This window comes from Caloenas nicobarica, chromosome 27 (assembly GCF_036013445.1).
Source record: "Caloenas nicobarica isolate bCalNic1 chromosome 27, bCalNic1.hap1, whole genome shotgun sequence".
Classification (NCBI taxonomy): domain Eukaryota; kingdom Metazoa; phylum Chordata; class Aves; order Columbiformes; family Columbidae; genus Caloenas; species Caloenas nicobarica.
In genome coordinates, this window is record NC_088271.1 from 1,475,843 (window position 1) to 1,730,728 (window position 254,886).

General features: G+C 61.0%; 26 protein-coding genes across 44 annotated transcripts; 12 read left to right on the plus strand and 14 right to left on the minus strand.

Moving 5' to 3' along the window:
* Positions 1-2,603: 2,603 nt before the first annotated feature.
* On the minus strand, positions 2,604-4,154 carry LOC135999197 (activated RNA polymerase II transcriptional coactivator p15-like). The gene is made up of 4 exons (XM_065652749.1): positions 4,086-4,154; positions 3,765-3,881; positions 3,464-3,572; positions 2,604-2,683 (listed from the first exon to the last, which is right to left on the minus strand). The coding sequence occupies exons 1-4, from the start codon at positions 4,152-4,154 to the stop codon at positions 2,604-2,606; spliced, it is 375 nt and encodes a 124-aa protein (XP_065508821.1).
* Positions 4,155-4,958: 804 nt separating this feature from the next.
* NCLN (nicalin) lies at positions 4,959-16,747 on the minus strand. Of its 4 annotated transcripts, none has more exons than XM_065652700.1 (16): positions 16,523-16,747; positions 14,442-14,632; positions 14,080-14,224; positions 13,350-13,444; positions 13,032-13,112; positions 12,736-12,839; positions 12,246-12,334; positions 11,940-12,079; positions 11,315-11,493; positions 11,012-11,099; positions 10,878-10,916; positions 10,598-10,761; positions 9,954-10,007; positions 9,785-9,863; positions 9,033-9,128; positions 4,959-5,641 (listed from the first exon to the last, which is right to left on the minus strand). In XM_065652700.1, exons 1-15 carry the CDS (start codon positions 16,701-16,703, stop codon positions 9,069-9,071), a joined length of 1,689 nt encoding a protein of 562 aa, XP_065508772.1. In that variant the 5' UTR covers positions 16,704-16,747; the 3' UTR covers positions 4,959-5,641; positions 9,033-9,068. The 4 variants fall into 4 exon arrangements, with proteins under 4 accessions (XP_065508772.1, XP_065508773.1, XP_065508774.1 ...); XM_065652701.1 differs by lacking the exon at positions 4,959-5,641 and adding an exon at positions 5,648-6,101; XM_065652702.1 differs by lacking the exon at positions 4,959-5,641 and adding an exon at positions 6,108-8,832.
* A 1,072-nt stretch (positions 16,748-17,819) lies between these two features.
* On the minus strand, positions 17,820-19,037 carry S1PR4 (sphingosine-1-phosphate receptor 4). Its single transcript, XM_065652774.1, has one exon. The coding sequence runs from the start codon at positions 19,035-19,037 to the stop codon at positions 17,820-17,822; it is 1,218 nt and encodes a 405-aa protein (XP_065508846.1).
* Positions 19,038-24,277: 5,240 nt separating this feature from the next.
* LOC135999183 (mast cell protease 1A-like) lies at positions 24,278-26,121 on the plus strand. Its single transcript, XM_065652731.1, has 5 exons — positions 24,278-24,362; positions 24,460-24,604; positions 24,797-24,932; positions 25,222-25,473; positions 25,776-26,121. The coding sequence occupies exons 1-5, from the start codon at positions 24,299-24,301 to the stop codon at positions 25,908-25,910; spliced, it is 732 nt and encodes a 243-aa protein (XP_065508803.1). The 5' UTR covers positions 24,278-24,298; the 3' UTR covers positions 25,911-26,121.
* Positions 26,122-28,083: 1,962 nt separating this feature from the next.
* LOC135999210 (granzyme E-like) lies at positions 28,084-30,120 on the plus strand. The gene is made up of 5 exons (XM_065652764.1): positions 28,084-28,163; positions 28,253-28,400; positions 28,656-28,797; positions 28,920-29,153; positions 29,570-30,120. The coding sequence occupies exons 1-5, from the start codon at positions 28,100-28,102 to the stop codon at positions 29,702-29,704; spliced, it is 723 nt and encodes a 240-aa protein (XP_065508836.1). The 5' UTR covers positions 28,084-28,099; the 3' UTR covers positions 29,705-30,120.
* A 1,697-nt stretch (positions 30,121-31,817) lies between these two features.
* GNA11 (G protein subunit alpha 11) lies at positions 31,818-45,142 on the minus strand. The gene is made up of 7 exons (XM_065652305.1): positions 44,999-45,142; positions 40,480-40,664; positions 39,642-39,796; positions 38,563-38,691; positions 37,352-37,481; positions 36,449-36,602; positions 31,818-35,752 (listed from the first exon to the last, which is right to left on the minus strand). Exons 1-7 carry the CDS (start codon positions 45,132-45,134, stop codon positions 35,562-35,564), a joined length of 1,080 nt encoding a protein of 359 aa, XP_065508377.1. The 5' UTR covers positions 45,135-45,142; the 3' UTR covers positions 31,818-35,561.
* Positions 45,143-46,668: 1,526 nt separating this feature from the next.
* Positions 46,669-59,474, minus strand: LOC135998937 (transducin-like enhancer protein 2). Of its 5 annotated transcripts, XR_010607664.1 has the most exons (21): positions 59,222-59,474; positions 59,046-59,143; positions 58,333-58,396; positions 57,020-57,064; positions 55,253-55,315; positions 55,014-55,088; positions 54,431-54,614; positions 54,141-54,157; positions 53,248-53,340; positions 52,893-52,937; positions 51,739-51,954; positions 50,701-50,842; positions 50,300-50,460; positions 49,844-49,920; positions 49,298-49,547; positions 48,870-49,117; positions 48,534-48,681; positions 48,310-48,460; positions 48,122-48,198; positions 47,853-48,039; positions 46,669-46,815 (listed from the first exon to the last, which is right to left on the minus strand). XR_010607664.1 is itself a non-coding variant. In XM_065652260.1 (20 exons), exons 1-20 carry the CDS (start codon positions 59,243-59,245, stop codon positions 47,932-47,934), a joined length of 2,283 nt encoding a protein of 760 aa, XP_065508332.1. In that variant the 5' UTR covers positions 59,246-59,474; the 3' UTR covers positions 47,737-47,931. The 5 variants fall into 5 exon arrangements, 4 of the variants coding, with proteins under 4 accessions (XP_065508332.1, XP_065508331.1, XP_065508334.1 ...); XM_065652260.1 differs by lacking the exon at positions 46,669-46,815 and having other exon boundaries at positions 47,737-48,039; positions 54,431-54,611; XM_065652259.1 differs by lacking the exon at positions 46,669-46,815 and having other exon boundaries at positions 47,738-48,039.
* A 5,702-nt stretch (positions 59,475-65,176) lies between these two features.
* Positions 65,177-73,193, minus strand: TLE5 (TLE family member 5, transcriptional modulator). Of its 2 annotated transcripts, none has more exons than XM_065652300.1 (7): positions 72,851-73,193; positions 72,359-72,456; positions 70,982-71,045; positions 69,176-69,220; positions 67,994-68,056; positions 67,042-67,116; positions 65,177-66,381 (listed from the first exon to the last, which is right to left on the minus strand). In XM_065652300.1, the coding sequence occupies exons 1-7, from the start codon at positions 72,875-72,877 to the stop codon at positions 66,163-66,165; spliced, it is 591 nt and encodes a 196-aa protein (XP_065508372.1). In that variant the 5' UTR covers positions 72,878-73,193; the 3' UTR covers positions 65,177-66,162. The 2 variants fall into 2 exon arrangements, with proteins under 2 accessions (XP_065508372.1, XP_065508371.1); XM_065652299.1 differs by having other exon boundaries at positions 65,177-66,384; positions 72,851-73,189.
* A 2,240-nt stretch (positions 73,194-75,433) lies between these two features.
* Positions 75,434-86,724, minus strand: LOC135998934 (transducin-like enhancer protein 1). Its single transcript, XM_065652255.1, is given in 21 exon segments — positions 75,434-76,032; positions 76,267-76,343; positions 76,438-76,588; positions 76,662-76,809; positions 76,998-77,245; positions 78,051-78,300; positions 78,511-78,587; positions 78,660-79,055; positions 79,184-79,339; positions 79,451-79,495; positions 79,612-79,716; positions 80,069-80,085; positions 80,514-80,709; positions 81,037-81,111; positions 81,263-81,325; positions 83,863-83,907; positions 84,369-84,432; positions 85,124-85,272; positions 85,880-86,002; positions 86,409-86,546; positions 86,548-86,724. Coding segments are annotated over 21 exon segments (2,808 nt in total). The 3' UTR covers positions 75,434-75,924.
* A 5,582-nt stretch (positions 86,725-92,306) lies between these two features.
* On the minus strand, positions 92,307-96,146 carry PLPP2 (phospholipid phosphatase 2). Its single transcript, XM_065652288.1, has 6 exons — positions 95,992-96,146; positions 94,237-94,388; positions 93,645-93,922; positions 93,387-93,444; positions 93,080-93,256; positions 92,307-92,976 (listed from the first exon to the last, which is right to left on the minus strand). Exons 1-6 carry the CDS (start codon positions 96,041-96,043, stop codon positions 92,839-92,841), a joined length of 855 nt encoding a protein of 284 aa, XP_065508360.1. The 5' UTR covers positions 96,044-96,146; the 3' UTR covers positions 92,307-92,838.
* A 2,279-nt stretch (positions 96,147-98,425) lies between these two features.
* MIER2 (MIER family member 2) lies at positions 98,426-111,571 on the minus strand. 2 transcript variants are annotated; one of them, XM_065652275.1, is made up of 13 exons: positions 111,556-111,571; positions 109,046-109,133; positions 108,403-108,554; positions 107,559-107,684; positions 106,794-106,917; positions 105,840-105,949; positions 105,103-105,172; positions 104,152-104,303; positions 103,529-103,610; positions 103,334-103,428; positions 102,442-102,545; positions 101,567-101,703; positions 98,426-100,804 (listed from the first exon to the last, which is right to left on the minus strand). In XM_065652275.1, the coding sequence occupies exons 1-13, from the start codon at positions 111,562-111,564 to the stop codon at positions 100,329-100,331; spliced, it is 1,725 nt and encodes a 574-aa protein (XP_065508347.1). In that variant the 5' UTR covers positions 111,565-111,571; the 3' UTR covers positions 98,426-100,328. The 2 variants fall into 2 exon arrangements, with proteins under 2 accessions (XP_065508347.1, XP_065508346.1); XM_065652274.1 differs by having other exon boundaries at positions 102,418-102,545.
* Positions 111,572-127,724: 16,153 nt separating this feature from the next.
* C2CD4C (C2 calcium dependent domain containing 4C) lies at positions 127,725-129,125 on the minus strand. Its single transcript, XM_065652284.1, has 2 exons — positions 129,109-129,125; positions 127,725-128,997 (listed from the first exon to the last, which is right to left on the minus strand). The coding sequence occupies exon 2, from the start codon at positions 128,976-128,978 to the stop codon at positions 127,725-127,727; it is 1,254 nt and encodes a 417-aa protein (XP_065508356.1). The 5' UTR covers positions 128,979-128,997; positions 129,109-129,125.
* A 2,496-nt stretch (positions 129,126-131,621) lies between these two features.
* SHC2 (SHC adaptor protein 2) lies at positions 131,622-136,461 on the minus strand. Of its 4 annotated transcripts, none has more exons than XM_065652271.1 (13): positions 135,874-136,461; positions 135,137-135,207; positions 134,698-134,758; positions 134,394-134,513; positions 134,225-134,278; positions 133,941-133,992; positions 133,641-133,767; positions 133,308-133,488; positions 133,158-133,224; positions 132,901-133,065; positions 132,345-132,646; positions 132,091-132,227; positions 131,622-131,942 (listed from the first exon to the last, which is right to left on the minus strand). In XM_065652271.1, the coding sequence occupies exons 1-12, from the start codon at positions 136,459-136,461 to the stop codon at positions 132,099-132,101; spliced, it is 1,917 nt and encodes a 638-aa protein (XP_065508343.1). In that variant the 3' UTR covers positions 131,622-131,942; positions 132,091-132,098. The 4 variants fall into 4 exon arrangements, with proteins under 4 accessions (XP_065508343.1, XP_065508341.1, XP_065508342.1 ...); XM_065652269.1 differs by having other exon boundaries at positions 131,622-131,948; XM_065652270.1 differs by having other exon boundaries at positions 131,622-131,963.
* A 1,794-nt stretch (positions 136,462-138,255) lies between these two features.
* On the plus strand, positions 138,256-148,441 carry LOC135998945 (hippocampus abundant transcript 1 protein-like). 3 transcript variants are annotated; one of them, XM_065652281.1, is made up of 12 exons: positions 138,256-138,520; positions 140,392-140,487; positions 140,957-141,019; positions 141,520-141,647; positions 142,047-142,161; positions 142,548-142,766; positions 143,440-143,553; positions 143,941-144,012; positions 144,371-144,483; positions 144,591-144,688; positions 145,167-145,238; positions 145,315-148,441. In XM_065652281.1, the coding sequence occupies exons 1-12, from the start codon at positions 138,437-138,439 to the stop codon at positions 145,680-145,682; spliced, it is 1,542 nt and encodes a 513-aa protein (XP_065508353.1). In that variant the 5' UTR covers positions 138,256-138,436; the 3' UTR covers positions 145,683-148,441. The 3 variants fall into 3 exon arrangements, with proteins under 3 accessions (XP_065508353.1, XP_065508354.1, XP_065508355.1); XM_065652282.1 differs by having other exon boundaries at positions 145,072-145,238; positions 145,315-145,623; XM_065652283.1 differs by lacking the exons at positions 145,167-145,238; positions 145,315-148,441 and adding an exon at positions 144,829-144,957.
* A 2,450-nt stretch (positions 148,442-150,891) lies between these two features.
* Positions 150,892-153,108, plus strand: MADCAM1 (mucosal vascular addressin cell adhesion molecule 1). The gene is made up of 5 exons (XM_065652842.1): positions 150,892-150,946; positions 151,216-151,482; positions 151,557-151,850; positions 152,272-152,877; positions 152,984-153,108. Exons 1-5 carry the CDS (start codon positions 150,892-150,894, stop codon positions 153,106-153,108), a joined length of 1,347 nt encoding a protein of 448 aa, XP_065508914.1.
* Positions 153,109-153,874: 766 nt separating this feature from the next.
* Positions 153,875-155,757, plus strand: TPGS1 (tubulin polyglutamylase complex subunit 1). The gene is made up of 2 exons (XM_065652301.1): positions 153,875-154,224; positions 154,390-155,757. The coding sequence occupies exons 1-2, from the start codon at positions 153,893-153,895 to the stop codon at positions 154,919-154,921; spliced, it is 864 nt and encodes a 287-aa protein (XP_065508373.1). The 5' UTR covers positions 153,875-153,892; the 3' UTR covers positions 154,922-155,757.
* Positions 155,758-156,257: 500 nt separating this feature from the next.
* Positions 156,258-160,492, plus strand: CDC34 (cell division cycle 34, ubiqiutin conjugating enzyme). The gene is made up of 5 exons (XM_065652295.1): positions 156,258-156,569; positions 158,584-158,670; positions 158,963-159,060; positions 159,353-159,487; positions 159,602-160,492. Exons 1-5 carry the CDS (start codon positions 156,393-156,395, stop codon positions 159,810-159,812), a joined length of 708 nt encoding a protein of 235 aa, XP_065508367.1. The 5' UTR covers positions 156,258-156,392; the 3' UTR covers positions 159,813-160,492.
* Positions 160,493-161,676: 1,184 nt separating this feature from the next.
* On the plus strand, positions 161,677-172,971 carry BSG (basigin (Ok blood group)). 3 transcript variants are annotated; one of them, XM_065652298.1, is made up of 9 exons: positions 161,677-161,823; positions 165,144-165,491; positions 166,957-167,113; positions 168,579-168,667; positions 168,820-168,947; positions 169,152-169,425; positions 171,555-171,579; positions 171,887-171,956; positions 172,343-172,971. In XM_065652298.1, the coding sequence occupies exons 1-8, from the start codon at positions 161,742-161,744 to the stop codon at positions 171,942-171,944; spliced, it is 1,161 nt and encodes a 386-aa protein (XP_065508370.1). In that variant the 5' UTR covers positions 161,677-161,741; the 3' UTR covers positions 171,945-171,956; positions 172,343-172,971. The 3 variants fall into 3 exon arrangements, with proteins under 3 accessions (XP_065508370.1, XP_065508369.1, XP_065508368.1); XM_065652297.1 differs by lacking the exon at positions 165,144-165,491 and having other exon boundaries at positions 161,713-161,823; XM_065652296.1 differs by lacking the exons at positions 161,677-161,823; positions 165,144-165,491 and adding an exon at positions 163,681-163,761.
* A 1,076-nt stretch (positions 172,972-174,047) lies between these two features.
* HCN2 (hyperpolarization activated cyclic nucleotide gated potassium and sodium channel 2) lies at positions 174,048-184,670 on the plus strand. The gene is made up of 8 exons (XM_065652256.1): positions 174,048-174,563; positions 179,453-179,876; positions 180,652-180,813; positions 181,649-181,867; positions 182,034-182,180; positions 182,437-182,677; positions 182,808-182,972; positions 183,063-184,670. Exons 1-8 carry the CDS (start codon positions 174,121-174,123, stop codon positions 183,989-183,991), a joined length of 2,730 nt encoding a protein of 909 aa, XP_065508328.1. The 5' UTR covers positions 174,048-174,120; the 3' UTR covers positions 183,992-184,670.
* A 558-nt stretch (positions 184,671-185,228) lies between these two features.
* On the minus strand, positions 185,229-197,540 carry POLRMT (RNA polymerase mitochondrial). Its single transcript, XM_065652253.1, has 21 exons — positions 197,466-197,540; positions 196,820-196,915; positions 195,836-196,593; positions 195,369-195,499; positions 194,446-194,632; positions 193,940-194,089; positions 193,676-193,843; positions 193,195-193,365; positions 192,647-192,886; positions 191,650-192,426; positions 191,141-191,263; positions 189,848-189,970; positions 189,249-189,428; positions 188,986-189,072; positions 188,588-188,701; positions 188,179-188,228; positions 187,850-187,948; positions 187,482-187,554; positions 186,944-187,026; positions 186,679-186,749; positions 185,229-185,890 (listed from the first exon to the last, which is right to left on the minus strand). Exons 1-21 carry the CDS (start codon positions 197,518-197,520, stop codon positions 185,841-185,843), a joined length of 3,786 nt encoding a protein of 1,261 aa, XP_065508325.1. The 5' UTR covers positions 197,521-197,540; the 3' UTR covers positions 185,229-185,840.
* Positions 197,541-198,551: 1,011 nt separating this feature from the next.
* On the plus strand, positions 198,552-201,094 carry FGF22 (fibroblast growth factor 22). 2 transcript variants are annotated; one of them, XM_065652292.1, is made up of 3 exons: positions 198,552-198,777; positions 200,500-200,603; positions 200,829-201,094. In XM_065652292.1, the coding sequence occupies exons 1-3, from the start codon at positions 198,552-198,554 to the stop codon at positions 201,021-201,023; spliced, it is 525 nt and encodes a 174-aa protein (XP_065508364.1). In that variant the 3' UTR covers positions 201,024-201,094. The 2 variants fall into 2 exon arrangements, with proteins under 2 accessions (XP_065508364.1, XP_065508363.1); XM_065652291.1 differs by having other exon boundaries at positions 200,500-201,094.
* A 1,300-nt stretch (positions 201,095-202,394) lies between these two features.
* RNF126 (ring finger protein 126) lies at positions 202,395-210,396 on the minus strand. Its single transcript, XM_065652287.1, has 9 exons — positions 210,268-210,396; positions 207,413-207,471; positions 206,048-206,111; positions 205,291-205,532; positions 204,607-204,675; positions 204,459-204,528; positions 204,101-204,194; positions 203,829-203,944; positions 202,395-203,621 (listed from the first exon to the last, which is right to left on the minus strand). Exons 1-9 carry the CDS (start codon positions 210,340-210,342, stop codon positions 203,472-203,474), a joined length of 939 nt encoding a protein of 312 aa, XP_065508359.1. The 5' UTR covers positions 210,343-210,396; the 3' UTR covers positions 202,395-203,471.
* Positions 210,397-219,706: 9,310 nt separating this feature from the next.
* On the plus strand, positions 219,707-227,382 carry FSTL3 (follistatin like 3). The gene is made up of 5 exons (XM_065652293.1): positions 219,707-219,815; positions 222,187-222,372; positions 224,689-224,904; positions 225,920-226,147; positions 226,259-227,382. The coding sequence occupies exons 1-5, from the start codon at positions 219,758-219,760 to the stop codon at positions 226,309-226,311; spliced, it is 741 nt and encodes a 246-aa protein (XP_065508365.1). The 5' UTR covers positions 219,707-219,757; the 3' UTR covers positions 226,312-227,382.
* A 2,514-nt stretch (positions 227,383-229,896) lies between these two features.
* PRSS57 (serine protease 57) lies at positions 229,897-231,616 on the minus strand. The gene is made up of 5 exons (XM_065652294.1): positions 231,559-231,616; positions 231,215-231,368; positions 230,865-231,009; positions 230,161-230,421; positions 229,897-230,076 (listed from the first exon to the last, which is right to left on the minus strand). The coding sequence occupies exons 1-5, from the start codon at positions 231,614-231,616 to the stop codon at positions 229,897-229,899; spliced, it is 798 nt and encodes a 265-aa protein (XP_065508366.1).
* A 1,202-nt stretch (positions 231,617-232,818) lies between these two features.
* PALM (paralemmin) lies at positions 232,819-246,585 on the plus strand. 2 transcript variants are annotated; one of them, XM_065652285.1, is made up of 9 exons: positions 232,819-232,882; positions 238,917-238,965; positions 239,692-239,772; positions 239,854-239,984; positions 241,093-241,216; positions 241,540-241,561; positions 241,764-241,823; positions 242,605-242,736; positions 243,880-246,585. In XM_065652285.1, exons 1-9 carry the CDS (start codon positions 232,878-232,880, stop codon positions 244,461-244,463), a joined length of 1,188 nt encoding a protein of 395 aa, XP_065508357.1. In that variant the 5' UTR covers positions 232,819-232,877; the 3' UTR covers positions 244,464-246,585. The 2 variants fall into 2 exon arrangements, with proteins under 2 accessions (XP_065508357.1, XP_065508358.1); XM_065652286.1 differs by lacking the exon at positions 242,605-242,736.
* A 1,799-nt stretch (positions 246,586-248,384) lies between these two features.
* MISP (mitotic spindle positioning) lies at positions 248,385-254,447 on the plus strand. The gene is made up of 5 exons (XM_065652257.1): positions 248,385-248,457; positions 250,081-252,218; positions 252,970-253,181; positions 253,482-253,520; positions 253,789-254,447. The coding sequence occupies exons 2-5, from the start codon at positions 250,181-250,183 to the stop codon at positions 253,873-253,875; spliced, it is 2,376 nt and encodes a 791-aa protein (XP_065508329.1). The 5' UTR covers positions 248,385-248,457; positions 250,081-250,180; the 3' UTR covers positions 253,876-254,447.
* The last annotated feature ends 439 nt before the right edge of the window (positions 254,448-254,886 follow it).

A 254,886-nucleotide genomic window follows, 5' to 3' on the forward strand; every position in this document is an offset into this window, starting at 1 on the left:
CAGGGCGATGGGCACGGCCACGAGCACCAGGCCTGGATGGGGGCAGAATGTGGCCCCGGGTCCGCACCCCACGTCCCCTGGGCAAAGCTCTTTCTCCTGAGCAGCTCAGCTCCAGCTCCATCCCAGCCCTGCCGTGGCGGCGACGTTTCCAGCCACGTCCCGTTTCTGGCTGGTCGGAAGCTGGTGGTGCGGCCGTGCTGGAGCAGCCGTTGCGGCTGCAGACCTGACTCTGCGGGAGGACATGGATTGTTCTACCGGCGGTGACGGACGACACGGGCGGCCGCGGATCAGCGCTGTCACAGCACAGCCCGGGCCGCCCCGGCAGTCTCGGCCTTGTTAGGCCGGGCTGCTGAGGCCCAGCGCACCAAAGACCACGTCAGGCCATACATTCCAGCCTGTCGCCCTCCCCAGCATCCCCGAAGATGGATGGATTCGTGCGCCCTTGTGCTGGGAGGAGGGAGGGTTGTGTCGGCTGGTTGCAGAGAGCGCCAGGAGCAAGATACGCTCTGCATTGGGAGCGCCTGCCCTTTCCTTCCACATCCTAAAGGCATCGAGGGATGGAGAAAACACAAGCTGGAGCTCTGAATTTCTGCATCACCTAGGAGACAGCGCTTGAGGCAGGAAACGCTCACAGCAGTCCAGAAAAAAATTAGAAAAAAAAGGATCTTTCAAGGATCCTTCAAAACAATCTGCCTTCTCTTGCCTATTTGCTCCCCAGGCAGAAGAGCCAAAGGACCAGTTAAAACAGTCCAGGCAGAAAATAGCCATGCAACAATATAGAGTCTTGAGGAGATAAAAGTTCATTCCTGCAATGTGATTGTTTCTGGTCTGAAGCAAAAGGTTCTGCAGAGAAAACTGCTCCAAGCCAGCCATATTAACACCAAGAGAAAAACACCCTCTGTGTAAACGAGCACAACTTGGTATAAGCTTCCATCCTCTTTTGTTTACCAAGACCTTGCTGTTTACCTTTCATCAGATATCTGTTATCCCAACCAATTCAAGGTTTTTCTACATATATATTTTAACTTTTTAACAAACCAAAAATTAACTTAGTTTTAAGGCTTGTGGGTTTTATGACCGGAAGCTGTCTGTAAGAGTGGGCAGATTGAGAGGAACAAAGTGTCCAGATATCTTTCTGATCAAGAGCAGCTGTTCTCTGAGGATTAAAAAAAAAAAAAAAAGCACCTTGTTGCCTGTTACACAAGAAGTTCAAGTTGTTTGCAAACTCTTTCACTACCTTTAGTCTCTGAGCACTGTAGTATAATATAAATTATAATATAAGTATTCCATGGGAATAAGCTTACAGCATAAGCAACCCGGCTTTGGGACACAGTCTCGTATCATTATGCTCTTTCTCACTTTATTTTTTTTTTCCCTCCTGCTATCGCCAGTGAAAGGTGAATCCATCCGTGTCAAATTCAGCGTTTAGGAAAGGCTGGTTTCAACTCACGCCTTCCGCACAACCCGGAGCTGTTCCAGCGCCCCTGAAGAGCAGAGGCCTCGGTACCTCCCACTTCACCAAGGTGTTGCAAGTCTCAGAAATACTTAAGAGCGTGAAGCATTCGGATACTATGGAAACCAGGGCAAGAGAAAAACCAAAAATAGATGGAAGACGCAAGCTGTTGAAAAGTCTGGAAGAGTCTTGCTGAGGAAGGCAGCGCTCGCTGCAGCTGATCCCAAACTGGGATCCATTTAGAGCTCAAGCATAAAGTTCCTCTCAACTCTTTCTATAGTTTGTCATTATTTTTTTGGCCACAGGGAAAGGAATATTCTTTCTCCTCCTTAGGCCTTTGATTTGCCCTCTGTTTAACAGGCCTCCTAATTACCAGTTATTTGGAGTGACTCGCATTCTAGCTTGCTCTTCCCATGACCTGGAGCAGGCTGCTGTCTGACTGCTTCTCCATAGCGGAATTATTTGGAACACATAATGAGAATAGACAGTGTGCAGCACTCTTCTTCTGAAAGGGAAATCCAACAGCAGCCTACAAAGGAGAGCGCACGGAACAAAGAGTTGAGGTGCCAGCCCATGAAACACGATGCCTCTCCTTTTTATAATGCAAACACATTTATTGTGCATATTCACCCCCTACAGACAAACCAGTTGCTAAAATATAATAATCCCTTTCTTCACTCAGAAACAAAAACACCAAACAACCCCCACCAACACAGAAAGTACTTGAAATAGCCAGAATGACATGTGGAGGAAACACGGAGGATGCCAACGTGAGACTTACAAACCATCTTAACGGTCGGGCCGTGGAACAGTGACAGGTGTGGAGCAGTTCCACCCCACCAGGACACTGAGGCACGTCCCCCTGCAGAGCCAGGCTGGGGTCGTGGCCCTCGCCAGCACAGACCTGGAGTCCGCTGGAGACCAGAGGCGCTGACGTCTCGCTTCACAGCACGGCCTCTAGTTCCAGATGCTCATTACAAGCTACTTCTTGAAAACAGAAGAGTGTCTGGTCTTTTCAGCACAGCCACCACCTCAGTGAGGAAACCCCATCGAGGGGAGGGGAAGGCGCCACATGAGAATCTTTGGCCTTACGGCTGTCAGTGCACTTAAGAGAAAGGAAACAGGCTGAAGGTGCCCACGATTCTTCATCTTACAATTTCTTGATTGCAGCATCAACCTCAGGAATGATCTCCTTCAGCTGGTTCCACTGTTCTGCAGACAGGGCGATCCCTAGAAACAGCAGCAGAGGTTTCAGAGAGCGTAAGGGGGAAGCATCACATTGTGCACCAGAGCGGCTCCTTCAGACCAGCTACAGACAGGAAGGTTGGAACCTGAGGCAGAGGCACAGGCCAGAAACAGCCTTCTAAACATGGCAGCTGTGCCAGCACTTCACTGTTCATCTCGAGCAGTGCTCAGTGCTGTCACAGTGAGTCATTTTGTCCCAGGCATCACTCCTGTGTTCCAGTTTGCACCCATTGCCCCTTGTCCTATCACTGGTTGTCACCCAGAGGAGCCTGGCTCCATCCTCCTGACACCCCCTTTCCATATTGATCCCCATGAATGAGTCAGCCCTCAGTCTCCTCTTCTCCAGCTCAGAGCCCCAGCTCCTCAGCCTTTCCTCACACGGGAGATGCTCCACTCCCTGCAGCATCTTCGTGGCTGCGCTGGACTCTCTCCAGCAGTTCCCTGTCCTTGACCTGAGGGGCCCAGCACTGGACACAATATTCCAGATGCGGCCTCCGCGGGGCAGAGCAGAGGGGCAGGAGAACCTCTCTGACCCACTGACCGCCCCCCTTCTAACCCACTCCAGGTACCATTGATGTTCTTGGCAACTCACTCATTCTTTGTGCTTTTCTTCAGCTGTTGCCACGCAGGCTGAGAAAGTGCTAAACCCTTTCGTGCAGTTTGCCCAGCTCCCCTTTCCTCAGCGTGGCACACACAGACCTCCCCGCCACCGAGGGACACAGGCTAAACCCGAGCCGGAGCGCCAGCCCGGCCCAGCAGCCGTACCTTTCCTCCCCGGTTTCATGCCGCCCTCTTTGTCAATGTAGAACTCCCTGATGTCCACGAGAACCTTCCCCTTGAAGGAGGACACATGGACATAACGCATCTTCCCGATCTGCAGGGACACGGAACCGAAGTTAAACCCAGCCCTGCAACAAGCGGCTCCTCAGCCCATAGGGCCCGTTGGGTCACTGGACGTGCCCGAGAACAGCGGGCAGAGCTACGGAAACGCTCTGCTACAGGCGCCGAGCCAGAGAGGAAACCTGCACCCAGAGCAGGATGTGACCCTAGAGCCTGCCCTCCGTACCTGGAACATGCCCTCCTCTTCACTGCCTTGTCCTGGAGGCTTTTCTGTCACCTTTGAAGGTTTGGCCTCTGTTTTCATTCTTTTCTCTGACTTAGGAGACGTTTCTTGCTTTCTTTTCTAGAAAGAGAGATCAGCGGTTTGAACAGCCTGGCCCGAGGAAACGCAGGCCTTGTGCTGGGCCGCATCTGGGTCTGCACAGCGCCGGCTACAAGGTCCCTCGACGAGGCCCACACGGTACCGGTGTGGGGGGCCCGGCCCCGGCCACCCAGAGCCGAGCAGGCAGATGTGCCGGCGGCTCCGCCTGCTCCCGGGGAGCAGTACCTGCCCCTCCTCCTCCTGCGGGCCGCTCTCCGAGTTGCTCGTCCCCACCGACTCCTTGGCCCTGGGCATCCTGCGGGAACAGCCGCGCGTCACCGCCGGGAGCGGACGGACCAGGCCCGGGGGCGGCGCCGCTCGCACCGAACCGAGCGCTGCGCGGCCAGCCGGCCCGCGGCCTTTCGAACAGCCAAGCTCCGCCCCCGCGATCTCCAACCAATCGCGCGTCTCCTCCCGCGCCGGCACCCTCGCTCTCCCCCAATCGCTGCGGCGCTGTCCGCCGGCCCCGCCCCCCTCAGGCCCCGCCCCCGGCTCCACCCAATCGCTGCGGCGCTGCCCGCATGCCCCGCCCCCCTCAGGCCCCGCCCCCGGCTCCACCCAATCGCTGCGGCGCTGCCCGCTGGCCCCGCCCCCACCGGCCCCGCCCCCGCCGGGGAGCGGATTTCTCGCAATTTTTGTGATTTGAATCAAGAGCTGCCGAGTGTTCAGAGTCAATCGGTACCGGCGCAGGCACAACCACCTGCTCGCGGGTTCCACAGCACTGACGCTGCCGTTGCCTCAGCACAACCACCGCCAATCCGCTCACCTCGAGGTGCCGGATCTTGCTCATGGTCCACAACTGTTTTTCTATCACACTATTTTACTTTTTGCTACATAAAAGGGACAAGGTACACTCTTAAATGCATGCGTTTTCTCCCTTTTTGCAGGGGTCTATTCCCCCAAATAACACAAGGAGATTCCATTTTTTTTAGCTTCCAGCAGCAAATAGTCCTCCAACAAATCTGTTCATCAAACCTACTCGGTTTATTTTTCCAAGGGGAAAAGGGACAAACAAATAAGAAAATGAAAAATGGTAAAATACTTAAATATTGTTACATTTATAGTCAGAAAAAAACGTAAATCAACTGCATCGAATTTTCTATTAGCTTTTAAATATTCACCTCAATATACATTTGTTCTTTAGGACACACAAGAGATAAATAATTGAGTTAACATTGCCAGATAAATCACCTCTGTTTCCTGAGCTGCAAATATTCCATATGATAACCTTGAAGCTGATATCCAATAACTACAAATGGAGACTAAACAGATTCAAGTGAGCAAGCAGGAGCCCACACACCCAGAGGCCAAATTTATTGAGATGTATCGTAGCACCCCCGTCATTCCCATCAGCAAGTCAAGACTGAATGGCTCTTAAATGTAAAACCCGGCTCAGCCAAACGGTGCAGGAGAAGCTCTGGATTTTGGCTGGTGTTACAGACAACGTGACAGTGCATGATTTCAAAGGAACAAACAACAAACCCCACAACAATCTGGGGGTATCCGTGGTTTTAAATGTCTAAAAATGTGGTGGTGCCTCCTCCAGCTGGGGTACCCACTTCAGGGTCTTTCCTCTTAGCACAGGGTGGAGTTCGTATTGCACAGTAGTCATTATTTCATAACAAAGAACCGACTTCTCTTATCTGGGAGATCAACCACAAGAGTCCAAACTACTCGCACATAGTCCCCATGAGTGCTGGTGGGAGTGGACAGAGGAAATGAACAGCTTCAGTGCTTAAGTCCTGTTGGAAAACAAGATTTTTGTGAGCTGCAGACTTTGACAGCAACAGGTAGAGTCAGACAGACAGCAAAGAAAATTGGTTTATGGCTAGAAGCATCAGCTGCTAGCCACTCGTGTGTATGTGGACATACATTTCCATGCTGCTTCCTTCCAGGACAGGCAAACTCCTGATAAAAAGGATAGATAAAAATAGGGGCAATAAGAATCAGCTACACAGAGCTTGTGGAGAACTTTTATTTTACCAGAACAGCTGTTAGATTCCTGCCTTTGCATGTTGTCTTGGTGACAGAATTGCTGCAGTAGGGATCACCCCTTTTTTCTTGGGTTTTGTGTGTGCAGGGGCGAGTGTTTCTTTGTTTTCCAAACCCAGCAGAATAGCAGAGTACATTCACAAACTTCTGTGTCAGCTTCCCAAAGGAAACAGCAACGTGGGCACTCAGTTCACTCCCAGGACGGGCACTCTGTTCCAGTTACGAGAAGACTGGAATTAGACTATCTCAGATTTGAGCATATAACATTCCAGTGCACATGCACTTTGATCAAAAGCATAAACACTTACCTGTAGTAAAAACTACTTTATATGGCAGCCAGCTAGAGATAAGCAAAAGGCATCCAATCGGATTATAGGACAAATTACCCTCGTGTGGGAGAGCGTGATGAACTATCCCAACTGCCCTTCAGGTTCATGAACTCTCCTGATTGACCTCTACCCACCTTTCTCTGACACAGCTGCCACCGGCTCCTGGCACGGCATAAGGAGTGTTAGCAGAGCTAAAGTATTTGCTTTAACACTACGACTTTGACAGGGACTGAGCTGCAACCACACCAGGTTACCTTCTGGAAGTTTTTGAGTCTGAAGTTTGAGCTTCTTTGCCAGAAGGCCAAACGCTGACAGGCTCCACTGCAAGGAGCATGTTCTGGGCCTGTTCTCATCTCTCTTGCCCAATACCTGCACATTTTATATGCGTGAAGTCAGGCTGCAGCAGGATTGCTAATAATTTTGGGGGGTTTTCTATTTTTCTTAATAAAGCAATGGAGTTTCATTAAACCTGGCTAGGTAATCTGCTGGACTGGAGGGAACGTTCCCTCTCCAAGTGTAACATGCCAGAAACATGGGATGCAGCTGGAGGCTTCCAGATATTCAGAACCTACAGAGAAGTTCTTCGACAGCCACTGTGCCGTGCACATTCTGAGCCTACACAGTCCAGAGCGGCACCTTCCCACAGCACAACAGACACAGTCTCTAAAGGCAGAGCATCAAAGTCCGTGGAAAACAATCAAGGCTCATCTTCCAGGCACTCCAGCCATTTCTGAAGTCACCATAAATTCATTCGGCAGCGGAGTGTCACGAACACTTCACGCATGCAGAGAGATGTATTTTAAATAAGCACTCAAAAGATCAGAAAAAGGCATTTTTCCCTGTAGTGCTGATATTTGAGGAGTGCTTGGTACCATGGCACCTGGTATTACAGTGAGCTGCTGCCATCAGCACACTTGTCTGGAATAGAAAAGACCCTTTAAAGAACCAGGCGCTACACATTTAAAGTAGCAGAAAGCACACAGCATGGGGTGAGGGTACTCCAAGAAGGAGGCTACAGAGAAACAATGAAAGATGGATGGAAATCAGCGCTTTGGTCCCCATCCAAAGGACAAGGAGCGTGACTGGCCACAACCACCCCTTTTCTAACAGGCGCACACACAGCAGCTGTGGTGTAGACAAGGATGCTCGGCTTGAATTTTCCTCACACGCAAAAAAAAGGTTACACCTTCATTCAAACCCATGAGAGCTTTTCAGCCTCTGTAGAAGATGCTATTTTAAATGCAAGAGGTAGTCACTGTGGCCTGTGAAGAGACCTCATGTGCATAGAACAAATTACAGAAAGGACTCATTCTGTTGAGCTGCAAGCCAGCAGTATTCAATCAGGAATCTTCTAGAATACCCTAGGACTTGTAGTCAGTATCTTGATATATTTTCCAGAAGAACTTGGGGGTAAACAAAGTGCAACACTGCCCAGAAAAGGCATTCAGCTCTCACCAGAAAGTGGTGACAAGTATCCTGCTTATCTTGGATGGTGGAATTCAAGAAAGACTTAAATGTAAGACAATGACAATGCCCGAGCAACTGGTTACCTGGCCCTCCTGATCTTCATGCAGCACTGGCAGCAGAAGCATCAGCAAGCTAAAAATGAGGCTTGCGCAAAGATAAAAGTAACAGAGAGCGTGTGTTCCAAGATACGCTCCCTTAGGTACAGTTCTAGAAACAGCCACGTTTAAAATGACATTCATAAAACTTCACGTTTTGTTTTGCTTTTTAATGGCTAAGTCACCTGCCTCCCTTCATACACACTGGGGGCAGCACACGAGCAGACAGCAACAAGCACTTCGGGAACTTGTTCATACATGCAGGTCAGGAACAGCGTTTCCAGAAATAATAGAGCAGAGAAACGCGAAATGAGACCCTGAGATGCAGGTGAACATGGGAAAACACCTCAAATTCCAGAAGCCATCTGGAAGTGAAAACTGAGGAATGAAGACTGAAGGGATTACAGACCAGAGCTCAGGAGAAGCTGGGCTGCTTTTGCTGTTCATATAACCACCTCATTTAAATACACGGAACAGCACAGAACGCGATCCTGCAGCAGCTGAGACTGTACAACACCCCTTGAAAACCAAGCAAGAGTTCGGCACAGAGCGGTGGCAGCTGTAAACTGTTCAAGGACCAAAAACTTGAAGAGAAATCAAGTACACAGCAAAACGCACCCTCCAATAGAGACAGGAGAGAACCTGCCCTGGTAAGAACCCTCATGCGAGGAACCCGTTTTAACAATCTCTCCTCATTCTGTCAATAACAGTCAAAACCATTCACAGTGCACCTCCTAAGAAGGAAGATCTTCCTGCAGACACTGCTTGCTCAGCACACTTTCCTAAAGCCAGGCACTGGCTGTAAGAAAACACGCTCATAGTATTCTCTTTAATTTGCATGTGTGCTTTTTTTTTTTCTTTTAAACAACTGCTCTGAGTCCTTGTTTGCTGGGCAGAGATAGCACAACGCTCTGTAGTTTCAGCTTCCCAGCTGGCTGGATGGCACATGAGTCCATGAAGGTGCTAGACTTGGTTTTACACTCAGAGAAGCTGCTCGGAATTGGCCATTCAGTGTTTAAACAACCGGCAGGAACTACTGAAGTCTCTGAACTTCTCCCCAAAAAAAGCAAAGGAAAACAGACATGGTGCAAGTCAGGGGAAGAAGGTGAAGAAAAGCACTTAAAAGGCGCACAGGAGTTAAGATTTCATTTTCTTTCTGCCTTCCTCCCCTCTATAAACTAGCGAAGAGGAGACAGAGGAAGAGAAACAGCAGGATTCAGTGGGAGGCAGGAGGTTCCTGATGGGCTCACCGATGGCTCAGTGCTGCTGTACCGCGACGCTTCGCGTCACTGCTGCTTGGTTTTCACGGATAATCTCTGTATCATCTTGTAAAGAAGACCAAAGTGCTGGAAACAAAAGGAAAATAAGTAACCATGAGATGTTATAAATTCTAATAAAATGACTGTCCTTTAACTGGATCTTCGCTTTCACCATCTCACCAGTGACTTAGAAATTCACTTAATTCCTCTTTTGATTAATTGCATTTTGATTTGTTAACAGCTGCTTCAGATATTTGACAGATACAAGAAGATCCAGGCTTCAAATAATTTGTAATAACAAACAATCACAAAAAACCCCCTGAAGATGCATTTCTAAGCTGCATCCCAAGTTCAGATACCAGAAGGATCTCCTAACACTCCAAACTTCCTGCAAGCTGCAAGCCTTTAACATTACAGATTTTAGTTACCTTGAGAAGTTTCGGTCTGAAGCTGTTACAAAGCCAAAAGAGCTTAACAAGTGAGTTGTGCACATCCTTCACCAAAAGAAGGGGCTCTGTCAAACAGTTTTGCACTGGAATGGCAAGAGATTGCCCTCAGCACAGCCAACTGAGATACTCAAAAACATACACGTCAAACCAGCCAGCCGGTTTGGATTGCTGCTTTTAGAGTGGGGCGGCATTATTGTTCCGCCTTTGGTATTGGGACTGTGTGAGCGCCGGTTACTGGAGCTAACGTTATTAATGAGGAAATAATACAACCATCTCCCGCTTCTCTTCTTTTACCTGCACTGCAATGTAGGCAACACCAAGGTAGGCTGCGATACAGACGGCCAGCAGGAGGTCAAAGATCGCCGGCTTGACCCTGCAATAAAGAACACACACATTAAGCTGCTGCAGAGAGTGTTGCCACAGAGAGAGACAACAGCCCAACGTGCCAAAGGGAATTCCTCACCTGTATGCATTCATCACCTGTTTCAGCTGGTCATAGAAAACAAACTCAGGGTCCCTGTGAGAAGAAGAAATTCTTCAGTGTGTTACACTTCTCAACACCACAGTAAGGACAGCCCAGACAGGTCAGCATGACCCCCTTGCATACCAGTTTTGAACTGATTTTAGTTGCCAAGTCTCTCTTTTCCTACAATCGGAAGCCCAAGGACATAATTCGAAACACATGCCGCTCAGCTGTCTCAGAAGAGGCACATGGAAGAACCTCGCTGGGTTCACTAAACTGCTTTAACCCAAGCAGGTTAGCCAGGATGTGAGCTGCATTTTTTGTAATTAAAGAAAGCCTTCTCAGGGACCTTAACATTTTCAGAGAGAACCAACACTCAGAGTGGGAAGAGTGGAACAGTAACAGTGAAAAAACAAGCCTTGCAGACAGAGGGAGCTGCCGAGACTCAGCACTGTGCTGTGAGGAATGAAGAAGAGCTTTCTCTGGGAGAACAGCATGAACCAAAACTGACAGGAGAGCAGAAAAGAGCGATCACTTCCGACTACATGCCAAGCAGCCAGAAAAGCTGCAGCTCAGAGACAAAATTAACTAGAGGAGGATGCCAGCTTGCATGCCCTGGCTGGTTCTTTCATCTTTTTTCTTACCGTTTGTCTGCCTTTACATGATGCTGTTTGACATCCTTCAGGTAGCGACCCATACAATATTCTAAGGTGTTGAGGAAGGTGCTGTCTTTATCAATCAGCTGGGCAGCCCTGGGCTGACTGCTCAGCCAGTCCATCACTGACTCTAGTTGTTCCTCCTGGATCTGCTGCAGAAAAATACCACCCAAGAAAGGGAGTCAACCACACACAGGCTGAGACCAGACCTCTCGCCCAGACTCTTGATTCCTTCTTCCCACAGGTTACAAAAATGCACTGTCCTCACCATCTGATCTGTGAAGATCTGCAGATCTGCAGGTGCCCCCTGCAAGGGAAAAAAACAAACAATAGGCTATTGGCAAGGGCAAGCTCGGCTGGGCAGGACGAGTTTGGCCAGCACTGCACAACAGCAGCTCTTACCTTGTCTGTCAGGTTGTAGATGACCCTTGTCAAAGCCTCAGCAATGATCCTCGTGTTCCTGGTTAGTGCCTTAGTGTCTATTTGCGACCTAAAGCAAAAGAGAGGATTATGGACTTGTCAGCGGGCTCAGCTTCCTCTAGAAACCACCCGTTTTCACCGCCTCAAGCACAGCCCTGAATCCAGAGCCCAACTCCCAGTGTTTTATCAGCCACGCTCTGACCGTCAGAACAGCACAAGCAGTCACGAAGCCAATTGGTGTTTACAAGCTGGATTTTGACTGCAGCTTTCCCCAAGGCCTCTGACCTCCTGTCCATGATGCTGTTGCGCAGGCTGTTCCGGTGGCTCTCCAGATGGGAGATGGTGAATGCCGGCAGGCGGCGGATTGCAAACCGTTCATGCTCCCACGCCAGCATGTCCTCAGCCAAGTTTATCTTCTTGTGCACCATGGAAAACTTCACCTCTGGGAACTGGCTGGCAACAACCTGAGGGAAACGACAAGCCACCCAGGGTGTCACGCTGCCTGCTGCGTAGTCACATCTTGCGCTGCCCAGTCCACCTAGACCCAATTTTTTTGTGTTCCAGAAGGTAAATACCCTTCTGCCTCTAAGGTGCAGTTACTGCCACTAAAAAGCTGGTTTATGTCAAAAAACCTGTTTTAATGCCACTACAGAAATCAACTGGGTAGTTTTTGCAAGCAACAAGCCATAAGGAAGCACAGTGGAAAATGCAGCAGATCTAGTCTGCTTTATTTGAGACTGTGACATGAGGAATTGTCTGCACTTCAAATCAAGTGACTGTAAAGAAAACATGAAATATTTCAATGGTGCACCCTTTCTCCACCTCTTAAGCCCTCTCCTCCACTCTTGGAGAGCTGCGGCTCCCCACACTAAGTCCCAACTTCCCATCTACCCAATATGCTTTTCATTACCATCTCCAGTTCTCTCAGAAACGCATGTTGCAAGGTCCCCTCCTTGGGAGGCTTTGAGACATGGAGATGAAGGCTATTGCCTCGGCCCAGAGTATCAAGGCAGAGAACAAACGCTACGTTGTCCTGAAGCAGGCTGGAATCTGGAACAGAAAAATCCACATCTTTATTGCTATGCTTTGTGCTGGGACTTCCATCCCAAAAAATCAAGGCCCTCACAAGGAGATTCTTATACACTAGACACTTAGCACAATCGTATTAATGGAGACCCTGCCACACACCATGCTGGAATGCCAGCGCCTTACTCACCAGTGTGGTCCAAATTGTCTTCCAGCCAGCGCTTGGTTCCTTGATAATTGAACTTGCCACCTCCAGATGCAAAGAACAGCAAGTTATACCTGCCCATCAAAGAAGACACAAAAGTGTCAGCATGCTGCACTCCATGGCTACAGAACTCCTGTACTCAGCCTCGGAGGTGGGGTGAAATCACAAGAGCTGGCACCTGGCATTCAAGACAAACTTCCTACGTGCCACATACTAACGTAAAAGGGACGGGGTGAAGAGGGGGAGTTCCCCATGCTTGAGGATGGAATCTACTTCCCACACCATCCCTTCCACTTGTTCCCCAGCTTGAGCAGAGCTACAGCAAAGAAACCAAAGGAAGGTGCTTGGCGATTAACTGCAGCCGTACTTGGAGGGGAGCAAAGGGTGCTTGCAACACCCTACAGGTCCAGAGCAAAAGCCGTTCTTCCCTGATCCCAGCTACACACATTCCACTGAGAACAGGGCAGTTTCTTACCCAGCATGGGTACGTCTGTAGGTGTAGAGCCGGGAAAACAGCCTGGCCAGCTCCAGCAGCACCGAGATACCGCTGCCGTTGGAGTCAGCACCGTGCGACAGCCACTGCAGGACAAAGGGGGACAGAGACAAGGTGACAAACCTATTCTCATGTACCAGAACAACCCTGAAGATAGCACACCACCATGCTTCACTTTTAACTGCCCCAGGTCTTTAAGGCCAAGGAAAACCACAGAGGCAGAGGCCACAAGAGAGAAAAGACAGGAACAGAGCGCTGCAGGAAGGAAGAATACTCACTGGAGCCACTCCAAAAGAATCGTAGTGGGCAACTATCACAACGGTGGGCAGGTCCTCTCCACCCAACCCTGTGAGCCTTCCCTGCAGAGGAAAGACAGAAAGACATCGGTGTCACTCAGCATCGCCTCAGTTCACCCGTACAAAGACAGCCCGACTTCTACACACCTGCTGAGTCTGCAGCGGCCTCAGCTCTAAGGACATCAAATACTAACCCGGCTGAGACTCCCCTGACTTCCCCATCAGTCCAAACGTCCGCTGAAGTCCCGATAAAAGAAGGCATCCCACAATGCGTCCAGTTTGAACCCTAACACAACTCACCTCCACGCTGGGGATGAGCCAGTCATTGATGGCTTTGCTCTGAGCCCCGCTGGTCACCATCTGGAAGCCATTGGCAGTTGCTGTGTGCAGCAGAACTAGAAAAAAAAAAAAAACCCACAATGTACGCCTGGGAAAGTTTCGTCCCTTTATTTCCCTTGCTAACCTAGCTCTGGAGAGACCAGCTTTAAACCATTTAAGCCTTTTCAACTGTTGCTTGCATTTATGCATTGACACGGAATCCTGGTGACCGCGAATTTTCATTCTGTCCTGAAATCCCAATATTTTGAGCTGGCTAAAACAAAAAACTTTCTTCCAGCAGTCCTAAAATTAATAATGAGCAGCAGGCTGGTAAGATAGTAAAACTATTTACAGGGGAATACATGGAAGCACTGAACTGACTTGTGGTCAGACAAAAAGCTTCAGCATCTACCAACACACCGTAGTCGTTTAACATCTTCAGTGTTGTTTTTAACCTGAGTTGGGTATCATATCCTACTCACAACAGTGTGAAGCTAAGAACTCAACTCCATGCCACCGTATTTCCAAATATAGTCAAGTAATACTCTCTTATACTGTGTTTTTCTTCCATTAAATCTCAAAGCACTTTAACAAAGAATAAACATGCAAGCAACAGAACACTGGTCCATGGTGTGAGACGCAGCAGACTGCTCCCAGAGCTGGGACCAGGCCTGTCCTCCTCTCAGTCTTTCCCCCACGTGTTAGAACTCACCTTCTGCAGCCGAGGCAGAACCCTGTGATGCAGAAGCAGCCCGTGTTTGTTCATAGATAGACAGCAGCTCTTCATCTTCCACCGCAAAGTAGACCGGTACAATGGTTTCCATCGCGAGCATTTCCGGCTCTATCTCCATGAATTGCTGATGATTTAAGTGAGACACAAACTTAGCATCTGCTAAACATGCAAGAGGGCAGTAAAAAATTAACAACCAAAGCAGAGAGAGAAAGGTAAGCTTTAAAATTAGAATATGATTTGTTGTGCATTAGAACAGGAGCTTTCAGTCCTGCGGCAGCCCAAGCCTCTCTCCCTCTCAACTGTATCTCCCATCAGAAGAGAAAGGGAACTTTTTTTTTTACCCTTACAACATCCTGTGGGACAGAAGAGATAGACTGCGGCAGGATGATCACCACAGCACCAGCTGACTGGCGGAGAGCCTTCTGGTACTGCTCGTAGGAGAAATCCACCAGCCGCATCATCACACAGCGGCGGCTCAGCACATCCGCTTCTACGGTGCGGGCTTCTGTGTTAAGCACCGCGCTTCTGGTGCCTGCGAGGAGAGAACAGCAAGAGGGTTTGTAAGTGATTTCATCACATCCCCTTTGCTTGGGCCTAGCTCCTCCTCACAACAGTCCTGGTGACAGTTTGACGAACTCCAGAGCAGCCACAACCTGCAGAGAGCTACATTCTTCTTTCCCCTTGTCCAAGAAGGAAGAGAGATCTGTGATTTCTTCCTTGCATCAATCAGAGCAACATCAGTCCAGCCACCCCCCGGCTGCAGCACCGTGTCTGCAAGCAGAGGACGCGCGCTGTGCAGAACCGCTTTGTGGAAGGACACAAGACTACCCCATGCACATCCAAAGGGCTGTTCCCGCTCACCCACTGGGATGTTTCCGTGGCTGAGAAAAATCACAAACGAGCAGGCTGCTTCTAACTGCTCACTCTCTCCTACTCTTGGCTTCAGCATGTCAAATCCCCCACATAAAAATGCAACCCTTTGGGAGAAAAGCAGGCTGGAGGCTTGCCAGCAGTTCCAGCATTCTCCAAGGGAGGACCACAAGGACATCTTGTATAAACAGAGACTTTCAAATCCATCTTACGATTTGTAATGCTCCAAATCCAATTTCTATAACTCCATAACAAAGGAAATATAAAATCCACTGAGCTAAGAGGCTCCGGAAAAAGAAACAGCATAAAAAGTAAATTGCAAGCATCTTAAAAAGCAACGTGTGGCTTTTCTAGAGTTCACAAAATATTCCGAAGTACGTTGTGAGCACTTGGCTAGAGAGAATGCTGAGGCAATCAAAGTCAAAGCCAGCTGAACACATGCCTGCTGCCCCATTAAGCCTGTCAACAAAGATTTACCACCACATGAGAAAGAGACATCTTCGTACCCCCACGAGAGAGCGACCTCAGACCCAGTGAGGTTCTCAACAACAGAAGTCTCAAGATGTGGACGCATTTTGAAAAATTGTGATGGGAGAACCTAGAAATAATTTCAGATATTCAAAGCCACCAGTGGTGTCTACAGCATTTACAAAGCCTGCAGGCATAGCTGGCACTTCATAACTTCTGCTGATGTTTGGTCTCATGAAGATCTGAAAGACCTGGAGACCAAGTCTCATGGACAGTACAGAATAAACGTGGGGCTGTAATGCCAGACTGTTAACACAAGTCTGAAACTTAGGCCACAAACCAGACAGCAGGAAGAGTCACAGATAGAGCGTGTGCCCTGGTCCAGAATAAAATACCTACGGACGACTCAGAAACAACACTTGATTGTGCGTTAGTGAGTACAGGGCCGTGGAGGCCGAGGGTTACAACATTTCAGTGATTCGCAGAACAGGTTGTGTTTCTGACTCAGTGAAAGGTGTTGCACAATCAGCAGCCTGGAAGCAACAGAACAAAGGAACCGGAGCTCAACTGTAGCATAAAGGAAGAACTGTAAAAGAAAAGGCTCTCAAATGAGGAGACACTGGAACAACAGACACTGCTGAGACAGTGAAGAATCAACCTGTCAACAGAGGAGTCAACGGCAAGAGAACAAAACTGAGCTCATGACCAAGTTCCTCGGTACGTGAGAGGGCTGCAGCTGGACCACCTGCAACACAGGGACTTCAGCCCACATGCAAGGACACAGCAGGGTCCTTGGACACCTCCAGGTCACCACGTGGGAGCTCTTGGCAGCCTCCTGCTCACGCTGAGACGTGAGGCCCACCTGCGGCCTGCTTGGGGCTGGGCCTGAGCCGTCCTGCCGCCTCCCCGGGCCCTCCTGCCGCCTCCCCTGGCCCGGGTCGCCCTCCCGGGGCCGCCTGCGGCTTCGCGGCCTACCCTGGGCTCCTCCCCGGGCCCACGGGCTGTGAAGCGGGCCGCTGGCGGGATCCGCCCTCCCGGAGGCCCGGGGCCTGGCCGATCCCGGCCGGGCCGTGCAGTGTCTCACCATAGGCCTGCCCGCCCAGCTCGTACTGCTGCATGCGGTACACCGTGAACTCGTGGGCGGCCTCGGCTGCGGGCGGCGGGCCCAGGAGCAGCAGCACGGCGGGCACGAAGAGCAGGAAGCTGAGCGGCAGGCACGAGGCCTTGAGCACCGACTCCAGCACCTCACCCGCCTCCTCCAGCATCGCCGCAGCCCCGGCCCGTCCCCGCGGCCCGCTCCACCGGCACGCACGGCACGCACAGACGCACGCACGACGGAGCGACGCACGACGCACCGTCCGCGTCTCCCGCGGGCTGCCGGGAGCTGTAGTTCGCGCCCCGCCGCAAGGGCCGCTGGGAGCTGTAGTGCGGCGGCGCGGGGCGCCCTGCGTGGCCTGCAGGGGGCGCGCGCAGCGGTGGCGCAGGCCCCGCCCACCCCGGCCCCGCCCACCCCGGCCCGGCAGATAAACCATATCAAACCAGCCCGGGCGTTTGGGGTCAGCCAGATTTATTGCGAAACAAAGGGGCTGGGTGCTCGGCCCCCGCTGAACAGGGCCCGGGCCAGCGGGTTTTAAGTGGTCAGGAGCTTGTCCCCGCAGCGCTCGCGTGGCTCCGGCCTCGGGCGGCGTTTGGCGCTGCTCCGGTTGGGCACGGGAGGGCAGAGACCTGAGGCACAAGCTGGCGGCGCCTTCTGGGCTGCACCGGGTCTCTGTCCGGGCCTGATGCTGTGGGACAGGGGGTGATGGTTTTAAACTAAAGGAGGGAGATTCAGGCTGGACACGAGGAAGGAATTGTTGGCCCTGGGGGTGGTGAGAGCCTGGGCCAGGTTCCCAGAGAGGTGGTGGCTGAACCATCCCTGGAGACATCCCAGGCCAGGCTGGACGGGGCTCTGAGCAACCTGAGCTGGTGCAGATGTCCCTGCCCATGGCAGGGGGGCACTGGGGGCGCTGGGGAGGGCCCTTCAACCCAAACCATCTGTGATTCTAAGAGGTTGGGGGCAGGCTGGTTGGGGCAAAACACCCTCATCTGGGCACGTACAGCATCTACACACATGCACACACAGAGCAGGGTCCACCAGGCACAACAGTTATCCCAAGATGTGCACCTCTCCTTCCCTCACACCCCAGGAGCAACGTGTGCCCCAGTGCTGCCCCCACGTGAAGAACATCCCTGTGTGAAGGGCTGGAAACCACTGTTAACAACTGAGCTGGGACTGCGCCTGGTCAGCCTGAGGTGCACGTAGGCTCCGGTTCTGCCAGGCCAGGCCCAGCAGTGTGAGGTCTGCCGGGCTGTCCGGCTCCTCTTGCCCTCCCCGCAGCCCCTCAGAGGCTGGGGAGGTTGCTCATCATGCTGGAGTTGCTGGAGAGAGGAGCCCTGGGCCGGACGTTCAGTGCTACCGAGCTGCGGAAGCTCTCCCTGTAGCGCAGGGAGCTCTCTGTGGACGAGCCGGAGTTGATGTCTGTGATGACCAAGCAGCTCCCGGGCTTGCAAAGCCCGACCCTGACACAGCAGCAGCACAGCAGGCTCCCCACGGCCCGGCGCACCTCCACACTCCGCAGAGAGTAAATGACGGGGTTAACAGCGGAGTTGAGCATGGCCAGAGCCAAGGTCCAGTCCAGGCTGTGCAGGTGTGTGCAGGTCTGGGTCTCACAGAAGACGTCAAAGAGCAACAGGACGAAGAGGGGGCTCCAGCAGATAATGAAGGCGCCCAGGATCATCAGCACAGTCTTGAGCAAGCGCAGGGACCGTTTGCGGCTGTGCCGAGAACTGGTTTGCTTAGAACTGGCCTGGACCAGCTGGAATATGGAGATATAGAGGCCGATGATCCCCAGGAGGATGATGCTGAACATGACTACGGAGAAAAGGATGTAGTTCTTGGCATAGAGAGGCAGGAGGACGGAGCAGGCGTTGAAGTCGCAGAGGCAGTTCCAGCCCAGCAGCGGCAGCAGCCCGATGACCAAGGCCAGCAGCCAGCAGGACACGATCAGGCCGCGTAAGCGCAGGGTCTTGCTGGCTTCGTTCTCAGCGATCGGCCTCACCATGGCACTGTAGCGCTCGATGGCCGTCACCAGCAAGCTGAAGGTGGAGGCAGCCAGCGCGATGAAGAGGATGCCTTCCCGCAGGAACCAGAGCTGAGGTGAAAGCTGGAAGGTCTTCTTGCCTGAGAGGCAGAGATTAGAAAGGTAGGCGACCCCTGCAAGCAGGTCGCTCACGGTGATGCTGGCAATGCAGGAGTAGACCCAGCGGCGGGCTCGCAGGCAGCGCAGGATGGCCAGCAGCACAAGCAGGTTCTCCAGGATGATGAAGCAGCTGATGACGACAAAGGTGGTGCGGATGAGACCCATGCCCTCGTCCCCAGACTGCCGGTTGGTCAGCTTGCCTGTGAAGTTGTAGTGCTGCAGGATGATGTTCACGTTCCTCATGGCAGTCAGCTGCAGGCAGGAACCTTTCCTGTCAAGTCTGAGCTCAGAGTACTGAGCAGAGCCCAGTGGAAAGGGAAGCGAGTGATTCGCCAGCCAGCTCGGCTCTGGACCATCCATCTTCTGAGCCGAGGTCAGCATCCGAGGGATGCAGGATGGAGGAAGGGCTGAGGTGGGTTTGCAGCAGAGCAGTGCCCGGTGTGGGGATGTCAGAGCCCCGTCCGCCAGCCCCGCAGCACTGCAGGAGAGAGGGGAGAGCAGGGTGAGGTGTTTTGTAAGGCCACGCATGGGCTTCCTGTTGTTTAACAACATTTCCTGTTGTGAGCTAGAGTATTGACATCGTTTCTAACAGCTGCCATCATTTCTCAGGAAGGGTCTGGCTGTGGTTGTGAAGGTGGGACGTAAATGAAATAACGTGTCCAGCCCCTCTTTGAACCAGGGCAGGCTGGGTTGAATAGGGTAACACCTCCCACCTTGGTGGGTAGGGTGTTGGGCTCAACAAAGTGCTAGTGAAAGCACCCGGCCAGCCCAAGACACGCAGTGCTTTGCCTTTTGCGGTGTTAAATTTACCTCTGAGCTCAGCAGAGAGCAACTGCTTCTGCATCACCTGCCCCGTGCGCCACCCATGCCCAGATCCATCCTCATCCAGGAGGAAGCTCCATAGGCTCCGTGTTCTCACCCCTGCGAGCTCCTCCGTGGGCCCAGCTCCCACCGGCCCCACGGGACACGTCCGTCCACGTCGTGCCCTGTCACCTGCGTGTCTCAAGCTGGGGCTCAGCTACACCCAGCTCAAAGAAAACCAGCCGGTCCAAGCCCTGCGTGGGCCCTGACGCTGCACCCTCCACCTCCAGCTCTCCAGGCACCTGCTGGAGATGGGCCAGGGTTGTCCCACTGTCCAGGTCACACGCAGGGAAACAGAGACAAAACGCTGCTGCCTCTTGCCTGGCACTGCAGAAGGTGCAAGGGGCTGCACAGAGACCAGAAGCCAGGAGTCCTGGCATTACTGTGGTGCTAATGCCTGCTGTTGACCTCCTCCCTGCATCTGCAAAGCTTGACTGGAGAGAAAGTCTCGCAACGTGCTATTCCCAACCGCAGCTGTCGAATTTGCCTTATGACTCACCTGTCATGACCGGCCTGAGGCTCCCGCTGCCGGAGGGAGGTTCAGCAGCCCCAGCGCTCTCCAACTGCACAGAGCAGGTAGTGGGGAGGGTTCCTCGTGCTAAATAAGTGAGGCTTCTACCTACCAAAGTGGAAAAAGGGAAGTTACAACACCAACCACAGTTCTGTGCAGGATGGACCCCACCCAAAACAGCTGCAAAGCAGCGTAGAGAAAAGAAAGACGGAGCACCTTTCAACTCAGGATCACAGCAGAAACTGTGCCCTGCTTTCTGCTTTCAGCTGTGTCTTCCCTCCAGGCTGGCACAAAGCCAGGGAGAGGTCCGCAGCCTGAGAGTGAAAATCAGTGATTTCTTCCATCCTGGGGGTCCATCCACTGCTTGATGAGTGGAGAGATCCCAGCCTGGACCGCGGTGGGGACGAGTGGAAAATGCGAAAGAGGCTCCTGCTGCAGGAAGTCATGTGCAAGCAAGAGTTGTTCTCATCAAAACTGAGGGCTCCATCCTCCACATTCACCCTTTCAACTGGTGTTTTGGGGCTTTTCTATCAGCAGCGTGGAAAGAAACTCACGCTGATAAAGTCAGCAGATGACCCCGGGGGGACTTGTATCTCCTCCCCTCTGTGCACAGAGTGGGACCTCGCCAGTGGGCACAAACCCGGCCCCACATCCCCCGCAGAGCTGCTGCTGCCGGACCCGAGGTGGGGGGTCCCCATCTCCATGGCGGGGGGTCCCCATCTCCATGGCTGGGGGCAAACGAGGCCCCGCTTCCCCGAGCACCCGCCTGGGGGAGAGTTCCTGTTGAGCTGCAGCGGCTCCCCGGTGCTATCAGCACAGAGCCAGCCTGAGCTTTATCTTGGTACTTCTCCTTTGCTGCCGTTTCAGTTCAGATGTTCTTTCTTTGCGATGAAGCGGGGCTGGGGAGGGACACCCTGTCCTGCAAAGTTTCTCATCTCCTTCCTTCAGATCAAGACCACAATGTACTTGAAACTGCCCGATAGCTGCTGAGTGCTGGGCTTGTGAGGACCAAGGGAGGTCTGGAGGCAGCTGCAGCCCCTGAACCCTCTGCCGGAGCCGTGGCCGGAGTGGGTGCTCTCGGATGCTGCGATGAGGTGCCCCAGCAGCAGGAGCCCGGGAGCCTCCCAGCCCGCTCTGCCCAGGCCAAGGGGAAGGCAAAAGCACCTCGGCCCCCGAGGGAAGAGTTTGTCTGCAGACAAACAGGGGTGCCCGGAGAGGTGCAGGGCAGGAGCAGCCTGGAGCCCATCACCATCATGGCCGGTTGGTCCTGCCCAGCCTGCGTGCCCCGGGGAGGACGTCCAGCTCCACATCACAGGGGCCACGAGCAGCCGCGGGGGAAAGGCAGCAAGCTACAAACACAAGATAAAACATCGGTGACTTCTGTTGAGGTTTTCCTGCTGTGCTGCTGCACACTCCTGATTAAAACTTGTGTTATATTCAGATGTTCTAATGAAGAAGCTCTGTGGAGAACTCTGCTTGGGGGGCCCAGCCAGGTGACCCCCAGGCTGGCTCATGGGCAGCTGGTGTCCCCATTGCTGGCCCATAAGGCTCCCTCCCCATTGTGTCCCCCCTGTGTGGCCCCAGCACAGCCCAACAGCAGCATCCATTCGCCCACAGGTGTTTTTCTGCTCCAGGAAGGGTGGAGTTGTGCTCGTTCGAAAATGACTGATCGCTCCTGGCAGCTGGTTGCGTTTCCTGGCTTTGGTCTCTTCTCCTGTGCCGCAGCAGAGGGTTGTCTGTCCAGGGCCACGTCCCAGTCCCCGACGTGGCAAGATGCTTCTGGTCCCAGAGGAGCTGGGGGGAGCCAGCAAGGCCCCTCTGAGTTGGGCTGACACCGAAACCTGGAGACTTGGCCTTTCACGGTGCTCAAACAATCGTCCCGGGCACATTGTTGTGCCTCAGCATCACTTTGTTGCAATTGGGTGGTGGTGATGGGGGAAAAGTCTCTGTGGTGCGTCTCTGGATTTGAAGGAAAACAAGAACACAAAATAGAAAGTTGCAGGATCATCTCCTTTAGACCACATTCATGACCTTAAATGGCAAAGTTTTGTTGATTTTTTTTTTCTTTAAGTGGCTTTTCTTGAAAAACTTGCGTTTCCTCAAGGCAAAAACATTAAACAGAAAGCAAACAGCTGCATAAAATGCCCTCCCACCTCCCCCAAAAAAAGAAGATAATTACTTGGAAGTCATCCCAATAAAACACATCATCAGTGGGCCAGCTCAGACCCCGTCTTCTGTGGTGTCACAGCTTCCCCTCCTTTGCAACAAGTTTGAGACTTTGCCCTTTTGGCTGATCTGCAGTGATTGGCACCAAGTGTTTCCAGCACTCCGTGCCTGCAGGACGGGAGCGTTGGGGGCGCGCAGCCCTCAGCATCCCCCCGGAGCGAGCATCAAACGCAAACTCACGAGTCTTGCTGCCTCTTTACAGAGCAGCGTTTCATGCAGCTCCTGACAGCCACCGGCAACTGCCAGAGAAGCGATCCCTCCCCTCCCTGTGGCTGGAATTTGGGCTGGAGAAGCTGGACTAGCTTGGCGCTGGGTCTCCAAACACCAGCACCGGAGCTCCTGCTGTGCCTGGGACGAGCTCAGCCTTCCCCTGGCATCTTCTGCCCTGGAACCGCGTCTCCGGTGAGCGGACACGTCCCCAGGAGGGAGGGGGCTGGATGGTGCCCCCGCCACCCGCACCCAGTGTGGCACAACCAGCCGTGGCCACTGCGGTGTGACCAAGACCACGAGGCTGCTCCAGAGCCCTGGCCCAAGGCACCCTGTGCAGGACCCATAAAATCCCTCATGAGCTCATTTGCTGCTTTGCACGATGCTCAGGGCTGGGAGCTGCTTCTCGCCACGTTCACATGGCGACAGCAGGAGGAACCGTCCTCGCTCCGGAGATGGGCCGGGGGGGCTCGGCGTGCACAGCCGGGGGTGCTGGGCACGGGGAGCGGGCAGGGTGTGGTGCCAAGCACCAGGCAGAGGAAACGGGGCTGGTTAAACCAAACCTGGGCGCTGCGGAGGAAGGATGAGCAGCGCACCTCCCTGCGGTCAGAGCCGCCGCGCCGGGGCAGCGCCTGTACCAGCAGCACGGCGTTTGGAGAGCACAAATGGATTCCAAACTCTGCTGCAGTTACAAGCCCAAATTAGCTTAGTTAAACCGGAGAATCTGTAGTGACCTCAGCCAGAGCTTCTGGGAGGATTTCTACTGAGGCGGACCAGATCAAAAGTACTCCAGGGATTAAAAGGAGGCATTACCCCCCGCCTCCTCAGCATGCTGTCGCACCTTGCAAATGCTCACACAGGCCAGTGGCACTTCCACGCTCTCGGGCTCTGTCCCTCTTGCCATCATCACTCAGACCCCCCGGCTGTGCTGCCCTTGGTGCCCGTGGGGAGGTCACCGCTGGTCCTGGGCACCCCCACGACCAACTGCCACGAACCACTGAAGGTTTAGTATGGGACAGCTGGCTTGGCAGAGCTCGGAGACGCCGTGCTTTGAAGCAGGTGGACACGATTTGTCCTGCAGCCAAACTGCAGGAGAAATCATAGAATCATTTCGGTTGGAAGAGACCCTCAGGATCATCGAGTCCAACCATGACCTAACTCCAGCACTAACCCATGTCCCTGAGAACCTCGTCTAAACGCCTTTTAAACCCCTCCAGGGATGGTGACTCCACCACTGCCCTGGGCAGCCTGTTCCAATGCCTGACAACACTTTCCGGGAAGAATTTTTTCCGAATATCCAATCGAAACCTCCCCTGGTGCAACTTGTGGCCATTTCCTCTTGTCCTATCACTTGCTACTTGGGAGAAGAGACCAACACACTCCATGCTCCAAGCTCCTTTCAGGCAGTTCAGAGATCAGAAGGTCTCCCCTCAGCTCCTGTTCTCCAGCTGAACCCCCAGCTCCCTCAGCCGCTCCCATCAGACTTGTGCTAAATCACGCCTCAAAAATAGCCCAGGACAGCTCTCCTCATCACCAACGAGGCTCTGGGGCTGTGGCATCCCCTCCTGTCTCTGCCCTGACCTCTGTCCTGCGCTGTCGCTCATCAGTCACAGCCGTGGGGCACACGGGGCGTGTGAACGGGCCAGAGATGCAGATAGATCCGCCAGGATGCTGCGCGGCTCTGATTAGCGCCATCGGGCCATCGCACATGGTTTCCTGGCTGCTGGGTACAGCTGGTCCAGGGTATAAAACCGGCCCTCGCACCCCGGGAGACTCAGACTCACACCTTGGAGGGAACGTCCAGCTGCGGGAAGAGATGTCCCAGCCCTGGCCGCTGCCCGCCCTGCTGCTCCTGCTTTCCTGCCCGTGGGCCAGCGCCGGTAAGCTGGGGCAGCGCAGGCTGCTGCAGGTCAGGCTGCTGGTCCGGGCTCTGATCTCGGCAGCCACCGGCTCATCCTGCACTGGGGTGTCTTGCAGGTGCTCTACGAGGTCACATTGTGGGGGGGCACGAGGCTCGGCCCCACTCCCACCCTTACATGGCGTACCTGGAGGTTGGGAGGTTCACCTGTGGGGGTTTCCTGGTGGCCCCTGACTGGGTGATGACAGCCGCACACTGCATGGGGTGAGTACTTCACATAGGGGCTTTAGCGCCTTCTTCCTCCCCTAACTTGTGAGGTCCTTCACTGGAGTAATTCTGGAGCAGGTTCCTCTCCCTCCTGTGCTGAGCAGCTCTCTCCATCTGCCTGCGAAAGGGGAGGAACGCGGGTGAGACCCAACCTGTTCTCCCCCTTCTCCTCTCTGCTGCCACGGCCAGGAATGTCACGGTCATCCTGGGGGCTCACGATATCCACAAACCAGAGAAGACCCAGCAGGTCCGGGGAGTCCTCAGATACCACCAGCATCCCGCGTACGACCCCGACACTGTGGCCAACGACATCATGCTGCTCAAGGCAAGAAGTGCTGCAGCGAGTCGGAGGGTGGAGTGGGGCTGCGGGGCTGCGGGGCTGCGGGGCTGTGGGGCTGCGGGGCTGCGGGGCTGGGCAGAGCGCAGTCTTGCTGGGAGCTCCTTCTGCAAAACACCAGCTCTTGTGGCCACGAGCGCTGGAGGGACCAGGGAGGGCAGCGTGGGCAGAGCGTGGAGCCGCCTGCCCTGTTCGCAGCAGCTCCCCAGGGCTCTGTGCATGGTGTCCCTCAGCTGTCCTGCTCGTAGCCTTCTCCAAAATCCTTGCTTTCCCCCAGCTGACAGCAAAGGCCACTCTCAACGACTACGTCAAGACCATCCCACTGCCCAAGACCAGCAGTGACCTCCCCACGGGCACCAAGTGCAGCATAGCTGGCTGGGGCCTGATCGATGATGACCAGGCAACCAACAAGCTCTTTGAAGCCCAAGTCTCCATCTACAGCCGCAGGAAATGCATCCTCTTCTATCCACATCTCGACAGCGGCATGGTTTGTGCCGGCAGCTTCCACAAGCTCCAGGACTCCAGCCAGGTACGAGGGGCGGGAGGGTCCTCGGGCAGCGGGGGCTGCTGCTGGCGCGGACTTAGCGGGTTCCCAGGAGAGGTGACGAGCGTTTGATGCGTAGCTCCCACGTGGACCAGCTCGCTGGGTGCCCTGACACCGCGGTCCGTGCGCAGTCCCGGGGCAGAGCCCCAGCTCCCCTGCTTGGGGCAGCTCCTCCAGCATGGGGGGCAGGAGCAGCGACACGGCCCTGCTGCCAGCGCAGGGAGGGAACAAGGTGAAACCTGGTCCCGCAGGGAACAGGCCTCTAAAACCAGCCTCTGTGTCCCCAGGGAGATTCCGGTGGGCCCCTGGTGTGCAATAAGGTGGCACAAGGCATCGTTTCCTTCGGGTACGACAAACCACCTGGCGTCTACACCCGCATCTCCAACTACCTGCCCTGGATCAGAAGAACCCTGAGGAAGTAGCAGCCCTGGAGCCTTCACTGGTTTCCTTCGTGTCCCTGCTGAAGGCTCAAACCCCCCATCTCTCCTTGGGACCCCAGTGGCCCCATCAGTGCACACCAGGGTCCCCTTCTCTCTGTCCGGCGGCTGCTGTCCCACTCCTTGCCCATCTCAGGCAGCCCATTTAGGGCCTTGTTAAATCACCCTGTCCCTGCTTGACCTTTACTGCACTTAAAACACCCTCATTAAACTCAGAGCTGCATTTCCCAGCATGTGTCTTCTTTCTGGTCCCTCGTCCCAGGGGAAGGGAGGGAGGGTGGTGGGACAGGGTCCGGCTCTGCATCCCCTGAGCTGCTGGCAGACTTGCAGGATAAGAGACACTCATCCTCTTGGTTCCAGCTAGTTTCTGATTGCATCACTCGTACGCAGAGAGGAGAGTGTTAGACACTTTCCAGGAAGAGGTGGCAAGGGGCAGAGACAGTGCACTGATAAATAACCAAGGGTCAGAACTCCCTAGTGCAGGATGGCAAACTTCTGTGCAAGTTCAAGAGAAGACCAGACTGGTTTGCAGTGGGGAAACCCAGCGGGGAATTTTAAACATTGAGAAACTGTGTGCAATTCAAGGGAACAGGATGTTCTCATAGCCCTTTGGAGGCTCCCACCAGCCACCTCCATCAGAGGGAGGAGATGACCAGCCCTGGATGTCTGCTCGGACGTTCTCCCTGTTCTGGCCTGGGATGAAGGGAAACCGTCACCGTTGCCTTCAGCACCCAAGCCAGCCTGGGGAAACCAAGAAGGATCCACTTCTGGGCTTCTGCTGACAGCTGCTATCAGCTAGGAAATCTGCAACTGTTGATCTGCGTAGCACAAACCTTTGTCACGCCAGGGTTTTCCTTGAAGCTCCAGCTGCTGCAGCCTTTGCACGAGAATGGCAGCTTTTAGCTTAAAACCAGCTTTTGCCGGGTGGCACTGGGGGCAGATAGGAAAGCAAATTTCCCAGCAGTCGGTCAGTGAGGGCGGCCGTGTTTCGTCACAGCCCGAGGAAGCAATCGCTGCTGGGGCGAGTGCACGGATGTGCATCTTCCAGCTTTCCCTGGAGCCCGTGCACGGGTGCCAGCGGGAGGAACGGGGGATGCGCGCAGGGATTTGCCACCAGCCCTTTCTCCAGCACGGCCCCTCTCACCACGGGCTGGAGAAAGAGGGGCAGCTGGTCCAGGGAAGACAAAGTCCCGCGATGCGCCGCAGAGAAGCACCTGGCACTGGTTTGGCATTGAAAAAATCAGCGCTGGCTGTGACGTGCTTGGACGTGACGCTTCCCGGAGGAACGAGGCCAGGGAGACGTGTCACCGGGTTGTCCCTGGCGGCGAAGGGACAGAATCCCAAACCTGCATCCCTGTCTCCACGCACCCTCAGCACATCAGAGGGAAAGCGAGACCCTGACCCAGGGCCAAAAAGCGTCCTGCTGTCCTCCTGTCTTCTCTCACACCGGCTGGCAAGAGACGGCGAACTCCCCATTTTAACGGCGAACAATTACATCTGGAAAGAAATGCTTAAAGTGGCATCTTTTGCTGTACAAAGCAGAGCCCTAAGTCAGCGGCTGGTGTAGAACAGAGACCTCGTGGCTGCAGCAGTAGTTGCGATGCTGTGGGCCATGGTCTTGATGCTGCCACAACTTCTTCCTCTCACGTAGCCACGACCAGTGCGGTGTTATAAATGCACTCACACCAATTTTGCTCTATTAGCCAGGGCCGCACCTGCTGAGAAAGAGCTGGAGGGTCCTCAGCTGCCACTGCACAGCACAATGGGTGAAAGAAATCCTGGTTTTGCAAAGCTCACAATAAAAATCAAGAGAGTCCGCAGGTGCACAACAGCAAACAGGAGCTGCGAGGGAAGAGCCCATGGGCAGTGATGAGGGTGGATACGCTCCCTACAGCTCCCAGCCCAAAGGCAAGGGGTTAAAGTCGGCTCTGGGTTTAGAAGGACGTCAGATACCCCAGATCAGGCCCAAGACAAAAGTGGGTTGATGCCCAGGGCTGAGGCTGACTGAATTCCCCTCTCAGATCGCTGAGGCACGCGATTTGCAGAGAGATTCATGAGATGAGTCTGAGCTCTGTGGTTTCCTGGAGTCTCATCTCAGGCTATAAAACCTTGCTGGGAGCAGGAAGAGACCCCAGCTGCAGCCTCACCTCCGAGGGACCCGCCAGAGCGGCGCGATGCAGCACCTGCGCAAACTCCTGCTGGCCCTCCTGCTGGTGACGCGTCCCTTGGCCGGAGCCAGTAAGTACATGAGGAGAGGGCTGGGGAGGAAGAGTCCCAGACGGCCCCGTGTCCTCCAGCTCCCCCGTCCTCGGTCCCGTCCATTGCAGGTCGCTCCTGGAGTGGGGTGGTGGCAGGAGGTGAAGCCAAGCCCCACTCCACACCCTACGTGGCCTATCTGCAGGGAAGGGACAACCATTTCTGCGGGGGCTTCCTGGTGGCCCCAAACTGGGTGATGACAGCGGCTCAGTGCTTCGTGTAAGTTTTCGCTGCGTCCGTGCGGCACCGCCACGGTCCAGGTAACATGTCCCGGATGGACGGTTCAACAGGCTGAGGCGCTTCCCTGGTGGGAGCTCTGCCCCTTGGCTGGGCAGGTTCCCTGCCAGAGCTCCTCGCTCCCATCAGTTTTGTTTTTAAAGACGGTCTCTCCTGGCCACGTCCTGGGAGATGTGCCCGTGTCACCAGGGAAGACGGGAGAAAGCTCATAACATGCACTGTGCTTGATTTGACCAGGCACAAACCTCTGACTGTCATCCTCGGAGCCCACACAATCCAGAGGAGGGAGGAAAGCTGGCAAACATTCGAAGTCCAAGAGTATCACTGCCACCCGGAATTCCAGAGCCCTAAGAATGGAAATGACATCCTCCTGCTGAAGGTGACGACCGTCCTGGAGCACCCGCAGGGTCCCGTCTGCCCAGGGCTGAGCTGTGGCCCTGCACAGGAGGGGACAGACTTCACCACGAGCGTTCACTCTGTGTTTTCTGTCTCCTTGCCCAGCTGAAAGGCAACGCCACCAGCAACAGCTACGTTAGGACCATTTCCTTCGAAAAATCCAAAGTCCCTGGTGGGACTGTGTGCAGCACAGCTGGTTGGGGCTACAAAACACCGGCTGCCGCGTTATGCGAAGCCACCGTCACCATCATGAAACAACGGGACTGCCTCAGCAACTACCCGGGACTCATTGACAACCTGATCTGCGGCCACAGCAGATCTGCCGGGGTCCCTGAAAAGGTCAGTGTGGCTTAGGGGGTACCGGGATGCGGGGGAGGCACAAACCCCATCTGGGCTAAAAAACATCACTGAAGGAGCCTGAGACAGCGCAACAACAGCTTGGCCGGAGAGGGTTTGCCCTTGAGGTCAGGGCTGGTCTGAGCGAGCTTTGCCGTGCTCCGCGGCCAGCGCCGGGGCAGAAACGAAGCGATCCTTCGAGCTCCAGCGTCTGCCCAGCCGTAGTTGCACTGAGTCCCAGACAAAACTGCTGCTAGTGCCTTTTGGAGCCAGAGCCATCCGCATCCATTGCGAGTCCAGGCTTCTCCGCAGAAAGCTCTCTTCTGATATTTGCAGCCTCCCTGTTCTTTGCAAACCCACTCTCTTCCTGGGAGCCCCATATAAACCAACACTGATTTCTCTCTTCCCCCATTTTACAGGCCGACGCTGGGGATCCACTGGTCTGCAACAACAAAGCCTATGGCATCTACTCCTACAGATATAACCGGCTCGGTTTGTACACACACATCGCTCATTACCTCCCCTGGATCAACAGCATCATGAAGTCTGCATGAGCCTCCTCTCCCCCCAGCTCCTGCCCTGGAAAACTCAGGCTCCAGGGCTCCGTCTTCACCTGCTTTTTCTTCCTTTCTCGCCGGGAAACACCTTCCGCTGATCCTCACGGACATGGCAAGGACCCCTCTTTGCCAAAGCCAAGCGGAGATCGCACCTCGGAGCGCCCGTTTCCACCGCGCGCTCCCGCGCGTCGCTGCTCCGATTCACCCCTCTGCAAAGCTGCTTGTGGCCGCGGCTCTAGGAAGGAAGGAGCAGGACAGCCCTGAGGGAGGTGCTGGAGCTGTTGGGGTGTCTGCCGCCCGCTGGGGAGGGCAGGACAGGGAGATGGGGGGGTCCAGAGAGCAGCCCCCTCCCTGCCCCAGCCCCACGGAGGAAATTCCAGCTCCTGCTTCGCCGCTGTCCTCAACCTCCGACACCTGCTGCCTCCCTTCTCCCCTCTTCCTGTAGCTCCTGTGTTGTAAGAATTACATAAAGACAATAAATTGCATCTGCATTTGAGAGCCTTTTTCCTTCTATGATTCGGATTTCTCTCAGCCGCTGAAGAAAGTCGCTGCTCAGAGTCCCAGGCTGAATTTTCTACCCCAACCTCAGTTTTCTATCCCACCTAAACCCCCAGAACAGGTGTTTGCAGAGCAGGGGAAGCCTCTCGGCCTCCTCTCCCCGGCGTGGAGCGCTCAGGGAAAACAGAAATAAATGTCGAGCTGCCACGTGGGCAGCCGAACACCCACCCGCACCGTGAGCACGATGACAACAGCACCTTGCGCACCAAGGTCTCGTCCCGGGCTGTAAGGCATGACTGCACGGCAGCATTTTATCTCAGAGCTCTGCCGGTCCATAAAAGGGTAAAGTCAATCTGTAGCAACAAAGGAAGCGGAACGGGGAGCGCTCTCCTGTCCCCAGGTTTAAGCATATCACAGCCCTTCTCTCCCCGCAGCCCCCGTAGCTCGTGATAACATCCAACCGCTGCGTTACTGCTGCACAAACGCCACAGAGTCAACCCCAGCTTTGGTGCGTCAGGGGAGAAATCACACCCAAAGGTTCGAGCGATTTTTGCACCTGGTTCTGCTGGAAATCAAGAGTGAAGGACGTAGGCATTAGCTCACCGGCCTCTCATAAAATTTAATTAAGCTTAATTTGCGAGGGCATCTGCGCATCAGCAGAACAGCTGATGTGAAAGGGCCCTGAAAGGCTCAAGGGTGACTTGCTAGAGCCCACAGAATGGATACGAAACACTAGACCAGCGATTTTGAGATCCCAAGTTATTTCCAAACCCAGTAATTCAAAACGTTTTCAAGCCCCCCCTCCCGGGTCATTCACATGACTAAGAAAAGCTGCAACTGAGCGAAGTTGTCAGTGATTTTTGCTACAGATGGCGTTGTGTAACGAAACCACACCGCGCCGCGTGTTTCACATGCACACAGTGCCCTCTTTGGGTTCGCAACAGCGCGTTCCCCCAGGTTCTGTCCCTGAACAACTGCTGAACTGATGCAGAAAACTCAACTCCAAAAAGCGTTTCACGGAGCAGGTCTGGTCCCACCAACATTTCTGCTCTTGGCAACATATATCCTGCAAGAAACGAGCTGACACCACAGCAAAGGGCAGGGGCAAATACTGACGATGTCACTTAGCGATTCTACTCCAAAATCCTGTAAAATTTTAAGTCAAGGAGCCACCATTGCATCCCTATGTGTTAAACCCCCAGTCAGCCACCGTTCACCTTCAGTTCAGAATTATTAGTCCAGTACGTTATAGATAGTTCTTGCGTATTCTACCTTGTATTTTCCCAAAATGCCCTTTGTTTCTGTGCCTCGGAGTCCTGGTTGTCTGAGCAGGGACGGGAGCGAAGAAACGCAGACGGGACCACCGCGGGTTTTAGGAACAAAATTTATTCCAATTTCAAACAGAGAATTTATTTCAGGAGAAAGATATGAAAATCAATTTCCATCAGATATTTCTGTAATAAGGGTTGTTGCCCAGCAGTCAGAGTGGGATCATTCCAAGAAACAATCACACTCCTGGACTGGAATGAGACAGTTTGGAGCCTGAATAGATCCTGACACTGGGCATCTTATTCAGAAACTCCTTGACCCTCCCCTCTTCCCTCCCCCCACCCCAACACGCACAACAATACATGCATTGCAAATGACAAGGTTTAAAAACAGCATTTTATATAGTATCTTTTTAAATAGGATAATGTTTAAATTGTCTTAAATCAGGATCCTATAATATACAAGTATAACCAAATAATTTCCACCACATTGGCACTTGTAAAGAGTCTCTGGCACTACTAAAGAAGGGGCATTGGCACAAACCATACTCTTAGAAAACTGGGTGCTGCATAACACACTTTATCTCTGCTGGACTCTAACAACCTGGGCTCTGTACAGTACAATACAATGGTCAGCACACTCCGGAAGTACTTTAAAAATAAAAAAGCAAACAATAAAACACATGAAGAAAAACCAGAGTTGAACGCAAGGCCAACATCGCTAGGAAGCAACAAGAAGAGACCCAAGAATCGCACTCAGGGAGAGGGGGGGACGGGAAGGGTGGGTGCTCCAACACGCTGCTCACCGGGCGGCCGATCCACACGCAACGGTGCAAAGAAACGGGCCGGTCCTCTCCTCACCGACTTCGAGTTTCAAACTGGTTCAAAGTACGTTGGTTTCTTCAGCAGAACAAAGATAAAAAGTGCACAAGGAGCAGAGGTTAAGCCAAGAAACCACTTCCTCAGACTCAAGATTCTAGATTGTCTACAAGAACCCGATTCCACCTCTTTTTGGAAGGTCAAGCTGTTGTCTCGACCTGCGGAAGGTTCTGACTGGCCTCGCTTCCAGAAAAGATGATACAGGCAAATTTGGTTTAAGGTTTGGCACTTTTGCCAGGGCGGGCATTTGCCAAAGGACCAGCCAACAGAGACACCAACCAGCCTTGCTGGCCAAGCTGCAGGCACGGGGCTTGCTAAGAAAAGCGTGTGCTAACACGGGATCTGCTCACGGCCAAAGCCCACAGACCAGGTTACGTGCACGAGTCTGGCCTGCTCCTCCCCTCGCTCAGGACGAGGTGTCAGGAACTCATGAGACAGCCATCGCGTAACGTTCTCCCTTTCCATAATCATCACGCCAGGTTGGTTTTCAGGCCAACAGCTACACCAAGCTCCTCACACCCAGAGCCGCCCCCAGTTCCCCACGACGACGCAGATTCACTCTGCAAGAGCCAGATGCCAAGATCCCTCCTCCTGTGCCAGGGCAGCAGCTCTTAAAGAAGGGAGGGATACAAAACGAAGGAAATGTTTCTGATTCAAGTGGAATCACCACCATCATTCACCTTGGAAAATAAACTTCTGTGAAGTTATCTCCAAGAACCGGTATATCGCAGCGCCAGGCTCGCCGCTGGCAACAGTTGCGGTGTGAACCATTTACAAGAGGATCACAGAAGCAGAAGAGGCTGGTGCTGCCATCTGCTCCAGATGAACAGCCCAGAGAATACACAAAGATGGTTATAAATTCCTCTTTACAGGTCAGTTTCTACAAAATGGATCATTTTAGCATAAAGACCAAAAAAAAAAAAAAAAAGCAGTAAAATTGATGCAAAGCTGTCTGACACATGGGAATCCCTCTCGCTCCTCCCAAGTGCTCAACGCATGCAGAGCACGGCTGGGCTGACGAGGTGCTGTTTTCCTCAGCAGCAGCTCCCAGCCAGGCTGGCTCCTCAGCTCTTGGTCCCATGGCTACTGTTCCACCTCGAGCTCTCTCAGCACTCTTGGCAGAGTTTGCTTTCTTCTGTAGCACTCTGAGACACAGAGGCTTCCCTCAGCTAGTCTGGAAAACAAGAGGGACCTAGAGACAGAATTCCTCAAAATCACGTCCCTCCGTGTTCTAGTGTTCTAGATCAAAGCATCTTAAGCATCTCAGACAGTTAAGATTTACTCTTACATGTTGTGCAAAACACTGATGTAGTGCTCTGTCTACAAAAGAGACAAAATATCAGCAGCCCCTTCAACAGCGCAGGGCATTTTGTCTTTATCTACTGGCAGCCTGCTCGCCTTCACGGGGGCAATCTGGACGATCCAGAGAATTTGGACCCAATGCTACTCGTTGGAATTGAAACCGAAGCATTAGTGACGGCAAAACGCCTTGTCCAGAGGCTGGGCAGGTGTCCCTGCGTCCTGTCACTCCTGTTTTGCTGCTGCCGGCGTCTTCCAGGCCGGCAACAGCTCTTCAGCACATTTGTTCACTCGCCTCGGCTCCTGGAACAAGCTCTCTAAGGTGCAAAGGCCTCACGTCCTCCTGCTTAGTGGAGTTTCATTTGGCACCTAGAACCCAGAACTGCTTCGGCTCTGCCTTCTGCCTGCACCAGCAAACCTCGCTCTTCTGCCTCCGCTCCCCTGCCACACCAGTGCAAGCGCGGCCGGGCTTTCTGGGTCCTGCAGCAGCCGCGGCTCCTGGAACTCGATTATCGCGTGCACCCTGGAGCAAGGATGCGTGCAAGTCTTCCAGAGGGGATCCACGCTCCTCTCGAGAGAAACACAGCAGCACGTGCCTCGGGGGAATGCGTAAAAGTGGAGAGAGAGCCGCGACTCCCTCCAAGAGCCTCAAACTTTTCACGTAAGCATCCTACCTACGGCCCAAAGTTTGTCGCCCACCAGCTCTGGTCCTTTCTAGAAGTCTGCATGCTGGATGCGACCGGGGAATTCTTACAAAGTCATTCAACACACTGGCACAAAAATGCAATATACAAGGCTTGTTTGCTACAAGCAGCAAGAAAAGAGCAAGAGGGTGGCACAACACTTCAGATTCTCAATCCAGCCAAAGTCTGATGTTTAAACGCCACAACTACCCAGTGTGCTTTTGAGATCTGCTGCATAGAGCTGCTCGCTTGGTGTCACACGCTCTAATCGACAAAACGTAGTTTCTCTCTGCAAACTGAGCCTTGTGCATGCGCTTGTAGTGTGGGGGGGATGCGTGTGTGTGTGAAAAATACAAACAGAGTAAAATAAAAGAGAACAATTACAGTCAGGCACTTCCCCAGGCTCAGCAGCTATTGCTCTAAGAGCTTCCATCATTTGTAGTCCATGAACAAAATACAGCAACACGTAGCAAACTATGTATAGAACATCAATAATTTAAAAAAAAAAAAAAAAAAATCACAGTCTTCATACCTTTTATAATTGATAAGAAAAAATAACTCAGAACTAGAACTAGAATGGAAAAGTGATGGCTTTTTTTTTTGTTTTGCCTTTTTTCTTTTTTTTTCCTTTTTTTTTTTTTGCACAAGGGTTGGAGAGCGATCGCTCCAGCCCAGTATCTCATCACAGTGAACCATGGAGCGTGACCTGGGGAAGGGCAGGACGGGGCCGGGGACGCAAGCAGGGTCAGCACATTACACCAGAGGCACCCTACGGCACGAGGCAAAGGGACCAGTAGCATTCCGCACTCCCACAGTCCAGTGAATTCACCATCTCGGCTGGAAAGTTTGGGGTTTTTTTTTTCTATAGATACCATGGGAATGAAAAAGGGGGAAAAAATGTGGCTAAGCAACAAAGGAAAGCTCAAGATGAGGCTGCCTTAGCTGTTTGGCAAAAATTAAGAAGTAAGCAAGGTGCTGACGAAATGAGGCGTATCCCCGTTAACTGTGAAATAAAAGCAATTTGTTAAAAATATGAAATCAACTACTCTGTGGACAGAGACATGAGACTGCAGGATAACACTGAGCACTTGCCACTCCACAGATCAGACAATTTGCAATCATTACATCATCAAAAAAATTAAAACTTTTTTCCTGTCATATTTAAAATTTCTTTTTTTTGTCTTTTCTTCATGATGAAGCCTCTCAAGGGGCCAAGAGCGGAGCAGGTCAAACCAGGTTGTACTCCTTCAGGTTGAGCTGTAGGATGGTGTCCTTGACAGCCGCAAAGACGAAACGGATGTTTTCTGTGTCTGTGGCACATGTGAAGTGAGAATAGATGATTTTATCGCTGTCTGGATTTAAATCCACAAACATCTTGAGAATGAACTCGCGGGCTGCCTGCGCATCCCTCTGTGGGCCTGCAGTGAACAAAGAAACCCGTTAACGGATTGACGCTGAGCACATTCCCCGGTTTGATCCATCGGGATAATTGCTAGAACGCTTTTTCTTAGGGGTTATAGAGCTATAAAGAAAAAATTAAAATCGCCTATTGCATAAAAGTCTCAGGAGCTGAAGTGACTTATGCTTTTCAGTTCCCTAATGTGCTGCATTCACTAATTACGAGTGACAGAATATGACGCTTCCTGATGTCGCAATCTCGTGCCCAGCTGCTAAGTTGTATCAGAAGTACGCGCTATTTGACTGATAAGCTGGCCAGCCTGCCGTAAAAACACCGTGTTTTCCACCACTAAGGATTTCAGAGTGCTCGTGCTTTCCAACAGCAGGGGGCACGAAACGCCACAGTGGAGCACAACTAACAAGGTGCAATTTCATCAGTTGTTTAAAAGATGAAAGCTGTTTGCAAAATGGCAATTCTTCCTTTGCCTTGTGTTTTTAAAGCACAGAATGACAGAGTTAATAGAATCAGATTCCATTATCTACATACAATTAAGACATTTTTGTGACATTTTCTCATTGCTGTAGGTATTCCTTCTCTAATTAAGGTGTTTTTCCCACCTCTAGATCTGAGTTTTCTTAAACAAAAAAAAAATCTAACCAAACCACCTCCAACCCTTCTTCTAGATATAGATTGTTCCTCCTTAAAAAACACTCACCATCAAACTCTGGGAAATAGTCAACAAGGTGGGAATATAGGATCTTGTCTTCCAACAGATCCTTCTTGTTGAGAAAGAGAATAACAGAAGAGTTCTGGAACCATGGATAAGTGATAATGGTTCGAAAGAGAGCTTTACTCTCTTCCATACGGTTCTGAAATAAGAAAAAGAAAACTTTGTTTTCACAAATGAGCACTAAGATGCCTTTCTGCTACCTGCACGTGTACTCAGATCCGCACTGATGCAGCACCTCAGGTACTGTACACAAAATACTTTGGCTTCAGGTAGGGTCCAGCTCACGTTGCGCCGGTAAATGGAGAGGAAACGCAAAATCTGATGGACTCAAGCTTCATTTAATTAGCAAGCCATTTATATCGAAAGGCTTAAAAGTCATTTTGTGCTTCAAGAGGACTGGCCACAACACTCTGTGAATGCTTTTTGTCTAGTAGAACAGGAATAACTGCTGTTACCTAACGGTATTTTTTAATAAATCAGCAAGTGCAAAAATTCAGTATTGCACCTTCTGACCAGTCTCTATCTAACAAGACTGCAGTCACTGCACAAAATAATTCAGCGCGGAAAAGAGGAATGGGTGATTTTTAGGAGCGTGCTGTCACTCTGCACAGTACCTTCCAAGGCACACAGAACCCAGCAATTTCAGAGTATTTCAGTTATTACTTGAGAAGTACAGACGACTTAAATGCACCGTGAATTTTCCATTCTCAGGGACACCATGACCCATTAAGGCTCATGTTTCCTTTGCAACAGGAAGAACTGAAGGCCAAAACCAACACCACTTGCTAATCCAACTTGGCACCAAGCGCTTTGGTACCAACCTCCAAGAAGCTCAAGAGATTCCTCCTCTCCTCCCACCCTCCCGCGGAGTTCCGTTCTTCGGCTTACCTCATTATCAGATTCCACCAGAACTTGGTCATATTCACTAAGTGCTACTAAAAACATGATGGAAGTCACATTTTCAAAGCAATGGATCCACTTCCTTCGTTCTGATCTTTGACCTCCAACATCAACCATTCTAAAGAAGAGAAATATGCACAGTGGCACAGAAGGAGCTGCAGTTCTCGATCCAAACACAAAGGACCAGCACACAACGAGAACAAGTGCAGCTACCATTCAAGTTAACCTGGCATGAGGATGTAATTATATGTGCTTGCTAACAAAACCAGCAAGTTTACAAGATGTCCTGTTCCAGAAATATATCAAACTGAAGAGAAGGCCATAGGCGAGTGGTACCAAATTCAAATCTCAAATATCATCATTCCCAGTTTTAGTTGTATTCTGCTCTGGTTTGCTAAGTAGCGCTCCTAAGTCTGCAAAGACAAGTCCTTGAAAACTCTGCTCTGTCAAATGAGCAAGCTATTCTTATTTTTTATTAACGCATCTGCTTGCCTCAGAACTTCTCTCACAGAGAGCTTTCTTTAGTTATTAAAATTTTCTTAGAATGTGCTGTTTAACAGCTACACATTTCAGATCCTCAGTTTCAAGTCCCACCTGTTTAGTACACTAAAATTATTTTGCACGTGAAGTGCAACACACCTAGTCCACCTTTGCTAAAACCCTACACCTATTTCATAGGTCAGCAAACCAGGACAGAGAGAGAACCTTCTATAGATCTGTAAGTGAATGGTTTGAGAGAGGATGCTTCTCTATTCCTCTCTTCGTGTCACCACTGCAGTAGAGAAGGGCAGGGAGCATGAAGGTGCCAGAGCACTAAGGAGAAAATTGCCTTGCAATAGCCAGATGTGTCATTGTGTCCTTTATACCACACTTGATTGCTGGCTTAAGCTTCCAAATACCATCTATCGCCGCAGCAGCACAGGCAGCGAGTTTTTGTGTCATCCTGAGAGCAAAATTCCAAAGCATGTTCTGTTTTGTGACAGTCAGTGCTTCAGCTTGGAGTTTTCAGAACAAAACGTGGCACCATCCCCACGACAGGAGCACCTCTCAGCAGACACCTCATCACATCCCAGCACACACATCCACTCCAGTCTCTCGACCAAGCACCCGGACACACTAACGCAATCCAGAACTCATCCTTCCCCAAACCACATCACCCCTCTCTCAGTTCAGCTGTAACATGAATACACCTCCAGTACCTGAAGATAATATTCTCTAGGTCAAAGGGGTACTCTATGATACCAGTTGTAGGAACTCTAACCCGTAGCACATCTTGCTGAGTTGGTAGATATCCTGGGGTAGCGATACGATCCACGTCGCTAAGATAGCTACAGGAAGCACAATGGAAAAAAAAAAAAAGTACCTTAGGTTGCAGCACATAAATATACGGATTTACAACACTGCTACATCTAGTCTTTCCCCAGCGTAACAAGAAAGTCAGAAGTCACCTGAACCATTTAAAACATGATGTGGAAAACAACATAATACATCTTTGAGGAATGGTAATTCACCAGCCATCCCCTTTGGAGGACAACTTTATCAACTCTGCATAGGAGTGTGGAAGACAACCTTTACTCCAGAGAAAGTTTAAGTACAGTGCATGCTTATTTTTCAGAATCAAGTCTCTTCTGAGGTCTTCTGTTAAGAAACAAACCTCTGTCACCAGACTTAGCTTTTGTTAATAATAAATCCATTAGGTGGCACATCCGTATACACCTGTAGGCCAAAGGACAAACCTGAACCAAGAGCCAGGACCAACAGAGATGGCAGAAGGTGGAGATTCCAGCCTCAGGTTCACAAGCAGATGTGTGAACAACTGTCTTTATCACCACCAGAACACCTCAGACCCTCAGGAAAAGTAGCAAATGGTAAGGAATTTCCAGATCTAAATCCACCCCCAACTAAACACAGCTCCCCTCATCTCCAGCAAAGCTCTTTGCCTTTCTGGAGCCAGATTTAACAAGTTAGTCACCTGCTCCCCCTGCTCTTTCATCTTAACTTTTCCTAAGGGTACTTCAAAGTGCCCCTCTGTATCCTGTGACTTTTATCCCTATAGACATGGCCAGCAGAGACCGTGCAGCTTGTCTAAAACACCAGCAAGACTCATCCGCCTCAATGAAAAAGATAAAAGGTACTTTAAACAAACTACGTAGTGAAATCTACAGCAATGTTCCTGCCCTTTGAAACAAACTCTAGACTTCAATAAAAAAATAAATTGGACAGTATTTCTTAGACCATCACTTCCACCTACAGTGCATGCCAGTGATGATATACTCACTATTTAGCTGAGTCGGAAAGCTGATATTCTCTTCTCCTGTCATAACACTCTTGTATCCCAGGGTCGTTCCATAATGTTTTAATTGCACTTACATATGGCTGCTCAAATGTCATGACCTTTTCTACGTCCACTTCCCGGATCAGCACTGCATTGGCCTGGAGATTGGAAGAAAAAAAATCATAAGTAAAAAACCAAACCAAAACAAAACTGATTTCCTGGCACATCCTCACCCTCCCCATTCTCTTCCCCCAAAAAAGCTAAAGTAATTTAGAGCAGATCTGGCTGAAAAAATTATTCCTGGACCCAAAAATCAGTAAAGCCAGACTTCAGCTCAAATCATGTTTCTATTGTTGAGACCAAAACCTTTCAAGAAAGGTTTGCACCTTTGGTCAGCACCTATCAGAAAAAACAACAGGCTGCAGCAACAGTGATAACTACCAGGAGCAGCATCTTTTGGGTCCAGCACGTATTTTGCCAGCTTCAGTTCCGATGTGAACAGTAACTCAAGCAAAGGAAAGCCTGACACATGTAGCAACAGTGAATCCTTGAAATGAGTACAGAGAACACGTCTCCTGTACCCGATATCATGTCCCAGTCCCTCGCTCTGCAGATCAGAGCACAGACCTCACTGAGAAAGCTGCTCTATCCCTTAACACAGTCAAGTAAATGGAGACAGATATCAATGAAATGTCGGAAAAAGCAAAGCACAAAAGCATTTACGGGAAAGAGTTCAGGGAAGTTGAGATTGCAATGCAAAAGGACACAAACAGGAACTCAGGAGTCAAACCCTAGAATCCCCATCAACTAAAAACACGTGCACAAATTGTGATAAACTTACCTTGTTCTGTTCATATTTGTACAGAATCTTCAGGGTTTCCATGGCCCTGATCATAGACTGCATGGCAGTGAAGATGTTTTGGTACACCAGCTTGGTGAAGCCTTTTTTGTCCTCTTCAGAGTAGCCTGAGCCATGAATGATACGCATTTGCTTAATGAACGTGCTTTTTCCGCTCTCCCCAGTGCCTGCAGAACGCAAGAGAGAGTGTTAGGAGCCATCACAGTTCCTATTACTACACCTAAGTACACACCACTTTTTTAGTCGCTTTCCAGAATATTAAAAGACGGTCTGGATGGCCCCGCTCATCCGCGCTATGAACCCAGCAGCGAAGAAGGAAGACATCTTGTCCTTTGCAGCAGCCTCTGAACGCGGCTCTGGTTCTTATTCCAAATCTCACATTACAGCCCCTCCCACACGCCCTGCGTCAAAGGGCCCTTGTCCGTCACACCTGACCTATTCCCAGATACTCCAGCAAGATGCTCCGACCGGCGTGGCAGCGGGAGGGCCCAGATGTGCTCTCGAGTTGGTGAGTACTGCAAACCCAGACGATGCAGAGCGGGTCGCAGGAAGCCTGTTTGCACAGTCGAGTGAATTTTCTTTCGCCGCGATTTGGCGCAAAATGCTCTGTACCTTATAGAGCATGTGTCTCTCCACAGAAAATAACCGAGCGCAGAGAAAAATCAACTCTAAAGCTAGAGAACGGAACTCAAGAAACTACTTGCTTATCCATCTGACACGAGCGAGCCAGTCAGTGCGTCTGCCCAGTAACCCAAAATACTGTGCAAACACGTTTGCTCTTAAGGACTGAAATTATAATCGTCGTTATTTAGACGAGGTTCTCAGGGACATGGGTTACTGCTAGAGTTGGGTTATGGTTGGACTCAATGATCCTGAGGGTCTCTTCCAACCGAAACGATTCTATGGTTCTATGATTGTGGCAAGATATCTCTAACACTGCTCACGTCCTTCTGATATTATAGAGTTAAAAGCAGCGACTGGCAGGGAGAACAGAGCAGGATGTTACTCACAGCTGTCCGCACGCACCGTTTGATGCTGAGCAGAGCGTGGGCCAGTCCCCTCTTGCACGGGGGGTCCCAGAGCAGCCGTGAGGGTGAGACCCCCGCAGCGACCCAGCGCGTCCAACGGCCCCGTCAGCGCCCACGTCCCGCGGGCCAGGTCCCGCTCCTACCTCTATGGCCTCAGAAAAGCATCACTTAAGTTAAGAAGTGTGAAGGCCGACAGATGATATTAGTATAAAAGGATGGTGGGAACTTCCTAACACAGTGAATATGAGGGGAAAACATCACCAGGTAAAGTATCCGTGCTGTTACACAGCCTTGGTAAATTGACAGTTCAACTGGTATTATGGGAAGCACCCAGTGACTTCCCTTCTATACACACAAGACCTTTTGTGGAGGGGTCATACGGGTCAGGTCTTGCAAACCTCCACACTTCACCCTACAAGCAGCAGCGCAAGCGTGCACCATTGACACCTGTTGCTTTGTTCAGTCTTCTAAAGTTTACTACCAACATGCAGAATATATACAATAAAGACAGCTCTTCTTAACACGGTGTCCCAGCTCACTTGGCTACTGAGAGCCAAAACTAAAACATGTCACCTGAGTGACAAATCCTTTGGCTCTGCAGGTACAGACAAGCTCCAGGTGCTCCCTCACACCGGCGACAGAGACAGGATCCCATTCACCACCAAACACAATCCCTGCTCACATGTAGACGCTCAGTTACTCATGTTTACAGTGCCATGCTAAAAGGCAAACAAATAAATATGCTCGACTAAAAGCAGCAAGCACATCACTAGAAGCAGCATGCTTAAAATAAACAAACTCTTCCCATCTCCAAGAGCTGACAGAAATTATGTCAGCATCGTTAGAAATTCACATCACAAACAGCGTTAACATGCATGCAGCAAACTATCTCCATCTCAAACAGAAAGCTACACCAGAAACCGGGGGGAAAACTGGAAACTGAAATGTTTTGTGGTTTCTCTCGCTGTGGTGAGAAATACTTCCTTGTCTTTTACCACAGCGACCAAAACTGAGAAAAAAAAAAAAAAAAGTGGTACTTCAAAGCATTCCAATAATGAAAACATAAGAGAAACCTCAGCACCAGCCATTCACTTACTCTAGGGTTCAAACACAGATTCTTCCTGTCACTCTATCAGCACCGTCCTTTTGGTGTGGGGTGTGATTTTTGTTTTGTTTTGGTGGTGGTGGTTTGGTTTTGGTTTTTTTTTTTTTTAAAGGTGCCTCTTGGTTTTACCTCGGCCAGCAACAACACAGAACAGCCCCACGCCAGAACATCACACATTCTGCTGGGTATGGTCTCCTGCATTTATAACAGCACGAGAACCCTTTTTAACACGACAACGTTGAGACAAGGAGATAATCCAAATTCACCATTTCTTCTGTCAACACGTGAAAGCAGAAGAGTTTACAATAAGTTACTAATGGCCCCCAAGTACCTGACAGGCACTTTTTATATACATCACTCAGTCAACAGTATCCCAGGCTTAATCACAATAATTTTGGTATAAAATATTCTCCCCACGCCCAGTAAAAAGACAAATTACATCCTTATACCAGAGAGCAACATCCAATACCTTGAAAGCAAATTTCTTATTACCAGGTTCAACATTGATCAGCACTGTTATTCTTCACCCCGGTTTTCTTTTTTAGGCTTCTAACTGTCACTAGGTGCAGCGACAAGAGAAATCGCCGGAGTTTCTACAAGGCAGAAACTCCCTCCACACACGCAACCTTCAAAATGTCGAAGATTTGGCAAAGCCCTCTCACTAAAACGATCACTAATATTTGTGAACGTAAGAACTGCGCATAACAGGAGCAAGACACAAGAAATCCCTGCAGTTACGCCAAGGAGAGTGAGCACACGTTACCTGCCACAGCTTCAGGTGGGCAAAGTGCTGTATCCAGTGAAAAGCTCCCAGCAAACACGTCCTGAAACTGCGAGTCTTGCTTAACCAATATTAACCTCTTCATATATATATATATATATTTTTTTTAATCTGATGCTGAATCTTACTTAACTGAATCTTTTAGAAAAGCAGAATGGATTCTTGAGCAATTTGAATTACTTCTAAAGCGAAATCTTTAGATCCAGTGTGATCTTCTTAACCCAGATCTCTCCTATGGCACCAACTTATTTTGAAACGGCTGCTTCTGTGGGGCTGCTTTAGGGAAGCAGGAGGGAGAGAGACACGTTCTCTAGACTGCAAGAAGCCTCCCAGAAACAGACACAGCACCTTCAAAGAGCACAAACATCGAGCCCCCGATTTTACCTTTCACCTGAGGAACAGCAACGTTAATTACCGAGGATTCACAGCGAGAAGGAAAGCCCTGGCCTTCCCATAACAATTATCACTATGCAACAATGTCAGCATCAGAGACCTCCACGGGACTGGGCAGACACAGCCCCACCTCTCTGTGCAAAGTTTTACATCTGTTTTTGTAACAATCATCCTCATTCTTCACCTGTACCTTAATGGCTCCTCAACTCAGGACAGACCCCAAGGGAATGAGCTCAATCCATCAGATCTGCTTCAGGGTTCAGCTTGAGATGACACAGTATTTAAGACACAAAGCAGGATACATACACAACCAACGATAAACTGCAATACCCATGAAAACTGTAACTTTAGTTTGGGGGCTACCTGGACACGAACACCAACCTCACTGCTGAAGAAGGATACGAATGCCTGAAATCTTCGCTGGCCGCTCCTGTAACTGATTACCCGTCACTATAAACCTTATCTAAACACAGTTACCCATCTGCACAACCACAGAACACCACTGCCTTTCAGTCTGAACACCGACATGCTTATCACCGCACAGGTGATCTCTACCTCCAAAGGGCCGGCCAAACGCCAGAGCCATTTCCTCATCAGGCGCGGAACTCGCGCGTTCTCAGCACTTCATCTTCCTCCAGGTTCCCTACACCGAGTCCTAACCCCAGGCCCACCCCGCATGGCGCAACGGGAACTCTCTGCTTTAGGAGCTTAATGCCAGTTTTTCCACTCAAGGCCCAGAAGTTCACTGACAACACCAAAAAGCACCAACCCCACCAGTGAATTTTCACCCGCTCGCTAATAAAGGCCAGGCTGCTCCGGGAAGCGCTTCCTCGAGACCATTTCCTCGCGTGTGTGTGCGCCCGCGTTCAGAACCAGCAATTTCAGACTCACAGTTCCTGCTTATGTCAAAATCCATTTTGACACAGAACGCATCATAAAAAAAAAAAAAACCCAACAACAAACAAAAAAAACCCCCACCACACAACAGAAAAAAAACCCAACAAACAAAGGGCCGGCAACGGGGCGGCCCCGGGAGGAAGGCGGCCCGGGCTCGGGCGGCATCGCCCGTGGCTCCCGCCGCTCCCGCCACACCCGCTCCCGCCGCAGCCCCGGGCCCGCCAGGCCCCGCCAGCCCGGCCAGGCCCCGCGGCGGGAGCGGCGGCCCCGCGGGCCGGGCCGGGCCCCGCTCCTCACCCAGCAGCAGCAGCTTCAGCTCCCGGCGGGCGTCGCGCTTGTCCCTCCGCAGCTGCTTCTCGATCTCGGCGTTGATGCGCTTCGACTCCTTCACCTCGTCGCTCAGGCAACAGGCCATCATGGACTCCAGAGTCATGGTCGCGCCGCGGCCGGGACGCCCCCGCCCGCCCCCCGCCCCCCGGCACCGACCACCGGCCTCCGCACGGCCGGGAGCCCGGCCCGGCCCCGCGCCCGGCGCCCCCTTCCCTCCCCACCCTCCCTCTCTCCGCGGCGCGGGCCCGGCCCGGCCCCAGCCCCGGCCTCGGCCCCGACTCCCGCGGCCGGGCCTAGCGCCGCCGCACCCCTCAGCGCTGCCCCCGCCCGGCTGCGCCGCCCGCCGCTCCCTCCTCACGGCCCCGCCGAGCCAGCGACGAGCCGGCGCAACCCAACCCGCTGCCGCCGAAAACAAGCGCTGACTGACAGGCGGCGGCGCCAGTGGGAGAGCGCGGCGGGGCGGGGCGGGGCGCGGCGGCCAACCCGAGCGCGCGTTTGGTTGGCCGGGCGCGGGGGGCGGGCGCTCGGACGCGCGTTCCCAGAGCGGGGCGTGGCCGCCGGGCATTGTGGGACGGTGGCGGACGCGGGGCGCCCATCGCGGGGCGCGGCCTGCTGGCGGAGCCGGCGCCGCCCTCCCGCGGCCTGGCCCGGCCCGGCCTGGCCCGCTCCCGCCGGCCGGTAGCGCCGGGGCGGCCGCTAAGACGGCGGCGCAGGGCGGGCCCGCGGCGTTGCGGCACTTCCCGCAGCTCTCGGGCCCCGCCGCGCCGGGCCGGGCCGGGCCCCGCCGCAGCTGTAAGCCCCGCGGCCCCGCCGGCCCGGCCTCCCTCGCTCCGCCGCCCACGGCTGCGGCAGCCCGCGGTGCAGGGGAGGAAATCGATGAGGCAGAGCGGCCCCAGCGCTGCCGGGCTCCGGCTGCTGCCGCGTCCTCACGGCCCAGCAGGGCCGGGGGCACGGAGCCCAGCGGCTGCGCTGCCAGACCCGGCTCCCCCCGTTCGTTTGTAGAGGGGAAGGGCCCAGCCCTTGTGAAGGGTGTTCGGTCACTGGGCCCCTCAGGATGCGAACACCCGGCTGGACAACGCTGCAGACGTTTCCAAGTCCCGTTCGCTTTCTCCATTCTGGCCCCATTTCTGAGGTGCTTCTGAGTTCCAGATGCTTGAGGGGACCAGGGGCAGCCCAGCTGCGTTTTGCTGCAGCTGCTTGATCAACAGCTTAACTGAGGAAAATGTTCATTGCTTACAAAAAGCAGCTTGCAAACAGAGGATGAGAACTGCGCTCGTCTTAAGGCAGAAACCAGGTGCTCCGAGCACAGGATCCCCCGTTCAGCTGCACACGTACATGGAGGGATATTCTGAGAGCCGAGCACACGTCCCTTTCTGCATGTTCTTTACTGAATTAGAACCCCGATTACAACTTCTGCTATGTGTTTATTTTGTAAGTTGAACAACCACATTTCCTCCAACTCTTGGAAAGAACCAGTTGCTACACTTCATGTCCCAGATGAGCTTTCAGCAGCAGAGGTGGTGCAGGGTTCTCGTTCCCCCCGCAACTTTGAGGTGTCATTTTCTGTCAGCCGCAAGTACCCTGTGCCAGTTGACATTTTATGCCTTTAGCTGTTGGAAAAATGCGGAGTGGGGTTTCGGTCCTCAGGGTCTCCACGGGAACTGACAATCCTGTGGAGCTGGATCTCATTTCCCAAGCTGGGAGGTGTCTGGTGTGCGGTGGCTGCCCCTTCCCAAGCAGCAGCGTGGGAGGGTGGGGGGAACCAGGAGCTGCCTCCTGGTCGTCTGAAGGAAAGGAGAATGACCAAAAGTGGGGAACATCACCAGGCAGAAAAGGGGAGGAGGAGAAAGCGGAGAGGCGGTCTGTGAGAGATGAGCAAGAGAAAGCGAAGCTGGTGCGTCCCTATCACAGAGACTCTGCCAGGAGCAGCCCCGGGCAGAACCGCAGCCGCGGAGCGAGCACCCGGTGTCGGTGTCAGACCCCGCAGCGAAGCCGCTTCTCCCTGGGCAGCCCCAGGAGCGGCCCCGGCGGCCGCCGCCTCCCACCGCAGTCCCCGGGGCGGTGCCGGGGGCCCCCCCGGCCGTGCGGGGCCGCTCCCGCGGGCTCTGAGCTCCGGTACCGGCAGAGGGCAGCAGCGCAGCGGAGCGGGGCCCCGCAGCCGCCAGTGCATCCCTCCCTCCATCCATCCCTCCCTGGGCTCTGCCATCGCTCCCCGAGAGGAGACGCGGGTTCCTGGGGAGGGAGCTGCGGGGGGAGCAGCCACAGCAGCAATTCCGGGGTTTTGCACCGTGTCCAGGCAGCGGTGGCACATTCCGGGTTCGTGCCAGCAGAGCCAGGCTTGTACCCAGCCAGCCCCACCGCTTCAACGCCTCCTTCCTTCCTGACACAGGTGTTTCGGGTCAGGATCGGGCCCCTGCTGCTCTTTAACCCCATCCTGGCCCCTGCATGGTCAGCACTTTCCATTTCCTCTTACCGTAACGAAAAGGAAAGCAATGTATCGTTTGATAAATGAAAGACCTTCATACCAGTAAAATAACAAGAGTAGTGCCAGCCTTACATAAACCAGGATTCCCCCAGCACCATCTCCTTCCCTGTGCTGCAGGTCCCACTGTGTAAATGCTGCCCAGGAGGCCACAAGCTGTACTTAATAAGTACCTGCAAGGTGCAAAAGGTCTTCCTAAAGCCTGACATTTCAGGGGCTCTGCGGGGAGGGGTTTCCATCAGTCCCTGGCCTGTCACCAGACTTGCTGCTCTTTTGTTCCATTTTTATTAGTAAGGGATTGAAAACACAGTTAAATACATTTTGTTGCTGATAACTTACAGCTGTTTCTGCAGGTCAAGGCTGCCCCAGCAGCGGTGGGCAAAGCCGAGCCCCTTCTGCAATGGATTGTGGCGGGGCCTCAATACACCACCTCATACACTGTGGCCTTCTTGTCGCCAGAGCCCGTAACGATGAATTTGTCATTGACGGAGATGTCACAGCTCAGCACTGACGAGGACTCTTTAGACTGGAGATGAGAGAGTTGGGCAGTGAGGGTGACACTCGGGGCTGACACCACCTGGCACCCTCCATCCAAACGCCCCCCACACCTGGAAGATGCTGGCTCCGTAGGGCGTCCGCCAGGCGTTCAGCAGGTTGTCCTTCCCCGTGCTCACAAACCACTTCCCTGGGGCGGGAGAAAATGGGTCAGCATTTGGGACTCCGTTCAGGGAGGCTGAGCACGGAGCGGGGAAACCAAAAGGACGCGGCCCAAGCAGAAAACACGGAGCTCGCCTACCGCAGGAGGCGAATTTGAGGGAGAGGACGCAGCTCTCGTGGAGGTGCAGCTGGTACTTGTCGGGTTTGGTGACGTGCAGGATCTCCACGTTGCTGCTCTCCATGCCCACGGCCAGCCACTCTCCCGTGGGGCAGTACCCCAGGGAGAAGATCTGGGGGGACAGAGGAGCTCGGGCAGCGCCAGCCCGTCCCAGCCCCGCGGAGCTCCCGTCAGCCCAGCCCTACCTGGGAGCTGAAGTCGTGCTGCTGCAGCTGCCGCCCCTCGCGCAGGTCCCAGCACCGCACTGTGTTGTCCAGCCCCCCCGTCCACAGCTTGGTGCCGTAGTTGGAGATGTCGATGCAGCTGGCACCATCCGTGTGGCCTTGGAACTGCCTGGGGAAGTGGGGACGGAGAGGGGAGGGCACAGCCGTCAGGACTGCAGCACCCGCAGCGAGGAGTGTGAAACCCGGCTGCGAGGACAGGGACGGTGCTATGGCCCGGGCTAGACTGTGGGGACCGAGTGGTCCCTGGCCCCAGGAGCTCGGAGCAGCCCTGCCCGCGCTGCCCTCGCCCGGGCTCACCTGACCAGGGTCTGGTTCTGCAGGTCCCACACCACGATGTTGCCGTCGCTGCAGCAGGAGAAGCAGACTTTGGCGTCGGGGCTGATGGCCAGGGCGTAGCAGGCGGGGGCGGAGGAGGTGAGCTCGGCCTTGATGCGGGGCGTGGGGGCCGCCAGGTCCCAGATGGACAGGGTGCTGGCCTCCCCCCCCACGATCAGGCTCCGGCCGTCGGGCAGCAGCTTGCAGGAGCGGATGTAATTGTCGCGGTTCTGAATTTGGATTACAAGGAAGGGGGTGAGTGAAGGAGCTGATCAGTGTATGAGGGGTGCAGGAGATGCTTCTCCTTTTCTCATCACAGACACAAAAGGACCCTCTGTCTCCTTCCACTGTAACAGGACACATTCCCCTTCCCTGCCTCCACGGAACACCTTCCTGTTCCCCCTCCTCACCAGGCAGTCCAGCTGAGCCACGGCGGTCTTGGTGCCCGGCTGCGCCACGTCCCACACCTTCACGCAGCCCTTGCCGCCGGTGTAGACGTGCTGCGTGGAGTTGCTGATGGTGACGGCGCAGACCACCTCGCCGTGGGTCAGGGTGTGCAGCTGCCGAGCGTGCCGGGGGATGCCGGAGCCGATGAGGGCGTCGGGTGGGAAAGGCACCGGCTGCATCTGCCCGTCGGCGCTGACGTGGAAGGAGTAGGCGCTGGAAGGGAGCAGAAGAGAGGACTGAACAACCTGTGTGATGCCCGAGCACAGGAGCCGAACTCTCCCATCAGCCACGCTTGAGCCAGGTGGAAGGTGTCCCATGCACTCTGGCTAATGAGGGATATAATTAACAAGCTCCTTGTTACCACTAGCTGCCTGAAACAAAATGACAGCTCTGGACTCAGAAGTGAAGATACACTCCAGCCAGGCCCTGCCCTACGCCTGCTGGCTGTGGAGATGAGCTGTGGGGAAGGAAACCGCCCGTATTGCAGCCCCTGTGCCCACCACACTTACGGTTTCCCTCCAGGGACGGTGGAGAGTGAAGATGAGACGGTGGAGGCCCTCAGGTGAGGGTGCGACTCAAAAGCCACCTGCACAAAGCAAAGGGCAGATGATGAGCAAAGGGCCAGACCCCGGGAGGGGACACAAAGGCTGTGACCCCTTGCTCAGCTCTGCGCAAGGTCCCTACTTGCTGCTTCCTCCACATGGAAGTGACAGAGGCCAAAACGTGCTCCCAAAGACACAGCTACACCCCAGTGGGACCAGTGGGGGCTTCTCCGAGAGCTCTGCTGCCTCCACTGGCCCCACAACCCAGACGCCCCCGGACTGAGCCCGTCCTGTGCTGCACCCCCAGCCTGAGCTGCACCAGCAGACGCTGCGTGCCGGGGACAGTGTGCACCGGGGACAGCCCGGGACAGGCGGCACAGCCAACACGTGCTGGCAGACGGGGCCTCTCTCTCGGTGACTTACCATTGGGGACCGGCTGTACATCACGGTGCTGCTGACCTGCGGCGAGAGGTGGATGCCCATGTAGACGCTGGGGGCCGGGAGCTCCCCGTTGAGGGTGGCGTGAGGCACCAGCCCAAAGGAGGACGTGTAGGGGCTGGACACGCTCAGCGGGCTGCGGAGAGCTGCACGAGGAGAGCCCCGGTCAGCAGGAGTGAGCATCGCCCCAGGGACAAGGGCGACTGGCAGCAAGAGGCGGCATCACCTCTACACCGGGCCCTGATGCGCTTAGTGTGAACCAGCGGGTCAGGAGGAGGGTGGGCAGGTCATGAACTGCGAGCCGAAGGAGAGGGGCAGCCCCCGAGTCCCATACGTCAGGGACCTGGGGTGCAGAGCATGACGCTCCGCTGTCCCCGAGCACTCACCGATGGTGTCGGTGGCGGGCACCTTGGCCGGCGGCTGCCGGAGCAGGGCGGCCGTGCTGGGCCCGGGGCCGGGCGTGAGGGAGTCGCGGGGCGGTGAGGAAGAGGAGGGTTTGGAGGTGGGAGCGCTGGCTGGAGGGTCGGTCTGCACGGCAGAGGGAAGAGCGGCCTCGGCAACGCTGCCCGGCAGAGCAGCGCCTGGCACCGAGTCCCAAAACAGCCCCGACCCCCTGGGACGGGAAAGGGCACCGTCCTGCACCCAAGCCCAGCTGCGTCCCTTCCCGCAGTGTGGAACAAACCCCCTCCCTTCCCCAGGTGCAAATGCCGAATACCAGCCCTGTTATTGCCCTGAGCTGCCGCAATCCTGCACCCCATGGCCCTGGGGGGTGTGACAGAGATTCGCTGCTCCCTCCTGCAAAATCCCTCTCATGTGGGGGGCACCCCCTCCCCAGCCAGAAGGACACCTGGGACAAAACAGCCTCTTCAATCCCCACAGCTATTTCATCCCTTTTCTTTTTTCTTGCCTCTTCTATTTCTTTCTCTTTTTCCGCCTGGGGATTTTGTCAACACCGGCAAAGGAAAAAAAATTAATAACAGAGAAAAGCTACGTGCTGCACTGGCAGATTGCTCAGGGCGCTTTGTCTGCTCTAATCCGATTGTGCCGGGAGCCACCGCTCACTGCTCCCCGCAGCCCCAGCCGGCTCCTGACCCCGGGACAGTGGGGACACAGCGCTGCGGTCCCTGCGGCGGCTGGGAGGGCAGAGCGGGGGCAGAAACCTCCCTCCCACTCCCTGCACACTGATGTTTCAATCTGAGCATTGGGCTGGTGCTTGGCACAGAGGAAGGGGGAAAAAAAGAAATAAATAAGAGAGAGAAAAATCAATGGCTGTGAGCAGCTCTGGGGAATCCTGCAGGCAGCTGGATGGAAAACCCGTGCAGAGCCAGGCCCGTGCAGAGCAGCCGATCGGCCTCGCTCCGAGGGCACCGACCTCTGCCCGGCGGCGGGTGCTGAACATCGGGCACCGGCACGTCCTCACCCACCTTCTGCAGCAGACGCGCCACAGAGAAATGTGGGGCCACGTCCCCGCTGCCCCCCGGCCCGGCTGCCCACACCCCTACCAGGCTCTGGTCCCTTGGCTTGAGCGGCGTCGCGCTGCGGCTGGAGGTGACGGAGCCCGGGCTGCCGGGCGGCTCTCGGCGCGGTGCAGCGAGCCGGCCGGGCGTGCGGCCGGGGCTGCCGGGCTCCGAGGGGGGGTCCTGCGGGAAGGAGAGCGAGTGGGAACCGCGGTGCCGCTGCACGGGGCAGGCAGGACAGGGGCTCTGGAGAGCAGGACCATCGAGCCCCCATCTGCTCCCTGATGCCCGCCGGGCGAGCTGCTCATCCGGCCGCCAGATATCCCACCTCTGCCCGAGCAGTGTCAACCAGGAGCACCTGCAGAGCCTCAGCTCTGCTCCACAGTCCCCTGGATGAAAAAGCTCCTTGAGTTTTCTCTTTGAACAACATTAGAGGTGGCAGCAGGTTCACAGGTGGCCACGGATGCCCTCACAAGGAGGGATGGCGACCGGCACACCGAAGGCACTGAGAAAGGGCCACTTGGCAGCCTCTCAACAGCATCTGAGAGGCAAGGCCACCCATCAGCTCTTGCACCCCTATAACAATTCAATTAGAGCTGTGACTTTTATCACCACAATTACACTGACGAGCAGTTTTTATGTGCCGTTTTCTGCAGAAATCCCTGCTGATGTTCCTTCCAGGGTTTATATTTTCTGGGAAAGTAGCAGGAGGAACAAACCCTCCTCCCAGACTTCCAGGGGAAAAAAAAGAGATGTCCCTGAAAACATAATCTCTGCCAAGAACAGCTGGGATAAAATACTGTTGTATCTGCCTCGGGGTCAGGGAAGGTCGTGCCAGAAGCACCTGGTGGTTTGGTTGCAAGAGGCTGAAATTCAGAGCAAAGCTGAGCCCTGGCTGGCACAACCTTCGACCCAGAACTCTGCAAATGGGAATCAGCCTTGGCTGGCATCGCCACACCAGAGCAGGGCTGCCACGGGGCCCACGGTCGCTCCTGCTCAGCAGCAATGACCCGGAGCCTAACGAACCCCAGAGCTCAGGAACGAGAGTCCTAAACCTGACGACTACGCGCTGAGCTGGACACCCTGCGGGGCTGCAGCACGTCCCCAGGGTGCGGGCTCACCTCATCCACCACGAGGTTGTAGTCGCTCTTGTCCTCATCGCTATCCTGCAAGGGGGAAGAAAGGCCCAAAGGCTCGGTCAGGAGCACGAGAGGCTGGACCGAGCTCCGGGCTCTGCCCCACAGGCCCCCAGCCAGCACAGAGACCCCGTTTTCTCCTGCACTCCACTTCTCGGGGACCAACACCACGTCCTGCAGGCAGCGACTCAACCCTCTGGCTGCGGGGCCTCCCCAGGGCTCTTCATTTGGTTGTGGGTTGGGTTTTTTGTTGTTATTTTCACAGGATCACAGCCCTCTGCACCTGCAGAGCTCCCCGGCCACCTCCAGGCCCATCTCCCCAGCCCCTCGCTGCACTCACGTAATGCCCGGGCAGCTCCTTCTCCTCCCGCTTCCGCTTCAGCCCCGGCCGCCCCTCGTCCTGCGGGCTCTCGGGAGGGGAGGCAGAAACGCTCTGGCCAGAGAGGAGGAGAGGAAGGTGTGTGAGACGCTGCCCGCGGCTGCGGCGTGTCCCAAATCCCCCCACGCTCGCTGCTCCGAGGGTGACGATGCAACCAAGCGGCGCCTTTCGCCCCGCAGCCCCTGCAAACCGGAGGGACACGGGCTGACACCGGAGAGGCCGCTGCTCCTCCCCGAGCGGCTGCAGCGCTTGGGCTGGGGCAGTTTCTGGGGCACGGCCTCCCCAGGGCTGCTCTGCAGAGCCGATGGTGCCCAGGGACAGGGAAAAAAACGCCCCCATCCCAGGACTCCCATACAGTTGATGGTTTTCAGCACAGCAGGATGAAGAACCTCTCAGACGCAAGCACGGAGCAGAAAGGATGCTCCCCATGCCCTGGGAGATCTCTGGAGGACGATCCGGGTATACACGGGATCACAGGGGCGATCCATCCTGCACAACACAGGGACCTTCTCTCCCTCCTCCTCTCCCCCGAGGAGCTGCGCAAACGAAGCCCCAGTCCCTGCCGCTGCCTCCCCTTGTGCCCGAACGCGGCCGCCACCAGGCAGAGGACGGCTGAGCCGCCTCTGGGCTGTTTGCCTTGAAAAGGTCGGGGAACAAAACATTCCTGGAAATGCCACCGCGAGCGCTCGCCAAGGGAGCGGCTGAGCCCCTGCGCCCGCCGCGCTGCCCAGGGCTCCCCCGAGCTCTGCCTGGCCATGGGGGAGCCAGAGCACTCAGGGAGCGAAAGCCCGTTCACTCGCCCACACGTCGAGGCCACCAGCCCGGCCAGCGCCGGCTGTGCCCGCAGGACTCACCCGGCTCGGGGTGCGCTCTGGAGCGGCAGCCGGGAGAGCGGGCGGGCAGGTCCGGGGCAGCGAGGCAGAGGGAGGAGAGGAAGAGGCTGTTAATGCGGAGGCTGCGCCCCAGGTACCCGGGCAGGGAGGAGAGGGCGCAGGGGAGGAGACAGCGGGACATGGGCTGAAAAATCACACCGTGCTTCTGACTTCACCCATCTGCAGGTATTTAATGAGCTGGATCTGCCGTGTGCAGTGCTTGCTGCTCCCCCCGGCCCCAGGGTTAATCCAGCTGTGCTTCTTGCCCTTACCTCTGTTCTCCCCATCCTGGGCCACTCTCTCCTCCTTGGCCAGCTGGGCCTGAGCCATCAGAGCCCCCGAGAGCGCCAGGAGCCCCGCGGTGCTGCTCGCCGCGCTCAGGCAGGGCTGCATGCTGGGGTGGGGGGCCAGCGGGAGGGGGGATGCGTGGTGGGAGAGGTGCTGAAGCTGCTGCTGCTGAAAGAGAAAGAGCAAACGGTTCTTGGTGGGGAGGAGAGGGGGCAGCAGTCATGCCCGGCACCCCCAGCCTCCCGCAGGAGCCGCGATGCGAAGCACGATGGGATGAGGAGCGAGGATGAGGAGGGGAGCGGAGCTGTGGGGGCTGCACAGGCCAGAGCACATCGCCTGCCCCAAGCACCCCCCTGCTGCAGACGTGATCCCGACACACGCAGACGAGCCCGGGACGCAGCTTTACCCCGCTCAGCATCCCAGACCCATCCACGCCATCGGGACACAGCGGCAAAGCCTCTCACCGCGGGGGACCAGCCCTGGGGTTACCGACCCGGCTTCCCCCACCGCTGGTCTGAACCCTGAGCAGGACGGAGCCTTCGCCTGCGGCCAGGCAGCGGGACTCACCCCGACGATGCTGTTCAGCTCCCCCACAGTGACCTGCTTGGCCCGTTCCACCGCCTGCAGGACCTGCTGCTGGTGCTGGGCAGGATGAGAACGGGGACATCACACCCCGCTCCCGGCCAGAGGGAGCCCAGCACTGCCCAGGGACAGAGGTTTTTCCCCCCCAGCCTCCCGTTGTTCAGGCTGGACTCGGGTTCGCCCTTCCCGAGCAGCCCAGCGTGCATCTCCTGCCTCTGCCTTACCTCCTGCGTCAGAAAGGGCATCATCTGGGTGCAGATGGCACTCAGCCTCTTGACAATCTCTGCCTGGAAGAGGAAGGTGGTATCACCACAAACAGGGGTCTCCGCACCCCGTCCCATCCCCTCCAGTGGCACAGGGGCAGCCGAGCATCCCGCAGACACGCGGAGGAGGAGCTGAACTCTCCCCGCTTGCACCCACTCGGCACAAACCCCGAGCTGCTGCCCAGGGCCAGGGGACCCTCCCAGGCTGCTGCATCCCCCCAGGCACACAGGAGGGAACCCAAGTCCTAAATTCTCCCACGGACACAGGCCAAACCAAGCTCCGAGCTGTCAGTCCTTCCACAGCCTGGCTGGCTTTGCTCAGCCCAAACCCGTTGTGGTTTTGTGGCTGCCGCTCTCACCACCCGCGGCCGGGCAGGGGAGCGGAGCTGCCACTTGCTCCCCTCCCTGAACTCGGGACTCAAAGGCAGAGGGAGAGCAAGGAGGACGCAAAACTCCCACAAGCGGACTCAGCCCTCTCTGCACCGTGCCAGCAAAACACTGCAAAGCACCGACTGGTACGGGCTCTGCCCTCCCTGCCCAGTGGAGCAGGGGCTCCTGCTCCCCCCTGCAGCCACAGGGGCACCAAGCACCCCCGTACCCCGCGTCCTCTCCTCGGACAGACCCACAGCCCAGCCACGTCCCCACCGGGTAAGTGACGCTTTCCAAGGGACAGGGCTGTGGCTTCCAGCCCAGCCTCTCCAAAAGAAAATCCGCACCCCCTGGGAAAAACTTGATCCCCCCACCCGCCGCAAATCCCTCTGGCACTGGCGGAGGGATTGGCTGCTCTGAAGTGCTTTCTTGTCTCAGGTTTCCACAATCTCTGGCAGCAGGGCAGAGAGGTCAAACCACGCACAAAGCCGGCAAAGAACAAAGGGAACATTTACCTGCTGCGCCCACCAGCACCCGTCACCCGCGGGTCATCACCCGCTGTCCTGACACCCAAACGGGACCCGGGAGTCAGACACCCCCTGCGCTGGACCCCTCCTGCCCCGGCAGAGCCGGGAGCTGCCCAGGGCTCCCTGTCCCAACCACTTGGCCATGGCCTCTGTCACCCCACCCCCGGGTCCCGGTCATTCCACTGGAGCTCGGAGCAAACAGGGATGGCAGGAACGTGCTCACAGGCTCTACAAGTCTCCCTGCTAACAAAAGGAGCAAGCTCGGAGGGGCTGAGCCAGCTGGAGGAATATGGCAGTTGACTTGCCACTTTGTCAGGCATTGGTCCAAACTAATTTCCCTGGCAGAGAGCCCGTGATGACTAGATTGATAAATCTGAAGAGGGAAAGCAAATTAACGCTGGAACAAAAGGGGAACCAGGGAAGGGTGAAAACACTCATCTGGCTTCAGGAAAGGAAAAAGGGATTTAAAAAGAAAAAAAAAAGAAAAAAAAAACCAGAATCCATTTTTCTATGGGCTCCAGCTCCTGCAGTTCCCTCCACACTCCCTCCTGCACCTTGGGCCCCAGGGACCTCCTGCGGGGATGTGCGTGCGCAGGGCTTGTGGTCGGGCTCCGAGAGGTGCTTTGGGACACAGGGAGGAGACCCTGTCCCACAGCACCCACAGCACCCTGCCTGACCCCTGCTGAACCCCTTTGCAGCGCAGCCCCTCGCAGAGAGCCGTGCCGCATCTCCCGTGCCACTGCAGCTGCACGGGGACAAGGGAGATCATTTTCCAGCAAAGTCTCCAGCCTTGGCCTCTTGCCCGCCGTCCCGTGGACCCCACCTCACTCACCTGCTTGTGCATTTCAATGTTCAGCCCGTAGGACATCTCGTAGTACTGGGAGCAAAATCACAACACAGCGTGGTCAGGAGCTGCCCAGAGCAACTGGCCCGTTCCCAGCCGGGGGCTCGCAGCCCCCCCAGGCTCTCCCCCCAGCCCATGACAAACAGCCGTCCCACGGCCGAGACCTGCGGCACCAGCCAGGGACAAGGCAGGGAGCAGCCACAGCGCAGACTGTCCAACCCCTGTGATGATCGCACTGCCGTTTCTGCATTAGTTTAAGCCAGCGTGAGGCAGCCCACCTGCTCCCCACACCCCCTCCTGTCCCTTCCCCCTCCAAGCCAGACCCGCTCCTGGACGCCGCTGCCCTCGCCAGCGGGTGGCCGTGGCCACACACGAGCAAAGGTGACGTTGGCTTATACCTGTCACCAGTCACTCGTGACTCCGGCGGCGGTGACAGACCCTGTCCCCTCGCCCCCGCGGACCGGGAGAACAGGGGGCCAGAGGACTCGCTGTCCTCCAACCCAGCTCTGGGAACCCCGGAGCCTCCAGGATGCGGGAAGAGATCCCAGCTGGTGGGTGACAGAACGCGCCAATAAAGCCCAGCACACCCCCGGCCTCACGCACCGGGCTGTCATCACCCAGGGGATGGGGGCTGCCCCAGTTTAGGTCTGTTTGCCTTTGGGATGGCATAATTCGGGTTCCCCCTTTCCCTGGGGTGGCTGGTTATGTCAGATGCTGAAGGGGAGGGAACGCTGCTCCAGCTCTGCCATTCCCATCCTCTTCCCTTCCTTCCAGCAGCAGGTCCCCCTCCTGCCAGGGCTGCCAGCAGAGGGCTGGGCTGGCGCCCAGGGTGGTCGGTGTCAGGGCAATTAACCCCCCGCTGGAAACGGAGGAGGGGTCCTGCCCTGCTCCTTCTAAAGGCAGCTTCCCCTTCCACCCAAACCACCAGCCTTTGGGTATCAATCAGCTCCAAGCCTACCCCCGCTTGGGAGAGAGACAGGAAGGATGGTGGAGATCTCTTAAAAGGCCAAACAGAAAAAGGGAAAGAAGAAAATAAAAGAGGCAAAACCTATGGCACGGTTCCTGGGCTCGAGCAGCACAGAGCAGCAGCAGAAGAGCCAGCCGTTGCTAGGAATAACCATTAACTCCTTCCTGTCTCACGCACCCCCAGCCCCATCATCCTGGCCAGGCAGGGGGGCTCGGGGAGCCCACCGGCCCATTCGGGTGAGCGGCTGAGCTGACCCAGAGCCCAGGACCTCACCGGAGGACGGCAGTGAGGGATGACACGGGGGGACACGGGGGACAGGGCAGGGGTAGCTCACCATGACATAATGTCTCTGCATCTCCGTCTTCTCGCTCACCAGCTTCTCACATTCCAGCTTCAGGCTGCAAAGGGGATCCGCAGTTTTCACTCACAGACCCGCATCTTCCACCCCGTCTCCCCAGTCCCCGCTTTCCACCCTGCGACCTCAGCAAGCTCAGCACATCTCCAGCCCCGCAGGCTCGTGGGGCCACGGGGGTGTCACACGCAGACCCCCGGCTGGTGTTGCCATCCCTGGGGGCCCAAACCCCCCGCGGCTGCGCTGCCTCCGCACACCGTCACCCCCTCCAGGGCCCCGTGCCCGCTGCTGTCCCCTCCAGGTCGCCCTACACCCAGCTCAGCCGGGGGAAACGAACGGTGGATGGTCTCCCCGTTGTGACCTCCGGTGAAGATCTGACACCCCAGTTCAAGGCTTCATGCTGCCCTTCAGCCCAGACCCCTCTCCCGTTCTTCCCCAAGCGCTCCTTTCACCAGGACCCCCCTTCCTTCATCTTTTCCTGCCCCAGTTCAGCCCCTGGTCTGCACCCCGTCCTCTCCCCATGCCTGGACTCCCCCCAGGCCCTGTTACGCCCCTTCTCCGAACGCCCCCCCGTGCCGGACACCCGGCCGCCCCTGCCCCCCGGGCCGCCTCGTCTCCCCACCCGCTGCCCGACGCTCCCCCCAGACCAGGGGTTCCCCTCCCGTCCCGGTCCCGCAGCCCCGCTCCGCCCCCACCTGTGGTACTGAGCCTGCAGGAACTGAAATTCCTCCTTGATGCGGTCGCAGATTTCTAGGACCGAGAACTTGAAGGGCTGCCCGGGCTGGAGGGGAGCCTGCGGAGAAGCGGCGCGGCTGCACGCTGCGGCTCCGCCGCGCTGCCCCCGCCCGGCCCGACCCGCCCCGGTACCTACCGGGTGCCGCCCCTGCGGGAACATCCTGAGAGCCCCGGCTCCGGCCCCCCGCTCCCCAGCCCCTGCTCCCCGCCCTAACGGGGGAGCTGCCCCCGCCGCGCCCCGGGGGTCCCCGGGGGTCTCTCGCCTCGACGCCGGCAGCAGGGGGGCGGCGGGGGCGCCGAGCGGCTCGGGCGGGGCGAAGGCGGCTGCGGGCGGGGGGGGCGGCCCGGCGGCCGCGGGGTCTCCATGGGGGGCGGGCCCGGAGGAGGCGGGAGGCGCCGGCGGGCCCGGCGGGGTCCGGATCCCGGAGCTGCCGCCCAGCCCCGAGCGCCCCGTCCGTCAGCGCCCGCTTAAGGTGGCGCGTCCCCGCAGGACGCGGGCGCGCTCAGGGCGGCGGGAGGGAGCGGCTCCGCCGCCGGCCCGGCAGCGCCGGAGCTCCGACCCCGCTGGCCGCACCGGCGCCGTGCCCGCGGCGGCCCCAGCGCCCCGCTGGCCCCGGGACCCCCCTCCCGCATGTCCGCCAGCCCGGCCGCACTTGCCCCGGCGCCGGGCAGAGGCGGGAGCGGAGCCGCGCCGGCTGCCCCGGGGGCTGAGAGCGGCCCCGTCCCCTGGGCAGACACGGCACCGGCCGCCAGCGGGGCAGCGCGGGGGCACCGAACGCACAAACGAAGGCGGCCCGAGCGCGGGGCTGCAGCCCCCGGTGCGCGGGGCGGCCGGCTCACCGCCGGGACGGGCCGCCACACCGGGGCTGAGCGCGGGGCTGCAGAGAGCCTAACGTCAAGGGGGAAGCTCAGGGCCGGCCCTTCGCCTGCCCGGACGGGAGCGACCCCGGGGCGGCGCAACTCCACCGGCAGCGCCCCCCGGGCAGCTCCACCTTAACCAGCCCCGCAGCCCGCACCGGCGGTGGCCGCGCCTACCATTGGCTGCCGCCACGGGAGCGCCAGCCAATCGCCTTGCCCCGTTCCCACACGGGTTCGTGACGACACATCCCGGAAAGGCCAATAAGCAGCGAGCGGCCCGCGGGAGAGCCGGCCGGCGTGCCGCGGGGCACGCTGGGAGTTGTAGTTCGCCGTGTGCTGCGCCGTGCATGGCGGCGGCGCCCGGGACCGAACCGGCCCGCCCGCTGCCCGCCCAGCGCCCGGTGGGGCGGGGACAGAGCCCCTCGGGCGGGCCCGGCCCAGAGCCGCTGGGAGGCCGGGGCTCCCGCCGCGGGCACGCAGGACGGGCGGACTACGCGGCCCATAAGGCCTTGCGGCCGCCGCCGGCTGCCACTCAAAGTAACGTGGGGCGACGGCCCCGGGGGGCGCGGAGCCGCGGGGTTCGGGCTCCTTCGGGCCCGTTCGGGCTCCGGCAGCAGCGCGGGGGGAAGCCCCGAGCGGCCCCGGGACGGTCCCGCTGGCTCCGGGGGCACCGAGCGCTGCCCCGAGAGCCCCCCCCGCCCCGCCATCCCGCGTCCCCTCCCGCGCTTTGGGGGCGGTAACGGGAGAGCGAGGAACGATCCTTGAATGTTGCAGGAACCAGCTGCACCTGGGCGCTGCGCAGGCAGGCGCGAGGTTAAATATTTAATGCCTCACATTTCATCCTTATTTTTTATTAATGGTGTTATTTACTTGCTGCGCGCTGGCGGTGGCCAGGGTGGGGGCACCGGAGACTCCCCCATCCCGGGGCCGCAGCCCCATCCAGCCTCGCAGCTCCAGAGCCCTTGAAAAACCTTCTTTCTGTATATGCATGCGTGTATATCATAGATATACGCATGTTAATATACATAATTTAACCCAAATGCAAAGTTTCAAATAATTTCTTTTTGGTTTGTTGCCCTATTGGAGGAGCTTTTAATTTAAGGAAAGTGTTTTTTCAACAGCCGGAATAATTTCCAATTGTGTTTCAAGGGAAGGAGAGGACAAGAAGATGTTTTGCACCATTTTTCAAAACTCCTTACCAAAAATCGCCAGTTTTCCTTAGGCGGTTTCTCTGCTCTCCCGTCTTGGAGAGTGAGACAGGTAAACCTGGAATGGCAGCTCTGGAGTGACGGATGTCACACGCATCTTCATCACCCTCCATTAATGATCGGCGTGGGCCCTGGAACCCAGAGATGAATTTGCTTCAGCATGTGCTGGGAGGGGGAGAAAACCAGCGCAGTTAACCCTTTGCAGAAGCAGCAAAGGGAGTTGATCCCGCTCCTCCCTCCAGGCACAGGGACAAGGCGCAGGGCAGGGGATGGGCTGAGTCCAACAGCAAAGCCGGGCCGAACCCAACAGCAAAGCCGGGCTCAGCCCCGGTGCTGCCAGTGCTGCAGGATGACCGGCCGGGGCCCGGCTCCCCACGGCAGCCGCGCTCGGTGCCTGGTAGCAGCAGCTCTTGGAAGAGCCCCAAAGGACGAGGGCGTCTGAAATCCACGCCAGGATCAAGAAGCCAGTGCTCTGAACAGCCCGTCTGTTTATAACATGAGAAACCAAACAAGCCCGGGCTTCGGGACGCTCGGCAGCTCCGTTTGAACCCAGATCCAAGCAAAACAGGTTGCTGCTGCAGGAGTTAGCCTGACGATTTCACCTTTCAGCTCCCTGCCCTGCTCCCTGTTCTTTGCAGACAGGTTCTCCGGACCTGTCTCTTCAGTTTAAGCACATGGGCAAGCCCAGCCCTGGGTGGGCTTTTTGGCAGCCAGGTGTTGGTGGGTTTGCATGCAGGATTTTCAGGTTGGTAGGGCTGCTATGAGGTGACGGGAGTAGAACTGGGGTCACCAGATTTAGAAGATTCGGATTTTCCTTGCCGGGACCCAATCAAGCAGTACACGCCTGGCTGGTGGAAGCAGGGAGCAAAGATGACGGCGAAGTTTCCAAACGGTCCCGTTTTCAGCTTCTCGCTCAAATGAGGAGCCTTGAACTCAGCAGAGCTGAGTTCCTGGCACCTTCAGACAATGTGAATTCCCCTGGGCATTTATACCAGCAGCTGGCACAAACAGGGGCTGAGTCTGTCCTGGAACGTGAGATGAGAAGGGAAACTGAGGGAAGGGTTTGGCAGCAAGTCCACAAGAACTGAGCCAAAACTGCACTGGCAACCGGGGTTCTGCAGCGCCCTGAGCCTGGCACTAAACCACAGGTCCCCGACCCCACGGGGCTGTGGGGACACCCGCGAGAGAGACGTGGGAGCCCTTGGAGCAGCCCAGCAGCTGACAGGCTCCCGTCTCTGGTGCTGCCTTCGATCCGCGTGTTGGCTTCTGTTTGCACTTAGCGGCTTTGAGTGGTTTTTAATTATTGATGCCTCTTTTAGCTTTTATCTCGCGCGCGCTGCAGCCAGGAAGGGCTCGGCGTTCCTGCATTAGTGATGAACTGGGAAGGAGGCCCCGCTCCGACGAGCTGCGGAGCATTCCTGGCTCGCGGGCTGGGCCATTGTTTCAAGCAAAGCTGTGCTGAAAAATGAGGAGGGTGGGAGCGGGAGGGGGACGTGGCGGAGGCGATTCCGCTGCGGCCACAGAGGCAATGGGGATCGGTCCTGTGGGAAAAAGCTGAAAGGGATGGACTGGGAGTCCAGCAGGTGTGGAAACCTCCTTGACCCAGTGAAAAACTGGCACACACTCACCTCACCAAGGAGGAAAGATGCTGGTTTGTGATCCCTCCAGTGACAGGCAGGCGGGAGGGGGAAGACACATGAGCCAGCGGAGTTTTGCCAAGTCCCTGGCAGCTGCAAGAGGGAGTCGGTGTCAAACCCAGGCTGGATGCTGCTGGGCGCTCGGGATGCTGACAGATGGGGTCTTGCCACTGCCCTCTGGGCTTGGCCTCTCCATCCTAAAGCTCTTTGGATGGCAGGACAGCGGCTGTCACTGCTCTCCGTCCCCGCTCAGCGTTCCAGGACTTTGCTGAGCTTTTCCAAGGATCCCGGTGGCGGGAGAGCTGGTTCTCAGCCCATCTGCCCGCGTCCCTCTCCCACTCTCGTATCACAACCTCTGGCGCACAAAGAGAAGGGCTTTCTCTGCCAGGAGCCTCTCTTAAACCACCCCGATCGGCAGAGCTTTGGAGCCCCGTGTCACCCACTTCTCACGGGCGTTCAATCTCTTCTGCCAGGCAGCAGAGGGGCCTCACGGCTCCAGTCACCAGAGAGGTTACGAGGCAGAGCAGCCTGTTTGGAAGGAGAGAAGCTGTTTCCTCAAGTCTGCTGCTAGTGGCAGAGTCATGAGGGAGGTGCTGTTAACTCTTTTTTTGCTGATGGTATAGGTTAGATTTGCAGATTCTGGTACGCGGAGCCCAAATCTGGCAAGGTGCTTCAGCAGCGGGTTAGCAGGGGGAGCAGGAGTGGAGCACGAGGTTCGGCTCAGCATCTGCCGCTGGGGATCTGGAGGATCCGGGAATCTGGAGGGGATCTGGAGGGCCCCAAAGTTCTGTCTTCATACTTTACAGTGCGTTAGTCTCCCCCAGGGAGTGAGGCGATATCCACGGCCCAGGATGCTCAGCCAGCAGCCTCGCGGGTTGTTCGACCCCTTGCCCACCAAAGGGAGGCTGCTAATTAGCACTAACACCACGAACATCCGTTCCTCTGCAATCGTCAGCCTGGAAACACCCCAGACGAGTTCCTCCTCAATCCTCCCCCCTTGCACACCCCTGAGGAATAACCTGCCCCGGGGCTGAGGTTGAACCAGTGACCTGGAGGTGAAAGCGCTTGAGCAGCTCCAGCCCAGCTCCAGCGGGGTTTTCACCAGTGCTTACGGCGCAGAGATGGTTTTAGCAACTGTCGCGTCACAGCAGCCCCGGCCCGAAGCTGCGCTGGCCTTTCACACCACAACCTGCTCGCTCAGCGAGGCCCCGGGAGCAGCTGCGAGACCGCGGGGTCGGACCGCGGCTACCGGCGGCGTGTCCGACGGCTCCTGAGCGGGAGCCCGGCCAGTGCCGGGGGGCAGGCGCTGGACCTGGTTCCCTCCACCACACAGCAGCGGTTCTGCTCTCACCGCTTCCCCGGAGCACGGGCAGCAGCTGTGGCAGGTGCATCGAGCACCGCACGGGGCACCCGGTTTGGAGGGGACGGGGCTGAGACCCCCAGGGTTCACCTTTGCCCAGCGCCAGCAGGACAGAGCAGCCGCCGCTCCCCTTCTGGCTTCCACCAGGCTCTCCAAGCTCAGGGACTGAGGCACCGAGACTCCCCCCGACACGGATTCCTTCCCCGGGGAAGGAGATTTTCCCACTGCAACTGGCCTGGGAGATACAGAGGGGAAGATGTTATCAGGGCAGAGCAGTCTCTGAAGCCAGAGGACAGCTCTACTTATTGAGAGCCAATTCCATTACGGCGATCTCAGCCCCAGGGCAACACAGGCCAGGTTTTCCGGGGGGGCAAGTGTCACAGAAGCAGCTTATCCTCTGCACCCAGCAGAAAAATGAATTATGCACATGCAGAGCAGACCTGGGGCAGCCGCAGGGACCCGCGCCATTCCCCTGCATTACCAAACCACTCGCTCCTGCTCCGGCAAGAGCCAATAGCCCTCGGTGGCATCAGTCCAGACCTCCTGGCTTTTCATCTCGTGAGCTCCCAGGTCCCTTGCACCAACCGCCCGCTCTCACCTTGCTGCCCGGTTTGTTCTGGCTTTGCCTGGGCATCCTCCTCGCCCCAGCTCCAGCGTGGACACACGGCTTCGAAGGATGCCCGAGAGAGGAGCCACGTCCCAGAGCAGGACACAGGCAGCGAGATGATCCTTGTCCTGCCAGCAGCTGTGGAGACAAGAGCAGGAGAGAAACCAGAAGGCGAGGTGTCAATGTTGACCCCCCCGGGAAGGGCAGGTCAGGCAGGGGCTGCTCTGGGACACATCACCTGGAGCGGGGGGGCAGCTCTTCCAGACACCTCCCACATGGGGAAACCGAGGCAGAGTCCAAGGTAGGCCAGCAATACTACCTGTTCTTCCCCACCAATTCCCCTTATCTGGGGGGCAGGAGAGGGAGGGAAGGATTTTAAAGTCCCCCCAAAGGTGGCAAGAAAGGAGGCAGAAAGTCACAGTTTTAACCAACCTTCTTATTTCTTTATTTGAAAGGCACAGCTTGTACGTCCTTGATACAGCATTTTCAGTTCCTCTTATTATAGGTCAAGTGATTAAACACAAAAAGCAAAACAGGATCTTTCTAAAGGACTATATACAAACACCAGATTATTATTTAATTTTATTCTTTTTTGTTCCATTTTTGTTGTGGTTTTTTTTTTTTTTTTTTTTTTTTAGAAGACACGCTAGCGCACGGAGATAAGAACAGAGAAAGCTGCTGTATCCTCTACATGGGGGCGGAGGTGCGGGGAGGGGGGTCCAGGACAGGCTCTCGGACCCCTGCCCCTCCGCCCAGCCGCCCCAGCGCCCCGAGCCGGGTGCGATGCCGAAGGGGAGCGGGTGGCGGGGGCTCCCCCCCCAGCCCGAGGAGCTGCCCCGGCAGCCGCGGGACCGGGTGCGAACAGATACATGCAGAACAGCAAGGTGCCGGCCTGGTATTAGTGCAGGAGGGGTGCGCGGGGGGCGGACAGAACAGGGCCAGGGCGATGCGATGAGCTCGAGAGCGCTTGGGGAGGGAGGAGGTGGTTTCAGGGCAGGGATCCCAGCAGGGAGTTGTGCAGAAACCGTTCGGATCAAGGGGCATCTTTAAATAGCAAATGGGGAGCAGCGGGAGCCACGCAGCACCGAGGAGCCGGGACGGCCAGGGCCAGCGGCCCCAGAACAGCCCAGACTGGGCTGGGGCTCAGCTCTGCGACGCAGCGGGGACGGGGGAGCCAGGCTGGGCACAGGGGAGCACGATCGGCCACACGGTTACTGCCACGGCACTCGCGTTGCTGCGGAGCAGCCCGTCTGCGGGGACGGCGCCGGGGCAGGGGACAAGCCTGCCGAGCCGCCGCCAAACGCGAGCCCCCGCAATTCTGCCGCACAGCAACTAGAGAGAGATACTGCATCTTGCGTTAACCCCCCCACCACCCACAGCCCCCTCCCCCCGGCCCCCCCGTTCACTCTAATCTGATTTCTCCCCGTCATCGTCCTGGTGGGCGTCCCCGTCGTGGCCGTTCTTGTCCTCCTTGGAGAGGTGAGCCTGGGAGCCCAAGGCCGAGAGCGAGAGCAGCCCGGTGCCGGTGCTGACGGCGGGGAGGGACGGGGGCTGCAGCCCCACGGGGAGCGGAGTCAGAGGCAGAGCGAGGGCTTGGAGCTGCGACAGCTGGTGAGCTTGAAGCTGCTGCTGTAGGGAACGATGGACAGACAGAAGACAGGAGAGGGATATTGTCATTTCGAGTGGACTTGGGCGCCAAACCAAGGGCTCGGGCTGCCCAGACTGTGCCAGCAGCCAGGCTTAAACCAGGGACCTCAGAGTCCTGGAGAGCGAAGGCTCAGGGGAAAAGAAAAAAACCAAACCAACCACCACCACAACCCGAAAACCACGTTCTAGAATCCTTGGGCTGTGACAGCCTCAAGAGAAGACCCAACAGCGTGTCCCCAGCAAGACACAGCCCCTGGCCCACAGGACATCTGGCCCCATACCCGGGCACGTTCTGAGGATGCAGTTAAAGCCCTCCCGACCCTGACCAAGAACAGATGGTGTTTTCATGTCAAGGAGCTGCTGCAGCTCCTCCTCAAAACCAAAGCTGCTCTCTTTGCACCCTGCTGGGACGGCGCAGGAATCTGTGCTCCCCGGCAAACTCACGTCCACGTCGTAACAACGACTTTTGTGCAATGCCTACACAAAACCAGCAGGACCAGCCCAGCCCTCCCAGCTCATCCCGGGCGGGCTGCAGCACCGCACATCCCCAGGTCATGACTCCCCTGCCCAGCTCCGTCTCCAAGGCCAAAGGCACCGATTCCCACCCCTCCAAACCCAACCTAAACGTGCATCACGTACACGGATGATGGAGTTCAGTTCTGGCGCCGTAACCTGCTTGGCTCGTTCAATGGCTCCCAGGACTTGCTGTTGATGCTGGTGTGGGGAGAACAGAGAGATTCGGGGTCATTTCTGGTGCCAGAGGGGAGGAGAACAGGGACCCCTCCTCAGGACACATCCTGGGTACCAACTGCAGCAGCTGGAAGATGCTGCTGTGGAAGAACCCAGCACAGCTGCTCCAGACACCGGCAAGAAAAACAGCTGTATCACTTACTTTAAAAAATAAAGGACAATTGTACCAGCTCCTCTGAGAGCACAAGGGCTCTGAGCACCATGCCTGCCCAGTGCCCTCCAGAGAATGGATTTTCCTCTGTACCTTGGCAGCAGGACAGGGTTGGGGAGGGGAGAGGGGCTGCATTAAGATGCAAAAGGTTTCATCGTGGCTTAGTTATTAGGCAGCTCCGATCCGATCAGCAAGCCACTTTGTCCTCCTTGAGAGCAGGTGGATGGGAAGAACACAGCCCGTCCCTCAGCCCCATAACTAACACAGACCCAGAAACAGCCTGCACCCCACAGCTGGAAAAAAAACCCACCAAAACAGTGGCCACGGGAGCAGCCGCGGCGTTTGGGCTGTGCGGGGAGATGGGCAGATACCAGATACAGCACCGGAGGCGCTTCATGTTCCTCCTGCCTCAGGCAGCAACTTCAGTGCCCTCCCAATTAATTTCTCAGGGGAGTGGGAGGAGCCCATCAGCTGCATTAATTAATGAGGCAGAGGAACCAGATCTCGAGGAGGAGCCATATGGGGGCATTTTTTTAAACACCACCCTCCTCCAATTAGCTGCCTGAAGCTCCCAAAGTGCAGAAGTGGCCGATGACTCAGGAATCACAGGTGGGAGAGAACAGAGCCCATCTTTGTCCCCGGCCAAGGAAGGGGACGGATGCCCCCCCAGGCCACAGCCGGGGGACTCACCTCTTGTGAAAGGTAGGGCAGAACCTGCGCACAAATCCCATTTAGCCTCTTGACGATTTCAGCCTAGGAGGTGAGAAGAATGGAGAGGAAAAGCATCAGGTGGCTCCGGACTGACCTCCCTCAGCACTGGCTGCTCTTCCCCTCCCCGAGTCCCTCAACAGCCCTAAGAAAACACATTCCCCCCCAAAAGATGCCATGGGGCGGGGGTAGGGGTGTCACCTCACCCCCCCACCCCGCATAGTTAAATGAATCAATGCTGCTGACTGCAAAAAGCTTTTAATATTCTCCTCCCTCTCTGGGTCTCCAATATTCATTTAACAAACCGAGAGCAACCAGAGAGGAACCATGTTACAGACCCAGGTAGGGATGTGTGGAATTCCATTTGATGAGGTTTTCCCCAGGGAAGCCAGGCTTGTGGGCTCACCAACGAGGGCGATGGGATCAGAGGCACCAAGCGCCTTTGTGGGGAGCAGAATTTTGCTAAGAGGCTTTATAAGTGAGCCACAACACGCAGATGAGTCTGTGACTGGAAGCTGAAGCCAGATAGAGTCAGGCTCAGAGGAGGTTCGTGTTGTTAACAGCACAGGTAATTAGCCACTGGGGATAATTAACAGCTTAACCACCAGTGAGGGTAATGAACAAACCTATCCAGGCTGCAGCAGAGTTTCTATCACAAGGAGTCTTTCTTAGAAGGTCTGTCATCACATTACCTAATCACAGCCCAAGAGAAGCGCTCTCTGGTCTGCAGCAAGAGCCCGGCGGGAGCCAAAGGCGTTTCCCATGTCGGGGTGACCACAACAAACCTTCCCAGGCACAGGGAAGGCAGCGGGGCCAGGAACCCACCCGGGGCCTGGGGAGGGACCCAGGGTCATCTCCTGCCCTCCACACCGGCTACCCCGGAGCCGCAGCTCCGCTCCCGCCCGCGCTGCCGCGTCTGCTGCTGGAACCCGCGGTCGGGCCCTGGGGAGCAGCAGAACGTGCCCACAGCCCGGGGTGGGACCCTCGGTCCGGCACCGCGACCCTGGGAGGCGGCGGGTCCCTGCATTTCAAAGGCGGCTCTGACGTTTTACAGGCTCGTGGCATTTCTAGTTCCTGGAACGCCACCGAAGTGACAGGGGGCAAAGCACAGCAGACGAAACACCGTCCCCAGGAATTAGAGAACTTGGAAACACCTTCCCCTACCTGTTTGTGCATTTCAATATTCAGCCCGTAGGACATCTCGTAATACTGTACAGAGGGGGAGAAGAGAACAAAAGAAACTGTAAGTCGAGTCTCCACCGGGTAAAGAGGCTTCGTACCGCAGCGCTGGGAACTACTGCGTCCCTAGCGAGGTCTCCTACAGAGGCTGGGCAAGGATGGAAGAGGAGACGCCAGCCCTGGGAAACAAAGACAGCGGGACGCAAACACGACACGGACCCTCACGCTGTGAGACGGAGACCCGGGAACCCACCGACGGGGCCCATGCAGCACCTCATACACCTTCCAGCCGTCTGCATCGAGGTGAGAGCGAGCGATGCTGCTTCAAACCTGGAAAAAGGCTCAGCGCTTCACAGATTTCCATATCCACAGCCAAAAGAGAGAGCCTGACTACGAGCTTTGCCTGGCCGGCATCCTAAAGCCTGCGTGGCTGCTTCAGCAGCAAATGGAGGAGGTCACAACTGGGCTTCATCTAGCAAGGAACACATCCAGCTGCGCGCAGCTCCAGCTGTTTGGGAAGGAGCTGTGTGCAACAAAAAACCACACGCAAAAAACCCACCCAGAAAACCCCTGCTCAGCAGCAACAGGCAGCTGCAGAGTAATCTATTGGCAGAAGCGGCTAAATCCTGACCCCTGGAAGGAGCTGTTTTAAGGCTGATGTTTGATAGTTTAGAAATCTCCTCCCTCAGCTTGCAGGCTGCAATCGCGATTCTTCCAAAAGGAAAGAAAAATCCACATCTGCGCTCATTTAATTCAAGGAGAAGATCACTGGCGTTTTGGTACCGACGCCACAAGCCTGAGAAGCACCCAGCTTGGTATCGCCATGATCTCAGTCTGCGCCAGCACCGCTGCCGGCTCTCGAGGCTTCTTTGCATTCTGGAGACTGAGCAGGAAGCAGCAGCCCGACCCCCAAGCTGCTAATTGTGACTTATTCAAAAATCGGAGCAGCTGTAGCAGCTTTGCACATCCACAGAAACCCTCCTCTTCGCTTGCCGGGAATTGCTGTGGTGGGGAGCGACAGCAGCTCTGTGCGATGCCGGCTCAGCCATCAGACGAGGCAGGAGCTGCTGCGCCTGCAAAGCCTCGAGTGCTGCGCAACGAGCAACAGCCCTGCCCCTCTGAATCAATTCTGGTGACTGTCAGCATTAAAGGAAAAACATCTATCTCAGCCACACCTGGAGACGACTGTCCATAGAGGCGGCCAGGCCCAGGAAACAATCATTGACCGCAGAGAGCGGGGCAGACCCCCCGCTAACACACAAGGAAACCCGCGACCTCCTTGCCCCAGCACCAAGCACCCCTGTTCCCCACAGCCTTGAAATCTGGACACAGGGGCAGCACAGGAGGATGGAGGGGCCAGCTCCCTTATTTCTGGTTTTAAAGCCCTAGCTCTCCTCTGAGGAGCTGCTGTATTGATTTCTCCATCTTATCTCTTCCTTCTAGGGCAGGTGCAGCAGCTGGCAAGCAGGCACCAGCTCATCTTTATGGACAGTATCACAACCTTCTGTTAGCTCCTTGATAGAGAAGGAACAGAGCACGGCTTTGCCCGGCATCCCTCCTCCCTGCTAAAGAGCTTGTCCTCGTGCGGGAAGACAGAGGCATTACCTGGCAGGCAAACTGTCACCATGCCTGCAAGAACAACATGAAAAAGCCCTGCTTTCAGAAAAGCCGGTGTCAGCCTTGCCGAGAGACCCGCTGCTCCAAGGCACGAAGGCAAAACCCAGCACGGGCAGCTGCTCCACGCTGGGGCCCCCACCCGCACCGCCGCGCGCCGCCGGGGCCGGTCCTTACCATGACATAGTGACGCTGCATCTCCGACTTCTCGCTGGCTAGTTTGTCACATTCCAACTTCAAGCTGAAAAGCCAGAAAACAGTAAAAAAAAAAAAAACAACACAAAACAGGAGGTGAGAGAGTTGATGGCCTCCTGCACGGCCCCATCCCGGCCACACCGGCTCCTCAGGCGTCACGGTCCCCGCTCCACGTGCTGGCACAGAGGTGACCTCAGAGTCTGCTCCCCCCTTCCCAGCTGCAGCCCCACCAACACACGACCATCCAGCAGCTGGACGCTGAATCGCGGGGCAAAGCCCTGTGGTGGGGAGCAGAGAGCCGGGCAGCGGCAGAGGCGGCTGCCCAAGGAGGGGTTTGCGGTTCCCCGGCTGATGGCGGACGGGCCTGTCCGCAGCACACAAGGGATGCTGCAGTGCAACTTCAAAACCAAAGCCAGAGCCGTTTCTGGAGGGTGGGGGGAGAGGCTCAAGTGCAGCACATCCCTCCAGAAGAAAGGCTATTTTTCCTCTCCCCTAGGTTCTTCACACCCTTCAGCGAAAGCGACACTGCTCCCAGGGTTTTACAAGACTCCAACTCGCCAGCTGAGCAACTGCAGCCAGCGTGTGCTGCGGTTTTCTGTTTCAAACAGTGAACAGCTTCACCTACGCAAAACGTGCTTCTTCCCCAGCAGATTGAGTCCAAGGGGGTGGAGTGGGGTGGGGGGGACGCCCTCCCTTCCAGCGGCCCCTTTCCGGGGCTCCCCAGAGACACGGGGATGTCCAGGAACGGCCTTTGCCCAACAGTTTTCCTGCCTGCTCCTGCCAGGACGACACCACCTCAAGCGTGACCCGGCCTCGCAGCCTGCTGGGCCACGGCGGAGGCATCACCCGGGTGACTTCACCCAAGAGCTTCACGTTTATTTCTGACGCGCGCGCACACGCGCAGCAACAGACCATCACGAGCCGGCTTTCGGGTCAGCAGAAGTATTTCCACGCGCGCCCGCTGAAAAGCAGAAGCTTTTGGATCTAAGCGCTCCCTGCAGCATTAGCCGTCCAAGAATGGCAGCCAGCGAGAGGAACCGAGGAGCACTCCCAGCAGGACGCAGGAGGCCTGGCAAGGTCCTGCGCGGTCCTGGCCGAGCAGCGCTCGGAGCACAGACCTTGGCTGGGGAGGGAAGATGCACGTTCTCCTCGCTGGGCTCCGAGTGGACGTGACTAATCCCCTGCCTTAGGTCCTCCTCCAGCCAAAGGTGACCCAAGCTACGCAACCAGGTCCCCTCCTTGGCATTCCCGTTCGGTCCGCACAGCAAAGCAATGGACAGAAGGGTCAGAGCGACTCTCGTCTCCCAGCGGAGGCTGCGGGCGGACCCGGCCGGGCCCGTGGTGCGCGGGGACACGTACCTGTGGTACTGGGCCTGCAGCAGCTGGAACTCGTCCTTGATGCGGTCGCAGGAGTCGGAGGTCGTGAACTTCAGCTGCTGCGGCAGGTGAGAGGAGCCCTTGAACGAGAGGAGACAGCGCTGGGTGCCGGGCGGGAGCTGCCCCGAGCCCGCCCCGGCCCCGCCGCCCCGGCCGGGGCCGCCTCGCTGGGCACCGGGGCTGCACCCGGCACGGGCGCGCCGGGCCCGGCGGCACCCCGGGCACCGTGATCTCAGAGCCGGGACGCGGCCAAGGTCACTCGTGGGCCCTTCCCCCGGCCCCGCCGCCCCTCGGCAGCGGCTCCGCCGGCGCGGGGCCCGGCCGGGGCTGGGCGGCGGGGAGACCCCCCCGGGCCCTCGCTGCCGGCGGCGGGAGGCGCTCGGCGAGCTCGGCCCCGCCGGGGCCGCCGCAGAGAGGCCGGGCAGCCCCCGCGCCGGCCCGCGGTCCCCGGTGCTCGGCCCCGCCCCGCCGTACCGAGTGCCGGCTTTGTGGAAACATCATGTCAGGCTGCGGCTCGGCCCCCGCACGGAGCGGCCCTGCTGCTGCTGCTGCCGCTGCCGCTGCTGCTGCTGCTGCTGCTGCTGCCGCCGCCGCCGCCGCCGCCCCGCCGCGGCTCCCCGCGCCGCCGCCGCCTTTGTCCGCGCCGGGCCCGGCCGCCCCGGCCCCGCGGCCGCCCCGCCCCGGCCGCGCCGCTCGCCCCGCGCCGCTCCCGCCGCCCCGCCGCCGGAGCCTATTGTCTAATGGCGGCTGCGGCTCCGGCTCCGTCCTGCGGCTGCTCGGCACCACCTGCCGCCGCCGCCTCCCCGGGCCGGGCGGGCCCACGGCCGCCCCCGCCCCCGCCGGTCCCCGCCCCCGGCGGCCGCGGACACCGGCGCGGGCTGCGGGGGGCCCGGCCGGGCCGGGGGCACAGCGGGGGGCAGTAGGCCGGGGGCCTCGGGGTCATTTCCGCTGGCCGGGGTGGCTCCGGGGCTGGAGCCCGGCACGGGCTTGCCGGGCAGAGCGCGGTGCCCGCAGCCCTCGGTCGGTCACGGGGCAGCGCCGGGTCCCGCTGCACGAACGGGCTTCTCGCCTTTCGCAGCTCGCTTGCTTGGAAGGGCCTTGACCTACCCGGTCAAGGTAATTCGTGTGGCTCCTGCCATCGCATCCTTATTACGTGGTGTTAGATGGAAGGGGAAGCTTTGCTGTTAACGAAGCCACCGCTCCGGTTTCTCGCAGGTTCTTAAACCTGCTGTGACACCGCAGGACCTGAACCACGCTGGCAATGCAGGGAGCACCACTGGATTTTCATTTTCACGTCCTTCCCCAAGTGCAAGTTTACACAGGGAGTTGTTTTGTTTTATTTCAATGCTGCCTTCGCTGAGCAGGAGGAAAGGCAAAGGTGAGGGAATTCACCTGCAGCCGGCCCCGAGCAAATCTCCCGTCTCCAGACAATGGAAAATTCTGCTCTGGATGCAAACTTTGGCCCTAAACCTGGTGCCTGAGGAGCAGAGCCTGCAGTTTCTGTCCTGGGGGATCAATTGCACCCCTGCGGAGAGCAGAGAGGTGGGGAATTTAGCCACAGACTTTGTTGCTGGAAGGACTTTGTTGCCATGGGGCCTCTTGCATGTCACGCACGCAGATGTGCCCGGGCTGAGGCGGGCTCAGGTCCTTGGAAGCCAGCCTGAGAATAACAGGCAGGAATACGCTGCTGTGTGTCAGCGCATAGGGAGCTTTTGTAAGGTTCAGATGCTGCTCTGTGTCTATCTTTAAAAATCAGTACATTTTCTGATTAAAAATAAAACCCTACTTGTTATGACTCCAGCAATGCAGGCTGGGCTGTTGTGGTATTTATTATAAAGAGAACAATATATAATAGCAGCTGAGTTATTGTGACACCTCCTGCATATTGTGCAGTAGCTTTTTTTTTTACTTTGACATCTCCATATTAGTGAAAACTGTGGCAGCTTCATGCCAAGGATTATTAATACTGCAGGCAGGCTTTATGTCCCTGCAGAATCAGGGTTGGAAAACAGGGTAGACAGACTCCTCCAGCTGATCAGCGTCCTGGTCCCTTTGTCGCACGCTGGGAAGCTGAGCCGCCCTCGCTTGGGCTCTGCGCAAGGGCAGCGAGATGCAGTTTGTAACTGGTGTGTGCAGGAGACGAGACCAGCCCAGGTCACCGCTGTACCCTTGCCAAGCTGCAGCCCGCCCCACTGGTGAGCTCTGCCGTTACTGGGAGGCGCTGGAGCAAGGCTGGAGCACGTCGGGTGTTCCCTGCCAGGTTGTCACCTGGCTGCCACACTGGGGGAGAGGGGGACAATGGGATGCTGGAGGGTTTGGCCCTCAGCCCTGCGCTGCCTTCCCCTCTCTTTGCAACAACTCACCGTCCCTCCCTTCCCAGTGGGAAATGAAATGTTCCTTTATTGGCTTTTATGTTGGCTACAAAATGTTCCATTTTATCTTTTTTTTTTATTTTTTTTTTTTTTTACTCTCCTTACTTTCTTCCAGGAAACACACTAATTTATGGTATGATCTTGGCAAATCCCAATCCATGGGAATGCAAACTCGCTTGTGCCTAGTAAATGACTCTTTAATGTGCCTGTCTCCAGCCGGGCAACGTATCTGTGTCTGAACAAGGGGGAATTACAGCCTTTCCCGAGCAGTGGGCCTGCCCGTGTCTGCAGGGCTGAATGTGGCAGCGAAACAGCCCATGGAGGAGCGAAAGGAGGGGATTCCCACGTCTGTGTCCGGGCGCATCCTCGCTCGCCGGGTCAGCTCAGCCCCCTCCCACGGCGCCAGGTTTGGGCGCAGCCCCCGGCGTCCCCTCCAGCCCTCGCCATGGCCGCGCTCCCCAGCCCGCGGCCCCAGCGCCGCTTCCCCACGGCCGCGCTGGCGGGAGGCCAGACCGATAAACCAGCGCCGGCTGCTCCCATCTTGTTTCCTTCCAAAACCGCTTCCTCCAGCACCGGCCTCTCCCCACAGTGGCAGGGACAGTGGCTGCACTGGGGACACAGCGGCCAGGTTGTCACCGCGCACGGGACCAGGACAGGGCGCTGCTGTGCTCTTTTGTTTGGTTTTATTATTAAATACATCCTAGAAGGAGGCACAGAGGGAGATGAGGACAGAGACCACCCTCTCCAGCCTGGCCCAGAACCTTAACCAAAAAAAAAAACCAAACCACCAAACCAAACCAACAAAACACAACAAAAAGTTAAAAACAAACAAACAAAAAAACCCTAACACCACCAGACCCACCCGCCTCCCCTATCTCCCCAGCTCCCTCAGTCCAGATTTAGAAACAAACCAACAAATAAAGAACAAAACAAGGAGAAATTCCCCGGGAAATTCGCTGCGCGCAGCAGCGGCCGCCTCCCCGCGTGACGCCTGGCGCGGGCCCAGGGCCACCCCCGGCCCTCGCCGCTCGCCCCGGGCTCGGCCGCCGCGGCCACGGGCTGCACGTTCTTTGGGAAGTCAGCAGGAGGGCAGGGAGAGTCCGCCCGTCCGTCCTGCGGGGACGTCTGCCTGTCCACGCGGCGTGGGCCCCCCCGCAGTTGGCACCTCTCTTGGTCTCAGTAAATGACCTCGTAAACTGTGGCTTTCTTGTCCCCCGAGCCGGTCACAATGAACTGGTCATCCGTGGAGACGTCGCAGCTGAGGACGGAGGAGGTTTCCTTGGACTGGAGAGAGGAGAGGAGGGCACAGGGTGAACACGAGCAGCAGCCCCAGACAAGGTCCCTCTCCCACCCCGTGGCCTCGGGGCACCGAGTTGTGCCTGGGGCGGCTGCAGGGACGAGTTTGTGGACGGGGCTGATTATTGCCAAGATACATTTACAGCTGGGTTGTACTGGGCAGTCTCCGCTCTGCACAACCGCAGCCAGAGGAACGTCTCCCCGATGCTGAGGGCTGCGCACCTGGAAGATGCTGGCTCCGTAGGGCGTCCGCCAGGCGTTCAGCAGGTTGTCCTTCCCCGTGCTCACAAACCACTTCCCTGGGGCGGGAGAAAATGGGTCAGCATTTGGAACTCCAAAAGGACCCATCTGGGGCCGCACGTGGCCCAAGCAGAAAACACGGAGCTCGCCTACCGCAGGAGGCGAATTTGAGGGAGAGGACGCAGCTCTCGTGGAGGTGCAGCTGGTACTTGTCGGGTTTGGTGACGTGCAGGATCTCCACGTTGCTGCTCTCCATGCCCACGGCCAGCCACTCTCCCGTGGGGCAGTACCCCAGGGAGAAGATCTGGGGGGACAGAGGAGCTCGGGCAGCGCCAGCCCGTCCCAGCCCCGCGGAGCTCCCGTCAGCCCAGCCCTACCTGGGAGCTGAAGTCGTGCTGCTGCAGCTGCCGCCCCTCGCGCAGGTCCCAGCACCGCACTGTGTTGTCCAGCCCCCCCGTCCACAGCTTGGTGCCATCATTGGAGATGTCGATGCAGCTGGCACCATCCGTGTGGCCTTGGAACTGCCTGGGGAAGTGGGGACGGAGAGGGGAGGGCACGGCCGTCAGGGCTGCAGCACCCGCAGCGAGGAGTGTGAAACCCGGCTGCGAGGACAGGGACGGTGCCATGGCCTGGGCTAGACTGTGGGGACCGAGTGGTCCCTGGCCCCAGGAGCTCGGAGCAGCCCTGCCCGCGCTGCCCTCGCCCGGGCTCACCTGACCAGGGTCTGGTTCTGCAGGTCCCACACCACGATGTTGCCGTCGCTGCAGCAGGAGAAGCAGACTTTGGCGTCGGGGCTGATGGCCAGGGCGTAGCAGGCGGGGGCGGAGGAGGTGAGCTCGGCCTTGATGCGGGGCGTGGGGGCCGCCAGGTCCCAGATGGACAGGGTGCTGGCCTCCCCCCCCACGATCAGGCTCCGGCCGTCGGGCAGCAGCTTGCAGGAGCGGATGTAATTGTCGCGGTTCTGGGGTGCAGGAAGGAGGACCCCATTAAGCCCTTCAACAGCCCCATGGCTCCGAGCACTAAAACACCATTTTTCCCTGCTCCCGAATTTCTGATGCGGCTTGAAATTATCATGACTCAGTCATTTCCTTGCTTATGCATCTGTATCTTCAAGGTCAGCACCATCCAGGAATATTTGTCAGGCTGCCCAGGCCTCAAGGCCAGCAAGTCGAAGAGAGGACTTGGGTTTGAGCTGTTCAAAGCAGGCACAGGGACTCCGATTCCGGCAGCCCGTTTAAAATAAACCTCAAAGAACACAGGTTAAAAATACTTTCAGGTGATGGCTGTGCTTCCAGCTTGGCTCTGGTGAGTTGCTGAGGTCTGACAGACCATTTCATTTATTTTTAAAAGAAATAGGAGTTCTCCCTCTAGCCAGACTCACACGAGCAAAAGCAGAAACAAGGACAGAGCTGAATCAGTGATGCTTCAGCCCACGTGATTGCAGCCCGTACAAAGTATCTGGCCAGGGGGCTGACAATAGCAAAGGTTCGTTTTAAGGCAGATGCTGTCAGAAAAAGCAATGCCAAGAGGGGGGTGCTGTACAGGCCCCCAACAGCTTGGGACACTCAGAACAGATGGGTGGCGCAGAGTAGCACGCTGGCAATGTGGAACCACCGTCCCGCCCCAGCAGCCCCATCCCCGCCCCACTTAGAGACGCAGCGAGACTCTGCTCGGTGCACAGACACCCCCAGCACCCCTGAGGTCCCTGATGGGGACCCCAGACCCCATCACCACAACACAGTGCAGGGAAAAGAGCCCGTCCTCACCAGGCAGTCCAGCTGAGCCACGGCGGTCTTGGTGCCCGGCTGCGCCACGTCCCACACCTTCACGCAGCCCTTGCCGCCGGTGTAGACGTGCTGCGTGGAGTTGCTGATGGTGACGGCGCAGACCACCTCGCCGTGGGTCAGGGTGTGCAGCTGCCGAGCGTGCCGGGGGATGCCGGAGCCGATGAGGGCATCGGGGGGGAAAGGCACCGGCTGCATCTGCCCGTCGGCGCTGACGTGGAAGGAGTAGGCGCTGGAAGGGGACAGAGCAGCGAGAACATCTGAGGATCCTGGGGGAAGAGCAGCCCAGCGTGCCCGACCCCAGCAGCACGGTTTGGAGCCGGGAGCAGAGCGGTGCCCGGTGAAGCCTGGCTGGGCACGGCCGGGCTGCTGCTGCCTCCACCAAGGCTGTGTCCCCCCCACCGCAGGACATGTCGTCCCTGCCGCAGGCAGCCCCACTTACGGTTTCCCCGACGTCCCCACGGGCACGCTGGCCGCCAGCCCCGGGACACGCATGTGGGGGTGCGGGTCGTAGCCCACCTGTGGGGAACAGTGGGTGAGGGATGCTCGCGCCCCACGGCCCCACGGCCCTGTGGCAAGAGGTTCACGCACCAGGGGGGAGCGCCCGTAGCTGCCGGCTCCCACGGCGGCCGCAGCCCCGTTGAGCTGCGGGGACATGAGGTGGAGGCTGCCGTAGGCACCGGTCCCGGCCATGTCCCCATTAACCGCGGGGTGGGCCATGCTGAAGGCGGCTGAGTAGGGGCTCTGCATTCCCAGCGGGTTCCTCAGGCCCAGGGCTGCCAGGGGAGAGGCGGCATGAAGGGACAGGGCTGGGGCTGTCCCCACCGGGGCTGCGGGACCAGCGCTCAGGCCAAGCTCACCCAGGGAGTCCACGGAGGCCTTGGCAGCGGTGGGGCGAAACTGGGCAGCACTGGAGCCTGGGGCCACAGTGTCACCCTGGGAGGTGGGGGTGCTGGACTTCAGGCTGGGCGTCCCTGCCTTCTCCACCTGCCAGGAACAGAGCAGGGAGACCTGACAGCCACGCTCCCGCCCTGCAGGGGTGTCTCCTCGGGTCACCCCCAGCAAGCTGACCCCTGCTCCTCGCCCCCCACAGCAGCCCAGCCCAGCACACGTACCGTGGGCGCATCCTTGCTGCGAGACGGGGACGTGCTGCTGGAGGAGCCCATGGAGGTCGGGCTGAGCGGGACGGGCTCCTTCCTCCCCAGCGGCACCTTCTCCGCCGCGTTCTCCCGGGACGAGTAGGAGTGCACGCTGTGCGGGGAGGACGGGTCCTGGGGGGGAATGGGATCAGCTGCAGCAGTGCAGGCAGGAGCACAGGGACATGCTGGCCACAGCGAGCTGTGACATCCCCCCGTCCCTTCCCAGCCCCTCGGCGCACTGACCTCATCCACCACCAAGTTGTCTTCGCTTTTGTCCGCGTCGCTGCCCTGAAACGCAGAGGACAGTTGGAGCCACAGGGGCTGCGGCTGCCCCGCTCCCACCTGGGGTGCTGGAGGTGTGCGGAGGACAAGAGGGGACAGGGATGTCCCAGCTCAGGACTCACGTAGTCCGTAACAAAGTCCTTCTCCTCCACCTTCCTCTTCTTGCTGCTGCTCAGGTACTCGGAGATGCTTCGTGCCCGCTCCCCGTTGGGCAGCGCCAGGGAGCTCTGGGGACGCAGAGTCAGGGGCTCCTGGGACAGGCAGCACCAACACGGGGCTGCACCGGCTCCGTGGCACAAGGGGCCCCGTGCAGCCCCCGGTGCAGCCCCCCGCCCCACCAGCTCAGGCTTCAGCTCCCACCAAGGCGCAAGGCGGGGGACAGGACGGTTTTGCCCACGTGCTGTGAGGAAGGGGTCCCCATGGGGAGTGCACCCACCCACTGCCCCCCGCGGAGCTGCGCCAGCAGCGAGGCCTCGGCTGGGGAGCAGGACCCGTCCCCGCGGCTGCCTGCGCCCCAGGACCCGGCCGGAGCCCGCGCAGCCGCAGCGAAACGGTGCAAGAGAAGGAAAAGGCACTTACGGGGCCGGGGTCCCGCTCTGTCGCCGTGGCAACCCATTGGCGCAGCAGGAGGAGGAGGAAGAGGGAAGGAAGGACACTGTGCCACCACCCAGAGCCCCCGGGAAAGCCGCCCGCACCTCCCGCGGTGCCGGAGTGCTCGCGGCAGGGCCAGGCCAGCAGCAGGGTGACCCCCCCAGCCTGTCCCACTGCCCTCCCAGCAATGCTGCCCAGTGGGGGATGCTCCCCACCCAAACCCCTTGCAGGCACCGAGCCCCCCATTCCACCAGCCCGATCGGGAACCTCCAGGCATGGGACAAGCTGCCCCCCACCCAGCCCTGGCCCCCACCCCAGGGAGAAGCCCATGGGGAACAGAGGCAGCCCCGGGGCCCAGCACCACCCGTTCCTGGGTTTGCCAGCTGCCAGGACGGTCACAACAAACTCCCCCAACTGCCGCCCCCGCACTCACCCCTGGGCTCGGTGTCGTGGGCTCCTCGGTCATCTTTGGCAAGGAGCTGGGCCTGGACCCCCAGTGCCCCCGAGAGCGCCAGCAGCCCCGGGGCGCTGCCGATGCCGGCGAGGCTGGAGGGCTGCATCCCGGAGGGGTGGGGGGTCAGCGGGATGGGGGGAGCGTGGTGCGAGAGGTGCTGGGTCTGCAGCTGGTGCTGGAGAGCAGCAGGAGAGAGCAGAGGCGAAGGGCTGTGTCAGGAGGCTGCTGGGCAGGGGGAAGCGGCTGCTCCTGCCCACCAGCAGCCCTGGGCCAGCCAGGGACTGAGCTGGGTGAGGAGGGGCAGGACACGACCCCAGGGTGCCCCCGGCCGAGCTGCGGGGGCCACCGCGTCCCTCCACCACGTCCCTCCCGCCTCCCCCCACCCTGCGACAGGAGCTACTGGGATGGATGGGGGGCGCTCCCCATACCCACTCCACTGTACCACTGCACCCCGAGCGAACGTGGGGCTGTGGGGACAGTGGCAGGCAGAGGGCTGACGTACCCCGATCGCCGCGTTCAGGTCGGTCATAGTCACCTGCTTCGCACGCTCCACGGCCTGGACCACCTGCTGCTGGTGCTGCGGGAGAGAGGAGGGTCAGCACCGGGCAGGGACCCCCCAGCGCCCGCAGGGCTGAGGCAGGGCCGCCTCTGCAGCGGATGGGGCAAAGCCGTCCCCCCAGCCCGGCCCGGGGCAGGGATGCTCCCCGCGCCCCGAGGGGCTCACCCACCTCCTGAGACAGGAACGGGATGAGCTGGGCGCAGATCACGTTCAGCCGCTTCGCGATCTCCGTCTGGCAGCAGAGAGGCAGCACGCTCAGGGCAAGCGGCAGAGCTGCCCCCCCACCCGCCACGGGTGCTCCCCAGGCAGCCCCCTCCCCACCAGCACCCCAGCGGCCCCAGCTTGGCCCCAAGAGCTGCTGCTCAGCACCAAGGACCAGAAACGGGGGCGGAAAAAAATCAGGAAAGCTGCTTCCTAACACCACCTCCTCCAAAAACATGAGCCCAGCATCCTGCACCACGACCCAGGAGGGCTCCCACCTCCTCCCTGCCAGGGATGTGGAGTCCCACGCAGCCCCCAGCCCCGCGGGCCAGGCCCCCGCAGGCTCCCTCCGCCCTCGGCGCAGCCTCCTGCGGCACCACAACCGCTAATTGCCGCTCTCTGGCCGCAGGAAGCCCTGGAGAGGTGCTCTCCTCGCAGCTGCTGCTTTGCTGCAACACTTGAGTGCCACAGGCAATCAGGAGCAGCGCGGGAGGGAGCGCAGCGGCGTGCCGTGCTCCCATCGCACCCACCACGCTGCGTGACCCGGGCTGGGGGTGAGCACCCCCCCGGCCCCACAGGCACAGCCCTGGGGTTGAACCCGGACCCTCTTGTCAGCCCCAGGGGGACAGCAGGGGCTGAAGGGCCCCAACAGCCGGGGATGGAGCCAAGCCCCCGATCTCCCCACAGCGACCTTGGGACACGGCCCCAGGGACACCCCACGCTGCCCTCCGGAACAGCCACCAAACCATTTTTGCCAGACCCACCGAGAGCAGAAACAATCTGGCACCCGCCCTCGCTTCCCCTTCCGAGGGAGGAGGAAAAAAAAAAAAAAAGAGAAAGAAAAGAAAGAAAGCGGGGGGAGCAAGGAGATTTGGCAGTCAGCGGTTCTGGGAAGGATTTAGCTGTCTCCCGGGGCCGGCAGTGATGGATTCTCTTCCCTAATGCACTGATGGGCAGCAGCTCCTTGGGGAGAGCTGCCTCCAATTCACTCGCACTCGTTAATGTGCAATTTACTGGCACTTTAACGCTCTCAGCATGAAAAATGATCATGCTGTTTCAGCCCCCCCAGCCACCAGCACCGTCACCTCCCCTCTGGCTCGCGGTAAGCAAGTCCAAGGCCAGGCTGATTTGGGGAGGTGGTTTTATAAAAAGCCACAGGCCCCTTCCACACCAAAAAAAAAAAAAACCCAGACCAACAATAAAAAAATTAGCGTCTCCTGCTTGTTCCTGTCTTGAGCTTCCCCTGCCGAGCTGTGACTGCCTGGAAAGCTGCATCGCCACAGCCACCCCCCAGGCTTCCAAACCAACCCCAGGCAAAACCGCCCTGTGCCATGGCCCTTGCCGGTGCCACGGGCGCCCGGGGATGCTGGCACAGGGCAGCACCGCCCCGCGGCGCTGCCGAGACCCATGCCCACGAGCAAGCGCCACATTTGGGAGGAGGAGAGACGGCGACCTGATCTCCCTGCGGCGGCGATAACCCGCGGCTCCCGCGCAGGCGGTTCCCATTTTTCACACAATGGCCGCTGGCTGTCAGAGCAGACTTACGGGCCCTTGTTAAAAGTGCAGACAGCTCGCTGGCGGGCGGCCAGTGGCACCTGGAACCAGCAGAAAACACGAGCCTGCGAGGGCTGGGGAGAACCGGCAGCCAGAGGAGAGGAGCGGGCAGCCCTACGGGGAGGGGGGACCCTCGGCATCGCCCGGCTTTGCGTGGCTGGGACGGCGCGGGGCACGGCACGCCGTGGGACATGTCCAGAGCGGCAGAAACCCCCAGCCGGCAGGCGCGGAGCTGGTGACCGTGTCTGCCAGGCAGCCCAGGGCCGGGGCCAGCGCCCGCGCAACAGTTGGCGGAGGCGGCGGGCGCGGGAAGGAAGGGGCCGCGGCTGCAGCACGCCTCGGCAGGCTCCTCCGCAGCCTCTTTAAAAATAGATGAGAAGAAACCTTCTGTCTCAGAGCAGCTGGTGACCTGGAGCGCGGCGCGGCGGGAGGAAGGGAAGGATGGGGAGGCAGCGAGGGGGGATGTGCAGCCCCAAGGCCCCGGGGAGCCCACCCGATGCTCCCCTGCTCCCCACCTCGGGATGCTCCTCATCCCCCTGGCGAGCTGGCCCCAGGGCCAGCTGGCACTGGACAGTTGCAAAGGCAACGAGCCAGAGCTCGTCACCCTGCTGTGACACCGCACAACTCCTCGCTTCGCGGGACCCCATCTCCTCCATGACGGTCCCCAAGCGGCCGCACGCAACCGCAATGAACAGTCGTGCAAACACAAGCGCTCCACCGCTGCTCTCTCCCCGCTGCAACAAGCTTATCACAACCCAGCTGAGAACACGCTCCCGAAACCCAGCGAGCAAATGGCAGCTCACAGCAGAGTGCACATGTGTGTGTGCAGAGAGCTGAGACGGGCCAAGGCCGTGACACAGAGCGGGGCAAAGCTCCCAAAATACAGAGAGAGGAGCACAACCCACAAACACAGCCTTCCTTGGGCTACAGCAGGGGGATGCGTCCCATGCATTCCATGGGAAGGGACGACCCCAAAGGGGCAGGGACGGGGAGCTGGGACACACTGGCACTTACCTGTTTGTGCATCTCGATGTTCAGGCCATAAGACATCTCGTAGTACTGCAAAGGAGAGGAGGCAGCATCAGCACAGCTGGGGAGCTCAGGGGGACTCACAGCCAGAAATTCCTCTCCGGCGCTGGTGTGCGGGGTCACCCTGCTCACAAACGCCCACACTGTAGCCAGGCCAGGAGAAAAAATAATGGTCCCCAGCTCCTTGTCCCGGAGCAGAGGTGTCTCTGGCGCACGGCCGCAGAACGGACCCAGTCACCGTCCGTGGGAAAGGAGACGACCCGCGTGGGAGAGGCTCCGCCACCGCGCGTGGTGACAGCCAGGCTTGCTCAAACACCACAGCTCGTTTTGGGGGAAAACCAGACCATAACAGCCACAGGAAGCAGATCTCAGGGCCTGGCCACACAGCCCAACACACAGGGAAGCCAAAGCATCCCAGGGCTGTGCATCCTTTGATGGTTCAGAGGAGACATCGCCCACCGCCCTCCTCCTTTCAGGTGCAGCTCACTAACCATGACATAATGACGCTGGATTTCTGTTTTTTCTGTTGCCAGCTTTTCACATTCTAACTTCAAGCTGTAAAAATAAAGAGAAGAGGAGAGAGAGGGAGGGAGGGAGGGAGGGAGAGACCCCCTGCCCACCTCCCAGACAAAGTCTCCCAGGCCGGACAGAGCACAAGCGCACCCAGCACACCACATGCTCCAGCCTCCTGCTCTCAGATTCAACCCCATTTCCCAGCACAAGCCAAGAAAACCACCTGAAAGAGGGTGGGAAGGGGCTGATAAAGAGGAGACAGACAGCAAAGGGATCCAGGCATCGGGGAGCAATCTGCACAGTTTTAGCCCCCTCCCCAGCATCTGCTTCCCAAATGGAGTGAGCTGCAAAGCCGAGCTGCGTTTCAAACCTTGCTCTGCCCAGCACCGTGCGGGGAAGGGGAGGTGGTCCTGGCCAGCAGCACGGGGGATCAGAGGGACTCCAGGACCGCTAAGTGATGACTCCAGCTCAGCCCAGAAGCCGGGCCCTGGAAGTCAGCACCCTCGTCCCAGGGCTTTGGGCAAAAGGAAGCCGAGTTTCCCCCTCCGGCTGTGTCATTTCAAGCTCCCATGGTGGTGCTCGGCACAGCCGTGCTCCAGACGGACCAGTGCCCGCAGCAGCACGGGACGGCGCCTCCCACCAGCCCGCACGGACACCGGGGGAGCCCAGCTCTCACCAGCGCCCGTTGGGTGCCCAGGGCCTTGCTGGCACACCAGCTCTCGCAGCGCCTCACCTGTGGTATTGGTTCTGCAGGAACTGGAACTCCTCCTTGATGCGGTCCAGCGTCTCTGGGTAGGTCAGCTTGAGGGACTGGGGGGTGCTGGGGATGGCGCTGGCCGCGACAGCAGCTCCCGAGGCAGCCGAGGGGGCCTGGAGATGGGCCTAGGTGGAGGAGGGGACCCCGGGGTCACTGCCCATGGCCAGCAGGCTCCCGAGTGCCCCGGGGGTTTCCCGCGCCTGGGAGATCAGCACATGGAGGAGGAGGAGGCAGAGTTACTGCAGAGGAACCTGGTTACAGCCAGGCACCAAGGGCAAGCGTTCTCCAGCTTTTCAGCATCGGTTCAGCCACTGAGCCAGAACGGGAGGATGAACAACCAGCGGCACAGAGCACACAACCCTCGGGCCCTCCCGCCCAGCCCCGGCACGGGCTCCGTCCTCACCCACGTGCCACACGGCAGAGCTTCCCACCCGCTTGTCACCGCTCCCACGGTCATGCCCTGACCACAATCCAGCTTCCAGCGCGTCGGAAAACCCAAATCCCCGCAGCGCTGGGGCTCTGCAGCTGTTTGCGAAGAGCCACAACGCTCCCGCGTGTGTTACGCGCGCTCGGCACAACTTCTCAGGCCAAGGCCGACCCGTCCCGCAGGGCGAGGCAGGTGCAGAGCTTGGTTTGGGGCGCAGGCCCTGCCGTGACCGGGCCGGCGCGGCTGCCACCGCACCGCGTGCCTGCCCACGGCCCCGAGGGGACGAGGCCAAACCGCGGGCTCACCGGGGGCCGGTTCTGCGGGAACATCTTTAGCACCAAACGGGCCCAGGATGCCTCTTGCTGCTCCAGGTCCCGATGCAGGCTCAGGACGGGGCCTGGGGACGCTCCCCAGCTCCGGATCAGGTCCTGGGAGAGAGACATGGAGTCGCCGCCCGGCACTGCCCGCTCACCGGCCGAGCCCCGGGACACCGGCTCCCCCCGCACCGCGCACCCCGGCTGAGCCGCCCGCATCCCCGCGGGGACCGGGGGACCCCGGGGCTCCTTCCGGGCCCTGCGGGGCCCGCCCGCCGCAGGCGCCCCCGCCCGCTGCCCGCCCCAGCGCGGGCTCCGCCGCCCCCGGCCCGCGCCCCCCCGCGCCGCGCAGACAATGGCCCCGCCGCCGCCGCCCGCAGCAGGTACGGCCGCGGGGAGGGACCGGCCTCGCCGCCGCCCCAGCCTCGAGCGGGCCCGGCCCCCGCCCGGCGGGAGTCCCGGAGCAGACCCAGCCCGGCGCGGCGGCGACCGAACCGGCCCGGTGCGGGACGGGACTCACCGCGCTGCTGGCCCCGGCCCCGGGCGCGCACCCCTGCGGCGGGGCGTGCCGGGCCGAGCTGCGCCGGGCCGGGCCGGGCCAAACGCCCCGCAGCACCGGGCAGCACCGGGCAGCACCGGGCCGGCGCCCCCTCCCGCCCGCCCCGCCGGGCCCGGCGCCCCCGCCCGCCGCTCTGCGGAGCGCGATCAATGAACGAGCGCCAGCGCCGGCTCCACGTGGGGCCTGGCCCGGGCGGCCAATCGCCTCGGCCGCCAGCCAATGGGAACCCGCGGGAGCGGCCCCCACCCACGTGGGGCGCGCGGAGCTGCCTTCCCATTGGCCAGGCGGGCCGGCCGCCGCGGAAGGTGTCAATCTGGGGAGGCTGAGCAGCCAAATAAGGGGCGGCTCGGGGTGGGGGGGGGAGCGGCGATTAACCCGTGAGGTGCCGGGCGGGGGCACCGGGGAGCCCCGGGAGGGCGGGCACGGCGGGGGCAGCTCCCGGGCCGCCCCCCAGCGGCAGCCCCGGGCTCCAGCCCCGGCCCCGGCCCCGCCGCTCCCCGCAGAACGGAGCGGTTGGGTTGGCACCGAGCGGCCTGCGCCTCCCGCCCTGCCCGCACCCCTTCCCGCTCACCCCGCGCTCTGCTGGTCCGGGCTTTCTTTTAGTAAACACTAAACACAAAAAGTCGTTGTCCCCCGTTGCACTTTCCCCCCTTCTCCCCCACCCTTTTTTTTTTTTTTTTTTTTTTCCTTAATCAAGAAAAGAAACGAAACCCGAAATCCTCCCCTGGGGCTGCGGGTCTCGGTTCACCGAGAATTCCCTGCGTCATGTGATGGCGGGAGCATCCTCCTCCTCCTCCTCCTCCCCAGGCCCAGCCTCTCCCACGGCCCCGAGAGCCCCCGGCCCGCTCCCCGGCAGGGACCCCCACACATTCCCCCCCAGCACAGGGGTCTGGCATCCAGCTGGCCCAGATGTGGGGCTGCCAGCACCCCGGCCCCCCGGCAGCGCCCGCAGCCCCGCGGGACGCTGCTCCACGGCAGAGCTGCTTTCCCTGGGAAAACTCAGGCGTGGGCGGATGTTTGAGCTGGGGAAAGGGACCCCCACGTCGCCAGCCCCAGCGCCCCCCCCCAGTCCTGCCCACCCTCCTCCCCAGAGGCCCCCATGTTTCCAGCCAGCGCGCTGGGGTCCATACAACCCTCTGGGTTTCTCTCCAGGGTTTTCTGGTGTTTTTCTCCTTTCAGGGAGATCGTTTGTTGCTCGATGTTTTCTGCTGCCTGCGGGTCAATCCGGGCTTACACAGAGCAGGAAATAAAACATTTGAAGAGCAGCAGCTGCGAGGGGTCACCCTCTCCTCCTGTTTAACCTTAATCCATGGGCAGGCCCAGCCCCTTTCGTCCCCACCGCAGCTCGTCCTCTTGGTCCCGTCACCGTCACCGTTCGGGAGGCAGCGACGCCATCGGCCCGTGGGACCGGCCCGTCCTCACAGCCCAGCGCAGGGACAGGCCTTGCGGGGTGATCAAAGTGACTCCGCTGAGCAGAAAGCGAAGCAAAGCCCAACACTTCCCCAGCCCCTTTTCCTTTGCCCAGATGGTGTTTGTTCAGAGAGACACCAGCGCTGGCCATCCAGAAGGGAAACTCCCTCCTGCAGAGTTAAAATTTGCTGTTAAATGCACCCCTTAAATTACCTGAGCCTTCCCGCACCCGAAGGCGACTGCATTTAAGGGCTCACATCTGCAGATCGCCTAGAGTGGGGACAGCACAAGGCTCTGCGTTTAAAACAGGAAGGGAAAAATCCAACAGAAAGCAAATTATCCCGAAATGCATACACAGAGACACAGCCGCACACATAAACACACACACGCACAAGTCAGGAAACAAATGGGGTGATGGGGAGGAAAAGCAACAACTGAAATGTTCAAGTTAGATCTGATTTTCATGTTTGGTTTATTTTCCAGGCTTTTTGCATCTTTAGGACACTCTGTTGATCCCAGACCCGCTCTGGCTGAGATGGGGCTGGGAGGTGGATTGGAATTTGCCTTCGCCTCTGTTCCCTGTCACCGTCGCACCGGAGCGTGTGGCCGCTCACGCCGGCTTCTAACACAGTGCTGGTGGGGGATGAGAGCCCGTCCTGGGGGACAACCCACCTCCAGGCCCTGGTAGGAAAGAACAATAATAATAATAACCTCAACAAAACCACTAAACAGAGCATAACTGCGCTAAGGCCGCCCTGCGTGTGCCCGGAGGGCTCAGGAGTCCCGGAGCAATGGGCTACGCGGCTGGGGAGGGAGAGTGGCAGGAGAGCGGTCTCCCAGCCCTTATTATATTTTAAAATGTAATAACAGCACGATGTCTATTTTTGTAGATGGAACAGATCATTTCTGGAAGAGGGCCATAAATCTCAAAGGGAGGGGAAATAATTTGGCCAAGGTCATGTCGAGCCGGCAAGAGTGTAAAAGGGAAAAAAATACTAAAATAATGACAAAAAAAGCAGTTGAGAGCCGGACTAAGACACCATCTTCACCCCAAGCCCCCTCCCCAGCCTGGGAACCCTGTCCCCTCTGTCCTGACTCTTCCAAGCGTCACCCCACGGGGCTGAGCGGGGCGTGGGGGGCTGGTGAAGGAGCAGGGAACAGAGACCCCAACACGCAGCTCCTGGCAGGACCCTGGTGCCCTCGCTCTCAGGTGGGTCTTGCAGCCCCCGCTTGTCGCTCTCCCCGGCCGCGACAGCCCCCACGCTGTGCTCGGGGACCCCTCGCCGTTGCGGCAGCTCACCCACCACCGTGCGGGTCAGGCCTTCCTGAGCGAGGGCCAGGACGGGTGGGAAAGGCCGGACATCCCGCGGCCGGGCTGGTGCTTCCAGACCGCGCGTCCCTGGCAGAGCCGCATCTCCATGCAGCTCCTGGCAAGCGGCAGAAAACAAACTGCTGCTCGTACCCTCTGGCTGCTGCTCCAGGCTCGGCTGCCAGCTCCTCCGTGCCAGAGCAGCTCTGGTGGGGCTCGGGGTTACGTGGCTCCCAGTGGCACCCGCTGGCCGAGGGGCATCCCCAGCCCCTGTGCCAAGCACCAGCGACCCGCCTGCCCCAGCAGGACGGGCCACCAGCTTGGGACAGGCTCCGACCCGGCTGCTCTAATGAGAAAGGCATCATTTACCAGCCTCCCATGGGAGGGCTTTCCCATCCTCGTTTCTTCCTCCTTTTGCTACTTAATTTCTTCTCTATCCCCTTCCTTCTTTAGTGAGATCAAAGGAGTCTTTGTGGCACCGGGCACGTTTCATAGGAATCGTCGATTAGAGGCTGCGGGGCAGTGATGGGAGGAGAGGAGGAGAGCAGGAGGAGGAAGAGGAGGAGGAGGCTGGAGGGAGCCCCGCGGTCCCCGGCCGGGGCTGCGGAAGGGCTGGGGCTGCCGGGGCGGCCCCGCGGTCCCGCCCCGCTCCGGCGGCTCCGCCGGGCTCTTGCTGCCCTCTGCCGCCGGCCCGGCGCTGGGCACGGCCCCGGTGCTCCCCCGGTGCTCCCCCCGGCGCGGCGGCGGGACGGGGCGGCCGCTGCCCGGGGTGCGGTGGGACGGTGCCCGCTGCTCCCCAGGGGAACGCCCGGGCTGGTGGCAGCGGCGGGGGCTGCTCCGGGAGCCCGGCCCCGCATCAGCCCCTCGCCGGGGTCTCTACAGCCGCCAGGGCCGTGCTGGGCAGCACCGCCACCCCTGGGACCGCAGCGGGACACGGCTGGCTCCCCCGTGCTGCTGCCTGGCACACGGAGCTGCGAACGTCCCCCGGGAAGGTGCGACCTGCGCCAGCCGCCGGCATCGGTCCCCTCCTGGCGTGTCCCCGGGCGGGGGCACCGCACGTCCCCCGGCCGCAGGCTCATCTGGCGGCAGCCTCCCTCTGTGGCTGCCGGCCAGGGAAGGGGATGTTTAGGGGATGAGTAACATCCTTCCTGGCAAGGCCTCTGCCGGCTCCTGGAAGCGCGCTGCGGGCACTGGGAAGCTCAGCCCCTTCGCCTGCCTCTTGCCCCAGTCAGCTGAAGAAAGATGTCAAGAGCAGGAAGGATCCTGGGGATGGGGCCAGGGCGAACGAACCGAGCCCGTGGAGTCGGCAGGATAAGCCCCAGGTGCCAGGGAGAGGGGAGGGAGGACGCTGCGTGGCAAAGCAGGAGGCAGCCAGGAGGCACAGGCTGGGGGAGGCAACGCAGGGCCCCCTCCAGAGCGGGGCTGCAAGCCAGAGCCCGCCTGAGCGCTGCCAGGAGCAGCTTATTTTGGAAAGGAGGCGTCTCGGCTGAGCACTTGGTGCGTGGAGCTGCTGACGCTGGGGAACAGGACGGCTCTCCAGGTCCCAGCCGTGCCTCGCGGGCCAACGCTGCTTGGTGTGAGTCTGCCCCAGCACAACCAGGACTGGATCCCTAACACCTGAGTCACCCACTGCAGTGGCCATGACCAGGACCAGCGAAGGTGAGAGGGATTGCAGAGTTTGCAGCAGAAAATGGTCCTGCTTCGCTTTCCCCAGAGGCCTCCCGGTGTCCACAGGGCTGAGGAGCTGGCACATGGGCAGCTCCCTGCCTGAAGTTACTGATGGTTTGGCATGTCATGAGCTCAGTCAGGCCTCAGCCCCTTTCCCGCACAGCACCACGGCTTTGAACAGGCTGTGAAAGGAGCAGCCGAGCTCCCCACCGCGCACCAGGCAGCCCTGCCCTTGGGAGCTGCACACTGCAGCGTTGTAGCCCAGCTGGTTTTTCCAGAGATGCATCCAAGGGGCGAAATCAGATCTCAAGGGAAGGGAGCAGGCACGTTCCTGGCTGCGCACAGGAGCTGTCGAGGCAGTGCCAGGAACTGGGCACCACGGCTGAGCCCGAGCACAACCACAGAGACAAGGTCCCAAACCTGCGCTGAGCCGCGCTGCCCCCGACTCCAGAAGCTGCTGCTGCTTTACAGACCTTTGTTTGCAAACTGTGTGGCAGAGACACCCTGCACTGGCACTTCCCACCAGCTTTGTTTTACACCATCAGATATTAAACAACCAGCCCAGAGGGCTGGGACAGGGGGAAAGACCCTGTTGAGGGACCAGGAAAGGCCTTGTGCAAAGAAAACTCTCAAAGGAAAACAGAAAAGCAGCACATGGCGAGTTCCCTCCGCAGGGGAAGGTATTTTTGGTCAGGGCTTGTCTAGACCGGAGCAATCCACACTGCGTGAGCACATCAACACCCGGCAGCCAGCCCGGGGTGCGCGGGGCATCTGCTGCTCCGGGCCAGGACCGACCAGGCTGTGCTGACCCCGGGCGGGCAAGAGGCTCAGGATTTGCCTTTCCCCCGCCGAGGGTGCTCCTGGCCCCTCCTGGACTCAGCAGCTCCGACAGCCCCCAGGTCCCCCACACAACAAACCTCCCTGCTAGTGACGGGCTACAAGCCCATTCCCTTGGAAGAGGAAACCCTGAACACTTGAGTCCATCCACTCCAAGGCCAGGAGCATCCACGGAATAAGAGAACAGGCCTGACACAGACATTCTTTAAGGATGATCTAATTTTAAAACCACATTTTTATAAAAACACATCATAATGAAAATGCATGTAGCTTAAAAAGAGGCCCACAGCGCTCCGGTGCTGGAGGCAGCCGCGTGTCAGCGATGGGACTGCTCCGTGGCCCATTCCCCACCTTCCCAGGGAGCCCGGAGTTCTGTGTCTGGCTCCACATCCCCTTTTGTTTTCCTTTACCACAGAAAGCTTCTCCCCTTCCCCCTAACACCCCACACCCCCTAAAGCACCAGCTGAAGCTGCAGGAGAGCCAAAGGCTGGAGCATCCCCCTGGCCTCAGGCACGAAGCAAGGCAGGGTGCGAGCTCTTGCTTCCAGCACTGCAGGATCAGGCACCCCCGGAAAAAAGCCCGCACACCCTGCGCTCACACCAGCCGCTGCCTGCCACGACTGCTTTTAAAGGTAATCAGGGAACAGAGAAGAGCTCTGGATTGCTTTAATCCTTTCCAAAAAAGTATTGCTAGCCCAGCAGCCGTCCTCCTCCCCCCGTGTTTGTGAGGATTTGTACTCATAAGGCTGGATAATTTGACAGAGATAACACACGCTCAGCACAAGCAACCTCAGACTTCCCGACCTGTTTGCTCTTTGCTCTGCATGGTTTGCCAGCCCAATAAATCCACCCCACGTGCCACCCTCCCCTCCCTCCCTCATGCGAAGGGCTGGGACGGCAGCCTTGGAGCGTGACTCAGATGCACAGGGGACCGAGGACCTCCCCATCCCGTGGCCAGGGCGCCGGCACTGCCGGGCACCGGCAAGCACAGCGGCACAGCAAGCCTGGGGAAGCGGGGCTGTTCCGCAGGTACCCACAGCGCCAAGAGGCGCCGGAGCCACAGAGCCAGCGGTTAATAGAGCCAGTGTCCTCGTCCCCCCGCGCCAGGAGCGGTGTGGAGCGCGGCGAGGGCAGGTCAGCAGTCCGGCACGCGTGGCCTGTGCGTGGCTCACGGTGTGCCCCGGTAGCTGTAGTGATTGTGGTCGGGGTCGTTCATGGTGAGCGGCAGGCTGGGCTTGCGCTCCGGGTCCTTCTCGTCACACTGCCGCGGGGGACGGTGCTTGAAGAAGTCGGAGACGTAGCGCACCTGGAAAAGACCGACGGGAAAGAGGGTTTGGGGACCCCTCCCGCAGGCTGAGCTGCGACCAGCAGCAACACGGCAGAGGCAGGTCACGCAGGGGGACACTCACGATGAGGACGGCAATGAGAGCGCCTTGGAGCAGCCCCGCCAGCACATCGCTCCAGTGGTGCTTGTAGTCGGACACCCTGGTGTAGCCCACGTAGATGGCAAAGGCGATGAGGAAGAACTGGATGGTGGGGCGCAGCAGCCGGGCCCACTTCCCCACCAGCCGGGCTTGCATGTAGAGCTGGGCAGGGGAGAGGGGAGCGATCACCCAGTGCGGGGGCACCAGCGGCCTGAAGATGGGGTGCTCAGGGCACTGCCCGGGGGACGGGACCCGCTGGGGACTCGCTGCCTGCCCCCAGCACGGCACTTACCGCCAGGAACATCATGCAGTACATCCCGAAGGAGGAGTGCCCAGAATAGAAGGACAGTCTGTGGGGAAAAAGGGACAGGTCAGGCCACAAGATTTAGCCCCAGCACCCAGCTGGACCCCTGCAAGCCCCCGCCTCGCTCTGCAGGCTCTGCCCTGCGGCAGGAGAGCATCGGTACCCGGCTGGGGCTGCCACCAGCCAGCAGGAGCCTGGCACCGCCGGCAGGGTGGAGGGGACGTGTCCTGTGCCCCCGTGGCTCACCTGGATTCGGTGACATTCCTGCTCTCCCCCTGGCAGACGTTCTCCAGCTGCACGTAAATGGAACAGTTCACCTTGGACCAGTCAGGGTTGCAGACAGCCAGGAAGTTTGGCCGGAGGCGGCCAATCATGTATTTGGCCAGGTCGGTCAGGGACTGGCTGATGGCCGCCCCGAAGAGGAAGGTCCCCACGACCTTGTAGAGAGCAGCCAGGTAGTTGTTGAACTCCGACTTGGAGTAGAGGCGCTCCGTGTAGACCAGGTACGCCTCCCCTGACGAGATCTGCAGGGACCAACGGGACAAGGGGTGAGGGTCTCAGTGCTCCCCAGCACTGGGGAAGGGGATGCTCTGGCTCTCGGGTCTGCGGCAGAGGAGCCTCCGGCCCCCACGCAGCCTCTCCCCTCCCTGCAGGGAACCAGCCCCACGGGACACGGGTCTCACCACCCCAGAGGACCTCCTGACCGCGAGCAGAGCTGGGCTCAACCTGAGGGTCCTGTGGCCTTGCCAGGGGTCTGGAGATGGGCTGGGACCCAGCTCCTGAGTGCAAACTGCCAGGATGTCCCTGCCCCGGAGGGAAGGGGATGGTGCTTCCTTACAATGGCAACGGTGCAGGTGATGGTGACCCCAGCCATGAGGCCATGGGTGATGGTATCCGCCTTGTAGGGGTAGCGGATGGAGTCATCGTTGCAGTAGAAGCCCCGCTTGTATGGGGAGTTCACCAGCGTCAGGATGATGAAGGGCAGAGACGCTGCAAGGCAGAGAGAAGGTGAGGACTGGGGACACCCATCTGAATGCTCCACGCAGACACCCAGAGCCACACAGTCCCCCTGTCCCTCATCCCCAGGGTCTCTGCTCCCCACTGCCGGGGAGGGATCCCCTCTGGGGACACAGTCCCGAGCCACCTGCACCCAGGGCAGGAGGACTCGCACCCGGCACGGCGCCAGCCCCGATGCTGATAGGGCCCTATCAGAGCTCGCAGCTGCGTGCGGCGCCCCGATACCACAGGAGACGGCCACGAACGGGCACCTGCGGAGCCCCAGCGCTGCCCACCGCGGACGCTCTACCCGGGCAAGGCCCCGGAGCCGCGGTGCCTCCGCAGTCCACCTTAACCCCGGGCTCCGCTCCCGGTTCCGCCTTTCCCGGCAGTTCCACCTCCCTTCGCTCCAGAGTCTCCCGGGAACACGCACCTTTGTCCCCGCCCGCGCCCCCTCCCCGGGGAGTCCCTCCGTGCCCGGCCCCGCCGCCTCCTGCGCTCACGATAACAAAACACGGGCTCGGCGCTCCCCGGGCGGCCCCGCCGCCTCCCGCTCCCCCCGAGCGGAGGCAGCAGCGGCCAGAAGGCGCTGCCAGGAGCCGGGAGCGAGCCCCGGCTGCTCCCGCCCGCTCCGGCTGCGGGGAGCGGCCGCCCGGCGCAGGGGAGGCGGCAGGCGCCTCTGTGTACACCTCAAACGTTCATTTGGCGCTCGAATTAGACACCGCTTTTCTTTTTGGATAATTTCATCCTCCAAAAAAGCTCCCCTAAAAATAAAAAGACACCGGCACACGAGACAGAAAAGTGATCCAAACAAAAACAGGAACCTGCCTCTCCCCACCGGTGCTTAGAGCCCAAGAAAGCAACTCCCGGCCCGGGAGGTTCAGGCTGAAATTACGACCTGGGCCTTTATTTTTAGTCCGTCTTAATTAGGTGGTTGTCAGCGTCAGTTTTAGAAAGGGGCGTTTGCCTGCACCGGGGGGTGGGAAGCTGGCGGGGTACCGGGAAGGGGCTCCCCGAACCCAAGTGCCCGGGGCTGCGGAGCCCCCGGCCCCGCTCCGGCCGCCCGCGGAGCGCGGGGCCCGGCCGGCGGGCGGGCAGCCCGGGCGGCAGCAGAAGGAAACGGCCCTCCCGGCCGAGCAGCGCGGCGGGGCCCTGCCGGCAGCCTCCCGGCCCGGGACCGGCTCCAGCTCCCGGTTCCCCGCGGAGGCCGCCGGACTCGCCCCGGGGTCCCCCCGCTCCCGCTCGGCCACGCCGGGCAGCCCCCCCGAGGCTCCGGGCAACGGAACGGCCCCACGTCGGGGCACCGGCTCCATGGCGGGGCCCGGTAGCTCCGGGCCAGGCGCCGGTGCTAGCGGGTCCGGTGAGCTCCTCGCGGAGGTCCCGAGCCCCGGGAGAAGGGCCGCGGGCAGGTGCCTCCGGGGCTGCCCCCGGCCCGGCCCAGCGGCACCAGTAACGGGCTGGCGCGGGCAGCCGGGACCCCCGGTACCGGACCCAGCCCGCGGCACAGCCCCACCGGGAGCATCGCGGCGCAACACGGGGACGCTCCAGAGCCCCCCGGGGCGGGGGCGCCACGGCCGCGCCGGTACCGAGCCCTCACCGACCGCCAGGCAGAGCACGTCGAGCACCACGAAGACCTTCCTGCGCTCCATCCCGCTGCCGGTGGCGGCCCCGCGGCCCGGCCCCACGGCTCACATGGCCCGGAACGACGCGGGTCCAGCCGGGAGGTGAAGTCCGGGCGGACGGGCCGGGGCGGGGCGGGGCGGGGCGGGGCGGCTCCGGCAGCCGATGCTCCCGCCCGCGGGCCGGGGCGGGGCGGGGGGCGGGCTGTGGGGCCGGGGCCGGGGCAGGTGTGGGGCACAGCGGGGGCCCGGAGCCCCCTCGCCCCCCGCCGCTTCCCCGGGCCCCGCTCCCGCGTCCTTGGCTCCGGCCCCCCGCTCCGCCTGGCCGCTCTCCCTGTCCCGGCTCGAAGGAAGGAGTGAGGCCGCATGTGGGAGCCGCGTGTGTCCCGCCAGCCTCGGGCTTCTTTCCTGAGACAAAAAAACCCAAACCAAAACAAAAAAACCAACGAACGGAAAAAAGGAAAATCCAAGAGTGGAAGAACGTGGCCACAGAAATGCGCTGGCTGCATCGGGTGGTGCAGCAGCTGTTTATTGCAGAGCAGATAATGGGGCTGACTCATTGGCGATGCCAGATCTTGGGGAAAAGGAGGGTTCCCTGGGAGCCTTCGGACACGGCGGAGAGGCTGGTGAGGAGCAGAGCAGCTGGATTTAAACACAGGACAGGACGCATATTTGTTTTAAGCTGTGATTTAACCGCTGAGATGCAGGGCAGCATTTTCCTGAGCCTGAGACATGGTTGGAGCAGGACAGGCTCCCAGTACTGCCTGTTGGGCTGAGGACGAGCCGGTGGCACCCAGAGCAGGAACAGGAACAAAGGTTCACGTGTGGGTCCCCGCAGCGAGTCCCTGGCGGGAGCGGGGACAACCACAGCCCAGCCGTTCGCTCCAGGCCTCACTGTTGGTCAGGAACGGAAGGAAACATAAATAATATAGAAACCACCCAAATGATAGCTACTGGGCTGGTTCATGTAAGTGCAGCATGAGTGGCCTGTGGAGAATGTCAGCGCTGTTATGGGAAGCCAGCAGGGCTGGAAACGCTCTCGGGCTGCCCTGGGATTTCAGGAGAGGAGCAGACCCGCTTGCTGGCTTTCCTCTGCTCTGGTCCCTCCCGGTCTGTCCTGCTGCAGCCTCCCCGCTGCCCGGTGGTGCCAAGGGGCCTTGGCACAGCTACCGGGGGGGGGTTCGCCCCACACACGCTGCCTGCGAGCCCCAGATCTTGGTGGTGGGAGGGTAAAAGCCCCGCGGCAGGAGAGCTGGGGTCATGCTGCAGGAGGGGACATCGTTTGGTGCCGGGGGGATGCCCAGGTTGTGTCAAGGAGGGGATGCGGCATTTAAGACAGGTTTTATCCCACGGGTGATAGATCTCCCCTTCCCACTGCAGCGCCCAGCAGCTTTTGGCAGTGCTGGCCACCCTCGGGCTGGCTGGTCTCAGCCTGGCCCAGCGCTCGGGGGTGCCGCAGGGGTGAAGAGCAGCGTCTGCTCTCAGCCCCCCCACTCGGCAAAGGGCCTTGCGGGGCCGGCAACACTGCCCTGGCTGCGGGGGGGGCGCCCGGGGGTGTGCGGCGGCACATTCGGGCCCCGCTCGTTGGATTTGCTCCAGCTCCGCGGGGGATTTCCTGGAGCCCCGCAGGACGCGGGGTTGCGGCCCCCTCTGCCGTCCGAGCGCCGCGGCTGCAGCGGCCGCGCCCACGCGTGGGCACCGCGGGGCGGCAGCGCCCGCCGGGTCCTGCCCGGTCCCTGCCCGGGGGAGCGGAGCCACGGCCCCCCCCAGGGCTCTGGGACAGAGGGCAAGAGCCGGGGAACAGAATTGAAGGGGGTTCTGACAAAACAGAGGGGCTTTGTGGTGCAGAACGGACCTTCTCGCGGGAACACAGGAGGCAGCCACAGCAGAACATTTCTCTCGCCTCCAGGATGTTATTTCTGGCTGAAGCCAGTGGGACGTGGACGGACCCCCCGTCTCCCATTGCTGGGGGCTCTCTGAAGGCTGCCGGGGTTTCAGGGGACTCGGAGCACCCATAAGAGCAGCAAAACCCCCCTCCGGATCAGCAGCTCCCAGGCATCCTGCTGCTGCCCATGGGGCGATGGAACCGCCCAGGGCGGGAGAGGATCAGACAGAACAGGCCAGGATCCCTCTCTCGCTTCTGTTGTCGTGATGCACAGGACTGCGGCATCCCCGTCTCCGAAAACAAGACAGACTTCCAGCTCGCTTTCAAATTACATTTTTAATTAAATAAATAACGGCGAGGGGTCTTCAAGGCAGTATCACTTCACAGTGTAGGGCTTGGGAGGGAAGGGGGTAAAGAGTCCAGCATTGGGAGCAGCTCAAAGTGAATGTGCTTTGTAAGGAAAAAGAAAACCCCAACAAAAAACCAAAACCAAACCTCCTCCCTAAGTGACTCCCCCTCCCTGTCCCAGCCCTTTCCACCCTCTCCTTTAACATTATGTGGAAAAAGCGCCGCACTCATTTTGAAAGACCCCATGCGAATCTGTAAACAACACTGAAAAACATAAATAAGAGACATTTTTGCCTCCCCCAGCCTCAGCTCTCCTCTCATTAGGGCTTGAAATAAACCAAAGAAAAAATGGTTTCAGGAAAACTAAGAAATGTCCTTGGCTGGTGGAGAGGAGATGCCGAGGCCTGGCGCTCCCTGGGAGGGCTGCCCGTGCGCTCACCCCCTCCTCGCCTCCTCTCCCCCAGAAAAGGGGGATCTCACTGGGCAGTTCCACTGTGGATTTGCTTTCTGTTTCCAACAAGTGGGTGCAGCCAGAGGGAGCCCCGGTTCCCACGCTGGCTGGACAATAGGCGGCTCTGACGCCGAAGCAAACTCCTGCTAACGCACCCAAAACGGGCCTGGATGACCAAGGACGAGGTCTGATCCAGCCGCCCCGCGAAGCTGCCGGATGCTGCACTGGGAGCTGAGCATGACTTCACGGGGCCAGGTGAAGGGACGATCTGGACTAATGGTTTTAGTTGTCTTCCACGTCCCCCGGGAGCAGAATCAACCGTAGGATCACAGCCCAAAGGCCTCCACTAAACCAAACAAAAAAACTCAGCCCAAACCCCTGCCAAGTGCAGGAAACGGCTGGAGGAAGGAACATCAGTGTGAGAGCCTCGCCCTGCAGACACGTTCCCTGCACGGACAGGGGAACTAGACACATGGATTTTGGCCCAGACCTGGAACACACTCAGGAGATGAAGCAGCTCTGCACTCCAGCGCACCCAAACGTGCCACTATGGCTCTGCACAGTGGCTGCCACCTCGCTGCCACGCGGGGCCACCCATGTCACCTCCTCAAAACACTGCTGGTGGCAGTAAAGACATTACTTTCCTCTCAGAAAACAGAGAGCTTTTTTTTTTTGGTGATGCAGCAAGGGGCAGGGACGCCCAGGGACCGCCGTGCTGTCCTGCCTGGGACCCTGTGCGAGCGCTGGTGTCCTCAATGTGGTGCCTTGGGACTGAGCAACCTTCTCCCACAGCTGACAAATTGGTTGAGCAACCTGCAAGTTACAGCTGTTGCCATCTGCATTTTACCCTCTTGCACTGCCGTGGTCAGCAGGGATCAAGTCATTCACCGCAGTAACCGCAGCGGCAGCACCGCACAGCTCTGGGGCCAGCGCCGCTTTGTGCATCTAGAAACTCCCTGAACTCCCCGTACACGTTCTCCACAGCCCAGAGGAAGGTGAAAAGGCCTTAAGTGTCCCTTCCCAGGACCTGACACTTCTGTCAAAGGCTGGACGGGCCACGTCCCGCCCGCAGCGGGTGGCAGAGCGCGCGGGGGGACACGGCGGCTGCGGGAGGTTTGCAGCAGCAGCATGCGTGCTGGTCACAGCTCAGGAGCATGGGACAGGATGGGTGCCGGGAGGGGAACGGGAACAACTCTGCTCCCTGCGCATCTCCTGAGCTCTCAGACCTCCAGACTGCACCCTCCATCCCAGCCCCCAGCACGCCGGCGATACATCCCTGTTCTCAAAGCATCTCTGCACTCAGACTGTCCCGCTGGGGCCAAGGGACATTGCCTGTGTCCCAAGGGCAGGGACTCTCCCAACAGCCTGGAATTACCTGGGGTGACACACGGCCAGCAGGGGACAGACCTGCCCCCTCACTACCGCCAGCCACCGGCTTTCTGTGATCGTGTCAGAACACACCGGAGCAGAAAGGTGTTTGGTTTCACTGTAGCCTTGGATCAAAAGAACGGAAAGACGGATTCTGACCAACAGCTCCAAACTGTCCTCATGGAACGCTGCAAGTTCCAGGATTTCACTCAGTCGGGTCAAAGTCCTTGCTGGGTCTGTGACAAGTTTGTGACTGGACACTCTCACTGTGACAGAGGCTCTGACCGAGCCACAGGTGCTGGACAGGCCTGATGCGCAGTCAGAAAACTATTTACATCCCCGATGCCAATGAGGCCAAAATCTGTGACCGATAAGGACACTTGCGCAGGGGCCACCACTGCCTCTGGCTCTCTGTCCAAATCCATAGGGCCAGCAATTAAAGGCAAACCCTCATTAGTGTCTGCAGGGAGCGTGAAGTCCATGGTTATCGTCTCGCCAGAGCTCTGTAACGTCTCCTGTTTCTCTGCTAGTCCTGGTTCTGCTGCCGGCAAAGCACAGAGCCCTGTTTCCGCGGGGCTGGCAGCGCGTTGTGTACAGGGAGCTGAGATGGTGCCTGAGGATGTCTCCTCTGCTGGGTCGAAGGAACAATTGGTCTCGGAAGGAGTGCTGCACTCGTAGCCCTGCCCCGACTCACTGATGCTGCCCAGGCTGCAGGCCGTGCTCTCCACACTGAGGGGCTCTGCGCATCGCCACGGGGGACACGGACAGAAGGGGTGGGGACAGCAAGTGAAAGAAAGCTCGAGTGAGTCCACAACATACAAAAAACCAGAATCCAGTTCAATCCCACCTAATCATAACAGTATTTGTTTGATGGCACAAACGTTTCTTTATTATAGCAACCAAGATCCCTGCCAGTGTGTACTGAAGGCAGGCAAGATGCAGACAGCAGATGGGAGGCCATCAGTGTTTCTATGGAAATTAAAGGAAATCTCACAGAGACACTCCAAGATAAGCCAAATCCTAAGTCCTGTTCCCTCATGCCAACACCCCTGGGAGGTGCCTACAGTGTCTGCAGTAGGATGGTGAGGGAATTAACCCACTTTGGGCTCCCCGGGAACCCTCTGACAGCCGTTTGCAGGTACAGCCCGAATGCTGGTGGCTTCGATCAGCCCCCGGAGCGGTCACCTGTGTCTGGTGTGTTTGTTAGCGCACCGGAACCCCCTGGAGCCAGTGCAAATCCTTTTGCTTTGGGAATGACTTAGGCCACCCCTCCAAGCCTGAAGCAGGAACAACTCTTTGTAAGTCACTACTGGTCAATATAGAGACAGACGAGTCTCCTTTGCTCACACCAGAACCCACCCAGGGCTGGTATTTGACGCAGGACAAAGCGAGCACAGGGGCAAGGCACGGGGAGAGGAGCAACAGCTGTATAGCGGCCCCAGGAGAAAGGTGAAGAGAGAGACGAGTCATCCCCTGGGCAGACAGAAGGAAAGGGAGTTACCTGTGCTCTCTATTGCTAGCTGATCTTGACCAAAATGAGAATCCAGGCATCTCGTTGCAGAGGGAATTGGTGGGGAGCTCCGAGAACGACTGGCGTTTTCTACTTCACCCCCATCCAAGTCGTTGTCGGTGTAATCCCTGCAGGTGAAGACAGAAAGCACTGCCACCTCCTGTTCAGCACAGAGCTGCAGGCAGGGAAAATGGTGACCGAGCTTAAAATCCATCCACAAATAAAGCAATGGGGCTGCAAACCAGAGCTCTGCGCCGGCCCTGAGCCGCAGCCCCCTGCAAAGCCAACGGTCAGACCTTGTTCCCAGGGCCCAGCCAACCCATGTGTGACTGCCATGACTATGTCTAAGACTTCAGCTAATGTTTTTAATTGATTCAGCTTAAATATTTCATTTTGATCTTTCAAAACATTTCAGTTTCAGCCTCTTTTTGAGAAGTATTTTCTGTAATTAGTGTACATTTCAAAGTGAAGAATTTGCCTCCAAGTGTGGCAGCAGGGAAAAAAATTAATTCAGGTTCCAAACCACCAGAAATAGCGTCTTTTTGAACTTAAAAAGCTCCCTTCCCAAAACCCCATTGAATTGAGTTATTTCCTGAGATCAGCCCTAAATCCCTGCCCCAGCCTTAATTTTTGTGGATGCATTTGTCTGAAACAAAACGGTATTTTCTGACACCAGAAAGCAAATAATTGCTTTATCTTCCCTCCCCACACTGACAGTGTTTATGTTCCCTCCATGCTCCCACCCCAAAAAAGCACAGCCCTTTAGGCAGAGGTGCTTTGCAGCAGGGATCTTCACTGGGAAGTTAATATTACTAATTTTAGTGTGAGAATATTCCACGCACGTGGCTCCAGGGTGGAGGACGTACTTCTTCCTTCCTAGACGAGTCTGCTGAGTGAAGTAGTCATAGCGCTCTGATTTTTTCCACATGTAGTAATACTCCACACACTCTCCCACCGACCGGGTGCGGACCTGAGGAGAAACATCAGGGTCAGAACGCCGTGCATCATGGAGCAACGACTATTCTCCCATTTAATCAGCACAGAAAATCAAGTGCATTACAGTAATTGATATTGCTATGGACACACCTACGCTGCGGAGCGGAAGCACGTACTGAGATTTCCAAGGTGGTAATCAGCCAGAGAAAGATCCCCACAGTGCACAAGTGTCCTTGCAGACCCCGGTGTGGGTTCACACACAGCACATTCGTGGAGGACCCGCCTGCACTTCCAGGAGCACACTTAACATCGAGAGAGCAAACCTGCGTCCATTTGCACTGGCCAGCATCAACATGCCCACAATTAATCAGAAGAAGAACTGGACACTCTGGTTCTGCCAACTCCCAGCACAGCAGTGTATGTCTCAGGGCCCAGCTTTCCCTACAACAGCGTCTTTCGTTCTAGAGGACCCCAGGGGACTTCACAAAACATCCACATGCTCAACTCACTCATTCACGGAAGTACCGCAAGGGCTGAGAGTTTGGAAATAACTTTTGAGACTCCAGAAAGGGCTAATCAGTAATTAACTGACATCACTCATGCAGGTCAGTGGTGTTTGTGACTTCTCCCACCTGGAAAATAAGGCAGAGCAGGGCAGTGAACAGCCCATCACCTGCTAGTGTGAGTCAACACAAAGCCTGGGATCGGAACTCGGCAGTCCTGGACCTCCTGCATGAGCTGAGGCTCAAAACGTACCTCTGGTGCAAATGCACGCGCCCTTTTCCCTTGGGCTTAGCGGGATGCAGGGCTACGCGTCCTCACCTTGTTCGCTTGGATAAGATGGAAGTTTTTCCCATGGACCCTGAAGCCATGCTCAAAATTTCTACATTCTTCCTCACTCCAAGCACAAAGCTCATCTGTAGCAGAAAGAAAGAGGAATTGGAGATGTGCAGAACCTAGAGAGAGTTACACGTGCCCCGATGTATAGGGCAGAACCCAAATATGGGGGGTTCTCACCTCTGATAACCTTCACGTTGAACCGTAACCTCCGCAGTGCCTCTTCTGCATTGAAGTTGCATTTAACTAGCTCATACAAAGCCTGGGAAACAGAGGGGGGGGAAAAAAAAAAAAAAAAAAAAATCACTCAGAACATGTACTCGAGCAACACACCACAAACCCACCCGCTCGTGACTCAAGTTTGGCTCGTAAAACTTATTTTTCCCAGGAGCCCCTTTGCCCCAGCCTGGCCATCAGCACAGATTATTCCACTTTTCAAGGCACCGTATGACAAACCCCGGGACCAAAGAGCTGCGGTTCTCCCAGCAGCTCTGTGCATTACAGGCTGCCCCTGTGCTCTTGCAGACTTACTGCCACTCTAACCCAGCTAGCTCAGAGCAAACAACTGCTCTGAAGTTTCTTAGCCAAAGGTTGGATCTTCTGCTGGCTTCAAAGAAGAATTAGACATTGTTACAGAGGACAGACCCAACGATTCTCTTGGCAGCATGTCTCTCAGTCCGGATCTCCGTAGGAAACGTTGCACCAGGCAGATGCTCAGATCTCTACGGCTTTACTGACTGTTCATAAAGTGGATCTTTTCAGGTGTTTCTGCACCAGCACGGTGCAGGAAGCTCCACACATACCTGCTCGTTGTCCTTCACCACCTCTCCTTTGGGCAGGCTGCTGCTGGCCAGCTCGTCCCACCGCCGCTTCACTGCACGGTACAGGAACTCTTCCACCTCTCTCTCCGGGAGTACGTTTGGGTCCCAAAGCAGCTGATCTTCATTCTCATAGGCTAACAGAAAAAGCACTGAGATAAGCTAATTGGAGGATTCTGCCGCATTTGAGAAATGGTCTGTGTGTACGCGCATGAGAGGGAGGGGAGGGAGGAAATCTCTGCTTGGTGCTCCCGCCTGGCACTAGAGATGCCAACCGGCTCTGTGCAGGTGCTGCTTTTTCCCTCCTGATCTTGGAGGCAGACAAACTTAATACTCTTTATACGTCTTTTAGAGCCCTAAGCACAGGTTCGGCTTGCTTCCACTTCTTCAGAAGAGCTGGTTGACAAGGGGTTTGTTACCACACTCTCAAAGATTGTTGCTTTGATTCATTAATCCTGGCAACTAAAAACCCCAAGTTCTAAGGTACCTTTTTCAGCATGCAAGAAACAAACAGAGTGGGAGGCAAAGGCAGCTTGGAGCTACAACCCTGGCCTAGGCTCAGGACCCTCTCTAAGCAGCCACAAGCTGCCCCTTGTCGTGACGGTTTTAACACTCCAACCACACACAACACAGGAGCACACGGCATCACTAAGTGATTCTGGCCCTTCCAGCTCTCAGGCCACGAGAACATGGCACACAACAATGCAGAGAGATGTTTAAGTAAAATAACAGCACAGAGGAAAGGAAGACAGACTCTGCAATTAAAAAAAGATAAAATAATCGGAAATATTGACTTTTTTCTATTTAGATAAAAACATTAGCACCCTCTGTACTTATCTTGTTTCTACAGGCAAAGGAACCAACACTTCTGCCCCGCAGAACCACTAAAATCAGGGCAGACGGCACAAAAGAAGATGTGCAAAGAGGCTGCCTTACCTTTTTCACTGTGCCTGTTGAAGTGGAGGATGGGAACCGTGGCTTGGTACTGAGGTCCAACCATGATCTCCTGAAACATCACCACAGAGAAGCGGGTATGTTGAAATGGAAAACGCTCCACGTAGGCACCGAGGTGCATGTCATGATTTAGGGACTACGACACCACAAGGCCGATTTATAGGGCGGCAGCCCCCCTGTCACTATTGCTTCTAGGGAAGCCTGACTATTTTATAGTGTAACTAAAAAGATTTACTATCAACCAGGTGATACTTCAGGGACCTTAGGTATTTACATAGTTTTAATGTTAAAGATATACGGCAAGCAGCTAAGGCTGGAGGTAAAGAAATGCAGCAGCTCTCCTGCAGCCTTCACAACCAAGATGAACGTGTAAGTCCGCTCCTCTCTTTCCTGAGGTGGTTCCCCCCTCAGTAAATCCCGCTGGGAACACTGCGCAGCATTTCACCTTTATGGGGCTACAGGCTGCGGTTTTAATTTACCAAGGCACAACAGCATTTTCTGTATCTGTAGCAGAAAATAATTTCAGATACAGATTTCAGGATCATATTAAAAGACCCCTCTTGTAACTCACATTTGCCACCATCCTCACAAAACATAAGGCACTGAGCAAAAGAAAAGAAAATAAAGAAAATTTCTTGTGGAAATATCACAGCACTTTGGTGTCACACTTTCCTCAGACCCAGGCATGTTGTACTTCTCGACATGCTCATATCATTTACCTTCTTACACTCGTTGGATGGGATGGAATCCTCCTCCGAATCCTCAGCCATGGAGGAAGCACATGGAGACAAACACTGCTCTTTGTCTTCATCAGCCAGAAAGTTGTTTGCTTTGTGGGAAAGGAAAAGATCTGCAGTTATGAAATGGTTTCTATTTTCCAATAGCTCTACATTTCCCCTTCTTCCCTTCATTTTCTGTCCTAGAGTTACTTTTGCCATGCTCCTCAGTGATAACTCGCCCATATTTTAATTTTCTCTGTTTAAACAAAATAATTTGCACACTTGCCACACAGGTGGTGCCAACCAGCTTGAGGAGCTCAGACTCCAGGCCAGCAGAATGAACAAGATCACTTTACACAAAGCCTCTCTCATGCACTTTGGCTTCCTGCGTATTCCAATACTTAGGAACCGCCACAACGTATCATACCACTAGTACTACTGAATTTATTCACTTCTACAGATGTCAGACCAGGTACTGATCTTTCAGACTGCGATTACAGCAGGCAGCAAAACAATTCTCACTTTCTGTTTTTTTAGGGCAAGAGGAAATGGCCTCAAGTTGCGCCAAGGGAGGTTGAGGTTGGATCTGGGGAAAAATTTCTTCCCCAAAGGGCTGTGGGGCATTGGAACAGGCTGCCCAGGGCAGTGCTGGAGTCACCGTCCCTGGAGGGGTTGGACAGACGGAGACGAGGTTCTCAGGACATGGGGCAGTGCCAGGGGTGGGTTATGGTTGGTCTGGATGATCTCGAGTTATTCTCTCCTCATCCCACTGCTCTGTCATGTCCCAGCCAGTGCTTGGTAATGCCACTGGCACTCGGGTTTATTTGCAGCCCCCAGAAGGAAAGTGGAAAAACTGATGTCAGGAAACTTAGTGACAAAATAAAGAAAAACATTCTTGCCCTATTCTGCGCATCACATCTAAGTAAAAACTAATTAGAAATTAGTCACACATACAGCCAGGCTGGTTTGGGAATAGGTCTGATGCATCGTGGGACGTGACGGATGGAGTGAGATCATCAGCTGAAGACTGCGTCTCCTCCTCTTCTTCCCCTGAAAGCAAATCCTTCGCTATTTGTTCCTTTTAACAACAACAAGAAAGTGAAAAATATTTTTAAATTAAAAAAAATATGTGCGGGGGTGTGAGGCCTAGAGTAAAGCATTTCTGGCCAAAGGTGGCCACATCCACAGATCAAATCGCCCTCCCACGGCTTCTCCAGATTCCCTCTCGTACCCCCTGCCACCCCCAGGCTGGCACCCCCAGAAGCGTTTCTACAAGTGCCAAGAGTGGCTTCCTGTGGAAGCCAGAGAGAGGACAAGCAAGTGGCCCTTTCCGTAGAACTCCAGCCAGAGCAAATATTTCAAAGATCATGGAAGGAAAAAGACAAAACCAAATCTTTCTACAGACTTTAGCTAGAACAGGAGGAGCCACAGCTTCAGCTGGCAAGATACAACCCCCCGACTCCTCACAGATCCACATCTACTGGCAAAGACTTGTAACCCAAGCTCCATAAAGAGCTTTTACAGTGTTCTTTTCAAAACAGTTATCCTTTCTCCAGTTTCCTCTAAACCCTTTCGATTCCATTCCTGCACTGGCGTTCCTCACTGGGACAACAGAACTAGGCAGCCCCTTCCCCGGCATCGGTCAAACCCCACTGAAAATCGCTCTGGGACAGCAGAGTAACCCAGAGCGCACACAGCCAGGCAGAGAGCAGCTCTTACCTTATCCAGAGTCATATCTGGGAGGTTGGGAGTGATGTCATTGCTCTCACTGTCCTGCTCCGAGATGGGATCAGATGCCTCATAGCCATAAAGTGCGAGCAGCTCCTCAAACGGCATTTCACTACTCTGAGCGAGAGGAGGACAAAGCTGCATCAGGAATGGAACAGGCACCGAGTACAACAGCAGCTGCAGTGAGCACAGAGACACGCAGAGGCAGCAAAGGCAGCTCTGCCCTTCTGGGGCTCTGAACGGCCTCAGGTGACGCTGTACAATGCTGGAGGGGACCCACCATAACCACTTCTTCTCAAAGGTACAGAGAAGGCAGGAACTTTCACCCCAAAGCAACACAGTCCAGGGCATTTTTAAAATATACCTATTTTTTTACCCTGGATTTCATGGTGGTGAAGAGATGCCAGACAGCAGAACTGTATTTCTACTAAGGAACAGAAGGAGCGAATCCCTACATTAATCTTGTGCCTGAACTGAAGAGACAGTCCCTGTCACCAAGAACACGTTTGGTGTCCCACCGCAGTCCCCGTGGGGCCATCCACACCATCCATCTCCTCTTCGTGGCTCCTCTGCTGTGACACGGGCACACACCCTTCGGCGAGGAAAGTGAAGAGCACCTCCTGGGCGCCCAAAATGCACGGCTGCCACCTGCTGCCAAAACCAGCCCTTCCTATCCAAACGCAACCCTAAGGCTTGGTGATGGAGGGACCCAAACACAGCGCGGTGCTGGCTGAGCAAGTCAGAGTTTCACATAAACACCTTTGGTACCAGTGCTGTAAAAGCAAACAGGAAAAGCCAGCACGTAACTTCCCTTCCCCTCCCTTGCTGCCTTTACCTGAGAGGCACTGAAACTCTTCTCCAGCTCTTCTAAAGATTTCTGCTTCTCCTGAGCATCATCCTCTTCTTCCCTCTCCTCCCGCACGCCGTAGTTCTGCGAGAGGATCTCTGCCAGGTTCAGTCGGTGATCAGCTGAGCCCATGGACACAACTGCAGGGATTAGAAGAAGTTGGCACACCAGCACCACCCTGGACCAGATCTTCAGATGCAACAAAGCTTGGGACGACCCTTTCTTGTGTGTGCGCAGCCAGGAGAAGCCAGAGGAAGGGATTAGGTAGAAAGGAGTGAGAGGGGCTGGGGAACATGACTGAAGTCATTCTGTGAGTGCTGAATTGCAAAGCCTGGTTCTCTGCACATTTGAGTCCCACAACTGACTGAAAGCTGAATCTGAACATTTTCCGGGTATTTATGTGTCTCTCCTGACTGGACTCACTAGTGTCATAACATGTGAATGCACATTGCAGCTTTTCCTTTGTCTGGGGCATTTTTAGGATAAATTACCCCTTACTGCAAGAACGGGAAAATTGACACTTGCAGGGGCTTTGGCATCTTTACAACTTTCCTGTGTCAGCTGGCCTGGGGATCAGCCGAGAGGTCGGGACGGTGCTGGAAGGAGAAGGGACCCACCACACAGATGCTACCTGCTGCGCTCTGGAGGCCGGGCTCCCCGGGACACAGGCTGCGCGCTGGGTACGACACCACTCTTGGGCTCTGCCTGCCGACCGAGGCCTTCAACAACAGAGAAAAACACAGTGAGACATCGCTTCTTAAAGTGCAAAACACCCCGGCCACTTAACCCCACCAGCAAACGCAATTAATTGTCTAGTCCAACTGAGCGCACGCCGTGTGCAGAGATTCACTATCCCTGAGCATCTGGTCATCAGCAGCGAGATAACCCCACCGGAGACCCTGCAGAGCCCAGCCATTGTGTGCACTACGACAAAAGGGAGGAGTTTATGCGGTAATGAAAGAAGAAGGGGACAGAAAGGATTTGGACAGCCACCATCTTGAGGATGGTCACACTGGGAAATGGCCTTGTAACTTAGGAAAGTGTCACGGCCCCTTGGTTGGACCTTGCTGGAATGCGACCAAGCACAAAACCCTCTTGGACAAATCCTTCCACGCACACAGCCCCAATTTCATGGAAGGAATGAGGGTGAGGTCCACACTTACTCCCTCTGGTCTTGAGCAACCTCCAGAACACTCTTTCCTGAGACAATGATCTATATATCGACTGCGCCTCTTTCACACGGGGATCAATAAGGAGCTGCACGCAAAGGATTTTGAAAACAAAGACTGAAGCTGTTAGCAGGGGATGGGCTGTCTTGAAAAGATGTCAATAATACTTCGGGAACAATGAGATCTTATATTAATGATCAGGTGCTGCAATGAAGAGTAATAGTCAGTAGAACAGGATGACAATTCAGTAACTAATCATGAGTTTATTTTCCTGAAGCTGGAATCACCAAAAAATAACTAGTACTGCTGTTTGTGCTGAGAAAAGAAGAAACAAGTGATGGACAAAGCAAATGGCCCATTCCACACTCAAATTTAAATGTGTGAAACCAAATGATCCCTCAGATTATTTACAAATCCAGGAGACCATGGAAACAAGAGTCAAAGGAAGAGGGGAGAAAGGCAGGTCTGGCTTAAATATGTAAATGATGAGAAAGAGAATATTTCTGATTACGCTGATTGCCAATGCCACCTGACGTGGAGTTATTTTGTTTGAAGGTGAGGCAGCCGTCATCTGACACTTCAAATCCAAATGTCACACAGGAGGCAGAAAACGCAACAGCATTACACGGTCAGAAAGACGGCGGCAACACCGAGGCGCTACCAGGGACCTCCAGATCGCGAAAGGTTCTTGGCCAGCGTGTAGATGCTTCTATTGCGGGTGACGGTTTTGGTCACCATGAAAGGTCACAAGGGTGAACTCCATTTATTTTGACAGTGCAACATAATGCTGGAAAACCGCTCCTACATCCATAGGCCATTTAATCACGGGGCAGGGGGGAAAAGAGATTAAATCCCTTTGTGTGTGCCAGGGCAGTGATTCGGTTCATCACATCAGCCCAACAACGTGCCGAAGTAACGCTTCCGCACAGATGAATGCAGCACCCTTGGTGCTCCACCAAAGGTGACAGCGAAGACCAAACCACTCTGGATGGGACAGCAAGGCAGCCCAGCCAGCACCTTCCTCATGCATAATGCTGAAATACCCCAAAAGCGAAGCCCTGCCATCGAACAGAAGTTGTCTCAGCTAGCAGTGTTCTGAGATCCTGCCAGAGCAGCCAGCCACCTCGGTATCTTCCCAGTGTCCTTCTCCAACGTTGTGGTCACCTCAAGGACCTCGTGGCGGAAATGAAGTGCGGATGTGCCGCAACAACAGGACCCAACACAGAACGGCATGGCCAATCGCAAGTGTGATGGAGCGATGGCAGAAACGTTTCAGTGCGAAGCACCAACATGGTGCTGCCACAGCAGAGGCAGCAGGGACATCCCAACCCAGCACCGGAGCACGGTCCCCTCGCCCACTCGCTCCCCGGGCCCAGCAGCTCTGCCAACCGAACCGCTCCCGCTGCCCCACACTCCACCAGCCCCGCTTCCCAACTGCCGCCTTCTCCCCCTTTCCAGCAGCTCCGCACCCCAGACCCCGGTAACCCCAGCGCTGTGCTCCAGCCCCAGGGCTCTCAGTCACCGGCCTTTCCGCCCTGGGAGCCCCGCGGCCCCAGCGCCCGCTGCCCCCGGCCGAGCCCCGGCCGCTCTGGCGGGTCCCGCGGCCCAAAGCCCCCGCCAGCGCCTCTCCCGGCCGCCCGCCGGGGCCGCCCTCCCGCAGGACCGGCTACGGGCGCTCCGCCCCGGGCAGCCCCGCCGCCCGCCCCGGCTCTCCCGCCGCGTCCCGCCCCGCCGCCCCTTCCCCTGCCCGGCCCCCTGCCCAGGCCGCCTCCCGGGGGCCCGGCCGCGCTCCCTCGGCCCCGGCGCCCCTCGGCCCCCGCCCCGGTGGGCCTCGCTCCGGCTCGCGCCGGCCCATCCACCCCGCGGCCACAGCAGCCCGGCCCCAGGCGGCCCCGGCCCGGGGAACCCCCGGTGTCCCCGCCCGGCCGGTGCAGGCCCGAGCCCGGCGCGACCCCGGCGGCGCCTCACTCACCTCCGCCATGGCCGAGCGCGAGCGGCGGGGAGACGGGAGCCCCGGATGCGGCGGCGGCTGCTCATTGGCTGCGGCGCCGCGGGGGCGGGGCAGCGCCGGGGGCGCGGCGAGGAGGGCGGGGCGGGGCCGGGTCAGGGGGCGGGGCCGGGGCGGAGCCGCCCCCGCGGGAGGGGCGCACGCTGGTGCGGAAAAGGGTTTTTTTTTTTGTAATTTTCGGTGGAGAAAGGGGGTTTTATGACGCCTGCGCGTGCGTGCCGGTGTCCCCGTGAAATAACACAACCGCAAACGGCACGTTCGTAAACAGCGAAGTTAATGAGTCCCAAAACCCGAATCTGCAAGAAATGAAGCTCCGGTGCCCCTGGCGGAGCAGCGGGCTGGGGACGCAGCCGCACCGCGGCGGGCATCGCGCCCCGAGCGGTCCCTGCCCTGCCAGCAACGCCACGGAAACGCTATCTGCGGTTCTTGCCATGGCTGCGCCCGGGGAATACCGGCGATGTACCCGGGCTCACCGGGGATGTGCGCTTGCTCCGTTCTCCTTCAATTGCACGTGTCTCCAAGGCTTGCTGTGCCAAACCCCTTGCCCGGGGACCCTTCGGTCCCTCGGGGTCCCCCCGCCACAGCCAGCACTTCCCTCAGGCTGAGCGGTAACACGCTGCCGGGACGCGCTGCTGCGTTCGCCACCAGATCTCACCGTTCGGTTGACCCAGGAGACGACCGCTCAGCCCAAGCCGGTGCCTCCCTGGCCGTGAGCGGGTCCAGCCCCAGGGCTGCGCGGCGGAGTCTTCCTCAGCTGCCTCCGCACCCCGGCAATTTCCTCTGCTTGGGTTTCGCTCGAGCTTGGGAAGCGAAGGGCTGTCAAGTGCTTCTGCAGTGGTGGTGGCCCTTGAGCTGAGAACCAGAGTACTTCAACAGGCCTTTATTCCCTTGCACGGATCTGTCTGGCTCTTCTCAAAAGACTAACAGATTACAGGTGCTGTTTAATCTATTGAAAAAGCAACCTGGTCTCTAGCTCTCAGAGAACTTCCCGCAAAACTGCTGCTCTCTGCCTTGCTCCCAGCTCTGCGTCCAGGTGTTTTGTCACCGCGAAAAGTAGAAAAGCCTGAATTTGCGGTCAAGACTTGGGGAGAGTCAACTGCTCTGTGGCAGGAGTTTCCAGGCCCTCTGCCGGTTTGCAGTTTGCTCCGGGAGCCGTCTCGCTGGTGCCAGCGGGACCTGGGATGCGGTTCCAGCAGCCCAGGGACCGGGTACCCACAGAAGGGGGAAAGTGGCCCCAGTGGGGAAACCAGAGCTTCATGTCTGATGTGTCAGATCTGCAGACTGAGGGATGGTCTGAACGCAGAGGTGACAGAGCTTTGTGTGTCAGCTTTGCCTATAAAGAAATACTCATTTTCCCATTGGCTGTGGATGTTAACAGACAGAAGAACAGCTTTTAACACTTAACAAAGTAGCGATGAATTAAGCTTTAGAGAAGCATCAGTTTTCATGATTGCTAGATGGAGCTATGCTACTCACAAATAACACGCTCGTTTAGGTTTTCAGACACATGCCGGCTCCTCAGGATGTTTGTTGAACACACACGGTTTACAGGGTCCTTTCGCGCTCAGTTCAGGGCAGTTCCCGTCCCCTCGAGCGGGGACTGATGGGACGTGTTGTGGCTGCAGAGCTCCCTTCGTGTCCCTGCTGTCCTTCCTCCCTGTGGCTATTACTGATCTTACTCTCAGAGCTGATGGTACTGCAGCCCGGTCCAATTCTAAAATTAATCTTTCCGCAGTTACGAGGTCTCAGAAAGACGACGTCTGGAACAGAGCCCTCCCATGCCGGGCTGGCCTCACCGCTCGCAGCTTCCAGAACTGTCTCGGCTGCATTCGCACCCCAAACAGATTGTATTTCCTCTTCCCTCCCTCCTGCAACAGTCTGTAACTTTCTAAATTTGCCTTCAATACCCTCTTGACAAACTATTGATTTTGTGACATTGCCATGGGAGTGGGAAACGTGGTGCAGCCGCCGGGCTTGTACACCAGGGGTTAGCCCTGCAAGTCAGATAATATACCCAGGCTGCCACCTGTGTGCCGGGATGCAGGATGGCTTCGCAGGTACACGCAGGAAGATGTAACCTGACAGCAATTTGAACAGCCAAGTCAAGGGTTTGCAGTTACGCAGCTTCCACATCAGCACCATCTGCCAAATAAACCAGCCGTGGGATGGCAAATCCTTTCAAGATGCCGACTTTCTGAAAAGGCCAGCGCCAAGAGAACAGACAAAGCGCGATTTCTTTTTCCCAGCGCCCTCCGCTGATGTGATAACGGCCGGAGTCAGAGTCGAGGGAAATGACAAAGCCACACAAAGCCTCTCCTGCAACAACAGAGAGATACTGTCAGCTCGCCGGTGCACAGTGAGATACCCTCGTGACCCTCCCAGGCTGCAGCCGCCCTGACAGACCATTTGCATTGGTGCTGGTGGGACTGGTCCTGCACCTGCTGAAGTTCCACCTCCAACCGGTGTGTGGCCACAGCGGAGGAGTCACCCCCGATAAGGGCCTTAAAAACCTTCCGCAGGTGCCCCCGCCGCGATGCCCGCCCCACCCACCCTCCAGAGCATCCCCTGGGTCCCTGGGCTATTCCCAGAATTAATAAGCTCTAATCAGCAGAAGATGCTCACCCCTCCCTGCTCCCCCCCCAGCACTGCCCACAAGTGTTCCTTGCTGGTGTCAAGTAATTAAAATCAGGTGCTTGACGAGGGGTGTGTGGAGCCAGCCTTGCCTGGGCTGGGGTCCCTGTGCCCCCCAGAACCCTCCGGCCACCCAGCCAAGGGGCTCAACCCCCTTCCAGCCTTAGGGGTGTCTTTGCCAGCCCTCGGCCAGTGCACATGTGTGCCCACACACATGCACAGGTGTACACACGCACACATGCGTGTTCCTGGGCACCCACACCGCCAGTGACCCCTCTCCCCACTGCCAGGGGTGCAGCCTCGGGTGCTGCTGGGGGTTGCGTGTGCCAGCCCAAGCGGGCGGCTCCGGCGGGAACTAAATGAAGCAGTGCTGATGAGGAACCCATTAATTCTGGCGCCTGTCAGCCTCACAGGATGATAAAACGCTGCATCGTCTGGAGCAGCGGGATGCAGCAGCAGGGCCAGGAGGGAGCAATCATCCGTCCCGCAGCCCTCCCGTGCTGTCCGTCCGTCCTGGCACACCTCTGGCGTCCAGCCCCACCTGCCCCAGCAGATCAGGGGAGGCTGGGGGGTTGTGGGGTGCACGGGGCCCCCACTCGCTGTGTTCACCGTGGCTGTGTGCCCACAGGGGCGGCTATGGGGTGGTGGGACGCTCAGGGTGCGTGTGACCACGTTCCCCTCGGGCTCTGCGCCCCGGTGCGTGCCGTGGCGTGGCCGCCGTGCGTGGGTGCGCGGGGTGGCACGGCCACGGGGCACCGGCACGTGTTGCTGCACCAGCCCGGGCAGCGGCTGAGGCTCCCGTGGTGACTGGCACGGCTCCTAATGAATTCAGCGCCGCCCTTTGCTTCCAACCGCCACATGAGAAGGTGTTTTTCAGCCCCATCTTTATTCAATGTGCCAAACGCGCCGCTCCTGCGCCTCACCCTTGCAAACATCTTGTTCACAGCTGCAGCTTCAAAAGGACCAAGGGAGGAGGAGGGGGAGGCCGCGAGGCGCAACACAAAGCCAGGAGCGCTGGGGCTGCCGTCACCATCCCCGTCAGCGCGGCTGAAACCCCTGGACACAACCCCGGCTCTGGTCCCTGGGTGCCCACGGCCACCGTGCTGCAGGGACCCATCTGTCCCAGTGCCATGTACGCGATGCCAGAGCCTGTGCCAGGGCTTGGGGCCGCACTGGCGCTGGAGCATCCCACGGCCGAGCAGCGGGCAGGGGATGGATGGAGCTCCGGGGGCTCTGTGCCCTCCTCTTCCTCCCTCCTCCGCTCTCGGCCCAGCTCCATCCATCTTGCAGGGCTGAAACCCAATTACCAGCCCTTGGGCAGCGCAGGGAGGGGGATGGTGCAGCGGCAGAGATGCCCATTAGCTCCGGGGGATGGAGATGGAGCGATAGGATCTCTAATGGCCTCTCCCCAGCCCTGCTGTCAGCCCCACTGTCCGGGCTGCGGGGGGGCTGCTGCCAGCACGGGGGGCACCACCAGCTCCCCACGCGTCCCCGGCTGCCCCAGCTCCCTGCCTTGCTGGGTGGCACCTCTCTACCCCAATGCCGTCGGTCTGTCTGTCTGCCTTTGGGTGCTGGGTGCTGGACAGACAGCATGCTGTGCCGCAGAGAGCCTCCCGATGAGCTGGAGAAGGGTCTCGTGGGGGTGGGATGGAGACGGGACCCCCCTGCGCTGGGGTAACGCTGGCAGCAGCGAGGTCGCGGTTTGCACCCCTGGGCAGGATCTTGTCGCAGGTTTTGGGACGTGCACATGCTGGTGTGTGCCTGTGCCATTACAGCCACCCCGACACTCCCGGTGGCACAGCTCTCCCCTCCCCGCTGTCCCCAGGTCCGCTGGCAAGAAGGACATTTGGCAGTGGAGCCTGCTGGTCTCTGAAGTTTAATTAACCCTGTCTCTCTCTGCAGAGCCTCCCCTTCCCCTGCTCAAACACCACAAATGATCCTATGCAGATGCTAATCTGCAGAAGGAAAAAAAAAAGATTCCACATTTAATTGCAGAACATAAAGATATTACAGGGTCATTAAAACACCATGAATATGGAAATGAAATCTACAGGCATCCATGCAGATAATGGCAGGGAAAAGGGAGCCGCAGGTGAAGCTGAAAGGTGGAAAGGTCGGCTCCGTCTGGATGCATCATTAACCTCCCTGCTCCAGGGGCCGGGGATGGGGACCTGGGAGGTCTCGGGTGTCCTGGCCTCACCCTGGGGGTGTCTCGGGTGTCCTGGCCTCATGCTGTGGGACCCGCAGCGGGTGGAAGGGGCTGCTGCCTGGGCCAGTGCTGGCCCTTGCTGGGTCTCTGGGGACCTGGCTGACAGGGGCTCCAGCAGCCGTGGGACCCTGTGGCACGGGGGGGACACCAGGATGGTGGAGCCAGGTGGAAGCTCAGACTTGGGGTGGCTGTGGGGCTGCTCCGCAGCTCATTAACGGGCTGATGCTGGCACCTCGTCTCCCCTCCACCGCTCCCTCCCGCACCGCTGTTTTGACATGACGTGAGCTGCAGAGCAGAAAAAAATAATAGGGGCCTTGCTGATTGGAGCTGAGGCACCGGGAACAGGGGACAGGGCAGTGCGGGGTGTCCCTCTGCGGGGTGCAGGGCGGCTCCGACACCCCCGGCTGCAGCCGGGAAGGGCGGTGCGGTGGTGGGGGGCGGCAGGGGGTGGTGGTGCTGGCGGGCAGGGGTGCAGGCAGCCGCGGCCGTCTGGGCTCCGTGGCTGTTGGCTGTACCTGGGGTGCTGCTGTGCCTCCGTCCTTGCCCTCGGGGAAGTCCTGGAGGAGCTGCAGCCGCTCTGGGCAGCACAGAGCGCCGGGGCCCCCATGGAGGTGTCCTGGCTCCTTGGCTGGGGAGCTGCTGCCGATGGGAGGGCACAGCACGGGGGGCACGGTGCGGCTGCTGGGACACCTCCAGACCCCCCAGACCCGCGGACCCCCGGCATGGCACTGCGGGAGCTCTCCCGGCCGGGCTGCCCGAGCCCCCCTGCTCTTCCAGCAGCAGCTTTTGCCTCCGGGGAGAGCGCGAGGAGGAGAAAAGCAGATTAGAGCTATCGCTGCATCTCCACGCGCGAGCCGCAGAGCTAAATGTCAGATCGCATCTGACACAGCACGGGAGGGGGGACGAGGAGCCCGGCGTACCCCTCGCTGGGGTGGCAGCTCTCGAGGCGTGGGCAGAGGGGCTGCGGCTGGGCACCCGCCCGGCCCTGGGCGCAGAGAAGGGACACGGCCAGCGCTGGGGTCCCCGTCTCGCCCGGCTGGCACAATCCCAGCTGCAGCCCCAGAAACTTTCCTCCTCCGGTTCCCATGGAAACGAGGAATTTTCTTCTCCCCAAAGTTGAGCTGGCAGCGGGCAGGGACGGGCAGTGGGCAGGGATGGGCAGCCGGTGATGCCGGCGCTCACCTGCCCAACCGACGCCCTGATGCCGGAGCCCCCTGGACAACCTGCTCGGTGGGAGCGGCTGGTTTGGTGGGCACGGTGCTGGTTTGGTGGGCATGGTGCATCTGCGGCTGCACCGGCCCCAGGGCCACTGAAATCCTGGGGGCTGAGCTCCAGGAGCTTTTCCATGGAATAAATGTGGAGGAGACAGGCTTAGACAACAATGACTAAAACTAAGCTTCAGTAAAAATTAACTCCAAGCAGGGGAATGTTCCAGGCGCTGCCATTCGCTGTCGGTAAAAATAAACCTGCAGGTTAAACACAGCCTTTTCCTCCTGGGTGCTCACGTGCTGTATCGGAGAGCTTCCTCCTGGTGAAATGATTAAAAACCTAAAATCAAGCACAAACCCCGAGGTGTGCAGCATGGGGTGGGGAGCAGCCCAGAGCCCCGGAGCACCGTCCCTGCTCGTCCCCAAGCCCCGTCCCCGCTGCACCAGCCCAGGAGCTGCTCGGCAGGTGCCGGGGTTGGCAGAGACCCGGGCAGCTGCCGGGGCCGTGCCGGTGGTGCCACTCACGGCACTGGCACCGGTGCAGGGAGCCAGCTGGCGGCGCGGGCTGGCAGCATCCCCGGAGCCTTCGCCCTCCCCGTGGGAGGTGCGAGATCTCGCGCTCGGCTTCGCCCCCACACCACCGCCCGCTGCCCTCCTGCCCCTGCCGCGGGGACCAGGCGTGCCAGCGCCCGCGGTGCCGCCAGGACGGGTGACATGGTGCCCCGTGGGACGGGGATGGGAGCGGGCGCCGCTGGAGGTGGTCCCTCCCCACCACCGCTCCCGCGCCCCGGTGGGATCTGGCACCGTGGGGCAGCGGTGTGACTCCTCTTGGCACCGAGCAACGGCCCCAACCCGCCGGCCCCCACCGGGCATCGGCCCCTGGGCCGGGACAGGGTCCCCGCGGCCCCTCGGTGCCCGGGGCCACCTCGTCAGTGCTGCAGCGGGCGGCCAGCGAGCACCCACTGGGCGTCTGAAATCTGGGGGGAGATGAAGCATTGGGTGGCCCTGGGGCTCACTGTGATCCGGCGGGGCCCGTCCCCGTGCCGGCCAGCGCTGGCGTTGCCCCCCGGCCACGCAGCCCTTCGGCTCCTTCCCCCCACCTGCCGCTCGCTCTGGGTTTCTAATTAGCGCTGCTCTGTATATTCAGATAGCGGGAGCCCAGAATGGAAACGTACAGGTGTCCCCTTGATCCAGTTTCCATGGTTGCCGCATTGAGGTGGGGGCCACATCTTTTTTTTTGTTGTTTAATAATTTTATTACAGTGGCTTCAATCTGTTGGCAAAGGAGGAAAGGGGGAGAACGTGGGGGAATAAAAATGCTGGATGAGAAGGCCATGTTCCCGCGGCTGGGTTTATTTGCTGTCATTCTTTTTGCCTTGTTAGCAAGCACCGGTTTCCAAGATGCTCGAAGTCAAAGAGCTCGGTAACGAGATCCCAGCCCTCGCTGGCGGGGGAACAGCCTGGGCAGCCGCGCCGGAGCCACACGAATGCCCATGGGCCACCTCATCGGGAGAGGTGGCCCCTGCAGTGGAGGGAGAGGAGCAGGACGGCGCTGAGCTGTCCCCACCCCTGCTCCTGTCCCCACATTCCTGTCCCCATCCCCATCCCCGCTCCCCTGCCCAACAGCTTTTGTGGAACAGGCGTTAAAAAAAATGCAGAAACAGCACAGGATCAGGAAAAATCTGCTCCTTGTGCCACACCATGCGGGTCGGCTTGCCAAGCGCATGGAAGAAAGAAATCCCCTTTCCTCCTTGCGCTGACACCGTCCTGCGCTGCGCCAGGCAAACACACGCGTGGAGCCACGGACTTATTACTCTCCAGTAAATGTTCTTTTCTCTCCTGATTTGTTTCCCTTAAGCTTGATGTTTTCCTCTCCTGCTGCCCCAGCCTTTTTAGGCTGCAATTAAAACCGTGAATCAAAGCCGCATGGTGCAATTAAAACCACACACAGGATGCGGGATGCCACGGGGGAGCAGCAGCCGCCGCTCAGCTCCGCTCACGCACCCGACGTCCCTGTCCCTGGGTGTTCCTGTGGCACAGGAAAGCCACGACGGCGGCACCGGTGCGGGCTCAGCTGCACCACAAAGGTCGTTCTGCTGCTCCTGGCATCACCAGGTCCGCTGCCTGGAGGATGTGCTGAGATGCATCCACTCTGGAAGCAAAACGAATTTCCCAGCTGTGAGAAACATTAAACATATGGAGCAGCTCTGTTTGGTGCCTGTTCACTGAGATTAACTCTCCCCGCTGCGGGGCAGGGCAGTGACTGTCCCTACACGGGACCCTCCAGACCCCACGGGTGGGGGACATGCTGAAAGCCGCTCGCTCCCCCCTTCCCTGTGGTTTTGCTCTGGGACGATCCTGGGGATGCAGCTCCCACGAGCGAAATCTGGAGCCATCATGCTGGCTCGCATCCCCATCCCAGCAAAGGACTCAGGGGACGATCTGCACCGCCGGTGCCTGCTCCTGGCCCGGCGAGCGCGGCTCCGGGTGCCGTGTCCAGCCATGGCGCAGGCTGACGCCGCCGGGGCCGCGGGACGCAGGTCGGGCAGCGCTGCCGGGCAGGCGCATTGTTGGTGCGCGCGAGGTGTGATGGCAGCGGTGACCAGCGCCAGTGCCGGGCAGAGCTCGGAGGGGCCGGATCCTGCTGCGGAGGGGCCACTTTGCCGCACGCTGAGCTGCCCTGGAGCAGCTCGGCAGCCGGTGCAGCGGGTAGCGGGAGTTCCCAGGAGCGGGGCTGAGCCTGCCCAAGGGCGAGACCCACCGCCCCCACCTGCCCCAGGGATGCCCGAAACCCCGGCGTCCCCGTGGCACCTGCCCACAGCCCGTCCGGGCGCCGCCGGGGCACGGCCCCGCAGCCGCCCTGCGCAGAGGCAGCTCCAGCTTTGGAAATATATAGTAACAAGTGAGCACAGGCAGCAGAAGTAGCAAAGCATATGGTAGGTGTTGGAGTTTATTCCTGTCGGTGAGTGTCAGCAGCGACAGACGGCTGGGGGTGGCAAAGCGAGAGATTTTGGTAGGTGCCCGTGCAACACCACCCTACGGATGCTACAGCTGCGGCGAGGGTGGGGACCCCGACACCCCCCGCCATGTGCCACCGCGGGGGCACCGTGTGCGCAGGACCCGCCGCGGTGACGCTGTCCCGGCGCCGGCAAGGAGCAGCTCAGGGCTGCCCGCACCACGGGGACGTTTGGCACCGGCGGTGCCTGCGGCTGAGCCGTCCCCAGCCTCACCGCGCTGTGCTTAAACCACAGATAATTCGGCTGCTCCCGAACAAGCAGAGCCCCGTGAACTCCATCCACCCCGGCTGAAGATCGCCCACCCGATGCGAGGAGGACCCGGGGAAGGTGACGGGTGCCGCTCCGCAGGCCCGGCCGGCCCCAGCACCAGCGGTGCCCCCGTGGCCACCATGGGAGCTGCCCACCCAGCCCGGCCCCGCGGGGAATCGGCCCCAGGCCAGACCCGCACCCACCGCCTCTGCCGGGAGACGCCGCGGGCAGGCGGCCAGCGGCCGTGGGAGGGGAACAGATTGTCCGCAAAAAAGCCCGTCAGCCCTCGAGTGGCAGCTCGGAGCAGGATCTACGGTGGGTTTACACCCCGTTCGCCTGAGCCTGCTGGGAGGGTCTGGGGAACAGGGCATCCCCTGCACGGCTCTCCCGGGGTCTGGTACCGTCCCTTCCGTGTTGTCCGGACCAGGGCAGGGAGCAGGAGCTGCCAGAGGAGGGTGATGCTCTGCCGGGGTCAGGCTATGGCAGCTCCCCATGCTCTGCGGTTCTGGCACCGCGGCAGCCCCCCCGCCTGGGGGGCGGAAAGGGGCAGCCCCAGCAAGCACTGGACCAAGCACAGTCCTCCCCTGGCACAGGTGAAATAAATACTCACCGAGCTGCTCACCTGCTGCTCCTGTTCCTGCTAATTGCAGTGTTCTCACTTCACACTGATGTGCTTGATAAGATTAGTGATTACAGAAATCTCATATGGCAATTGGATTGAATTGGGAGCTGTGTGAGGGAAATTGGACTGAGCTGCAAATAGGAATTAATTATAACCTGGCAGCAGTGAGATTTGAGGTTTTGAATACATATTTTTATGTGTTTCCTGGTGCAACCTCTGCTTTTGTCGCAGGTGCAAGAGGTGCGGAAGGCTTCCCTCACAGAGGGGGTGTGCTCGCTGCCGTCCGGGCTATCACAGGGACGTCGGTGTGACAGACCCTGGGCTGGGACTCCCGTGCTGCTCCAGTGCACACGAACCCGGCCGGCAGCATCTTCCCCGGGAGCGCGGGCTGCGGAGCCTCTGCCCTCCCTGCTCTCTCCTGGCAGCAGCCGTGCTCTCCATTACCATGGCAATGCCAGACGAGCTCCCCGCAGCGCGTCCAGCGCGGTCTGCGGGCGCTGCCTGTGCCGGGCAGGCTCGCTGCGATGGCAGACACGGTCCCACACCCGGATCGCACCCGAACGGCACCGGAGCGGGCAGGGGCATCAGCACAGCCCCGAGGGGCCGCGGGGCTGCCGCTGCCCCGGGACCACCGAGGAGGGAGATGGAGCCGTGTCCCCTTGCCCGGGGACCTGGCTCTGGCTGGGGAAGCAGAGGGAGACACGGAGTTGGCCCTGGCCAGCACCTGGAGCATCTCCCAGCCCTGGCGCTGGGGGTCTGGCCGGGTGGTCCCATGGCAGCACGACCCGCTGCAACGCGGTCACCCCTGCCACAGGAGCCAGCGAGCGCATGGGCAGCCCCTGGGCGCAGAGATCAGCCCGAAATGCCACATCGATTGTCACCTGTCCACACCGATATTCGAGTGTTTGCCAGCAGACACCGGCGTTTAACAAATCCTCCTGTCTGCTTTGTTTATGCCATTTTTTTTTCCCTCCCACCTGGGCCTATTTGACGCTTTGGGCATTCTGTAAACATTTTGAAGGCAGCATTTAAAACTCTAGCAGGCAGCCAGCACAGAGCAGTCACTGGAGACAGAGCGGAGAGGCAGGGAGAGATCCCTCATCCCACAAAGCAGCCTCTGCCCCGGCGCGCTCCCCAGCACGGTCCCACACGCTCCGTACACCCCAGCCCCAGGCCTGAGCCGAGCCTGGGCTGGCTCCAGGGGCTCAAATTAATTTCTCCTCTGCCGAGGAGACGGGGAAGGAGAGTCTGAGGCAGCGCTTCCCAGCTCCTCGCTGCCTTTCCCTGGCTGCGCCGGCAGGATCTGGCCCTTGGCCCCAGGTCCTGTCCAGACCGCCAGCCTCGAAGCCGAAGAGTAAAGCTCAGATGGAAAAGCGAAATACAAAGAGCGTGCACCCCAGGGCTGGCAATGACAGGCAGCGCTACCTGCCCTGGGGACATCCCAGCAGCTGCTCCTGCAGCGCTGGCTTTAGTGAACCACCAACTGCCGCGGGGCTGACAAGGAGCCCCAGGTCATCCCTGCTCCCAGCAGAGCCCTGTGTCCCCAGCCTGGGGCTCCGTGTCCCCGGAGGCGCAGGGACCGCCAGGGACGTGGCACAGCCCGGGGTGCCGGGGTGCAGGAGCCCGAGGGGGGAATCGCTCTCCTCTGGCTTTGTCTCTCGCCTGATGTGACTACAAGGGATTGTGGGATTCAATTAAGTTCTGTTTTCCTCCCAGTAACAGTGGGAGTCTCTCCTCCCCGCTTTCCAACAGATGCGCTGCCATGGAAGACAAATGCCTGCAATAAGCCGAGGAGCGTGTGCCGGGGGAGGCTGATGCTCGCGTGCAGCCGGAGCAGCCCCGGGCTCGCTCGCCACTTCCCTGCCGCACGCCCACGCCGGCGCCCGCACGGTCCCACATGCAGCACGTCCCACCGCCCAGGGACAGCCGGCAGGTCCCCGGTGTCCCCCCGCACCCCCCAGTGCCCCTCGTGCATGGAGGATGGGAAGGGATGAGCTGGGCACTTGCTGGCCCTGGAGCAGGACCCCCTGTGCAGCCCCCGCACCCCCAGCTCCACGTCTGCCCCGGGACGGGGGGACTCACAAGGGCGGCTGCTGCCAGGCCAGGGATGTATCTGCGCTTCGCAGAGCTGTCACCCCTCGCGGGGCAGCGATGGCTGTGGGGGTCTCACCCCAGGTGGGATCCAAGGTTTTCCAGTGCTGTCTTGCATTGCCTGGTCCCCGGGGACCCGCTGTGCTGGAAGGGGCCGGTTGTGCAGCCCCGCACAGTGGGGATGCAGGCAGGAGAGCCCCCGCCACGGACCGGGCGGATGAAGGTTGCCAGGCAACAGGAGGATGCTTTTTCTGACCAAAACAGTCAATCGGCGGCCGGGTCGGGTGGGGGGGCACAGGGCCTGGCGGGGCTGGGGCTGCCTGAGGGGGCACTCAGGGCTCCCCCAGACCCGAGAGCTCCCAGAAATCTGGAGAGGAGAACCAACTGTTGCTGCTCCATTCAGCCCAAAGCTGCCCTGGCCCCAGCCCTGCCGAGAATGCCCGAGCATCGGCTGGGGACAGCGCTTGGCCCTGGGACCCCTTGCCCGGCTGGGCGACAAGGCAGGGACAGGGTGTCCCCCCATGGGGACAGCCCTGGGGCCTCCTGCCTGGGAAACCCTCCCCAGGGGAGCCCCGGCCTCACCACACACCCCGCATGAGATCGAGCCCCTAATTTGTCCTCTCCCTCCCTCGCCAGCCATCACGCACGCAGCTGAATGAGCTCCAGGCAATTTTCTCAGAAGTTGAGTCCTCGCATTGTGGGAACGCAGGACTAAAAATAGCCGAAGTCTGTGTGCGCGTCTCGCCCAGGTGAATCTTGCTCTGGAGATAAGGGCAAAGGAGGCGGCAGCTGCCACCGGCTCCTCCGCATCCAGCCCTCTCCCCTCTCTGCCTGAGTTTCCTGCACACATCGTGCTGCCCACGCGTGCTGTCCCTGTGCCCGGCTGCACCGGCGCGGGGACCCCCGGCCAGAGAACCCCCTGTGCGGGGGAGGCTCCTGGGGCTCCAGCATTGCCAGTGATGGGCAGAGCCGCTCACGGCTCCCGCCCGGCAGCTTCCACTTCAGAACCTCACCTCAGCACGACCCCAGCCCTCCCAGGTCCAGCCCAGGGTGGGGAGAAGCAGCCGCGATTCCTTCCCACAAAGACACAATTACAAATTCAGAGTTAAATCTTCCCCCACAAGACACCCCTCTCCACCCCTCTGGCTGCTTCCAGCGCTTTGAATGTTGAACACTTTCCAGGGATTTTTCATGTGTTCATGCTGACCCCATCCACTCTAGTTCAGACTAACTTAATCAGCCTCATTTTATTGCTAACTGCTGTAGCTTTACACCTCTAGAAAAAGCACTGCTTAAATTATTGGCACCTGCCAAGCCCTCACCACGCTGCTTTCCCTGCCCCCGTGGGGGCAGGAGGAGAGAGGGTGGATCTGTTTAGCTCTCCCAGCTTTTATTTCTACCAAAAATGACAAATTATTAGAATGGTGGAAATTAGAAAAATGGCATTTAGGTAACAGACAAACCTCCCTCTTTTCTTCAGCAGCATCTGGTTAAAAGCACATTTTGAAATTGAAGGTGGGGAAAAAAAAAACCCCGAAACAACAGGGTAATGTGCTGAATGCCAACAGCCAGCAGCACAAGGGGCAGGCTGGGGGGGCTGGAAGGACCCCCCGGGAAGGGGCTCTCCCTCGCCCCAGCCCCCAGGTCCCCCCGAGCAGGATCAGCCCCCTTCCCCACATCCCCTGTTCTCCCCCGGAGATTCTCTCCCACCTCACCCCGTGGTCGGCAGCACCGGGAAGAGATGCCGAAGCGCTTTGAGCCCCTGCAAGGCTGTCGGGAATGGGCAGCAGCGCCCAGAGAAGCAGCTGCTGGGCAGTGCGGGGGCCAGCGCTGCCCCCCATCCCTCCGTGACACAGCAGGGAAGACAACGGGGCTGGGGCGACGCCGCAGCCACAATGAACAGCAAAGGGAACGTCTTGGGGAAACCAGGAGCCAGGGCACAACCTGCATCTGTTTTAGAAATGACTTTATTGCACTAAAAAGGGGAAGTCATCTGTAAACAAGCATTCCATTCAGGTATTAATATATTAGGGTTTTTTTTTTTCCACTCCAAAAATGCATCATTAAATCCAGCCACAGAAATATCAAAGCAGGAACAGTAAAAAAGAGCTACAGGGCAGGACAGACCTAGCCAGGCCACGTCCCGGGTCCCACACCCCCCGCAACCCCCGCCAGGCAGCCCTGGGACAGGCGGGGGGGACGGCCCCAACCCAAGGAGCAGCCCAGGGCCCTGCTCGCATCACCTCCCTTCCCCATACCCAAAGGCACACGGCTCTGCCGGGGGGGACGCGTCACCCCCAGCCTTCTCACAGAGCACCAGAATCTTTGCCCGGCTCCTGCTCCCCCTCCCCTCGCAGCCTGGGGTCCCCCCAACACCAACAGCACCCGGGTCCCGCCAGCCCCTTGCAGGCACAGAAGGGGGACCCTGGCAGCACCCTGGGGACCGCACGGGGCTGCCGGGGGGTGCACGGGGCTGGGGCGGCAGCAGCCAGCCGGGGTCCTGCTTCTGCCCCGGGTCTGCTCAGGGGCAGGGTGTTCATCCACAGCCCATTTCCCCGTCTCTCCCTTCCCAGAGCCCCCCCTTTCCCCCAGAGCACTTGGGGACCACGAGCATCCCCGTGTTGGCTGCTGGGGGGGGACGGTGAGGAGCCCCAGGTGGGAAACCCCCTGCAAAGGAGGGACATGCCTGCTCCTTCAGTCCTGCACGGTTTGGTTTCGGCCACAAGCTCAACAAACAGCCACAATCACCCCAAATCCCCCCGACATGCAAACACCACGCAATCAGAACCATGCCTCACGTACCTGAAACATATTTACAGACAGAAGTAAAACACGCTGGGAAAGATCAGCCTTGGATATAAATAGCCAACACTGAAATCTGCCATCTGCTGCAAAGGACAAGGAAGGAACATCAACTGCCACCGACAGAGGTTAACACAGAGGGACACATGTGTGCGTGTGTCCACACGTGCTGCAACAGGCAGGGACAGGAGCGCCGCGAATTCTGCTCCTTTCCACAGAAACATGCAGAGCCCGAAGCAACGGGTAACACCACACCAAACAACAACAAGGCGCCGCTTTTATCCCCCACAGCATTTCCCCGCTGGGCACTGGGGCTTCGTGGCCCCATGGGACACGTCCCCCCACCCAGCGGGGGCAGCGGTTCACAAGCCAGAGCCCCCCCGGTGAGGGAGGGCAGAGGGTGGGGGAGCCTCAGCCACAGCCTGACCCCCGCCAGCAACCCCTGGGGACATCCCCAGAGCCACCAGCACTCAGGGAGGGCTACTCCTGTCACCCCAGCTTTTGTCAGCAAGTGTGTTGGCTGCGACAGCACCCAGGGCAAGGGGTGCCAGGCCCCCCATGGCAATGCCAGCCCCACAGAGAGGGGCTGGGCACAGGCAATTTGGGGGTTTGGGCAAACCCAAAGCCCCTGGAGCTCCAGGAGCAGTTTCCTGCAGGGTGTCAGCAGCGGGGGGTGCTGCCGGGGGCGGGGGGGACATCCTGGGAGGCTGTGGGTGTCAGACCAAGACTTGCACATCTGTGCAGTCCTGCAGGGCTGGGGAGAGTGTAGGAAAGGCTCAAAACCCACACACCTGACTCATCCCCCAGGGTCACCTCCCTTGGCCCACTCTTGGGTCACCTCTGCAGTATTTTCTCTGCAGTTTCCAAGACTAGAAACTTGTCTTTTAAATTAAAGCTGAGACTGACGCTATCACCTGCCTCCAGCAGCCGGGGCTTTGAGAGAGGTGGCAGTAAGTATGCTACAGAGATCTACCCACCTCCAACCTTTGTGCTGGCCAGCTGGGAACGTGGGCACCAGGGAGGGAAGAGCCCAGCAGGTGACATCCATCTTTCCCCGTGGAGACGGGCTGGTGCCTCCCCGCTGGGCTCCAGGAGACGCAGCCCCAGGGGGGAGCAGAGGGGAGAGGCTGCGGCTGCCAGCCCTGGCCGCCCCACCGCAGAGCCCCACAGCAGCGCAGCCCCAGGGACCACGCGCTCCGCCACAGCCCAGCCCTCCTCCGAGGGGCCCTTCAAACCCGCTCCGAGGCCGGGGGACAGGCCGGCCCCCCCGGCAGGCAGGGTCCCTCCAGGGCTGGCAGCAAGTGCCTACAGGCAGGACAGGAGGGAGGTGAGCGGCAGCTCCTTCTCCCCCAGCAGCGTGTCCCGCTTCAGGCTGCTGCCCTTGTTGACCACCTTGAGCTTCAGGGACATCTTCCTGGCGTGGCCAGGGCCCAGCCCGTCGAAGAAGAAGTCCTCGTTGAAGATGGGGTTGCGGCTGTTCTTGACGATGGTGCTGCGCTGCTTCTGCAGCTTCCCGGGGTTGAGGCACAGCGAGACGCAGCAGTTGATGCTGCGCAGGTCGACGAGGGCATCGTAGAGGTCCTCGGCGGAGACAAGCCGCACGCGCAGCCGGGCGTTGGAGGGGTCGTACTCGGCGGTCAGGCGCAGGCTCCCGCCCCGGCTGAGCCGCAGGCTGTGCTCCCGGTCACGGCCCGGCGGCAGGTCCAGGGGCAGGAGGGCGGCGGGCGGCTGCCCCCCGGCTGGGGCGCTCCTGGAACGGCGCTGGGCGCTGGGGCTGGTGTCGGCCGAGCTGTCGTCGGTGGACAGCGAGCTGTTGCGGGCGACCGAGTGCTTCAGCTTGATGACCTTGGACTGGCTCTCCTGGCTGAAGATCTTCAGCAGGGAGACGGAGCGGGAGAGCAGTGGGGAGCCGAAGGGCGAGGACTCGGCCGAGGAACACGTGTCGCTCTCGCCGCCACTGAAGTAGCGGCCGGGGTGCATGAGGGCTGCGCCCAGGTCGGCGGGCGCCCGGGGGCCGCTCTCACCGTTGAGCTTGGCCCTGCGCTGGGCACTGGGCGAGGTGGCCGGCGAGGGGCAGAGGCTGCTGTGCTCGCTGTGGAAGAGCGACTCTTTGCGCCGCGTGTGGGGGCTCTCCACCAGCGTGGCAAAGCCGTAGGAGGTCTGCGCCTTGGGCACGTAGGGCAGCGACATGGCCGTCTGCGCCTGCGGGTCCGCGTTGGTGCTGAAGTCCCCCTCAGCCGTCCAGTCCTCGGCGCTCTCAATCTGGATGATGTGCCGGCCAGCAGCCCGTGGCCGGGGACGGCTGGAGAGCCGGGGGCTGCGCGGGGGCTTGCGCCCGGCCAGGTCCTGCTCCGAGGCCGAGGGGCCCAGGGCGGGTGCTGCGGGGGGCTCCGGGCCCTCAGCCTCGGCAGGTGCTGCGCTCAGCTTGGGCGGGATGAAGAAGTCGGGGATCTTGTCAGGGGTGAGGACGTTGCTGTAGCGGGACCCCCGCTGGGACTCCTCCGCACCCCGGGACCCACCGTTCTCCGCCACGCCGCGCAGCCGCTCCAGGAGCCACATGTTGCTGCCGGGTGCGGGGCTGGAAGAAAACGCAGGAGCAACGCTGTCACCGGGGACCGGGGACCGGCAGGGGCAGACTGGAGCCGTCAGCCCGGGGAACAACCGGCGGCACCAAGAGACAGGGACTCACCAGCCCGGGGGGTCGGGGACAAGGGTGGGAGGGAACCGGCCGCACCGAGGAACACGGAAACCCAGCAGCGCGGAAGGGACGGGAGGGAACCGGCCGCACCGATGGGCACCGGGACACGCCAGCCCGGGGACAAGGGACGGGAAAGAACCGGCCGCGCCAAGGGACGCGGACCCGGCGGCGCCGCCGGCCCCGAGCGATGGGTCGCGACGAGACGGGGCGGCCGCGGCCCACGGGGAGCCGCTGACCGGCCGCGACGCGGTGCCCGGACCGACCGACGAACCGACCGAACTACCGACCGCCGCGCTGGGGAAGTTGCCGGAGCCGCCGCACCGGAGCGGAGCCGCCGCCGCCGCCGCAGCCCGGGCGGGGCGCGCGCGGACGCGCTTTTATACGGCGGCGGCGGCCCCGCTCCTTCCCGCGCGCCGCCGTAATCCTCCGAGCGCGGCGCCCCCGCATTTCCCCGCGCCGCGCCCGGCGGGACCGGCACCGGCACCGGCACCGAGCCGGCCCGAGCGGCCCCGGGGTGCTGATGCTCAGGGGCTGCGGGGGTCCGGCCCCGGGACACCCGGCCGCCCGCTCACGGGAGAGCCTAGGCTGGGATGGGACCGGGAGCGGGGCGAGGGGACCCGGAGGCAGCGGCCCCGTGGTCCCCCCAGCCCCTCCCGCCCGGAGCGCGATCGGGGACCGAGGCCGGTGGGACGGAGCCGGTCCCCCTCCGGGCGCAGCTCGTTCTCCCCTCCGAGCTCTTGAGCTCATCAAAGCGCTGAACAAAGCCAACAGCTCTCCAAGGCGCTCGGAGCTCAAGGACTCGCTGAGTGCATTAAGTGGTTTAATATCGTGGCTGGAGAAGGGGAGAGGCAGTGCCACATGTCACACATCTCAGCAGCACCTGGCAGAGCCAGCGCTGGGGGAGGACACGGCCCAAGTGGTGCTGGGGGCAACGGGGCAAAACGTCAGCAGGATTCACGGAGCGTCACTGCAGGTCCCGGAGCTACAGGGGGAGCAAAAGGGGGACAGGAGACACTCAAACCAGGGTGATCGGCCCCAGCCTAGCTACCAGGCGGATTTATAGCTGTTCCTCCCTGGCTGCTGGCCTGTGGATGTGTCAGGCTGCAGGGATGGCACCGTCACCCCACGGCAGTGCAGGGCTGGGAACAACCACCGGGAAGGAGGGCGAGCCTGGCACGGTGGGCGCATTCAGCTCCTCCGGCGGGGCCGCCGCAGCCGGGCAGCGCATGTGGGAGGCGGGAGGTCTCGGCTCCCTCTGCATCCTGACTTGGAGCTGAGCCCTGGGTCCCGTGGGGGCAGAGGGGCCAGATGGAGCCCGGAGAGGAGGATGAAAGGGAGGGTGGTGAACAAAAGGCTGGTGTTTGCCTTTCCTCCACCCTGCGCAACGGTGGGTAAACAAGGTGCAGAAATGGTTGAGTTCCCTGGTGATAACAAAGAGTGCTGGAGCTGGGCCAGCCCGGCCCACTCGGCTCAGGGCATGGAGAGGAGCCGGGTGCTCGGAGCTGCCGCGCTGAGCTCGCCTGGGCTCGGCTCGGGGTTGGGCTGCCGGGTTCCAGGCAGAAAAGGAGCTGCAGCGGTCAGGCAGAGACACCGAGGTGTGTCGTTCTGCAGTCGCTCTTCTGTGGCTTCCAAACCTTCCCCAAACACCTTGGCCGTCCCGTGGGCTGAAGGAGCAGCTCTGAGAGGTGTGTTACTCCCCTTCAGCCTGGCGTTAACTCTGGAGCCTACAGACTGCTACTCCAAATGCACCAGCAGCCGCCAGCGCTTTCAGCATGTACCGCTATCTGCTTCGTTCCACCATCGCCCAGCTCCAGCCCCCGCAGCCCCCTCCTCCCTCACCCTCCCCTCGCCCCCGACCCAGCGAGGACCAGTCCAGAGCAGAGCCGCACTGGGAGCGCAAAGCACACAGAAAGAAATCTGGTTTCCAAGGGGAGTACTCTGTGGTGCACTGACTGCATTATTCATGTCCATACTTAACTCAATCAAGGCCTCGTATTTGTTTAAATGGTTTTTTGTTTTTTGCTTCTCAGCAGCACCCAGGGGCCAGGGCAGAGCCAGCAGCAGCTGGTGAAAGGCACAGGCTGATTCTCCGGCAGCAAAATAAGAAAGTTTGGGCTCTCGCTGCCTTTTCCTGCCTGTGCTATTGAGGGAACGGCGCAATTATCTTTGCAGATGCATTACTACATGACAAAAAATAGCAGCTGAGATGGAAGCGCCACGTCCCTGTAGGTATTCAACTATCAATGGAAAATTACACATTCATTACGGGGCTTTATTTAGGGGCTTATTTAGTTCATTGACTCAGCCCGCACCCAGCAGCCCCGTCCCGGGGGAACCGTCCTCAGTGAGGGGCAGAGGATGCCGGGGTGACCCTGCTCCCCGAGGTGGGTGCTGGCAGCGCGGTGGCATCACCGGGCACGCGGGGCAGAGCTGGGCAGGCCACGGGTACCCGCTTGGGACAGGGCAAGCAGAGGGGACCCAGCAGGACCCAGGTCCCAGCACCGTGCCTGGAAGTGGCAGGAACAACCCAGGCGCTTCGCTCATTTCCAGGTTTAATTAGAAACATATTCCAAACCATGAACCCGCACCCCGAGCCAGACAGGCTGGAGAAGGGGCTGTGTATGCCATAAAAACCTGCCGAAGTCCCAAGCCGGCTGGGGGGTCCCTGGGGGCCGTGGGACGCCTCCCTCCCAGCAGCCCTGGCCGTGCCGGCCATGCCGATGGCTTGTCCCTGTCCTGCGTCTTCCCCGCAGCAGCTTCATCCTGGCCGCAGCCTGGGGAGGGTTGCAGGGGGTTCAGGCCCATCGGGAGTCCTCGCGTGACAGCTGCTCCTGGGGACAACCCAGCTGGAAATGTGGGAGTGACAGAGACATCCAGCACCACCGGGCTCCAGTGGAGGAGTGTGGAGGGGCCCCGGCTTTGCCCCCGTGCTGCAGTGGGTCTGGCACAAGGGAGCTGGTCAGGGGCTCTTACCCCCGGCATCACTGCTTCCTCCGGACAACCTGGCGGAGATGCAGCTCGCTTTCCGCAGCCATGATGGGCTGCTCGTTCTGCCGGTGGTGGCTGATGAGGTGGCTGATGCTCTCGAACAGCACGTCCTTGGTCCTCACCTGGGGCCGGGGGCACGGCGGTCCTGAACCCCGGAGAGCTGCCGCCTGCACGGGGGCTCCACGCAAACCCTGGTGCCTGCTCCCCATCCCCATCGTCCCCCATGCCCCCGCCCTTACCACGCCCTCGGGATCCACCAGCAGCAGGTGCTTGGGCTGCCCGCTGTGCATCCCGGTCAGCACGTACTGCCCTGGGTTGGTCAGGCTGTCGCGCACCAGGAAATCCCCGTCCGCCTGCAGCAGCCGCTCCGCGTCCCGCCGGCTCATCCTGCCGTGGTACCACGGCTCCCGCCGGAGCTGCTCCTCCGTGGGGGCGATGGGGGCCTTCCGCGTGGGGGGGCTCGGCCACTGGTCCTCGATGGGGGGGCTGGTGCCGCCCCCCGCGATGCACTCATGGAGCTTCAGGGCATCCTCAAACGGCCCTGCAGGAGCCGGGGGGTGCGGGGTGTCACCCTCCCAGGGCATGGCAGGGACAGCACCGGGCCAAGCAGCAGCAGCAGGACCTGCGGTTACAGCTGGACCCACCTCCGGGACGGACCCCGCTGCGCCATGGCCACACCAGACACGACGTTGTGCCTGCGCCCAGGCACGGAGGGGATGGTGCCACCTGCCATGCCCCAAGCACAGCCCTGCTGCCCCCGGCTTGTGTCCCCCCAGCCCCTGGCACAGCGCTTACTCATATCAAAAAGGTCCTTTTTGGGGCTCTCATCTGGCACCCCACGAGCTGCCACCTCCGGCTCCCAGGCGTCCAGGCTCTGCGTGTTCACGTACATGTGCTCCTCGTAGTCTTGCAGCCCCAGGGGGTGGCCGTCCGCCTGCAGGTACCCATCGCAGGGCTGACCTGCGGGGACCGGGATCAGCAGCGGCCAGGGCAGGGCAGAGCCGCAGGGACCCTGCTCACGGTCCCCAGGGTCCCCCTGCGGCGGTACCCACCCTGGCTCTCCAGGTCCCAGGGTGGCCCCGGCTGGCTGCTCTGCTCTCGCCTGGCTGCAAACCCACCCTGGGGAGAGGAGACAGGGTGGGTGCTGGTGGGACCTGCCTGGGACCCCCGCGGCAGCGCCGGCAGCAGCCCTGGGTGCCCACCTGGCTGGGCGAGCTGGAGCCCATGGGCTGAGTGCGGACATGACCCAGGATCGTGCCGTGCCAGAGCCGGGAGTCGATCAGCCCCCCCGGGGGCGGCTCCTTCCCCGGGATGCTGTTGTAGTAATCGTGCTCAGCTGCCTCCTCGTCCTCCCCCCAGGCCGACTCCTCCGCACCCAGCGCCCTGCAGTGAGGATGGGGCGGCTGGGGACACCCTGCCCGGCTTGGACCCCTCCCCACACCTGCAGGGACAGGGGCTCCCAGAGCGACCCCCAGCCAGGGGACGTGCCCGGGACAGGGGGTGCGGGGCCACGGCGGGACCCCCCACTCCCCTACCTGTCCGGGGGTGCCACCACCTTGGGGGGGCTGTGCAGATACTGCTTGAAGCGCAGCTCGAAGGCCTGTCCCACCGTGCTGATGACGCTCTGTGCCAGCCCGTCGCAGCACTCCAGGATGTGGCAGGCTGCGGACAGACAGACGGACAGCTCGAATGTTTCCCCCACACACTCACCACCCCCTCCAGGACTGCCCTGAGCCACCCCTCGTGCCCCCACGAGGGATCCCCTCCTCCAGCCTTCATCCCCCAACGCATCCCTCCTCTTCTGCACAGCTCCCAGGCGCGCAGGCCAGCGTCACCTCTCTGGTTGATGGGGTCCTTGGCGACGTAGGCGACGTAGTCCGTGGTGTCCTGGGGGCACAGGGGATGCTCAGGGCCGGTGTCCTGCTGCTGTGTGGGGAGCAGGGCCAGGGGTGCCAGGGCAAGGGGACAGGGTCAGCCCCAGCCCCACATCCTGCCCAGGGACCAGGCTTCCCCACAGTTTGGTTCAGCCACGGGACAGGCAGTCCCTGTCCCCCTGGCCCCTGTCCCCGCTGCTCCTGAGGGACCGCAGCTGGCCAGGGCTGGGGCGTGCGCATCTCACCGTGTCCCCACCGGAGGCAAAGGAGATGGATTGCATGTGGTGGTTGGCGATGATCTGCAGGGGGGACATGGCCCATGGCAGGGTTTGCATGGGGGCTGCCAGCACCCCGGTTCGCAGGAGGCAGATGGCTGGGAGGCGACAGGGCCGTGTCCCCAGGGACGGCTCTCACCTGGCGCGTGGTGGGGATCATGAGGTTCAGACCGTCAACGGAGATGTTGACAGCGATGCTCATGCCAGCGAAGCGGAGGTTGCTCTTGCCCAGGATGGAGAAGAGGGCTTTGTTGGGAGCCTGATGGGCGGAGAGGAGCATGGGGGTGATGCAGCCCCCCAGGAACAGGTTTTCTGGGGTGAAGGAGGCAGAAGGGTGCCTCAAGGGACCGCCAGGCTCTGTCCTGCAAACTGGGCAGGCACCCCCAGCACCCTGTCCTGCAGGCCCAGCTCGCTCAGGAGGGTCGGGCTGAGTGGAAACTCACCTTCTTCTTCCAGATGCCCTTCACGCCTGGCACCGCCTCATACAGTCTGTTGATGGCTTCCCTGCAAGCCCCGGCCAGTTGCCGGTTACCCGTCACCGGTCACTGCTGCAGGGCTCTGCCCCTTCCCAGCTGCCTCCCCCATGTGCAGGTCCGCGGGGTCTGGGGCCATCAGCCCCCGCAGCCCCGGGTGCTGCAGAGTCCCTGCAGCGCTGCCCCATGGTGCGTAATCCCAGCCATGGCCACCTCCCTTCTCCTTTTTCCACCCATCGATCCGTGGCAGTGCCCTTCAGCCGTGTCCCCGCGTGCAGGGCAGATCCGATGGGGCAAGGCTCCCCGTGTCCCCCCCTTTCTGCAGGGCCCCAGGGAGGGGGAGCACCCCGGGCTGCTGGGGGCTCCGGGTGGTGTTGGGGTGCGGGAACGTGGGACTGCGCGGCCGTACCTGGTGACCTGCGTCCGGGTGTTGAAGTCGAGGGACCTCATGGAGCGCAGCACCTCGATGCACCCCATGTACTGCGGGGGCGGACACGACCAGAACAGCCTCCTCTGGCCACCGTCGCCAGCCCGGGGCAGGCGATGGAGAGGAGGGGAGGAGCCGGGTGTCAGCGAGAAGGGTCCCTTCAGTGCCAGCTCCAGGGCTCTTACCCCAGCGCGTGGCATCCTTACACCCTCCACCTCAAAACGCCCTATCGCATGCTCAGATCCTGCACTGAGACCAAACAAACTCATCTGTGTGCTCTGGCTTGTGCTGCCCTCGTAGGGCCTGGGTCCCAGGGCCAATCCTCAGCCCAAAAAATCCCCGGGCCCCTTGCCCATCCCAGGCTGGGGCAGAGACTGTGTCACCTCTCCCAGGGTGCGCCAGACAATGTGGGCAGCCTAACAGGGCCGGGCTACCTGCCATGGGGCAAGGGGACCGCAGGCTGCGCATGCTGGGGGTGGCTGCCCAGGACGCCCCCCAGGCCGGACCCTCACCACATCCCCTTGGCCACGGTCACGGTGCCACGGGCTGCCGTGATGCCCGTGCCACAGCACGTCCCGCGGGACTCTGGGGACGCGGCTGCAGCCCTTGCTGGCACAGCCGGCCCTGGGCCAGCCGCGGGGAGAAGCGGGCAGAGCCGCCGAGCCGGGACACGCGTGGGACCGGGAGCTTCGCGCCCTCCCGCAGCCGGCGGAACTTACCCGGACGATGTAGGAGACGCCGGGCCCCAGCACCCGCTCGTCGGGGTGCAGCCAGCCCTGCGCCGGTTTGCGGATGAAGCTGCCGCGGCGGCTCCACTCGTCCCCGCCCGGCCGGGCCGCCTCCGCCCGCGCCGCCCGCGCCGCCCCCGCCGCCCCCCGCGTCCGCCCGCCGGTCGGCAGCGCGCAGGGCGCGGCGCACAGCGGCTCGCAAGCGCCCAGCACGGCGGCCAGCGCCGAGGGGGCCCCCGCGCTGCCGCCCCCCCGGGCCGCCGCCGAGAGCTCCCGGCCGGTGCCGGCGGGGCCGCGGCCGAGGAAGCCGGCGGAGCCGGGGAACTTCCACTGCGGCATCCGCGGCAGCAGCGCGCAGAAGGTGGTGCCGGGCTCGGGCTCCTCGCCCGCCGCGGGGCCGGGCTCGGGGGCCGGCGCCGGCATGGGGGCGGTCAGCGGCTCGTCGCGGAAACGGTCATACTTGGGCTCCGGGAGCATGCCCGGGGCCGCGCCGCTCCGCTCCGCCGCTCCGCTCGGCCGCCGCCGCGCCGGCTCCCGCCCCCCGCCCGCTCCCCCGGGGCCGCGCCGCGCTGATGTCATGGTGCGAGCTCCACCGCCCCCCCGGCCCCCCCGGCCGCCCGCGCATCCCCCGCCCCCCGGCCACGCCGGACCCGCGGCCGCCCCAGCATCCCCCGGCCCCCCGGCCCCTCCAGCATCCCCCGGCGCTTGGCCCCCCCGCCCCGTGGTCTTGTTCACCCCAGATCTGACTCCCGCTTGTTTTTATCTGGCTGGAGAACTCAGGCAATAAAAGCACAATCATTTTCTTGCTTCTTTGCCAGTGTCTGCAGCAAGCAGGAAAGGGGGAAAAAATACACAACAAAACACCGCCTTAAGGGACTTTCTGACCTCAATCAAGTAACTCGCCCTTCCTACGGCCCTGCGGCTGCTGCTGTTCTCCAGCAGTTCAAGGGCCCCGGGCCTCTTGCCCAGCATCCTGCTCACCGCAGGGCTCAGAGGGGCCAGCCCGTGTGTCCCCCCGGGTGTGAGATGTGGACAGAGCCGCGGGTCCCGTTGGGGTTTCCTGACGGTGCCCAGGGCAGCAGGAGCCACACGGGCAGAAGGTCTGAGCCCTGCGAGGCGATGGGGTGATGCCCCCACGCTTGGCTCCAGCCTCCCACGGAGCCTCCTTGGCCGGGCAGAACCGCCCGCATCCCTGCCCGGGGAGGATGCTCCTCAGCGGGGGCAGCGGGTGATGCTGCCATGCAGGCAGGCAGGAGCTCTCCCCCCACACCGGCTGCACAAACAAAACTGGAGCCTCCCCGGAGGCCAAGCGTGCCCTGGGCGACGAGCAGCCGCCTTTGTCTTGCCTCCTCCTCGCTGTCTCCTGTTCCCTGGCCGATGATGGGGTGAAAGCCAGTAATTGCTCTAAGTGCGATCGATAAATCAGGGTAATAGAATTACATTCGCTGTTGCCATATTAGGAACCGCTTCTCTGCTCTCTCTCTGCCCTCCTTGGTTTTGTTTTTAAATTGCTGCAGAGCATTGGAACGAGTCGGGCTCCCCCGTGCTCCCGAGGCAGCTCCAGCGGGAACCGGGGGGACTCGGTCCGTGCCCAGCGCGGGGGGGCGCCAGCCCGACGGGAGGCACCGGGTCCTTGGGCAGCTCACGGGTGTTCTGCCCCACTGCACGTGCAGAGCGCTCTGGGCCCCGCTGCCCCGGAGCAACGAGCGGCCCCCGCCGGCCCCGCCGCCGCAGCCCCGGGCAGCCGGAGCCGCCCCTCCCTGCACCGGCCCCCGCTGCCCGGGGCGGCATTTTTAGCTCGTTTGCAGCCGGTCCCGGGCTCTGGACTCAGCATCACGTCAGGGCCCCCCCCGGCTGCTTTTCACCGTTCGTGGCAGGAAACCCCCCGTGAACACGGGCTGGACCGCAGCCCCGGCGCCCCGTGACAGCACCTTGTCACCCCCGCTCCCGGTCACCGGACCCCTCCGGGCTGCCCCGGTCACCGCCCCCGGCAGGAGCCGCGGTCCCCCGCCAGTTTTCGTGCACCGGTACACGGCGGGAGGGCCCGGGACAGGCCCCGCCCCGCCGCCCGGTCAGCCCCAGCTCCGCCCCGCCCCGGGGGGACCGGCGCATCCCGGCATGCACCGCGGATCAGCCCCGCCCACCGCCTGGCGACGTGACGTCACGGCACCGCCCCCTCAGCCTGGCGGAACAGGCGGTGCAGCGCCGCTGACCAATCAGAGGCTACATCGGCTGAGCAGGAAGAGGCGGAGCAGCCAATGGAGGGTGAGGGAGTGGTGCGCGGCGGCGAGGAGTGGACAGCCGGAAGTGCCCGTCAGCGACGTTGTCAGGGCGACGGGGGCGTGGCGGGGCGGGGCCTGCGGGCGGCCCGCCCTCTGCCGCCGCCAGCCGCGCCGCCGCCCTTTCCCCGCGGCGCCGCCCCCGCCCGGCAGCCCCGGGCCCGGCGCTTCCCGCCCGGGGCGGGTCCGGCTCCGGGCCCGGGCTCGGCGCCGCCCGCCGCAGGGAGGATGGGGCAGCCGCGGAGGCCGGCGAACGGCAGCGGCCCGGCGGCGCCATGACCGGCGAGAAGAAGAAGAAGAAGCGGCTGAACCGCAGCGTCCTGCTGGCCAAGAAGATCGTCATCCGCGACGGGGCCGGCGTGAGCGCGGGGCCGGGCCGGGCCGGGCCCCCGGGGGCGGGAGCTGCGGGCGGGGCCGCGGGCGGTGCGGGGGCTGCCGGGGCTGCCCGGGGCTGCCCGGGGCTCCGGTGCCCGCTGGCGGCTGCGCCGCCCGGGGCTCCCCGGGGAGTGGCCCCGCGCTCGGGCGGGTGCGAGGCCGCCGCCCCCGGGACGTTCTGCAGCCGCTTCCCCGGTGCGGGAATTCGCTGGCGTTCCGCAATCGCTTGGACGGTGACAGGTGCCTCCCCGTCGCGGGGGCGCGTTCCCCGTTTCCCGGGGGCAGCCGTGACACGGGCGCCCCGGGCTGGGCCGGGTGGCCGCCGCGTCCCTCGGGTGTCCCTCGGCGGTGCTGCTCGCCAGGCGCTGGCCTCGGCCTCTCCCGCAGGCTCCTGGCGTCTTTCTGCAGGTTTTTCCCTTTTTTTCCGTAGCCTCCCTCCGTTTTCCGGAGCAGCCGGTGGGTGGGCGACCTGACGGGGATCGGCCGTCCCGAATTGTCCGGGGCTCTGACGTGATGGGGGTGACGCGTGGAAGGAGTGACGTTAAGCTGTGACACAGGTTACATCTGGAAGCGTAAAGCAAGATTGGCCGTTAATTTTGTTGCAGTCATGTGGCAGAAATGTTGAATTGCGTGAGAAGGTGCAGAGGGACGGGGCTGCTCTGCGGAGCCATTACCATCTTTATGCTGCCTTGGGCTTTCTCCCTGTGCTACAAACATCATCTCATTTGTGTGCAATAAAAGTGGCTTCTCGTGACGACTGTGTACCCTTGGGTGGGTCCCTCATGTGTTGGCGCTGTTGGTTTGTTCTCTAAGCAGACTGAGCCTGTGCACATGGTGTTTCAGCAGAATAACGTCTCTTGCTGCCTCCTCTCCTGTTTCAAATAACTTGCAGCTGTGTTTGTTGTCCAAAATGCAGTTTTATTCTGTCACACCCTGGGAGGATGTGGCCGAGTAAAAGATTCGCGTGTCACATTTCTAGAATTCCCGACCCTGCGAATCTGTAGTGGTGAGTGCTGGGGGCAGGACACTGACACAGACACAGCTTCGGCTGCTCCGCCAAAGGATTTGTGTCTCAAGAGCACGGCGTAGATATGTTAGTGGTGAGGAAATCAATCTCTTGGCCTGGAAGAAGCCTGTGGATTTGAGGTTTCCCATAGCAAATCAAGTATCCCTTTGAGTTTGAGATTTGTGCAGGAGTTTTTCTAACTTCTGGGCGCTCTTCAAGCTGTCATAAGCTGTCTAAATTGCTGGAATCGCAGACACTTCAGGTGGCTTTATTAATAACGCGTCAGTGCCAGGTGACATGTCGCGGTGAGTTCAGGTCGTGTGGTTTGCAGATACAAGAAGTGGTTCCTGCGGGACAGCGCGTTCTGCTGCCCGACGTCGGGCCCGGCGCCGTTCGTTTTCCTTGCGCGCTCGTGATTTTGCGGGAGAAAACCTGGGCCAGCAGCTGATGTTGGGCGCTCGGAAAAGAAAGATAAGCCAGGCCTTGAGGCGTGTTGTTGGTTTTTAGCGGCCGATCGAGGACTGTGCCTTCCCCTCCACGCTGGGCAGAGGGACCGAGGAGGGAAATTACCTCCCCAAACTCCCAGGGGCAAAATACGCCGAGAATTGAGGCGTTTCGTTGCCAAGTCCCTAAGGCGAGGATTGAAGGGAAGACGCGGTCCCACACATTTAGAGAAAACGTGATGGCGTCAGGGATTTTAGTTCTCGGATAAAGAAATGGAAAGCGATCATTTGGGGCGCGTTGGCGGGGAGATGCTGGGGGAGTCACCTCGGGGCGGCTGGGGTGATGTTTTGGAGCCCAACCACGTCTCCGATCGATGGCACGTGTGGGTTTTTTACTGTTTTGCAGCGCCAGGGGATCGGAGAGCCCAGCGTGTACCACGCCGTGGTGGTGATTTTCCTGGAGTTCTTTGCCTGGGGGCTGCTGACCACCCCGATGCTGACGGTGAGTGACCCCCCGAACGGTCCTGGCTCGTGTGGAATCGAGTTCACCTTGGGTGAAATGGTTTGTACCTGAAATTCTTTTTCTGTGTGAATAAGCTGGAGCTATAGTAATTCTTTTATGGAGTTGGGCAATGGCGTTTGTGATTATTGTACTTTAACATGAGCTAGATTTTTGAAAGCTTTTGGAGGATTTCAAGAAAGCGGGACTGAAGGACCTGACCTGAAATTACTAGAATTTACTGGTAGTTTGCTGTTATTTGTTGCTTATTTTTTAGGTATTAAAAAAAAAAAAGGGTGCTCTTGGGAGCTTAATAAAAGCAAGATGTCCCTGACGGAGGGACAGCAGCGGCTTTGTCCTCAGGGTGTTTCCCGCTCTCCCTGTCATGCTTTTCGAGGCATTTGGCTGTCAGGTGGTGGCAGAAATGAATGGAAATGTTGCCGAAGTTGCAATTTGTTCTGTTTTCCCCCAGGTGTTGCACCAGACGTTTCCTCAGCACACGTTCTTGATGAACGGCCTGATTCACGGAGTCAAGGTGAGGACATCCCTTCCAGGCTTCTGTTTCGATCTGTAACAGCGTGAGAAGCGGCGAGCCGTTCTAATCTGTGTCATTTGCTGATGCCAAGCAGTATTCGCCAGATAAATGTTCGTATTTCGGTCTGGGGCAGTCGCTGGTGCGCCTGATGCCACGTGGAGAACAGACAGAGCGCAGGAATCCAGCGGCTTGTGTGGCTGCAGCGTGAACAACGTGCTGCTTGTCGTTTGGGGCTATCAGAGCTGCGTGTTTCAGCTGAAAATATTCTCATCAGCATGAGATCAGCCCTGTAACCATATTCTGGAGTGTAACAAAATAAAAAATCAATGACATCTGACATACCAGTAATAGAAGTTGAAACTAGGCGGGCCTCAGTGGGCCTGCTTATAGAAAATGGGAATGGATTGTCTCCGCGTGTTTTTATCTTTAGGTGATGTTTTTTTCTATCCGCAATCAGAGTTTGACTGCGGGATTTCTCTCTGTCTGTCTGTCTGCCCCAGGGTCTGCTTTCCTTCCTAAGTGCCCCACTGATCGGTGCTCTCTCTGATGTCTGGGGCAGGAAATCCTTCCTCCTCCTCACCGTCTTCTTCACGTGCGCGCCCATTCCCCTGATGAAGATCAGTCCCTGGTGAGTTTATAACGAGGGGCTGTGAGGAGAGGAACGATGGGGGTTTGTGGGTGTGGGGTTGGAGGACGGGGTGGCAGAGTCTGTCCCATGGGGAAGGTGCTTGGCCTGGAGACCGACGTACTTGTCTGGCTCTGCCGGAGGGTTCGGCGTCAGGAAGGATCCGTCGTTCCTCATGGGTGCCTGTTCTCCCCATGGGCGTGTTATCGCTGTCAGGGCACGTTGATGTTTCCCTCCCGTGTGGGGAAATCGGTGATAAAACTCCCTGGGCACCAGGCTGGAGCTCGGGGTTCTGGGCACTCTGGGCTGGACAGGAGGAGGATGCGGGAGAGGTTCTGATGGAGCAGCCGTGGGCTCCGTGCGGCCGCGCTCTAACTCTGCCCTTGGCCGTGCCTGTTCCAGGTGGTACTTCGCCGTCATTTCCATGTCTGGAGTCTTCGCTGTCACCTTTTCTGTCATCTTTGCCTACGTTGCCGATATCACGCAGGAGCACGAACGCAGCACAGCGTATGGCTTGGTAAGGAGCTGAACGGCCGGCTTGTCTCTTGGAAGGAATGTTTGGCGCTTTGAGGTAGGAGAGGTATAAAATTAGGGTGGGAGGTTTATTGACAAGCCTGAGGACAGTGTCAGTGAGAAGACGACGCATGTTTCACTAATAATACAGTCTCCCTGCTCTTCTGCGATTTGGCACCGAGGGTGAGGGCTGGTTTCTGTGTGATCTTTCATTTCCCCTTGCTAGAACTCAGCCTAGACTGCACCCAGAGAATACGTTGTCTCTCTGTCTGCAGGAGTCCCTGTCCCCCTGATTATCTCCAGCAAAGATGGGAAACCCGCACCCTGGTTACTCTGAGGCAGAAAATGGGCTCTGGGGGGAAGAGGCTTATTCATGTTTTCTGCTCCCAGGTGTCGGCCACCTTCGCTGCCAGCCTGGTCACGAGCCCAGCCATTGGCGCCTACCTCTCCCAAGCCTACAGCGACACGTTGGTGGTTGTGCTGGCGTCGGGCGTCGCGCTGCTGGACATCGGCTTCATCCTGCTGGCCGTGCCCGAGTCCCTGCCCGAGGAGATGCGCCCGGTCTCCTGGGGAGCTCCGATCTCCTGGGAACAAGCAGATCCGTTCGCCGTAAGTCATCTCGCTGCTGTTTTCCCGCGTGCTGGTAACGCTTGTGTTTGCTCTAGTTCTGCTAATTGTGCTCTGACGGAAGGTGCGTTCCGCAAAAGGAAGCCCCTCGCAGGGACGGTGTTCAGGCTGCACATCTCCAGAGCTGTCGGGCAGCTCCTTGACCATTTTGTGTAGCTACAAACCATTTAAACGCAGCTCCAGGTGTCCTGAAGCAAGACCAGCTCTTGGTGGGAGTGCACCAGTTGTTTTAATAGAAATTCCCTTCCTTAGCAATGGGACTGTGTCAGGAGTTTGTGTTCTGGCTCTCAGGACCTTTGCTGATGATGATGAGCTTTGCACGGTTTCATCTCACCTTTGCTTGCTAGAAAGATTAATTTGGCTGTCTGAGGGGAAAAAAAAAAATCCGATCAAAAGCACTTGACTGTACATCTGAGAAACTGAACGGTAAAAATTCCTCATTCTGGGGTGTGAGTCAATGTGGTGGTACAGCTGCTCTGGTGTGCTGTGGCAACGTCTGGGCTGGTTTCATCCCACCATTCACTTCTTAGATATAAGACTGGTGACTTAAGCGCTTGGTTTTGCTGTCTCTGCACCTGGAGAATGTTTAACAATATTAACTCTTTTTTTTTTTTTTTTTTCCAAATCTTCTCATCCCCCTCCCCGTTCCCTACAGTCTCTGCGGAAAGTGGGTCAGGATTCCACAGTTCTGCTCATCTGCATCACCGTGTTCCTCTCGTACCTTCCCGAGGCCGGGCAGTACTCCAGCTTTTTCCTGTACCTGCGGCAGGTGAGTCTGCGGGGCGGGACGGCTCCCGAAGCAGCAAATCCCAGCCTACCAATATTCTCATAGCTGGGTGTCCTGAGGAAGCTGATGCCGCTCTGTCAGCTTTGCCAGGACCCGCGTGCAGCTCGTGCTGGCGGTCTGTCCGTCTGCCCAGCCTGTCTGTGCCGCTTTCAGGCGTTTAAGCTGAGCCCAGTGGTTTAAAGCTGTTTCTTCAGCCAGAAGGAAGATCTTCCGCGTTATTCCTGTGGCAGCAGGGGGGCAGTGGGAGGCTGATTAGTGTTTGAGTCCCTGATAAGCAACGTCAGTAAACGCTGGTGCCGCGGTTGGAGTGGCGTTTCTTGTGTTGTGCTCATCTCTTGCCTGAAAAGTCCTTGTCTGGTGTTTTCACAGGTCATCGGTTTTTCCTCGGAGACTGTGGCCGCCTTTATTGGCGTGGTTGGGATTCTCTCAATCCTCGCTCAGGTGAGAAGCCATTTCTGAATAAGAATGTCCGAAATTTCTGGCAATCAGGCTGGTGCGTTCTCAGAATCCCTGTGGCCGCACAGACACCGTCGCACCCATGCATGACCTGTGGTCTCTCTTTCTTCTGAATGGAGCTGCTGTTTATTAAACAACCAACCGCGGGGTGGCCCCGTGTTGCTCGGTGGCACTCTGGTTGTGCTCTGATTGCCCTGGACAGGGACGTGCTGGTGTTTGGCACAGCGTTTCGGGAGCGTGACGGCCGGTCTCACCGCGGCACGAGTCCCGCGGGCTCCCGTCCTCCTCCAGCGCTGTCGTCTTTCTTTGCACGCACATTGAACGCGCCTGTTTTTCTTTCCAGACAGTGGTGTTGGGAATTCTCATGCGTTCAATAGGAAACAAAAACACCATCCTGTTGGGATTGGGCTTCCAGATCCTACAGCTTGCCTGGTACGGCTTCGGATCGCAGCCCTGGTAAGAGTTTGCCCGCGTCTGTCTCCCGGCATCGGCAGGTTTGTCCCTTTGGTGGCAGCTCCGTGTCCCTGGCAGAGGGAGCCTGACCGCTGCCTCTTTCTCCCGAGGATGATGTGGGCAGCGGGAGCGGTGGCTGCCATGTCCAGCATCACCTTCCCGGCCATCAGCGCCATGGTGTCGAGGAACGCGGACCCCGACCAGCAGGGTGAGTCGCTCGGGGTTGGTCTGACGGTGAGTCCGTCCCGGCGGGTGTTGCCTGTCTGAGGTGTAGGGGAGGCTGCTGTTTAATCGTTCGCTTCCTGGTTTGACCCCGAGTCCTCAGACTTGGCTGCCTTCAAATTCCAGTTCAGTCGGAAATTGCTGGGTGTGCCCATGCTCATTTTATTCTCGAAAGCAGCAAGCCCGGCATTGCGGATTTTCCTAAAACCTGGGCCTGAGTGAAGACCGCTCAGCAGCAGCCACTCTTAGAGTGCATGTCAGTCCAGATCTGAGCGTGTGATCCCGTCTTTAGACATGTGAGCATCTCTGAATAAACCGAGTTTCTCCGGGGAGCTGGAGACAAACCTTGCTTTCCCCGCTCTGCCGCAGGGGTGGTGCAGGGGATGATCACCGGCATTCGGGGGCTGTGTAACGGGCTGGGGCCGGCGCTCTACGGCTTCGTCTTCTATCTCTTCCATGTGGAGCTGAACGAAATGGCCGAGGTGGAGACTTTGGGCAAGGCCTCCAGACCGAACATGGCCAACCCTACAGACGAGGTAAGCTCAGCTTCATCCTTCCGCGCGCTGGGCTTCCCGTGCCCTTGAGCGTTAATCGTTGCGTTTCTCCCTACAGAGCAGCATCATCCCGGGGCCCCCGTTCCTCTTCGGGGCGTGCTCCGTGCTGCTCTCGCTGCTGGTGGCCCTGTTCATCCCGGAGCACAGCCTGGCGCTGCGGCCGGGCGCCCACAAGAAGCACAGCGCCGGGGCGCAGAGCCCGCACAGCCCGCAGCCCGGCGCCGCCGACGGCAAAGAGCCGCTGCTCGAGGACAGCAGCGTCTGAGGCGCCACGGGACCCGGCTGCAGAGCCGGGAGAGGTGGGAGACAGGACACGAGGTGCAAACTGTGCCGCCAACGCAGCCGGGAGGGACAGGGGTTCCCTTCAACCAAACTGCGCAAAACCGCAGTTGTACGTCTGGTGCGGATGGGAACGGGAGGCTCTGAGCTGTTCTCTGAAGCAAACCTCGTATGTGATCCAAACTCCGTGGTGTGACCTGCCAAACACTCGGCCTAAGCTGGGTCTAACGTGTCTGTGTCTAACGGGAGCTGGCGGAGCTGCGGCCACAGCCAGACGCGGCGTCTGTCCGTGCCCCGTCCCCGTGTGCGTTTGGCACTCGGCGCGGGTCCCGGCGCGGCCGTGACACGAGCACCGAGCGTGGGAGGAGCAGCGTCGACACCTGTGAGCAGATCCGCGCAGCCCGAGGGTCTGGCCCAAGGGAAACTTAGACCAAAAAAAAAAAAAAAAATCGACTGACTCAATGTTCTGATGGAGATAAGAAAAATGAAGAAGTCGCAACTGAGACAATGGGAGTGGGCAGAGGCAACTACATGAATTACAAATGCTTAGATGGTCAGCAACATTTGCGTTTCTGTTCGGATTTTCTTTTGTCGTTACACTGAGGTAACGTGTGTCCGTCACTGCCTCCGGAGGTAGTAGGTAGAAGGATTTTTCAGCAATCTTTTTCTGGAACTGTCAGGGTTGTTTAGATGTGCAGTTCCCTCAGAGGCTGAAGAAACAACTAAACCGAGCACTTTGGTACGGGCAGTTTCCTGAGAGAAAGGTACAGAAACAGCTGTTTGTCTTGAGCACTTTTCTTTTTCCCCAGGCTCTTGCCATCTGATATTAAACCAGATAACGACTGTAGCTTGTTTTTTCTCAGTCCAAAGGCTCCCGCTGGTGATGATTGCGGCTGATTTGAGCTTACAGGACTGGATTCCACGCAGCGTTTCTGCGCCTGCTGCGAAGGCTTTTGTTTTGTTGGAAAACGGAATTGGCGCCTCTGCAGCGGCGTTCAGCTCCGCTGGGAAAGGGCAGCAGATACTTGAACTCGAGCGTTGTGAAAGGAGCCGAGACAAACGTGCAGGGAAGGCTCGGCTGGTTGTACATACAGAGACGTGGCAGAGGGTAGGAAACAATTCTGGTGTGAGTCGGAGCAGGAGTGATGACACCGAGCAATCGCTGGGGACGTAAGGACCCGACTGGGAACACTTAAGAAATTAGTTGTTAAGGGAACTGAGGATAGAGTGGCCAAAAATAGAATCACAGAATAATTTTAGTTGGAGGAGACCCTCAGGAGCATCGAGTCCAGACCCCGAGCCGCCGCTCCCTGCAGGTACTGAGGGCTGCGAACCGCTGCCCGGGCCGCTCGTTTCATGGCTGTTCACCGACCTGCTGGACCAGCTGGGTATCGGAGATGGACGTTTGAGTGAAATACTTCAGAGCTTGTTTTGCGTTACTCCAGCCCGGTGCCCAGAGCTGTCGGTGCAGGCGGTTGAACCGCCGAGCGGGGCCGGAGTTGGCGGGAGGTCGCGGGGACCCGCGGTGGCTCCAGTTTTCCCAGGCTCTTTGTGACGATGCTCCAGATCCCCAGATGTTACTGGAATGGTCTGTGCTGTGTGTGCCCAGCAAACTTCTCTCCCAAAGCAAATCCGCTCACTCAGACTCCCAGGCAGCAATCCCGACTCCGTGTTGTTCACAAAAATGCCTTTTTTTAGACTGGAGCTTGACCAAGTACATCTGGCGATTCATTTATTTACACTGTATTAAAATGAAGTAGGTTTGTCCCTCACACACAAATTGAAGTGAAATGAAACACTGAGGTACTCAGAGCTTCACAGGTAGAATATAGCAGAACATTACAAAAAGACAAACATAATTTATATGATACAAAGTATATAGAGATATATTTTTTAAAGTCCTTTATGGAATAGTTTATTGAAGCCGATGTGTCTGGTCCCGTTCCCTCTCCCTCCCGCCCCTTGTCCCCGTCTGTCACAGCGCGATACCCGAGTTCCCAGCGATGCCGACGTCCCGCGGTTGGCGAGCGGTGACCGGAGGTGTTTTGGTCACTTCGTTGGCCCCCGAGCTCGGGGCCGGTGCTGCCGCCGGTTCCTGGTGGCTGCAGCCCAGCTCTGCCAAACCACCGCGGCCGAGGCTTTGCTGCCAGCGCCGATGTCACCTCAAGGTAGGGATGTCACCCCCGCACCGTTCTGCCCGTGACACAGGACTTGGGCCAACCCGTGACGGAGCCGAAATTACCGGACCCGAATGAAGAACGTCTCGTTCTGAAGGGCCGGGAATTCTGCAGCGTCCCACGTGGAGACTGGAGCGTCTGTACGGAGCATTCTGCTAGTTTTGCCAATTTTTGTTACTTTATATGGAAATGCAGATTTTTTTAAAAGAGCCTTTTCTTAAGATCCCTTTGATCTGCTGTGTCGTGCCTGAGCCTGGCGGTTTAATATCGGTATTCCCAGAATTTCTCTGCAGAGACTTATAAATCAGGTGGATAACAGCAATGCCCCAAGCGTAAATTGGCTTAATTGCCTGTCAGCAGTTCTGGTGTTCATGGCAGCGGTTCAAGTGACTCGAAACTAATTGTGTTTATAATTGTCGCGTTAAAAAAAACCTGCGTTAAACCATTGCTTCCTCTTTTGCCGTCGCTTTTCCAACATCGCAACTTTTTATGTCGCCGCTTTTTGTTCTTTTCTCTGCGCTGGGACGGCTGCGGACGCTGGTTGTGGCTGCGGAGCGCGGGCTTGTGGCTCCTCCGCTCTCCGGGTTCGCCGCCGCCTGCGCTTCTGTATCTCTCTTTTTTAAGCTAATGATAAAATGTATTTATTTCAGTTCCGGTTGTGTTTAGGACTGGCTAATCTCTCCTTCCGATGGATTATTTATTAAACTGCAGCTTTGCTGTTGTGTCGAAGTTCTGTCCTCATCATTCTCCCACCGGAGCCGCTGTCCGGGGCTGCTTTTACCACCTTCCTTTCCAGCCAGGCTTAATTTAGATCTTATCTTGCTCGTTTAAACACTTCTGTGGTGGTTGAGGATGATACTCAGTGAACAATACAATCGCAAGAAGCGTAAATGCGTCCACCCCAGCCCCGGGTGGGACCTGGTGTTTGGTGGCCGATATCCTGCAGTGAGCTGGGAACACAAACCAGTTTCTGTACAACGTGCTGCCTTTTGTATTTATTTCCTCCGGACTTGAGCTTAGTTGTATTTTTTTCATCTTTATTTGAGAAAGCGCCCTCAGCTTGTGTCACTTTGCATCTCTGGAGACACAGGGAAGGTGTTTTGCTTGGGGCCAGCACTCATCTTGCTGTTTGTCTGTCCGTCCCTCGCCGTTTGTCTGTCCGCACCGAGCTGATTTGTTTCCTGAGAAGCGCCTGTGGCCGGAGCATCACCCGGCGAGAGCCCCAACGGGGGAAGCGCCGTCGGCTTCCAGGAAAAACGTTCGGGCTTCTGCTTCTTGAAAACCACCGTCCCCTCCGCTCTGACTCGAGAGGTTTCCTGTTGGGTGGAAACCTGTCCCGGTGCCTGAGCTTGTGCTTCCCACCCTGAGTCTGTGACCTGTTGGTCTCTTTGCTGTGCTCAGGGCAGGGGGGCTGCCTGCGCGCTCCGGGAGGGACGGATGGAAGGACAGAGGGGTGGGGGACAGAGGGACAGAGAGACGAGGGGACAGAGGGATGAAAACGTGACCCGGAGGAAACGCATCACGAGGTGCTGGACTTTCTGGTAGCTATTAATTTCCTGACAACCAGGAAAAAGCTGCTTTTTAACAGGTCTAGATGCTCCATAAGTGCTCGACTCTGGTTCAGACGCTGATTTATTGGGTTTTTCTTTTCCCACCTGAATCGTCACATTGAGAGCCCTTGCTGGAAGCTGCTCCAGACCCGGCCAAGGGCACCTTCCAGGGCTTGGGGAATCGATTTTTTTTTTTTTTTAATTGTGTTTTGCCGCTCCTGGCCCGAAATCCCGCAGCAGCGAGCGTGGTCTGTGAGGGCGGCGTTTCCCTTCCTCAAACTCTCACTTGGTGACGTTACGAACAATCCTTCCCGCAGTGAAGCGGCTCATCGCTTGGTGCTTTCCTGTCCGCAAACCACCGTGGGTGTGCGGCTTGTGCCGCCCTCATCATCCCCGCCGGGGTCTCTGTTCGCCCGTCACCGCGGCCTCGTGCGGTCGGGGCTGCGGGAGCGGGACGGGAAAGCGAAACCCGGCACCGCGCGGGTGTCCCGGCCACGCGTGTCCCAGCCAGGGCTGGGCCGGGGGCTCCGCGGCCGCTGGAAACTCCGGGAAGCGGCTCTGTTAACACAGGATGGAAGGAACAAAAACCCCGGAGCCATTAATCACCCGGCTTCAGCTGAATGTGCACTTTTGATGGCGGCTGTTGACAGAGCACTTCCCTCCGAGGATTGATTACCCGGCATCCCGAAAGGATGCGCGACGCCGATGCCCGGAGCTCCTCTCCGGAGAGATCCCAGATGGGAAACGGCTGCGTCCCGCGCCGACTTTCCACCGCCCGCGACGGGGGGTGCGGGGCTCGAACGTGCCCCCCTCGGCCCTTCAGCACCATCTCAGCCTCGGCTGCTGCCCAGCAGGATGGGATGGGGCAGAACTGGGCCCATCTCTCCCTGGAGAGCTGGGTCGGAGAGAGGAGACGATGCCAGAGCTGCCCGATCAGAGAACCGGCACTGGGGCTGTGACCAAACCTGCCACGTGGCGACACTTTCCGCTCCTGTACCATCAAACCCACCCTCCCAGGAACACCTGCGTTCATCCCTGAAAACACCCTGTTCTGGCAATAGAAGCTGTTTGCAGCTCTGCTGAGCCCAGGCTGGACATCTCGTCCATCCTGGCCCTGCTTTTGGGGCAGGGGTCCAAGACAGCCCCTCAACGGACAGACAGACAGACACCCCATCCAGCCCCGCGGCGGTTCCTTCAGCTGCTGGTGCCTGGGGCATGACAAGGGCTGGTTCGCCAGGGGCTCCCAGGGGATGGTGGAGTCTGGGGAGACCCGGGGAAGGGACGGGACCTCGGCCACGTCCTGGGGGTGACGGGGACCCCTGCAGCCCCACGGGGACCCTTTGGGCCAGGGGCTCCCTGGCTCCGGGGCTGTCACTCGGCCCTCGGCTGCGGCACTGGGTGTTGTGCAAGAGCCGAACTTGGAATAAAATCAGGAACCTCCCTCTGGAAATACCCCTGGGGCTGGGAGGTCGAGGGGCCCGGGGGAGGCTGTGGGGGCGGGTCCTGCGGAGCTTAAGAAGGGCTGAGGATGGGGCTGGAGGACAGACGGACACGGCTCCGGGTGCGGCGTTCGCTCCCTGGACGGAGGGAAAGAAGGAAAACCAGCCCATGCGGCTGCCCTGCCCAGCGATGGAGCCGGCTCCTCTCCTCCTCCTCCTCCTCGTCTCGCCGTGGGGCTGCAGTGGTGAGTGCTGGGGGGCTGAGAGCCGTCCCGATCCCCAGCCCCCCGTGTCACCCGCGGCTCTTTGCTCTGCCCGGGGTCCCCTTGTTGCTGACCCCGGCAGGTGCCGTGTCCCATCACTAACAAGCGGTGTCTTCCCGGGGCGATGGGATTATCACACACGCAAAACCTGAGTGTGACCGTCCATTTCTCAGCAAATGGGGAAGAGGCGCCCAGTTTCTAGTGTCTGTCCCATTCCCCAAACCCCGCGGTTTCCTCCTTCCTCCGCGCAGGCCATCCCGGTGAGGAGCTGGTGGTGGAGCCGCGGGAGCCGGTGGTGCCGTACGGGGGCTCGGTGCGGCTGAACTGCTCCCTGGGCTGCACGGGGGGCACGGTGCAGTGGCGGGGGCTGGACACCCACCCAGGCAGCGTCACCTCCTTCCCCACCCACAGCGTCCTGCACGTCGGCAGCGCCGCGGTCGCCACGGCGGGCAAAAAGATCTGCCAGGGCACCTGCGGCGGGCGGCAGTACCAGCGCACGGTCGAGCTGCGGGTCTACGGTGAGTGGCCCCCGCCTGTCCCTTGCTCCCTGCGGGGCAGCGGTGACAAACCTGACGCCGCGGTTGCCCCACAGCCCTCCCGGACACGCTGCGGCTGGAGGTGGCGCCCGGCGCCCTGCGCTGCTCGGCCCACGGCGTGTACCCGCTGGAGGGGCTGACGCTCGCCTGGCACCGTGGGGACCGGGCGCTGGGCGAGGAGAAGGACTTGGACATCACTGAGACGGACGAGGAGCTGTTTGACATCATGTCCACGCTGCCGGTGTCTTGGAAGGAGGTGGGAGAAGGGGTGGAGTTCAGGTGCGAGGTGACACTGCGTGTGGGGAAGGAGAACTTCACACGGGTGGCATCGCTGGCGGCGAGCGCTGGGGGTGAGTGCCAGGCGACATGGGTCCCTGCGCTGGAGACAATCCCCCCTTCCCTGCACTGCTTGAAATAGCTTGGCTGGAACGGAGTAGCTGCCACTCTGCACTGCTCTGCAAACCCCTGTCCCCATCCTTGTACCGATCCCTGTCCCCATCCCTTTCCCCATCCCCATCCCTGTCTCCATCCCCGTCCCCATCCTTGTCCCCATCCCTTTTCCTCTCCCTGTCCCCACCCTGGCCGCTGTGCGCTGGTGCCGGTTTGCTCCCGCTCACTGCCCAGGCGGGCTGTGCTGTGGCGTGGGGAAGGACGCGGCCATTGGGCAGTGTGGACGGAGGGGGCTGTCACCCCATAGGGACAACGTACCAGAGAGGCCTCTTCCCAGCTCTGCGCTGCGGCGAGGCCACCTGTGACCTGCTGTGTCCGCAGCTGTGACGGAGCAGCCGGTGGCCGTGGCCACCTCCACAGAGAGTCCCCGGACAGCAGCAGCCACGACCGGGAGCCCCAGCACACACGGGCCTGTGGCCACCACAGTGCTGTCCCCAGAGCCCAGTGTCCCCACCCGTGACCCCACCGCAGCCCCGGCCACCTCCCTGCCGGAGCCCGATGCTGTGACCAGCCTGGGGACAGCTGCTGCCACTGAGCCCCCATCCGCAGAGCGTCCTGCTGCCCTGGCACTTGTCACCAGCCCTGCCACCGCCACGCTGCCCAGCACCGCGAGCCCCCACACGGCGAAGGGGACAGAGCTGTCCCCAGAGACGGTGCCCCCCTGCAGCCTGCAGATCTGGTCACTGCCGCCCCGTGGGACGCGGGGCAGGGCCCTGCGCATCGAGTGCCGCGCGCGCTGCCCCGGGAACGTCACCGTGCGCTGGCTGCGGACCCCGGTGGGGCTCGGGCAGTACCGGGAGGAGGCGGCGGGCAGCAGCTCCATGCTGCAGCTGGACCGTGCCGAGCCCTGGCACCAGGGCCGCTACCAGTGCGTCCTGCACGGCCACCGCTCGCCGGTGGCCACTCTGCAGCTGATGGTGTCGGATGGTGAGTGGTGGCCGCAGCCGTCCCCCCTGTGCCTGCATCGCCTGGCCGTGTCAGTGCCGCTGGGTGCTGGGGGTTTTCCCACCACGTCCTTCTTGTGTCTCTGCAGATGCGTTGGACACAGGCCCTGCCATCGCTGTGGGGACAACAGTGTCGCTGTCAGGACTGATCGTGACCTGCATTGTGTCCCGTCACCTGTGGAAACGGTTCAGGTCCCGGTACGAGCTGCACTAGGAGCGGGGGCTGCCCCTGGAGCCGTCCCCGCGTCACCCTCCCTGCGGGGGTCACGGCCCCGGGATGGGGAGCAGCTGCTGGATCCCGGCTGCCCCGGGACCAGCGGGTCCGAGGGCGCGGAGCTGCCGGGAGCCCCAGCAGAGCAGCCCCCGCCTGGGCCCCCAAGCCCCCTGAGCTGCCGGTGACGGTGTCACCCGTGTCCGGGGCCGTAGGGGGAGAAGCTGCCCAGGCCCCGGGTGCAGGGAGACGGGAACGCCCCGGGACACCGGGGGCTGGGGGGCACGGGGCTGGATCGCGGCCGGTGCTGAGCGCGGGGGTCCGGCCCTGGGGGTCCCAGCACACACGCGGGTGGGCAGGAGGGCGGTGGCCGAGGGGATGGAGCAGCCCCGGGCAGGGTACGGGACACCCCGCGGGCGCGGGCGGGGCCTCGTCCGGCGGCGCGGGGGCAAAATAAAGGGCTGTTTCGGTTTGAACGCTGAGCAGGCGCCGTTTCGGCCGGGCCGGGGCGGGTCACCGGGAGCGACCGACGCGCGTCCCGTTACTAAGGGCGGAGCACCTGCCCGGAGTAGCCATGGCGGCCGGGACATTCCGCGGCGTCACAGCCGCCAGGGCGGTTCTTTTGCCCATGCCCAAGATGGCGGCCTCCCCCAATGGCAGCACGCCCGTCAGCCTTCCCGCCCACCGATTGGCTGCCAGTGTGCAAGATGGCGGCGCGAGAACTTCCTGCCCCGGCGGAAGTGCGGTCCAAAATGGCCGGAACCGGCCTTCGCCGCCCGCAGCCAAGATGGCGGCGTACGAGAAGCGGCGGGCGGCCGCCGCCCCGGCCCCGGCGGCGGGCAGTGGGCTGGCGGAGCCGGCTCGGCCGGCGGCCGGCGGGCTGGGGAGTGAGGCGGACTTCCTGCTGCGGGCCGGGGTCACCGCCATGGTGCGGGAGGCGCTGCTGAAGGTGCTAGAGGCGCGACCCGAAGAGCCCGTCTCCTTCCTGGCCGACTACTTCGAGCGGCTGGTGCTGGGCAGCCCCGGCGCGGCGGGCGAGGCCTCCGCGGAGCTCCCGGGGCCGCCGCAGCGCCTGGCGCGGGCGCTGTGGTACGTGCGCCTGGCCCACCACTCCCACAGGTGCGGGCGGCGGCGGCGGGGGGCGGGCGGCGGACTACGTTTCCCAGCGTGCCCCGCGGGGGCCGCCGCCCCGCGGCCGCGGGCGGGCGCGCGGGGCACGCCGGGAGCTGTAGTTCGGGTGGGGCGGGGGCGAGGCCGCGCGTCTGTCTCTGCCTGTCGCGACAGGACGGCCTTCGACAGCAACGCCGGCGCGGCCTACGAGGTGCTGGGCGCCGGCGGGCGCCGGCGGAAGGCGGGCGTGGACGGGCGGCTGTACAGCGAGCTGCTGCGGCGCATCTGCCAGCGCGGGGCGGCCCCCGCCGAGGCGGCGGCGGCGCTGCTGGGCCGGGTCCGGTGCCGCGACCACGAGGCGGTGCCGCTGCCCGTGTTCCGGTACGGCGTGCTGGCCTGCTCCGTGCTGCTCGAGTTCGCCGCCAAGGCCGACGCGCTGTTCGGCGTCCTGGGCGGCGGCTCGGGCGCGGCGGACGGGCGGGTGTGCCAGGCCGTGCTGCGGGCGCTGGAGGAGGCGCTGGGCACCGGGCACGGGCCCCGGCCCGGCCGCTTCCTGGAGGCCGGATCCCGGCTGGGCCCCGACCGGCTGGCGCTGGCCATGGACCGGGCGCTGCGGGAGCGGCAGCGGGGCAGCGCCATGAGCCGGGAGGAGTTCCTGCGCAGAGCCACCGCCTTGTTCGTCGCCAGAGTGAAGCCCATTGAGTGACGCCAGCCGCCGTGACCCCCTGTGCCCCACGGAGCCGTTGGTGCGAAGGGGCCCCGTAGCTGGCACTGAGCCGGACGGTGAGCACCGCGGCTGGTCGGGCACTGCCGGGAGAACCCGGCTCTGCCGATGGGAGATCCCCTGTTTCCACGCTCCCCGCCGTGTTCCGATGACGGCGCTGGACGCGTCCCCATTCCCTGCACCTCTCCCACCTCGACTCCTCCAATCCGGCTGCTGCTGGCAAATCTTGTTTAGGTGTTAACTGGGGATTTGCAAGGAGAGCTGTGAGCTGTTTGGCAGCGTTAGTCAGAAAAATGAGCCAGAACGAAGTAAATGTGGAGCTGGAATTGCAGACATCCCACATTTGCTCCCAGCCCTGGCCGTGTCGTGTCTTGCAGCTTCAGCAGGAACTTTGTTTCTGTTTTGGGGTTTATTTCACAGCTCTCTGTGATGCGGGGGTGATGTTTATCCACCTACCGCTGCGAGGATTTGCCGGTAAATACGGGGCTGATCTGGAGCCTGAGATAAAGCCTTATTTTATTAAGCAAACTGTTTAATTAAATACACAGCCAATGAGCAATGGCTGGGAAGCAAACCTGGCCGGGAGGGCTGTGCCGCAGCCGAGCTGCGGGCAATGAGCTGTCCCTGCTCTATCGCTGCAGATCAAAGCTACAGATCCTGCAGCAATTCAGGACACAGAGCTGCGGGTCAGGACGAGACAAACCCTGTTCCCCAAGGCCATTGTTTGCTTTTGAACAGAGTTGCGTGTTGAAACGTGTATTATTTATTTGAACGTGTCTGTGTTAGTTATTTAAGCTGTGCAATTAATGGTTTACTGTAAGACATTAAAGCTTTTTATTATTTGTTAGTGGCCATTTTCTGTACCGCCTGGAGGCACTTGGTGCAGGATGAACCGCGGCGGCTCAGATGCTCGGGGCAGCGCCCGACTGGGGGTACGGGAGCACGAAGCACCGGTGCTTATTACCGAATGGCCCCCCGGATGGGTGTCGGTCGGTGCGCGGGGCCTCCCGCGGGCAGGACTGGGAAGCCGGGGCCTGCGCTCCGGCCCGATCGCCGATGGGTTTGCCGGGCAGGGTTCACGGGACGCCGGAGCCCCGGGACACGCGGTTGAACCGGCGCCGCCGCCGCGCCGCAGGGGCTGGCGGGAGAAAAGCCCCGCCCCCGCGGGCCGGCGGGACGCTGTGATAGGAGGAGAACGCCCGGGGCGGGGCCCGCTGGTTGCCCCGCCCCCTGCGCAGGCCGCGCGCTCTGATAGGCGGGCTGTGCCCCGTGTAGGAGGAGCCTGCGCTGGCCCCGCCCCGCGCGGGCGGACTACAGCTCCCGCCGTGCCCCGCGCGGCTGCGCTCGGAGCGGCCGCGGAGCAGCAGGAGCCGCCGCCGTCCCCCGCCCCGCAGCGGCCGCCGCGCTTACGCCAGTCCCCGGCTTCACTCGCGGCCTACTCGGGCTCCTCGGCATGGCGCGGCCCCTCGTGCCCAGCTCGCAGAAGGCGCTGCTGCTGGAGCTCAAAGGGCTGCAGGAGGAGCCCGTGGAAGGGTTCCGGGTCAACCTGGTGGACGAGGGGGACCTGTACAACTGGGAGGTGGCCATCTTCGGCCCCCCGAACACCTACTACGAGGGCGGGTACTTCAAGGTGAATGGCAGAGGGGAGCAGGGGTCCGAGGTGTGCGGTGGGAGATGGGGGCTCAGGAGGGATAGCGGTGGAGCAGGGGGCGTTGGGGGATGCGTGGCGGGGAGAGGCCTTGGGAAGGGATTTTGGAAGGGGGAGAGACCCAAGGAGGGGGCTTGGGGATGGGGTTGAGGTGGATCGTGGGGACAGTGACAAAGTGGCCCTGGGCTTGGGTGCGATGGGGCCAGGGAGAGCTGGACCATGGCCGCTGCTGAATCAGGCAAAGATTCCCCTTGTTAGAAGGGGGATTTGGCCCCACCAGGGGCTCTGTCTCCTCCTGTCCCTGCTGTGCCCCTGGTCTGGGTGCACGAGAACGGGATCTGGGTCACCAGTGTTCCCCCTCTGGGAGGGGATCCGGGGCTTCGCTGCCAAACCAGAGAGAAGAGACAAAAGATTCCCTTGTGCAGACGCTTGAGCCGGCTGGGGAGCGGCTGTTGTGGTTTTGTTTGGGGTCTGAGGGGGAGAGATGGCAGCCGGACTGTGCAGCCTGTGTACGTCTGTACGTGCTCTTCCTGGGTGTTGTGCAACCCGTGTAGCTGTTTTCTTCCTCTTTCTCACCCTCCCTCCTCCCCTACAAGCTCTTCTGTCCCCATCCTGTTGCTGGCAGGGCAGGGATGACCCGTGTGTGTCACCCGAGGCTCAGCTGTGTCTGACATCTGGGCGGTTTGTTGTTCCCGTGGAGCGGTGGCCGGCGAGTCCGATGCTTCGGAGTTGGGTTTTATCTCTTCACTGAAGCGGAGTCTTTTTCCATCGCCTCTTTTGGCACAAGGCCCTCTGAACTCTCACGCTTTCAGCAGCTCATGCTCCTGTTTTGTGCCCGAGAGCTTCCAGAGCCGGCGCTGTCAGGTGGCAGTGGATGGGACTTTCTGCGGAAGAGGAGCGCGAAGGCGCCGAGTCCTCCAGCCTGCGGCACGGTCGGGCTGTTTGCGTGCGGCAGAGCAGGGATGCTGCCCGAGCTGCCTTCGGGATTGCTCTGCCTGTTTTGTTCTGACACAACAAAGGGTGTTGTTCTGCCAAGTTCAGCTGTTTGGCCGGAGCCCAGTGCCCCCGCGTTGCTCTGTGTGTTTGCGCTGCCCTGGGCTGCCTGAGGCTCCGCACACACACAAAACGCATCCAGCCCCCGCCTCGTGTTTCCCTCTCCCCACCCCTCGTCCTGCAGAGCTCGGAGCAGCCGGACAAAGGGCCAGGCTGGGAGGTGAGGGGGTGTCGTGTGAGGATGGACCTGCCGTGCTTGGGGGTTCCTCGGACTCGCGATAAACCCAACACGTGCCGGGGCTGGCACGGGTGATGGGGAGGACGCGTGTGCCTCTGCACCAGCCTGTTAACGGCTCTGGTGTCGCCTGTTGTCCTGGCTGTAATTCCAGAAGCGTCCGAAGCCCCGTTTGCACTTTGCCTCTTGAATGGGGCCCATGGGGGCTTGTTCTGTGGGTGGAGAGCGATCCCAGGTCACCGGGATCCCAGGTCACTGCTCGCGGCTGCCAGGCAGAGCCGGGGTGGTTCACACCTTCCCTCACGGATCCAGTGTCTGAGTTATTGTGTAATGAACTGAGGGAGAAGGAAACGTTCTGGGGGGGCCGGTCTTTTTGGCTGCCCGAACCCCTCAGGTTTTGGCCAGTGGGTGCCATCTCTGCTGCGCTGAGGCCATGGGCTGCGCCGTGATCTTCATGTGCTTTTATTTTTAGCATCCGAGCTACGCGCTGTGGCCAGTTCTCACTTGGTCTCTTTTTTTATGGTGGTGTCGGGCTATTTTTAGATATTCCGTGTGTTGGTCGGAGCACTGAGCACCTGACGCTTCTTCCCTGTGAGCTCTGAGGGGGTAACAGCCTCATCTCTGGCGCTGCGGCCGTCACCCATCCCTGGCAGCGGCACAGCTGGCCGTGGCACCGTTCGTTTTTCCCGGCAGTGTCAGGGGATCCGTGGTTTCCTTCCTGTCCTTCTCCCAGCCTGACACTCGCTTCTCCTCATTGTTTCCCTGCAGGCTCGTCTCCGGTTTCCCATCGACTACCCCTATTCTCCTCCTGCCTTCAGGTTCTTAACCAAGATGTGGCACCCCAACATCTACGAGGTGGGTGGCCCGGGACAGTGTGGGACATTTCGGTCAGGCGGGGGGACACGTGTCCATCTGCTGCAGCGGTACCGGGTGGCAATGCCGGTCTTTGTCACCGGCGCCTTTGGCATTTAGTGCCTGGCACTGGAAATGCCGCTAACGAGCTCACGGCAGCGCGGACGCTTCTCTGGGGCTGCGGCCAGCACAGCGGGGACCGTCACCTCTGCCATCCCTTCCTGGGGACCCAAAGAAGGGGCTGGCGTTGTTTCAGCAGCAGCTCCTGAGGATCCCGTTTCACTTGCATTTTCAGACCGGTGACGTCTGCATCTCCATCCTGCACCCGCCGGTGGACGACCCGCAGAGTGGGGAGCTGCCGTCTGAGCGCTGGAACCCCACGCAGAACGTGCGGTGAGGGCAGCTGCGGGCGGGGGGGACGGCAGGGACGTAGGGGTGCCCGGTGGCTGCGAAGGGTGTGCGGGCTGCAGCTTCACTGAAGAGCTGGAGCCTGGTGGGAGCTGCACACCCAAGCCCTGCGCTCTCCTGGCTGCTCGGCTCTGCTGGATCCACCCTCGCTGGTGCCAGTGCCAGGTCCCCAACCCCTGGGATGCAGCCGCACTGTGACACTGAGACCGGTGGCATCGCTGGGCTGTGGGCAGCTCTGACTCACTGCGGCTCTTACCTGCTCCTGTTTGGTTGCCAGGACCATCCTCCTGAGCGTGATCTCGCTGCTGAATGAGCCCAACACGTTTTCCCCAGCCAACGTGGACGCGTCCGTGATGTACCGCAAGTGGAAGGAGAGCAAAGGGAAGGACCGGGAGTACACGGACATCATCAGGTGCGTGAGCTCTGCCGGTCTGAGGGTGGGTGACCCGTGAGCTGGGGCTGCGTCACCGGGCGTCCTCCCGGGGTGGGCAAAGCTCTGGCCTCACCCCCACGTCTCACCCTTCAGGAAGCAAGTCCTGGGCACGAAGGTGGATGCGGAGCGGGACGGCGTGAAGGTCCCCACCACGCTGGCCGAGTACTGCGTGAAGACCAAGACTCCGGCCCCAGACGAGGGCTCAGACCTCTTCTATGATGACTATTATGAGGATGATGAGATGGAGGAGGAAGCAGACAGCTGTTACGGCGATGAGGATGACTCCGGCAACGAGGAATCTTGATGGCCCTCCGGCATTGCAAAACTTGCTATAAACTACTGAATTTTACCTCAACTAGGAGAAACTGGTTTGAATTTAGGATCTGTCAGCCCTGAAATTAACTCTCTACCTCGCAGGGACACTGTTCTGCTGTTGCAAAGGAAACCCCACCACTGTCTTTGTAGAAAAAGCAAAAAAACCAAACCCTATTTTATAAACTTCCTGGGTGAGGGGTGGGTGGGGAGGGGGAAGTCGTGTCGAGGTGTTCATGAACCCACAGAAACTGGGAGCTGGTGCCTCTGGCTGGGTGAGGAGCGACGGCAAAGCCAGGCGGTGGCTGCTGGTTCGGGCATGTCCTGCCTGTGAGCGGTGGTGTTGGGGGGAGCGTGTGAGCATCGTGCAGCTTCTCCTGCCTCTGTGGTGTCTGTGCGGGAGCAGGGGGAGCGCAGCCGCATTCTGCCTTCGCAAGACCCTCCTGCTGCACCTTCCCATGATTCTGGAGTCGTGTCTATGTGGAGTGGCGTGGGAAGGACCGTGACATCGCCGGGAAGGGCTGGGGTGCCAGGCAGGACGTGCCGGCAGCTGCAGTGCATGGGGATGAGCCGTTTGTAGTTTTTAACCAGCGGGGAGGGATGGGGTAGTTCTGAGTCTTTCTGCTTCTGTTTTTTTTTGGAAACTATTTAATAAAGTACATAAAGGAACAACCGTGTGGTGTGTGGGTGAGGCTCTGCTGAGCCCCCAAGTCCCCAGTGTGGCTCTGGGAGGTGTTTTTCCTGCTTGCTCTCCCAGGACTGCAGGCACGGACCTGCCCGGGCAGTGGCTGCTCTGATGCCGACGCACCCTGAGCCCGCGGGCCAGGACCAGCCAGGACGTGCCGGTTCCCAGGCTGTGACACAGCCGAGTGGTGTCACCGGCGCCGGGTCCGGCTGGTGGGAGAGGTCGGCTGAGCCACCGGCTGTGCAGGGCAGTGGCCCTGGCAAACTGCTCGGGGCTCTCTGTAACCTGGCGGGGCTCCTGCCCCCTCTGCCAGCCCTGGGCACGGGCTGAGGAGCGGAACGTCCCCCCGGAGCTGTGCGGACGGTGGGGGTTTGGTGACACCCGGGCCGGCACATGGCCCAGGCACGTGCTGTGCGGCCTTAGGAAATGAGGCCAGAAGGTGACCGGGATTATTGTCCCTGTGCTCAGACCGGGCGCACGGATCCCGAGGTCGCCCAGCGGCCGGGCAGGACGTGCCGGGCTGAGCCGCCCCGGGGGCGGCGGGAGCTGCCGGAGCCGCCGGTCCCTGCGGAGCGCGGCGGGGGCCGAGGCCGAGGCCCATTGTCGGGCCCTTCCTGCCGCGCACCCCCGGCTGCGCGGCTGCTCCGCGCTCCCACGGCCCGGTCAGCCCGGGGGCGGCTCCCGGGACCAGGAAGGGCCGGAGCCGCAGCCCCGCAGAGGCCCCTCCACCCCGGCCCCCGGGGTTATCAGGCGGCCGCTGCCGGGGACCGAGGCCCAGCACCCCCCGGCCTCACGGGAAGCTCCGCCTGGGCCAAGAACCGCGGCTGGCGCTTCTCGGTGCCCCGGGCAGGGCTACCGGCTCCTCCCGGCCCGGGCCCCGGTGCTGCTCCCGCAGCCGCTGTCCCGGCGCCGCTTGTCCCCCGCCGCGCGCCGTCCGCCGCTCCCCGCAGCGCCTCCCCATTGGCTGCGCGCCGGATGGTGGGCGTGGCCGCGGCGGGACCGGCCCGAACCGGCTCTCCCCGCAGGGGACGAGAGGGAGGAGAACGGCGCTCGCTCATTCCTTCCCTCTGATTGGTCGAGCCGGGATAGGTGGGCGTGCCAGCTCGCCGGAGTGTCGCGCGATTGGCCGTCGGGAGGGGTGAGGGGGTGTGGCCCGTTTTGGGCCCGCCCCCTTCTCCGTGACCCGGTGCGGCGCTTATAGCGGGCGGCTCGGCGCGGCGTGCGGTGCGAGCGGAGATGGCGGCGGGAGCGGCGGGGCCGCGCGGGTTCCTGGCGCTGCTGCTCCTCGGCGGGCTGGCGGCCGGCGCCGCGGGGACAAGTACGGGATGGTGGGGCGGGGGGTGAGCGCTGGGTTGGGCCGGGGGCTCGGGCCGGGAGGCCCTGAGGAGTGGCGGCCGCGGGGCGGGCGAGGTCGGAGGGGTCCTGGGCTGGCTCGGGGGGTCTCGGGGCAGCCCGGCGGGGCTCGAGGGGGTCCCTGGGCCAGCCCGGCGGGGACCCCGGCTCCGTGGGGCGGGGGCCGGGCCGGCTCCCCGGGCGGGGGCTGCGAGACTCCGCGGCGGGCTCGGCCGGGGCGGCGGAGCGGGGCCGGGCCGGCCGGGGCCGAGCGGGCGGCGCCGCGGGCGCCCTGCGGGATCGCACGTTCGCTGGCGGGCGGGGCCGGGGGGGGCGGGCCGGGGGAGACACCCCAAAGCTGGAGCGAGGGCGGGGGTGCCCGGCGGGGAGCGGGCCCGGGCTCCGTGTCCGCGGTGCCTGCGCTCCGGCAGGGCCGTCCCGCCGGTCGCACCGTGGACAGACCGGCGGTGAGCTCTGGGGTGGCGCTGACTTGGTTTTCCCTTCGTAAAAGCGAGAAAGTTTATTCCTCGCAGCTGCTTTTGCGGTTTCGGGGGCTTACGAGCAGCACCAGATCTCCAGCCTCTAAAAACCTTAAAGATGTTCACATGATGCTTAAGTGGATAATCCGCTAACGAGGAAACAAGTGTGGGCGCTCCCGGTGCGCGGGTGGAGCTGGATGCGGCGCTGGGAGCTGGCGGAGCCTGTTGCCGGGTACTTAAAGCACATCCCCGAACGAGCTGGGATTTGCCGGGTGCCGTTGTGCTGCCATTTCATTTTCTCACTTCTGGAGGCGGCACCAAAGGCATCAGCCGGGCAGGGGAGCAGCGGCCGCCGCGGCAAACAGCGGCTTTTGCCCGGAGGACTCTGCGTTCCGGTTCAGACCCGGCGCAGGAGGTGCTGCTGGTAAAGGCTTTGCTTTATTGTGAGGCTGTTGTTTCTGGCTGTTTAGCATGTCAAGTGCTAAAAAAACATGTAGCCTGTTTGTGCTATCAGACTTATTTCAGTGTGGTAGAGCCAAACCCAAAGACTGAAGGCAAAAGTGTGGGAGGATTCTGAAAAATCCGGGGTAGCGACAGAAGCGTCTGCTCCAATATTTCCTTGCAGCAGAGTTGCGTTTTCTTGCTGCAGAACGGGAGGGCAGAGCCTTCTCCTGAACTTGGCGCTCACCTGCAGCTGCCGTGGCTGCGTCCTGCACTGAGCAGCTGCTGCTCCGAGGGCCAGACGTGAGGCCATGTGGAGAAAGCTGCTTCTATCCTTGGGCTGAAAAGCCTGGGAAGGAAGAGCTGCCCTCCCGGGCTGCGGTTGTGTAACACGTGTCCTGCCCCAGCCCTGGGGTTGGCGTGTAATGATGCCGATTCCTCACGTAAGCGGAGTGGGGGGCTGGAAAGCGAGGCCTTTTTCCTCTCAGCCGTGCTTAGACGTGGCTTTACGGAGCAGACTCCGCCAGGGATGGTCCTTGTGATCCGCGGTGTCTTGGTTTTTGGTCTCTCGGCAGGCACGTGTCTGCTCGGTGTCCTGGCTGAGAGCGCCTGGTTGTGCAGTGACCGCCTGGTCACACTAGACTTCAGGGGAGAGTAGATTTTGTAGCTATTAGCAGAAATGGCAAAAAAATGTCAGAGCCTCATATATCCCCTTCCGAGGCCAAGAAACAAAGGTCAGGCCGGGCAGGAGGTACCTGCCAGGCGCTGTTTATACCACGAGGACTCAGCTCTGCTCGGGGGGAGAGGCTGTTTTTAGTTTGAAGGTGACTTGGGAGAACTTTTTCTGGTCTCGTCTGTCTTCACCGCTGCCCAGCTTGCTCAGACACTGTGCCCAGGAGAAGCGGCCGGCTCGGCTCTGCAACGAGCGTCTTGTTTTCGAGAGCTGGTTTCAACTTGCGGCTCATCGCCATTTGGAAAATTTGGAGTAGCTCCGATCGATCCCAGTGGGTTGATGAGCTCGTGTGGGCGCTTTCCCTGCCCTGGAGTGCAGGACTTTGATTGCCCGGTCTGGTTTGTGCTGGGAGGAGCGGGGATGTTAATCCCGGTTGAATGCAGATGGTACTTGTGTTGTTACTGCTTGGCTGAAGCTTTTTAGCCTGTCTGAACTGCGCGAAGTGCCCTCTAACTCACAGCAAATAACCTTGCAACAGCTTATTTTGTCAGCATGCAATAATCACCTTGTAGCTGTAAAAAGAACCTTGATCTTTACCAGCGCCCATTTTAAATTGGGCCGTAGTTAAAACGGGACAGGCTTCTACAAGTGCTGTAGCTTGGGAGTGTTTAATCACAGGCCTGTGGCGTAAAAAAACCCGTTTGGCGCACAGGTCAGTGATTCTAGAAGTGAAACTCGGTGTATGAGGCAGTCGCTTTCAGCTGGTAGCCCCGTATGTCTTTTGGGAACCCCATCAGCTCCCACTGTTTTAAAACCAGTTCAAGAAGATGGTTCTGGTGTCTCTGGTGCAATTCTGTCATCCAGAGTCAACTGGAAACCTCTGCAAAGGTGTCGAACGGTGTGTTTCTGACTGTAACCAGCAGCACTGTGGGCAGCGTATGAAATAGCAGCTGGTTTTTAGCCATTTTTCCTTTTAGAAATGTGGAATTGATATCTTTAGGACTCTGAAACTTACGGTGTGGACTGACTTGGGTTTGTAATGCCCCTTTGTTTCTATGCTCATAGAAAACAGCCACAGAACTTCTTACTAAAACACCTTTGGGCATTCAAAAAAACAAGCGAAAATTCACTCCCAAGCCCACCTGCTTTGTGCCTGTAGGTCATGATGCATATACAGAGGGTTGTATGTTAATTAATGACTGGGTACAGTAATTTCTGGGTGTGCGGGATGCCCCGGAGCCACCGCTGGCAGGTCTGGAGCACGGCCGGTGCAGGAAGGACGTGTCGCAAGCATCACCGGTTCTTCTTAAATCTGCCTGCAGTTGAGTCACGTCGGTGGCTTTTCCTCACGGGGGTGCCGGAGCCTCCAGAACAGCTGGTCCAAAACCAAAAACCCGCTGAGTGAAGGTCCCGCGGGTCCTCGGTCTGTCCCGCGGCCGCTCTCTGGACAGCGGCAAATCCTGCGCTGGTTTGTGTTCTGGTTTTGCGGTGCAGTCGCAGGCAGGGTTGCTGTCTGGAGGTGCAACAATCCAAAATAACAGCCCTGCCCAAGCTGGGCAGAGTTCAGAGCGTGGAGGGGAGGGAGGGAAGAGGACACGGGTCTCTGTGGCCTCTTCTCAATGGCTGGTTCTGGTTTGTTTTGTGATTTTGCTTGTAGAGGGTGAATTCTTGCTTTGCACTAACACTTTGCACTAATACCTCTTCAACTCATAGCTGGTTTTATAAAGTCACCGCTGTCTCAAAAGAGACTGACTCAGGACAGCGTGGAGTTGTACTGCGAGGCGATTGGCAGCCCCATCCCCGAGATCCAGTGGTGGTTTGAGGGCAACGACCCAAATGAGACCTATGCCCAGCTCTGGGATGGCGCACGGCAGGACCGTGTCAGGATCAACGCCACCTACAACCTGCACTCCACCAGCACCATCTCCATCGCAAACCTCACGGCCGATGACTCGGGCATGTACGAGTGCCGGGCCAGCAACGACCCCGACCGCAACCACTTGTCGAAGAGCCCCAAAGTCAAGTGGATCCGTTCCCAGGCGAACGTTTTTGTCATCGAACGTGAGTGGCCGCACTCAGGCCTTGGCACTTGCTCGGACACCGGTGTCTGGTTCTCCCGCCGTGCTCACCCCTGCACCCGTGTCCTGTGGCTCCCGAAAGCTCCCCCCACCCTCCCCCCGGCTGTAGATCGAGAGATCCCACCCTGTGTCATCTCCCTCGCCACCCGTGACGTGACCCAACGTGGCCCTGCTCAGAAAGGCCTGTGGCCTCCCAACCAAAACACCCTTTGGCAATCCCGTGCCTGTTCCGGAGCCGGAGACCTGGAACCCGCCGCTTGCTCCTGCGAGTCCCGGGGCTGTTTGCAGAATTGAGTCTCGATTCTGCGCTGGACTCAGCCCCGGCCCTGCCAGCCCTTCCCGAGCTCCTGTGACAGCCCCGCTTTGAGCTCGCTTTCCTGCTAGCGGGGAACAAAACCTGCCTCGAGGCTCTTGAGATGGAACCGATTTTGAAACGGCCGTGTCTGTGTGACACTGGGTGTGATGTGGCTGCGTGTCCCGTGGCCGTGACCAGTTCCCTCCGCTCGCAGAGCTGCGGGGCAAACAGGGTGACGGAAACCTGGGCCGGTGTGGGGCAATTTCACGTCCTGCTGAGGGAATTTAACATCCTGCCGAGGTGTTTCCGTGAAGCCCCGGGTTAGCAGAGCAGCGCAGCAGGATTTTCAGCATAGATGTGCCAGGGAATGCAGGACTCCAGCAGAACCTTCTGCCAGCGGAGTCCGGGCAGGGGGAAAAGCAAAATTCCTGTGACTCCGGTTCCTCCCGAGAGGAGGTGGGAGGACGGGCAGGGCCGCGGTGCCACGGGCTGTGTCTCGGTGCTGCTCGTGGCAGCTGGTTTCTTGGACTCCCTCTGGCAGTGGAAATGCCTGAGTCATCTTCCGTTGCATAATTTACTGCTGCCGGGCACAGGGAGGCCCAGGACCTTTTGGAGCCGTGGTTCTGTGTGTTCTCCCTGCAGTAAATCTAGCTATAGCCTTTGGGGCCGCATCAGCCGATGGACGTATTGCTCGCATACGGCTTGGTCGCTGCCCCTCGCACCAGAGGTCATGGCTTTCATCAGTGGCATTACCTGGAGGTGTCTAAATCCGCTCAGGTTGCGGAAGGTGTTGGCACAGGGGGTGCTGGGGTGGCTCACAGAAGCAGAGCCGCGCTCCGCCCTTCGCAGAGCAGCCTTTTCCGTGGCTTATTGACACCGAGCTCTGCTGCAGGGACTATGGGGTGATCCTGCTCGGTGGGAGCCGCTGTGGGGTCAGCACCGGTGGGCGGGAGGTGCAGCCAGGCCCTGGTTGGCAAGTCCCGTGCCGGCGCTGGCGGTTTTGGCAGGGAGCTGCTCGCAAAGGTAAGTGGGAGCCGCGGCAGAGCGCAGGAGCTGTGTGCTTCGGTGACCTGTTTGTGTTCAAGGTTCTCGGGCAGGCGCCTGAGCTCCGGAACGCCGGGGCTAACTTCAGCTGCACTGTTCACCAACGCAGGTCCCGACATCAAAGGTCACGTAACGGAGGTTTCGGGCAAGGTGATCCTGGCCTGCAACATGACTGCGCCTCACCTCGCCATCGGCGGCCACGAATGGCTGCGCGGGGACAAGGTCCTGCAGACGGACGTGGACTCGAGCACTTTCACCACCTACACGTGAGTGTCGGGCAAGGGCAGATAAGAATCTGAATGCGTGACAGATGTTTTTTCCAGATGCAGTTACTGCTTCCTATCGGCTGAACCTAAAGCTGAATGCTTGCGGTCCTGCTGGACTTTTTAACTTGAGAACACAAGATGAGCTGAGCAAAGTTTTGGTGAGGCCCGATGTGTTCTCCTCTGTAGGGAGGAGCAGGAAGGGGAAGTTATGTTACCGCAAATACCCCCTCAGTAGGAGAAGTTCTGCTGCTTCGTGTTTTGATGCAGGCGCACAGGTGTTTCGACGCGAGGTCCAGCGTGGCTGGGGCTGCTGCCTGGCCTGTGCCCGTGTCCGCTCTGTCTGTCCAGCGCTGGCCTCGCTGTGCTGGGGCTGATCTCCTGTGGGGACCCTGCTCTGGGCAGGACCTCAGCTCCCCGCTCCGAGCCGTGCCTGGGTCTGGACGCTGCGAGCTTGGGTTTTATGTACCTTTCCAAAGTCCAGTGGCTCTCCCGGCCGGGCTGGGCAGCTGCTGCAGGTTGCGGCCAGCGCTCAGACGTGGTTTGGGGCTGTAGCTGCGTGGCAGGGACACCAGCCGCATTGTCACCGTGCAGCGAGCTTTCCTCTCCGATTAGAGTCAGGCCTGGCTGGCGCTGACCCAGCCGCTCCGGAGGCTTCATGTCCTTTTGTGCGGCAGTGCAGACGTGCCTGTCTCCCCATAGCAACAGGGAGCTGAACAAGGATTAAAGTATTTATAACCCAGCCTCCCTCGCGTGACCTCAATTCCTCAGCTGAGTGGTTTTTGGAAGTGGGAAGCGCCGTGCACAGCACAACTAACAAACAGCCTGTTGTCCCAGCGCGGCCACGGGACCGAAACTTTGCCTGCCCCTTCCCTCCAGCCGGTGTTACTGAGCTGCAGAATGAGATGTTTGTTGCAGTTCAATGTAATCCACTAAATCTCATTGCAGCAGCTTTGCAAAAAAGAAAATGTGAGAGTTGTCCCTGTGCTTGGATCAATCCAGAATAACCAGCCTGGGTGTCGCTTTGCCATGTGCTTTGGTGGCCTTTCCTGCACACGAGGAATAGTTTTGCTCTGCACTGGTCCTTGCCTGTTGCCCTCAGAGGTGAACAGCCGGGCTGGTGTCTGGAGCTGTGTGGACAGCCCAGGTCTTACATTTTCTCACTTAGTAGAGACCTTGATCCCAGGAGTGTTTTGGGTGGGAGGGGGTGAGAGCTGCTGGTTTTCAGTGTCCAGGACCCATGATCAGAGGGTCTGGGTGGTCGCTGACCCGGCAGACCCGTGTCAGAGCTGGTGTACATGGAATCCTGCTCTGCCGTCTCTGTGGGGAGAGAAGGGTTCGTGTAGGTACATGGTGCAGTGTAAATACTGGTGTTGGAATGGGAGAAACTGCCCGTGGAGGAGGCGGCAGCTGCTTTGCGCCTTGGTTTGTGGGTCAGTCGCTTACCTGATGTCCTGGTTTTTGGCAGAATGGAAGGGAAGAAGGAAGAGCACTCTGGTGTCTATGAATGTGTCTACAAAACAAGCCCGGTGATAAAAGGACAAGTGAATATTTCAGGTAACTTCATGTGTTTGCTTCTGGCTCTGGTATCTTGCTTTGGTATCTTCAGCTCCTTGCGAAGCTGCTGCTGATCCTCGCTGAGGAGGCTGCAGGACTCTGCATGCGTCCTGCCACGCCGGTGTCTGATTTTTCTTTTTCTCTTGCTGTAGTTCCACCCCAGGTGATGGCATACAAGAAGTCTGAGCATGGGAACGAGGGGGACACGGGCGTGCTGACCTGCAAGAACCCCTCTTTCCCCCCCGTCAACTCTTGGATCTGGTACAAAAATGGTCAGGAGGTAAGTGCTGTGGTTTGCTTTCTCCCCTGCTGCCCGCCCTCCTTCCAGGTGGAGGACCTCATCCCATCAGAACTAGCGATTTCAGAGTAGGCTCCTCAGTGCCTTGGCCAGGAGGGTTTCTGCAGTGGCAGGACCCCGCACGGGGAGCCAGCAGCTCAGGTCAGCGCTGCCCTGAGAGCCCTTTCTCTCTATCCCTCCCTCCAGCCCATTGTCAATGGTTCCGGTCGATACATCATCAAGTCCAGCGGCAACAAGACAGAGCTGCGCATTCTTAAACTGAGTATTGAGGAGGATACAGGCGACTACCACTGCAATGCCACCAACTCCGACGGCTTCGGTGGCGCCACGGTGAACCTGCGCGTACGCAGCCGCCTGGCAGCGCTCTGGCCCTTCCTGGGCATTGTGGCAGAAGTCCTCATCCTCGTCACCATCATCTTCATCTATGAGAAGAGGAGGAAGCCAGATGAGGTTCTTGATGGTAAGAGATGCCTGGGGTTAAATCTTTATGGGGAGACCAAGGAGCTTGTAGGGTGCAGGCAAAATGTTCTCATAGAGTGCTTGGAGTTCACTTCAGCAGTTGGGCATTAATCTGAGGGCCGCTCCCCCGGGCAGTTCTGGGAAACCCCTGGTAATCTTTACCAGGCTGCTTTGGCCAGGAGGTTGCAGGTAATTGCGCTGTTTCTGAGAGTCCTTCTGTGAGATGAACTTTGGATCTGGAGCGAGATAAGATGCAGCTGGGGTCAGCCTGACCCTTTTTCTCACCAGTTCCTCCGCACGTTGCTCAAGTGCCTCCCGTGCGTGTGTGCAGGACCAGGTTTTTTGGCAGCCAGCACTCCGGAGAAGCTGATTTCTAAATAAGCAGTGGAGCTTTTCTGGTGGTGCAAAATCAGGGGACCATGTCAGTGGCTCCATTAGACCATGCTTAGCTTAATTCAGGTTCAGTTCATGGGTCTGTTTTGGGTCCTCAGATCCACACATCCTGACTCTTGGAGACTTCCCTCAAAGCCTGGGGCTATCTTTAATCTGCCCTGGAAATACCAGCTCCTCCCTTTCCTTATCAGTAGGAATGTGCATTGTGTTTGCCGGCCGCCCCTCCCTTATCTGATGGCGTGAACAATGAAGTGTAAACGCTCCGTATCCTTCCTGCCCACCAGGTGGGCTGAGAGTGGGAGGTGCAGCAGAGGGACTGTGGCTGATCGTCCCTCCCTGGCCAGGGAATTCCACCCCAGGCTGTTTTACAAGAAGATGCTTTGCCCTCTGACAACCTCGGCTGGAAGGCAGGTGTTGTCTTAAGAGTGTTGTAGCTGCATCTTCCAGAAAAAAGTAACCCATATCCTGTGCGTGTGGAGTGATCTGGCTGCTGAGGACATCAGCCTGGCCCAGGTTAAGTCAGCGCTGCCCTGTCAGAGCTGCAGCAGATGCCTGGACAGACGGACAGGCGTGTGTGCCGAGGTGTCCCGGTGCTCCCTGGGCAGAGCTCTGGCACTCGGGATGAGGACGCAGCATCGTTCCTGTTGGACGAACATACGCAGCTTTACGCTGTCCTGGTGCAAAGTGGTTCTCTGTCCCCAAAAGCCTTTGTAGCTTTGTCCCTCTCGAGGTGACGGTGACAAATGCTGTCCCTCGCGGCGGGTGGTTGGGAATCAGTCTGGCTTGTGCGTGGTGTGAGATCCTTGCTGGTGTTATCTTTATACTCTTCCCTTCTCTGCTGCTGCCGCCACCTCTCACGGTAAGTAGCAGGTAGTTCAGCCGTGTTTGTGCCCATCCTCTCACCAGCTGCCAGCGGATCCGGGTGCCCAGGGCAGCGCCAATGCTCAGCGCGGGGGGTGGCAGATCGCGAGGAGCTGGTGAAAGGCCCAGGGCTTGGCAGAGGTGTTTTCTTAGCTGTGCTGCTCAGTGTAGCCAGAACGTGGTGTGCAGTGTGTTTATTTTGAATTCACAAACACTGGGGAGGAAGGATCCTGCCCGACACGTCGCATTTGGCTCCCCTCTGGTCTGGAGAGCAGCGGGTTGGTGCTGGCGGCTCCGTCTCGCGGTGGATCTGCGGCTCTTCTGCAGCTTTAGGTGCTGCCGCTGGGAGGACGGGCTGGGATGCTGAGGATGCGCAGGGTGCAGACGTTAGTCAGATGTCGCTGGTCAGCAGCGCAGCTCTGGAGGCCGCCCGGATGCTGCCCCGTGCGGTTCCTGTGGCCGCCGGGGCTGCTCTGACGTGTGCCCGGGGCTGGTGCGGTGCCAGATCTGAACCCTGCTTGTTGGTGCTGGCGACTCGGTTGTCCAGTGAGCCGCACAGACCCTGTGCCAATGGGAGCAACTGCATAACGGGAGCTTATGTCCAAGTTTGTGCCTTGTCTAAGCTTAGACAAGAAGGAGCTTAAGCCTCCCGCGGGGGTTGGCTGAGTTCTGGGGAGCAGGAGCCGCCTGCTCGGCCGGGCCCTGGCGAAACAGGAGCCCTGGGACGGGGTGACCTTTGGGTCCAGGCCTGTGCAGGCAGCAGATCCCGTACCCTGCCTGGAATGCAGTCGCCAGGGTTTAGGAGGTGGCAGAGATGACTTCTCACAGGCGCTCTGACACTTTGTTCTTTCTTTCTCCGCTGTCCCGAATGTGAAGATGACGATGGAGGTTCTGCACCACTGTGAGTACCTTGCTTTTTCTTATTTAGCCAGGTTTGCGCTGGCAGATCACATCATCCAGGGAATCTGTTCTGGCTATAAAGGTAGCTTGTGTGGCAATAACACAGCTCGCCGGGTGGGAGACGTCCCCCATTTACTGTGGCCTTTGTATAAAGCACATGTGACTGGGGCTGGCACCAGCGTGTCAAAACCTGACGCTGTTCTGGTAACTGATCTCATCTTGACCGTCCTTGTGGACCTGAATTACGCTGGCGGGTAGGACGGGGCTTTGCTCTTTTTCTTTCCTCACTGCCCCTTTTCTCTTCCCAGGAAAAGCAATGCCACGAACCACAAGGACAAGAATGTCCGCCAGAGAAATGCGAACTAAGAGCGGGGCCAGGTGAGTGTCCTTCCCCAGGGCAGAGCTGCGTGAGGCCTGTCCCCGGCTGGGACCGCGGCTGCAGGGTCTGTGAAAGCAGCAGAAACACAGAGGCTGTTCTGGCCTGACACTGCGCTGGGGGTCGGGGGGAATCGTGTGTTGCTGCAAATCTCCAGCATGGACCGTGGGCAGGAACCTGCAGCAGCATCTGTGCAGATGGGCCGGGGAGAGGGAGGAGCTGGTGTTGGATTCTGGGGGCTTCAGAGCCCGGGGAGTCGGGACAGGCTGGTACCTCCTGCCCTGGGTCGGGTCACAGCCCATGTCCTGCGCTGCTCCATCAGCACCGTGCAGCCTTACTGGTGTGACTGGGTTATCTGACTGGCTTTTCTTTCTTTCTTTCCTGCCAGGTGATGTGTAGATGAAGAACTCATCTGTACAATTTTGTTTTCTTCTAATTTTTTTTTGGTAAAATAGCACTGTGAAATATTCTAGTGCATCCTTGCGATTCAGTTACTTCACTTTCTTTAGAAACTTAAGTTGTAGAATCTAAAATACAAGGTTTTTTTTTTTTTTTAAGAGTTGTGGGAGGGTTTTTCTACCTGTAAATGTAAATCCCTTGTTTCTGGTAGTGTAGGTCTCTGTCTGTCCTGGGTTTCTCGATGTTGTGCAGAGGGGTGGGTGGGAGCACAACTGAGTCCTCCTGTCCCTCTGGGGAGAGCTCGGAACTGCCCTCCCTGCCCCACCGCACACGCTCCGCACTGGGGCTGACATGGGGTAAACACGAGAGCTGTGAACTCCGTTCAGGGGCTGCTGTGTCTCCTCAAGCTGCTGCGGTGGAGTTGGGGCAGAGCGAGCGGTCCTGGGGGCAGCTGAACAATGTGTGTTCTTGTGCTGGAACCATCGTGATCTTGCTGTGACGTGGGCGCCTGAGAGCAGACAGATGCTCAGTGGAGTCTAATACCTTTATTGCCGGGTAGCATTGAACTGTTCCATCTGTTAACACACTTCACCAATAAAGATGATTCCTCTCTCTTTTTTTTTCCGTCTTTGTTTGGATTCTGGTCTCTCCTGCCTGGACCCCTAGGTTGCCTGACCTGCCTCGTTTCTGGCTGTAGATGTGATGCTATGTCTCAGTTTTTGTGCTGACTGGGCAGCGTGGCGCAGCAGCATGCCTGTGAGTTGTGCATGTGTGGGTTACGCAAGGCACTCACAGTGGCCTTGTGCTGGCGGGTGCCATCCTGGTGAAAAAAATCAATGCATGGCTTAATTTCCTTGATGAGGATAATGGGTCCTGCCTGACCTGGCTCTCAGGCTGCAGCATAAAGTTCCGCTTGTGCCCTTCGTTTGGTGTGGCTGGTGCAGGGGGGAAGAGAGGGGATGGAGCAGTGTCGTGTGGACGGCAACATCAAGGCGAGGGGGTGATTTGTCACAAAGTGAGCCTGTGTTTGCTAGGGCGCAGCTTCCATAGAATCACAGAATCATTTTCGTTCGAAGCGACTCTTAAGATCCAACCATAACCCACTCTGGCACTAAACCGTGTCCCTAAGAGCCTCATCTCTGCGTCTGTTCTTTCTCCCCAGCTCCCGGGGTGTCCCCTCCCGTGGGGGTGACTCGGCCGTGGCGCCGGCCGCGCTTCCCCCCGTGGGCAGCAGGTGGAGCCGCGGGCCGCGCTGCTCCCGCTCCGGCCGCCGGAGGGTGCTCGGGGTCCGGCGGCCGCGGTGCAGCCCGGGGAGCCGCAGGGGGACCCGCTCATTCGCGGGGCAGGAGCTGCGGGTCCCGTTGCCCGGTTCCTGGCACCCAGAGCATCGGACCCGGCGGCGTCCGTCGCGGGTGCCGGTGTCCGCTCCGGGGGTCTCTGGCTGCGGTTTGCTGGCCCGTGGGATTCGGGGACACGCAGGAGCCGCCCGGTCCCAGGTCTCCATCCCTGCCACGCCGGGCGGTTCCTCCTGCCACCGGCTCGGTGCCGGCGGGGCTGAGCCCCGAGCCCCGGCACCTCCGCGAGAGGCTCCGGTCGCCGGTCCTGCCGGTGAGGGCGGTGCCAGCGGGGGGAGCTGCGGAGCCGCCCGCTCCCCGGCCCGGCCCCCCCGCCCGCCCCCGGCCCGCCCCGGCCCGCCCCCGCCGCGGCGGCGGGCACCACTCGGCCGCCGGTGGCCTCGGCGGCGGCGGCGGCGGCAGCAGCGGCGCGATGCGGACCGGCCGCGGTGCGGCGGGCGGGGAGGCGGCGGCCGAGGAGGAGGCGGCCGATGCGGCCAAGCGCGGCGGGGCGGCGGGGCGGGCGCGGGGCCGCGGCGGGAAGGGGTCCCCGAACGGCGAGTGCCGGCGGGGGGACCCGCCACGGAGCCCCGGCCCGGAGCCGCCCCGGGAGCCCAAAGTGTCCTTCTCCTGCGGCGGCGGCGGCGCGTCCCCCGGCGGGGCCAAGGCGGCCGAGGAGGGCGCGGGTGAGGATGCGGGCGAGGAGGCCCGCGGCAGCCAGGCCAGCTTCATGCAGCGGCAGTTCGGGGCGATGCTCCAGCCCGGCGTCAACAAGTTCTCGCTGCGGATGTTCGGCTCGCAGAAGGCGGTGGAGCGAGAGCAGGAGCGCGTCAAGTCGGCGGGGGCCTGGATCATCCACCCCTACAGCGACTTCAGGTGCGGCCCCGCCGGGCGGGGGGCGAGCGCTGCGCCCGGGACCCCGCGGGGACGGAGCATCGGGCCGGGCCGATGCATCTGGCCCCGGAGATCGCGGGCGAGGACAGGGGGCGAGAGGAGCCCGCCGGGGAAGGGGAGGCCGTGCCGAGCCGAGGGCACCTTGAGCTGTGCTGGAGGTGGCAGCGCGGATGCCGCTGGCCTGTGCGCAGGGAGGAGCTGGCGGCCAGGCATCCCCCTCCCCAGCGGAGCTGCCGCCGATCCGGGGATGCCAAGCAGGGGGGTGCCCGGGCAAGGGCGTCCCCTCGTCCTTAGCGGGGCCTCAGGATGGCTCGGCCCAGCACGGACCCTCTGGAGCCCCACCGGGCTTTGGCTCTGCCCCTAAACCGCCCCGGCTGTCACGCTCCCTGGGCTGGGGGCCTGGGCTGGAGGACGTGCCGCTCTCTCCACTGCCAAGCAGAGCCTTGTGAAGGCTCCCCCTGCCCCAAGGAGGCCTGATCCTGTCCCTGAGATTCAGGGGGTTTGAGGAAGGATTCGTCTCGTTTCCGAGAACACCAGAGTCCCAGGGATCCAGCCTGTGCAGGCGCCAAACCCAGGGAGAAAGACTCTGCAGCCACATCTCCTTTCCACCCCCTGCGCCCTGGGGAGCTCAGAAACGGCAGATGCTTCCCGGGTTGCGTGCAGGCGCCGGGAGGGATGTACAGCTGGACGGGCTGGGTGGGCGGCACTGCACCTTGCAGGGCTGGGTGGCCAAGACCTTGCTGGTGAGCCAGCCATCGGCGCCCCAGGTGCCGTGACCTCGAAGGGGCTTGGAGCAGAGACTAGCGCCTGTACCTCCCGCTCCTGGGCTGACCTGACACCTTCCAGAGGAGCAGCCGGAGGCTCTGGGCCTCCTCGTGGGGCTGACCTCCCGCTCAGGGCTCTGCGGTCACCCTCAACTGGGGACCTGGTGGGTGTCCATCGGAGCCCCCTCCTCGCCTCGCTGGCTGGGCACCGGGGCTGCTGCAGAGCTGGGGTGAGGGGCGGCTGCTCCGCGTGGCCATGGCGGGTCCTGTGGCCAAGGGAGCTCTGCCATGATGGGGCAGGTGTGGTGGTGCTGGGTGGATTCCGGCACCCGGGGGGCTCTGCTTCACCCCACAGCTGTTGGGGCACCCGGGAGCAGCCTGGCACTGCTGTCCCCTGCTGAGGTGGCACCAGGGCCAGAGCCTGCCCCGCTCCTTCAAGCTGGCAGAGCCGTGGTGCTGGCGGCAGAGCCCGTGGTGCTGTGGTGAGCCCGTGGTGGGAGCGAGGCCTCAGAGGTTTCCCCGGCGTGCAGCAGCATCGCTCCCAGGGCTGGCACTCGCAGCGGGCGGGCACCAGTCTGCGCTGGGGTGACCTTGGGGAGTCACCCTGGCTGTCCTGTCCCACGCTGGCTCCATCCCTCCCAGAGCTGCTATCAAGACCGAAACGCATTGGGGAAGAGGCGCTGGCAGTGTCGCTGCTGCCGGTGGCGTAGGAGGGTTCCCTGCCCAGCGGGGAGGAGCTGCAGGCACAGCCAGGCAGCGCCAGGGTCTACAAACCTGCACGTAAACAGGATCGGCTCAACGCGGGGCTGAGAGCCCGGCTGTGAGGAGCCCGCTCTGCTTGTGCGTGTTGAGGATGTGTCCACGTATTCCACGTGGTACTGCCTTAAAAAAAAAATAGTATGATGTTTATCTAATAATGATAATGGAGCATGAACCCAGCCATGTTTGCCCTGCAAAACCTGTTTTCCTATCTTAAGATAAAATCATTACCCATCTGCATATGTGACATCATTTCATAACCGGAGTCATTTAGAGATCCTGTCTCCTCCTGGACACTGCAATTAGTCATGCAAAATTCAGGGGCAGACTCGCTCCAGGAACCAAGTTGCTATTTACATAAATATTGAATTATTAGGAAGCAGCCTGGGTGGCTGGTTGAGATCCTGAGCTGCAAATTTGATAAAAGAGACCTTGTAAATTGTGTGCTGAAGCAGACAGTGTCCAGCAGAGCCGCTTCCTTTCGGGTGCTATGCACGGTTGTCATCTCTGTCTTTGCTGCTTCTGGTCTTTATCGATGGGAGAAAAAACCCAGCTAGCACAGACTTTTTCATTATTCCTATTGGTGTTTCTGCAACTGGGGTATCGCTTTTGCAGTGAGATTGGGAGCTGGGGGGCGGTATCCAGTCCCCATTCTGTAGTGATCCGGGGCACGCGGCCAGTCTGGCTCCATCGTCACACCCCGTACAGGAGCCAGGCAGCGGTCAGAGCGGGGCTGGTGCTGCGGGACCTCGGGGCAGGACCGAGGAGAAGCCGGTGGCATTCCCGGGGGCTGGGTGCTGCCCAGGGGTGCAGGAACCCGGGGAACGGGAGCTCCAGCCCTGTGGTCATTCCGAGCTCCATCCCCGCTGTCAGTCCCTTCCCCTCCTCGTGCAGCGAGAGCCTTGTGTAAGTGGGAGGAGGATTCGGCCCCGGCGACTCGCGAGATGCAGCAGCGATGCTGCACGCAGCGGTGAGTCACCCCCGGCACCCGCAGCTGTCCCTGAGGCTGGGGCTCAGCTCTGGGGTTTGCTGCTGGTGAATTTGTCACAAGAGCCAGTCCCACACATGAACTGGGGAATCCGTGTCCCCGGTGCTGCTTGGCTGGAGCCTTCCTTCCCCAGAGACCCAGGAGTACAAGGCTTTTCCAGGGGAAAGCAGCACCAGTCACCCATCACAACTGGGTGTACTGGGACACAGGGATGCGGATGGCGCACTGGGTGCTGCTCCTGCAGCTCGGGCAAACTTCTGCCGTTGGCTTCTTAACCCACTTCTAACAGCGACCTCATTTTTGGAATATGAGTATTTAGTGCAAGTTCGCGAAGTGCCGATCCCGCCCGGATCCCGCGCTGCTCCCGCCCAGGTCTCTGCTGGGATTTGGAGGCACCAGGGATGCAGCAGCTCTGCGGGGCGACGTGTCGGACAGGAGCGCGATGGAGTCCCTGGGACTGGCTGGGGGTGCTTGGCTCCAACTCAGCCCCTGCCCAGGACTGGGGAACAGTGCCGCTGAGCTGGGCTTTGGGCAGCCAACGGAGCGTGAACACAGCACCTCCTGCCCCCAGAGACTTCAGGCATCTCCTGTCACCAGCGCTGTTGTTCAACTGGGTCAGAAACAAGGGAGAGGGTGCTGAGGATCCTAATTAATTTATTTGCAGATATTTTTAGTAGCCCGGTTTGGATCTGCCCTCTGAGGAGGAAAGCGTTGGCATCACACCCAAGTCCCCGAAGAGATCAGACAGAGTCGGTGATGTGTGTTGGGGAGATCAGGAGCAGTTTATGTTTCTCAGCAGGTCCAATTCTGCCTGGCTCAGCCAGATTGCCAAGGGATTTGAGCAGTGGAGAGTTTTGCCCAGCTGGCACAGTTATTTAATCGCTGTTCTTCACAGCTCTGCATGGCAGATGCCCCTGCGGGACTTGCTCTGTGCAGCAGGGTCAGGCTGCAGGGGGAGTTGGGGACAGACCCAGCCCGGCGCTGCCACCGCGGGATGCACCGGCCGCAGCAGCGGCTCTGCCAGCGCTGGCGTCACTGGGGGCCGTGTGTGCGGCTGGAGCCGGGTCCGGCATGGCCACCACGGCCCAGCCTGGCTGCCTGTGGGGCTCCGCAGCCACTCGGTGCGGTGGTGGGGGTGTGGGGGGACACAGCCCCCTCCTCCCGCTGGCAACTGCTGAGGGGACCCTGGAGGCAGCCCTGGGTGTGAAGTCATCGCTGTGCAGCAGTGACATCACTTGCGGTTGCCGCGGCAACGTCTCAGATGGGGAAGGTGTCATTGGAGAAGGTCAGGCGCTGGGATGCTCAGCTCCTTCTGCTCCTGCTCTCTGCGCCGGGGGGGTGGATTCAGCCCATCTCCCCTTCTCGTGTTCGGGGGGTCTTGCCCCTCATCCCCCCACCCCTGGCAGCCTGGCCAGGGCACCCCCACCCCAGGGGCTCCTGCCTGGGGCGGGCAGGTGGCAGGACGCGTGGGCGAGGGTCCTGCGTGCCTGCGTGTGGCTCTGAGCAGCATCGTCCCCTCCTGTCACCCAGGCCGGTGCCGCCACGTGGGGCGAGGGGCCGGGGTCCCCTCGCACGGTCCTGCCAGGACAGGGCTGCTGCGACCTTGCAGGCGCCGAGAAAGGTCCCGGGTGGCCCAGCAGCTGGGGACAAGGAGCGTGAGGAGGGAGTGAGGGTGGCGGAGGAGCCGCGCAGCCCCGCGGAGGCGGCCGCTCACCCTCTCGCCGGCTGCCGCTGCAGCCGTACGTGACCTGCGGTGCTGGGAGCTGCGGCGGCTCCTGCACCGCGGCTGCGCTGCCACCTCCGACACGTGGCCCTCGCCCTGCTCACCCCAAACGGGGACCCAGCCTGGCCCTGGGAGGCGCTGCATGGGGTGGCCCTCCCTGGGACTCTCTCCCTGTCCTCAGGTCTCCCTCTGGGCGCAGGGAGGGGTGGGGGGAGCGGTGGGGGGAGCAGGCTCTCCTGCCTCTGCCCGTGACCTTGAGCGCGATGGCCCCGCTGCCACGGGTGGTTTGGGGACAAGGGTGGTCCCCAGCCCACGGGCTGCCCCGGGGCGGCTCGCGGGGGGGTGTCCCCCACTGTCGCCTGGCAGCATCATCCTCCTGTCACCCTGGGACCTGCCTGGGTGCTCAGGGCAGTCCTGCACCCGCAGCAGGGGCTGTGTGACCCGCAGGGTCAGCCTGGCGCAGTTTCAAGGCGGGGGCAGCAAGATGAGGTCCCTGGGGAGAGGAGGGCGCTGCCTGGGTCCGAGGTGGCATCAGTGACAGCACTCCGGGAGCGCGAGGTGCGATGGCCGGGTCCTCGTGATGTGGGGGTGGCTGCGGGACACTGGTGACACCTCCTCCATCCTCCCACCCCCCCAGGTTTTACTGGGACTTCACGATGCTGCTCTTCATGGTGGGCAACCTGATCATCATCCCCGTGGGCATCACCTTCTTCAAGGAGGAGACCACGGCACCTTGGATCGTGTTCAACGTGGTCTCCGACACCTTCTTCCTGATGGACCTGGTGCTGAACTTCCGCACGGGGATTGTCATTGAGGACAACACGGAAATCATCCTGGACCCAGAGAGGATCAAGAAGAAGTACCTCAAGACCTGGTTTGTGGTGGACTTTGTTTCCTCCATCCCCGTGGACTACGTCTTCCTCATAGTGGAGAAGGGAATAGACTCGGAGGTGTACAAGACGGCCCGTGCCCTGCGCATCGTGCGCTTCACCAAGATCCTCAGCCTCCTGCGGCTGCTCCGCCTGTCCCGGCTCATCCGCTACATCCACCAGTGGGAGGAGGTGAGGGACGTTCCTGCCCGGGTCCCCCTGCCCGTGCCCTCCTGCCCATGTCCTCCTGCCCGCGTCCCCCTGCCCGTCTTCTACTCCTGCCCTGCGGCTCTGCCGCGGAGCGTCCGCACCTCCTGCAAACCCCGTCCCAAAGGGTGTCTGTCCCCACCATCCCTCCCTGTCCGGGCTCCGGCTTTGCACCCTTTTCACTTTCATAGGGGGTTTAGTGGGGACGAGTTAAACGTGTGCGTGTGCAGATCATCCTGGTAATTGCGTTCACCTACGGCGGACGGGAGGGGACCACGGCCCCGACCCCCGCGGTGGGGCTGGCGGATGCTGCGGGAGCATCTCCAGGGGGGCTGCATGTGCCGGATTGTGCCCCAGCAGTGAGGGGCTGTCCCGGGACAACGGCCACCGGCCCGAGAGGGGAAGGATGAGCCCGAGGCAGCGATGGGGCTGGGGCTGCTCCTGCCTGTCCTCGCTCGGACTGTCCCATCCCAGCCCCTCGCGCTCCACCTCGTTCTCCCCACAGAACATCGCCCCGGTGCCCGTCCCGGGGCTGGCACGGGGAAGGGGAGCCCTGAGCGCCTGCCAGTGCTGCCGTGTCCCCATCAGGGCTGGCAGCCGTTAGTGCTTTCCAGGCGGCAGCGTGGCGGCATCCGTCCCACCGCGGGGCTATAAATAGGCAGGGGGGGCTGGGGCTGGGCCCCCGCAGTGCCCGGGCCGTGCGGGGGGGACGGGCCCTGTGCTCACCCTCTGCTATCTCCCCTGGCCCCCGTGCCCGCAGATTTTCCACATGACGTACGACCTGGCCAGTGCGGTGATGAGGATCATCAACCTCATCGGGATGATGCTGCTGCTCTGCCACTGGGACGGCTGCCTGCAGTTCCTGGTGCCCATGCTGCAGGACTTCCCGCAGAACTGCTGGGTCTCCATCAACGGGATGGTGGTGAGCGCTCCCGGTGTCCCCGCGGTCGCTGCCGCGGTCAGTGCCACGGTGGCTGTGCAGGGCACCCGTGGCTCCCCGGGCAGGGCTCACAGGAGTGCGGCAGCGGATTGATCCAGGCGGGCGGGAGATGCTGACACAGCTCCGCTCCATCCCCTGCAGCCTTCTGCTCATTAGCAACACAGCTGCTATTAATAATTAATGGGCCACTTTTCTAATTGCTCCCTGGCAGCCCACTACAAATGGCTCCTCTCCCTCTATCTCAGCCCGTTCCGCTGATGTTTCCATCTCTGCTCTGTTCCCCCACTGCCTTCCTCCTCTTCCTCTTCTCTCTTTCCTCCCCTCCCTGTCTTGCACTTCTCCTTCCCCAGCTGTTCTGCTGCTGGGGGAACCTGGGGCTCTGTGTGAGGCTGGGCTGGGGATTCGTGCCCCAGGTGCCACCAGCCTGTCCCTGCCTGCAGCCGCCTCCTGTCCCCGCCACCTCCGCAGGCTCCCATGCGCGCGCGCTGCCACTACTTGGTGGCTGCCACAAACTCAGAGCATGTTCCCATCGCAGCATTTTACAGGGGATCCCCGCACTTTTGTATATCAGCTTTAAAAAAATAAAACGGAATGACTGGTCCCCTAGAGCGAAGGCAGGCGGGTGACAAGGCAACAAACGTGCAACTCATGGTGTTGAGTGCAGGCAGAGAACCCGGAGCGTCCCCAGGCCTGAGTTGGGGTGGTGTCCACACACGTCCATGCATGTACATCCGCGCACACACATGTCCGTGCACATGCATGTGCGAGCGGCCGTGCACAGCCCAGGCTGAGCGCCACCGCGTCCCTGTCGCTGCAGAACGACTCCTGGAGCGAGCTCTACTCCTTCGCCCTCTTCAAGTCCATGAGCCACATGCTCTGCATCGGCTACGGGAAGCAGGCGCCCGAGAGCATGACGGACATCTGGCTGACGATGCTGAGCATGATTGTGGGGGCCACCTGCTACGCCATGTTCATCGGCCACGCCACCGCCCTCATCCAGTCCCTGGACTCCTCGCGGCGCCAGTACCAGGAGAAGGTAGGGCTGTGCTGGCCAGGACGGCGGCTCCTGTCCCACACCCTCCGTGGGCACAGCCAGACAGGGCGAGAGCTCCGTATCGGTGCGTTCGTGGGGCAGGGACACAGGTCGGTGGTCCCGGCCCCACAGCCCCAGCCCGGGGGTCTGACGTGGCCTCTCCCCGCAGTACAAGCAGGTGGAGCAGTACATGTCCTTCCACAAGCTGCCCGCCGACTTCCGCCAGAAGATCCACGACTACTACGAGCACCGCTACCAGGGCAAGATGTTCGACGAGGACAGCATCCTGGGGGAGCTCAACGAGCCCCTGCGCGAGGTGAGGGCGGGGGGACGAGCAGCTGGGGGTGCTGCAGTGAGAACAGGACCCCCCGGGTCTCCCTGTCCCCTGCTGCAGGTGCCACAAGCTCCTGCAAGGCATGTGCTTGGGGTGGGGGGGTCTAACAGCTCCTGCTCCAGTTTTGCAGCTCTGTGTGTGAACATGTCCGTGCACAACCCGTGTGCTGCCGTGTCACCTTGTGCTGTCCGGGGACACCATGTCCCTGCCCCCAGTTTCTCACCTCCTTGTCCTGCAGGAAATTGTGAACTTCAACTGCCGCAAGCTGGTGGCCTCGATGCCCCTGTTTGCCAACGCGGACCCCAACTTTGTCACCGCGATGCTCACCAAGCTGAAGTTCGAGGTGTTTCAGCCGGGTGACTACATCATCCGCGAGGGCACCATTGGCAAGAAGATGTACTTCATCCAGCACGGGGTGGTCAGCATCCTCACCAAGGGCAACAAGGAGATGAAACTCTCTGATGGCTCCTACTTTGGAGGTGAGCGCTGGGAGGCTGAGCCCGGGTCCCCCCCGTGGAAAGCACCCCTTGGTGGCTCTCGCCCCTTGCCTCCAGCCTGCCCCATTTCCATCCTTGCTGCGGGTGTTTTACTTTGGTGTGTCCTCCGCAGAAATCTGCCTGCTGACGCGCGGGCGGCGCACGGCCAGCGTCCGGGCGGACACCTACTGCCGCCTCTACTCGCTCTCGGTGGACAACTTCAACGAGGTGCTGGAGGAGTACCCCATGATGAGACGGGCCTTCGAGACCGTGGCCATCGACCGCCTCGACCGCATCGGTAGGGAGCGGGGGACCAGGAGACTGGGGGCTGGCCTGGCTGTGGGGACGGCGCAGGGTCTCACGATTCTCCCCCTCCCGCTCCCTGCAGGGAAGAAGAACTCGATCCTGCTCCACAAAGTGCAGCACGACCTCAACTCGGGCGTCTTCAACAACCAGGAGAACGAGATCATCCAGGAGATCGTCAAGTACGACCGGGAGATGGTGCAGCAGGCGGAGCTGCAGCAGCACACGGCCATGTACAGCCCGGTCCAGCCCCAGGTCACCTCCGCCATCGCCACGCTCCAGCAAGCCGTGGCCATGAGCTTTTGCCCGCAGATGGCCAGTCCGCTGGTGGGCTCCATGGCGCTGGGCTCGCCCCGCATGATGCGCCGCTTGCAGTACGCCCAGGCCGTGCCCAGCCCCTTCGCCGTCTCCCCCGTCCTGCTGCAGCAGAGCCCCCCGCAGCAGCCGCAGCCCCCGGCGCCCCACGCCAACCCCTCGCCGGACCCGGCCCAGCCCGCGGCCCTGCCCGCCAGCACCTTCGCCGCGGCCAGCCCGCCGTCCCAAAGCCCCCTGGCCAGCCGGACGTTCGTCTATGGCGGGGCCGCGGGGCAGGGGGGCTCCCAGCTGTCCCTGGGCCAGCAGCAGCCGCCCGGCTCGCCGCAGCGCCTGGCCGCACACAAGAGCACGCAGGCGCTGCCCACCAGCAGCCTCAGCCAGGAGTCGCGGCCGCTCTCAGCCTCGCAGCCCTCCCTGCCCCACGGGCTGGCGGCCGGCAGCACCCAGAGCCCGCCGGCCTCGGCCCGCGAGTCCTGCTCCTCCATCAGTGGGGGCCCGGCCGCCGCTTCACCGGGCCCCGGCCCCCCGGCCACGCTGCGGGGCCAGGCCCCCCCGCGGGGACCCCCGGTGCACCCAGCGCCCGCGGGCTCGGGGCTGGCGGGGCCGCCCGCCGCGCCACAGGACTCGGCCCGCAAGGATTCGGCGGCCAGCACGCCCGACACGGACCCGGCCAAGTCCAGGCTGTCTTCCAACTTGTGACCTCCGCATCGCGCGGGGACGAGGGGTGTCCCGTCTCCCCTGGCCCGGCCCGCGCTGCCCTGGCAGAGGAGCCACAGCCACGGCCACCCCAGCAGCTGCTGGGGTGGGCACGGGGCCCCTGCGCCCCCCACCTGCTGTGAGGACACGGCGGGGCTGGGCTGAATCCCCACCCACGTCACCTCCGACCAAAGTCTGGCCCTATGTCCCACTCCCCATGGCGAAGTCGCGCTGTTCCCAGCCCTCTGGCTGCCCCATAGAAGCCACAGCTGCATCATCCCGTGTTCAATGCATATATGATATTTATGACCCAAGTACATCCCCGTGTGTGCACCCGCAGGACACCGCCCCAGGGCTTTTAGCACGCTGGCCCCCGTGCCTGCGCGTGTCCCTGCGTCCCCCGCCATGGACCCCGGGCGAGGGGGGACAGTCCAGGACTGGAGGTAAGTTGGGGGGGCCTGAGGGATGGTCACCCCAAGGCTGGTGAGCGCTGTGTGTGTGCACACTCGCAGACACACGTGCGGGGGTGTGTGTACATGTACGTGTATGTCGCCTCTGCCCCGCGCACCGGAGCCTCCCACGGTGCCCACACACGGCGGCTGCAGCCAGGGGCCCCACACCAGCCTGGTGTCACACAGCTGGTCCTGGCGTCCACCTTCCATCCAGCCCATCCTGTGCAATAAACGTCAGCGACTGACAGCGCTACGCACGACTCGGCTCTGTGTCTCTTTCGCCACGTCCCTCCCTGCCGCGGCCCCGGCTGCTCCCGCTGCCCGCGCCCAGCACTGGAACCAGCCACGGGCACAGCCCCAGGCTGGGCTGCAGGAGCCAGCTCTGTCCTTTCCAGAGCTGCGGCCCTGCCAGAAAAATGACAAGGCAAAAAGCCTCCTCTCTCCGCAGCTTTCCCCGTGCTGGCTGCGAGACAGGAGGCTCCTGGCTGGACACACAAGGGCCAAGGGGACACAGCCGGCCCCTGCGCGAGCCCTGCTCCCCCTGCAGCTGCACCGGCCCCCCTGCGCCACGGGAAGGTTTTGTCTTCATTTCCGCTACAACAGCATTTCCAGAATGTGTCACCTCTGTGAATAAGTGGAGCCCAACAAGTCAGCAAAACAGCAGTAGTGTGGGGACACATCAGTTCCACCTCCCCCGGGCCCCCTGAAGCTGAGGGCAGAGCCCAGCACCTGCAGGCATCAGGAAAAGTCGCCAAGAAGGACATGGCTCCCACCTCGTATTCCAAAAAAGCTTTTATTTACAGTATCGTACACCTCCACCCTCACTGTAGTGGTTTTCCCTGCCTGAGACCCAGTGAGAATTGAAAACAATCCCTGAAATGAGAGCCAGGAGCCACAGAGGCTGCAGGAGGTGACAGTGCCCGGTGGGAGAGGTGACAGTGCCCGGCGGGTCGGACGCTCTGGGAGGTCTGTGCCTGCTGGTGGGGGGATGGAGGGGGTGACACCCCAGGACTGTCACAGCCAGGCGAGCTCTGAGGGTCACAGCAGTGACAGGCACATGGTGCCGGGCAGGACCAAGGGGAGCCAGCCCCGGCTGTTGTCACCCCTTCTGCCCCACAGCAGAAAGATGCAGCTCCCCCGAGCTTGACACCCTCTCCCTGTGCCTGGACAGTGACGACAAAGAGCAGGGATCCCGTACCGCACAGCCCCCCCAGCCCCTCAGGCTGCTCCTGCGCTCCCGGTTTGCCCAGCAGCTCGCCCTGGGGCAGGTACCTTTGCTGGGCAGCCAGACGCACCTTCCCCAGGAGCCGCAGGACACGGAGCCCATGGGCCAGCGCCCACCGCGGCCCCCGAGCCAGCTGCACGCCAGAGGTAGCCCAGGGCCTGCCGGCTGTCGGGGATCAGCTGAAAAAATAGGTGGAATCCATCACCTTCTCCAGGTTGAATTTGCCTGCGAGGAACGAGGGAGAGGAGAGCTCAGAGGAGAGCAGGGGCAGGTGGGGACAGGGCTGCCCCAGCACTGCTGCAGAAAATGGCTGCAGCTCAGGCCTGAGCACAGAGCCTGGAGCTCCTCTAGCAGCCGATGTCCTAATTTATCTGGAGAATGGTAGGAAGAGCAAGACGGAAGAGCGTAACAACGGCAAAGCAGGGAAGGAAAGGAGCACACATGGTAGGAACCCTCCCTGCTGCCTCTGGGGCCGACCACGGCAGCTGCTCAGCAGCAACAGAGCAATAGAAAACCAGCACGTTTTGGAGCACTGGCCTGTTCCATTTTGGATCACTGGCCCGTTCCGGAGTGCTGGCCTGTCCCGTTTCGCAAAGGCAGGACAAGGGTTGGCCAGATGGTCTGGCAGAGGCAGGGCCAAGAGATTAGGAGGAGTTAAACTAATTGCCTTAATCCCATTGCATGTATCTCATCTAGATCCTGGCAATTATCGTGCTGAGCGTCTCACTCCCATCTCCAGGCAAATGCCTCCTGGGTGGAAGCAGATGGAGGAACAAGATGGGGATGGGACGAGCCGGGTCAGCCTGGGGAAAATCCCAGGGGCTCAGCTCTGGGGGAGGCAGGTGACGGGGGAACGTCACAGCGCTGCCCCACGGCTCTGCCCCCCAGCACAGGCAGGAAAATCCAACCTCAGACACCACATGAGCCCAGTGATTTTGGGGACCACTCCCCACGTCACTTCCCTTGTCTCCAAACTGCTCCTGAGCGTTGCAGTTCCCATCCCGTGCTCCTACCTGTCTCGGGGACATTTGACAGCTGCTCCATCAGCTTCTTCTGCCAGAGGGCTCTGGTCTCCCTGCCGGGGCTGGAGGAACCAGAAGGAAAGCAGATCAGCGGGGGAGCTTTAGGAGAAGGCGCACGCCCCCTTGTTTTTCACACCGAGGTCTCAGGCAGTTTGGGTGTCAGTCAAGAAGGAAGCACGACTTCCCTCCCGAGCAGGTGACACAACCCGTGAGCACAACCAGCTCCGAGGGAAGGACGTGGGGGGGTGAGGAATACCTGCAGTATGTCTCCAGCATGAACTTGGACAGATCCTGCAGGATCTTCTCGCTGTGCAGAGCCACAAACTGCTGCCGACAGATCTGATCCAGGGAGCAATGATGAGTGGCAGGTTAACAGGCATTTCCCCTCCTTCCCCCCGTGTTCCCACGTGGGACAGCTCAGGGTGAGGGGCAGGGAAAGCAGCGGGCAGGTGGCGGGGGAGCTGCTGGACAAAGGTGACAGGAATCAGCCCAGGGAGGTGGGAAGCAGCAGCTGACCCCAATTTATCAATCCATTGTACACCAGCCCTGGCAGTGCTCCTGGGGAAAGAGCCAGGGCAGGACAGAGACACCGCGTTTAGCACTGATTTACAGCCACGTTCTCCCTCACACCCTTGCTGAAGGGTGGGAGAAGATGGTGCTACAGCACCAGGACATCAGTTGGATCAAATCAATCAGCCCATGGAGCAAAGCCTGGCAGGGCGGGGGCTGGCGGGCACCCAGAGGACACACCAACAAGATCCCGGCTCACAAGGGACCTGGGAGGACAATTTTACCTGGTTCATGACGTCCACGGTGAGAGCATGAGTCCAGTAGCAATCGTGGACTGAGACAAACGTCAGACCCTGCCTGGGAGGCAGCAGAAGGTGCCATGAAGTGGTGCTGAGTGTCCCCTCTCTGCGATGTCCCCTGCCCCATGCAGACCCTCTCATGGGGACACCAGCGGGGACCACATGAGGGGATGCCCTGCACAGCCCTGCAGATCTTCAGAGCTCAACCCGCCACCTCCCTGTCCTTGCCACGTCCTCTTGTCCCTCCTCTGCCAGACACCCCAGGGACACCTCTGTCCCACCGTGCGTGCCCTGCCCCAGTGACGCCCTCCCGGCAGCGCCGGAGCCGGCACAGAGCCTGGCCATGCTCCCACCTGAGGCAATGCAGAGCCGTCAGCATCATGTGTGTGGAGTCCAGCGAGTGGATGAAGTTGGGGGGGAAGGCGTTCTTCTGCTTCACCGTGTCAGGCTTCCTGCAGCAAAGCAGGGACGGGAGGAGCTGGGGCAGCTCCGGCACAGAGCCAGAGCCCCCGGCCTCGCCGAAGCACAGGGGCTGCTCCCCAGGCTGGTGTTCTGAGCTCAGGAGGGCACTGGGAGCTTTGGCACGTGTTGGCAGGTTCCACTGATGGGAAGGTTTTGTCCCCAGAGCACAGACTGGGGACACCAGGGACCAGGTCAGTAGAGACCGTGGTTTCATACTTACTGGTTAGTGTAGAAGGTTTTCACGCTCAGGTTCTGCATGCCACAGTTCAGCTGTGGGGAGAGAGAAAGGGGATGAGCAGGGAAGGGCTCCCGGAGGTGAGCGGCTGCAAGGACGGGACCGGGAGCCATGAGTCAGTGCAGCAGCGCGTGGGAGGCGAGAGTAGCGAGACTGAATCACACAAGGCTGGAGGAAGGCTCCTCGGTGCGAGAACAGGCCCGTGCCCCGGCTGCCGGAGTGGGACGGGAGCAGCGGAGCTTCCTCACCAGCCACCCACACACTGCGGGCTCTGCGGGGAGGATGCGGCTGCACACACAGACCCTGCGGCTCCACGATGCCAACCTGCTGGGCTCTTATCTGCCTGTGGCCCCCCCGGCTCCCCGCACGGCAGATGCTCACACCAGGTACTCACCACGGTGGGCTTGGAGCGGTAGTAGGGCTGCACGATGGGGAGACCCAGCGGTGTCACCCACTCCACCGTCCGTCCCGACTGTGCAATGAGCTTGGCGCTCTCCGTCAGCCAGTTCTGCGGGAGAACGGGGGGAGAGAGCGGCTGGGGTGCACGTGGGCAGCTGGGAGCACCCATCCCCTCCCAGCACGGACCAGTTCGATGCCAGACACTGACTGCGACGGGCCAGCGCTCACGGGGAGCGTGGCCCTGCAGCAGGGACAGTCCCGCAGCTCTGGGCTGCGACAGGAGGATCCTCCCTGCGCCAGGACCCAGAGGAACCATCTCTCCCCATGGAGCAGCCCCTGGGCTACGTGTGGGTGGGTCAGGGGAGAAGAGAAGCAGAGACAGAGGAAACAGACCTGGATATCCCGAGTGGCTGAGAACATCTCCTTGATGCCATGGAACACCTGCTTTACGAGGTAGTGAGATGCTTCCCAGAGGTATTCCTGCACAGAGCAAGTGCAGAGTGAGGGCTCAGCTCCTGTGGGCTGCATGTCCCTCTGCTGGGATTTGGAGGGGTACAGAGAGAGCAGGGCAGGAGGGAAACCCCAGGGAGGGAGCACAGGCACCTCTCTGAGCAGGGACGGAGTTGAGCAAAGCGCTGCTGGGGCAGGGACGCTACCTCAGGGAAACCGTCAATCTCCTTGAGACGCTTCTCCATCTGCAGCCGCCCGCCGTAGCGCGTGACGCCGTACACCACCGTCATCACCGTCTGCTTCACCACCTTGCGGCTGATGAAGCCTTGCAGCACCTGAGCGATCCTCACCCCCTGCTCGGCATCCTTCTTCCGAAACTCCTCCACCTGTGAGGGGAGCATCGGGGATCACCGCGGGGAGAGCCGGGGGTGCGCGAGCCCCTGGAGCTGCGCGCTGCCTGTCCCAGCTCCCGGCAGAACCCTCAGCCGCCTGCCCCAGCCCTGGTGAGCTGGGATCACCGCTGGGTAACCGCGGTGCAGACACATCTCAGAGCACCACGCTGCAGCACCGGAGCTGCTGCCTCCACAGTGTCACCTTGGCAGCCGGGCGGTGCCAGACACCACAAGGACACAGCACCGGGACAGGGGCTCAGGACACGGGTTCTCCCACCTCTGCCACCCCCCGTGACAACTCTGAGCCCTCCGTATACTGCTGTCACCTTGACCTTTCTGCTGGGGTGACCCTGCGTGACACAGTGGCGGGAGGTTGTGTCCCCAGGGACCTGACCCCACGAGGTGTCCCCTACCTGCTGGGCCACCGCGCTGTAGACGTCCTGGGGGACACTGCAGGGCATCAGGTTGACGGAGATGGCGCCGATGAGGTCCCGGCCCAGGGCTGCGTAGTGCTGCAGACCATTGCAGGAGCCATCCTGGGGTGGGGACAGGAGTCAGCGTGGGGACAGACCCTGCTCAGCAGCACCGACACGCTCGGCTTAGACGGTAGTTGCCATTTCCCCCCATTTTCAGCCAGGTTTGCAGCCGATCTCCCAGCAGCGCCCAGTGCCACACCAGTTCCCACTCTCCTTCCAGTCAGTTTCCCTGTTTGGGGCCCATCACTAACTACTGCTGTCTGTGAGGTTTAAAATAATAAGACCTCACATCACACTGCTCCCTCCATGAATTATCAAAGACATCAGAGCTCTGTGGAAACAATGAAAACAGAAAATTTGGAAAACAACAAATCTGGGATGCTAAAAGGAGCCCCAAGAGCCTGGGCACAGGGTGGCTGTGGGCAGGACCAGCCCTCCTCCCCTCTCCTCCTCCTCCTCCCTGCAGTGCAGCAAGTTGCGGAGCCGGGAGCTGCTGCTGCGAACCCAGCGCTGATGACTCAGGTGCAGCCAGACTCGGGTGCCCTCCAGAAGAAGTCCTTGCTTTAATTTCATTAACGGCATCTCCTCACACTCCCGACTGCTCTCTTGATCTTTTGTTGTCATAACAACATCAGTTTAGATGCACTCATACGTATTCCAGACCATACCAGCAGAACACAGCACCGTTCTCCCCCCTGACCTCATTAGGGCCATCTGATCTAACGAGATAAATGAGCAAACCCCTCTCGCCAGGAAAATGATCAATCACTGTCTCCCATGCAGCAAGGGGATGTCAGTGCAGCCAGATTGCTGCAGATCCACCAGGAATGGGAAGGACAGATGCCTCCAGAGAGCCAGGAGCACCTGAGCGATGGGACGGGGCACACGGCGAATGTCACTGAAGGCAGGTGACAGGTCAGCACTGTCCCCTGCCCTGCTCCAGAAGCCCAGACCTCCCGTCCTGCTCCCACAGAGCCACTGGGCTCCAGCCCCAGGACAGGAGGAAGCAGAGCAGCATCTAACCGCCCTGGCTCGTTATAACAGCTGCACGCAGCAGTAAATTACTGGAGTTCTCCAGCCAACACACCCACAAACTGCACTTTCATTCCTAGGAAAACCTGGCCACAGGTGGGGAACGTGGCTCTGGGGACCAGGCTTCTTTCCCCCAAACTCTCCCGGCCCCTCCGCCCCGGCTCGCCCCCGGGGAATGCGGATCCGCTGGGCTCCCACCTGGTGAATTGGGAAGTGCGAGATGTAGGCTGCGGGGTCCGGGCAGCGCGAGGCCTTGGCGATCTCCATGCAGCACGCCAGGGCCTGCCAGGGCTCGTCCGTGTCCATCCACCAGCACCGGCCCTGGGACGGAGAGCAGGCACTGGCATCAAAGCCCCCGCGCCGCGGGATGCAGCAGGCGAGGCGCCTCCGCTTCCCTAATATTTTGTCGTGGTTTCAGACAGAAATGTGGTATTTAGGAAACTCTGCAATGCTTTGTTTCCCTTTGTCCTCTCCCAGCGTTATCTTTCAAAATGTTTTTGTTTCAAAATTGATTTGATTTCCATTTTATTTCCCTTTCTAGGAGTCATACTAAACAAGAAGAATGCCTAAGTCTCCTCTGCAATTACAGATGACACTGATCTCTTTTTTTCCTTAGCATATTTGGACAATTCCCATTTGGACTCCAGCCCCTGGGGCTCAGGGTTCCCCCAATTCCGCCCAGAGCCCTGTCAGCTGCTCTCGCCTACCGTTAGCGGGTGGTCGGCCGAGTCTAGGATCTCCTCCATGATCTCATTGGCATATTCCAGCCGCTCCTGCAAGGCGTTCTTCTTCTTCAGCCCCGTCAGGTTCACCAGGTGGATCTTGAGCCAGTCAAGGCCCTTGGGCCCCAGGGGCCGCCCCTCCGCAAAGAGCAGGATGGCGCGGGTGACGTCGTTACCCAGGTGGTTGAAATACGGCGGGCAAGGGTAAGTCCTGCCTCGGAAGTCCATGTTGTGAGGAAACCAGAACACCTTGTCCCTGACGTAGTTGGCAATGGAAAGCTTGTAGAGCGTGTCCATGCGCAAGCTGTGCATCTCGGCGACCTTCTTCTTGTAGAGCAGCAGCTCGTGCTTCTGGGTCTTGCTGCCAGCAGAGCCGCCGTGCGCGGCGGGAGGCCTGGGTGCCTCAGAGACGGGCGGGGGGATGTCCAGCTTCTCGTTGCCCTTGTCGTTGAAGATGGAGATGATGATATCCAGCACCGGCTGGTTGATCTTCCAGGCGCAGTTGCCCAGCTGGTTGAGGGCATCCAGCACAGGGTGCAGGTTGACCGGAGGACACTGCTCCAGCAGCAGCTGGTGCTGCACAGCCCCGTCCACAAACCGCATCAACTTGGTGTCGTTCAGGACATAGGCCCCAAAGCTGGGGGAGGTCCAGGGCACTGGGGGGCACAGCATGGGGATGGCGGAGGAGTTAAAGGTCAGCGTGGTCTCTGCAGCATCTGACATGATCTGGGAGAAGATGGGATGGGGCTTTATCAGCCCAACCTGGAGAGGAGAAGGTCAGCAGTAGAGGGTTAGGGCTGGAGTCCAGGAGCGCATGTGGTCGGCCACGCGCTGCACAACAGTCACGCTGGGAACGGACACCATCCCCACGGAACAACAGGCTCCTCCGAGTGTCCCCAGGCAGCAGGGAGGAACAAGGGCCTTGCAGAGGCCCAGCTCCGATGCAGGGTGACAGTCCCACAGCCCCTAGGCCAAGGCTCACCTGCCCGCTGCTGCGGAAGGAGTAGATGTGGTAGAGGACAGGGATGAGCTTGGGCTCCAGGCGAGGGTTGAGGATGTTCCTGGGCACCTTGGCCGCCCGCACCAGCAGCTCTAGCATGTGCATGCCCAGGCGCATGAGAAGCATGTAGGGCCAGCTGCAGTCCCGCAGGTTCAGGGAGGGCCCGAAGCCCGCGTCTGCCACCAGCTTCTCCCAGTATTCCCGGGGCAAGTACTGGTCAGGCTGGAAAGCAGAGGGAGAAAACCGGGTCAGGTAGAGGGGCCAGCGACGCTGCTCCTGCAGGCTTGCTGGATGGGATCTACGTGCCCGGAGCACGGTGCTGGGAAGGACATTCCTGTCCCCACGTCATTGTCCCTGACAGGGGTGTTTGGGAAGGACACTGATGTGGCCGGGTGAGCCCAACAGCGAGAAGCTGCCTCTGCAGCAGCAGGTGCCAAGAACTGGGACCTGGTGCTCGTGACGATGCGGACAGACAAACCACTTGCCCCGTCTTGGCCACTGCGGAACCCGCGGTCCCCAGCAGCACCCACCTGGCTGTCCCTGGCCAGGAGCTGGATGTAGCCCTGGTAGATCTCCTGCAACTTCTCCAGCTGGCGGCTGCGCAGCTTCCTCTGCGTGACGTGTCTGTTGTAGATCTTGTTGCCCAGCTCCCTGGCCAACACAGACAGCAACTCGCCTTGCGGGGAGAGGCTGTTGAGGATCTGAGAAAGGGGGAGGCAAAAAGGGTCTTAAGGAGAGAAAAACAGAAAGACAAAGCACAGAGACAAAGCGGGAGCTAAAGCTCCTGCATGGGGAGCACAGAAAGACGCTGGTTCCCGTGATGCTGAGCAGATGATGAGGAAGGAGGTGCAGCCAGGACAGAGCAGGGGCTCCTCTGGCTGCTCAGCACAGGGAGCAGACAGAGCCTGCACCTCATAGCCTGGGCAAACCATGAGGCCCGTGTCCTGATTCCGCTGTCCCGAGTGGGACATCGGTGCTCGGGGGCAGCCCCCCGGCCCGCACGGGTCCTACCTGCAGCATGATGGCCACGTACTCCTCATCTGGCAGCAGGCACAGGTAGGGGTACAGCGTGTTGTACCCTGACCCCATCTCGAGCCTGGCCATGCTGCGCTTTGACTTCTGCAGGGCCTGCAGGAGGGAGTCGTGCCACTGGCAGCGGAGTGTGGCCAGCAGCTTGCGCTACACGGAAATGGAAACAGGACAGAGAGCGTCACCAGTGAGCTGTCCCCTCCTCAGGCCACCAGCCCCCTTCCCCCCAGACTCCCTGAGCTTTACCGCTTTCTCGGCTTGCGGGGTCAGGGGTTTGGTAGACTCCACTGACTCAATGGTCACAGTGTTGTCCAGTTCCATCTCCAGCTGCTGCTGGAAACACTCCTGCAACTCCTGAATGGAGAAATCCAGCTTGGGGTACGACACCATCTTCTCCTGCAACAAAAGCAAGGCAGTAAGTGCCGAAGCCAGAGCAAGAGCAGAGACAGACACGCTCATTCTCCCGCTTCCCTGCAAGGGGCACGTGGTGTGAACCCCTGCTGAGGGCACCTCCCCGGGACCTCCGAGCCCAGAGCTCTGACATCTCTGGCTAGCAAACCCCCGCGTCTGCAGTGACAGGCCCCTCCAAACAATGAGCTGCCTGATGGACTGTGGAATGTTGAGCAGAGATTGGGCTAAAAGGTTCTTCTCATATGACAGCGCTGGGCTGGCCCTGAGGCCACCAGTGAGCGCCACACGTGCCACTGCAACAGCTCCGAGCTGCAGGGACATCCCCGGGCTCTGGGGCTCACCTTGGAGTAGAAGTCCTGGAGCAGAGAAGACGTGCAGGTCTGGGGGCTGGGAGGAGGGGGCAGCTGGTATTCGGGCTGGACAATCCTGATGGCCCTCAGCACCATCTCCTTCTCATCTTCCTCAAACAGGCACTTCTGGAAGAGCTCATCCACGCAGAAGCCATCGTGCTTCAGCTGCTGCACACACCTGAGGAGGGGCAGGTAAAGCTTTAATCTTTCACAGGAGACCATGTGTGTTGGACAGAAATCCGCGCACGAGGCAGGGAATGGTCTTTAAACAGAAGACTAAGCATGGAGGAGACAGATGGGGGTGACCCCTTCTGAGGATCCAAGAGCTTTGGCTGTATCAGGCTTTTCCTTCCTCACTTGTGCCCTGAGCAGCATCGCCTGGACCCACATCAGACACGAGAGCCGGCCCTGCCAAAGCTCTGGCAGTCACAAAAGCAAAACCTGCTCCCAAATCACGGCAGGAGGCTGGCACACAGCTCCAGGAGGGCTGGTTACCGGCAGCTTTTCTCTGGGCCAGGACAGCGCAGGAGCTCTCCCTGCCCGCCGAGCTCTGGGGCTGCAGGAGCTGCTGGCGGGAGCCGCCTCGGGAGCACAGTCTGTCCCGTCCCCACAAGGGCACTCGCCTCAGGTTACAGCAATCGATGATTCCTCTCAGCCCGCACCGCGGCTGAGCCAGTGCCTTTCACCTTCACACCCGGGCAGGAAGACTGAGCAAAGAGATGTGGGTTCCCCCACCCCCAAACAACCCTGCTCCTGCCCAGATCTGCGCACGAGAAGCGGGTCAGAGCCCCCAGACGCGTGCAGCAGGGCAGCGCGTCCCCTCCCCAGAGCGAGCTCCCAGTTCCCCCAGCGCAGCAGCAGCAGCTGTGGAGACGCGGCCTCGCACTCGGCAGCACCCGCGGCAGGTGAGTTACCTGTGGACGGCTCGGGCGGACGGCGGGACCCGGCCCATGCACTCCAGCACCGCTGCGTATGAGTCCAGGCTGGGCCGGAGCCCCACGTCCTCCAGCTTGGAGAACAGGCGGTTGATGCGCTGCAGGTTGCTCTGCAGATGGGAAGGGACGGGGCTGTGGGTACAGACACCAGCGGCCCCAAATCGCAGCTTCTCTCTGCTCCTGTTCAAACTCAGCCATATCTATCCTGCCTCAGCCCCTTCATCCCCTCAGAGGCACCTTGCAGGGATCAGTGGCCTCAGATCAGCTCTGTCCCCCTCGGCAGCAGCCAAGCCCTCCCCAGACACCTGCTGAAGGCAGATGTGCAAACAGACAAAACCATGACCAAACAGATAAAACTGTGACCAAACAGATAAAACCATGATCGCTGCTTCTGCAACACCCGGCTCTTCCCCCTGAGCCAGCCCCTCTCCCCCGCAGCTCAGTACCTGTCTTGCCCAGCAACGCATCACGATGTTGTAGGCGTTGACATCCAACAGCCTCCTCTTGGCCGGGGAGCCGTGGTACAGGAGCAGGAACCGCTCGGCCTCCTCTGGCTTCTGCAGGAAGAGGAAGCACTCAAGGTTGGAGTGGATGGTCTGCTGCAGGACCTTGTGCTGGTTGCTGTCCTTGGCACCCAGCACCCTCTGAGGCCGCGGTGGCTTCGCAACCTCCTTCACTGCCAGCACCCGGGGCTTGCCGTGGGGATAGATGGCACGGGGGACAGTGTGGCTCTGGCTCCAGGCAGCGACCACTTTAGCCTTTGGGCTCTTGATGCTGTTCGGGTTCTTCAGGCTCACTGGGCTCTTTGGGCTTGCTGGGCTCTTCGGGCTCTTCAGGCTCTCTGGGCTCTTCGGGCTCTCTTTGGCTTTATCTTTGGCCTTTTTCTTGCCTTTTGCCTTGACCTTCGGTTTGGCCTTGGCCTGGCCCTCCGGAGCCAGCTGGGTGGCAGCAATGGACAACCTCTGCTCCACCTTCAGCTGCCGGACATGCATCTCCTTCTTCAGCTTCTCAGCCCAGCCGCCAGGCCGGGTCGGGCTCTCGTCTCCTCCCCGGGGACTGGGCTGCTCCCCCACAGGGGCGGGAGCCACTGCTTTCCACAGCGGCTCCTGGAACTTGTCATTGCCCAGGGGGGCCAGCTCCCCCTTGTTGAGCGTCACCTCCGGGATGTGACTGGCTTGGAGCTGCTTCACTCGAGCCTTCAGCACTGCGGGAAACACGGGGCAAGAGCTGAGGGACACACGGTAGAGGGTCATGTCCTACCCCGGGGCCAACCAGCCATGGGAAGCCCCATAACCTTGTCCAGGCTACAAGTATGTCCAGTCTCAAATATTTTCTTTATGACTACACAGAACGGGAAGACTCCTAGAAAACCTCCCAGGAACACTAGACAAGGGAAACCCCCGCAGCTCTCCCCAGCATCCTCTGCTCACCCTCCAGCAGCTCCGTCCTCTCGCAGACGCCATTCCTGCTCGCCTTCTCCTTGGCGCTGGCGGAGGAGTAGTTCCTGAGAACACTCCATGAGATCCCTGCGGCACAAAGACACAACGAGTGGGAGCTGGAGACTTCACCCCCATATTGCTCCACTGCTCCGCCTGCCCCACCGCCCTGCCCCACCGCCCTGCCCCACCGCCCTGCCCCACTGCCCTGCCCTACCGCTCTGCCCCACAGCCCTGCCCCACCGCTCTGCCCCACCTCCCTGCTCCACCGCCCTGCTCCACCGCCCTGCCCCACCGCCCTGTCCCACTGCTCTGCTCCACCGCCCTGTCCCACAGCCCTGCCCGGTCCCCACTTTGCAGGCTCAGAGCAGAGCAGCATCTCAGCTCGGCCTGCGCGTCCCTGCGGCCCCAGCAGTGCCCCAGCGGGCAGGGACAGCTGTGACACCCCCGGCGCAGAGTCCGTCCCACCGGGGCCCCTGAGCCCCAGTTCTGCCCGCAGAGGGTGACAAGGCCGCGGGACACCCGCAGCCCCCCTCGCCGTCCCTGGGCGGGGGCTCACGGCACACAAAGACCCGCAGAGCCCGCGGCTCCGGCCCGGGGGATGTCGGGGCCCCCGGGGGGTGTCGGGCCCCGCTCTCACCGGCGCCCCGCAGCCGGGCCGGGCCCAGCGCCGCGCGCAGCCGCAGCACCGACATCCCCGCTAGGCCGCCATGCTGCCGCGCGCACCACTGCGCATGCGCCGCGCGCTGCTCGGCGGGAGCGGCGGCCCCGCCCACCCGGACTACAACTCCCATGGTGCAGCGCGGCCAGCGCGGCACGGCGCCCCCTGGCGGCCGCGGCGGCCCCGACGGGACGGGCCGGGAGCGGAGCCCGCGGGTCCCGGTGCGGGGACACGGTGCGGGTCCCGGTGCGGGGACACGGTGCGGGGACACGGTGCGGGTCCCGGTGCGGGGACACGGTGCGGGGACACGGTGCGGGGACACGGCGCGGGTCCCGGTGCGGGGACACGGTGCGGGGACACGGTGCGGGTCCCGGTGCGGGGACACGGTGCGGGGACACGGTGCGGGGACACGGCGCGGGTCCCGGTGCGGGGACACGGTGCGGGGACACGGTGCGGGTCCCGGTGCGGGGACACGGTGCGGGGACACGGTGCGGGGACACGGTGCGGGTCCCGGTGCGGGGACACGGTGCGGGGACACGGTGCGGGTCCCGGTGCGGGGACACGGTGCGGGGACACGGTGCGGGTACCAGTGCGGGGCCACGGTGCGGGGCCACGGTGCGGGGACACGGTGCGGGTCCCAGTGCGGGGACACGGTGCGGGGACACGGTGTGGGGACACGGTGCGGGTCCTGGTGTGGGGACACGGCGCTGCCCCGCGCCCGCCCGGCCCCTCTCTGCCCCGTCCGCGGACAGACACCAGCCCCGGGCCGGGCGCCGCGCCCCCGCCTCTGCCCCCGCCCTGCCCAGGAGCCCGTCCCCTGCCCGCCCGCCGCGGGAGCCACCGGGGACCGGAGTGTGCGGTCGCTCGCCCAACCGGGCACTCTGCGGGAGCAGGCAAGTGACCGGCCACGGGGATGTGGGGCAGCCGTCGGGGCGCGGATTTATGAATGGGTGGCCCCGCCCCGCGTCCCCGCCCCGCCCGCGCCGTCGGGCCGGTCGCCGCGGTGGCCATGGCCCGTCGCCCGCCGCCCCGCCGTGCCCCGCCGCCCGCCCGCCGCCCGCCGCCATGAGGGGCGGGGGCCCCGCCGCCCTCGCCGCCTGCTTGGCCGGGGCGCTGGCCGTGCTGGCGGGGCCGGGACCGGGAGCGGGCAGCGCCCGGCGGCCCGCCCGCAGCTACGGGCACCTGGAAGGCGACGTGCGCTGGCGGCGGCTCTTCTCCGCCACCCGCTTCTTCCTGCGCATCGACGGCGGCGGCGGCGTGGAGGGGACGCGCTGGAGGGAGCGGCCGGGCAGTGAGTGGGGCCGGGACCGGGACCGGGGGCTGTGGCAGAGGCGGGACCGGGCAGAGGGCACGGCCGCGGGGGCGAGGGCTGGACGGAGGCGGCCGGACGGCGGCGGGAGCCCGCGGTGCCCGGCCCCGGGGAGCGCCCGCGGCTCCCCCCGCCCCGCAAAACCCTCTGCGGAGCGGCTGCTCCGGCCGTGCGGGAGCCGCTGTCCGCGCTGTCTCCGGTGCTGCTGCCCGCCGCTCCGCGGGAGCGCGGCGGCCTCTGGCCGGGGACCCGCTGTCACTTTGCCAGCTCTGCCCAGCACCCGGGGCGACCTGCGGGGTCCCTTGTCCCATCTTGTCCTGCGGCACAGCCAGGGTGCTGCCTGCCCTGCCCGGCGTTTGGTGTCACCCGGCGCTGACCGGGGGGATCTGATCGCTCCCTGTAGCTGCGGTGGGGAGGATAAAGGCTGAGGAGGAGGGAGGGAGGAAGCTTCAGGGCAATGCCTGTCTCAGACCCGAGCATCCATGAGCATGTGCTGGACACGTACCAGCTGTGCCGTGGGGACACTGGCTGCAGCATCCCCATGGGCGGCTCCTGCCTGGGGGGTTATTTTTAGAAAAGCAAAAGTTCTTTGTTATAACTAGCAGCAATTCCAGAGGGTGACCAAATCAGATGGATTCACCGGCACCCACTCAGCCCTTCCCAGTGGCTGCTGCTTGTCTCCGGCTCTGCTGGGCTGGGCACTGTGGGTCCCGGCAAGTGCCAGGGCCACGTGCTGGTCTCAGCATTGAGGGGCCCAGGCCAAATGCTCGGGAGCCCTCGTGCTGCCTTGGTGCCATATCCACTTCCTTGCTCCGGTGAGGGTACGAGTGTCCCTGTGGAGGCGATGCCAGGCGATGCTGGGGATGCCCGGGGCGATGGCTGGTGGAAGCCCCTGCGCTGCATGTGCCACCACCAGCCTGAGCCCCTGCACATCCTCCCACTCCGGCTGCCTGCAGCAGCCCCAGGAAGCGGTGCCCACGGGCAGCTCGTGCTGTGGCTCACACCCTGCCTGCTGCCCTGCCTGCTGCCCTGCCTGCTGGAGGCTCCTTCCCCCATCCTGCGGTGCCGTGGCCCTGGCGGGCAGCGGGGCTGGCTGGGCCGGCTGGCGCTGGCGGGTCGAGGTGGTGCAGGAATCCCTGGTGATGCTCTGGGTGTTGTCCCTGTCAGGGCTGCTGGTCCGACCGGATGCCTTTGCCATTAGCGGCTGTGCCGTCACTGCCACCCCTGCACACGCTTTGTCCCTCCGAGGGCCACACTGGCCTCAGTGCCCTGAGTGTGTGGGGAGCCAGTGCTGCGAGAGCCGGGTCAGGTCCCCAGGGCACCACATCTGGGACAGATGCATGGGCAGAGCTGCCAATGAGGGCAGGATAAACCCGAGCCTGGCACTGAGCAGAGATTTGTTCCGGGCGAGCAGAAGTTGTGCTCAGCGTTGCTCCCACGCAGCCCGGCTCCTGGGCAGTGGCTGGGCCCGGGGGAGGAAAGGGGTAAAGATCAAATCCTCCCCGGGTGGAGGTTCCCCCTCCCGCCCCCAGCGGGGGGGTCCTGTTCCCACTGTCCCTCCGGCTGCCCCAGTGCCGGGTGAGGGTCAGCGGCCTCAGCCCTCCTGGGGGGCACGTTGTGGCCACAGCCGCGGTGTCAGGGCAGGACCCTCGGGGAGATGGCATTTCCTCCCCAGCTCTACCGCCGCGCTTCCCTGTCCCACAGGCATCGTCGAGATTCGGTCGGTGCGTGTCGGTGTCGTGGCCATCCGAGCGGTGCACACCGGCTTCTACCTGGCCATGAACAAACGGGGGAGGCTCTACGGGTCGGTAGGTCAGACGCTGCCCCTGGGAGGGACGGGAACGGGGTCAGGGCACAGGGCAGAGCTGGAACAGGGGGGTCCTGCTGCCCCACGCTCTGACCTGTCCCCAGCAGGGGCTGCACCCCCAGAGCCCCCCAGGATGGGAGCAGTGGGTCCTGCCCTGCCCTGCTCTGGGGGTGACAACGGGCCCCGGCAAGCGCAGCCGCCCTCACCCCCTGCCCTCTCCTGCCAGAAGGAGTTCAGCCCCAACTGCAAGTTCACGGAACGCATCGAGGAGAACGGCTACAACACCTACGCGTCGCTGCGCTGGCGGCACCGCGGCCGCCCCATGTTCCTCTCGCTCAACAGCAGGGGCCGGCCGCGGCGCGGGGGCAAGACGCGCCGGCAGCACCTCTCCACGCATTTCCTCCCCATGCTCGTCAGCTGAGCCCATGGCTGGCTCCGGACTGTCCTGTAGGGAAAAAAGGGTTATTTTATTTATGTACATATCTATTTTTCTGCTATTTATTGTTTATTTTTAAATGCACGGCAGAGGACAGCTGCAGGAGGCAGATGCTGCGGGTGCAGCCGCGCAGGGATGCGGATCTCCCCCTTGCCCTGCCACAGTGCAGCCCGGAGAGCGTGGCCGTGTGCCGGGGCTGCCGCCGCGGTCCTGCCCGCGCAGCCCAGACTGGGCGGCCGTCGCTCTAACGGCGTGTCTGCGGGACTGGGGCGGAGGCCGTGGGGCTGGGACGTGCTGGTGGGTGCGTTTGTCTCGTGTCCCAGCACCCGCAGTGATTAAAGCTGTTTGTGGTATGAAGGGGATGTGAGTCTTGGTGCTTCCATGGTGGGCTCGGCTCCAAGGCCCCAGCGGAGATGGAGCTGGAAGGCTGGTGCTGGTGAGGACCAGCCCCTGGCGGGAGGGGACCACGGCCAAAAATAGCACCCACTCCTTGTCCCCCCGGCCAGGGCACGTCCCTCCGCACCCGCCAGGCTGAGGCAGCGCCGCCTGGTCACCTTGTCACGTCAGATGTGAGCGGTGGCCCCAGCAACAACCACCAAACTTGTTCCAGTTCTTACCCAACCAGCTCCAAACGAGTCTGGGAGAGGGACCAGCCACCGCGTTAACCGTGTGGGGACCGTGGCGGGCACCAGCTGGATCGCGGCAGGAGAAGGAAGGTTTTCCTGGGTCTCCTGGGCTGCATTTCGGTGACCGAACAGGAAAGTTTCCCTCCATGCCAGCCCAGCCGACAGGCACACATGGGCTCGGCCGGGGACCCTCCTGCTGCCACCCAGGCCCAGCACCCCGGTGACAGAAGCCTCTGGCCCAACCTTGGGTGGAAGATGAGCCATTAACCCTGACAGACCAGTCCCGAGATAAACCCTCATCCCCAGGCACCCACCCATGGGATGAAAGGTGCTGCCGGCTGCCCTGGCCGCGCTGGCAGAGCCGAGGAGGAGAAACATTCCAGGAGGGTTGGTCAGAGCCCGGCAGAGGCTGCTGCCGTCTGCGCTGGGGGGTTTGCTCCAAGGAACCTTCTTTTTGCTGTGCCGCAAAGAGCAGAGCAGAACCTCCCCGCGGGGACATCGCCCACCCCACGCTCGCCGGGGTTCTCCCGGTGCCGTTGGGGCTGCAGCGTGACCAGAGCCAAACCGAAGGCCAGAACGCAGTTGTTGTCTCTCTCGGCCCTGGCGCGCAAGGACACGGGCAGCAGGTCAGTCACTGCCCGCTCTGGTCACATTCTTTTCATTCTCCAAGCTCCAGCTCTGTCACAGAAACTGAGTCACAAACACACCCAGATATTTGTCTCTCTCTCTCCTTTTTTAATCAGCTGTATTTTAAGTAGCTTTGAAATACATTTTTTCTCCAAACTGTTGTTTTTCCTGTGTATTATTCAATCACAACGACATTTGGCTGGTCCTTGCTCTGACGCACGCCCAGTCCTGATGGTGACACAGTGGAAAAGTTGCTCAGGCTGAGAGAAGGGCAGGACTCACCAGGGAGAAGGTGTAAAAAATACAAAAGACCAGGCAAGGATGCTTTGGGTTGCAACCCTGCAGCCAGCCGCTCGGGATCCAGGTGCTGGTGACGCCGGAGCCGGTGCCAGAGCTGCACAGGCCGGCGCTGGGCGCGCGGGGGCTCGGCCGAACCAGGGGGACGGGGACGGCTCAGCACAGCGGCCTCCACACACCTTACCCTGTAGTTTTCCTCAAATCATGCATAACGTCTCGTTGAGCTGAAACGTCTGTTTATTTAACAGCAGTAATAATTTAAAATTATAAAAACCCTTTCAGTGTTGAGCATCAGAAGGGTGAGGTTATAAAGAAAAATAACTGGGACTCGAGATGGGGATGGGAAGGACAACGGGGTCTGTTTCCAGAGTTCATATTTTCAGTGACAACTACTGGCCCTTCCCAGCTGGAGATCCCGGGAGGGAGGCAGGATCCTCACGCTTTGTTTTAAAGACTTCAACCTCCAAAGCAGAAGAGATAGTACCCAAGGGGAGAGGAGGAGCAGAAGAAATAAGGGATCTCAGACCCAAACCCAGACAAACCACCTTTCCATTCTGAACCGCAGCCGCCGGCTCGGCACCGCGGGGCTCCCATCCGCGGGGCACAGCAGCCGCTCACACCAACGGTTCCAAGTCCACGCGGCAAACGGGTGTTTTTATTCACAGACAGAGCCCTTTCCCCATCACACAACTTGAGGCTTCTTGTCCCAGAAGGACCCAGTGTCTCCGTGGCTCCAGAACTCAAAGGGGGGTTCTGGGGATGCTGCTCCCCCCGGGCTCCCTCCCCTCGCTCTGCTCTGGAAGCCCCTTTCGCTGCTGACGTTGGCCAGGGAGGGAGGGGGGACAAGGGACAGGGCCCCGGGGACAGAGGGGTGGATTAAGATTCATGAGTTGTTCGATGAGTTTTCGTTACTTGGTGAGCTGGAGGAAGAGGAGGACGAGGATGACGAGAAGTTCATCCCTGTGAGTTCGGGGGGGTTTGTGGCAGTGTTTTGTCCGCTTAAGCTTTTCCGGCACACGGGACACGTGTCGTGCTTTGGAGAGCAGACAAAAACAAAACAAGAAATACGGGAAACGGGATTAGAGACACAACACAGGAGCAGCACTCAGGGAAAAGGCCAGGATGACACTCCTTCCTCTGACCAAAGGCTGCTCGTGCTTAGGCCTCATTGGGGAGGTAGGAAAATATTTACAGAGAATCAGGAAATACACCTGAGTGCTCCAAAATCCCACTCACTAACCTGCTCAAGCCATGGGACTATGCAGCTGTCGTGGAAGAGATGATTGCACGGTAACTGCCGGACATTTTCACCCACTGTGTAGTCTTCTTTACACACGGGACACTCTAACCCAGAATCTGGATCATGAAGGGAAGGGAAAACCACTGCTGAGCAGCAGAGCATGACGCTCCGAGCACCCAGCCCGGGATCCCGTCACCTTTTCCCCTTGGCCCCACTGGCTCTTGTGCCTCCTGCCCCCGCCATGGCTCCTTCCCTGGAGCAGACACACGTACCTACGTGTTCCTGGGTGATCTGTATGGTGGGGAGGGCCTGGATCTTCTCCTTGTCTGCTGGCGGCGGTCCAGTGTTTTCAAACTGATTTAGTAACTGAAAAACAATAGGCCAGGGCGGCAGAAAGAAGATGTGAGCTCAGCAGCAACAGAATCTGCTCATTTACTGAGCCAGGGCACTCGAACCTCACGCCGCCCGCACTGCGGACCTTGTCTCCTGTTTCTGCACCCTCGGGGCTTTGTCCCCTGCGTCACAGCAGCTGCTGCTGACTTTGCAGCGCTGCACGAGGGGACAGGAGATGCCACCGTAACGCCAATTTTACCTGCGAGACAGGAGACACCACCGTAACACCAATTTTACCTGCGTAATAATCGCATCCAAGCCGTTGGCGCCCCACGCATAGTCCATCGGATTTGAATGCAAGACTCCCCTGTAAGAACAAGGACAACAATGACCTTCGGTGGGAGCAGGGACACTGTCAGAGAGAGCAGCACAGCTCCCAACTCACCAGGGCCCCAGTCCCAGGTTTGGAATTGTCGTAGGTGCAATAATGCCATTGACCAGCTGCTGGATAATTCTGAAAGACAAGAAAACCAGGATTACGTACGAATTAGTGTCTGCTGACTCCCAGCCCAAGAACCTGACATGGAAGGAGCAGCTGAATATACTAAATACTGTTGCACCATCAGGGAGAAAAGGAAAAATATCCCGTAGCAATCACATCTTATGAATGGTTATTCAATGACAACGAGAAATTTCAGTATTTTATCCGTAAGGGGATAAGTGCTGACAAGGATAGCAAGTGGCTCTCCAGGCTGCAATTCAGGAGCCATGAGTTTTGCTGTCCTGTGTTTTCTCTCGTTTCCCCTCACACTGAGTCCACCACACTGGCAATTCCCGGTTAACGACCAGGAAACGCTTTCTTACTGCCGGTTTAATGGTCAGAGCTTCCAGCCGCATCGCGGTTCCCACCACCGTGCACAGGGGAAACGGCCCTGGTAAACTCAAGGCGAGAGCTGCCAACAGCCACGGCTCGAGCGCTCGAGTTCACAGGGCAAAGCCGGGGCCCGCACAGGAGCCGCACTGGAGCCGCCTCAGACCGGCGAGGAACAGGGATGGGCTGATTCTCAGCCAACTCTCATCCGTGACAAAGCCCAGGGCTCCCTCCCCCCGAAGCGGCCGCTGTTCTCACCCCTCCAGCGTGGGGACGCCCTCGTGCCTGCCCGCGGCACGGCGTGTGGCCAGGCGGGCCCGCGGCTGCCTCGCACCGTAGCGGTGCCGAGACTGATGTTCCCGCTCCCGCCGGTTCTCCGAGTCCCTGTTGTCTTCCGACGGTGCGTTGGACCCGAAGGGAAACTCAAAGCTGTCATCGAAGATCCCGAAGGCAAACTGGCCGTAGCCCTGCGGCAAGGTGAACAAGTGCTGATCCACGTTCTGGGAGGGAGAGAATCAAGGGAACGGATTGTGAAGGGCAGAGAAATGGCTCTTGGCTGTCATGCCTGGTGTCCGCCCAGTTTCCAACAAAGACCAGTCTCTCCAGACTCCCACGACGCACACGCCTTGGCTGACACAGGCGGGTCAGCATCCTCAGAGGCAGCTCTGTGAGGAGCACAGGCTGGAACTGCACGCACAGGTAGGAAATCACAACTTCCCGGGGTTCTCTGCAGCTGCTGCCAGTCACTGCTGCCCCTGGGGCCGAGGCTACTGCACAGCAACACACCCGGGCAGCTCCCGAAATCCCAGCTCAGCAACAAGAATAATCTACAAGTGATGCTGCTATCAAAAGCACGCAGTAAAATCTGACATGCAGAGATTTCAGGAACAGCACACAGATGACAGTAACACCTTTCCTAAATTTTGTCATAATCCGGGGAACATTTAAACAACGTATTAATGGAAAAATACTTGAGTGGCAAAGCAGAAGCGGTGGAGGAGCTGGCAGGACTCACCTCGAAGGGATGCCGGCTCTGATCGCTGGCTGCCGTGGAGGAGCTGCTCTCACTCTCAGCGTTCCTGTGAAGGAGGAGGAGCGCTGGTCAGCATCGGGAGGGTCCCCCCAAAAGCTCTTCCCGGCAGAAGGGAGCAAGGGACACAAGTTTGACAGGGACAGCAGCCGCCACAGCACGAGGGATGCGACTGATTCATTTTTGTGCTGAACCAGAGCTCGAGGGGACCTTGAAGGTCTCACCTTCCCCAGCACAGGGTCAGCTCCACACAGAAACCCGTCTGCCCTCAGCTGCTGTTTGGTTAATCGTTCATCTCAATTTTCATTTTTCTCTCCCGTATCTTCACCCATCTCTCCCCACCCTTTCAGATTCTGATTCCATGAAGTGACAGAGATGAACCACGATGTCAGGCAAGGATTCCCTGCACAATCCACCCCGAACAAACCAGCTAATCTCCTGGAGCTTCAGGAAGAGAGGACTTAAGGTACAAACCCTGATCACTGTGACCCAACCGTGCTTAAGTCTAATCCTGAATCAAAGGAACTCCTATTGCAGAGGCATGTGACCAGGCAGGATAGATTATCAGGAAAACTCTTAGTGCTGTTGGAGAGCTACAGGAACGTTTACTGCTCAGTGTCCAGGCCTGCGCTTTGACATTCAATGGTACCAAAAAACCAAAGCTCAGCACTGACACGACTCTCCCAAGGTCACAGCAAATGAGCAGCGCGCTCAGGATCAGCCAGGATTGATTTCAGCCTCTCAGGCTGGTGCAGTCAGACCAAACGTCACCTGCTCAGCACAGACACCACGTCCCTGCCCGCGTGCTGCCCGTCCCGATGCCACCGAAACGTTTCAAGATGTTTCCCCTGCTCCGAGCCAGCCGTGACGCACGTGAACGCAGATCTCGGCTGCCCCGGTGCAGAGTCCAAAGTCCCAGTCAAAACCTTTCACTCTTGGTTCTCCAAGTTATTAAATTACAACTGAAGCAGACGTACACGCTCCATTCCACAGGCTCCCCTCTCGGAGGGTTATCTCTGCCCTGATGACTCTAACAGCTCAGAGCCACCACATGCCACGGGGAAAGCCTTTCTACCACTATTTTGTGTTTGTTTTAACACAACTCATTCCTCCCCTGCCCTGTACCAGCCACCTGTGACACTCGGCATTCCCAGGGCTGATTGACCTGTAAATGCAAACTATGCAAATTAAGCACTATATACCCGTGGTGAGGGAAGATGAGCCAAATATTGGGCAGAAGGAATAAAAATAGTGCATTTAGCATCCAAGGTTGCCTTTTAACTCAAAAAGAGGAAAAGAGCAAAGCAGACTGAGTTCACTCCAGCAACAGCCATCGGGGCAGCACGTTACCTCGGCTCTTCAGGGAGTTCTTCAATAAAACCAGATTCACACCGCGGGCAAATGTAGTCCTACGGGAGAAGAAATATTGAATGAGAAAAGGAAGAGCTACATAAAAGCTGCAGAGTGCCTTTGGTGAGACGGGGTGGAGGGTCCTGCAGCTCCTCATCCCAAACACACGCCACGATTACAGAGCCCGAGCCCCCAAACCGCTGGTATTTGCCTTCCCCAGACCAGTGAGGCAAATCGTTAAGCCTGAGCCCGTCTGGAACGTGGCTTCAGAAAAGATCTGGATAACGCTAATTAATCCCTAGTGTAGACAAGGCATTAGATAACATCTGATGGAGTTCTGGGTGAAGTGAAAGCAAAACCACTGGCCTTCCGGCCGAGCAGCGCCCAAACATCAGGTTTTAAACAGCTGTGTGTTTCGGGGACCTGCCCTCACCCCTGCAAGGGGCCAAACGTCCTGATGACAGGAACGGGAGGGACCCGCAGCCCACGCTGCTGTCACCGATGTCACCTGGGGGTCACAGCACAGCGAGGTCATGGAGACAGTGCTAGAGTTCCACGCTCTCGCACTCAGGACTGGTGACAGAAAAGCTGCTGCCACCCATGGCCTTTGCTGAGGACAGAACACGCTGAGTAAACAGCCTGTGTGTGCAGCAGCAGGATTCCTCAGGAAACCATCACTTTTCCTCGTGATTCCTGGTGTTAGCGAGGAATTTATACCGCACAACCATGCTGCCAGAGCTCCCAGAACACTCAAGATCCCGAAAGGAAATTACTTCACTTCTCAGCGCTCGAGAAGCAGCTGCACTGAGTCAGAGGAGGAAGCAACAGCCCCTGTGCCCAACGCCAGGCACGGCCGAGGCGGAACAGCCACTGCTGCAAACACAACCGCCCAAAACCCCACGCTGGCAAAGCCCGCTCAGCGTGGAAGAAACTGAAAAGCTTCTAAAAATAATACTGCTTCCTTTTGCTGCTGCTGCGTTAGAACTGGCACAGGCCCTCAAACAAAGTCGATGGATTTCCCCAAAAGCGGAGAGGTGCCGGGGCCGCAGGTCTGCCCCGATAGCAGGTCGGGGACGGCTCCTCCAGCCGCTGCAGAACATTCTGATAAGGCCCAAGCATGAGGCGGCAACGCCAGCAACCGCGCGGCACTGGCCCGGCCTGCCCGGCGCGATAAGGACGCGGCAAACGCCGGGACCTGGAGCAGCCGCAGAGGAGTCACTGCTTCCTCTCTGCGCAAGTTGTGAAACACCCTGGTCTACACAACCTACACAACGTTGGATTTCAAGAGCGTTTCTACACCATCCACATTCTCAAAGTTGGCTCCCGGCACACGGTAACTCCCGTGTCAAACACAGAAAATCAGGGCGGTTGTCTCTGCGACATCCCCTCCCCGTTTTACCTCCCAGCAGTGACGCGCTGGGGTAAACGGGGTAAATCACCGCAGAAGCCGCAGCGAGCAGCTCCCAGCGCCCTCAGCTCTGCTCCGCGAGGCTTTTTCCTGCACGCTCAGCTCGGAACACGGGGGTCAGCACATTCCTCTGCAGCTGGAACAGCACAAATGTCACTGTTGGTTGTTTCTCAGGCTTTGGAATCTCTCCTTTTGCAGCATGTGCTACGGTATCTGCAGCAGCTTGGGCTGCAAACAGCAAGTGAAAGCAAATGAACTTGGACCCCAACACAAGTTCATTAACTGGCAATTATCTAGAACCGGAGCCAGAGCAGCAGCTGTCAGCGCGTTCACTGCAAGCCCAGGACAGGGTGTTTAAACAAAAACAAATGACCAATATTCCGAGGTTACAACCTTCAGCTCCACAGCCACCTTCTCCAGCCCATCTCCACATTTCACAGGAGCATTATCAGGAGTTTTGTCCTCACACGTAAATACAAGCTGAGATTTACCAGCAAGGCCTGACCTCACCTAACCAGTAAGAGTGACGGAGGGGGCGAAAGGACAAACAGCACGTCACAAAACCAAACTGGCACCAAAGTCTAATCAACCGTGACAAAGAGAGACCTACGCTCACAGTCAGGCTATTGGGGTATTTTAAAAATTCAATAAACTTGAACAAAAAGCAACGCCTTATGGCGATGAGACGCTGCGGAAAGTTTCGGGACAAACGGAGCCTGGCAGGATCCTCGGAATCCAATTTAACACCTGGCAGGCGACGGCCAGCAGCTCCAGCCCCGGCCCACACGGTGTGTGAGCCGGTTCCTCTGCCACAGCCAACGCTCCCGAGCCCGCGCGGGACACTCGCTCACCCAGCAGGTTCTGCTGGTGACCCAGTGCGTGCGGGTCACCTGTGCACCTGCCTACGGCCGGTACCACCCGGGGAGCTTTTCTTACACTCCCCGAAATCCCGAGAGAGACAAAAAATCCGCCTCCTCGTTGTCCCTCAGAGCTCCTGTCCCTGCAGACACAGCGCCGGCTGCGGGGGTGTCACCCCTGCGGGGGCGACCGACCGGGCTGGGCCGGGCGGAGCTGCCGCCCGGGGCTCCCGAACCGCGGCGGCACCGGCCCGGGGTCCCTCCCACCCCCGCCGGGGTCCGTCCCGCCCCCGCCCCGGGCCCGAGGTCCCTCCCGCCCCCCCGGCCCGGGGTCCGTCCCGCCGCCCCCGTCTCCAGCGGCCGCTTCCCCTCGGCCGGGGGCGCCACGTCCCCCCCCCAGCCCCTCCTGACGCCCCAACCGCCACCCGCAGAACCGCCCCCCGGCCCGGGCCCGCACCCCCAGCGCCCCCGCTCCCCGCCCCGGCCCCCCCAGGCCTCACCCCACGTGCCCGCCCCGCCGGGGCCCAACCCCCCGCCACCGGCTCCCCCATTTCCCACCGGACCGCGGCCGGGCCCCCACCCCCGCTCACGGGCAGGCGCGGGGCGATCTCGGCCGAGCAGCAGTGGCAGAAGAACCGTCCCGGCTGCGGTGAAGCCTCCGCCATCTTCCCTCCCCCCCCCGCCGCCCGGCTCCGCCCCGCCCAGCGACGCGCGGCGGAGAACGACGGCGGCCGAGCGGGGACAAGAAAGGGAGGGGCAGCGGAAACGCGGAATAAAGGGGCGGGGCGACGCTGCCGGGGAGGTGGGGCCTAAGTGGGCGGGGCGGACGTTATTTCGGGGGGTCCGGGGCACCGGGATGCCGGCTGATCCCTGGAGAGCTCGCCGAGCGGTTTTTCAGTGAAAATGCCAAGATTTGCGTCAAGTCGCAATTGCCGCAAAGGACCGTGAATGTTCCGTTTGAACAAAAAGCTCCCAAAAGAGGCGCTTTCCCCCCAGATCTCCTCATTAACGTTGGCGGGTGCTGGGGAGGCTTTGGAGGGGGGGTGGGCAATGAAAGCTTTATTTTTGGGGGGTTGTTCCCAGCCCGGCCGGGAGTTCCGGGGTGACCCAGGTGGCACCAGAGCCGCTGCCGGCAGGTGGCATCTGCAGCCCAGGGCTTGCTGGGGAGGGCTGGGGGGGAACTGGGAAGCGGCTCAGAGCGATACCCCCAAAAACTGCGCTCCCCGTGCCTGCGGGGGACGGGGACAGGGGAGGGGGACAGAGGATGAGGACAGGGGATGGGGACAAGGGATGGGGACAAGGGATGGGGACAGGGGACGGGGACAGGGGACGGGGACAAGGGATGGGGACAGGGGATGGGGACAGGGGATGTGGACAGGGGATGGGGACAGAGGATGCGGACAGGGGATGGGGACAGGGGACGGGGACAAGGGATGGGTACAAGGGATGGGGACAGGGGACGGGGACAGAGGATGGGGACAAGGGACGGGGACAGAGGATGGGGACAGGGGACGGGGACAAGGGACGGGGACAAGGGACGGGGACAGGGGACAGGGACAAGGGATGGGGACAGGGGACGGGGACAAGGGATGGGGACAAGGGACGGGGACAGAGGATGGGGACAGGGGACGGGGACAAGGGACGGGGACAGGGGACAGGGACAGGGGACAGGGACAAGGGATGGGTACAAGGGATGGGGACAGGGGACGGGGACAGAGGACGGGGACAAGGGACGGGGACAGAGGATGGGGACAGGGGACGGGGACAAGAGACGGGGACAGGGGACGGGGACAGGGGACGGGGACAGGGGATGGGGACAGAGGACAGACACCGGTGCTGCAAGCTGGAGACGGACGCATGACAGCTCGGTAACTGGTTGGCGGCTTCTGGAAAGGTTTGTTCATTGTGTGGAAACTGCAACTGCGGGACAAATCTGCAGCCGTTTAGCCGCTGATTGATGATCCCAGCTGTTGATAAGACGTGTTAGCAATTATTTACAACCGATGAGGAAACCGCTACTGGGTCCTGCAGCTCCTGGACCGGGCGGTGGGTCCAGACGTCCTGGCATGGCCCAGACGCCCCAGCCGTTCCCTTCCACCCGAGGATGCGTTACTCCTCGCCCTGCTCCATGGCGGGAGGACAAGTTGCATCTTGATCAAATGGGCACCAGGTGCCTGTGGGATGGGGAGGGAAGGATCCGGCTCCACTGACTTTGTCCCTCTGGAATTCCCTGACGCAGGAGCTGCGGAAGCTGAACGTGGCCACGCTCGTCAGGATGCAAATGGCAACGGGTGTTCGTGCACGTGGAGATGAGGCGGTCAGGGCTCCAGGACGTGTCTGTGCAGCGGGGGGCTCAGCACAAGGACCCTCCGTGTGGGACCACCGTGTCCCTGGGCTAGGGGAAAGCTCCTTGTTAGAGCTGCGACTCCTCCAGCCTGTGCCCCCAACCTGCAGATCCCCCGCCCAGACCCCAACGCCCGCAGCCCCGGTGCTGAGCATGGGGAGCAGATCCCGCGCCAGAGCCCTTCTCTGGCACTCAAGGGTCCTGCTGCCCCAGGCAGTCCCGTGCCCTGACTCTGGCCACTGTCCCTCCCCGCGGGGACACGGGGCTGCCGGGGCAGATGAACCCCAGGAACTGGGCATCGGGGCTCGGCTGTCCCCTGCCCGCTGCCTCCCAGGAGCCGGCTCTGCTCAGGAGCGCGTTTGAGTCACCCTGGGAAGCCGAGATTTTCCCACGGTGCTGCAGAAAGAAGCGAACTGCACCCTCTCCGGAGGCCTGACGAAGGGGTGACACCTCCCAGATCGGTATCGATTCATCATTAGACAGAGCCTGCTCCCCGGGCAGCCAGCAGGCGAGCGGCTGTCCCTGCGCGGGGAAAGCAGGAGGGAAGGAGGGAGGGCTTGGCCAAGGTCAGCGGAAAATATCCCGGACTGGTCGTTGTGGGATGGGGTGGGATGGGGTGGGAGGCTCCTCTGCAGCTTTGAACCAGGATCCCATGGGGGCTGCGCTGTGCAGGGGGACAGGCACCCTGCTCACACCTGGACTGGGTGTCACGGGGACCGCTGCGTGCAGCAGCCACAAAATATGGGGGTGTTTGGGAGTGGAGGTGGTGTGGGGCCGGGGTCCCCTGTGCCAGACAGGGCTCAGGACAGAGCCTGGCCGTGGTGACAGCCAGGACAGGTGGGAAACCCTCGTGCTGCTCTGGACCGGGCTGGTGTTGGGAGGAGCAGAGTGACGGGGTCCACGTGGGAGCCAGCGAGGCCACGGTGCCCTGTGCCACGGTGCCCTGTGCTATGGTGCCCTGTGCTGCGGTGTCCTGTACCGCAATGCCCGTGGGCCCCGGGCGGCGGCGTTCCCACAGCCCATGGGGATGTGGTGGTGGCAAGGCCAGACCCGCTCCTGCAGCACCCGGCGCTGCCGCTGGCGTGGCCCGGCTGTGGGTGTTGGCGATGAGCTCATGTCCCCAGACGTTACTTAATGCGGATGGTCCCACCGTGCCAGGCCTGGCAGGGGGCGGCCATGGGCTGCGGCGGTGCTGGCTCTGGCACAGGCATGTGTGTACACATGTGTGCATGTGTGTGCGTTTGCACGCACGTGCCCCAAGTGCACGATCTCAGCAGGAGGCAGACTGTCCGCGTGGCACCGGCCAGGTGTGTGGCACCGCACCAGCCGTGCCAGCTCCAGTCCCTGCCATGCCCCGGGGAGCAGCAGGCAGAGGAGCCCGTGGCTGGACCAGCCCCGCGCCGGCGTGTCCTGCAGGGAGCACCACAGGCTTGGGGTAAATCCTGCCGACCTGCTGCCACGGGATCTGCAGCGTGCAGATAAACCCAGCCGTGCAGCCGCAGCGTGGCACGGGCGCGCTGCCGATGGCGCGCCACCTCCGCCGGCACCGCGTGCGGGGTGCTCTGCTGAAGCCTGGGGTCTCCAGCTCGTGATGTTTGCTGTCGATGAGTGTGCAGGGACGAATGGTGATAGACAGTAAAGGAGCTGGCTCCCCTGGCACGCTCCAGCTCCACAGGGCCGCAGGCAGCCGGCGCTTTCGGCAGATTCCAGCAGCTTTGGGTGCAGATTCCATCTCTGCTGCCAAGTCCCTGGGGACTCGGGCAAGTTGTTTTCTCAAAGGTCTCGGCCGCTGGGCCCTGTGCTCCGAACCGCAGCGGTGGCCGTCGCTGCAGCGTGCCGGGGAGCTCCGAGCACCGGCTGCTCCCGGCTCTGCCCCCAGCCCGGGGAAGCACAAGCCGCTCCGGGAGCCTGAGCAGCTTCCCAGCACCGCTCCTGCCAAGTGAGAATAACTGGTGCAGCTGGTCTCCCCACTCCCCTCCACCCCACATTACATATAATTGCCTATTTTAATTAATAAATTGGAGGCCACTCAAAGGAAAGCAGCAAGATTTGTTACAAACACCGCAGGGATCGTCTGCCAGCCCTGAGCCAGTCATGTCACGGCGGATTTGAATCGGTTTCCCTTTGAATTCCCTCACAGACAGATCGGGAGATTTACATCCCCCACCTCGTCTCCCCGGGCTGTGGGTCCAGATCCCGCCCTGGCAGCTCCCGATAACCCGCGGGCAGCGGGCACGGGCTGCGCCCGTCAGCGCCGCCGCGCCGGCGGGGGGTCTGGGGGATGCTGGCGGCGGGTGGTCCCGACTGCTCCCCGCGCGGCTCCGAGGTCCAGGATCAGGGTGTCACCGGCGGGCAGCCGGTGTCACTGCCAGCCCGAGCTGTCCCCACGGTGCCATCCTGGCAGGGGCTTGTCGGCCCTCGGGTCAGCGCCGGCACAGAGCTGCGGCAGAGGTTCAGAGTCTCGGGGGAGGTTCAGAGTCTCGGGGGACAGCTTTCGGGCTCCACCAAAAATTTCCCTTTTTCTCTTTGGATTCTTTGCTTTTCTTATGCTTGATTATAACCATTGTTTTTCAAGGGAAATTTTAATGGGAAAAACATGTTTTTTCTCCCGACCGCCAGCCTAGGCTATGCAAGCCATCAGGCTTCTCTCTGCTGAGGGCTTTGGTGGACGGGGGCTCCACGGGGGGACGTGCCCCACGGCAGCTCTGCCCTTCGCTGGCCGAACCTCCGGCTGCCGAGAGCTCGGCCGCAGCGGCTGCTTGTCCTCCCCACAGCCTCCCCGAGGAGCCACAGAGGTTGTCGTGACCCGGGAGGTTTTACCGACTCTCGGCTCCTCTGGGCACAGTTCAGCCCCACACGATTTCATTACATTTTAGGGCACTGCCAGCTCTTCCCTTCAGGCTCCCTTTGCTCCTTCCCTCCACCGCGGTGGAGGAAACGTTTACAGAGGGGAAACCGCGCGGCCAGCGCGGCCGCTGACTCACGGCCTGTTTACACGTGTGCTCGTGGGAGTCGCTCAGAGCAGTGTCACGCGTGGCGGAGCAGAGCCACGCGAGCCCGGGGACCGGCACCGCTGCAGCTGCTGCGGGCCGGTGACAGCGAGCGCGGCCGAGCAGGGACAGCCCGGTGCTCCCAGGGAGGTGATTCCTCCGGTGGCTTCCCCAGCAGGGGCTTCGAGCATCCTCCTCCTCAGCTCCTGTGGGATGAAGGACCCAATTTGCTCACAGTGTTGTCCTCATGTCTGTCCTGGTGGCTTCCTGGAGGTTGGAGGTGCTCTGCCGCCGTTCCCACTGCACGTGTGCACGGGTAGTTTTGTGCATGAATGTACACGGGTGGTTCTGTGCACGCATGTGCATGGGTGGTTCTGTGCAGGGGTAGTTTTGTGCATGAAGGTACACGGGTGGTTCTGTGCACGCATGTGCATGGGTGGTTCTGTGCACAGGTAGTTTTGTGCATGAATGTACACGGGTGGTTCTGTGCACGCATGTGCACGGGTGGTTCTGTGCATGCAGCAGGGAGCCCTGCTCTCCTCCCTCCCTGGCCAGAGCCGTGTCCTGGCACAGCCGGTGCCTTCCTGCTCTGCTCGTGGTGCTGCCGGCTGGGGCTGGGCCCCGGCAGGTGACCTGTGGCTTGTGCTGGTGGTCGGGGCTGTGACACGAGCCTCTCCGGCCGTGGTGGAGCCCGGCCACACCGTCACCTCAGCTCCCCCTGCGGCCGCCCCCCGTGGGGCTCAGCCAGCCATGTGGGCAACGAGATCGTTTGTAAGGAACTCATTAAGGCCGCTATAAATCTGTGTGTGCACAGACAGGAGAGATGGAAACCAGAGCCAACTGCAGGCCAGAGACAAGAGACATCTGCTCTGCCACTGAGAGGAGAACGCGCTTCAGCAGCCCCGGCGCCTGCTCCTGGGATGGGATGGGGTGGGATGGGATGGGATGGGGTGGGATGGGATGGGATGGCATGGCTTGCAGAGGGACAGCAGAGCAGAGCTGGGCTTTAATTGAGCCTTTGACACGGTGCCTGGTGAAATCTTACCCAGATAATTAAATCCAATTGTCTGAGATATGAGCACAATCCACTGCAAACCGCAGGGGATCATCAGCAAATGGCGGGTGTCAGGCTGGGGAGCGTTGGAGGGGCAGCGCCCGCTTTAACCCCTGCCCTGCCGCCAGCCCACAAGCCGAGGCAAAGGGGCGTTAATTAACTGCCCGGGTGATGCTGCATCAGGAGCCAGAGCCCCAGCCTGGCGGGGAGGGGGACGCCGGCAGGAGCCATCACGAGTCCCGCAGCCACTCGGGGTCTGGGCGCTCACAAGGGGCAGCCGGGAAGGCACCAGTGGGAGGGTTCTGGGTTTGATGGGAGTAAAACAGGCTGGGTGATCAGATTTGGAGGAGCAGGGCTTGGGAAGATATGCAAGCCTCCCGCCTCGCTGCCCTCCCCACACGCAGCTCTCCCGCCCTGCCCTCCTGCATTTGCAGAAGTGTCCCAGGAACATGAAACGATTACTTGGCGAGGAGAATCCAGCTCAGCACTTCTTTGCATTTGTTCACGGCTTTTCATCTTCAAAGCTCCTTGCAAACATTAGACAACTAATCCCTGCAACCTTCCTGTGAGATAGTGCAGGATCAAGCAGAGGAGCATTATCTCGCCACAGCAGATGGGGAAACTGAGGCACGGAGCGGTGACGCTGCTGCCCCGGGGCGCGGGGCGAAGCTGCGTGTCAGCGCTGGGGGTGGAGCGTGGCCGGCCGGGCCATCAAGGTGCGGATCGCACCGCTCCGCCACTCTCTCCCCAACGCCGGTGATGCAGCCGTGAGCCATACGCATCTCTCCCATCGACCCGGCTGGAGCTGTGCGGACACGGGGGAGAAAACCGAGCCCTGGGGTCAGATCCCCGAGGGGCAGCTCCACACCACCAGGCTGGGCCACCAGCTCACACCTCACACCGGCCACTTGCCATGTGCTCGGAGGATGCTCGTGGACGGGGAGACTGAGGCTCGGGTTGAGCTTTGCCCAGTTCCCGCTTGCTGGGGTCTGGCTGTGCGTTGGCGCTGACCTGGGCAGGCACCGAGCGCGGGTCCCGTCCCCGGGGGTTTTGGGTTCCCGTGGCCACGCCGGAGCTCGGGCAGCACCATGGGCTGCGGAGACCCCTGGCCGTAGCCCCGCTCCCCACCCGGGCGTTTGGCAGCATCTCTGCTTGCACGGTAGAAACCCGGGAGTCCCGCTGCGACAGGAGGGCAATGGGGCCGGGATCCTTCGCTCTGAGGGGGAAATGACAATCAAAGCCATCCAGGGATTTGCCAGCAGATCCGCCCCGTCAATACCAAACCTCTAGACTTCTGCCTGTGCCTTGACCCTGGGCTCTGTGAGAAACACTTCTCAATTGTGCGTCTTGTTGCAAATTGCAGTTCTAATTGGTTTAGCCGAGTTTAATTAGCCTGAACTGATGAGAGAGGTGAGATTCCCTCCTTAAAGGAGCCCAGCAGTTCAGGAGGAGGATGAAGCAGCTGGGTTTTTGGAGGAGGATGCTTGGCTCCGCAACCCTGCGGCAGCGCGGAGGGAGCAGGACGCTGCCCGGCCAGCACAATGCCAGCGCCAGACGGAAAGGTCAGCTGTGAGGCTGCAATTCACTGCAGCTGCAAAGGGCCCTTTGTCCCTGCTCCCCCCGCCGCCCCCAGCCCCAGCCTGGCCCAGGGGCTCCTGCGGCTCCCCAGGGGCAGCACTGGTTCCTCCGCGGCCCCCAGCGCTGCTCCTCTCCCCCCACACTCCCCGGGTGCTGCTGGGGCTCAGCCGCTGCCCGGGCTGTTCGTGGGAGTGCAGGGAGCAGGAGCAGCGTCGCAGACTGGTCGGTGGAGTTTTGCTCCCAGCTTTGCTTGAGAACCAGCCTTGGCCCCTGCCGGCGGCGTGACCGCGGGCAACGGCTTCCTGGCGGCACGACGGCGCTTCCCAGGGCTGCCGGAGCCAGGGCAGGGGCAAGCGGAGCCCGGGGAGCAGGATGGCCTTGGTGGGGTCCGAGCTCCCGGGCACCAGCAGCCCTTCCCGGGAAGGAGCTGACTCGTGTCCCTCGGGCCTGCAGCTCCTCCTGCCCCGCGTCAGGCAGCCCCGCAGCACAAGCTGACCCCTTCCCTGCCCTTGTGCAATGCCGCTCACAGCCAGGGAAAATCCCTTCCTGGCCTCCGTGAACAACTCTTGCATCCTGGAGCCTGTGAGCAAGTGCCTTCCCGCCCGCCCGCTCGTTGAAATCCAGCTCCGGGATCTGGCTCCCTGGCCCTCTGCCCTTACATGGGCAATTGCTCGGCGGCCGCGGTGAGCCGGGGTCAGGCTGGCCGGGACGGCGACGGGAGCAGCGCTGCCCAGCAGCACGCCAGAGCCTGCGCAGCCAGGGGCTGTGGCTCTGTCCTCCTTCTCCAGGACAGCAGCCCCTTCGTGTCCCTCTCGGCAGGGTCCCTGCCCCACACACGCTGTCTGGGGCGACCATGGACACTAGGGCTTCTCTGCTGAAACCCTATGGTTTACACCAATGCCACCTGGGGAAAACCAGCCCTCCCCATCCCCAACCCCTCCCTGGGGGTGCAAGGGGCTGTGTGGGGAGAAGAGGAAGATCCAGCTTGGCAGGGGACCAGCCCGCTGCCCTCCCTGGGACTTGTCCTTAGGACGGAGGGAGGGACGGGGCCGCGGTGGTGCCAGCGGACACAACTGCTCTGCCTGCTGGCATTGCACCCTGCTCGCCCCGGGTCATGGGACCCCGGCTGCTCCGTGTCCCGCTGGAGCAAAGCTGCATCCAGGCGCATCCTGCGCCAAAGTGATCTGCTCAGGCTGTGCTGGCACCGCTCGGAGCCAGGAGGCTGCTGCCGGGCCGGAGGGGTGGTGCAAGGTCCCCGGGGCCCTCCGGCCGGGGCCCCTCTCCTGAAAGAGCCCAGTTCAGTTCTGCCGAAAACATGACCTCAGCTGAGGCCAGTGCAAAGGGTAAAGCGTTCCTCAGCTGCACGGCCGGGAGACGGACACAGCTCCCGGGCTTGGAGAAGGCCTCTGGGCTGCCACAGGAGTGGGGACAGGCAGAGAGCCCCGTGTCCCCAGCGCCCTGCCCGGGAAGAGGGGTGACGGATGGGGGACTCTGACTGTGCCCTGACCCCCCTACCAGATGGGGGAGCGATCTCTGTGCAGGGGCACCAAGCAGGGAGCAAAACCGGGCGATGTCGGGGAGCCCGACCGGCCTCGCCCTGGGCTCCCCGCAGCCCCGCAGTCCCACCCAGCTCGGGGTCTCTGCCCTCTCTGCTCCAGCCCTTGCTCCGCTGCTGGGCTGTGCCACCTCTGCACCCTGAGCATGGGGGCACCCCCAAACCTCGCCCCCATCTCCAGCCCGGCCCAGTCCAGCTGGGGGGTGCCGGCCTCTGCTCGGTCCGAGGGACACACGGACACATCCCCACCCCGACACCCCCACCCGCAGGCGGTGACGTGCGGACTCTCGCTGCCCCCCCCGGCCCCCCCTTGCACCCCGATTTCCCCCTCACCCCCAGCCCAACTCTCAGCCTCATTCCCGCGTCCCCCGCACTGACCCCCCCTCGCCCCCAACCTCCCCCCGCTGCCCCCGCCCCCGCGGCCCCCCCGCCGCCGCCCCGCCCGGTGATTCACGCGGCCCCGCCGCTTTATAGCGCCGCCGGCCGCGCCGCCGCCGCACAGGCAACAGGTCGCCGGAGCGTCCCGGCCCCGTCCCGGCCCGTCCCGCCCGGCCCGGCTATGCCGCTGCGGCTGGCGCTCTGCCTGCTCGCCCTCTGCAGCCCCGCCGCCGCGCACGGTAAGTGCCGCCCGGGGGCTCCGTGGCCGCCGCTCCCGCCGGGGCCGTCGGTGCCGCCGCTGCTGCCGCGCCCCTCCCGGGGCAGGTGCCTGGGGCGAGGGCTGGCCCGGGGTCCCGGTTGCCGTTACCGGGCCGTGCCCCCGGCCGCTGCCGTCCTCCCCGGCCGTCCCTCCCGCAGCCGCCGCCCCGCCGGTGGGTGCCGCCCGCGGGGCCGGGCTCGGGGCGGCAGGAGCCCGTTGTACCGGGAGGCGTTGGGGTGCCGGGCGCTGGCGGAGCAGGGGCAGCAGCCGGTGCCTGGCAGCGCTGCTCGGGTGACCCCGGTCCCCGGCTGTCCCTTCATCAGGGCTCAGTCCCAGGGCTGCGGCAGCGAGCGCCCAGGGTCCCACATGGCCCCGCTGGCACGTCCCTGTCGTGGCAGCGCTGGTACCCGACCCTGGCATCCTGCACCCCTGTGTGCCCTGGGGCGGGGGTCACTGGGGCAACGGGCTGGCTGGCCCCACCAGCCGCCTGCATTGCTCCCGGGACAGGTACCCGGGGGTCCTCCGCAGGCTGGGGGGTGGGAGAGCCACACTCAGGAGCTTTGGGAGCCGGATAGGAAGAACTGGGAAGGGCAGCCAGTTTGTGATCTGGGTGTGGAGCTTGCAGCTCGAACCCCTCCCGGCTCAATTGACCGTGCTGGCAGCTCTCGTGGGCACTCGGGATGTGTCAGGGAAGCCAGCCCGGCACCCAGGCCGGCTGGGACCCTGGTCCGGGGTTCCAGCACTGCGGAGCCGTGGCTGCTACTGCCAGCGTGGGCTCTCCTACAGCGGCGCGGGAGTTTCCATCTTCCCCCCTCACACAATCCTGTTCGTCTTCTTCATTCCCCGTCAGCGTGGGCAGGCGCCGTGCTCCCCGGACAGGGGCAGGTCAGGGTGCCCCAAAGGACGGGGGCGCTCCTGTGAGGCTCCTCGTGCTGCTGTAGCCCCCGGGGTCGCAGTTGGCATCACCCCAGCCCCCGGGATTTCCGCTTGCTGCTTTGCAGGGTCGAATGCAAGTTCTAGAAGGCCCTGGGCAGGAACTCGCCTGGTCCCCCTGCCCGGATCCTCCAGCTGCACCGAGCACTGCACCTGAGATAGTGGGGAAACCCTGAGGACGGGGTGTCCCGAGAGCCCCACGCTGGCCTGTCTGGCTCCGCTCGCAGTGTGGGTGGGCTCCATCCCCCCTGCCCAGGGCATGTCCCCTTTCGGTGTCCCCTTTTCTGTGGCTCGGGAGGTGGTGGGTGCTCTGCTGGCCAGGAGTGCGGGCAGGGGGTGCGAGGATCCGTCCTGGTGTGGGTGGGATTGCTCTGTGTGTGGCTGTGCCCATGACAGCAGTTGCATGGTCCAAAGCCAGGACATGGCTCCCGGGAGCTCGGTACCGGGGGGGAATTGGGGCCATGGGATGTTGTAAAGGGAAAATGGGCTTGAGAGAGCAATTGTAGAAATCCAGGGAGGATAAACCCATCGATGGCAGAGGTGTGTTGGCCCAGCTGATGCTCCCAGAGGTGCCCAGGCAGCTGGTTCCAGCCCGGCACCGGCAGGATCCGTCCCTTCCCCCATCCCTCCCTCACATCTTTAGCCATTTAACAAACCTCAAACGCAGCTAACGAGAGCATAAACCCAAATAAGCGTCAGAAGAGGCTGGTTTGCAGAGGCGGAAATTGCAAAGGAATCACTCACAAAAAAGAAAAAAAACTGATTCGCTTGTGGGGTTAAGGAACAAACAGGCTTTTGACTCAGAGGGATCCGATGCCGCTGGGCTGGCCCCGTCCCAAGGGCTGTGTCAAGTGCCCCGTTCTCCAGCCGGTGCCTCGGCCGCTCCTCGCAGAGGCCGTGGGTGTCGGGCCCCTGTGCTGCGGGGACGGTCCCCATCCCTCTGCGGGGCTGTTGGCACCCGCTGGCCCCGCTCTGCGTGTCCTCCCCGTGCTGGGGGTCAGGCAGGATCGGGCAGGCAAGGGAGTGAGCTGTGAGCTGCCGACTGGACATCTCCCACACCATCGCTTGCAAGTGCTGGGATAACTGGTGTGTCCCTGCCGTCCCAGGGCAGGGTTTGGAGCCTGTTGCTGGCAGCCCAGGACATTGACATGGGGGTGGCTGCGTGAGCCACCGCGCTGTGCCGGGGCACCTCGGGGACACCGGCTGCAGGACAGCCCCTGTGCCACGGGAGCTGTGGGAGCCAGCACGGAGGCTCTGGCTTCCCCAGCTCATCCCGTGCCAGCCCTTCCAAGGCACCCGTGTGGTCCCCGTGGGTGACCCAGCTGTGGCCGGGGTCTCGCTGCCCTTGGCACAGCGGGGACCCGGCACAGCGGGGACCCGGCACAGCGGGGACCCCTCACCGTCTGCTCTCCACGCAGGTGGGATCTGCTGGCTGCAGCAGGGGAAGGAGGCCAAGTGCACCATGATCCTGAAGACAGGCGTGACGTGGGAGGAATGCTGCGCCAACGGCAACGTGGACGTGGCCTGGTCGAACTACAGCTACCCAGGCAACAAGATCAGCCTGCTGGGCTTCCTGGGGCTGGTCACCTGCCACCCCTGCAAAGGTGAGCGCAGCCGTGGGGCGAGGGGCTGCTGTGGGGCTGGGCGCTGCTTGGGGAGGGCGCTCGGAGCCTGCAGCTCCGGTGAAGCGGCAGCGACAGGGCTGAGCTGCCCCCGTGTCCTCCCGGGCTGTTGGGGACAGCACAGGGACCCCGGGGACTGCTGCCCCCGTGCTCCTGCTGCTGCAGCTCCACGGTGGATGCTGCCATGGGGCCGGTGCTCGCAGGACAGCCTCTGTCCCCCCACAGCTCGTTTGGTGTGTATTTTTGTTGTTCCCCTCGCGGAGGGGGATGCGAGACCTGGGCCTTGGCTGGGCAGCCCGAGTGCGAGGAGCCGAGCTGGGGCTCCCTGTTCCTGGGTTAACTCTGCTGTGGCTGGAGCCTCCTGCGCTTGCCCTCGCCAGATCTGCTCACAGGGAAACTTCTTAAGATTTTTCTTTTTTTTTTTTTTTTTTTTTAAGGAAAAAAGATCAATTTCTTCCCCTCTGCTCCCCCTTCCTCCTCCCAGCCTGTGTGTGAAATGGCTTTATGTAATGGGCAGTTCCAGAAGTGGAAACTCTCCAGCTGTGAGTTCCAGCCTCGCCAGATGTTTTGGCGTGCGCCAGAGGCGCGGATCCCCCAGCCGCACTTGCGTGGCCGTGTGAGAACATGCTGGAGGACCTGCTGACCGCAGGAGGCAGGAGCAGGTCTCTGGAAGGTCATGTTGTTATTTGCTTAAAGGGGGAAGAAGATTCTTAACAAAACCGCTTCTTCCAGCCCCTCTGCACCCGCCAGTGCTGCCACCCTGGCCGCTCCTCGGCCCTTCCCGTCACTACCTGGGGTTGCACCCTGCACCAGCAAAAAGCTGAGTGAGATCCCGGCCCTGGCTTCTACCCCATCTCCCACCTGGGGCTCAGCCCCATGGCAGCCGGGCAGGCGGATGCTGGGAGCAGCGGGACCCTCTCCTGGGGCCGGCTGGGGAGGTGAAATTCCTGGCTGCGGCTGCTGGGGACACACTGTCCCCCCTGGGGACACAGGGTGGGAGAGCGGGGCTGCGGGGCCGGAGTCGCAGGCAGGTGGTGCCGGCAGCTCCTTCCCTCGCTAAGGCAGCCGGGATGGCCAGACCTGCCGCAGCGTCCCGGAGTGGAGCCCAGCGAGGGTCCCGCTGCCCCCGCAGCCCCGGGACGCGGGTCACGCTCCTCTGTCCCGGGGACCCAGAGGTGCTGCCGGGACTCAGCCTGCCCCTCACCTCTGCCCTTGGACAGGCCCCAGCTATGGAAATCAGGGAGCAAACCGGGAAACTCTCTGTCTCCCACCAGGGAATTTCCCCTGGGGAGAGCCGGGCCAAGCAGACGGGGAATTTCCCCTTCCCTCTCCTCCTTGCGCTGTCTCCCAAAGTGACCCGTCTCCTGCAGGGAAATCCCGCTCGTACCTCCAGCAGCTCCCAGCACACACCCTGTCTGCGGGAATCCCTCCTGTCTGCGGGAATCCCTCCTGCCTGGGGCTCAATCCACCTCTCGGAAGCTGCTAGGTCCTGCCCGTCCCCGTGGGTGCTGACGGAGCCGTGTCCCTGTACCCACAGGCAGCTCCTGCCGTCGCCTGCGTCCCTGTGGGGTGAGGGCTGTGTGTGCCTTGGGCTGGGCGCTGACCCCTTTGCCTGTCCCCAGGAGGCACCCGCGTCCAGGACGGGCCCCTCGCTGTCCCCTGGCCATGCCCGCCGGCGTGGGCACGGCCCCCGGCAGTGCCGGGCGCTGGCGAGACCCTGTGAACCCAGCCCCCGTGCTGGCTGGGAGGCGACCCAGGGGACAAAGCCATCGCCTGTCTGGAGATCTGCGCTCACTGCTGCTTCCCGCTCTTGTGTTCAAGTCACGGAGGCCTGGAGCAAAACAGGGCTGGGTATTGTCTGGTGGAAGCGGCGTTCTCAATTGCCCAGACAACTTGCAAAGCCTGGTCCCTTCTGGAGGAGCTAGGGCCTTGCGGAGATAGATTTTTTTTTTTTTTTTTTTTTTTTTTTTCCATTGCACAAGAAAAAGAAACGTCTCCTTCCAAAAAAATAAATGCGTAGAAATGAGTTAGCTGGTGCCGAGCAGAGGGCCGGGGCTCTGGCTGGGGCGAGCGCTGGATGATCGTGCGGAGCTCCAGCCAACGACCTGCTCCTTGGCGGGGCTGAGCAGATCCAGATGCTGCTTGAGGCAGCTCAGCGTCGGCGTGTTGTGACCCCGAGAGGGATTCGGGACCCCAAGGGCTCGCGCTGCTCCAGTCCTGGTTGTGCGGGATGGACCCTTCGCTCGCGGGGGGCAGCGGGTGCCGCTCCCTCACGCGCTGCTCCCCCTCTGTCCCCAGAGAGCTGCGAGGGGGTGGTGTGCGGCCCCGACAAGGTTTGCAAGATGAAGCACGGGCGGCCCCAGTGCGCCTGCGCCCCCGACTGCTCCAGCCTCCCCCGCAAGCTGCAGGTCTGCGGCTCCGACGGCTACACCTACCGCGACGAGTGCGACCTGCTGACGGCCAAGTGCAGAGACCACCCCGACCTCGAAGTGATGTACCAGGGCAAGTGCAAAAGTAGGTCCGGCTGTGCCCCTGTCCCCCTGCCGTCCCCTGTGGCTCTCGTGTCCCAGCTCTGTGTGGGACAAGCCGAAGGGCAGCGCAGGTCCCTGGGCTCTCCCGGCACACTGTGAGCCGCTCCGGTGTGGAGGACGGGTCGCCACGCTGTGGTGTGCTGGCATGGCCGGGCACGTGCTCCCCGCTCCCATCTGGGACGTCAGGTGTCCCCCATTCACCCCCACCGTGGAGAGCGTGTCCCAGGGAGGAGCCGTCCTGCCCCGGGCACCGGCTGCTCCCCGGCACGGCACGAGGGTTTGTACGTGGTGCCTGGCCCCGGCTGTGCCCGGGGACGGGAGGTCTGTCCCAGCGCAGGGCTGGCTGGAGCGGCTCTGAGCCGGCACCCGCGCGGCTGCACCCGCGGGCCACCCAGGGCCCGGCACGGCCACCCTGGCAGGGACGTGGCAGCGGAGCCGCCTGCGATGCCGCCGCAGCCTGTCAGTGCAACGGGGGTTCAGCCTCACCACGGGCTGAGCAATAACAGTCCGTAAAATGTCGCTTACAAACATCAAGCCCCTTTTTTTTGTTGTTTTGTTAAAGAGAGCAGCAATCCTCCTTGCCCTGCCAAGAACTGTCAGAATTATTATGATTATTTTTGCCAGCCCTCCTGCCTGAAATGCTTTGCCTGTCAAGCTCTGGACTGCACAGGGAAATGTGGGGCAAGAAATGGGAGTTGGGAGCTGCAGATGCCAAATCTCCTTCCAATCCGGCGGGGAAGGGGAGGAAGGCGGAGGCACGGCCTCGCGAATGTTTGTGGTGTCCGGGGAGCGCTGCGGGTCCTGCCGTGCTCCCGCCGCACAGAGCCCGGGGCTGTGCTGTGGGGCTGGGGGTGCACGAGCCCCCCGCTCTGTGCCAGCCCCCAGCTCCGCTCCCTTCCCTGGCAGCTGAAGGTGGGAGGGGGCCCGAGCTCCCCGGGTTTCCCTGGGCCGCTGCCCCCGTCCCGGAGGCTCAGCCGCGGCCGCGTGTGCCCCCGCAGAGTCCTGCTCCAGCGTGGTGTGTCCCGGCACCCACACCTGCGTGGTGGACCAGACGGGCAGCGCCCACTGCGTGATGTGCCGCACGGCCCCGTGCCCCGAGCCCACCAGCCTGGACCACGCGCTCTGCGGCAACAACAACGTCACCTACCCCTCGGCGTGCCACCTCCGGCGGGCCACCTGCCACCGCGGCCGCTCCATCGGCGTGCGCCACTACGGGAGCTGCTCGGGTGAGCGGGGCGCTGCGGGGTTGGGCGGGGGGCAGCGGGCTCGGACCCCCGGTGCCCGGCTGCCCCTCGCACCCCCTCACCGCCGCCCCCCCTCTCCTGCTCCCTTTCCAGCTGCAGCCAAATTCTCCTCGGAGACGGACAACGCGGAGGAGAACTACGTGTGAATCCTCCCGCGCCGCGAGGCCGGACCCAGGAGACAGGGGCATTATGTGTATATTGTACAAACCATATACCTGATATTTATTAAGATAAAAAGATCCTTATTTATACCTGTGTATGTTATGCAGCTGCAGGGACTGATGCTCGGTCCTGCCGGTCGGGGAGCAGGGGAGGGGGTGAGGCCGAGCCCCCCGGCGAAGCTCCGGTGCCGTACAGCCCTTCCTCACGGCCGGCACAGCGCCGAGGGGGTGTCCGTGCCGCTGCATGTTGGGGCCCCCCCCCACGTGTCCTTGGCCAGCAGCCCTGGGCCTATTTATTTTTGGATTGGATTCTCGGTACTCTGCTGATGTTCCTGGCCAGGACCTCGAGATCTAGAGGGAATCTGTGCTTTCGCCTTCCCCGGGGGGCTCGGCCCCAGCTGCCAGCAGCAGGACAGGCAGCACGGCACTGCAGCGGATTGGAGAGAGACAGATATATATTTTTATATATATATATAAAAAATATATATATATGTATGTTATTTTCTCCTAAAGTTTTAGCATGTCTATGTTAAAATTGGGTTTTAGTTTAGGTTTTCCTGAGCCCTTTCAGACCAGGCTCCCACCCATCTCTGGAGGCGCTGCTGGCGCCCAGAGGGCTGGCGTGGGGTGGCCGTGGCAGCCCTGGCCGGGGGCTCGACCGCCGCACGGTGGAGCTGCCGAGGGGGCTGCGGGGAGCACGGCGAGCGGCTCCGCCACCCCCGGGACCCCCGGCCCGCCTTCCCCTGGGCCGGCAGCCGCGGCCCCCTCCCGCAGCCCCGGCTCTGTCAACACCGTCTGTATTTATTTTAACTTCTTCTCTCATTTTGTGTGTTGTCACCTGTGTAAATACCATCTCATCTCTGACACCGAGAAGCTATTGCCTTTATATAAATATCATATATATATTATATATATATAAATACCCTATTTTCTATTTTTGTATGATTGCGTTCTGATCCCTGAGGCAGACGCTATGGGAACATATACATTTCCTATTCGTTATTGTTAGGGGCATTTTATGGCTGTGTTACAATTTGGATTATAATTAAAAAAAGAATAAACAGTGCTGCGGGTCCAGATTCGTTCAGCAGGTCCTGGGGCCGCAGGAGGCGGCTGCAGCCCGGGAGGTCAAGGCTGGCGTGGGCAGGGGGACACGGGGGCACCGGGGCTGGGAGAGCCCCCGGCAGCAGGTGGGGAGCTTGGCCCCCCCGGGGCTGCATCTGCTCCAGCTCAGCTGAGGCCGGTCGCTGCAGTGGGAGGGAAGGGGAGAGCGGGGAAGAGCAACCAGCAACACAGATAAATCTGTTCCCAATCTCAGGCCGTGCCATGAGGGTTTGGTATTTCACAAAACAATTCCTGCCATTAATTGGGTCCTGATGTGTGATGCTTCCCCGGCGCGGGAGCCCAGCGGCAGCCTGCGGCTTGGCTCACCGGGACCCGCTGCCGGGTCCCCCTCGGCCACGTCCCCCAGACCCCGCTGAGCCCTGGCTGTGCCTGGGACCTGCCGTGTGCCCCGACAGCAGTGGGGAGCTCCTGCGGCCAGGCTGGCGCTGACAGACACTCCCCGTCTCCCCCAGCTTGGCAATGCCCCCCTGCCTCTGCTTTTGGGGGTGGGTGTACAGGAGCTGCCAAAAGGCTGCCCAGGACTTTCGCTGGGGCACATATGGTGGTGTATGGCTCAAGTGGCCCCACAGCCCACCCGTGGTGTCCCCGTCCCCGTGGCGTCCCCATCCCCATGGCACTTCGCCTCCCACCGCCCTGGCCCGAGGCTTCGGCCACCGAAGCGCCAGGATTGCTGCCCTATGCTGAGCCCGCGGGCACCGGCTGCGGCAGCACCGGCAGCTCCCGCCGGCGAGTGGGAGATCTCAGCTCCAAAACACGGCCGTGAGTCAGGCGCTGCCTTCCCGCCGGTTTTTGGGTGGTCTGGGACAAGCCGGGACAGGCGCCGGCTCTGCCGGCTCCCTGGCACCGCAGAGCCCGGGGCTGGCAGCCCTGCCCCGGCGTCCCGGGGGGTCTGTCCCCGCCACCGCTGCCAGGAGCCCACGGGGATCTGGGGCTTCCTCGGAGGCTGGCAGGGCTCTGTCCTCTGCTCGGTGTGCCCTGGTGTCCCCGAGGCCACCGGTGCCTGCGGCTGTCCCCTAAAGCGCCATGCAAAGTGGGGAGCTGGGATTGGGGCTGGAGGGGATGGAGCAGCGCACAACGGGGGTGCTGCCAAAGCCCCCGTGCTCCCCAGTGTGGGGACCGCAGAGGTTAGAGTGCCTTTGGGGACTTCTCGGCCTGGCCTTGGCTTTCACCCTGCCCAGCAGGGCCCCCGGGGTGGCACGATGGCCCGTGCCAGATGCTGCGGTGGCTGCAGCCTCCTGCGGGATCCCCGGGCGGGGAGGGCGGCTGCGCCCTGCGGCCGTGGCGTGCCAGCAATTTGCAGATAAACAACCAGGAGCAGGGAATGTCTGGGTCTGTCCCTGGAGACGGCTGCGACGCCAGGCGAGAGCCGCACGCCGCGTGCATGTCTCAGCTGAGCCCCAGCAGCAGCTCAGCGCACGTCCCCCGGCTGCTGTGGGCAGCTCTTGGCCCCTGCGCCCGCGGTGAGCACCCGTCTGCCCAAGCGTGCCGGGGAGGCGAGGGAGGCTCTCAGCAAGATCCCTGCGGCTCTGCCAGCGCAGCCACGCAGCTGGGAGCCCATCTGCCCCCAGGAGATGTCTGGGGTTCCCCTGCTTGAGAGGTCCCATGTGAGATGGGATGGGACGAGACAGGATGGGACGAGGTGGGATGGGACGGGGAGACCCACCCCAGCGGGAAGGCAGCTGCTGGGGATGCTGCGTGGGGTGATGGTGCCTGGATGCAGATCCTGGGGCAGGGCCTGGTCCTGAGCTGGGGCTGGCACTTCCCTCCCTCCTCCTGCATCCCCTGCTCCATCCACCCTAGCCCGGGACAAGCTGGGAGTCTGGCTGGGGACCACAGTGAGACAGCCAGAGAGGGGTTGTGGTTGGGCAGGGGAAGGACAGGAGAGGGTAAAGCTGGGACAAACCAGCCCCTGTTGAGATGGGAAGCACCTGCCTGGGCAGTGCAGGGTTAAGGATTGGCCCAAATCAGCCCCCCCCCCCCCCCCGCCTCAGCTGCACACCGTCTGAATAAAGGCGGATAAAACCTTGCCCAGGATCTCCTGGCTCCCTGGGCAGGTGGGTCTTGTTCTGGGGCTCCATTTTGGTCTCCCTATTGTGTCCCTGGGGCAGGTTCAGGGTGGGTAGGGGCTGGTGAGGGACAAAGGGACCCTGGAGCTCCCATCTGCCTCGGAGCCCCCCTGGAAAGGTGGAGTGGGGCAGTAGAGGGAAGGTGAATGGACAGAGGTCTGGGACTGAGGATTTATTGAGGAAGGTAAATGTGAGGTGCTCAGGCTTCTTGCACAGCCTGGGTCAAGGAGCCCTGAGCATCAGCTCTCAAACCCCTCGGAGCTGGCAGGACCTGGGAGTCTGACCTCCTTCTCCCCTCCCGGATGCTGCTAGACAGCCAAGACACCCCAGCCCTTTTTCCCGCAGCTCATCTGCCCCCGGGACCCCCTCCCAGCCCTGGCTAGGGCTCCGGCTGCCCCTTCTGATGGCGGCGCCCTCGCACGGTGCGATGCACCCACTCGATGTAGTTGGAGATCTTGGTGTAGATATCAGGGTACCGGCGGTCCCCACATCTCTCCCCAGAGAATGAGACGATGCCGTAAACCTTTCCCTTGAAGATCAGGGGTCCCCCGGAGTCGCCCTGCAGAGCAAAGGGGTGGGAGGGAGACTAGCGGGCGTGCAGGAGCGGGCTGGCCGGCAGGCACGGGGCCGGGAGCGCACTCACCGCACAGACACCCTGCAGCGTGGCATTGGGGCTGGCCCCGCACAGCATGTTGGGCGAGACCTTGCCCCGCCACAGCGTGCGGCAGAGGCTTCGCTTGACGATGGTGGTGCCCGTCTCCATCAGCTCAGTGGGCCGGTCGCCGTAGTTGGAGATGTCCCCCCAGCCCAGCACATGGCAGACTGTGCCAGGCTTCAGGTCGATGTGCGGGGCGGGCAGATGGATCCGCCGCACGAACTTGTTCAGTGTGGCCGACCTGTTCAGCTGGGTGGGGAGCCAGGGGGACACGGGTGGCTTTGCTGCTGGGCAGAGCCCCCCAACTGCTCCTGCTTGGGGTCCCAGCCCCTCCGCACCCCATCACTCACCCGCCTCAGCTCCCCACTCACGCGGACCCCCCAGCCCTTCCCTCTCCAGATGCTGGGCCCCCCCACCAGCCCCTCTGCACTGGTCCCAGTCTGCTCCAGAGACTGGCTACCCGTGGGCGGCAGGGGCTGCAGACCCGGCCGGGGTCACCGTGTCCTCGGCCGCCTCCATCACGCTGTCCCGCTTCTCCGGAGGAGCACTGACACCTAGTGTCGGCTGCCTGGGTGGCTCCTCCGCACCCACGGGCCGTGGGGCACCCTGGGTCCCTGCTGCATCTCACGGGGGTGGGCGACCTCGTCTCCCGGCCGGCGGGTCTGCGCTGGCCGGTGGCGTGCGGGACTCACCTGGAGCAGGCGGATGTCGTTGTCCACCGAGCGGGGGTTGTAGTGCGGGTGGGCGATGGACTGGGTGATGTCAAAGATCTGCTGGGACCCCTCGGGCTCCTCCAGCCTGTGGGCGCCCAGCACGACGCGCACCGAGGGGTTGCGCCTGCGGCAGAGGGGTCCTGAGCAAGTGCTGCCCGGCTGGGGAAGATATGGGAGGGGGAGAAGGGGACTGGCAAGGTGGGCTCAGGGGGAGCACAGATGGGTGTGTGTGAGGGTTGCTGCAGGACTGTGTCACCCCCTGGGATGGGGGCATCTCTTTGAAGGGGGCTGCCCTGTGTCCTGGGGGGGACAGGAGGCGCGTGGCTCACCTGGGAATGAGGCAGTGGGCTGCTGTCATCACCCACTTGGGCCAGACCAGGAAGCCCCCGCAGACGTGCTGACCGTCCATCTGGATGGAGGCGATGAAGGGCCGGGAGTGGGGTGCCACCGCCTTTCCCCCGATGATCTGGCTCCCTTGGGTGCCTGGTGGGTGGGCGCAGGCTGTCACCGCTGCCAGAGAGTCTGGGCACAGCTCTTGCCTGTGTCTGTCCTGCTCCTGGCTGCGTGTCCCAAGCACCCCAGCACTACCTGCTGCTCCAGCCCAGGGTCTCCCTCTCCCACCCCGGCTGTGGGGACCAGCCCCACAGCCCGCTCAGCCCCAGCTCTGCATTACCTGCTGGGAGCAGCACGGAGCCTCCCAGGCTGAGGATGAACAGCCCGGCCATGACCATGCTGGTGCAGAGCAGGCCACAGCCACCTCCTCTGGGACCGCTCAGGAGTGGGGGTGCTTAAATAACTGGGGGCTGAGCCTCTGCCGGGGTGCTGGCGGGTATCTCCCTCCGCTTCCTCCTCTCTGCATGTTGCTGCCTTGGGCAATGCTGTGGGGTGGGGGGCACTGGCTGTGCAATGCTGCACTGGGGGCACATGCAGCGTTGCAGCTTCCTCCGTAGCGGAGCAGCTCCTTGCTGGGGGGAGAGTGGGTTAGGGAGGGAAGAGAGAGAGAGCGCAGAGCGACTTCCTAACCCAGCCCTGACTCTTGTGCTTTGAGCTAATCAGGAGGAAACCTCTCTGCTCTTGGCAGACACGCAGGAGCAGCAGGGCCCCCCCACATCCCAGGACGTGGCAGTGTCCCTGGGGCTGGAGCAGGGACAGACCTGCTGTGTCCTGTGGCCCTTCCAGAGACCCCTGGCTCTGGGCTGGTGCTGCAGGTGGAGGAGCAGTTTGGTCCCCCTGATCCGCACCCTCCAGGGTGCAAGAAGGGCTGCAGGGTGTACCGGGGTGTTGTTGTACCGGGGTGGGGGAACAGGGGCCCCATGACCGATGTGATCCTTGCTGCAGAGCTGGGCTTGCATTTGGGCCGAGCGCGGAGCTCTGGCAGCGGGCACGTTTCCCAACCGTGCCGTGGTCGCAGCCGGCCCGGCGCTTCCTGTGGCAGTTTGTCAGCGTTTGCCCAACGCAGCCGTTGTGTTGGGAAACGCAGGAGCGGCGAGGGGGCTGCGCAGCCCGGGCTCCCCGCATCTCCAGCCTCTCCCCGCTCCCCGTTCGCACCCCTGGCACAGCGGGAGGGATGAGCCGGGGCAGTGCCCGGTGCGGGGACCCTCCGGGGCGCCAAGCGGGGGCCCGTCCTGCCCGCGGCAAGGACCCGCAGCGCCCGCAGCCCCTCCCTCCTGCACCGCGCACCGGGACCTGCTCTGGGCCCCCCCGCACGCCGGCGGCAGCCGCAGCCCCGGGGGCGCCGCGCCCCGAGGCCGGTGAGGGGCGGCGGCAGTGACGGGCCGCGCCCGGCAGACGGAGCTGTGCGGGCGGCGCGGGGGGCGGGAGCGCCGGCGCGGCCCCGACATCCCTGCGCATCCCGCAGCCCCGCCGGGGATGCCGCCGCCCGCCGGGCCCTGAGCGCCGGGACGCCGGCGCCCGCCGGCCCCGCTCCGCCGCGCCTCGCCCGGCCCGACCCCGCCGGAGCCGCCGCCGCCGCCCGCCTCGCCCGCCCGGAAAATGGAGTGAGTACCGGCTCGGGCCGCGCCGCCGCCGCGGGGAGCGGGACCCCGGCACCGGGCCGCGGCCCCCCCCGTGCCGCCGGCTGAGCACCGCAGTACCGGGGGGCGGCCCCCAGGGTGCCGGGTTCTGCACCCCCGCACTGGGGCTGCGGGAACCCCCCACCGCGGGCTTACAGAGCCTGTGCCGGGGGCTCGTAACCCCCCTGATGCTGGGGTTTGGGACCCCAAAACTGGGGGCTTGTATCCCACTGACCCTGGAGGCTCAGGACCCCAATACCGGAGGCTTGTATCCCCCCAAGACCGAGGCTTGGGACCCCAAAACCAGGGCTCGCATTGTCCAGATGCCAGGGCTCGTGACCCCAAAACCGGGGGTTCACATTCCCCCAGATACTGGGGCTCAGGACCCCAATACCGGGGAGTTGCATCCCCGCAATTCTGGGGCTTGGGACCCCAATACTGGGGCCTCACGTCCCCCCAGTGCTGCTCAGCAGGTGCTGCCCCTCTGCGGGTCCCTGCCCTGCTGTGGGGTCTGAGGCACCAGCTTGGGGTACAGCTGCGGTGGCCTCGGAGTGGCTGTGGGGGCTGCGGGGGGCGAGTCTCCGCTGGCAGTGGTGCGGGAAGCAGGGGGGTGGGAAGAACATTTATTTTTGTGTTTTGAACCTGTTGTTGCTTCTGCGTGTGGCTGGGCTGAGTGGGTGGCTGTGAGCCGCGGACCCCTCCCCGCGCGCACCCCAGCGCTCTGCTGAGGGACCCAGCGGTGACAGGGGATCCTTGTACATCGGGTCCTGCTGGGGGGATGCTCTCTGGCCCCAGCCTTATCCTTTGTGTGCTGCCGTGGAGCCCTGCCTGGCTGGTTGGAGCTGGGCGTGCGGCTTTGTGGGTGGGTGGGGAAGAGGGAGCAGGTGGGGGCCGTTGGGAGCCCCGCAGCTGGGGACTGTCCTGCCCACACACAGGTTTTGCCCCTCAGGGAGACCAGCAGCTCCTGCCTGTAGCATGCTGGTGCTGGGAGGGCACAGGGCTGAGCAACATGCTGGGTACCAGCAACAGCAGCTGGCCGGGCTGGCCCTGTCTCACCCAGGCCTTTCATCCCTCCATGGCTCTGGTCCCCACCAAAGCAAAGAAGGCTCCCCCCAGTGTCTGCTGGGTTTGGCCCTGGGAACTTCTCAGGGCATCCAGCCAGCCCAGGGTCAGCTCCCCGCTGCTCCTCGTGGGCACCTCGCCTGGCACGGCTGCACCACCCGCCTGTGAGTGAGATGTTGGGTGCTCAACAGGTCCTGCTCACTGCTGTCTGCCTCCTGCCTGGGCACCCCCGTGGTGTGGGTGCGGGATGGGGTGGTGGTTTCCTGGGGCTGGGGTGGGCTCTGGCTGGCTCAGGGCTGAGAGCACTGTGGGAGGCACTGGTGGGGGCCTGGGGATGTTCCCTAGGTTGGAGGGCAGAGTGGAGTGGCTCCCCTTGGTGCTGGAGCGGCGGGAGGCTTCGCGGTGCGGGGGCTCGGCTGGGCCGTGCCGTGGGCCGGTGTCCCGCAGTGGAGCTGTTGGCAGTGAGGAAGGGCAGGAGGAAGGCTGGGGAGCCACACTGGGGCAGGTTGGGTGGAGGAGCAGAGCTCAGGGCGGGCGGCAGAGGTGTGTGCAGGAGCCCGGCTGCCCAAGTCTGTCTTTCTCCACCTGGGAGGCAAGGAGCCCCCGGGCCCCAGACAGAAGCTGCTCTGGGGTGAGGATGAGCCCTGCAGCAGCCCGGGAGGAGGGAGAGGAGCTGGGCGGATCCTGCCCCAGCCAGGTGTTTCCTGGTGGAGAATGGCTAGACGTGGGCTGAGCCCAGCGCCTTGGCTCGGCGCCGAGGACTGAGCTCCCCGCGGGTGCCTGGGGTTCGTGGGGTGCTTCTGCTGGGATCCACGTTCCTGCCGGTTCCTTGGAGCCTCGTGTGTGCTTGGATTCATGGTGTTGGTGTGGGAAAGCTGCGCTGCCTCGTGTGAACAGAAAAACCCAGGGACCAAGCAATGTGGCTGGGGCCACCCCGAGGTGGCGGGGAGCAGGGCGCCGTGTCCCGGGCCAGCGCTGGGGCTGCCTGGCCCAGCTGGTCGGTGCTCCCTCTCTGCTCTCATTCATAAATTGTGGGGGAGTTTCCTGGTGGAGCCTTGCTCCTCTAACTGGAAGGGAGCTGGAAACCCAAGTGTTTGGAGGGCACTTGAACCATTGTTTGAAAGATCTGTAATTTTCCAATCAAACTCCCTCCCCAAGCCTCTGTTCATCAAATATTCATGGGATCCATTTTCTCCTGGCACTCCCAGCCCACGTCTCAGCCCGAAGAATCAATCAGGCAGCTCTACTTGCTCTAATGCATCCTGCGTTTTTGGGAGCCTGGGGCTGCCATCTCCTCCTGCCTTCCCCATCTCCCCCATCCCCGTCTCCTCCCAAGGCGGCAGCGTGTGATGGGGCTGTGCAGGGTGTGTGTGGAAGGCACGGCTCATGGAGAGGGAAGAACGGGACTGAGCTGGGGTGATGCAGCCCGCTGCGCGGTGGAGGCAGTCAGAACCGTGGGGCAGGGCAGGAGCAGCTCCCGTGTCACCAGGACCTGAGCAGGCAGGTCAGACCCCATGCCCAGCCGCCCGGCACTCGGCTCCTCAGCAGCACGGATTTCTGGCTGTCCTCGCCCGAGCCGCTGGCTGTTGATTTATTTGCCTTTGCGGTTGATGAGTGCCGGCCCCGGGCTGCACGGCCCCCTCCCCTCTGCGCCCGCTGCCAACAGGGCGTTCGATAGCGGCCCCGCTGCTAATGGCTTCGTGACGGAGGCTTTGCAGCCGCTCCACAGGCAAGCTCCCCACGGCAGCGTCACGCCAGGCCCGGCCAAGGGGCCCAGCTCTTGGCAGGGGAACAGTGGTGTAAATCAGTGCCGGTCCCTCCGTTGCCGCCAGTGCTGCTGTTTGCATGGGCTCTGGGCCCCACACCGGGACCTGTTTCGCTGGGGTCAGTATGGGGATCTGCGCAGTGGTGCCCCCTCGCAGGGCTCTCTCTCTACCCTCCCCCTGGCTCGGAGCTGAGTGAGTGGAAAGGGAACAGAGGTCAGGGGAGTGGAGGAGCAGCTTGAAACGGCTCTTCGCACATTTGGATGAGCTAATGGGAAAAAACAGAGGAAGGCAAATAAACATTATTGTTTCATGTCAGGCGGGGAGGAGATGAAAGGTCATGGGCTTCCCTTGTGATGGTAGGAAACAGCAGCATCAGCAGGGCTGGAAAGAGCTGGAGAGCCAAGGGGGTGTGCGGGTGCGTGCATGGGGTGCCTGTGTGCTCACACGCATGGGTGGATCCATCCGTGGGGCCAGCGGCTGCTGCGTTTCGAGGTGGGAGTTCCTGGGGCATCATCCCCCAGTGCCACCTGTGTCCCTGGTGCCATCGACCTTGTCTCCCATGCCACGGCCCGTGGCTCTCCCTGCCACGCGGTGCATCGGGCACGGCTGGCGGAGCTGCCCCGGGACGCGGGCACCAGGCGGAACAGCGGGAGCCCGTGAACCGGAGCTCATGTGAGCGGCTGAAACGAGGGGGAGGAAGGGCTCGATTTGGGTTTCTTTCCTGGGCTCGTGGTTCCGAGGGGGTCGGTGGGTCCCTCCCAGCCCCGGGGGGGCCCCCCGGTCCCCCCGCCCGCCGTGCGCATCCGCGCGGCTCGCGCCGTTGCCATGGCGCCGTTGCCAGGGAACCGCCTCCCGGCGCAGCGGAGCCGCCACTCGCCGGGCGGGAGCGGCGGGGCCCCATCGCACCGGCCCCGGCCCCATCGCACCGGCTCCATCGTACCGCCCCTGGTCCCATTGCACCGGGCCCGGCCACTTCGCACCGGCCCCGGCTCCACCGCACGGCCCCGGCCCGGGGCTGCAGCTCCCGTTCCGCGGGGAACAGCGGAGGGAGAAGAGTTGGGGTGCACAGGCGACTGGGACAGAGAGGGCCCGGGGGGGGGCAGCGAGGGGCATTCAGCCTGTTTTGTGTCTCTCCCTGGGCCAGGAAGATTCCTGGCGTTCAACCCGGGAATGTAGAGAGTGTAGCAAATAATGGAAAATAAAGAGGATGGAGGAGGGAGGAAAAGCAGAACAGAACGTTTCAGGAACGCTGTTAAAGTTTGGATCCATCGAACGGGGCAAGATCCAGGAGAGAAACAGGCCCTGGCCCAAAGCCCTGCTAGTCTGGGGTGCCGAGAGCCGGGCTCGGGGGGTGGGCCCGCAGCCCCAGCGCAGGAACGTGCCCGTGGCAAAGGGCAGCCCTGGCACCGCTGTGCCGGGCCCTGCTGCTCTCGGACCCCCGCAGCCGCGCAGGGAGCGGCGGCAGAGCCAGCGGGGACGGCGAAGGGACCTGCAGACGCTCCGACTTCCTTTGGGTTTGTAATGACTTAATTCCCGGTGGGAGCACGGCGTCGGGCTGCCAGGCGGCTGTGCGCCTGCGCCTGCGAAACAGCCACAAACAGCACAAAAATAACCGCTACAAAAGCGACACCTTCCCCGGTTTGTTTTTCTGGCCTGGATTTCACAGCCGCCAGGATCCGGGGTGAGGGGAGGACGGGCGGCTCTGAGCAGCTTTTGGTTAATCGCTGCCTGCGAGGCGGGGCGGGCGGGGGGTCGTTTTGGCCCGGCAGAGCCCCTTTGATTTGTTGCACAGCCCAGCTCTTGCACATGCACGTGCTCCTCGCTAATGGCTTTTCCCGCTGTGCTGGGGACACGGCGCTGCCCGCCCCTCCCTGTCCCCCCCGCGCCCCGAGCCGCCCCGCGTGGGCTGGGACTGCACGGCCGTTCCTCTTCCTCCTGCCCCTGGGAAGGGACCATTCGCTTCTTGCTCTAATTGCGCTTTCAAAGCGTCAGGGATGGACCCGGGGGGGCGGGGGCAGGGGCAGGGGCGTCCCGCCAGCCCCCCCGCGCATCAGCCATCCCGGCTCCGTGTGCTCAGCAGCTCTGGGGAGCTGGGAAATGATTGTGCACTGAACCACCGGCGCACACCGAGCCCAGGAGCTCTCCTCTCTTCTCCTCTCCCCTCCGCCGCGGGCAGGGGCTGCGGATCCCCCGCCCGGGCTGCGAGGGCTCGGCCGCGGGGAAGAGAGCCCGGGTCGCCGCCTCCACCGGTGTCCCCTCCGGAGCGGCCGCCTGCGCAGCTGCCCCTTCGCAGGCTCTGCTGTCCCTCGCTCTGGGAAGTAAGTGGCAGTGATCCATCGCCTGACGATACCTCTGTGCCTCCCACCCTAATTAGTGTCACAGCTAAGCACCTCGTTAGCGTCGCCTGGCGAGCAGCCAGCCGGCTCCCCGCGGCGCCGGAGCATCCCCGGGCGCAGCCGGCCCGGGCAGCCGCCCCCAGCCCCGCGCGGCGGCTCCAGCTGCCCAACCCGCACCTGATGCTTCGCGGTGAGAAGTTGGGCACGGGGCTGCGGGGGGTCGGGGCACCCCGTTCTTGCAGCACCCCGGGGCCCGGCTGCACCCCGGGGAGCTGTGTCGGGGCCAACGCGGCGGCTGCCGCTGGCAGCATCCCCAGCCACAGCCACGGGGATTCGCCTGTTGCAATGTCTGCGTCTGTGTGTGTCCGTGTGTCTGTGCACGTGTGCGTGCGTGTGCCTGTGTGCACAGCCCGGAGAGGTCACTGTCCAGGAAAGGTGTCAGCAGCCAAGAAACGGGCTTGGAATGGAAAGTGTGAGCCAGGTTGAACCACAGGGGCAGCCAGCACTGTCCCGCTCCAGCCTCTCCACGGTCACCATTTCCATCTGCGTCGTAGCTGCAGGGGGAGCAGCCGCAGGGGGACCGTGCCGGGTCACCCCTGGTGCTGGGCAGGGTGCGTGTCCCAGGGGGTGTGGGCAGGGCGGGTGCGCAGGGGCGCCTGGGGGAGCCGTGCAGGTGAGCAGCTCCTGGCCCTGGGGTGGCGAGGCAAGGGGAGAAAGCAGCTGGCAGAAAGGAAGGGTTCAGATGTTGTTCGGCTGCTGTGTGCAGTTCGGTGGTGGCACAATGTCCCCATTCACCCGCACCTCTCCTCCACGGGGGTGGCCGCGCTCATCACCGCTCTCTCTGCTCTCTTGCAGGGTCGTGGAGGCCAGCACGCTGCAGCAGGAGCGGCTGCAGGCCATCGCGGTGAGTCCCGTGTGAGCTGGTGTCCCTACGTCCCCACCATCACTGGCAGCCTGTGGGGCAGAAGTGGGGGGAGGATGGTGCCGGTGCAGGGGCTCCAGCCCGGGAAGCTGCTGCGGGCAGGGGCCTGAGCCCCCCCAGCACAGAGTGGGGTGCTGGGCTGTTTTACACGCGGGTGCTGCCCCGCGGCAGCTCCCCTGCCCTCCATGTGCTGCAGCTGCCCCGGCCCAGCCCCTATCGCCCCATCTCCACTGCACAAAGGGCAGATTGTTCTGGGCCAGAGAAGGGGAGCGGGTGACGCTCACCGGGCTGGAACTGACTCTGCTGGAACCATCTGGACCAGCCCCAGGATGTGCGGCCGGGGGGGCGGGGGAGAGGCCATGGGGGCTGGTTCCTCCCATGCTGGCAGCTTGCTGGGCAGGGCTGGGACAGGGGACAGTGACATTTTGAGACAGTGAACAGACTCCAGGCTCTGTCCTGATTTCTCTGCACCCTCCATGCCTCAGTTTCCCCCAGCGAGGGCAGGGATGTGACACAAGGCTGGGTGCTGTCCCCAAGGCCAGTCTCGCAGCCCTGGGCATGGCTTGTGTCCCAGTGTCAGACCCTGTGGGAGCCCCTTGCTCCCTGCTGCCCCCCGCCCCGGGGATACTGCTCTGGCCGGGAGGGAGGTGCCCCCACCCCAGCGGTGCCCAGCGCCCACCCCGGCTCTGCCGCTCTGTTCCCCCCCAGGAGAAGCGGAAGCGTCAGACAGAGATCGAGAACAAACGGCGGCAGCTCGAGGATGACCGGCGACAGCTGCAGCACCTCAAGGTGACGATCCCCTGAGACCCCCCAGGGACACGCTGGGGACCCCCGGCTGCGGGGGGCAGGACCTGACCCCTCTCTCCCCAGTCCAAGGCTCTGCGGGAGAGATGGCTGCTGGAGGGAGCCCCGGCCTCAGCCTCCGAGGAGGAAGAGGCCATGAAGAAGCAGATGCAGGAGGATGAGGTGAAGACCAAGGAGCTGGAGGAAACTATCCAGAGGTAATGGGGCCAGCGTGGGGACAGGGTGTTAGGGTATACTCAGGGGGCACCCGAGTGTGGAGATGCAGCTCGGTCCCATGTGCTGGGCACCAGGAACCCCCTGGCCTCAGCCCACCCCCCCGTGCCTGTGCTACCACCACGGGGGAGCCAGAGCCCCGGCACGGAGGTGTCCCGGCAGCCCGGCTGTCCCGCAAGAATGCAATCAGTCATAGCTGTGCCATTAATTACCGAGCATCAGTGCAGAGAGGGGTCAGGCACGAAGGGGCCTTTGTGTCCGGCTAATGGCGCGGTGCATTCCTCTGCCGGCGCCTCGGCGGAGACGGGCGGTGCGGGGGGCTCTGCCAGGGGCTGCTGCCGCCGCGCTGACAGGGCAGCCCTAATTCCCATGGACAGGAATCCGCGGGGACTCCCCAGACCCCCGCGGCGTCCCGGGGGGGCCCTGCTGCTGGCACGGCTCTCGGCTGGGCTCGGTGGCGGGGAACACGTGGTTGCCCTCAGGGAAGCTCAGTTGGGTTTCAGGCAACTTGTGTGGGAGCTGAATAGTGACGGAGCAGCGTTGCTCCATGCCACCGAGCGAGGGCACAGGCAAGTGCATGGCGGGCTTGGTTGTCACTGCACCGGGACAGCAAAAGCTGGGGGATCACCCTGTGGGGTCAGTCCCGATGCCAGATGCCCGTGGGGTGTCATCCCGTCTGCTTGGGCCGAGCCCATCGGCTGAGCAGCCGCCGGGTGCTCAGCGCCTGCAGAACCACAACCATCACCCTGCACATCACTCACCCCACGGAGTGAGGGCAGCACCCGCTGGGTGAGCCCTGCTCTGATCCAGCAAATGCTTTTCCCCTGTGAAGAGGCGGTGACGGCTGCGGCCGAGGTCGGTTGGTCTGTCTGTCCCTGTGCCTTGCGAGCCCAGAGGCTTCTTTGTGCTTTCCCTCTCCGCTGCACCATCTCACTGGCCTGCGTTGGCAGGTCTGCTGTGGCTGCCTGCACCACGGCTGCCTGCACCGCGGCTGCCTGCACCGCAGCTGCCTGCACCGCAGCTGCCTGCACCGCAGCTGCCTGCACCGCAGCTGCCTGCACCGCAGCTTCACGGCCCTGACTCTCCCTGCAGGCTGGAGAAGGAGCTGGAGATGCTGGAGAATGGCAGCTCAGCAGGTTCCACCAAGGAGAACTTGGTGGAGGCGGCGGCGCCGGCCAGGGAGCAGAAGGCAGAGCCCGTTCCCAACGCGCAGAAGGTGGGCACGGCCACGCCGCGGGCAGGGCTGCCTGCTCAGGAGGGGAAAGAGGGTTGGCGTTCGCTCACCCTCAGCCAGACCAGAGCTGGTTCTCGCTGCCGGTGTGGAGCAGGATGCTGCCAGGTGCTGGTGCGGCTGTGGTGGCCCTGGACCCCAGTGGGGTGACCTGGCCACCACCATGTCCCTGCCAGCCCTGGAGCCCCTGCCCTGCCGGTCCCTGTGCCCGCAGGGTTGGGGGTCCCTGGCTCCGGTGGGCTGGGCGCGTGGGTGGCGGGTGCGCAGCAGCTCCTGGTGACTCCTGACCTCTCTCTTCTGTTTTGCAGAGTCCCCTGGGCACAGTCAAGGGTAGGTGACCCCAGCCCCCACGCGGTTCCTAATCTTGGGGGGCTGCACCTGCCGCCCCCTCGTGCTGCCCCCAGTGCAGCCCCGTCCCCACGTCCCCGTCCCCTCGCAGGCTCCAGCCTCTCCCCGGGGCCCCTCCCGCCGGCGCACAGACAAGTGTGCGATGGTTTAGGCTCCGGCGGTCACTTCTCCTCTCCCTCCCCAGCCGAGAAGGTCTCCAGCAGCCCCATGAAGGCAGTGGAAGGCACCGACATGATGAAGGCAGGTGGGTACCTGCTGCCCCGGGAGCAGCTCTCCCTCCCAGCCCCTTCCCCCCTCGCTGTCCCCGCCACCGCCGCTCGATGCCTTTCCACGCCCCAGGCACAGAACATCGTTTATTTGCAATCAGAGCGTTTGTTTTCGCTTCCACCCCGTGGCTGGTTCGTGGTTCGGGGCCTCCCCTTGCCCCCCATCCTGCGTCTCTGCTCCGGTTTCATCCTTCGCCTCCCGCTCTGTTTGCGGCTGCTCGGCTGCCAGGGTGGAGGGGCTGGCTCCGGTTTGGGGGATGGCTCTGAGCCCATCTCGGGTCCTCGGAGCAAAGTGTCACCGGGCCGAGGTGATCCCAGCGCTGGCGGGGACCGGCCGGGAGCCAGCGGAGAGATGCCGAGGATCGGGCGGAGGGGCTGCCCCAGTGCCAGCACCCCCAGCGGGGGACGGCTCCTGACGCTGGCACCGCGCACAGGCCGGACAGACAGACAGATGTGGCACCACCTGCCACAGCGCCTCCAGGGCCTGGCTGGGCCCCGCGATGCAGGCGCTGGGAGGTAAGGAGATGCCGGCAGCACCAGGACGGCGGCGGCCCCGCGGGTGCCATAGGAGGGTTGCGCCCGGGATGTCACATCTGCCTCTGCCATTCACCGCTCCTCGCTGCCGCCTCCCGCATCGCTGCCGCCGCTGAGCACCACGCCGCACCGCGCCGCTGCCGCACCGCTGCCCGCTGCTGCTGCTGCGCAGGGGCTGGGAGGGCCGGGGCCGCCGTAACGCGCGCTGTCCTCTTTGTGTCCCAGCCATGTATTCGGTGGAGATCACGGTGGAGAAGGACAGAGTGACTGGGGAGACCAAGGTCCTGTCCAGCACCACCCTGCTCCCCCAGAACCACTGTCTGCAGGGGGTCAAGGTGTACGAGGATGAGCTGAAAGGTACGGCCGGGCCCGCAGCGCCCGCAGGCACCAGGAGCAAAGGGCAGAGGACACGGGAGCGGCTGCCCGAGCACCCCGGTGGGCGCCAGGGACGGGCTGGGGCTGCTCCCACCGTCCGCACCAGCTCTGCAGGGACACGGCTCCGGGCAGCCCCCGCCGGCCCCCGTCTGGCGTGGGAGCCATCCCGGCAGCGCGGGGCAGCCGGTCCCGACAGACCAGCCCTGGTTTGCACACTATGACCCCGCAGCGCGGGAGAGCGAGAGGAGGATCTGCTGGGCCTGAGACGTGCCGGCGGTGAGGACTGGCCACAGAGCCAGGGTGCGTTCCGGGGGCTGTTGCTGCAGAGCAGACCCTGGGCTCCACGGAACGACCGCCTCGCCAATGAAACCGCGCTGCACCGGCGGCCGGTCCCGTTCACCGCCCGCCCTGTGGCCACGGCCGTGTGTCTGGCCTGGCTGTCGTCCATCACTCCATCGACTGGCTCCTGAGGCTGCTGTGCTGATCGTCTCATGATGCCCCAGGTCAAGCGGAAAATGCGATGAGCTGGAGGCGGCTCTCGCCGTGATGCACATCTGCAGCCACGCACAGCGCAACGGCAGCAAAGAGCCCCCTCCCTCCCGGCCACGGGGCCGCGGGCAGCAGGACACGGCAGGCCGTGGTGGGACATGGCAGGGCGGCACCTGCCGAGCGCTCGCCGCCGTGGCACAGGTGGCAGCACTGATCTGCCACAGAGCGGCGTGGCAGCCCCGCCGGGCCGGGCAGCAGCAGACACCATCGTGCCGCGGTGAGCGCGGCCAGCCTGGCGGTTGTCGGAAACCTGGCCAAGGCCGCGGCTCCCGCGGGGCTCACCGGGGCTTCAGATGCGCCAAGGGCCGGGAACGGCTCCTCGTGTTGTGCTTTTCTTTCGGCCTCTCCATCTGCCGTGCCAGGCAGGGGCTTGGGGGGTCTGACAGCAGCTCCGGATGAGGGGGTCGGGTGCTGCCGGGGGGTCCCAGCCTCAGTGCCGGCTTTGGGGAGGGGAAGGGGCCGCTCCCCAGCTGCACAGGAGCTGTGGCCATGGGGGTTGCACCAGCAGGAGCTTTCCTGGGTCAACATCTGCCCTGGCCCGAGCCCCCCTCACCCTCCTTCTCCTTGTCCCCGCAGTGGTGCACGCGGTGAGCGTCGAGGACGGGGCCCTGCAGAACGGGGCGCAGCCCCTCAGCTCCTCCGAGGTCGATGAGCTCCTGCACAAGGCGGACGAGGCCACCCTGAGCGAAGCCACCGGGCGGGAGGTCCCGGCCAAGGGGGGCGAGGGCGCCGGCAGCGCCCCGGGCAGCCAGAAGCCGACTCCGCGGCGGGAGATCACGGGGCTGCAGGCCAAGCCGCGGGAAAGCGCCGCGGTGCCGCCGGGCGAGGGGACGGAGCCGAGCCGCGAGCAGCCCGTCACCATGATCTTCATGGGCTACCAGAACGTGGAGGATGAGGATGAGACCAAGAAGGTGCTGGGGCTGGAGGGCACCATAAAGGCTGAGCTGGTGGTGATCGAGGACACCGAGAGCAAGCCGGAGCCGGCGCAGAAGGACCACGCGCCACCCAACGGCACCGCGCTGGAGCCGGCGGCTGCCCAGCCGCTGGGCGAGGAGGGCCCGGGCGGGCAGAAGCCGGGCACCAACGCCACGGACGCCAAGGAGGCCGAGCAGGAGATGGACGCGAAGAAGCAGCGCTGCAAGTGCTGCACGGTGATGTGAGCCGCGCCGGCCCCACGCCGCCGGTGCAGGCTGCCCCCGCCGCACCCCTCCGCCCCGGCCCCCGCTCGCCAGGCCCGGCACGCCGGGCTCCCCCCTGCCGGACACGGACCCTCGTTCTGCAGAGCCAGGGACATCCAGCACGGCGCCGGCGAAGCCACGGCAGGAGCAGTGACCCGTGGCACCGCTCGCCCCGTCTGCCCGACGCCCGCCCCGCGCCGCACCCCACCAGCGCTGCCCGTGGTATTTATTAGAGACCCCCCTGCCCCACGGCACCCACCCCACCGCCCAGCCTCGCCCCACACCGGTGCCCTCCCGATGCCGACGCTGGAGCCTTTCCCTCCTCTCACCGGCAACTTCCCACCCGCTGCCGGAGGACGGAGCCGGTCAGGCTGGGGGCTCGGAGGACAACGCCACGTCCATAGGTGACTCCCAGGGAGCCGGCGAGACCCACGCTTGGCCCAGCCCACGGCGGGCACTGAGCAGCCCCACACCAGCCCCTGACTCTGCACCTCCATTACCCGCTGCTCCGGTGGGACCGGCACTGCACCGTCCCCTCCCGCTGCCCGCGGACGTCCCTGCTCCATCCTGCGTCCTCATCCCCAAACCCCCCGGCTCCCCGAGCCGTGAGCCCCTCAGGACGGAGCGTGTCCTGGCGAGGGAAGGGCAGCGAGGGTGGCGTCCCCTCCACGGCGCTCAACCACGGCCCGGGGCTCACAGGGGACCGTGGGGCACGTGTGGCACCCGCGGGGTCGGCCCCAGCCTGTCCCCGGGGCTGTGGACAGGACACCCCGCTCTGCTCCCCGGGTGCTCGTGGTGACGCTGCCACTGCCCAGCACCGATGCCACAGGCTCCCGCGGGGCCTCTGCTCCGTCTCAGCTGCCATGCCGGCGTCGCTCGGCTCTGCCAGACGAGGGGACCAAGGGTGCCATGGCTGGGTGCCCGTGTCCTCCCAGGGTGACAATGGCAGTGAGGGAGGGGAAGCTGGGGGGTCCCAGCCCCATGGGGATGGGGATGGGGCGGGAGCAGCAGCGGAGGGTGACCCAGCGCCGTGTCCCCCTCCTACCCTGGCTGAGCTGCCGGGGCAGCAGCTTTGCAGAGCCGCTCGCTGGGGCCGGGGGCTGCGGCAGCAGCTCCCCAGGTCGAGCAGGGCAGCCCAGTTCACCCCAGGCACCGGCACTGGGAGCTGCTGGGGTCCGGTGTCCCATGGAGGTGTCCCCAGGACACCATATCCGTGCCGCAGCTGGGAGCACCTCCTCTGCTCCCCCCAGCCCGCGTCCCAGCCCTTCAGCGGGGATTTCACCACCAGCACCAGCGTTTCCTCCCCACTGAGACCCGCTGGGGCAGGCGGGGAGGGTGGGGGGTCCCACAGCAGCACCCATGGGTGCTGAGCCATGCCCAGACCCCGGATGCTTCTGCCGCGGCAGCTGAGGCAGCTGGTGGGGGGTGGCCCCCCCATGGCCTCCCTTCCCCCTCACCCTCTCGTGTGAGCAGTGACCCTCCCATCACATCCCAGTTGCCCCCCAGTTACCACCCATGCTGTGGTTTTCCCCCAGTGGGGGCTGCGGGGGTTGCGGTGCTGCCGTATGAGTCCTCCTGGGGGGAGCCCAGCCCTGAGCCCCCCCTGGGCACCCAGCGCCTCTGGGAGAGGCAGAGCTGGGGGGCAAACGGGGGTCAGGGCTGGCACCCCCTGGGTGAAATGGGGACCCTCTCCTGCAGACGGGCATCGCTGGAGCCCCATTGCTGCAGAGCGGGGGGGCTGGATGCTGCGGGGCATCTGCCCCATCGATCCCGGGGACCGGTTAGGGGTGGGTCCCCAGCGGGGATGCGCGTCACCCCCTGCCACCCCCACCCAGCCCCACGCCAGGGCCCCTCCTGCACCCCTGCCCCTTGGTTGGCACCAGCCCCTGGCCCCATCTGGCCCCACGGCACACGGAGGGGATCGGGCCCCCAGGGCTGGGGGGTCCACGCACCCCAGCCCCGTCCCGGGCACCCCCCGCCAGCCTCCGCTGAAGTGCACTTCCCGTGTCCCCCAGCTTTTCACTTGTGCCGAAGCCGTTGGAAGTTTCCCCTCCCCAACCCTCCCCATTGTTTGTAAAACACCCGAATTGAGCAAATAAACTGTGTGACCAACAGCTGGTGCCTCCGCCCTCACGGGGAGACTGGGGCCGGCATCTCCACGCCTGACACCCGCACTCAGCACCCCCGTGGGGGGAATGGGGCTGGGATGGGGATCCCGGGGGTGCTGGCTATGGGCATGATGGGATGGAGATGATGGGAATGAGGATTTGGGGGCTGAGGATGTTGGGGATGGGGATGATGGGGATGGAGATGATGGGATGGGGATGTTGAGGATGGGGATGATGAGATGGGGATGTTGGGGATGGGGATGTTGGGGATGGGGATGATGGGATGGGGATGTTGGGGATGGGGATGATGGGATGGGGATGATGGGATGGGGATGTTGGGGATGGGGATGATGGGATGGGGATGTTGGGGATGGGGATGTTGGGGATGGGGATGATGGGATGGGGATGTTGGGGATGGGGATGATGGGATGGGGATGTTGCGGATGGGGATGATGGGATGGGGATGATGGGATGAGTATGTTGGGGATGGGGATGATGGGATGGGGATACTGGGGACAGGCTCTGCTGCCCCTTCACCCGCTTGGCTGTGGCTCCTCTTGTCCCTGCCCAGGGGCTTCTCCCCTGGGGCAGTGCTGGGATCAGGGTCCCCCAGGTCCCCTCGCCGTATGGCTGCGGGCTGGGGTTTCCTGCTCTGCCCAGGGCTGCGATGCCAGAGCTCATTCCGGGGTGCTGGGGCCCCATCCCTGCCCGGTGCCAGTGCAGGAGCTGAGCACACACCCTACACGGGTGTGGTGGCTCCCGGCTCCGCGGCCATCACCCGTGGACTTTGTCTCAGCCCCGCGGTAAAACAGGCTCCGCTCTCCTGCCCGGAAACGCAGAGCTGCTGGCAGCTGCACCACAGCCACTGTCCCCAGGCCAGCCAGTGCCGGAGCCGCCAGCCCGGAGAGTGGGGTTGGGGACACCGAGGGGCTGGGCAGAGGGTAAGTGGGACCCCTGGCACTGCACAGCTAGGGCGAGTGGCGTCTGGCACCGTCACCCTGCTGGGCCAGCGCCGGCGGCAGCGGGGCCGGGGGGCTCATGGCAGGAGGAGCAGAACTGTCGTGGCGGGGCAGGGAGGACGAGGACAGGGACCTCAGCACCGGGCTGAGCATCCCGGCAGAGCATCGCCTGCTGGTGCCAGCAGAGAGGGCGGATCTGGGTGCCGGGGCTGGCAGGGAGCAGGGCCAGGCGGCAGCACCGGGGTGGCGGGGCCAGCATGGCCAGGGCTGCCATGGCAGCGAGGGCACCCGCCCCAGCCCGCCGCGCAAACACCGGGTTATCGGGTGCCGGGAGGGGCCCCGCGGTGTCAGCAGGACTGCGGCGAGGTGGCTCCCGGCACAGGGGCTCCCGTGGAGGTCACCCAGCCCACGGGCTCCACCGCACCCTCCCCAGCCGGCACCACCGTGTCCCGGGCCCTGCCCTGGGCTGTCCAGCGGGGACTTGGGGGGGTCTTGGCCCCCGCAGGGCTGGAGCTGCGTCTGTGGTGAGGCAGCGGGTGCTGCAGGAATGCGTTGGTGCACAGCTGCACTGGTGCACGGGTGTGTTGGTGCACAAGCACATGGGCCTGCGGGTGCATCGGCACTCTGGCGTGTGGCGCGGGGGGGGCCAAGGGCACCCTCCTGGCATGGGAGCCAGCTGCAGCGGGCGATGGTGGCGTGGGGGGGTCGGGAACAGGGCATTGAACCGCGGCCAGCGCTGAGCCCAGCACAGTTCTTGGAATTCTTCCTGGGCTCGAGCTGGGCTTATCAGGGCCCTGCAGCCCCGCGGCCCCCCCGCCATCCCAGCCACTCCCAGGCGGCCGCGGCTCCGCTGGGTGCCCCGTGCAGCCTCCCCGGGCATGGGGACCCCCCCAGCAGCTCCCCCAGACAGTAAGTGCTGCGCGGTTGGGGTGGGGGCAAGGGCAACACTGGGGCGGCCGTTGCCCCCCAGCCTTGGCGGGGCGGTTCCCCGCGCATGGTCTGGCCGTGGTGAGGGGGTGCGTGCACAGCGGCTCTGGCTGCGGTGCCAGGCGAGGGCCGCGGCGGCGCGGTGACGCGGTCCTGCGTGGTGACACGTTCCTGCACGGCTCCCGCGCCGCTCGCACGCCGGCAGCGGCAGGAGCACACGCAGCCTCTGTGCCAGGGGGTGGGCGCGCTGCAGTTCTGCAGGACCCCGACGTGGGGGGACCCTGGAAAACTCCCTGGGTGTCTCTTTATGGCAGGGGGCCCAGGCCGGGCTGGCGGGTGCTGTGATGCTGCCTGCTCCACCCAGTGTCCCCCTGGGGTGCTTGGCCAGGCCGGGGGCAGTTTGGCATGTGGGGACAAGCCTGGGACCCCCACATTCCCACAGCGCTGGCCAGCGGGGCCGAGCCGAGCCAGCCGGATTGTTTTGGGCGCCGCTTTGGGAGGGGCTGTGGTGTGGCCAGGAGCCCCGATAACAGCCCTGCTGGTGTCCCCTCCCCGCTCCCCGGTGAGGGGTCCCCTCCCAGCAGGGACCTCTGACCCCTCCAGCCGCGCTAAGGGGTGTGAGCAGAGAGTTTTCACTATTTGGGTCATCAGGGGCTGTAAAAGAGCAATAACGAATGATGGGTTACGGGAATTCAGCTGGGCAGGGAGCACCGGGAAAGGCAGCTCCTGCGGATCCCGGCCCCATTCCTGCTGCCGCAGGGGGCTGAGCCCCCCGGCAGGGCACGGTGCCCCAGCTGCCCCCAATGAGCCCCAGGAAAGGCTAAAAAGGCTCCTCAGGTGCAGAGGAAGGGCCCAGCCAGGTGGGATGGGAGCGGAGCAGAGGGAGCTGCAGGGAGGGTGGCACAGTGACAGCGGGGCCGTGGCGATGGCCGGGCTGTGGCAATGCCGGGCTGTGGTGACACCTCGGCAAACAGAGGAAGAGGATGTGCCACTTGTCCGTGGTCACTCCCAGCTCGCCCGCGTGTCTGTGTGTCTTGCTGGCACAGGGGTCAGGCCAGGGATGGCATCTGCACCACGGCGAGAGCTGCTGCGTCACGGGGAGCCGCCTGTGCCACCTCCCTCCCCGGCACCCGCGTCCCACCCGGTTAGCGCAGCAGCGTCGATGCCAAGGTCGGGGCGGTTTACTCCCGCTTTGCATGACACGCGGGTTAAAGTCTCTCCTTTTTATGAGCCACGAAACCATTTTTATGGTTTTTTTATGGCTGTTTCAATAGCTCGGCTATCTGGAGCCTCTTCCTGCAAACACTCCAGGAGGGTTTCCAGGCAGGGGTGGACCCGGTGCCGCCGGTGCCTCTCCCTGTGCCAGCGGATGCTCCCGGGGCTGCTCCCTGCCCGGTGTGTGCGGTTTGGCACCGGGGTGGGGGACACTGGTGCAGCCGAGCGGATGCGGCTGTGGCTGGTTGTGACAGCGGTGTTTGTCCCCTGGCACAGGGATCTCCCGGTCACCGCCCAGGCAAGGACAGCGGTGCCAGGCTGGGGGGAGCTGCCGCCCCCACCTTGGCTCCGTCTGCCGCTCCTAACGCTGCTGTCCCCTCCTGCCCGCAGGTCCTGCCCTGTGTCCCCCTAAGGGTGGCCTCGACGCTGAGCGGAGTCCCCAGTCCCGGCTGAGGCTGGCAGAGGAGTGACCGCCAACACAGCCCAGGAGATGGACAGGGTCACCAGGCACCTGGTCTTCCAGCTCCCGCAGACCTCGCAGCGGCACGACGGCGGCGATGCTGCCCAGGCCGGCTCGCTTGCAGCGCACAGGGCTGACAGCGATGACGACGTGTTTGGCTCCACTCGACACAGCAGCCACAGGGTGGAAAATGGCTACGGCTGGAAAACAAGGGCACAGTCACCCTCAAATTTCCTGGACGGCGGAAAAGATGTCTGGACCCCGTCCCCAGACAGGGAGTCCAAGCTGGAGGTGGTGAGGTCGGGAAGCTTGTACGACCTCAGGGCTTACAGAGGCGAGAGGAAGCCCTCGAAGCTTTACGATGAGGATGAGCAGGAACAGCCCAGGGTCCCCCCACCCAACATCTCGCCCGAGAAAGCCAGGGAGCTGGAGGATGAGCGGAGGGAGATCATCCGGAGCCAGGCGCTGAGGAAGAGCTCCACCACGGCCGAGCGCTGGAGCTCCCTGGACGAGCTGAGCTCCATCGCCGCTGGCTCGGGCGAGGGCAGGCGCACGGGCAGCTTCACCACCAGATTCTCCCTTTGCTTCGACAAGCCTCCCTCGGGGAGGGCAGCGACGCCTGTCGACCCTGAAAACATTGACACGGAGCAGATCAACTTCTCTGCTGCTCGGCAACAGTTCCTGATGCTGGAAAAGAACAGCCCGGGCTCTTTCTTCAGCCCAGGGCAACAGCCCATGTCTCCAAAGCCAGAGTCAGTGACAAAAGTCTCTCAGCAAGAGTGGCACAGCCCCGAGATGGCCACGAAGGCTGCAAGAGGTTACGGTAGTGCCGGTGCACCCAGCCAGAGCAGGACGGACAAGACTGTTTATCAGGTTTACAGCGTGTCCTACAAGACACCCGTGAAGGATGAGGTTTATGCTCCCAGAAGGGCTGATACTGAAAGGTCATATTCCACCAGGAAAACCTCCGGCTTGGCCAAAGCATCTTCCCGAGACGACCTGGACTCCGGCTTGGGTGAGATGTATAACGAAGGCAACGCAGGCTACGCCAGCGATGGCAGCATGTCCAACGAGGTCTTCAACGGCCTCGTGGATCTGAAGACCAGCAGCAATGGCCTGGACAAGGAGACAAAGATCAGCAACGAGACACCCATTGAGCGGGAGATCCGCATGGCGATGGAGAGGGAGGAGAACCTGTGGAAGGAGCGGGGGATCCAGCGGCTGACCTCCAGCAGCGAGCTGGTGGAGATCCAGACCAAGCCGCTGCTCTCCATGCACAGCTCCCCCGGCCCCGGCAGGAAAGCGAAGGACAAAGGCCGCGCTTCCCTTTACGTCCGGAGGGAAATCGAGCAGGAAACCAAGCGCGAGGAAGATCTGAAGAGGCAAGGGAGGCTGCTGGGGACGTATGACAGGGGGACGCAGCAGGAGCTGGACGAGCGCAGGAGGGTGTTCGAGCAGGAGGACGCGGCCCCGCAGGCGCCCACCCCGGGCAGGAGGGCAGACGAGCAGTGGAGCTGGGCTAAGGAGACCACAGCGGAGCAGCCCACAAGCCACGGTCCCCATGCTGCAGAAGACACCAAGGGTGGGAGAAGCCTCCCCAGCTACGCAGTGAGCGCCGTGCGCTTCCAGGCGTCCCCGCCGCGCTTTGCCACCAGTGAGAAGAGCCGGGAGCAGGCGCCGCTGTCCCAGCACGGTCCTGCCAGCGCCAGCACACGGGGCAGAGAGGATTCCTGGGGAGGAAGGCTCCCCAGCTCCACGCCGAGCCCCGGCACAGCCGTCCTGCCCAGGGAGTACTTCTTCCTGCCCTTCTGGAAGCCCAAGCTCTCCTTCGTGGATGACATGGGGACGCCGCAGCCGCTGCGGAGGGAGGACGGCCGGGAGGACCAGTACCGGCTCAGGACCTGGAAGCCGCAGACGTCGGCGCTGATTGAGGAGGAGATCCGGAGCGACCTGCAGCGGGAAGAGGAGCTGCAGGAGCAGCGGCGGCGGCGGCAGCTGCTGGATGGCGACTCCCAGGTCAGCGGGGATGGCGTTCCCCAGGACGGCTCCCGCTCCCGGCACAGCTCCGGTAAGGGGGGGATCGGTGGGCAGGGGTCTGGCCCTCAGGCAGAGCTGCCACGGCCACCGCTCCGGCCCCCCGTTCCTTGTGGCGCTGAGTGTCAGCAGGGGCACGGGTCCCAAGGGACCTTCCTGGCAGTGTCCTCAGTCGGCACAAGGTGCCTCTCGCAGGCAGTGACCTCTCTGAGAGCCCAAGTGGCCGCAGTGGGGACCGCGGGGGACAGAGCTCTGGGTGGGAAGCATCAAGTCCCAGCCTGGGAGGCCCTGGCTGTGGGTGAGAGGCCCAAGTTCCTCCCTGCAAGGATGTGCTGAGGTGCCCCAAGGACCCCCGTGTGTTGGTAGCAAGTTGTCCTGGGAGAAATAATCCTCCTTGGACACAGACTCTGTGGCCAGCAAGCAGAAGTGCTTGGTGTGAAGTCCCTGGACCAGCTGGACCAGCCCAGCCTGGTGAGATGTGGCCATGAGGGATGGGCTCTGCGGGAGCAGCGCAGCTTTTCATTCCAGAGCTGCTCAGATTTTGATGACTTTGTGTCATGTTACCACAGAAAACAGTGCTGGAAGGGCCCAGAAGTGCCCAGCTCCTGCGTTTCCCTTCCCTCGCTCCTGACCATCCCCGGCTGGCACCGAGCCACAGGGTTCCAGCTGTGACCAGACCCACCGGACCTGCTGAGAAGGCCGGTCTGGGGCAGGAGCCTCCTGTGGGGACCTGAGCCCCGCGAGCGGTCCTGGCGTCCCTCACCCAATGGCTCTTTCTCTTGAAGCTGCCTCAGGTGTCAGCGGCAGCTACTCGGTGTCCGGGTCCCCCGTCTCCGGTCCAGCCCCGCACCAGGCGGGGATCCTGGGGCTGATCTCGTCCTTCACCCCGCTGAGAGTGGCCGGTCCCTCCCAGGGCAGCACGGAGACCCTCGACCCCGACTCGGCTCGTTCCAGCCCCTTCGAGGAGTGGAGGAGGAGGGTGAAGGAGGAAGGAAAGGTGAATGTGACAGACGGGGAGGCTGGTGGCCCTGGGGCTGGGGACACCTGCGCCCGACTCCCACCCGAGCTGGGGATCCAGCTGCTCGGGTTGGTGGGAGACCCGGCGGTGGTGGCACCGGCGCGGGGCTGTGCCGAGCCCCAGGGACTGCAGGGGAGCTCTGGTCCCGGCCCAAAGCAGCCCCTGGATGTGGGGAGGGCACAGGGGCACACCTGACCCCCCATGCCTGGTGTCGGGCTGCCTCTGGGTGTTTCCCTGCAAGGCTGCTGTTCTCTGACCCCTTTTTCCCCCTTTTCGCAGTACGCAGGCATTGAACCCATTGACAAGATCAACACGGAGGTAAAGTCCTTTATGTGCTCGAGGGCTCTGCTTGCGCTGCCCTGACCTCGCACCCCGCGTCCCCCCGGCTCCTCTCGCTCCCGGGTCCCGGTGTGGGGGGCTGGACGGGGGTTCGGCGTCGCGCTGGGCAGAACGTGCCACGGCCACCGGCCGGCTTATTTAACCTGAACGGGAGGTGTTTCTGGCTGGGAGGGCAAGTCGTGCAAAAAAGGTCGTTTATAAAAATATCTTCTTTATAAAAAGATACTGTGCCTTCGGGTTCCCTCAGGTTGTGGAAAGCACCAGGGTGACTCGTCACAAGAGCGCCATGGCCCAGCGCTGGGAGGCCGGGCAGTATGTCAGGGACGAGGACTGAGGGGCCTGCGGGGCCACCGGACTTCGCCGTGTCCCTCCCTGTTTGGCACCGACTGCCCCATGATTGAAATACCTGATCAGTTCAGCTCCTGGTTATCATCAGAATCAGAGACTTGTACACTGCAAATCACATTCATGCTTAATACAACAAACAATCCTTCCAGTGCATTAGATCTGCTCATTCATTTCCCCTTCCCTTTGAGGTGAGGTAATAGGTTTTTTTTTTTCTTAAGAGGGGAAAAATTGGATCACTTTCTTTTAATCATTTCTGCAAGGAGATAGCCAGATGAAATCATACAGTAATTTAACTTCCTTCTCATGGGAAGCTGTGTCTCTGGCTTACAAAAAAGCTATTTTATTTCTAAGAGGGTTTAGGTTTTTAAGTATGACAGCATCAGGCATCACCTAGGAGGGCACCTCGACTGACGGAAACCTCGGGATCAAAATCAGCATCAAAGTGGGTGATGAACGTCCCTGCTTAACCCATGTGATTTGCTGGGATGCAGTAATATAATATACATATATATATATATATATTAAAATGCTGTTTATTTTGCTAATTTATTAAAGAGTCAGTGCTTTCCCTCATTCTCTGTTTTGTCTGTCCGCTCCGCTGGTTTGGAGCCCCCGCGCTTGGGGAGACGGGACTGGGAGAGGGACCGAGACTGGGAGGGGGACCGGAGCCCGCTGTCCCCCCTGTCCCCCGCCCGTCCCCGCTGTCCCCGCCCGTCCCCGCTGTCCCCCGCCCGTCCCCGCTGTCCCCCGCCCGTCCCCGCTGTCCCCGCCCGTCCCCGCTGTCCCCCGCCCGTCCCCGCTGTCCCCGCCCGTCCCCGCTGTCCCCGCCCGTCCCCGCTGTCGCTAGGTGGCTCCCGGCGAGCGCGCAGGCGGCGCGATCCCCGGGCACCCACGGGCGAGCGTGGGGCCGAGGGGCCGGACCCGCGTGTGGAACCCTCGGGAAACGCGGGTTCGTTGCCGGCGGGAGGGCTCTCTCGAGGCAGGGCCGCTGAACGTG

Excerpts from the sequence above, each read along its gene's own strand:
- LOC135999197 (XM_065652749.1), bottom strand. The coding sequence starts at position 4,154 with ATGCCCAGGGCCAAGGAGTCGGTGGGGACGAGCAACTCGGAGAGCGGC. Across the intron at positions 3,882-4,085 it reads CGCAGGAGGAGGAGGGGCAG|AAAAGAAAGCAAGAAACGTC; the intron begins GTACTGCTCCCC and ends CTCTCTTTCTAG. Across the intron at positions 3,573-3,764 it reads AAGAGGAGGGCATGTTCCAG|ATCGGGAAGATGCGTTATGT; the intron begins GTACGGAGGGCA and ends GTGTCCCTGCAG.
- NCLN (XM_065652700.1), bottom strand. The coding sequence starts at position 16,703 with ATGCTGGAGGAGGCGGGTGAGGTGCTGGAGTCGGTGCTCAAGGCCTCG. Across the intron at positions 14,633-16,522 it reads GCTGGGCGGGCAGGCCTATG|GCACCAGAAGCGCGGTGCTT; the intron begins GTGAGACACTGC and ends CTCTCCTCGCAG. Across the intron at positions 10,008-10,597 it reads CATGTAAAGGCAGACAAACG|GGACCCTGAGTTTGTTTTCT; the intron begins GTAAGAAAAAAG and ends TTCTTCTCACAG.
- S1PR4 (XM_065652774.1), bottom strand. The coding sequence starts at position 19,037 with ATGGATGGTCCAGAGCCGAGCTGGCTGGCGAATCACTCGCTTCCCTTT.
- LOC135999183 (XM_065652731.1), top strand. The coding sequence starts at position 24,299 with ATGTCCCAGCCCTGGCCGCTGCCCGCCCTGCTGCTCCTGCTTTCCTGC. Across the intron at positions 24,363-24,459 it reads CTGCCCGTGGGCCAGCGCCG|GTGCTCTACGAGGTCACATT; the intron begins GTAAGCTGGGGC and ends GGTGTCTTGCAG. Across the intron at positions 25,474-25,775 it reads AGCTCCAGGACTCCAGCCAG|GGAGATTCCGGTGGGCCCCT; the intron begins GTACGAGGGGCG and ends CTGTGTCCCCAG.
- LOC135999210 (XM_065652764.1), top strand. The coding sequence starts at position 28,100 with ATGCAGCACCTGCGCAAACTCCTGCTGGCCCTCCTGCTGGTGACGCGT. Across the intron at positions 28,798-28,919 it reads ATGACATCCTCCTGCTGAAG|CTGAAAGGCAACGCCACCAG; the intron begins GTGACGACCGTC and ends CTCCTTGCCCAG. Across the intron at positions 29,154-29,569 it reads CTGCCGGGGTCCCTGAAAAG|GCCGACGCTGGGGATCCACT; the intron begins GTCAGTGTGGCT and ends CCCATTTTACAG.
- GNA11 (XM_065652305.1), bottom strand. The coding sequence starts at position 45,134 with ATGACTCTGGAGTCCATGATGGCCTGTTGCCTGAGCGACGAGGTGAAG. Across the intron at positions 40,665-44,998 it reads GCTGAAGCTGCTGCTGCTGG|GCACTGGGGAGAGCGGAAAA; the intron begins GTGAGGAGCGGG and ends TGCGTTCTGCAG. Across the intron at positions 39,797-40,479 it reads ACAAATATGAACAGAACAAG|GCCAATGCAGTGCTGATCCG; the intron begins GTAAGTTTATCA and ends TCCAATCTCCAG.
- LOC135998937 (XM_065652259.1), bottom strand. The coding sequence starts at position 59,245 with ATGTTCCCGCAGGGGCGGCACCCG. Across the intron at positions 51,955-52,892 it reads ACAACCTCGTGGTGGATGAG|GACCCCCCCTCGGAGCCCGG; the intron begins GTGAGCCCGCAC and ends TCCTTCCCGCAG. Across the intron at positions 50,843-51,738 it reads TGGCGCGTCTGCTGCAGAAG|ACCGACCCTCCAGCCAGCGC; the intron begins GTGGGTGAGGAC and ends TCTGCCGTGCAG.
- TLE5 (XM_065652299.1), bottom strand. The coding sequence starts at position 72,877 with ATGATGTTTCCACAAAGCCGGCACTCG. Across the intron at positions 72,457-72,850 it reads TTCCACAAAGCCGGCACTCG|GGCTCCTCTCACCTGCCGCA; the intron begins GTACGGCGGGGC and ends CTCTCGTTCAAG. Across the intron at positions 66,385-67,041 it reads AACTGAACTCCATCATCCGT|CAGCAGCTTCAAGCTCACCA; the intron begins GTACGTGATGCA and ends CGTTCCCTACAG.
- PLPP2 (XM_065652288.1), bottom strand. The coding sequence starts at position 96,043 with ATGGAGCGCAGGAAGGTCTTCGTGGTGCTCGACGTGCTCTGCCTGGCG. Across the intron at positions 93,923-94,236 it reads TCACCTGCACCGTTGCCATT|ATCTCGTCAGGGGAGGCGTA; the intron begins GTAAGGAAGCAC and ends TGGTCCCTGCAG. Across the intron at positions 92,977-93,079 it reads CTCTCATTGCCGTCCTCATC|GTGCGCTACGTCTCCGACTT; the intron begins GTGAGTGTCCCC and ends GGTCTTTTCCAG.
- MIER2 (XM_065652274.1), bottom strand. Across the intron at positions 107,685-108,402 it reads AGAGTTTCAGTGCCTCTCAG|AGTAGTGAAATGCCGTTTGA; the intron begins GTAAAGGCAGCA and ends CCTCTCGCTCAG. Across the intron at positions 105,173-105,839 it reads CATCCAACGAGTGTAAGAAG|GAGATCATGGTTGGACCTCA; the intron begins GTAAATGATATG and ends GTGATGTTTCAG.
- C2CD4C (XM_065652284.1), bottom strand. The coding sequence starts at position 128,978 with ATGTGGCTCCTGGAGCGGCTGCGCGGCGTGGCGGAGAACGGTGGGTCC.
- SHC2 (XM_065652271.1), bottom strand. The coding sequence starts at position 136,461 with ATGACATCAGCGCGGCGCGGCCCCGGGGGAGCGGGCGGGGGGCGGGAG. Across the intron at positions 134,279-134,393 it reads TGATCCCCACCACGCGCCAG|ATCATCGCCAACCACCACAT; the intron begins GTGAGAGCCGTC and ends TCCCCCCTGCAG. Across the intron at positions 133,225-133,307 it reads GCTCCAGCTCGCCCAGCCAG|GGTGGGTTTGCAGCCAGGCG; the intron begins GTGGGCACCCAG and ends TCCTCTCCCCAG.
- LOC135998945 (XM_065652281.1), top strand. The coding sequence starts at position 138,437 with ATGACCGGCGAGAAGAAGAAGAAGAAGCGGCTGAACCGCAGCGTCCTG. Across the intron at positions 141,648-142,046 it reads CTGATGAAGATCAGTCCCTG|GTGGTACTTCGCCGTCATTT; the intron begins GTGAGTTTATAA and ends TGCCTGTTCCAG. Across the intron at positions 142,162-142,547 it reads GCAGCACAGCGTATGGCTTG|GTGTCGGCCACCTTCGCTGC; the intron begins GTAAGGAGCTGA and ends TTCTGCTCCCAG.
- MADCAM1 (XM_065652842.1), top strand. The coding sequence starts at position 150,892 with ATGGAGCCGGCTCCTCTCCTCCTCCTCCTCCTCGTCTCGCCGTGGGGC. Across the intron at positions 150,947-151,215 it reads CTCGCCGTGGGGCTGCAGTG|GCCATCCCGGTGAGGAGCTG; the intron begins GTGAGTGCTGGG and ends TCCTCCGCGCAG. Across the intron at positions 151,851-152,271 it reads GCTGGCGGCGAGCGCTGGGG|CTGTGACGGAGCAGCCGGTG; the intron begins GTGAGTGCCAGG and ends CTGTGTCCGCAG.
- TPGS1 (XM_065652301.1), top strand. The coding sequence starts at position 153,893 with ATGGCGGCGTACGAGAAGCGGCGGGCGGCCGCCGCCCCGGCCCCGGCG. Across the intron at positions 154,225-154,389 it reads CTGGCCCACCACTCCCACAG|GACGGCCTTCGACAGCAACG; the intron begins GTGCGGGCGGCG and ends CTGTCGCGACAG.
- CDC34 (XM_065652295.1), top strand. The coding sequence starts at position 156,393 with ATGGCGCGGCCCCTCGTGCCCAGCTCGCAGAAGGCGCTGCTGCTGGAG. Across the intron at positions 158,671-158,962 it reads GGCACCCCAACATCTACGAG|ACCGGTGACGTCTGCATCTC; the intron begins GTGGGTGGCCCG and ends TTGCATTTTCAG. Across the intron at positions 159,061-159,352 it reads AACCCCACGCAGAACGTGCG|GACCATCCTCCTGAGCGTGA; the intron begins GTGAGGGCAGCT and ends TTTGGTTGCCAG.
- BSG (XM_065652298.1), top strand. The coding sequence starts at position 161,742 with ATGGCGGCGGGAGCGGCGGGGCCGCGCGGGTTCCTGGCGCTGCTGCTC. Across the intron at positions 167,114-168,578 it reads AGCACTTTCACCACCTACAC|AATGGAAGGGAAGAAGGAAG; the intron begins GTGAGTGTCGGG and ends GGTTTTTGGCAG. Across the intron at positions 168,668-168,819 it reads AGGACAAGTGAATATTTCAG|TTCCACCCCAGGTGATGGCA; the intron begins GTAACTTCATGT and ends CTCTTGCTGTAG.
- HCN2 (XM_065652256.1), top strand. The coding sequence starts at position 174,121 with ATGCGGACCGGCCGCGGTGCGGCGGGCGGGGAGGCGGCGGCCGAGGAG. Across the intron at positions 180,814-181,648 it reads TCTCCATCAACGGGATGGTG|AACGACTCCTGGAGCGAGCT; the intron begins GTGAGCGCTCCC and ends CTGTCGCTGCAG. Across the intron at positions 182,678-182,807 it reads TGATGGCTCCTACTTTGGAG|AAATCTGCCTGCTGACGCGC; the intron begins GTGAGCGCTGGG and ends TGTCCTCCGCAG.
- POLRMT (XM_065652253.1), bottom strand. The coding sequence starts at position 197,520 with ATGTCGGTGCTGCGGCTGCGCGCGGCGCTGGGCCCGGCCCGGCTGCGG. Across the intron at positions 193,844-193,939 it reads CCCCGCAAGCCGAGAAAGCG|CGCAAGCTGCTGGCCACACT; the intron begins GTAAAGCTCAGG and ends ATTTCCGTGTAG. Across the intron at positions 189,971-191,140 it reads CGCACTTCCCAATTCACCAG|GATGGCTCCTGCAATGGTCT; the intron begins GTGGGAGCCCAG and ends TCCCCACCCCAG.
- FGF22 (XM_065652291.1), top strand. The coding sequence starts at position 198,552 with ATGAGGGGCGGGGGCCCCGCCGCCCTCGCCGCCTGCTTGGCCGGGGCG. Across the intron at positions 198,778-200,499 it reads CTGGAGGGAGCGGCCGGGCA|GCATCGTCGAGATTCGGTCG; the intron begins GTGAGTGGGGCC and ends CCTGTCCCACAG.
- RNF126 (XM_065652287.1), bottom strand. The coding sequence starts at position 210,342 with ATGGCGGAGGCTTCACCGCAGCCGGGACGGTTCTTCTGCCACTGCTGC. Across the intron at positions 204,195-204,458 it reads TGGATGCGATTATTACGCAG|TTACTAAATCAGTTTGAAAA; the intron begins GTAAAATTGGTG and ends ATTGTTTTTCAG. Across the intron at positions 203,945-204,100 it reads GATCACCCAGGAACACGTAG|ATTCTGGGTTAGAGTGTCCC; the intron begins GTACGTGTGTCT and ends TTCATGATCCAG.
- FSTL3 (XM_065652293.1), top strand. The coding sequence starts at position 219,758 with ATGCCGCTGCGGCTGGCGCTCTGCCTGCTCGCCCTCTGCAGCCCCGCC. Across the intron at positions 219,816-222,186 it reads CAGCCCCGCCGCCGCGCACG|GTGGGATCTGCTGGCTGCAG; the intron begins GTAAGTGCCGCC and ends CTCTCCACGCAG. Across the intron at positions 224,905-225,919 it reads GTACCAGGGCAAGTGCAAAA|AGTCCTGCTCCAGCGTGGTG; the intron begins GTAGGTCCGGCT and ends GTGCCCCCGCAG.
- PRSS57 (XM_065652294.1), bottom strand. The coding sequence starts at position 231,616 with ATGGTCATGGCCGGGCTGTTCATCCTCAGCCTGGGAGGCTCCGTGCTG. Across the intron at positions 230,422-230,864 it reads ACGACATCCGCCTGCTCCAG|CTGAACAGGTCGGCCACACT; the intron begins GTGAGTCCCGCA and ends CTCCCCACCCAG. Across the intron at positions 230,077-230,160 it reads CGCTGCAGGGTGTCTGTGCG|GGCGACTCCGGGGGACCCCT; the intron begins GTGAGTGCGCTC and ends TTTGCTCTGCAG.
- PALM (XM_065652285.1), top strand. Across the intron at positions 239,773-239,853 it reads GACAGCTGCAGCACCTCAAG|TCCAAGGCTCTGCGGGAGAG; the intron begins GTGACGATCCCC and ends CTCTCTCCCCAG. Across the intron at positions 239,985-241,092 it reads CTGGAGGAAACTATCCAGAG|GCTGGAGAAGGAGCTGGAGA; the intron begins GTAATGGGGCCA and ends CTCTCCCTGCAG.
- MISP (XM_065652257.1), top strand. The coding sequence starts at position 250,181 with ATGGACAGGGTCACCAGGCACCTGGTCTTCCAGCTCCCGCAGACCTCG. Across the intron at positions 252,219-252,969 it reads CCGCTCCCGGCACAGCTCCG|CTGCCTCAGGTGTCAGCGGC; the intron begins GTAAGGGGGGGA and ends TTTCTCTTGAAG. Across the intron at positions 253,182-253,481 it reads GGGTGAAGGAGGAAGGAAAG|TACGCAGGCATTGAACCCAT; the intron begins GTGAATGTGACA and ends CCCTTTTCGCAG.